Source organism: Siphateles boraxobius, unplaced genomic scaffold, assembly GCF_051911475.1.
Source record: "Siphateles boraxobius isolate OS27281-9 unplaced genomic scaffold, OSU_SipBor_1 5, whole genome shotgun sequence".
NCBI classification, from domain to species: Eukaryota; Metazoa; Chordata; class Actinopteri; order Cypriniformes; family Leuciscidae; genus Siphateles; species Siphateles boraxobius.
Genome location: NW_027509141.1, coordinates 8,949,820 through 9,186,658, shown reverse-complemented (window position 1 = coordinate 9,186,658; position 236,839 = coordinate 8,949,820). Strand labels below are relative to the sequence as shown.

General features: G+C 38.2%; 13 protein-coding genes and 1 long non-coding RNA gene across 24 annotated transcripts; 6 read left to right on the top strand and 8 right to left on the bottom strand.

Moving 5' to 3' along the window:
• Positions 1-8,494: 8,494 nt before the first annotated feature.
• ushbp1 (Usher syndrome 1C binding protein 1) lies at positions 8,495-21,256 on the bottom strand. Of its 5 annotated transcripts, none has more exons than XR_013194805.1 (15): positions 21,062-21,220; positions 20,147-20,268; positions 19,932-20,062; positions 18,761-18,924; positions 18,471-18,680; positions 17,915-18,135; positions 16,923-17,063; positions 16,626-16,693; positions 16,415-16,526; positions 15,097-15,325; positions 13,551-13,709; positions 13,332-13,443; positions 11,584-11,681; positions 11,369-11,491; positions 8,495-10,518 (listed from the first exon to the last, which is right to left on the bottom strand). XR_013194805.1 is itself a non-coding variant. In XM_077202708.1 (14 exons), exons 1-14 carry the CDS (start codon positions 21,068-21,070, stop codon positions 10,353-10,355), a joined length of 1,950 nt encoding a protein of 649 aa, XP_077058823.1. In that variant the 5' UTR covers positions 21,071-21,256; the 3' UTR covers positions 8,495-10,352. The 5 variants fall into 5 exon arrangements, 3 of the variants coding, with proteins under 3 accessions (XP_077058823.1, XP_077058824.1, XP_077058820.1); XR_013194806.1 differs by having other exon boundaries at positions 20,147-20,265; positions 21,062-21,219; XM_077202708.1 differs by lacking the exon at positions 13,332-13,443 and having other exon boundaries at positions 20,147-20,265; positions 21,062-21,256.
• Positions 21,257-24,020: 2,764 nt separating this feature from the next.
• On the top strand, positions 24,021-29,314 carry babam1 (BRISC and BRCA1 A complex member 1). Its single transcript, XM_077202704.1, has 9 exons — positions 24,021-24,152; positions 24,544-24,963; positions 25,047-25,105; positions 26,047-26,167; positions 26,685-26,763; positions 26,891-26,915; positions 26,992-27,121; positions 28,152-28,238; positions 28,341-29,314. The coding sequence occupies exons 2-9, from the start codon at positions 24,550-24,552 to the stop codon at positions 28,539-28,541; spliced, it is 1,116 nt and encodes a 371-aa protein (XP_077058819.1). The 5' UTR covers positions 24,021-24,152; positions 24,544-24,549; the 3' UTR covers positions 28,542-29,314.
• Positions 29,315-31,298: 1,984 nt separating this feature from the next.
• On the top strand, positions 31,299-35,154 carry plvapb (plasmalemma vesicle associated protein b). Its single transcript, XM_077202703.1, has 5 exons — positions 31,299-32,118; positions 32,581-32,665; positions 32,746-33,434; positions 33,547-33,627; positions 34,642-35,154. The coding sequence occupies exons 1-4, from the start codon at positions 31,732-31,734 to the stop codon at positions 33,616-33,618; spliced, it is 1,233 nt and encodes a 410-aa protein (XP_077058818.1). The 5' UTR covers positions 31,299-31,731; the 3' UTR covers positions 33,619-33,627; positions 34,642-35,154.
• Positions 35,155-36,166: 1,012 nt separating this feature from the next.
• LOC143711314 (uncharacterized) lies at positions 36,167-38,202 on the bottom strand. Its single transcript, XR_013194804.1, has 2 exons — positions 38,080-38,202; positions 36,167-36,317 (listed from the first exon to the last, which is right to left on the bottom strand). It is a non-coding gene; the product is annotated as an uncharacterized LOC143711314 (long non-coding RNA).
• Positions 38,203-38,347: 145 nt separating this feature from the next.
• Positions 38,348-59,869, bottom strand: gtpbp3 (GTP binding protein 3, mitochondrial). Its single transcript, XM_077202702.1, has 9 exons — positions 59,704-59,869; positions 59,375-59,616; positions 57,639-57,725; positions 55,923-56,125; positions 52,348-52,420; positions 51,607-51,750; positions 40,683-40,848; positions 39,039-39,338; positions 38,348-38,621 (listed from the first exon to the last, which is right to left on the bottom strand). The coding sequence occupies exons 1-9, from the start codon at positions 59,754-59,756 to the stop codon at positions 38,390-38,392; spliced, it is 1,500 nt and encodes a 499-aa protein (XP_077058817.1). The 5' UTR covers positions 59,757-59,869; the 3' UTR covers positions 38,348-38,389.
• A 2,136-nt stretch (positions 59,870-62,005) lies between these two features.
• Positions 62,006-100,161, top strand: ano8b (anoctamin 8b). The gene is made up of 17 exons (XM_077202701.1): positions 62,006-62,430; positions 71,528-71,638; positions 81,981-82,113; positions 83,052-83,190; positions 84,897-84,993; positions 85,201-85,317; positions 86,776-86,903; positions 88,046-88,207; positions 88,291-88,443; positions 88,925-89,051; positions 89,381-89,436; positions 89,599-89,673; positions 89,850-90,587; positions 91,969-92,160; positions 92,275-92,406; positions 94,129-94,239; positions 95,494-100,161. Exons 1-17 carry the CDS (start codon positions 62,259-62,261, stop codon positions 96,184-96,186), a joined length of 3,336 nt encoding a protein of 1,111 aa, XP_077058816.1. The 5' UTR covers positions 62,006-62,258; the 3' UTR covers positions 96,187-100,161.
• A 2,254-nt stretch (positions 100,162-102,415) lies between these two features.
• Positions 102,416-108,921, top strand: dda1 (DET1 and DDB1 associated 1). Its single transcript, XM_077202700.1, has 5 exons — positions 102,416-102,727; positions 103,795-103,875; positions 104,039-104,090; positions 104,244-104,305; positions 107,495-108,921. Exons 1-5 carry the CDS (start codon positions 102,719-102,721, stop codon positions 107,603-107,605), a joined length of 315 nt encoding a protein of 104 aa, XP_077058815.1. The 5' UTR covers positions 102,416-102,718; the 3' UTR covers positions 107,606-108,921.
• A 282-nt stretch (positions 108,922-109,203) lies between these two features.
• abhd8b (abhydrolase domain containing 8b) lies at positions 109,204-113,446 on the top strand. Of its 2 annotated transcripts, none has more exons than XM_077202698.1 (5): positions 109,204-109,337; positions 110,927-111,693; positions 111,782-111,952; positions 112,099-112,315; positions 112,522-112,949. In XM_077202698.1, the coding sequence occupies exons 2-5, from the start codon at positions 110,936-110,938 to the stop codon at positions 112,831-112,833; spliced, it is 1,458 nt and encodes a 485-aa protein (XP_077058813.1). In that variant the 5' UTR covers positions 109,204-109,337; positions 110,927-110,935; the 3' UTR covers positions 112,834-112,949. The 2 variants fall into 2 exon arrangements, with proteins under 2 accessions (XP_077058813.1, XP_077058812.1); XM_077202697.1 differs by lacking the exon at positions 109,204-109,337 and adding an exon at positions 110,348-110,682 and having other exon boundaries at positions 112,522-113,446.
• A 107-nt stretch (positions 113,447-113,553) lies between these two features.
• rps15 (ribosomal protein S15) lies at positions 113,554-115,981 on the bottom strand. Its single transcript, XM_077202699.1, has 4 exons — positions 115,941-115,981; positions 115,479-115,564; positions 113,895-114,129; positions 113,554-113,699 (listed from the first exon to the last, which is right to left on the bottom strand). The coding sequence occupies exons 1-4, from the start codon at positions 115,941-115,943 to the stop codon at positions 113,586-113,588; spliced, it is 438 nt and encodes a 145-aa protein (XP_077058814.1). The 5' UTR covers positions 115,944-115,981; the 3' UTR covers positions 113,554-113,585.
• Positions 115,982-118,027: 2,046 nt separating this feature from the next.
• Positions 118,028-143,518, bottom strand: dazap1 (DAZ associated protein 1). Of its 5 annotated transcripts, XM_077202693.1 has the most exons (13): positions 143,293-143,518; positions 142,395-142,435; positions 139,879-140,045; positions 139,642-139,707; positions 139,362-139,469; positions 139,009-139,057; positions 134,985-135,067; positions 131,503-131,656; positions 131,120-131,149; positions 127,833-127,985; positions 127,223-127,390; positions 121,915-122,004; positions 118,028-118,774 (listed from the first exon to the last, which is right to left on the bottom strand). In XM_077202693.1, the coding sequence occupies exons 1-13, from the start codon at positions 143,361-143,363 to the stop codon at positions 118,605-118,607; spliced, it is 1,350 nt and encodes a 449-aa protein (XP_077058808.1). In that variant the 5' UTR covers positions 143,364-143,518; the 3' UTR covers positions 118,028-118,604. The 5 variants fall into 5 exon arrangements, with proteins under 5 accessions (XP_077058808.1, XP_077058807.1, XP_077058806.1 ...); XM_077202692.1 differs by lacking the exon at positions 121,915-122,004 and having other exon boundaries at positions 118,028-118,778; positions 143,293-143,476; XM_077202691.1 differs by lacking the exon at positions 121,915-122,004 and having other exon boundaries at positions 143,293-143,476.
• A 3,284-nt stretch (positions 143,519-146,802) lies between these two features.
• Positions 146,803-150,991, top strand: gamt (guanidinoacetate N-methyltransferase). Of its 2 annotated transcripts, none has more exons than XM_077202689.1 (6): positions 146,803-147,137; positions 148,861-149,006; positions 149,112-149,175; positions 150,303-150,370; positions 150,447-150,557; positions 150,648-150,991. In XM_077202689.1, the coding sequence occupies exons 1-6, from the start codon at positions 146,963-146,965 to the stop codon at positions 150,786-150,788; spliced, it is 705 nt and encodes a 234-aa protein (XP_077058804.1). In that variant the 5' UTR covers positions 146,803-146,962; the 3' UTR covers positions 150,789-150,991. The 2 variants fall into 2 exon arrangements, with proteins under 2 accessions (XP_077058804.1, XP_077058805.1); XM_077202690.1 differs by lacking the exon at positions 146,803-147,137 and adding an exon at positions 148,058-148,175.
• A 1,459-nt stretch (positions 150,992-152,450) lies between these two features.
• ndufs7 (NADH:ubiquinone oxidoreductase core subunit S7) lies at positions 152,451-161,624 on the bottom strand. Its single transcript, XM_077202688.1, has 8 exons — positions 161,568-161,624; positions 160,792-160,828; positions 160,467-160,535; positions 160,234-160,351; positions 158,175-158,354; positions 157,988-158,034; positions 157,779-157,867; positions 152,451-152,693 (listed from the first exon to the last, which is right to left on the bottom strand). The coding sequence occupies exons 1-8, from the start codon at positions 161,581-161,583 to the stop codon at positions 152,596-152,598; spliced, it is 654 nt and encodes a 217-aa protein (XP_077058803.1). The 5' UTR covers positions 161,584-161,624; the 3' UTR covers positions 152,451-152,595.
• Positions 161,625-162,807: 1,183 nt separating this feature from the next.
• On the bottom strand, positions 162,808-185,590 carry ctdspl3 (CTD (carboxy-terminal domain, RNA polymerase II, polypeptide A) small phosphatase like 3). The gene is made up of 11 exons (XM_077202687.1): positions 185,325-185,590; positions 184,604-184,715; positions 184,387-184,500; positions 180,047-180,155; positions 179,825-179,942; positions 179,148-179,234; positions 176,968-177,030; positions 175,972-176,051; positions 175,694-175,820; positions 167,577-167,672; positions 162,808-164,382 (listed from the first exon to the last, which is right to left on the bottom strand). The coding sequence occupies exons 1-11, from the start codon at positions 185,433-185,435 to the stop codon at positions 164,317-164,319; spliced, it is 1,083 nt and encodes a 360-aa protein (XP_077058802.1). The 5' UTR covers positions 185,436-185,590; the 3' UTR covers positions 162,808-164,316.
• A 1,587-nt stretch (positions 185,591-187,177) lies between these two features.
• Positions 187,178-228,704, bottom strand: arid3a (AT-rich interactive domain 3A). Its single transcript, XM_077202686.1, has 9 exons — positions 228,353-228,704; positions 210,060-210,555; positions 208,762-209,044; positions 197,214-197,286; positions 196,470-196,653; positions 194,266-194,513; positions 193,751-194,008; positions 190,958-191,047; positions 187,178-190,866 (listed from the first exon to the last, which is right to left on the bottom strand). The coding sequence occupies exons 2-9, from the start codon at positions 210,365-210,367 to the stop codon at positions 190,742-190,744; spliced, it is 1,569 nt and encodes a 522-aa protein (XP_077058801.1). The 5' UTR covers positions 210,368-210,555; positions 228,353-228,704; the 3' UTR covers positions 187,178-190,741.
• Positions 228,705-236,839: the final 8,135 nt, after the last annotated feature.

The window sequence follows — 236,839 nt, the reverse complement described above, 5'->3', positions numbered from 1 at the left end:
GAAATGAATAAAATTTAATTTATTTACAGAATTTTATTAATTTTAAATAAAAAAAATTATTTAACTTTATTCTCTACATTAATGCAGCTTTTGTGTTAACTTGCACTGAAAATACAAAAATACCATTTTGCAGCTGAGACAGTGAAAACAAGGGATGGAGCAAGAAGGAGGGAAAGAAAAAAGGGTCAGCTGGGGTTATTCAATGGGCTCTAATAAGCTCAATGAAGACATCTTAGTGGGTAAAGGGATTACAAACCTGCTCCCTTTAGGCACATGCTGCCTGCTTTCCCCTCTAAGATTCTTACTCTCTTAATCCATTTCTTACTAGAAAAGAGAGTTATGTGAGGTCAGTGTTTGTCTGGTGCAGTGGTTTTGGGTCAGTTAGGGCTGTGCATGGAGATTCCAATGTATCCAATCTAGCAATGATACAGTATGTTATTTGAAGGGTTAGTTCACCCAAATACTGCCAAGATAATAAAAAAAACACTATAAAAGTGGTCAACGTGTCCATGTGTACGCTATAGTTGAAGCCATACAAGCCATTATTGTTTAAAAGTCACTGCTCCCTATTCACTTTTGTATACCTACTGAAAAGATCAGTTTGGACATTTTGCTAAATATCTCCATTTCAGTTGCATTAGTTAGTCCACGCTTTAATAGTATGTAGGACATCTGAAATAAAAGAAAGAGAAAAAGAGAGAACAGAAAACCATTCACTTATTTGATCAGGGTCAAACCTCTTTTTTTTATCTGAATAGCAGCATGCTTTACTTCTAAGTACTAAGTGTGAGAGGTTAATAGTGAAGAAAGGGAGGGCCAGAGGAAATGAGAGGAAAACAGTGTAAGAGGAAAAAGAGAGCATTGACGTCTGTGAGAAAAAGAGCATCGGCCAGACCAGCCACAATCCGTTCATGCTGTTCAGGGGGAAGCGCCTTTAAATGTGACATGATGTTTGGGGTAAATGAGGTGACCTTAACCCTGTGGGTCAAAGCCTGCTGTGTGTGCGTGTCTGCTTTCGAAGCGGGGGTGGGGTCCTAATAACCCATCCCCCGTGCTGTGATTGACAGCTCTTGTTTTTGTGAGTTTTTTCCCAGGGATCAGAACATCCCTAAGCTCTTAAAACACTTTACACGACACAGATGCTGTGGGATTTGTGTGACATGCTCTTCATGATAGATTATCGTATTTGAAGTTCCTGCTTTGTATGACGTCTGTATTGATGTGAATTAGTTATGAATAACTAATAAATAAATAAATAGTGTGCCAAATTTGTAGGCTTATTTTAAAATATAGGTAACACTTAATTTCGATGGTCCACTTTAGACATTCTACTAACTACAAGTGACTTTGCAACTATACTGAACAAAATTATAAACGCAACAATTTTGTTTTTGCCCTCATTTTTCATGAGCTGAACTCAAAGATCTGAGACTTTTTCTATGTACACAAAGGCCTATTTCTCTCAAATATTGTTCACAAATCTGTCTAAATCTGTGTTAGTGAGCACTTCTCCTTTCCGAGATAATCCATCCACCTGTGTGGTATCTCTGTGCATTCAAAATGCCATCAATTCTGGCTGCGTTTACACTTGGCATTAATATGCGACCTGTATCCCAATGTTGTCCACATACACATCGAAAAGACAAGTGTAAACGCGCTTCTGATCAGAATGTTATCCGATCAACATGTCCAGGTTCGGAGGGAGTCGAGGACGCTATGTGATCGGATCTCAGTGTAATGTAAACGCAATCCAGCCATCGTGTCTGTATTCACAAGTGGACGTCATATAAATCCCCGCCCATCTACCCGTGTGGCTGTCATTAAAAAATGGCCAGACGCAGTTTAGACAAGAAATTAATCTTATTTGAACCTTACAATAAACGTCAATCTTTAAAACAGTATTTAGACTTACATGATATTATGTGTGTCATTTTTCATTTTAATTGTGCAACATTATCTGAACGAGGCGATCGCCTGTACAATCAGTCAGTCATGAGATCTTAAGCAAGAGCTGCACGCTGTCAGAACGGAATCAGAATTTTTGCACGGAATCAGAAGTTTTTAAATGTTTTATTAAAAGAATGTTTTTTTTCAGCATGTTTATCAATCTCCCATTTCTGTCAATATAGCCATTGCAAGCTATAACCTTGAACCCAGATGATCGATGATGTGACTTGTTTAACATGATCAACCCAGTTATTTTTGTATGATCAACTCTGGAAGTAGGCCTATTCCTTCGTTCAAAAAACTTAATTTGATCTAAGACTGGAGATTGCACAGGAAAGTTAAGTGAGTGAGTGAAAGCAATTGGTAGGCTACATTGTTTAATTGGTATCATCTTTATCATCGATGTTCGACTTCGCCAGTCGGAGATCACCAAAATTAACATTAAAGAGGTGTTTGAACTCGCAAGATTACTGTTATAAACATGAACCTCATCCGAAATGCTAAGGGGGAGGTGTTGCTGTAATTTCTAGTAATATTTTCAAAACCACTAAGAAATCTAGTTTTAAATATACTTCTTTTGCAGTGTTGGTGCTTAATGTAAAAATATATAGTGTAAACGATAAATCACGTTTGAGAATTCTGCTGGCTACTGTATACAGGCCACCAGGGCACCATAAAGACTTTATCAAAAAATTTGCTGACTTTATATCAGAATTAGTATTGGCTGCAGATAATGTCACAGTGTCTGGTTGTGTTTCCCTGGGGTTCACTAGAGGTCCTCGTTTTCACGGTGTCATTCACTATAGACGACATTTCCCAGCATTCTGTTCTGCCACTCATCTGTTCATTGCACACAGCTGTTTCCCATCAGCTTGTTAGTTCTATGTGTATATATACCCTGTCTGTTTTAGTGTTTGTCACAGAGTCCTTGTTATTCGTCACACCACTTCGGAGTTCTGTGATTCTTGCCTGTTCTTGTTTTGTTTCTCGTGTATTTTATGTTCGCGGCCTTATTGATTTTGACCCTTGCCTGGACTGTTTTTTGAAAGTACGGATTACCCTTAATAAATACTACTATTGGATCCCTGTTTCCTGTGTGTGGTATCGTGACAGATAAAGTACTACTTGTTGGTGATTTTAATATACATGTAGATAATGAAAAAGATGCATTGGGATTGGCATTTAAAGACATTGTAAACTCAATTGGAGTTAGACAACACGTGTCAGGACCTACATATTGTCGTAATCATACTCTAGATCTAATATTATCACATGGAATAGATGTTGATGCCATTGAAATACTGCAGCAGAGCGACGACATCTCAGATCATTATCTAGTCTCATGTAAATTACATTTAGCCAAGGCTGCAAAGCAGACTCCGTGTTATAAATATGTTAGACCTATCACTTCTGCCACGAAAGATTGCTTTATCAATAATCTTCCTGATCAGTTTCATCATCTCAGCTTCCCAGATAGCTTAGAAGAACTCGATATTGCAACAGAAACTTTTAACTCTCTCTTTTCCAGCACTTTAGACACAGTTGCTCTGCTGCGCTTAAAGAAGATTAAAGAAAATAGTCCAACGCCGTGGTACAACGAGCACACTCGGGCCCTTAAGAGAGCAGCCAGAAAAATGAAGCGAAACTGGAAGAAAACAAAACTAGAGGTATTTCGGATTGCATGGAAGGAGAGCTCGATTGCTTACAGAGAGGCTTTAAAAGCTGCTAGATCTGCTTATTTTTCAACCCTATTAGAAGAAAATAAACATAATCCTAGGTATTTATTTGAAAAAGTGGCTAAACTAACGAAAAAGAAAGCTTCAAGCCCAGAAGTTTCCAAGAAACACAGCAGTAATGACTTTATGAACTTCACTTATAAGATCGATAATATCAGAGGACAAAATTATAACTATGCAACCATCTACTACAGTATCGCATCAGGGAGTGCATTGTAGTCTCCCTGAGGAAAATTTTTATTCATTTGTTGCTATAGGAGAAGAAGAATTTTGCAAAATCGTTAACTCATCTAAATCGACAACTTGTATGTTAGACCCTATACTGACTAAACCATTGAAAGAGATGCTTCCAGAGGTCATAGATCCTCTTCTCAATATCATTAATTCGTCTTTGTCTCTAAGATACATACCAAAACCCTTTAAGCTGGCTATGATTAAACCGCTTGTTAAAAAAACGCAACTTGATCCTACAGAATTAGTCAATTACAGACCGATCTCGAATTTGCCTTTTCTGTCAAACATATTAGAAAAGGCAGTATCCTCACAACTGTGTTCCTTTCTTGAAGGAAATGCTATCTGCCAGGATTTTCAGTCAGGATTTAGACCGTACCATAGTACTGAGACTGCTCTCATTAAAGTCACAAATGATTTGCTCTTATCATCCGATCGTGGTTGTATCTCTCTATTAGTGTTACTTGATCTTAGTGCTGCATTTGACACCACTGACCACAACATTCTATTAAATAGACTAGAAAACTATGTTGGCATTAGTGGAATTGCACTAGCATGGTTTAAATCATACTTATTTGACCGTTATCAGTTTGTAGCAGTAAATGAAGAGATGTCTTATCGGTCAAAAGTTCAGTATGTTGTACCACAAGGCTCAGTACTAGGACCGCTGCTGTTTACTCTTTACATGCTACTGTTAGGAGATATCATTAGGAAACATGGAATTAGTTTTCACTGTTATGCTGATGATACTCAGCTCTATATTTCCTCAAAACCTAACGAAACTTACCAATTCACAAAATTAACGGAATGCATAGCTGATATGAAAAATTGGATGACTAGTAATTTCCTACTACTAAATTCTGAAAAAACAGAGATTCTAATTATTGGAAAAAAAACTTACACACGCAATAGCCTAGAATACTGTTTAACACTTGATGGCTGCTCTGTCAGTCTTCGTCGTCAGTTAGGGACCTGGGTGTGCTCTTTGATACCAATCTCTCATTTGAAAGTCACGTGTCTAGTATCTGTAAAAGCGCATTTTTCCATCTTAAAAATATCTAAATTACGTCATATGCTCTCATTGACAAATGCAGAACAATTAGTTCATGCGTTCATGATCTCAAGGCTAGATTATAGTAATGCTCTACTGGGTGGTTGCCCTGCACGCTTAATAAACAAACTACAGCTGGTCCAAAACGCAGCCGCTAGAGTTCTTACCAGAACCAGGAAGTATGACTATATTAGCCAAGTTCTGTCAACACTGCATTGGCTCCCTATTAAACATTGTATACATTTTAAAATATTGCTGATTACTTACAAAGCACTAAATGATAAAAAAAAACTCTGGAACAATCTTCCTAACATTGTCCGGGAAGCAGACACAGTCTGTCAGTTCAAATCTAGACTAAAAACACATCTCTTTGGCTTAGCATACACATAACACATTATAGATTGCTATAATTCAATGTTAGGCTGCATAGTTTAGATCATCCGGAACCAAGAACACTTCCCATAAATCCTGATGTACTTTATTCATCATAAGAAGGATGGCGTCTACGCTAATATTAGTCTCTCTGTTTATCCCGAGGTTTACCGCAAACCGCCGGATCCAGGCCATATCCAGAACTGATGAAGGACCATCACATGGACACGACGACAACCCATCCCTGAAGTGCCAGCCTCATCAACACTGTGAAGGCCTCATGGACACCTCAACAAACTCATCTCCATACCGGCGTGATGACTCCGACCCCTAACCAAATGAACTGGATAAATATTGTGAAAGTTCTGATCCAATCTGACTTCTGACCTATTATGCCGCCTAAATCATAATCATACACTGTTTTTTTGTTTGCCAAAGGAGGACTGGCCCCCTGACTGAGCCTGGGTTCTCCCAAGGTTTTTTCTCCATTCTGTCACCTGATGGAGTTTTGGTTCCTTGCCACTGTCGCCCTTTTTTCGCCTTTATACGCCATTGGCTTTTGGCTTGCTTAGTTGGGGACATTTAAAATTTAATTTTGAATTTAACAATACTATTACAACTTTACTTTCCTGTTATCTCTGTAAAGCTGCTTTGAAACAATTTGTATTGTAAAAAGCGCTATATAAATAAAGGTGACTTGACTTGACTTTACTCTTAATCTGGTGTCGTGCCACAGACCTAATTTAAATATTATGCAGGAAACAGAAATCCAATCGGTTATCCAGATACAGAGGCTACTTAATGTGAACAAATGTAAACGCGTCATGTCCTGATTGGCTAATGATCCGATCTGCTTGATCGGATCACGGTGATCGCATGTTAATGCCAAGTGTAAATGCAGCCAAAATGCAGTGTTCGTTGTCCATAACATACGCCTGCCCATACCATAACCCCAACGCCACCATGGGCCACTCGATCCACAACTTTGACATCAGCAAACCACTCACCCACACGACGCCATACACACTTGTCTGCCATCCGCCCTGTACAGTGAAAACCGGGATTCATCCGTAAAGCGAACACCTCTCCAAAGTGCCAGATGCCATCGAATGTGAGCATTTGCCCAGTCAAGTCGGTTACGACAACGAACTGCAGTCAGGTCGAGACCCCGATGAGGGTGACGAGCATGCAAATGAGCTTCCAGGAGACGGTTTCTGACAGTTTGAGCAGAAATTCTTTGGTTTTGCAAACCGATTGTTGTTGTCCGGGTGGCTGGTCTCAGACAATCTTGGAGGTGAAGATGCTGGATGTGGAGGTCCTGGGCTGGTGTGGTTACACGTGGTCTGCGGTTGTGAGGCCGGTTGTATGTCCTGCCAAATTCCCTGAAATGTCTTTGGAGATGGCTTATGGTAGAGAAATTAACATTCAATTCACGGGCAACAGCTTTGTTGGACATTCCTACAGTCAGCATGCCAATCGCACGCTCCCTCAAAACTTGCAACATCTGTGGCATTGTGCTGTGTGATAAAACTGCACATTTTAGAGTGGCCTTTTATTGTGGCCAGCCTAAGGCACACCTGTGCAATAATCATGCTGTCTAATCAGCATCTTGATATGCCACACATGGGAGGTGAATGGATTATTTTGGCAAAGGAGAAGTCCTCACTAACACAGATTTAGACAGATTTGTGAACAATATTTGAGAGAAATAGGCCTTTTGTGTACATAGAAATAGTCTCAGATCTTTGAGTTCAGCTCATGAAAAATGGGGGCAAAAACAAAAGGGTTGCGTTTAAAATTTTATTCACGGTACATGTCAACTAACTCTCATTAAAGTATTAGTGGACTGGTTGATTAATATCTGTTAACACTTTCTTTTCATGCTCCCTAACAGACATTATACTGACTATAAATAACTTTGCAAGCACGACAACTTATCCTTAACACCTAACAGCCTACTACAGTCTACTAATACTCTGAGAATTAGTTGACATAGTTGCAAAGTTACTTATAGTTAGTAGAATGTCTAAAGAGGACCAGGAGTTCAGTAAGAAAACTCTGTATTCGGAAAAATCAGTAGGCCTACTCACATGTTGTCCAACTGGCAACTTTTTGTGCTTGTGCTCAAATACAGAATGGGATGCAAGCAATCTATACTTTGGGACAAGTATTTGAAACTGATACAGTCAGTTATATCTTAAGATAATGTAAACAGTTAGGACAAAAGTTATACTTGGGGGCTGGATCTGGAGAGGTCTAGTTTTGGTTTGGGTCTGTTTCTTGGAGGGTCTGGTCTCAATTAGACCTGGTTCTAGATCAAAGTCTCAATGAGATTCTGGTCTGTACATACCTTGGGTCCTTCCTTTAGTGCAAGTCTAGAGGGTTTTTTTCACACATTTTATCATCACCCACAAATTACTTTATGGTTGTGAAGAAACAAGAATGATTATCTCATCATTCAGTATGACGTTTTTCCACATCACTTCAGAGCTGAAGTGAGCAATTTATTCAGCACAGAGCTATCAGAGACACAATCATTATCTTTATCCAAACGATCCCTAAAACTCAGATCTTCCCCAGCAGGCGTGTTCAGGACAGAGTCTGTGTTTAACCTGACCCCATGACCCCCTTTATTCAACAGCTCCAACTACAGAGAGCAAATCCTTTAACCCTGGGGGTGTGACACTCAACCTTTGCCACAGCTGCAGTCAGCTGGCCCGGACAGGACTGAAAGACGTGGATCAGTGAAAAGCGAAGACAATTGTGCGAGTCAGGCTCCTCTGACCTCTCTCTCTATTGTATGTCCCTCCCTTCCCCCTGTTTCTACTGTGAGAGCGATCATGAGGCCGAATCCTCACAGGAAGAGTGATCCGTGCTGGGAAAGTCACTCCACTTCTGACATACACCGACCCATTTTCTGTGATCTGTTTTTCTGAGACTCACAAAGAAAAATGCTTTTAAATGAAAATGATTATGCAGCTGCTTTGATCGTAAAGAGGGAAAGGTCTCACACGAGAGGGAGCGTTTGCATTGCGATCTCGGTCAGTGCAATTGTGACTTGTTAGATGAACAAAGCTGACATAGTATTTTTCTAATGTGCATACACCTATCGTTGGTGTTGTTGTCTGCTTTTATACAGAAAACTACCAGTTCACAGTTGTTTTTAAACTGTCAAAAACTTTAATAAATTTAAATGATAAACAAAATGCACTTGCAATTTTTTACAGACACATAGTCGTACACATAAAGAAATGAATAATACTTATAACAAATATGTATTTAAAATGTACACTCACATGAGCGCAGTTATATCAATGGCCCAGAAAAAGCCTGTCCCAATGACTTTTGATTACCTGATGGGACACACTTACAGCATAGTGTTATAAAAATGCAAGTAAAGATTTACAGAGCTTTATTTACACATTGATTTTCAGTACTTTGCGTATGTAACAGACGACATAATTTAGTAGTTGTGGTGGCAGGACTCCAGACTGCAAACAAATGGACGCATGTTGTGACTTTTTTCCTGCTGGTGTGACTAAATTTGACAGCGCTGAGAAATTTGTTTAGAAAGCCTTTGAATTCGCCGCAGTATTAATAACATAGCTGCAAAATTTAGTGAGAAGCAATCAAATCTGGTAAAGAGTTCTCTGTTATAAACCACAGATATGATTTCAGATCAAACAGCCCTGACATATGGAATCCAAGAAAACATTGTGCCATGAATGAACAAGTTAAAGAAGGCTTTTCAATCCACAACATTCACAATGGAGTTAATGTAGTAACGCTAACTGTAACCATGGTATTGTGCCAGAAATAATCAAATGTTTTTACATTGCTCATCTGAGGCTTCGTACAACCTTTTAAGAGTGAAATTCAAGCCATTTTCAGTGACTTTCAAATGTTTTACACTTTTTTCACCACTTCAGAGCTCTAAATTATAATCAATTTTAATGTTATTTTTAATGTGATAGAATGACTATAATCAGTAGATGGCGGCAGAGGAGCATTTATTGACTTGTTAGCCATTTCCACTCCCTAATCGCCCCGAAATCGCCCCCCCCTAAACCCTCAATCACTATTCCCTATGTTAGTCCACTAATACTGTTCACTTGAAAGAGTGAATGAAAACAAGTGAGCGAATTTCAAACAGCCGTAGAGCGTACATCAGCTTTACACTTGTTATCGCGGTGCAATGTGGGACTGAATGAATGCACTCAATAACATCCACTATGGTTTCGGACACCACTACAAATGGCTGTCTCCTCAAATAATGCCCTATTTGAGGGTATAGGGGGCGATTTTGGATATGGAAAAGTAGGAAAAGTCACAAAGTCACATGAAAAACTAAAACTTTTCTTCAAATTGTAACTGAATCACACAGAAAGCAAGTTAAGAGCGCTCCTTTTATAATCCCTGATGCTGCCGGTCAGTTCAGTGTGATACTGTAGTACAACAATGGTACATTCAATTAGAGTAGAATATTTAAATTTTTCCCTATAAAATTAGATTTTTGCATGTTGATGTTGTTAAGTTAGTTTTATCTCAATTCAAACTCAGTGTTAAATTTCCAATCAATAAACATGTAATATTATTAGTAACTGCACAAATTAATGCAAAACAACAGTAATATGATTTAATTACCTTTATGGTTACAAATTCCCCCAGCGCCACCAAATAAGGTGCTGGTGCTGGTGCCACCATCTATAGAACTTAGTTGCACCAGAGCTACTGCACTCAAATGTTAGTCTGAAGCCTGGGGCATTCTAATTAAGTGATAAAAAGTTGTTGCAAACATTTTACAAAATGCACATACTCATCATGCACCAATAAAATGGGCAAGGCTTTACATTTTGCTACCAAATTATACATAATATCTCAGCAAAAGATTAACCTTCAAATTTCAGTATTTCTAAGTCAATCATTACCCAAACTCTTACTCAAATTCTACTAGGCATTAGCCTTCGGAAATATTTGTCAATAAAATGACGCAAAGAACTGTGCTGTAGATTCTTTTAGAGTATGGTCTCCTCTCTCCTCCACTTCATAGCTTCCAGTGTGGCGCTTAGCTCAGCCTCCTTGGTAGCGTGACGTTCGTTCATTACAGCAATTTGCTTCTCCAGTTGCCACAGCTGCTCCTGGTGTTTTTTTCGAGAACTTCTGTAAGTGCTTGAGACTTTACTGTTGAAAAAAATGTTTGTGATTGATCCTCGCATGCGCATATATGTGTGGTTGACATTTAGCTGTACACAGATAATGTTATCGCTAACTTGACACAAATAACTGCTCGCACTACTCTGAGCGGGATTCAAACCAGCGTCTACAGGCGTGTGAGTCGTGGACGCTAACAAGGATGCTGGTACGCCTCTTGAGACCAGGAGAGTGAGGGTTTACTATCACAGCTTTTACCGGTTAGCCTCCGTTACACTGACACTCATCCACATACACTCCACTCCCATCTGGGTCACGGCACCAATGAAACTTGTTGTTTTTACCCCATTCCAAACGAAATTCAAATCTTTATCAACTGGCATGGGAATTGGATGCACTAACAAGGACACTGAAGTCCACAGTCACTAGAATCAGTTGCTAGTGTGCCTCTTGAGGCCATGTGAGTGAGATTTACCTGCACATCTCTTACCAGCTTGCCTCTGTTACATATTAGTATATATCTGTCATATCAGGATAGTTGTTAGCGAAGGGCTTGTGACTGTCAGATAGCTTTAATGGATAGCTTTTTCCAGGTCAGCTCCTGGAGGGCTACCTTCCTGCAGACTTCAGTTCCAACCCTGCTCCAACACACCTGATTATCTGGTTCAGGTGTGTTTGACTGGGGTTGGAGCTGAAATCTGCAGGACGGTAGCTCTCCTGTAACAGGGTCTGAGACCCCTGGTCTAGGTATATTAGACCTTCTTGTTATAAACTGGCTGACTATATCAATTGTTGCAATGACAAACATGTGAGTTCAGATACTCTAATTATTATGCTAATGATAGTGTTATGATCTAAAGTTCAAGTGATTTTGGGTTACTTGTAGTAGCGGGAGAGACGTGCATTCTCCTCTCTGTTGACCCTCCTCTGAGTGGTGCTGTCTGTGACCGCTGAGTCCAGCGACTCACGTAAAGCCGCCACTCTCTTCTTCAGTGATTGCTCCCTGCAACATGAAGTAGAGCATCCACAGGTTAAGTAATGTGTCTTTTTTCATGAACTGTATGGGTTTGTATGTGTTTTGATGTTTTTTCCCACCTTTGCAATGCCGCTTGCAGTTCTCTTAGGATAGAGTGATTGCGAGGACCAGGAATTCCCCCTTCAACTTCTATGTTTGCCAGATTTTCAGCAATTCTCTACAACCGAGACCAGGTATGTCACTTTTCAGTGTTTTTGAAGCGTTATTTTTTTTTATTGAATTTCTAAGAGATGAAGCATCTGGTAGTTGAACACATGAAGTGGTAGTTAACAAACCAGTTGATACATATTCACCTAGGCCCTGTTTACACCTGGTATTAAGATGCATTTTGGTCGATCGGATCACAAGTGGATGACGCTAAATACAGGTGTAAACGGGGTCTGAAACGTCTTGAGCTTGTTCACTTTCGACCACTTCCAGAGGTAGTCAAAAACGCATTCGACCGGATTGCTTTCGTAGTGTAGACGCTTATGTGATCGAATGTGCCACAAAAGACCGTCTACTCTCCGCCTACTGACCTAATGCATACACATTATGGGAAGCATGCTAGTCAGATGGGATTTAAACTGACCCGAGTCTGGTTTGAAGATGAAAAACTTACCAAGCACAATGTTCTCGCACCATTCCTGATTTCTAACACGCACTTCGGCGTTGGTCTCACGGCTGTCAGAGCAGAAATTAAAGCTGCTGCTCTCCGTTTACATTCTCCGTTTTTCCGTCAACTTCAGGCCCAATCAAATTTAAATTGCATGAGCTTATTTTGTCCATTAGATCGAAAGACTGGGGAAAAAACACACACCTTTTCCCCGCCCATAGACCCTGCTTCCCTTTGAAGAAATCAGGACAGAAGTGGTTGAAAGAGGACAAAAGAGACAGATTAAAACACCAGGTGTAAACGGGTGTGTGTCCCTCGTCTACTTGTGATCCGATCGACCAAAACGCATCTTAATACAGGTGTAAACAGGGCCCTAGATAAGCTGGACTAACCTTCTATTGACAAGTTAACTCTACAGATTCCTAATTGCAAGAACAATTGTAAAGTCAATATTGTAGTGGCAGAGGGGCTGAAGAATTAAAGTGACCCTATTAATCTATTTTAAAGGTTCCTATATTTGTTTTGCATGCAATTGTTTATATGCAGTCAAGGTATATTATTATCTCTCATAATATACATTGCAGCTTATTATTACGCCTATTACCATATCTACATTTCAGCTCTGGAGGCTTCAGCACTTGATATATACAGTGATATGAACATTGGCATTTCTTTTTATGTATAAATTCCAGTTTTGGTCATCATCCTTTTGAAGTGCATGCAAAGTGGATTTGCAGCGGTAAAAACAGCGGTTTCTCGACATATCAACATCACAAACCAAACTCTTCTAATTTCAGCTACAACTACAGTGTTTGAGGGCAGATCAAAATAGACATTGTTGACGGGCAGCCAATGAAGACCATAGGCTGGCATTATGTGAATTTGTTACATTGTTTGTACGTTATGTACGTATTACTGATGACTCGTTTCAACGGTTCAGAATCGATTCTTTCTTTTAGGAGACAATACGTTTATTTGTCTTGCACTTTGATCTTTAAAACTTTGCAACTATTTTACCTTCACAAACAGCTATATTACAAACTGCATAAAAGGTCATATTCGAAAAAGCGTAATAGGGGCACTTTAAACTTAAGCTGAACATATTACCCAGAAGATATGGCATTTTGAGACCATGCAAACATAAACCAGAAGTGTCCTGCACCTGGGGGTCACCTTTCAGCAGAATTTAGCCCTAGCCCTAATTAAACACACCTGGACATGCTAATCGAGGTCTTCAGGATCACTAGAAACTTCCAGGCAGGAGTGTTGAAGCTAAACTCTGCAGGAAAGTGGCCCTCCAGTAGCAGGATTGAACCCCACTGTCCTAAACAGTCAGAGGTGAAGATATCACATTTTGCAGGCTATTAAAGAAAAATAAGCTTTTAGGACTTTCACATTATTTCTCATATGAGGTCACAAATTTCAAAGCACCTGCTGGGTGGCTCTCCTCTCCCCCAGCTCATCTCGCAGACTGTCCAGGATCAGAGCACCAGCAGAATCTTGGGCACTCTGGACCATCAGCACCAGGTCCAAACACCGTCTCTCTTTCTCCAGAAGCCGAAGATTCCCACGCATCTCTGACATCTCCTCCTGCGTAAAAATTAATTCAAGTTACAAGAAACTGTAAATTTACACTGCAAAGTAAAAATGATAAAACTGCATTGCATCATACTCATAACATATATAGAAAGTACACTCACCTAAAGGATTATTAGGAACACCTGTTCAATTTCTCATTAATGCAATTATCTAATTAACCAATCACATGGCAGTTGCTTCAATGCATTTAGGGGTGTGGTCCTGGTCAAGACAATCTCCTGAACTCCAAACTGAATGTCAGAATGGGAAAGAAAGGTGATTTAAGCAATTTTGAGCGTGGCATGGTTGTTGGTGCCAGACGGGCCGGTCTGAGTATTTCACAATCTGCTCAGTTACTGGGATTTTCACGCACAACCATTTTAGGGTTTACAAAGAATGGGGTGAAAAGGGAAAAACATCCAGTATGCGGCAGTCCTGTGGGCGAAAATGCCTTGTTGATGCTAGAGGTCAGAGGAGAATGGGCCGACTGATTCAAGCTGATAGAAGAGCAACTTTGACTGAAATAACCTGTAGAATGTAAACGGAGAGCAGCAGCTTTCATTTCTGCTCTGACAGCCGTGAGACCAACGCCCAAGTGCGTGTTAGAAATCAGGAATGGTGCGAGAACATTGTGCTTGGTAAGTTTTTCAAATAGGAAAAAGAGGCTACAATTTGCAAGAGCTCACCAAAATTGGACAGTTGAAGACTGGAAAAATGTTGCCTGGTCTGATGAGTCTTGATTTCTGTTGAGACATTCAGATGGTAGAGTAAGAATTTAGCGTAAACAGAATGAGAACATGGATCCATCATGCCTTGTTACCACTGTGCAGGCTGGTGGTGGTGGTGTAATGGTGTGGGGGATGTTTTCTTGGCACACTTTAGGCCCCTTAGTGCCAATTGGGCATCATTTAAATGCCACGGCCTTCCTGAGCATTGTTTCTGACCATGTCGATCCCTTTATGGCCACCATGTACCCATCCTCTGATGGCTACTTCCAGCAGGATAATGCACCATGTCACAAAGCTCGAATCATTTCAAATTGGTTTCTTGAACATGACAATGAGTTCACTGTACTAAAATGGCCCCCAGAGTCACCAGATCTCAACCCAATAGAGCATCTTTGGGATGTGGTGGAACGGGAGCTTCGTGCCCTGGATGTGCATCCCACAAATCTCTATCAACTGCAAGATGCTATCCTATCAATATGGGCCAACATTTCTAAAGAATGCTTTCAGCACCTTGTTGAATCAATGCCACGTAGAATTAAGGCAGTTCTGAAGGCGTATTAGTATTAGTATGGTGTTCCTAATAATCCTTTAGGTGAGTGTATATTTCATGTAAGTATAAAACTTGTTCTGAATATAGGAAGTAGGGGTGAACTTTTTTTTAAATTGCCCACCCTGACTGTCAACAGCTCATACAGTAGAACCGCTTTCTCTTCTTTGGTGTTTTTGGAAAGTGAACTGGTGCGACCTCTGACCCCTGCAAGCGTGCCAGTGTCGGGACTGATTTTGCCCTCTCCTGCTTTGCCCCGCTGCGGGATACACATTGCGGCCCTGTCCTGCTTCAGCCTGGCGATCCTCTGGAAAATTACACCAGCCTTGCCCTCAAACTCCTGCCCCGATAAGCTGGAGTGTACAGAAAGAGAGAGAGAGAGAGAGAGAGAGAGAGAGAGAGACAGAGGCTTTTCAGAACTAAGATGACGTCTGTTTCATTATCAGACCAAAATAAGTGGATTAATTGAATTGGTTCGGGAAGGTAATTGAATTTTATGCCCTTGTAATTAATCTAATTAGGATTGAAAATTAGACTAAAGCTTTGGTGAGATACTTGCACTCAGATTTGAGCTGCATACCAATTTCCATTGAAAATAGTATGCAAAGGTGCACAAATGGATTACCAAGTTATTTATCAATGTATTACACTATAGAAACAGAGGTATTATAAAATAACTTTTTGCATTTTTAAAATAAGCTTAAAGTCAAGTGTAAAAAAACAATCACGCGTCTCAATTTGCATACTATCCATTCTAAATAGTATTCGAAATCAGAATTAGTGTGTCCCAAATCATAGTATGTTGAAATGAGTATTCCAAAGATACCCGGATGGTCTACTTTTTCCGATTAGAAATTCGAAGAGCAGATCCGTGCACACTCTAACAGCTAATATTTGCCCACAACCCATTGCGTGTTGGACGAGGATTCGATTAAAACTACAAACATGAATAAAAACTGTAAAACTACAAACATGGTGGATGTGCGAGTCTGACGGTTTCGTAGAGAGGTTTAAATAGAGGGGTTTGAGTAAATAATTATCAGTATCTAACCTGATTAAAAGAATTTATTCAATGTTATCCACATTATATTTCATCTGCAACAGCATTGTGAACTTTGGTAATGATACATTTGGTCATTAACTTTTAAATTCATTATTATGCAAATTGCAAACACATGAGGAGAGTTCGCCACATGAAAGAGCCACGACAGACAGATCATCGTGCTACTACATGTCTCTCTGAAACGCCCACACAGAGGTCAGAGCCGAACCAAGATGCTTGCTATTGGTAAGCACTGCAAATTGGTGTGCAGTGATCACCAAAGCATTTTTTCCGTAGGTCTCTTTACCATCTCAAGTACTTCCAGTGATATTTTTTGTTTGGCTGATTCCCATTGCATTGCACATATGTCGAGCAACAGTAAATATGTTGATGCAACAACCTGTTTGTTCTATTCTCAGCAGTGCCCTCTAGTGGACTGGAGGATGGCTCGCCTTTGTCCGAGTTCACGTATGTTAACTTTGAGAGGTCAGACTTCGGTGTGCTCATTTGTTCTGTAAGAAAAAAACACTGTATTTGTATGTATGTGTGTGTGGTTGTACATTAATGTGTTTATGTGTCACATGAGCTGTAATTCAAAGGGTATGCAGCACCTGCGTTCTGTTGTTTTCTGGCTTCGCACAGGGATAGTAGGTCACTGTAAGCCTCCTCACACTCCTCACTGTCAATCAAAAAGCCATTATCAGCATACCACTCACACGCACACACTCCCAGTGCCAATCTTAGGGGCCAAAGGTCAAGGTTTACAATATCAAAAAGAGTCAAGAAAACAGTTTCAGGATCAGTTTTAGAAGCAATCGTGATATGCCAAAGTGACTAAGCCCTGATCCTGGATCAGTGGCAGTTTTTGGCTCATGCAGTGTGAGACAGAGGTGAAGACAGCAGCACACCAGTATGCCAGAGCCATGTGTAGAGCCGAGCTGTCTGCCTCCTGTCGGCTAAGACTCATGCTCAGCTGCTCTGATTCTCCTTTCCTCCTGACCAGTGCGCCATTCAGATGCTCATTTCGAGCTTTCAGCCGCTCCAGACACCTGCTCAAACAAAGCACACCTGTCAGAAGAGATTCAACAGTTCCAGCCTTTCAAACTTATACAAAAATTACTGCTTACTAAGGCCTCACTATTTTACCAACACCTTAACTCGAAGTATTAAGCTGGTATGCAGCAAGAAATAAAAATTCACTCTATCTGTTTTCTAAAAGCATCCATTCATGTTTGTTTTATTTTTTTGACCTCGTAATTCTTAATCAAAATGTCGTAACGACTTTCATTAAATCGACTGCAAGCTCGCATTAAGACCTTTCTCCATCCATTCAACAATAGATTTTTATTTCTCTTTTTCTATAATCCGTTTCACTTGGATGTACATCACAATGCATGTCTCAACTTTCATTAATAACACCATACTTCCATGAATGACACCTCAAATTATTTATCTTGTTGACAAGAGGTGTGTAAATTCTTCTTCTTTTTTTCTTAATTTTTCTCTTAATTTTCTTAAGGTCTTAATTTTACACGATTTTGGCCGGGCAGACAATAAAAAAGGCAAAGAAATCCCAGTCTAACAGTAAAGGTGGGCTACATTCAGTATGTAGTGATCAGAACAAAAAGACTTGGGGGTGGACTCTTTTAACTTTTGACAGTGAGAAATTACCCTAGCAACCATCCAGAACAGCCTAGCAACCGCGTAGCCACTCAGAACACCTCACCAACCAGTCAACAACCATCCAAAATGCCCTGTTTTGCACCCAACTGTATATATTTTTTAATATGTTTTTTTTGGATGTTTTTTATTAGACTAATGTCCAGAGATTATCTAGGTGAGTGAGGAGGGAATGGAATCAAGAGGTCAGTATTGATGAATAAAGCTATTAATCTCTCACCTCTGCAGTTTTTCGATCTCAGCCTGAAGCACAGAATCAACGGTGCAGGGAGTTGAAGGGGAGTCCGGCCTGGAGCCAGGCAGTTTGCGGGACAGCAGAGGGGATCCAGGATATGGAGGAGAGGAAAAGCAAGGGCTCGAAGTTCGACTAGAGGACAACGATGGACTAACAGGAGGAGAACGGCTCACTCCATGCAGCCACTTCCTCTTCAGGTCCACTAACTAACGCCAAAAGATGAGATTAACGACAGCGAAAGTTAGAAAATTACAATTTAATTACGTAATGTAATGAAAATTTTTTCATCAAAGTACCTACTTGAAGACTTCTTAACTTATTAGTACCATAAGAGTATAATTACCTTGAGGTTCTATCGATATACATTGTTAATATCATTTAAAATAATGTTTCAGTGGCATATGAACTTTTAATATTGAAATATATTTTAACATAATTATATACGCAATCATATTCTAATATACTTTTAATATATTCATTATATGTCTAATGGTACCATTAATTGCTCTAAAATGTAAAAATTGGGAATATCCCAATCAACCTTTTCCTCCAGCCACTTTTTCTCGTCCTCAAGATCAATCAGCATACTTTCAGCTCCTATAAACTCTTCCTGATGGCTCTTCAAGGAGGTGTTGAGGTCTTGGTTGTGTTTGTACAGTGAGAGAACATCCCGCTGATACTGACGTCTCTCATCAGGGGGGAGAGCAGAGGGGTATGAGATCCCCAAATCGCGCTCCATCTCCTCCAGCACCTGGGTCAGATTACAGAGATCAGAGCCTAGGGACGTTCAGATGCAGTAGAGTATAATATACTGTATGCTACAGCGAGCACCTGTGTGGCCTTCACCCAGCTCTCCCGGCCTGCAGAGAGATGGTGTGCTTGAACTCTCTCAGAATTCTGAGTTTGCAGCCTGAGCATCTTCCTCCCATGACCGCTAGAGGTCTCGAGAGCAGAGAGAACCTTCTGCAGCTCCTTCCAAAGATCACTGCTGCCCCCTGCGGAAAATCAGACATTTTTTTATGTACATTTCCAAATTATTGTTATATTCAAATTATTCAGACAGTTATTAAATTAACTACAAAATACAAAAAATGTGGCAAAACACCACTAATAATGTTGAAATGTATTATTATTAACAACATTAATATTTATAATTATTCCACAGTTTTATTATTATTTAATTATTAAAATAACAAAATTATTATTTTTTTACTTTATTCTTTAGAAAGTTATTATTATTATTATATAATTGCATTATATATAAAATATTATATTACAATTATGTAAATTACTAATATTAATATGAATACAATAACGTTATGAATTTAAAAATATATATATTATTAGTGTTATTTTCTTTTGGTGAATTTTTTTGTAAGAATGAAGCAAACAATGTTGAATGACTTTCGAAATGTATGTAATAACTTTTATTATTAATTATTATTATAATTAATTATAATAATACACCTTTAGATGTTTTCAGTCCATTACAAACACAATTCCTAGATTTCTATATTTAGTAGTGTTAGTTTTTCTCCTATGTTCATCCATTTAAAAAAAAATAATAATAATCTAAAGAAAATGTTGCAAAACATCACTAATTATTTTGAACATCAGTCAAATTCCTAGAATTTATTATGATCATTATTTTTATTTAAATTATTATAATTAAAACAGCAAATTAATATTATTATTATTAATAACTTTTTAGTTGTTTGCACTCCATTATGAACAGAATTCATAAATTAATTACGTTTTGGTTTTTTGTTTGTTTTATTTTTCATTCCAAACAAAAAAAAAATCATAAAAATTCTCATGAGTCTTGATTTAGAAAAACATACTTGTATGCGTATAGGAAATGTTAAAGTTAAAGTTTAATAAGTAGTTTTGCATTTGGAAACAAAAGCCTGGCAGGACCAGTGGTCGAGTAAATAGCAGGCTGTCCGTTCTGACACAGCATTTACTGTGATTGACGATGAGGCATTGCATAAACAGAACGTGCCTTCTGAGTCCCTGCAGATGTTCTTGGTCTTGTTCTCCACAGATGCTGTGCCAGCGTCCACCGCTGTGAGGCTGCAGGCCGGAGATCTCAAGCCACTGACACACACATGACCCTCAGACGGTTTCATCTCTCTGTGAGAGCACAGACCCCTTTCAACATACTGTACTTGTTAGAACAAAACTACATCGTTTGTAATTGTTTGAGACGGGTGTTACCGTGGTATTTGTAGGGAGTCCATCTTCCTGTTGAGCTCAGAAACGATCTGCAGTAAAGTGCTCACCTCCGTCTCACACTGCGCCAATTCAGAGTCCGCTGACACCAGACTGTCCGATCTCTGCTGGAACGTGTCACTTGTGTGAAATAATGTGCAAAACCAGTCTTTACCGACTTCAGATAAAGAATTGAGCTAAGTTGGGTTAGGCGGGATGACACTATCAACTGGCCTAGAATAAGTATTTAAACACTTTCATTCAATATAATCCAAGTAGCATCTGCAAACAAAGGATGCTAGAGCTCAGAACTAAATTCAATGACATTTAAAAGTGACTATTGTATCACAGGAGTAGTTCAGAACATTCACTCCGATTCTTCCACTAACATGGCAACCATTAAGAGTCCGAATAGTTTCATTTGGAACATATTGTTCTATAATGTAGATTTTTTCTTTGTACATCAAAACAAACTCATGAAGATGCCTATAAAACAATATGGGTGTTGTTGTTTTCTGCACTCTTTTGTTCTGAGGGGAGGAGGAGGAAACAGGCACATCCTGTAACTGCACTTCCTACAGATGCATTGAGGAGCTTACTGTGAAAAATAGCTCTCACCCTGTTATTCTCAGTATTCAGATATAAATATCATTTAACTATATGGTTTCAGGACGTCTTTTGCTGGAGATGTTCCTGCCAATTAATTGAGTTGAATTGGTTTGGTGACTTTTCTAAAATCCCTTGCAGCACTATACTATAAATGACATTTCATGATGTAAACCGTTATTCAAATATGATCGTTACTAAAAACAAATACTGGTTTACACTTTACAACTGGCATTAACGTGTTTAAAAACAGAAACTAGCCTATGTTTCTGCTTTTTGGATCAGATTGAGAGTATCACCGTCCCAGAAACTCACCTGTGTCATTTGTCTGATCTTCAGGTCCTGTCCTTAGGGAATGTCCTGAATGAAAGAGTGATCCAGTGCTGTCTCTGTCTCTTCTGTGAAGCTTGTGAAGCGTGTACGCCGTGAGCTTCAGCACATCCTGATCAAACCCTCTTCTTCTCCACTTTTCTGGGCTAAACCTGCTCTCTGCTGAACACATCTCTTCTCTTGATTCGTCTCCACCCACTTTCTTTTTAGATCTTTTCCTGTTTGGTTTATTTTTGACTCTCTCTCTCTCTAGAAGATTATTTGATAAATCTTATTGTTTATAAATAAAGTATTTAGAAATCCTCTAATTTAAATGATCACTACAGTTTTTTATTGATTACTACAGTACAGTGCTACTATTTGGAAACATGAAAATGGAAGACTAAAATATTCTGTATGCTAAATTATTTAGCCTACAGGAGAAGCTGTACGTTTATATAAATTAAATTATTCAGGATAAACTCTCTCAGTTCAGGGATTATTAGTGAATCTGAAGCTGTCAAAATAAAGAGTAGCATATTCTTCTTCAACTGTCTATCAACTGTTTTTAAGATTTGTAATTTAATAAATTATGAGTTGTTTTGTAATTCAGACATTCAGTTGATATAACCAAAGTGACATTTGAGGTACAGTGGTGGTAAAACTTTACAATGAGGTCTGTCTTAAAATTAGTTAATGCATTAACTTAAAAAACCAACAATTCATTTTTACAGCATTAATAATGTAAGGCTATTAAAATGGTTTCATGTTAGTTCACAGAGCAATAACTATTGCTAACAGATTTAACTTTTGATCTTAAAAATGTAGTATTAAATTTTACATTAACTCAGATTAATTAATGCTGTAGAATTGTTCATTATTAGTTCATGTTAACTAATGCGGTAAACTAATGTTAACAAATAAAATTGTTGTTTATTATTAAGTGTTATCAGTATGCGTACCTTTTTCCTCTCTGTTTATTGTTTTCTGACTTGATTTCTATTTAGTTTAGTTTTTGTTGTTGAATTGCTGGTGATAGTAGGCTGATGGAGAAAAAGAGTTGCAGCGCGAGGCATTTTTTTAACGGTCGACCGGAGTTGAACGAAGCCAGAGCCATGGCTCATCGCTTATCCAGCGCTCCAATCACAGTGGAGGAGGGGCGGGACAAATACCACACCGACCAATCAATCTTCATTCTTCACATTCTGCTTGTGCAACGAAACGACAACAACAACATATCTCTTCATCCAAAATTAATGCCAGAGCAAGTACGTGATATTGTGTTGACTTTTTTATGTTCCGAAATAAACTATTTGCAAAATCAGACATTCCGACATCATAGCACACACTAGTGTCTCTACTTTGAAAGGCAGAACTCTGCTTACTTGCAAGTTGCAATCTACTTGCAAGTTGATTGATGTAATGTTGCTCAAATTTCTTTGGAAAAATAAAACTCATTATATTAGAAAATCAGTTATTTTGAATTCTTATAATAAAGGTGGCTTAAATTTCATTGATTTTGATTCTCTTAACAATACCTTAAAAATTAATTGGCTTAAACGTTTCCTTCACAATCAATCTTCTATTTGGAGTATAATCCCAAGATATATCTTTTCTCAATTAGGAGGTATACATTTTCTTTTAATGTGCAATTATTCAGTTAGTAAACTTCCTGTCAAACTTTCCAATTATCATCAGCAGATGCTTATGGCTTGGAGACTTATTTACAAGCATAATTTCTCGCCACACAATTTTTTTATTTGGAACAACTGTAATATTCTACATAAGAGGAAATCTTTATTTCTTGAAAACTGGTTCAATAATGGAGTGATGTTAGTAAACCAGCTATTTGATAGTGAAGGTAATTTATTTAATTATTCAGATTTTGTTTCAGGATACCAATTCCCAATATCTAGTAAAGAATTTAATATAGTTTTCAAGGCCATCTCTTTGGGAATCTGTATGCTGTTTAGGAACAATAATAGTTCTACAGTGACCTCTGTTTATCCCCCTAGTCCTGAATCTACTGTGGTTGGTTCTATTTGTTTTTCAATGCATAAATCCAATTATAAAATAAGGTCATTATTTTTGGACCCTGTTACTTCAATTCCTTCCTCCATTTCTTATTGGAATAACCTTTTTGATGATATTAAATGGTCATATGTTTGGTCACTTCCTCAGAAATTCTTTCTAACAAATAAAGTTAAAGAAATATCCTATAAAATTATTCAAAGATTTTATCCAGTTAAACACTTTTTAAAGAAATTTAGAAGTGATATTGATACTTCCTGCTCTTTCTGTGAAGCCTCCTCTGAAACTGTTGATCATTTGTTTTGGGAATGTCTTTTTACTCGGTCTTTCTGGAATAATATTGATGGTCTGATTGTCCAAAAGGTTTTTTGTAACTTTTCTTTATCATATAGACACATTCTTTTTGGGTTTTATATCAAAGACAAGAATCTAATTAATGCACGTTTTTGTATAAACCTTCTTTTATATATTGGAAAGTTTTATATACATAAATGTCAATATATGAAAAGTAAACCCCACTTCAGCTTTTTCAAAGAAGATTTGAAGATGTATTTAAATACAATTTCAACTTCTGTTAACAAGAAAGCAATGAAAAGTTCCAGAATTTGTGCCATGTTTAATATTCTCCATTAATGCTTTTTTCTTTTTCTTTTTGTGCCCTCTTCTCTTAATTTTTTTTCCCTTTTTTTTCTCTCCTTTAAATTTCTTTCACATTTCCTCTCTTAATGTATTCTGAACCATAATTTCTGTTTTGTTTTGAAAGATTGTTTATATTTCTTATATGTATCGACTTGTTCTGTTGGTTAATATTGCAATAAAAAAAAACTAAATAAAAAAAACTAGTGTCTCTATTTTCTAAAAAACGCTACGGAAAGAAGGCGTTTTCTTTTCAGAATCTGGGCTGGCAACGCTCCTCCACTCCGCTAGAGGCGCCAAAGAACAGAATCCCTTTTCAGCACTCGCCTCTGAATGTCACCGACACAGAAGCGAACGAGGAAGTGTTGCAGAATAATTTTGTGATCTTTTTTTCTCCACTAAACTCATATTTTCATCTTTTGTATGTTCGGTAAGTTATTGTTTTACGTTATTTCGCTATTCTACTTTTTAGAATTAGTTATTACTGTTTATTAAATCACTGTTTTCGCTTTATTCAAACAGCCATTTAAAAACAAACGTACCTTTAAAATAATTTAGGTTTAGATTTTAAGATAAGTCATATTAGAATACTAATTTAATATGTTACGACTGGGGTTTTTATTGAAATCATCCGAGAATTGTTTGCGTTTACTTAACCCTTATTCTCTAAAATGTTAAATATAAATGTATTCTGTATAACGTTATTATAGAGTATTTTAGAATATGTTTGATTTATGTGTGTGTGTGTGTGTATATATATATAATTATTATTATTTTATTTATTTTTTCACTGTTGTTTACTGTCTATGGGATGGTGTCAGGTTGTGATGGAGACCCCTGAGCCCGGACAGGCAGATGGAGAGGAGCGTATGATGGACCTGAGACCCAGGACCCGGTCCAATCCGGAGGGTGCAGAGGACCGACGCAGCAGCACTGGAAGCCTGAACAACAGCAGCCTGGCCTCCCCCCCGCAGCCGGCCGTGGGAAGCCGTGTAGAGGGAGAGGGAGAGGCGGCCAGCTCCGATAGCCCCCCGATATCTGCCACCACCATCCCAGCCGCTGCCGCTGCCCCTGTCCCTGTCCCTGTAGCGGCGGCAGGAATCAGCACAGTCAGCATGCCTACGCTGGCTTCTGCAGTGAAGGAAAGACCTAAACCCCCTCAGCCGTCCATGGCCGCCCAGATCCCCCCATCAGCAGAGTTACACCTGCGGGCACCGCGGGTCAACTGCCCCGAGAAAGTTGTACGTGTGGCAATAAACACAACTTCACAATATTTGCATCTGAAAACACTTTTGTCATTCAATTATATCTTATTCTTAAACAGATCATCTGTTTGGACCTTTCAGAGGAGATGTCTCTACAAAAACTGGAGTCCTTCAATGGGTAATTTCATATTTTGTTATTTTAATTTATTGTTATTATTAAATTATTTTCCTTGATATACACTACCGTTCAAAAGTTTTAGTTTTCAAAAGCAGTGTTCTGCTCAGCAAGTCTGCATTTATTTGATCCTTTTTGGTACAGTAAAAATTGGAATATTTTGAAATATTATTTTACAATTTAAAATAAATGTTTTCTATTTGAATATATTGGAACATGCAATTTATTCTTGTGATGACAAAGTTGAATTTTCAGCATCATTACTCCAGTCTTCAGTGTCACATGACCCTTCAAAAATCATTCTAAAATGCTGATTTGCTGCTCAAGAAACATTTATTATAATTCAAGAAATCATTCACTGTTTAAATCTTTTTTTTCAGGATACTTTTTATGAACAGAAAGTTAAAAATAGAACATTATATAACATTTTGTAACATTATACACTACCGTTCAGATGTTTGGGGTCAGTGAGATTTTTGTTTTTAGAAAGAAATCAAAGAAATTAATACTTTCAGCAAAGATGCATTAAATTGATTAAAAGTTACATTAAAGACATTTATAATGTTACAAAAGATTTCTATTTTAGATAAATGCTGTCCTTCTGAACTTTCTGTTCATCAAAGAATCCTGAAAAAAACGTTTTCAACATTGATAATAATAAGAATATTTCTTGAGCAGCAAATCATCATATTAGAATGATTTCTGAAGGGTCATGTGACACTGAAGACTGGAGTAATGATGCTGAAAATTCAGCTTTGATCACAGGAATAAATTCTATTTTAATATATATTTAAATAGAATATATTTGAAAATTTCACAATATTACTGTTTTTGCTGTATTTTGCATTCTGCTAAATGAATAAATGTAGTGTTTTCTATTCGAAATGACAAATATGTATTTCTATAAATGTTTTGCATTAAATGTAAATGATTTGCATTTCCAGATCCAAGACAAACGCCTTAAATATTTCACAGAAAATGATTGAGATGTTTGTGAGAACCAAGCACAAGATTGACAAAAGGCATGAGTTTGCTCTGGTGGTGGTGAACGATGATGCCATGTGGGTGAGGACAAAACCACAGCTGCAACTACACTGTCATTTTGAAAATCAAACGTTTCTGCCATTGAATTAAACTGTCTTTGGGTAGTTGACAAATGGGTCTCAATGCTAAAAAAAATTCTGGGTCTGTTCATTTAATCAGAAGTATTTAATTTTCATTAAAAGAATGAAATTATTATTTATTTCATAGAAAATGCTTTGCTTTACTGCCAGTGTCATTTTATTATTAATTATATAATATTATTGTATTTATTAAATAGCTTTTAATTTGATATTTTTTTCAGTTTTTATTTTAGCTTATTCATTTTGCTATGTGCTTTTGTCATTTCTATTTCTATACAGATTTAATTCATTTTTATTTCAGTTTTAATATTGTACTTCAACTTTTTATTTATTTATCTATATATTTGAGTTTGTCTAATTTTACCTTTCATCTGATATTTACATTTTATTTTATTTTAAGCTCTTTTTTAGTTTTAGGTCAAAATAACTACAGTAATTGACATTTTTCTTTCACACAGTTATCAGGCTTCACCTCTGACCCGCGAGAGCTGTGCAGCTGTCTGTACGACCTGGACACCAACGTCTGCGAGTCCTTCAGTATCCTTAGAGTTAGAGCTAGGCCCATTTTGATGTGCTTTTGGAATCAAGTCGGTCAATATAAACATTGAAAGCAGTGATAATTAATCATGATCATACTAATCATTTCTTTAACTGTTAGCTGTAGATCTGGAAGATTTCCTCAATGTCATGTAAGTCGTTTTTTTCTTCTGTTTTTGATCGTTTGACTTATATGATTTTAATCTGTTGAATTTCTTTCTCTTGTAGTTTGCAGAAAATCGAACTTCCTCAGATGGAGAACATCCAGACCATCCCGCCTCCTTTTGTAGTTCGGACTCTCCTCATCTTCAGCCGGCCTTCTGGCATGCTTCAGTTCAATCCTCCTGATGCTGTCCAAGTAAGTCTGTTTCACCCATGTTACTGTACAGTCATGGGACAAGAAAGTCTGGATCTATTCATTTAAAAATACTTGAAAAAGCAATTCACACTTACAGTGACTTGACTGAACCTATTTTTTCAAAGATACATGTTTTCGTATTTCTGGGTTAAAATTAATTTTGATATTTTTGGGGGGCATAAAAAATCCAAAAATATCAGGGTTGGTACATTTGTTCTGATATCAGAAACAGGTCTTAGCTAAAGGATGATTCTTGAATCCTAATCAAGAAGTTTTATTATATAGCTTGTATATAGTTATATTATTTTAGGGGCAAAAACAAAAATCTGTTTTGTCAGAATTTTGAGATGCATGAAGCACTGCTCACACAGAAGTGACTTCCAAACCAAGCCGCTTTCTGTTGGTCAGCTCAGTGAATCCCGTTTAACTCATTGGGAAATTTGTGCAGAGAAATCTTTCAGTGCTGTGTAATATTCCAGATCATTTGGAGTTCATGCTCAAACAGCAAAATTACACACTAAAGAAAGTTGAAAATGTAAAAAAGCATAATAGGACCCCTTCAAAGAACTTTTGTCCACCAAATCTAAGTAATGTGGTGCAACCAACATGCAAAAAAATGCAGGGAAAAAAAAACAGGAAGTGATATCATAGAGTCGATTTAGACTGAGGTACAACCCCTTAAAAAAACTTAAAGACGTGTAGATTAATAGTTTATGGCAAAAAAAAATGCTTTTTTTATTTTGAAAAATATATTTAAATACTTTTTGGAAATAACTATTAAGATGTGTACACCCACATGTATTGTAAGGAATATTTACTTAATGGTTACACCAGATGGCATTTTTAGAGTCAGTGAATTTAAACTTTTAGTTGAGAATGGTTTCTCAAAACCAAATGAAATCAACATTTCAAGTGCTACATTTCTAACATTACAGTTTAAAAATATTCTTTATCTTACAGCTTTAAACAAAATGAATCGTTCATCATCAAAAGAGCAATCCTGGATGTCTCTAATATTCTCTCTTTCCAGAAAATGCTGCAATCTCCATATTTCTTCTTTGATGTTGTGTATCTTCATAACGGAACTGAAGAACCGACGGAGGACGCGAGCTGGAAGGTTTGAGCTTCCTATGATTCCCTTCCACCAACTCGGGTTATTATTTGCCTGTCTGTATACGTTTTTATTCGAGGTACTGAACCTTTGTGGCTGTATTTTCAGGACGTGTACACCTCCTTCAGTGAGTTGGACTCTAAGGGCATGTGCTATCAGTTTGAGGTGTCCCTGTGTGGTCCTGCTATCGAGCTGCACAACTGCATGGCCAAACTGCTGTGCCACCCGCTGCAGAGACCCTTCCAGAGCCACGCGTCCTACAGTCTGCTGGAGGAGGACGACACGCAGGAGAATGAGGCCACAGTGTGAGCGTTCACTCAATATACCCCTAGAGACTGATGAACTCCAAAAGGAAGGAGTGAACTGTGAATAACTGCATATATATGGCCTTGTCCACTTTTTCTGTACTGGGAATATCTCTTTTATTACTTTTGAAAACATCAGTGACTTAATTTACTGAAGCAGCCGTAACCACACAAGCTCAAGAGCCTATTGTGGAACAGTCAAGTATTGATGGTTTGATCTTTGCACAAGGCTAACCAGATCATTTTGAGAATGTCAACTGTAAATGTTCTGGTTTCTGAAGAGAAAGTTATGTAACATCGATTTGTTCTGTGGTGGAGATTCCCGGATGTGTTCATGTGATGGATGCTAATGGTTTGGTGAGGGTTCATCTGGACGGCATCTAATAAATACTGTTTGCTTGCTTCTGTCAAATAAATTAAATGTGAATGCTCTGGGCTAGAGAGGTTCCTTATACTACTATAATGTCCACAAAAACATGGTTGATGAGAAACAGTACATTATATTCTTTTTGTTAAAGAAAACAGAATAAGTCATTTCGACAGCATTATACTTCAGACATATTTTTGAGTTTTAAAAAAAATCTATAGTTGACGAGGCTTGATGCTTTCCATCATAATTTGATAAGATAGCGAAAAGCATTCTATGATATTACCAGTTAATTTTATTAACTGAATCTCTTAAACATTATTTTGTATTGATGTACTGTATGCTACACTGAATTGTTTATTATGTGGTGTACTAAATGTATATCCTGGCAATAAAGTTCTGAAAAGAGACAGTGAATTTTACATATTGAGTTATAGAACAAGGCACATTGATAATAGTGTGGACATGTCAGCGACATGCATTTTAAAAAAGTAGGGGCAAATTTGTTTTGTTGTCCTGAAGATTGTATTATCAACTATAGAATATAGATACTTTGAAAACTTTTAATAAAGGATGGAATACATTAAAGCAGCAATACATTTTCGTGACCACAAGAGTTCGCAAGAGAGTACCGCCGATCAACAGAAAACCGTTTTCATAATAACAGAGCTGCCAACTTTTGAGTTTAGCTTGGCGTTAGACTTCTCCAACATGGGGGGGGAGTGGGGGTCGGGGGGAATCAGGGGGGGGGTCTGCTCGCTTACCTCTCTGCCGTGCGCGCGCGCGCTTTGAAGCACAATATCTGTCTCGCATGCACGCTCCATTTAGATAGATTACGGGATATTTTAACTAATTTGCGGTACAACTAGTCGATCACGAGTGGCTCAACAGGTAGATATATAGATAAACTCATCTTTCAGGCATTTGACCGACCGGGTTGAGACTTCAGCGTGAGAAATCGGGGGTGTGGCGTGAGAGCGTGAGAATTGGGTCAATTGCGTGAGTCTCACGCTCAATGCGTGAGAGTTTGTAGCCCTGTAATAAATATTGAATTACTTTGTTTAATTTACCTTTGGGATTATTAATTGGAATTGTTTGAGATTTCTTTAGAAATTAATTTGTTTTGATTCTTTGACCACAGAAATTTTGTATCCTGCTATTGAGCAGCACTAAGGTTCACAGATAATAGTCGGAAGAGTGTTCAGGTCACATTTCTTTTTCTGTGTTATTGTGTTAATAATCATTGAACTCTTTCACTTTGCAAGAGTTCTGAGAAGCTTAGTTCTGAGAAGTATTTTGTTCCAAACTGTAAACAAGATGGAGGAAAACCTAATTCAAGATGCTAAATTCGTAGAATGGGTCTTTAAACACATGCCAACACTAAAAAAATCAACAAAAAAAGAAAAGAAAATGTATGGCCATAGAAATTATGCCATAGAAGAATGTTTTTTTTTTTTTTAGTTTAAAGAACATTTTAATCACCTAAGAAGAAACATTTTGTCCACTATTAATAATATTTCGGGGAATTAAAAGTTTCCATGGATGTTAAAGGTTCTTCATGGAACAATAGATGGCAACAAAGAACCCTTTTTTGAAGATTTAAGTGCAACCACAAATACTCAGTGACATTATTAATTTTTCTTGTTTACCTAATATATATTCACACTGGTGTTGTTCCAGTGATCCTAAAATTTCACCAAAAATGTTACTTTTTGGTTGAAATATTTTTTTTAAATTAAACTCAATTTTTGATAGCACCAAACAAATGATTGGAGTAATGAATAGATATTGAGCCCTCGCTCTGATATCCTTTAATAATCTCCACAGCTCATCTGTCTTTATTTTCAAATGTTATCAGTGTTCGTCTGTCTTTTGCAGATTCAGCTTCCTGTTTTTGTCTTAAAGCTCACCTGCAATCTGTAAGGGATTTTGTGAGAACTTTTAATCAGTTTTAGTTACCCTCTGTAAATGACTTTCCGTTGAGGATGGGTTGGCAAGGAGACAATGGCCTGCAGGAAAACCCCTGACTTACTTTATGTTCCCTCTTCACACTCTCCCAGACACGGCTGTCAGCTGCGAGCGTCATCACTAGCCCAGGATCAAACGTGCTGCCGCCTCCTGGGCTTCTGGGAGAGTTTGTTATTCATTCCTGCGAGGAGGATGACGGGTCACCATTGTTGTCCCTCCGACTCCACCGATAGTCTCTGTGGCTCTGCAGGAAACCATTTCGGATGGGTTGTTTTGATCATGTGTGTTTATGTATCTGATCTGATCCAGGAAGAGATGGAAGGACCTGCTTTTGTCCTTTGGAGGAATATTGTTTTTCTTGGCCAAAGTGGGCGATACCAAACTGACACTTGATATAAAATTCATTAACTCGTTATTAAATATTGCGAAATAACAGTATGGATGCCAAGAATATCTAATCCCAAATCCCACAGTGAAATTATGTAATAAGTGTTATGGATAAGTCTGATGGTGGTCTGCATTGCTTGTTAGGGTTGGGTGTGATTTATGAGGGAAAGTAAGGGAGGAGCTCTGGTTTGTTTCTCTCCTGAGATCTCCGTAGGTTCAGCGTGAAGTACCGATAACCTCTGGAGCTTTCCTGTGGAGGCCCGGAAAGAGTCACGGCGAGGGAAGTGTCTCTGCATTTATAAACACAGCTACCGCCCCTTGTCCTGCTAGAAGTGTTTACATGTCTTTGCCCACGAGTGTGACAGCACTGCAGGGTATTTTGGTAACCTTTTAACCATTGCTTTTTCATAACAAACCTCTAGAATCCCAGTTGTCAGTAGGATCATCTCTTTCCCACCTCTGGACCGCAGAAATGTACAACAACAGCTACTCCCGGGCCACATTCGGGCTGGAGGCGAAACAAATCCACAAGGCGAAGGGGAAAAGCTGCGGCTACTACATGAGGATCGTGTTCTTCTTCTCGTCTCTGATCCAGTCCCTCATCATTGCCAGTCTGGTGCTCTTCCTTGTGTACGGCCAGCCGGAGAAGACCCCCGATGAGAAGAGAGTAGAAGAGCTGGAGCAGGCCTTTAACAAGCTCTCAGCAGACAACAACAAACTCCGAAAAGAGAAAGCTGACCTCGCCGGTGCCGTCAAAGCAAAGACTGGAGAGAAGGATGCGGCAGACAAAGAGATAGCAAAGCTGAAAAATGACTTAAACACAACAATTCTCAGTAGCAAAAACCTGCAGAAGACACTTGTAAGTGCTTTATTTGCTTGTATCTGAACTTTCGAGTAGTTTTTCGAGTAACACCCAAAACTGAAAATCCTCATGTCGTTCCAAAGCTGTATGACTTGACAAATGATGATGTTTTGAAGAATGTTTCCAATGTTTTTAGTTAGTTAGTTTTACATTGGATTATATTGACTTTCAATGAAAGGACCAAAAAAACAGACATTCTTCAATATGATTTCATTTGTGTTCCACAGAATAAAGAAAGTCATACAGGTTTGGAATGATATGAGTGTGCGTAAATGAGGAGTGAAGTTTCATTTTTTGTGTGAACTATCCCTTTAATTCCAAGATAATATGAGGTTAATCTTCTGTGATCAGCTTTAAATTAATTCATTTCACCTGCCCCTTCACACCATTGGTATATTAATCTTGTAATCCTAACCCTAACAATCATTACAAGTTTGATTTTGATTGGTTGTTTTACAGTCTCTTTGTGAGGTCAATAAAATGAAGCTTTCAAGCACTCGAAATACTCCACTACCATGTCCACCAATCAACAACAATCTGAATGGTGAGTGCAGTAACTGATCAATGAATAATCAATTCATAAATGGACTGTCCTGTAGACGTGGCTCTCCTTTCTCTTGTCAGGTGAAGTAAAAACTCTAAATACTCTTCTGGATCAGCAGAAAGTTCTGTATGGTATCCTTAAGAGCAACTTCAGCCAGACAGTGGAGTACCTCAAAGCTGACTTGGACAACGCAGTGAAGGATAAAAACCAACATCATACTCAGGTGATACAACTGAGGCAGGAAAACGTGAATTTGAAATCCCAGCTTGATGTTTACACCAAGAAATGCAAAGAAGACTTTGCCGAGTCCCTCATAGGAATCCAGACGGTCACAAGTGCCTTCCTAACCAAAATCGACAACTTCTTCACCAACTCGGTCACGTTTCACCTCACCTGCCAGAAACAGGAAGAACAGATGGACAGGATTCGCTCCAACTGCTCTAGCCTTTCTCGACAGGTGGAGGACAAGTTCCAGAGCTACCTGAACACTGTGGGAGCGAAGGTCTCGAGCATTCAAAAACAGAGCAGCTTGTTGGAAGTACAGAATGCGGGGCTGACTTCAGAACTGGAGAAGTGTAAAACAGGTCGAGAGAAAGAGTCTGCAGAGAGCAGCAAAAAACTGCAAGACGCCCAACAGGCATATGACAGACAATTGGAGCAGCTTCTCAGGGAGCAAAGCAGACTGAGGGATGACAAAAAACTGGTAGACACCCAGCTCGCTGTGAAAGACGCCACCCTCATATCTCTGCAAAGTGGCTGCGTACAACAGGTAGGAGTTATGTTGGGATGAATAACGATGCTTAAAACATCTAGAAAATTGTGATCATGTTTGAATGTTGTAGAGTGTACCATGATTAACTCAATCTTCACTGCTTCTGAAGCCCAAACTTTCTGGTCTTCAACCCCCGGGAAAGGCTGGCCTGAATCCCCCCCCACCTGGTAGGAGCCATTAACCACTAAAGGTATGAGGTCTTCATCCATCATGGGCAGAATCCTATTAGAAAGTCAGTATTCACTTGGCCCCTACCCACCAATCCTGCTCCAGGAGGAACCAACCTGTCAAAACACATGGAAGATTCAAGTGACCCTAAAGACATTGACCTTCATTCAGATGTGTTTAGCTAGAGTTAGAGCTATAGTTTGCAGAACAGTGACCCTCAAGGAGTAGGATAGGACACCCCTGCCCTACCCAAAGACGTACGGCACTGTCACATTTTTGGTGTCGAATCCTGTTTCTGGAGGGCCACCTTCCTGCAGATTTTAGCTCTAAGACCCCTGCCTTTAAGTTTCTAGTGATCCTGAAGACCGGCAGGTTTAGCAGGTTCAGGTCTATTTAATTGTGGCTGGAGCAAAACCCTACTGGAAAGTGGCCCCCCAGGAGCAGGACTGGACACCTCTGAACTACTGAGATGGTTGTGGCAAATAAAACTTGTATTAAATACAGCCTTGTAAAAATGCCACACTGTCTATATGCGAGGCAATTTGCTGAAGCAACATGAAAATGTTAAAATGTAGGGAATATTTTTGGCCAATAGTCTCTTAGTGTACAGGGACACAATTTAGGATTTCGAAATTATAAAATTACCCCACAATTAACTGCAAACCCAGGATCATGTGATGATATGAGACAATTATTTCCCTCAAGGACCATCATATGTATACTTGACAGACAGCCTCAATTTTGTTTTGAACAACCTTTCCAAGATGCGTTTTAAAATTTGCCCAGGACCTCCAAAGCTCAGAGGAACATGTTACTGATCGTTGTTAACATTTAAAACAAAACATACAGTACTTCGTGAAGTGCTATATTACAAGTCACGTAGTGGCATATTGTCTGAAAGTATAAAATATTAAGCCATATAAAGTAATATTAAAAACCCTTTCAGGTTTATATTTTGAAGAACTAGTGTTGATGACTCATTTCAGGCAGAGTCATTCAGAATGTTTTATTGAACTGTTTTCCCTTTTTTCCGTAGGTTGGGTGTGGAGAAAGGAATGATCTGAATCCCAAGGCCGGACTCTGAGTTTTTGAGTGTGGGGGTTTCCTGATTTTTAGCCTGTGATGTCTTTTGTAAATAATGTTGTCACCTTGGATCACTGTAAATGTACATGCACTCGAATGTTTAGTTCACTGTATAGTTGTATTTAAGCGTTATGGGCTGTGAACTTACATGACGAAGTTTTAGTTGTTTAGAGAAGTGCAGTCGTAAAAATGTGAGTAAATACAAGACTGCCTTTCCGACAATTGATATTAAGTAAAAAAAAAAAAAAGCATTAGTTAATGTTAAAATTGAGAGAATCTGATCTTGTGAAAGCTCCACATGTGCTGTGATGTATATAATATTCTTTACACATTAAGAATTGTGTTTCAGCAATTACTTTTTTCAACCATTTGCAGGTTTTAACAACCTTTTACTTTATTTTTTCTAAATAATGTCCTTGTTAATATATTGATCTGTTTTAATAAATAGACATGACATAAAAATCAACTCCTATTTCCGTATTTTTTAAACACATTTTTGACATTAAATTAAGAAATGATGCACTATTTCTAGCTCACTAATTAAATAAGCTGATACTAACATAGCTGCATATACAGTACCTTTGCATTATAGGTGTCATTATTAATGTTGTGTAACAAAGATTGGAAAACCCTGTACAATATGTTAATGACTAATTGTGGCCAAAATCTGATATAATTAAAAAAGTTTAAACATGCAGTCGGAAGATATAAACTGCATATTTAAAGATTAAATTAAATTGAGGTGTGGTGTGTTTTATATGAAGGGGAGGGAGCAAAAGATTAGTTACAAGGAAGAATATATTTTTTGCTTTTCTATTTTTCTGCATTCACAAATCAAAATGACACCATTCTAAAGGAATCTATAAGTTCCAGGGCCGTTTTTGTATGAACATGGTGGCCTCTCCACCAACCAAAGTCTGGTGAGATTTATGGGTCTCTTTTAACCTCAGTAATCAGCAGAAACAACAGCACAACAGCGTCATGAATGAGAGGAAGGCAGAAGGTACAGCGTGCTGTGCACAGACCCTCGCACCCTGATGTCGTCAAACGGGTGAAGAGTTCAGCAAGCACACATAAATATTTAAATGAATGTCGGATTGACAGGAGAACAAAGGGCCGTGGGGACAATTTCTGAACACCTCTTTCCTACACAGCCGTACAGTTGAACACAAGAACGCTCAGCTGCATCAGAATGTCGCCAGAGTGTGTGAGCATAATGAAACCAGAACAACTATTCCCCAGCCAAGGCTTGTGTCATCCCTTTAAAACGGGACACCGAGAGGAAATGTAATTGTTTCGGCAAAGAGCCGAGATTTGAAACTCTGCCTACTAAAATAAATGACACATTTATCTGGTTACAGTGCGCTCTAATGTTGGCTGTTTGGACTGATCAGGTCATTCTATGAAACAGCTTTTTTGATTTGTTGGGGAGATTTGAAAACTAAAGTTTTTAATAATTTTATCAGTTAAATTGTCAGTTTTGTTTAAATATCTTTTATTTAGACCCCTTCAGAACCTACATAAGATAATGGCATACTTCCAACAAGACAAATAATTATTTACACTGATCACCCTGTTTAAAAGTGTTCACCCCCGGCTCTTAGTGAAGTTCGGGAGGAGTGAGCCCATCTAATCTAAACTTTGCTCTGGCATCAGCTGTTTTGGCATCCCTCCACCTCCCCAACTCCACCAACATCTTGCTACCAGACTCCTCATCCAAGCATTAGTAGTCCCATTGGGGGTTTATCTGAGCTGGAGTTGAAGCCCTTCCTCAAGCCACCACTGCGGACAGCAAGCCAAACGATACGCTTAACCTTATTAGCTTTGAAGGGGGTGGATTGGAATCCACTGCTGCTTCGATGGATGTGTAATGATTGATTATAATTAAGGTATTAATCAATGTTTTTCTTTTCTAAATATCAAATGAGTTGAATGACTTCTCCGGAGATTTTACTTAAATAGAAATTGTTATAAAAGTTACCAGTGTGATCACTGAAATGTTCTTTTCATGTATTCTTAAATGTCAGTATTTGCTATCTGAATGCAGTAACAGTGCTTGCTTATTCAGGCAAGCTTCCAGAAATGAAATATGGACTTGTTGTGTGTTTGAGAAAGGTCTTCAACGTGTTAAAACATATAGGGGTCACTGGAGCCAATAGTTTAAGGGACCATTTCTTTGTTAAAGCCTTACTTTCCATTTAGACTAAAGTTTAGATATCCTAAAGAACGCATTGTCTTGATGTTTTGAGAGGACTCTCCTGTTTATAGTTAGAGCCTGGCCAAATCCAACGTTGGAAAAGCTGTGTGTCGTGTGTGTGTGTGTGTTAGTCTTCTTGGTTACAGGATAAGGAACCACTGGCATTATTGAAGATTGACTGAGTTGTTGTTCGGGACAGGTTGGCGTCCAGCAAACCCAAATCTGAAACCTGGAAGGTCACGACGTGCCTAACTTCAAGTCTGAGTGTCAGCTGTATAATCGATGGAGATATGCTTCAGTCTATCTGTATATGTGTGGAAAATTACTATGTTTATCTATTTCTTAGCCAATCAGAATCATTCAACCTGTAAGCAATGAAGTAGCTTAGACTTGGAAATGGTATAACTGCTGTGATCTTTGTAACTGTTTGTAACCCAAAGTGGGACAGCCTACGAACTCCTGTGTGAGTATTGAAGCTGACTTCTGCAGATGAAACTGCAAACTATCTTCAGTTAATCTTTTCTTTAATTTATTATAATTCTGACTCCGGGTCTTCATTCTTCATATCTGGTTCTGGCTCTTTGACTGTATACCCCTTACAGCTTAAAGATTATATTGGCAAACGAACAAGTGAAATGTAGTGTGTTCGCCTCATCAGCATCAGTGAATGCTTGCACCTTTTATAATAATTGTGTATTACTGTCAAATGTTAATACAATGTTTTTTATTTGAATACATTTTAAAATGTAATTTATTCCTGTGATGCAAAGCTGAATTTTCAGCATCATTACTCCAGTCTTCAGTGTCACAGCATTCTAAAATGCTGATTTGCTGCTCAAGAAACATTTATTATTATTATCAGTATTTATTAACAGTACTTATTATTATATATATTACTTATCAGTTAAAATTGAAAACAGTTGGCTGGCTTAATATTTTCATGAAAACTATGATATATTTCTTTTAGGATTCTTTGATGAATAAACGTTCATTTGAAATATTAAATATTTTGAAACATTATAAATATTTGTACTATCACTTTTGATCAATTTAATGCATCCTTGCTGAATACAAGTATTAATTTCTTTTAATAAAAAAATCTTACTGTCACATTATGTTCAGCCTAGTTTCTTTATCATGGACTTTTAGTTTGTTTTCATGTTCATCATGTGTTCCTTTGTTTAGTTTCCCCACTCCTCATTATAAGTTAATATGTGTCAGCTGTGTTCTATTAATCATCCTCATTTTTGTTTTCTATAAGTTGGTCCCTCACATTCATTCTCTGTACAATGACCGTTATGTGTAAGTGTGTGTTGCTCTGTCTTCTGTATAGTAATAAAACTTTGTATTGGAAATTATCTTCTTCGTCTGCCTTCCTGCAACCCACCATGACACTTACCGACCATAAGCTTTTGAAAAGTAGTGTACATGCCCCAGAAAATAATCGGTTCTCAAAATGATCTTTCTTGTTGGCACAATTACAGTTTATTCTAGTTATTCTATTCTATTTCCCAATACAAAATTCTTTGAAAATGGTGTCTAAAATTTCCTCCGGACCGACTCTACCAGTGATCCTGCCCAGACTGGAGAGGCCCAAACGAAGCCCTTCTGCCGCCAGCACCAGGTCCACGTCCCTGTACTGATGGTACTGATGTAAAGCCTCGACGCTCTTCTGCAGGAGAGTCCGGTGTCGGGTCTGAGTCAGACTCGGGCCGCCGATCAGTGGGTCACCACACCTTCAACACACACAGACCTAAGACTTTATGAAAGTTTCCAAATTAGGATTTATCTATCTATCTATCTATCTATCTATCTATCTATCTATCTATCTATCTATCTATCTATATCTGTATCAATCAATCAATCAATCTATCTATCTATCTATCTATCTATCTATCTATCTATCTATCTATCTATCTATCTATCTATCTATCTATCTATCTATCTATCTATCTATCAAATAAAATTCAAATTTGCTTCATTGGCATGACTGTAAATAATACAATATTGCCAAATGCTTGGAATACATAGAATAATTATAAAAACATCAAAATAATAGAATATATATATCCATCCATCCATTCATCTATCTATTTATCTATCATATTTCAATAATACCAGAACTCCTTTCTGGGTTGACCAGTTAAACTCACAGAGTCTTTAGTCTTTTTTGTAATAAAGTCAGGAGATCCTCCAGGCCATCCCTGGTGTGGCAGGACAAAAAACATGCAGCAGGAACATCAGCCGACCGCTCGAGGGAAGCCTGGATGCTGCGGTTGTGCTCCGCGGAGCTGAGGTCACTTTTGTTGAGGATCAGGATGCACTGCTGCCTGTGAGATGAGTGCTCCAGGATGTTCTTCAAGTGTTCGCTGAGGAAGACAGGCACTAGCTGGGGCTCTGAAGGAAGCTGTGTCAAGTCCACGACCACCAGAGACAGATCGGCCTGCTCCACCCTGTGGGCAGCAGAGGAAGGTCATTTCTTAAGCCTGTTTCCTGAGCCTGGTCAGCATCTTACAACCTTTGACCTCGTAGAAACAAAGTGGCAACTTCCTGTGTATGCCATCTCTTTAGTAAATCACAGCATACTGTACAGTCATTCACCACAACAAACAAAGGTAAAATGTGATAAGGGAAAAGGCCTAATATGCAAGGATGGCAAACAGGATTTTCCGGATTACCCGCAAACAATTTATGCTATAATGTTTTATAGAATTAACTTTATTTTTGCTCTATTTTTCATATGATAATTGTCTCTTATTTGTAATTTGTTGTTTTAAAAAACAAAACATTCATTTGACAATAATAAAATTAATAAACATGATATAGCAATATATTACTGATTACATACAATAATTAATAATGAATAATATGTTGTTTTCTGATCTAAATGGTCTAAATGATCACAAGTAATTTCTGTTTTGGGATTTGTCTACAATTCTACACTATCGGTTAAAGGTTTGGGATAATTCATCAGCATATTATAATGATTTCTGAAGGATCATGTGACACTGAAGACTGGAGTAATGATGCTGAAAATGTAGCTTTAATCACAGGAAAAAATTGCATTTTAAAATATATTCAAATAGAAAACAGTTTTTTTTCAAACTGTAATAATATTTCAATATTACTGTTTTTACTGTGTTTTGAACAAATAAATGCAGACTTTGTGAGCAAGACACTTTCAAACACAAAAAAAATCGCAATTATTCAAAACTTTTTACTGATATAGCTCACTTGAGAATGAATAGCCGGAAAAACCTGAGTTAATATGCAAATAAAAAAAAACTAAATAAGTATACAAATAAGTTTAAGTTATTTAAATAAGTGTAAATAAGTGTGAATATCGGTTAAAAAAAATCCCGTCAACGGATAATTTATCACAAATTTTTGGTCGGTTTTCCGCGAGTTTAATAAGAAACTTATTTGGAAACATGTTGCTTGAAAAGTGTTTTTATGCTATCTTGCTTTAAAATAAATGCCACTTGTTCTGATATTTTGTTTAAAAAAACACTAGATCTACAACTAAACTGCCTCTTTTTGCACATAATGTTTGCATTACATAATCTCCCATGTTTATTCAATCTTGAAAAATCTGCCACACACCTTTATCTAAGTCTGTGAATAAACAGATAATATCCCCTCATGAGGCAAAATGAGTGGCAAAAAGACTTGAAAGATATTTCCCCTCTACAGGCCATTTTTAGGATGACGATATTCATCACTTTGGATTGTTTGTGCAAAAATGCCCCACTGTTTATTCTACCTTGATTTTCCCACACGTGCCTGTAAATACATACCGCTGACGGGCGCGCCGGACGCCCTCCTGCTCCACGCTGTCTGTGGTGTCCCGTAACCCTGCTGTGTCACTCAACAGCACAGGATAGCCCCCGATGTCCAGAGGGACCTCCACCACATCTCTGGTGGTCCCGGCTGTGGCAGACACTATGGCAGCAGGACGCTGAGCTGCACAGTGACAGAAGAAACGGAAATTAGTTCAGAAACTAATAAGGAGAACAAGGAACAGCAATGCTCATGTTGCACCTACAAGGACAATTAACTAGTTCATGAGATGTTGGGGGGCCCGTGAGACGTTTTGTTCTCTGACTTCTCTGAAGTCCTTCATTTCTCAGGATGGAGGGCAGAGAGTATTACCAAGGGAGCTCCACAAGACTTCAAGAAAACCAAGATTAACTATATTTAAAAATGTGGTGATTGCAAGTACACAAAACAACACAAAGTTCATATTCTGTGGAAAAGTACAGACCAGTGTTAAGGTGAAAGGCAAATAAGATGCAAGAGCAGGAACATATGCAACCTTTTAGATGAGATAACCCTAGACGACATCTCCTAAAAATGGAGCTTAAAAAATATTTGTAAGGGTTGTACAAAAACAAAATGTTCACCACTTTTGAAGCAAAAGTTAAGGGACAAAATATAAAGAAATGTAAAAAGACGTGTATAATGATCATAAATGTGAACATACGACAATTTCTAAAATGTTTCTTTGAACAATTTATAAAACGTCAATGTGCACAATTTTCATATTTGATTTTTACAAATGCATTCCACATAAATCGCAGTTCATCTTTAAGTCATCATGAAATCAATATTATATATTTTTTTATTTTATTTATGGGCCTAATATAATTAAAATAACTTATCTGCATCTCGCAGCGACATCTCTTCTCTTCTCTGATGATGTTTACCAGAGTGAGGGCGAGACAACCCGTCAATCACATGACATAACAGCAATAGCAAACCACAACAAGGGCCAAGCCTAAAATGGTTTAACAAGTAAGATTTTAAATGTCTTAACTTGTAAATAAAATTGTAAGGTCATACACATGCTCTCCTGTTGGCACACACATCAAAATATCATTTTAATAACTGCTTATTTGCCCAAGTCAAAAGCTATGCTATTATGAATATATGGCTCAGTATCTCTTTTAGTTTAAATCTATGGGGGGGGGGGGGGGGGGGATTCAATTGTTTAATCATCCTCCAAATTTAAATTTTTTAAATTTGATCATTCATAAGTAATCATAATAACAAACATCTTCTCAAAAAGCTGCAATAATCTGATGTATCATTCATATCATTCATTGTGTTTAGCACAAATGATGTGTACAGGTATTATTACAAATACTTTAAGTTGCATCCTCAATGCTTTAGAAGTTATAAATCAAAGAATTCTGTCAAAATAAATCATTTCAGGTAGTGGATTCTGAATTGACAATTAAAATATCTTCTCTTTTAAGACAGACTCGTCAACCCTGTTACTATGATTTTGCACAGTAAACAACTCCATTTATTATTTAAAAACTGACATTTGTAGAAATATCAGCATTAAATTCTTTATTAAAAAGGACTTGTGTAACTCATGACCTTGAGCAAAAGTAATGCCTAGCAGCACTGAAAAAAATTGTCAACCCCCCATTAACTTTCTGAAGCCAGTTATACCATGACCCTAACTTTACTGTTACTCCAATACCCCAATCCAGATGCACAAAGTAATGGCTATTCTTTATCTCAGGTAAGACAAATGTGCTTATTATACAGCTCGCTGGAAAACATGATAGAGACATATTCACAGAACGTTAAGTTATTTTTATATACAGCATAGTCACATATTTGCATTTAATGACCGCTATTAATATTTTATGTCAATTTAATTATATTGCAAGTACCCTTGCTCATATTACTTTATGAGTTTAATGTATGCATACTTGCATTAAAAGTACCCCAATAATGTGAAGGTCATATAACAGTTTAAATGTTAGCTGGCTATCAAACAGTAGTCCAGCGGTGAGTGTAACTGGCTAACAAGTTGTTTTCATTATCCAATGATCTTTTGTCTTGTTCGTTTTTTGCTGCTCAGTGCTGAACCAAAATAACTGCCGATAAATCAACACAATAAACCAGTGCTGTGCTTTGCAGTTTCTTTGAGCGGATGAAAGTTTGAAGAAATGTTTCACTGCTGTACTGAAACGTGTTCTATTTTTTGCCATTCTGGTTTAGTCTGGAATTAAAGTATATTTCCATATGTCGACTGGAAGGAAGAGGCCAGTTTCACTCAAGAGCTCTTTGTGTGAACTTCCTTAAAGAGTTTATAAAACGTACCAATCTTAAAATCAGCATACCATTTTTATCTTAAAATCTTCTACAACGTTTACTGCAAATCTCAATTCATCAAATACATAAAGTTAAATTATCATAAAATTTTAAGCTTTCAGCTTTTAATAGAATTCGCAAATTGCTTAATTAAATTCACACTCTTCAGGAAGTGACAGCACCAGACGCCAGTGTTCCAGAAGAACACACAATAACAGGCCTGATGAATGTGGGGTAATTCAGGGCAGGAAGTGTGGTGATATCCAAACATCCCCCCTGCTACTGGAGAGGTCAGAGGTCAGAGATAAGCGTCATTAAAGGCCATACGTGTCACTTTATGAGTGTGAATGATAATATGTGCATTTATCACAATCATAACCTTCTGTCGTAGGACAATAACACACTTTTGCCCCTAAAATATGTTTAACCATTTTAAAGTAAAAACATGAATTGGAAAAAAACTAAAAGGTAAGAATTTTTCATGCTTTTAAAAGAAGCCTTTCATGCTGCTCACCAAGGCTGCATTTGTTTGATCAAAAATACAGTAAAACAACAAAACCGTTATTACAGTTTACAGAAAAACTGTTCTCCATTTAAATATATTTTAAAATGTAATTGATTCCTGTGATGCCAACTAAAAATTGCAACTAATTATATAATGGTACAGTTTTTAAGCAAACAAAAAGGCTTTAGGGAGGAGAAAACATCTCTGGTTACTTGCGTAACCTATGTTCTCTGAATAGGGAACGAGACGCACATACCCCGACCTCGGCCTCAAGGTAACCCTAACCAGGCCAGGAGCGAAGTCCAAGCATGACTCACTAATAGAGAGAGCCTGCAAATCCCCCATCCGCTTTAGTGAAGATTAAGCCAACAAAAGAGCAACCTTAAGAGTCAGAATCCGCTCAGGGGCTGACTCCAAGGACTCGAAGGGAGCCTCTCTCAAACCCTCCAAGACGACCGACAGGTCCCACGAGGGAACACTAGGGGGGCGAGCCGGTTTCAGGCGCCTAACCCCACGCATAAAGGCCGAAACTAACCTCAGTTTCCCCAAGGGAATCTCATCTGATTCTCTATGAGCGGCAATAGCTGCGACATATACTCTGAGAGTGGTAGCAGCCGCTTCAGAAGCGAACTTTTCCTGCAGGAATTCCAGCACTGAGCCTACTGGGCAGCCAACTGGGTTCCTATCATTTGCTAAGGACCATGCCTCGAACACCCTCCACTTGGAGGAATACAGCCTCCTCGTAGAAGGGGCTCTAGCACTCGCAATGGTCTCCTGAACGTCGGTTGGGAGATCAAAGCTTAAAGCTAACGGCCTCTGATAGGCCAAACGTATAGCTTCCAAATGTCCGGGCTAGGATGCATATCCTGCCCTGAAGCTGGGAAAGCAGGTCCTCCCTGACCGGGATCTCCCAGGGAGAGGATTCCAACAGAGGGATCAGCTCCGGAAACCATGGCTGGGACGGCCAGAATGGGGCTACCGGAAGGTGGCGGACTCCGCTCTCCCTCACTCTGGACAGAACCGCCTGGATCAGCTTGATGGGCGGGAAGGCGTAGAGTTTCTGCATCGGCCAAGGGTGGGCGAATGCATCTATCCCCAACGGAGCTGGAGGGCTCAGGGAGAACCAAAGCGGGCATCGGGACGACTCCTTAGATGCAAAGAGGTCCACTTCCGCTTTCCCGAACATCTCCCAGATCAGGGCCACCGTCTGGCGGTTCAACATCCATTCCCCAGACCTGAGCTTCTTCCTCGACAGGAAATCTGCTGCGAGGATCAGAATCCCTGGGACATGAACTGCTCTCAGAGAGAGGAACTTGTCCTGTGACCACAGGAGAAGGTGACGCGCATGCCTGTCTAGGGTGCGCGATTGTGAACCCCCCTGTCTGTTTACATGGGACACTACTGCCATATTGTCCATTCTGACAATGACATGGTGTCCTTCGAGGAAAGGGAGAAAGTGGCAAAGATCCATGAAGACAGCCCTCAGTTCCAAGCTGTTTATGTGCCACGAGAGGGTCTCGCCAGTCCAAACCCCACACGCTGGCCTGACCTCGAAAACCGCTCCCCAGCCGGTCAGAGAGGCATCCGTCGTAACCATTTGGCGACGGAATACCGCACCCATACCGACTCCTTTCTGAAGGAAGAGGGTGTCAGATTGACAGGGCGCGAAAGCAACTGCGCGACACCTTGAATATGCGAAGGTCTGGCCCCGTGGGCTGAGCTCCTGAGAGCTTCGTCCACCACAGAAAAGTTTTCATATGGAGTAGCCCTAGAGGTAGCACAGGGGAGGCCGCGGCCATAAGGCCCAGAAGTCTGCGGCAGGTGCTCACGGAAACATGCTGGCCTCGCGCAAAGCGGGACAGACATGTCACCAGACTGGAAATCCGTGCAGGAGCCAAACGGGCCTGCATAAGAACGGAGTCCATGCGTACCCCTAAGAAAACCGTGCTCTGAGCTTGAGTAAGAAAGCTCCTCTCCGTATTGAACCTCAAACTGAGAGACTGAATATGACGGAGGACAATATCCCTGTGGTGAGTCACCAACTCTCTGGAGTGGGCTAAAAGGAGCCAATCGTCCAGGTAGTTGAGTATATGGATGCCCTGGAGCCGCAGCGGGGCCAGAGCAGCATCCATACACTTTGTGAACGTCCTTGGCGCTAGAGCGAGGCCAAAGGGGAGGACCCTGTACTGGTACGCTTTTTCTCCAAAGGCGAACCTGAGAAACGTCCTGTGTCGCCGTACGACCTGGATGTGGAAATAAGCATCCTTGAGGTCTACTGTCACGAACCAGTCCCCCCGCCGGATATGAGATATGATGGCTAGGGCTGTCGTGATAACCGCAATATTGCAGTACCGCGCTACTGACAGGCCAACCGCAGAGGAATGCAAGTAACCGCAGCAACCGCGAACCGCGTTTTCTTTCTTCATAAGGCCACCCTTCGTAGTTCGTACCATGTGTATTGAATGTTAACTAAGTAAAAAATGATAACAAGACTGTTTATCATGGTGATTTGTACAGAGTATTCGTGGATTTGGACTTAAGCCTAAACAGACAATGAATGTGATGTGATCGACTGAGCGTGTGCGATTACCTTCGTCTGTCTTTGAAGTCATGTATATTCGTGAAAAGGTTGCCGTTTCCAAGGAAAGCAAAATATTTGTCGTAGGCTATCATCCTTTTAACGTGTAAGGGTATTTATGGCGGCAGCATTAGACAGCGCGAGGAAGCCGTGGGGGGAAAGCAGCGAGTCACGCATTGAATCAATGCCATTGGTCTCTATTAAGTGAAGCATTGCTTCAGCTTTGCCCAAAAGTGAAGCAGGGGAGAAAGAGGGGAGAAAGCAAGTTGTGTCTCCTTCCTCCTGCGCCGGACTGGGTGAAGAGAGTGAAACAGGACCTGCACTGCGAAACACACTGGGTGGCGAAGGTGACAGGGTTGGAGGAGGAGAGCCGGTTGGAGGAGGGCAGAAACGCTTGCGCGGTCTGTCCCAACCTCGTAGGTCTGGTGAGACTCTACTCCTTCTGACCTGCGGGTCAGGAACGGCTCGACGAGGCTGGAGCGGCCGATTTGTTGGATCGCTTCAGCTGAAGGCGCTTGTGAGGGCGCTGGCGGGGAAACGGACAACCTCGGGCTCCCCAGACAGTAGTTGGTGGGGGGGTGAGCCGGGTCACTCCTTCTACTAGGGAATTCAGCCCTATGACCAGAGCGTTCTCGGGTTTGAGAAGGGGGAGGGTTGGAGTCTCGTGGGTCTCTAACCCTCCTGGGCATAAACTGCCTGAACGCGGCCGACTGAGACTTAGCGGCACGGGACTTCTCAACCACCGTGTTGACCGCCTCCCCGAAAAGACCTGAGTGGGAGATAGGGGCGTCCAGGAGAAAACTCTCATCCTTGTCTCGGATCTCTGTGAGATTCAACCAGAGGTGGCGCTCTGCGGCAACCGAGCCCGCCATAGAGCGACCTACAGCCCGAGCAGTGTGTTTGGTGGCTCTTAGGGCCAGATCTGTGGCTTTGCGAAGCTCTTTGACAGCTTCGGGCGTCAGTCCCTCTCCTTCATCCATGTCCTTCAAGACGCCCGCTTGGTAGGCTTGAAGGATGGCCATGGTATGCAGGGCCATTCCTGCTTGACCAGCGCCATGTAATACTTCTCAATAAGGGAGGAAGTAGTCCTACAAGCCTTTGAAGGAAGGAGGGGACGCGACTTCCATGACGGTGCAGACGACGGGGCGAGGTGGTTAGCCAGCGTGTCCTCAATCGCTGAAATAGCGGAATAACCCTGCTCCACAAAACCCACAAGGTTGGTGAAGTCAGCGGCTGCCGCATTAGTTAGGCATGCGAAAGAAAGGCTGCTTCCAGGATCTGGAGATCTCGTGATGCAGATTGCTGAAAAAGGGCAGCTTTCTTCGCTCTGGCCTAGAATTAGGGCCACGAAGGAACCTCTCGTCGAGTTTGGACGATTGAGACTCGCGGGGCTCATCAGGCCGGTCTATAGAGAGCTTCTCTGTAGCGCGCAACAGCACGTCAATAAGCTCAGCGTAGGCCGGAGTAGGCTGCGCGTCCTGGCCGCTAGGTGGGATAACGTCATGAGTCAAAGCAGGCTGGAAATCCTCGGAGTCATCCAGACCAAAAGAAACCGATTCGCGGGCTCCCGGGCTGGGGCATAAATAATCATGCGCGAATTCAACCGCGCCACGTGCGTGCTCGGGAGAGGGAGGGAGAGAAAGGGCGAGGCCCGTCTGCTCGTACTCAATATCCTCGAGGTCAACATCCAAGCCCCAGGCCGCGAATCCACGGGAGGCCTCAGCAGTCTCGGGAGCTAGACGGGGAGGGGGGGACGAATGACTCCTCAAAAACCGCGAGTCTAGAGCGGAGGGTTTTGAGAAGGAGATTGTCACAAAATTTACATTTTGACAATCATAATACAGCCTCATGCGCATGCGAAAAACCCATACATTTAACACACTTACTGTGAGGGTCGTCGTTCGAAATAAAACGAACGCATGGCGGAGAGCAGCGTCGATAATCCATGACACTTCACTGTAAGGAGAACAGAGTTCCACTTATACCAGTCGCTGAAGTGTCCAGACGAAAGCTGTAGTTGATTAAGAATAATTCGGGCTCAGAAAAACCAAACGAAGGGCAAGATGTGACCGCTTCGTGAAGGCACTTCATCATGCTACGACGTAAGAGCGTAGGGGCGGAGCCAGCTTTGCGCGAGCGCCATCAGCCAATGAATTGGCGTGATTCTATAGGGCTTCAGGCAATCGGCACATCCAGAGGATATCCCACTGCGCTTTCCGCAGCGTTGAGAGAACCTATGAAAGAGAACACTTTTTATGTCCTTTGTTGTAACATCAAAGGCTGTACAATACATTAAATAAAAAGTCTTCAGCACTAACTCATCTGTCGTTTTGGTAGAAGCTAGCATAGTCAGGTTGCTAAAACATCCCCTTAACAATAAAAACCCTGAACAAAACTATGCGAGGTAAAAGAAAATGCAACCTAGATTAAATGCATTTGTTTCATTTGGAACAAGTGTGCTTTAATTACTGGATTGAAATATATACATATTAGTGCAGCACAATATATCGTTTTAGCATCGAACATCGTGATGTGCGCATCCACTATAGTCACACATAGCAGGATATGCGATGTCTAGTATAGGAATCGTAGTTGATCCATACTGACCAGGCACCACGATTCGAAACACACGTGATTCTTAAGATTCATTGCAAAGTTTAACCATTCAGTTTTAAACATTGAAGCGATTTAAAGGCAATTATTTTTCTGTGCGCACACAGAGCAGCACAGACAGAACGCAAACACCGAATTCAGTTCTCTTCCGCCTCTATTTGTGCTTGAATGTACACATACACGTAAAATGATGTCAAAATGCCCATCTAGGCGAGTATCCTCATAAACACAGTCGCTTGTGGTTTACGTGAACATAAACAATTGCGAAAGAAAAAGGATGAGTAACATTATATTGGATCAGTGCATTCGGTATTAAAGTAACAGCAGTATAATGCTCCTGCAGCAGCCTATGTCATTATTGTTAATCAAACAACAAAATACAAAGAGAAAATCACTTTTGTAGCTGTATAATTACTATTATTAATATATTATTTATATTTAAATAAATACATTTCCGTGTGTGATTTTACGGATTTTTATTTTTTACTTTTGAATGATAATGTGCTGTTATTGGGTCATCACACACATGAAATTAAAACTGACAACTAATGAAAATCCCAAATTCAGTATCTCCGAAAATTAGAATATTACTTAAGACCAATACAAAAAAAGGATTTTTAGAAATGTTGGCCAACTGAAAAGTATGAGCATGTACAGCACTCAATACTTAGTTGGGGCTCATTTTGCCTGAATTACTGCAGCAATGCGGCATGGCATGGATTCGATCAGTCTGTGGCACTGCTCAGGTGTTATGAGAGCCCAGGTTGCTCTGATAGTGGCCTTCAGCTCTTCTGCATTGTTGGGTCTGGCGTATAGCATCTTCCTCTTCACAATACCCCATAGATTTTCTATAGGGTTAAGGTCAGGCGAGTTTGCTGGCCAATTAAGAACAGGGATACCATGGTCCTTAAACCAGGTACTGGTAGCTTTTGCACTGTGTGCTGGTGCCAAGTCCTGTTGGAAAATTAAATATGCATCTCCATAAAGTTGGTCAGCAGCAGGAAGCATGAAGTTCTCTAAAACTTCCTGGTAGATGGCTACGTTGACCTTGGACCTCAGAAAACACAGTGGACCAACACCAGCAGATGGCATGGCACCCCAAACCATCACTGAATCTGGAAACTTTACACTGGACTTCAAGCAACGTGGATTCTGTGCCTCTCCTCTCTTCCTCCAGACTCTGGGACCTATCAGAGAACATAAGTTTGGACCACTCAGCAGCAGTCCAGTCCTTTTTGTCTTTAGCCCGGGCGAGACGCTTCCGACGCTGTATCTTGTTCAAGAGTGGCCTGACACAAGGAATGCGACAGCTGAAACCCATGTCTTGCATACGTCTGTGCATATGTGGTTCTTGAAGCACTGACTCCAGCTGCAGTCCACTCTTTGTGAATCTCCCCCACATTTTTGAATGGGTTTTGTTTCACAATCCTCTCCAGGGTGCGGTTATCCCTATTGCTTGTACACTTTTTTCTACCACATCTTTTCCTTCCCTTCGCCTCTCTATTAATGTGCTTGGATACAGAGCTCTGTGAACAGCCAGCCTCTTTAGCAATTACTTTTTGTGTCTTACCCTCCTTGTGCAAGATGTCAATGGTCGTCTTTGGACAGCTGTCAAGTCAGCAGTCTTCACCATGATTGTGTAGCCTACAGAACTAGACTGAGAGACCGTTTAAAGGCCTTTGCAGGTGTTTTGAGTTAATTAGCTGATTAGAGTGTGGCACCAAGTGTCTTCAACATTGAACCTTTTCACAATATTCTAATTTTCTTAAATACTGATTTTGGGGTTTTCACTAGTTGTCAGTTATGATCATCAAAATTTAAAGTAATGAACACTTGAAGTATATCAGTCTGTGTGTAATGAATGAATATAATATCCAAATTTCACTTTTTGAATGGAATTATTGAAATAAATCAACTTTTTGATGATATTCTAATTATATGACCAGCACATGTATATGACACTCAAGGTCTTTGTTCCATACAAGACTTAAGAACATGCTCTTCTCATCCTGTGTCCTCTTATTTTGTTTACTTTCAGCTAAGATCAGCCTTAAAAACGTATGGAGTTCCCTGGAATTCTCCTCTCCCCTCGCATCCCATGTTACAATGCATTGCACTATTACTGGGCAGATCTTCTGTCTCTTTAATATATAGTGCACTGATTCAGCACAGTGCCAAGGCTTTACCAATTGAATCCATATGGAAGAGTGAGTTTAAATATAAACCTAGATTGGGAGAGAATATGGTGCAATCTAACCTAGCTCACCAACTAATTCACTTCAAAACCATACATAGAGCCTACATCACACCTTATAAGAGATTCCGGATGAAATTACAAGCTACTAAAAACTGTCATATATGTAACACTGCTTCACCTGGAACATTTTTTCACATGTTTTGCGATTGTCCAGTTATCTCTAAGTTCTGGTTGCATGTCAACTCAGTTTTAGCGGACATATTTGACATTTTTTATGTTCCTAATCCTGGTTTCTGTCTCATTAATGATAATTCTGACATAAATCTAAAGCAAATTCAGTTCAAAATGGTATTCGCAGGGTTTACCCCTGCAAAGAAAACAATTTTGAAAAACTGGTTTTACTCTGAATATGTGTATGAAATCATTCTGAATCCATAGCCTTGTCAACATTGTCAACCTTGAACATACAACTGCGCGACTCAATAAGGCGCGACCAGCGACTGTACAAGCTTGGAACTCTTTCTCATCTAGCATAATCTCTTGGCTCAGAGACAACAGCTAGACAATCATTGTTGTCAACGCTACCTGCCGAACATGTTTTTGTTGCTCTATGTATTGTCTTACCAATGTGATGTTTTTCTTATCTCATGTCTGTAACCCCCCCTCCAGTTGGAAAACAAAAAAAATGTTGATCACAAAAAAGATGTCTGATCTTACTGAGCATGTTGAGCAGGCTGCTCTTGCCCGCGTTGGTGCTTCCAGCGATGACCACCTGAACACCGCTACGCAGGCGCTCTCCTCTCCGCTGATCTGAAAGGTGATTTTCCATATCTGTCTGCAGCTGCCGAACAGCTGTGTCCACTGAAGCAGACAAAACATTCAGTTCAATGTATCAGGGTTGAAAAACAACATCCAAAATATCTAACGGATTTATCAAATTGATGTTGTAATCTTACATTTTGTTTACATTACATGCAATGTTTAAATTACCATAAGGGCTTTAACTTTAAAGGACATGGATAAAACATAATTTATACTGAACATGTACAAATTCACACAGCTTTTGCACACTAGAAGTGTGTCAGTAGAGAGGACAGGATATTGACCTCTATCAGTGGCTTTACAGCCCGTCTGTAACTCTCAGAGGAAGGAGATGGTCTGTGACAGGTTTGTTCCTTGACGCACAAAGAATCCCTCAATTCTCCAGAGAAATATAGATATAACACTTAAACATCTGAGTAACGTTGGACAAATGTTGGCAGGGCAATAACTGTACATGCAGTATTCTTCAGGCACTACGACTATGTCTCTATATGTCCTCTCAATGCGACATTCAATGGTTTTTATCCTTTCTCAACAGCTGTTGTGGTTTCTCTGAGGTCAATACTAACATGAAAGTCCCACAAAACATCCTGGAAATGAATCAGTGTTTTTACCAATCCATTTGAGGAGACATACCGTCATTTAAGATTCCGTCCTCTATGAGTTCATCCTCGCTGAAGTCGATGAATGCCTCCACGTGCGCCAAGCACTAGATTGAAAACACAATCACATACAACAACTGAGTGAGTCATAATGCCACAGAATGTAGTTTAGAGGTTCATTAATGCTAGATAAACTAGCTAGATATTTAGCAACGTTGATATTGAGTAACTTACACTACCATTCAAAAGTTTGGGGTCAGTTAGATTTTTTCTTTTTTCAATTTGTTTTAATTTTGTGATTTTGGAATTCTTGTATTCAGCAAAACATTTATTGTAACAAAAGATTTTTATTTGAAATGTGCTGTTCTTTTTAAATGTATATTCATCAAAGAAATAATCAAAAAGGAAACATGTATCAAGGTTTACACACAAATATTAAGCAGCACATACTGTTTTCAACATTGATAAGACAAAATGTTTCTTAAACATCAAATCAGCATATGAGAATGTTTCTGAATAAACATGTGACACTGAAGACTGGAGGAATGATGCTGAAAATTCAGCTTTGCCATCATTGGAATAAATTACACTTTAAAATATATGAAATTAAAAAAAGTGTTTCTTTTAAATCATAATAATATTTCACAATATTACTATTTTTACTTTTTACTATTTTTGATCAAATAAATGCAGCCTTGGACAACATAAGACTTTATTTTTTTTTTACATATTTAAAAATAAAAAATGTTAAACTTACTGACCTCAAGGTTTTGAACACTATTCTAAATTTTAGACATAATAGTCTATTCCCAGTTTCTTTGTCTGCTTTGTTCCTTGAACAAACTGGTTGAGTGAAGGATTCAGAAAAAAAATGGAAAGATTGGAAAGACACTCAGCCAATCAAATTTGAGGACGAGAACTAATTGTTTCAAAATAGACATTTTCAGCCTGAGAAACTACCATGATTATCAGAACATCTTAGTATTTAATATGTCCCTGTTTTGTTTTCATAAAAGCAGCTGCATGAGCTCCAAAAGTTCAAAACATGATGATCATGTTATCCAGCATAATTTGAGAATGATCTAAAGAAGAAAGAACATCTGACACAAATTTGCTTGTATTACTGGTGTAAAAATAAGAATTTCCAATTTATTTTACAACATAACTTTTCTTTGTTTTACATTTTTGAAAATCCCAAAACTATGTTTATTTCCAGAATTAAATAGAGGGAAATATTAAAATTAAACCTCCTTGAAATTAAATGAAGTGCTTGTGACCAAAAATCTCCTTCCAGAAGTCTTCACACAAACTATTAGCCAACATTACATTGGGTCCTGAGGGCTCTGACGGCTTGGCACACACCCTGCTCAGGATGTCCTGTCTGCAATCAGCACGCTCTTACACAGAAACAATAGATGGACACCATCCGTGACAACACTGCCCAATCTAGCAGTAAATTCTGTAATTATTTAAAAGACCTTAAATAAAGAAGAATAACCTCTCATATCAACACACAAGTGCTCTATTGCCTTATAAATCATGTAGAACAACAGCCAACTCTGCTTATGTTCCTCACACTAAAGGGAAACAAGGACTTTTCTTATTACCAAATAGCATATGTTTTAACTTGTTTAGTTGGAGGTTCTCCAATCTATAAATCAAACTGCAATTATTTCATGAATTACAAATATGAAGTGAAGAATAAGAAAACTGATTGCTTTGTTAATCACAGATTCCATATTGTGTTGGTCAAGGAGTTGCAACACGGTTGTGAAAGTTTTCTCATTGGTTGTTAGCATGTTGCTATACAGTTGCTAGGGTGTTTTGGATGATTGCTTATTGGTCCAAGTCAGGTGTGCCGCACACGTCCTGAAAAGTGAAGCCAAAACATTTTGATAGCCCCCTTGGGGCTGACTCAAGTATAGGACACAAACCCAGCCCTCTCCATGTAATCGATTGGGACACGTTATTTGATGCTAAAAAAAAGAGGCTGTAACTGATAGAGTTCTCTGATATTCTGTTCTGTAGATATGACTTGGTTCCCTCCATCAATGTAAATCTATGGGATTTTTTTAATCCATTTTATAATCGACTAGGTGAAAATCGTACACTACAGTCCAAAAGTTTGAGGTTGTGAGATTCTTTTTAAATGTTTTTGAAAAATAAGTCTCTTATGCTCACAGAGGCTTCAGTTATTTGATCAAAATTACAGGAAAAACAATAATACTGTAAAAAAATTTAATAAAATAACTGTTTTAATATTTAAATGTAATTTATTCAGGTGATTAAATTTCAGCATCATTACTCCACGTCACATGATCCTACAGAAATCATTCTAATATGCTGATTTGCTTCTCAAGAAACATTTTGATTATTAACAAATGTTGAAAACAGTTGTGCTAACCTTTTGTGGAAACCATGATGCATTTCTTCAGGATTCATTTATAAATATAAAGTTCAAAAGAACAGCATTTATTTGAAATTGAATTTTTTATAACATTAAAAATGTTTTCACTGCCCCTTTTAATCAATTTAATACATCTTTGCTGAATAAAAGTATTAATTTAAAAAATGATCTTACTGACCCCAAACTTTTGAACAGTAGTGTTCATCCAACTTATTTTCAGGGATTCTGCAGGTTTTATAAAGGTAAATTTAAGACCTTTTTTAAGACCAAGTAAAGAAATGTTAAGTAATCTATTGAAGGGAAAGTTCAAAAATACAACTTCTAACAGATATCATTAATTCTTAATTTATTTTACAAAAAAAAAGGTCCTCTGCTCTCAACCACGAGAATATGGAGCTATCTTTTACTGTATTTTCTGAACGCACTGCAAAAAAGTGATGTTCTTCCTCAGTATTTTTGTCTTGTTTTCAATGCAAATGTCTAAAGATCTTTAAATCAGTGCATTTACTGGAGATACAATATGACAGTCTTGTTTACTGTAAAATTGATCAACTGATTTTGTTCAGTTTCTCAAGACTTCAGTTTACATGTGCATCTCAAGTAAGTGTATCTTGATTTAAAGTTGTTTAGATATTTGTATTGGAAACGGAACAAATATACTGAGGAAGATATACATTTTTTGCAATGCATGAAAAATGTAATGGCATGAATTTCCGAATCTAAGACTTTCTGCTCTGATTTGAGACCTTTTCAAGGCTGTAATTTGTGTAAGGGCAAATTAAGACTTTTAAAGACTCACAGAAACCCTGTATTTAAATTTGTTTAAGTATAAAGCGTTATACAGTGCACTAACTGCAGGAAGTCAGGGACAGTTCCCCTGGAGCAATTTTAAGTGTTCTGTTCACAAAACCCAGAAGTTTTTGTTTGTAGCACTGTTTCCTAACCATTAGGAAACCATCAAACACGCACACCACTAAACACTTCCCACATTATGCATGTATATAGCATCTGTCAGGAATTTCCTGTCCTCTTACTGATAAACATGTTAAAGCAATTTAGAAAGTCGCTGCAATATTTTTGCACTAAAGTGCCATTTTGGTCCCTATAGAACTGTGTTAATTTGGGGGTCAAATGACATAAAATATGTGTCCAGAAAGAAGTTCTCAAAATATAATTTATACCCTAATCAATCCTTTTCTTACTCGTTTAAGCCGAACTCTCCAGTCTTGGTAAATGCGGCCCAGGTCTCCCGCCATTTGTCGGAGAGCCTGTCGCCTCTGTGCTTCTGTCTCTGCATGGATCAGGTCACCTAGACCCTCTACTTCAGTAAGGTCCAACTTTCCAGCACAGAACGCCCGTCGGGTAAACTCGCCCGCCTCTGCAGGCCGCAGCCCTGGCAAACTCCCTGAAACACACACAAAACAAGACATATTTAAAATAAAATTAACTTTAGAATGCAGCCTCTTCCACAGCACTACTTAAAGGAGAACTCCGGGCAATTTTTAAGTTAATCTTGATCGTTATACCTTTGTGTATAGAAAAAAAAAATTGGTGCTTGCAACACGGAGCTGCGACCGCAAATGCCCAGAGCTCCCCCTCAGCTAAAACGGCAGTTATGGGGGCATATACATAAAGAGTGTCTTTGTGCCTCTTAACAGACACAAAATGCAATTAAAACGTCTGTCCAACATAAACAGGGCCCTTACATGTGAACAAGATGCGTTTAGCAACAACCATTGTTTAAATTCACCTAAATAGTGTTTTAGACGGCTAGCTGAAGATTCGCGCTGAAGTCCCGTGGGAACTCAGTTGTAGCCAAAGGTAAACAGTAGTGATGGGAAGTCCGGTTCCTTTCCGCGAACCGGTTCTTTCGGACAGTTCGTTTCAATGAACCGGTTCAAGAAATGGTTCGCGTTTGTGCCGTTCCGAATTATGGCAACAGAATGCGAAAATAAAAGAACTTATTTTCATCGTCTTCCTTTCCATGACCTCGAGATTCTGCAGTTGTGTCTAGTTGTACTATAACTTGATGCGCAAAATCGCATACAAGTACTACGCGCTAAAGATTACCGCATTTGCAGCGAACACTTTGACAGGGATGATTACACAGACACAACACAGCGGGGCCGGTTGAAAATAAAAGTGATTCCATGGACGAAGACGTGTGCAACCACTGTAGAGGTAATGTAAACTTTATTTATCCTTCCATTTGGGCGCTGTGTTGTGTCTGTGTAGTCATCCTTGAACGACACAAACGTGAAGCATTTCTTCTTCACCTACACACTGCTTTGGCTACAACTGAGTTCCCATGGGACGTCAGCGCGAGACTACAGCTAGTCGTCTAAAACACCATTTAGGTGAATTTAAACAATGGCTAAGTTGCTAAACGCGTCTTGTTCACATGTAAGGGCCCTGTTCATGTCGGACAGGCATTTTAATTACATTTTGTGTATGTTAAGAGGCACAAAGACACTCTTTATGTATATGCCCCCATAACTGCCGTTTTAGCTGAGGGGGAGCTCTGGGCATTTAAGGGAACAGTTCCGTGTTGCAAGCACCAATCCGGTTCATTTTTTTTTCTATAGACAGTACTCACAAAGGTATAACGATCAAGATTAACTTAAAAATTGCCCGGAGTTCTCCTTTAAAGACATTTAAGTTACAATTAAGATAAAGGCTATGAGTACATAAAGTGCTATTTTGCATGAAATGACAATTTTATGAGTAAATACATCAGAAATAAAAAGCTAGTAGATACAAAACAGATGCTGCCATCTAGTGTTAAAATGGTGACTCAACAACTAGCTGTCATCTGTTTGCACATGAAACATACATTTCTGATCATTAAAAAAAATTATTTATGAAGGGTTATCCAGAACAATTGTGGGACAATAATGGTTGATCTTTCTTAAACTTACCAAGCGCCTGTAAGACTCCACTAATGACAGCAGGACCCCCGTGAATGTGAAACTCTGCACTGTCCTCTCCCGTGAAACTACCAGGACCTGAAAGAGCAAAAAGAGTGAAATATGTCTTGGTAGGAATAAAACCCGATTTATATATTGTAGTAACAGTAATTTTAATATTCTACCGTTCAGTGGTTTTAGGGTTGTTGTTGTTGTTGTTTAAAATAAATTCATACCTTTATTTAGCAAGGATGCATTAAATTGATCAAAAGTGACAGTAAATACATTTATAATGTAAGAAAATATTTTCTGTCTCGATTAACTGCTGGGCTTTTGAACTTTCTATTCATCAAAGATTCCTGAAAAAAAAATTGATTACTGTTTCCACATAAATATTTAAGTAGCACAACAGTTTTCAGCATTGATGATCATAATCAGAAATGTTTCTTGAGCAGTAAATCATCATATTAGAATGAATTCTGAAGGATCGTGTGACACTGAAGACTGGAGTAATGATGCTGAAAATTCAGCTTTGCATCACAGGAATAAATTACTTTTTAAAATAAAAATAGAAAATGGTTATTTTACACATATTTTGGTCAAATAAACCACAAACAATTGCATGGTAGTGTAGGTTTCATAAAACTCTAATTTTTCATAAATATATATTCTTCAGTTAGGGGACTTTTCACTAAGTGCAGTCTTTATAATTCTTTAATCTGTTTCAACAACATTAACACATTTATCACACGCCCTGTGATAAATCTTGATCAACCTACAAATTAATTTTGGCATAAAGTATGAGGGTGTGGATTTTAAATGAGGTGTGAGTTTTTATAGAAAAAGTTGAATAAACCTTGGACCAGTCCAGATTTTAAAGATTATTTTAAATTTTTCTATTGTATATTTTTTTATTATTTATTGATTGTTGTATGTATTTCAAATGTGAATTGATTTTTTTCTAAATTACCATTTTTAATTCGAATTAAATTAACACCTAATAAAGCTGCTTACAGATCATAATGCATATTAATACGCAACTATCACTTTGCTTTGATGCTTGAAAAAGTTTATAAAGAGATTGTAAAACAAAAAAATATGAATTGAGTGGTTTAGTCCAAATTTTCTGAAGAGATACGATCACTTTATATGATGAACAGATTGAATTTAGTCTTTTATTCCCATATAAATATTGGTCAGCGAACATAAACAGAAGCTCAACCGAACCTGCTTTACACATTGATGCGTGCGTATAACTGATGTGTTTGTTAATAAATGTCTATATGGGAATAAAAGGCTAAATTTAATCTGTTCATCATATAAAGCGATCTTGTCTCTTCAGAAAATTTGGACTAAAGAGTTTAATTCATATGGATTAGTTTTACAATCTCTTTATGAACTTTTTGAAGCATCAAAGCGGCAGTTGCATAGCTGTCAATGGAGGGACAGAAAGCTCTCAGATTTCATCAAAAAGATCTTCATTTATGATCTAAAGATGAGTGGAAGTCTTATGGGTTTGGAACAACATGAAGGTGAATAATTAATTTTTTTTTGGGGGGGGGGGATCTTAGGATGGCTGTAAAGAAAAAAACAACAAAAAAGTAATTCTGGTCTAGAATTTTTTTTTTTTTTGACAGTCATCCTAAGATCCCATTAAATGAAGAATCACTCATATATTAGACTGAGGGTATTAGCAAGATCATGTGAAAAATAGGCTATTCTGTGTTTAAAACTGGTCATCATCAGACCTGGAAACCACAGGACCAGGGCGCGGTCCAGCAGCTCTCTGGTCTGCGGGTGAGTGATGCTGCGGAGGCTGGCGACCCGAGCTGCGGGGAAACCTCGGGTCAGACTGCGGACAGCGTGCGCTGATGCCGGACCACTGACCCGGACCACCGCCACCCCGCACCTGCCCTGACCCGACGACACGGCGAAGATAGTGTCATCCTCCGACCCGGCAGAACACAAGAGCCTCTTCCCTGAAAGAGATCTGCCAAACACAAACCAGTCATGTTTACTGTGCGTATTAAGTAATATAAACCCTAAATGGGTTATGAGCAGATGCAAGAGTCGAGACCTTATAGCAGTTATGACAGCGGCACTTCTTCTCCAACCGCTAATAAAGTGCATGTTAATGACCTGATATACGTTAAGTGTATCAATGGCCCGCCTGAAACTTGTTTACCAAGTCGCTCCACGTGAGCATTATTTTCCTGGCGGTCAGTTATTGATCCAGTTCAGGCAAATCTCATTGGTCCGTTTCGTTATACGTACGAGCAAAGATGCTTGCCATTCGCCAGTTTCACTGTCAATCAAATAAAAGTCTCTCCCCTTGTGCGCCCTACAATTCTCTCCGTGTGACACTACTGACAGGATCTATTCAACTACTCCTATATCTATTGAATTGTTAAAATCACTTATCATATATTTAATATAGTTCCAGTTAGTCTCAGCAATGTCTTTGAGTGTGACATATTTAATCTAAAATTATATTTATAAAAATTTGAGTTGATTTGATTAGCCTTAATGTTGTTTTATAACGTATTATTAAAAGAAGAGGTTAGTTCACTCAGGAATAGTTTACTCTTAGCCTGTTTTATTGAACAGAAAACGTGAATTGTAGTAGACTGTTGATGCTGCCATACTGTTAGGGATTTAAAAATGTGTGATTTGTTTCATGCAACATTTTCTAATTCCAATTATTATACGTATAGTTTTAAGACTACATTCAAGACTTGTATTAGTTGAGAGACAGCATGTAATTGAACACTTAAATACATTTGTCAAATCAGAACTATTTCTGTAAACTATTTATGTGGCAAATTTGGATATTTGAAAAAATACTGTATTATACCCATAGCCCAAACAACCAAAAATGCAGCTTCTACAGTGTTTACCTTCTAGCTTTATTTTATATAATTTCTCCCCTTTTCTTTTAGTGGTGGCGATGTTTGAAGAGTGCATGTTTAGGTAATGAGCTTGATGAGTAAGCAAAAATGGTTATTGCTTGGTTTAATGTCAGGTGATGATTGCTTTCGAAAGCAATAAGGCAAGACTAGTCCAGAAACCTAGTTATATTTCATCTGATGATCAAATCTTTAACACCTTTTTTTACATTCTATACACTTGATTATCATTATATGACATTAAAATGTGGTGTGAAGTTTACAGATAATATATACTTAGACCATGTCTATGTGTTTTATTATCATTTACTTTTTTGAATATCTTAGATTATAAAAAATGTAAATGCAGAACTGTATTAAAAAAAACTAAAACTGGTCAATGTTAATATAATATAAATCCCAATTATATCTTTGGACAGTAGATCTATCTTGAGTCTGGAGAAACTAATATATGCCTTATGCTCTTTTGTTCAGAGAGAGGTAACATAGATCACATTCATACTGAAATATTCAGTTGGGAGGATATTTTTTGCATTAATTAATAAATAATACCCTGCTTCATCCTTTCTTACAGGCTGTCTAATTTTTGTCTCACAGAAATACAGAGGAAAAAATGTGACCGCACTATTTTAATCAATGTTTTGAACATTCATGCAAGAATTAAGTTATTATAAGCAAGGATGTAATTAAGAGCAGTTTTACTATTAAACTTAAAGGAGGATGACATGCTCTGTGGTGTGACATGCTAAAATATTTGAAAAAGTATTTGCTATTATTTTATAAAGCATTTTAATAGAGAGACTATGTAATATTAATTGGACATACATGGAGAATTACATGTTCCCATAAACATTCATATAAACAAAAAAAAACTTGGTGTTAATTTTTTTCAATTTAGCCTATACTGCATTTAAGTTAATATATATATATGTATATATATATATATATATATATATATATATATATATATATATATATATATATATATATATATATATATATATATATATTATGATTTGTTCTCACTTAATAACTAATAACATATGCAGGTTTAAATGGCGTAAAAACAATTTTAAAAAAATGGCGTAAAAACAATTTCCAGTCAGAAATTGCAAGTAAATTTCACAATTACAAAGAAAAGACAAGTAACCGGTTTAATTAAATGTGAAGTTTGAAAGACTGAAATAGTAGTTATAGCTATTTTCTTGTAAAATGTAGCCTCAGCTTTTCAAAATTCACCACAGTTCCAGTTTGGCAAAAATGAAGCTAAATATTGTGATAGTATATTTCATATCATACAAGTCAGACAATTTCTTTAAAAACCTTTAGCCCAAAAGAATGATAGAATTTTGACATATTAAATGCTGAAGTTGGATAAATCAATACATCAATACACTCGTGCTGAGGTCAGCCAGCTAATGCATGCCTCATGAGAAGGTGGCTGTGTGAGTAGTCTGTATCTGAGAGTTGCCTATTTGAAAGCATAGACAGACGGAGAGAGGAGGTGTATATATATTCACTTCTTCTTTGTCCCTCCTCTCCTCCACCATAGTAGCCTAGCCTACTCCTCCTCACGCCGCAGTCAGTCTCTACTCGCATCCCGCTGCAAACATGATGACTCACAACAACCTTCACTTCATCCTCACCTTCATTTAACCCAGCCAGTGTGTATCCACACACACTGCGCCCCATTTCTACATCATTTCCCCGCTGAAACAGCAGCAGCATGATGCCCGACGCGACGGCGACCGCTGCTGCATCTTCGGCGAGCAACATCAACATCAGCAGCAGCGACAGCGAGAGCTCGCGGCACAGACACCGGGCGCAGGGGGACGCGGAGCGGCCAGAGCAGCAGCAGCACAGCGCTGCCTCTCAGCACACATCAGCGGGCGTTTTGGGTGAGTGTGGAGGGTCCGGAGAGGGCGAATATGGACGGGACAGGTGGATGTGAGGCTAGCATAAGGGACAGACGGCATATCCTTCGGGAATAATGAACAATGCGGCGCTTTGTTATGCTGTCTGCCCCTTATGTCTATTATGCTTCCCCGATACATACAACTGTCCCTGCTGATGTACGTGTGGCCTATAGAAGGTCATGCGGCAGCATCACTTCAAATGCGAGACTCGAGCTTTAGTCTATATAATGTGGGCCATGCGCTACTTTTTTGCGCTCGATTAGTCCATTTTTTACGGGCCTTTGGGCAGGTTCAGGTTGTCCGAAGCGCTTTTATGGCTGAAACAATTTTCTGTTTTGCAACATTGTTGCTGCTTATGGGTTTGTTTATGCTTTCTTATTGTGGCTTGTTGTGAACCATTTTATACAACAGTTAGTTCGAATCTGATTGAATGAACGCATTTCCAAGACTGCTGATATTTTGTCCAGCAGCATTTCGGACTTTTATTATTATAGTTGTGGTGTGAATATTTAGAATTATTTTTAGAACTAGTCTATATCTTTATCTTTATTGTTACAGTTAACGTCCTCAGTGTGAACATGCCTTAAGTCAGCATTAAATTCAGCCCAACTAGACTGTGTAGGCTAGTGCAAAATTTATTTGACACTGCAGCCTATTAGTCCAATCAAGGGTTGATTTCACCCCTCAGATATTTTAAATAACTAAAAATGGCTTAAATGCTTCTTAATCATAACCAAGTGTAGAACGTATGTTTGAGCAGCTCGCATCCACGGAAGCTCCGGTGGATTCATTGTTATGAACGCAACTAATCCATTTGTCTCTGAGTAAATTAAACTTTCATGATTAAAATGGGATTTATTAACATTATAGCTTACAGTTCAGTGCGGCTCTCACATTATAAGGCATGGCAGAAAACTATCTGTTTCTGTTTATACAGCACAGCAGAGTTCATGTTCATTCTGTTCATGACATATTTTTATATTGATGTTGATGCATCATCCCAGTCCTAGTGTTTTCTCTCATGAATGGCAGCAAAGTTTTGTTATTTTGCCTGAAAGTGTGTTCAGCAGGTTTCTCTCACTAGCGAAGAAATCGAACATCAGGAGTGGATGAGTCTTTTTTCTTACATGCGAAGCTTGATGCTTTGGCTTCTTTTTGGAACTCAGCTGGTTTTCAGTCTGTCAGTCATCTGCTCATTTGTACAGTAACCTTTACTGCAGGTTACACTGTTAAACCAGTAGGTGATGACAAGTGTCTTTGTGTATGACTGAGTCATTAAATCATTCACTCAACTTATTTGTTCAAAAGGATTCATTCAAGAACAGAAGCACTAGGGTTTTCTCTAAGAAAGTTGAATCTGCTTTTGCTTCATTAGGATCTATTGCACCCTTAAAGTGGAGTTGGATTTATCATAATAACTAGTTCTGAATACATGAATGACCAAGCCAAGTTGTATTTATGAGTGGGTAACTCTGAGTTCTAGATGATAGAAAAGTTGAGTATATAAAAACATTTAGTTGTGATACTTTAAATAAGTGATAGAAATTCAGATGCAATTATTTTGTTTTATTGTTCAAAATATAATTATTTCGTATTGTTTAGGCCAGGTTTTTTTTTAACTGGGGGTCTAGTAAATAAATAAAAAGAATAAATAAATACATTTTGTTGAAATAAATAAAAACATGTATTAAAATAAAATAATATACATTTGATTTAAATAACTAAATAATACATATAAAACTAAAGTACTAAAGTGAGTAGACAAAAAGTAATGTAACACTAGAAACTAAATATGTTCAAATTTATTTTACACATTTATAATGTTAATTTTCCACAGTATAAATGGGGTCTTTTATACATGAAAACATATAGCTGCCTTTTAAAAGGATCACACAATTATCATATTTGGGGGTCTATGGCATCTAAAAGATTGAAAACCCTTGGTTTAGGTCACTTCCCTGTTATGTTTCCGACTTGAATGCATGATATTTCCCTAATAACAAAAGTGCAAAAACAAGAAAAATAACTGGTAATACTGCCTAAATTGTAAGTTGCACAATATTGTTTAGTTTATTGAATTGTTTTGCATAAAAGCAATATCTCACCATTGGTATAATGGAATAGGTTTGTTTGTGTGGATTTATATGGTGTAAAGACTATAGTTTGGCATAATATATGTTTGGGTGTAGATTGTTGATTGAATGACTTTATCTTGGTGTATCCTGGACGGTATTCTTCAGTGTTATGCAGTGGGATTTTGACATCAGTAGTTGGGCAGATAGAACTCTGTTTAGCACTCCATTATAATCACATCATGATGTCATTGCCTCAGTTACTACTTCATAAGCTAAACGAAAGGGCAGCAATTTGATGATGGATGGCAATTTTAGTAACTGGTTCTGGTATCCATTTTATTGTGTTTACTTATTAGAGATCTGTTACTGTTGTAAACAGGTGACGTCGTCGTCGACCCAAATCTCTTACAGTGGTAAAACAGCTGTTATATTTGAACCTCAATAATACCAAGCATAGGTTTATATTTGAACCTCAAGAATACCAAGCATAGGTTCAGATTCAGATAGGTCCTTCAACATCTCATAATTAACAGCTGTTGTTATAGATATGAATGTGTTTTCCTCCTAAAATTACATTGATAAACAAATACAACATTGAATGTACAATTTTTTTTTCTATGATTTATTAATATTATGTCATAAAGAACTGAGTGTTGTTTAAACTTTAGTAGGTTTAGTATTGGAAAATACAGTGCAGAAATATTTGAAGTTGTCGCTCTCAGGCCACAGGGAAAAACACACTGCATAGCAAAAGTGGATCTTTCTAATGGGGTTGTACATCTATAACTGTGTGTATAGTAATTCTGTGTGTGCAAAATAATTCTATTTCAAATAAATACTGTTCTCTTGAACCTTCTGTTCATCAAAGAATCCTTGGGGAAAAAACATCATGGTCGCCACAAAAATATTAGGCAGCACTGATTATAATAGAAAATGTGCCTTGTGCACCAATATTATTTAAATTCTAATAATATTTCACAATATCACTGTGTTACTGTATTTTTGATCAAATAATTGCAGCCTTGGTGAAGGTAAGAGTCATCTTTAAAACAAATCCTCTATCCTCCTCCGAATTCTTTATACAGTATGTATAAATGTTTAAGGAAAAAATTAGTATTATCAAAACATTAAAAACCGTAAGTGAGCTAAGTAGTACGTATGAATTCACAGTATTCATAAAACAGTAAGTGAAAAGGTCCTGGATGACTTACTACTTCCGTCGAGGTTCTGAAGTGTGCATTCGATGTATACTTTACTATCAGGCCACGGGAAAGGATTTGTGAATGGCAGTGAAGCGACGCAACTGACGCCGTAGGTCACGTGACACTGACAACATGACGAATGTAGTTCATAATATTTCTCACATTCATCATACGAGAGCTGCTCGATTCTGGATAAATTGAGAATAACTATTTTATTTTTTAACGCGGATCATAATTCTCCCACGATTCTGAATAGACAACTAAACAAAACAGTCTATTTAAAAAATCTATAATTAATTTGATTTTTTTTTTTTAAATCAGTTGAATGAATGATTCAATGACTTGCTCATAAATACTTCACTTGTTTCTGGATGAATTAGCGTATTTGAAGGAATCTTTTAAATCAGTGGTTCTCAACTCCAGTCCTCGGGACCCACTGCTCTGCACATTTTTTATGTCTCCTTATTTAACACACCTGATTCAGATCACCAGCTCGTTAGGAGAGACTCCTTGATCTGAACTGAGTGTGTCAGATAAGAGAGACATACAAAATGTGCAGAGCAGTGGGTCCCGAGGACTGGAGTTGAGAAGCACTGTTTTAAATCAATGATCCAATGACAAATATATTTTTTAGCAGACACGTGTCGCCACATACTGGTGTAACAGTGTGATTGATACATTCTTCAGATGTTTAATAGGTAACTTACTCTATTTTGATCGCAACTGTAGACATCAGTGTTTACATCCGAACTATAGCCTAAACTTTTATCCCAGTACTTCTGTGATAATTTGAATTAAGACAAAAATAACGATAATGTGTGGTTGAAAAGAATGTTTGTGGAGCTGTTTTATAGCTGCTCTCTCTGGGTCAGCGGCAGCGTGAACGTAGATTTGAATGTTCAGCTGTGATTGTTCTTTTCAAAGGTTTAATAGACATTAATGGACATTTAGGAATAAGATTGCATGGGTGTTTGAATCGAGATCACAATCTTTTACGATTAATCGTGAACGCACTTGTTTAGCGGTTGCGAAGCAAGTTTCAAACCGAATGTAGTAGCCTACCTACTATACGGTATGCGATTTCGGATGCAGTGATAGTCCCTAAAATAACAGAATGTTACTATACAACAAAAATAACAATATCGTGGTATGGTGAACTGGTTAAAAAATTTAATATTAGAACCGCTTTTTGGAATATAAAAAAGCCAAATATGTTTATGTATATGTTTCAAAATATGAAAGACTGAATGAATTTCATTGCAACTTTTTCATATCTTCTTCTTTACATTCTAAAGACCTGACTTTCAGACATATTGGAAGGTACTGGCTATTAAAGTCTATTATCAAGTGCCAAGCTTGTATTCAAATTCCAGCCCATTCAGTCATTCATAATTTCTCCTTTCCTTCACAATGCCTCATTCATTCGAGTAGATAACTATCTGCTTCACTGGACTTGCTTTGTGGAAGGACCAAATATATATTCTCAGTTGCAAAGGAAACATTTGCTGTTATACATGGCTTACTTGTACATTGAAAATATGTTTTTCTGATTGCGATATTTAGATAGCCTACTGTGTCTCCTCAGCCATTTCAGAATGCAGAATGTACTTTTAACAAATATTTTTGCTTCCTCTTGTAGTTATTGATGACTCAATTCCTTACCATGTAGTAAATTCTTCAATGGCTTTGTTCAAATGATTTTGTAATTACCAGATTTTTTTGGCTCATCAATGCCAAAAACAACTCATTGCTGTTTTGCAGTACTTTCATTTTCCGCACTCTTTCATTTCGGAATAATTTTTTGTAGCACTCCATAATGTCTGGCCTTGATGACCCCTCTGATAGGGGAAGTGCACTTACAGTTGTGAATCACTGCAGCATTTGAAAAGGATCCAAAAATGGACAGGATTTTCCTTTGGTTGTGTAGTTTTTATGCAGTATCCTCCATTTATAAGTTCAGATTTCATTGCTTATTATTTGTGAAGCATTCTCTCTGCACATCCAAAGGATGCTATCTGCCATCATGTTTCTTACTGATGGGTTGCATTATGACAGCATGGCATCACACCAGCATTAGGCTTTACACACCAGGTAAAAATAAAGGTTAGAGATTTCTAGGAAACTGAGCCAGTGAGCGCTGACTGATGATTGGCCAGATCACAGGTGTCTATAGTGAAATGTGTTATGCTGCTGTTGCGTTTAAATGAAATCAAGATGCTCGATCTTGTTTTAGGCATTGTAAAACCTTCCCTCTTACCCTTTACTACATTGCCTTACTTCAGACAATGCACTAATGCCATCTGTTCTGACTTTGTTTGTTTGTATTATAGTGTTTGTTTGTATTATAGTGGGAAATAAAAGTAAATAAATAATAAAAAAGTAAGTCATGATGTTAGCTAACTGCGTGATTTGTATTATCTAAGAACTGTATATTTCTGAAATATGGACATTACTTGGATACAGTCACCTCTGATAACATATCACTGTAAACTGTAATGTAGACATCCATTTTCTGTAAAGCTGCTTTAAAATTAATATTATATGTATTGTGAAAAGCGCTATACAAATAAATGTGAATTGAATTAATTTCAAACGTGGCAGGGAATTTTGGAATGTTAGGAAATGTTCACAGTGAAATATTAATTATGCTAAATTTTTTTCCCCTTCTCATTTCTGAAACAGATCTGTTTTTGTTTTTGTTTTTGTAACAATGTGAACAGCAGAAACCACATGGAATCTGACCATTTCGATTCTGATTTGGGGGCCACTTTCATATGTGGTCCTAAATCAGATACAGGTCTGATGTTTTGCAATGGTTCTGTTTGGTTTTCTCGAATTTGATATTGTCCACTTTTAAAAATGTGAATAGCCAAATAATTTTAATAGTAAAACAAACAAAAATTGGATCTGAGCAATAAATCAGAATTGAGCACTAAGGCTTGCAGTGTGAACATAGCCAATATGTTTTTTACTAAAATATAATATTTATAATATAATATTAACTATTGTTATTATTTTCTTATACTATCCTTGATCCTTTACATTATGTAATAGCTATATGTTAGATATCAAGTGCTAATATTTAGACTTTGGTGTTAGCAATTGTCACGGTGTGGGTTTTGTGTCTTGTTCCTTGTTCTTGTCTGTCATGTGATTCCCTGTTTGTCATGTGATCCTGCCTTGTGTCTTGTCATTTGTTAATCGTCTGTTCCTTGTCTTGTAATTAGTCTTTGTATTTAAGCCATCATGTTTGGCCTGTGTCTTTGTCTAGTATTGAATGTTACGTGTGAATGTTTGTCCAGTTTCTTGTTCTAAGTTTCATGCCTTGCCATGCCCTTGTTTTATGTTTGATTATGTTTTGTAGTAAAGTTGCATTTGGGTTCTCAACCAGCTTGCCTCCAGTGGACTCATTCGTAACAGAATACTAGACCCAACATGGATCCAGCAATTCGCCTCTTCCACCTCCGCCAAGATAGCCGTCCAATGGAAAAGTATGTGGAGGAGTTTTGTGGGCTTTGCCATGGGGTGGATTTTGGTGATGGTGTTTTAAAGGATATGTTTCGCCATGGAATGGACGAGCATGTTTATTATCTCATGCCAGCCAATACCCCTCACTGCACACTGGTGCAGTATATGGACGTTGCCCTTTTGTTGAGCGGCTCGTTGTTTACTGTGGGCTTTGCAGATGAGGCGCCCCACAAGCCCATAATATCCCCTCAGCCTGAGCTTCACGTCGGGCCCGCCCGAGCCTAAGCTTCACGTCAGTCTTGGAGAGCCTGAGCTTCACGTCAGTCCTACCGAGCCTGTACATCACGTCAAGCCCGCAGAGCCAGAGACTGTACATGTCGTGCCTGCCACTGAGCCAGAGACTATTCACGTCATGCCCGCCGAGCCAGAGAATGTACACGTCATGCCTGCCGCCAAGCCAGAGACTGTTCACGTCACGTCTACCCAGCCAGAGACTGTTCACGTCATGTCTGCCCAGCCAGAGACTGTTCACGTCACGTCTACCCAGCCAGAGACTGTTCACGTAATGTCTGCCATGCCTGTGTCTTCGGACAAGATGGCCGCCAAGATGGGCTGTGCACACACTTGAGCCAGTGCCTGTTCCTTAGCCGGTGCCTGTTCCTGAGCCGGTGCCTGTTCCTGAGCCAGTGCCTGTTCCTGAGCCGGTGTCTGTTCCAGCTCATAACCCTATAGCTGCACCCAAGAAAATTTGGGGGTGGGGGGCAGTAGGTCCCTTGATGGAACCATGGAGGCCGTGCCGCCATGGCCGCCTGAAGGGTTGTCTCCGCCATGGTCCCCTGAACTGTCTGGTCCGCCCTGGCCCCCTGAACTGTCTGGTCTGCCATGGCCCCCTGAATTGTCCACCTACGCCATGGCCACCTGTGCCACCTACGCTCCATGGTCAAGGCCCGACATTGCAATGTACCGGTCCTGTTCCCCTGCTTAGTCTTTGTATTTAAGCCCTCATGTTTGCCCTGTGTCTTTGTCTAGTATTGAATGTTACGTGTGAATGTTTGTCCAGTTTCTTGTTCTGAGTTTCATGCCTTGCCATGCCCTTGTTTTATGTTTGATTATGTTTTGTAGTAAAGTTGCATTTGGGTTCTCAACCAGCTTGCCTCCGGTGGACTCATTCGTAACAACAATATTTTATGATAACCTTTTCTTTCCCTAGCAGATTATTTAGTAGGTGTTGGATAGTGACCTGAGATTGTGTTAGATTTATGTAGACTGTGTCCCACTTTCTGAAGGTCATGCATCAGTGAGCATGAAGCCACTGTGAGCAGCTGAACATTTATAGAGCGGCCACTGCCAAAAACACAACACAGCTGACCAGAACCTCTTTAATTGTCTTTCAATGCATTTGAATCTTTCTTTCTTTCTGATTTTAACTTAATTGGATGAATTTGATATTTTGAAACTAAAAACAATTAAAAAAAATGTTTCTCCAAATGATAGGAAAGATAAATGACAAATGAGATCTCTTTTGTTTAGTGTGCCTCTAACATATCCAAAATATTATTTGCAAAAAATAATAATAAAACATGTTCCTATCTGGCATTGTTTAAACAATTGCATCGTCTGCGCCAAACCTGAGCAGTGCAATGAAACATTTTTGCCACATAATAATTGACATACACTTCAAAAGTTTGGAGTCAGTAAGATTGTGTACTGTTTTTGAAAGCAGTCATTTCTCCATTCTTCGGTGTCACGTGATCCTTCATAAATCATTCTAATATGCTAATTTTCTGCTCAAGAAGTATTTCTTACTAATTTCAATGATGAAACAGTTGTGCTGCTTAATATTTTTGTGGAAAGCATGATAAATTTTTACATGATCCTTTGATTAATAGAAAGTTCAAAAGAAACACATTTATTTAAAATATAAACATCATAAGTTATATATACATATCTTAATTTCTAATAATTCATATCTTAATTTCTCATTCTATTTCTGTGTCTTGTTTATAAAAAAAACAACAACACTGATATTGAAAAAAAATTCTTCACTAAGATTACCAAGAGCTCACAACCCCAGTGGCGCACATGTAGCAGACTCTCTGGTCTCTGAGGTCATTGTTCATATTCAGACACTGGCCGCTGTGCTGTCAGGGCTTCAGCGCTGGAGCGTTCGGGTTGTCTCCTCTTCTCGTGTTTCAAGGGGAGAGTGAGAGTGTGAGAGTGACATTTAAACTTGGCACTGTGAGAGAGAGGGAAAATGAACGGCTTGGAGTGAGTCTGTTTGTCCATAGCAACGTAGCGAACTGACTGACGTTTGTTTTCTTTTCTGTTCCTCAGATAAGCTATTTGGAAAGCGGCTGCTGCAGGCCGGGAGACACATCATGTCCCATAAATCCTGGATGAAGACGGTGCCCACAGAGAACTGTGATGTCCTTATGACGTTTCCAGGTGCCTCTTTCTTTCTTTCTTTCCCTCATCCATTCTTTGTTATTACACACTTTGTCTTTTTCACTAATAAGTACAAATTTGTGTGTTAAATCTGCATACGAACATTTTTACAAAATAAATCATGATTCATCCACCGCTAACTTTCATACTAAAACTTATTTCTAAAATAGATAAACTAAAACCACATGTACACAAAAATCACAGGCTGGGTGGCCTTATAAACGTTTCAAGATGAAATATTATATGGAAGGGATAATTGACATTTATTTCACTTCACTTATTAGAGAGAGAGAGAAAATGATTGATTAATCCTCTGATGCTCTGGTAATTGTTTTACTAAAAAATCTTACGGTTTTTTATTTTTATTTTATTTGTTCGAATTTTTTACTTCATCGAGAATTGTACAAAACTTGGTATAGATTTTGGCACTTTCTATTTGAACAAACACACACACATTAAAAATCATGGACATGTTTCGAAAAGGTTAAATGGTCCTGAAAAAAATATTCACACTTGTATAGTTCAAGGTCATTTTTGATCGTATTGAAAATGAATGGGAAACGAATTTCATCTAGTGGAAACGTTTTGTTCTGCACTCAAACAAAATCGTACTAAAAAAGCAAATTTTTTGAGATATCAACCTCTAATTTGGAATTAGTATTTTTGTGCATTTTTCATAATATAAACTTAAACTCTTTTTTCTTTTTACTTTTTTCACTTCAGCAATAATATGCCACGTCTTCTTTAAAAAGAGACTTGAGTCTGACTTAAGTCTGTGCTCCAAAGCATTCAAGATTTATGACAGTTTAAGTTGGAAATGTTCGGGTCTATGCTCAAAAGGTAAATAAATGGACTATAACTACTGCATAATGATTTCCATTACATGAGAGTAGATGTTAAAACTTCATGCTGATTTGTACTTGGCTTTCGCCAAGATAAACACCAACTAAGACGTAGCTTTACAGTAACCTATGCTTCTCCATCCATTTACGCTTCTTTCCATCTGGTGACGTGAATCTCCTTCTGTCTGGTGTTAATAGTGTATTTGCGCGTCAGCACACACAACGGCTGCAACCACAGTGCGGTCCCCCCATAACAACCCTCTGGATTGAGCGGAGTAGGGAACATCAGGGACTGGTGACCCAAAGGTTGCTGGTTCAATTCCAGTACCGGCAGGAATATGACTGAGGTGTCCTTGAGCAAGGCACCTAACCCCCAATCGCTCCCCGGGCGCCACTCAAGGCTGCCCGCTGCTCCGGCTGTGTGTATCCACGTTTGCAGTGTGTGTGTGTGTGTACACTACTCACTACTCTGCTCCTAATGTGTGTGCACTTACTTGGATGGGTTAAATGCAGAGGTCAAATTCCAAGTATGGGTTACCATACTTGGCCATCACGTGTCACTTTCACTTTCACTTTCATCTCTAGGATCTTCAAGTGGGCACCTTCCGTCCTCAGTGTTTCGTCGACTAGCCCACGACACCTCAAGAGGGCTCGACAGTGACTCTGGCGTCCCAGAGTCACCCCCCTCCGTCCCCCACTCAACTCAGCCCAGCTTACTGACCTCTACTTCCCTCTTGCTGCTGAGACCTAACCACAATCTCACAATCTCTCCGCAACCCAACCATACGCGCCAACCCGTTTGACTAAGGCTGTCGAGCCCCACTGGTGCGTTAATATGCAGTTTCAGTGGCAACGGTTCCGTATGGCATACCACCTACCGCAAAACACAATATCTGCCCAACCACCCGTCATTCACGCAATATACACAGGAACGTAATGACTGTAAATACTATACAACCTCTACAAATAAACCAACAGTGCTGCTGAGACCTAACCACAATCTCACAATCTCTCCGCAACCCAACCATACGCGTCAACCCGTTTGACTAAGGCTGTCGAGCCCCACTGGTCCGTTAATATGCAGTTTCAGTGGCAACGGTTCCGTATGGCATACCACCTACCGCAAATCACAATATCTGCCCAACCACCCATCATTCACGCAATATACAGAGGAACGTAATGACTGTAAATACTATACAACCTCTACAAATAAACCAACAGTGCTGCTGAGACCTAACCACAATCTCACAATCTCTCCGCAACCCAACCATACGCGCCAACCCGTTTGACTAAGGCTGTCGAGCCCCACTGGTGCGTTAATATGCAGTTTCAGTGGCAACGGTTCCGTATGGCATACCACCTACCGCAAAACACAATATCTGCCCAACATCCCGTCATTCACGCAATATACACAGGAACGTAATGACTGTAAATACTATACAACCTATACAAATAAACCAACACCCTTCAAGTTTTCAAGAATTCTACGAAACCGTAGCATGGCGGCCTGTACTCAGCCAGCTAGAATCTTTCCGTCTCAACCACAGCCAGTTGCTGCTCCTTTCTGCTGCTTCAGATAAGTTCTTTACTGTGCGACGCAACTCTTGACCACTGAATCTGACGTCTCTGAGGAACCGGGTTATAGAGTGTGCCACAAAACCTCGACAACCCACTTCCACTGGATAAACCTGGACTCTCCATCCTCGCTGTTCTGCTTCAGTGGCCAGATGAGCATACCGCAATTTCTTCCTTTCATATGCCTCATCTACCGCATCCTCCCATAGCACTGTTAACTCTATCAGTTGAACAATGCGTGCTGATCCAGACCACAAAACAATATCTGGTCGTAGGTTAGTGGTGGCAATCTCAGGTGGAAAAATAAGCCGTTGATCAAGATCGGCCAGCATCTTCCAGTCCCTAGCAGCTTCCAGTTGTCCTGGGCGAGAATTGGTGTTAGCACCTTTTCTTGGTGGTTGCTCGCCTGGGCGGAGGAATATTGTCTTCTGCATGTAATGTTTTGCTAGAACAGGCGGCAACTTATTGGTCATACTACGCTTGCCTTCCAATGCTAAAGCCAAACATCGCAATACTTGGTCATGGCGCCAAGTAAACCGACCTTGGCTAAGAGCCACCTTACATCCTGTCAAAATGTGCCTTAATGTGGCAGGTGATGAACACAAAGGACAAGAGGGATCCTCTCCTACCCAGAGGTTTAGGTTCTGCGGTGATGGGAGAACATCATATGTTGACCTAATAAGGAAACTGATCCTACTCTCTTCCATCGACCAAAGGTCTTGCCAGCCCATTTTTCGTTGTTCCACACTCTCCCATCTCATCCACTCTCCCTGCTTGGCCTGGGAAATGGCCTTTATACATCTCATCCTCTCCTCCTGCTTTCGCACCTCGTTGACTACCAGCTTCCTCCTTTGAGCTGGGCCTGCCTTGTGCCATTTAGGAGGAGCTAAACTGAGCCCAAATCCCCCTCTTCCATGCTGTACCTGTCCCACGATATCCCCAATTTGAAGGTCAGCCTTTGCCTCTACTACAGATTTCTTTGCTGACCACTTTCTACCAGTTTTTACCACAGGGGCTGCCTCCCTTACACATTTGTCGCGTGACTCTGCTAAAGTCATTTCCAGTCTGACCTTGGCACACTTAAACTCCTCGGTTAAAGCAGAGACTGGCAGCTGCAATACTCCTTTACTATAAAGTCCCACTCTGCTGAGGCAGCGTGGAACTCCCAACCATTTCCTGATGTGTGAACTTATTAACGCTTCCAGCTTATCCACTGTTGTCAAAGAAACCTCGTACACAGTCAGTGGCCACAGCAACCTTGGCAGTAGACCAAACTGAAAGCACCAGAGTTTTAGTTTGCCTGGTAGAGCACAGCTGTCTATGCTCTTCAACCCTTCCACTGCTTGTCGTCTAACTTCTCCCACTCAAACTGTGTCCTTTAGATCCCCATCGTACCATCTCCCTAGACTCTTCACTGGCTTCTGAGAAACTGTTGGTATTGCCTCACCATTAATGAAGAATATTTTATCTACTACCTTGCCTTTAACTATTGAGATGCTCCTTGATTTAGAGGGCTTAAATTGCATTCGTGCCCATTCAATATTATCTGTTAACTTCCCCAATAACCGATTAGTGCAGGCTACCATTGTAGTCATGGTTGTCATGTCATCCATGTATGCTCTGATTGGTGGTAGTCGCATCCCAGAAGCCAAGCACTCTCCTCCTACTACCCATTTTGATGCCCTAATGATTACTTCCATTGCCATGGTAAAAGCCAGTGGAGAAATGGTGCATCCTGCCATTATTCCAACCTCTAAGCATTGCCATGTAGTGCTGAATTCTGGAGTTGAGAAACTAAATTGCAAATCTCCAAAATAGGCTTTCACTAAATTTGTTATCGACATCGGTACCCTGAAAAAATCAAATGATGCCCAAAGAAGCTCATGTGGCACTGAAACATATGCATTAGCCAAATCCAGGAATGTCACGTGGAGCTCCTTCCTCTCCTTTTTAGCTGATTGTATTCGTTGCCAGATAACACTGATATGTTCTAAGCATCCTGAGAATCCTGGAATGCCCGCTTTTTGAACTGAAGTGTCAATGAAGCCATTCTTTACTAGGTAGGTTGACAATCTCTGAGCAATAATGCTGAAGAAAATTTTGCCTTCGACGTTTAATAGTGAAATAGGGCGAAACTGACTGATGCTTGTAGCATCTTTTTCTTTGGGTATAAAGACTCCCCCTGCTCGGCGCCATGATCTAGGTACAACCTGCTTTTCCCAAGCCACTTTTATCAATTTCCACAGAATCCTTAGAACTCCTGAAGCACTCTTGTACACTCTGTACGGAACTCCATTAGGCCCTGGAGATGATGAAACCCTTGCCTTTCTCTCAACCTGCTCTATCTCTTTCCACTTAGGTGCACAGACCTCCATTTGGTATTCTGGTGGATTGACAGGTGGGATGTCTGACGGAATTGACATAGGCTAAGGCTCATGCCTTTTTGCATCTGTATGCGTTTCCTCCAAATATCTCTCTAGCTCAACCCTAGATGCTTTTAAAGTGCCATTCTTCTCACTGGTGAATAACTTCTTTATGAATTTGAATGGATCTTTATAGAAATTAGCCCTCGCACGTCCCTTCTTTTTGTAGCGTTTCCGTAGGCGCTCAGCTCTGCGTAATGTTGCAAGCTTATCTTTTATGGCCCTTTGTAAGAGATTGAGTCCCTCCTTCTGACTTTGTTCCGCTCTTTTCCATTGCTTCCTCAGCTGTCTCCTTTCTCTAACTAACCCTTCAATTTTCTGCTGCCGTCTAGACAATCCAGGAGTAGTTTGTACTTTTTCCTTCCTTTTTTCCACACCAAACCTCTCACTTCCATATGCGTAAATGATGTCCCCAAATTTATCCAGCTTCTTTTCAACTCTACCAGTTAATCTTTCCAATGCAAAGCATAGATCTGTGTTTACCGTGTCCCATGCAGTTTTCTCACTAGCTCTTGGCCATCTAACTCCAGGCCTATGCCCTTTGAGGTTCTTTTCTCTCTTATGCTGGTTAGTCTGACCGGGTTCACAAGAATCAATGTGTTCATCACTAACTGTGCAAACCCTCATCTCCTCTATGACAGGGGTGCTGATATCCTGCGAACTGTGGTTTGCTTCCTGTCGCTGGATTTCATTCGACTGACTTGACTGACTCCGTAAGAAGTACTGATCAATGCGAGGCCCTTGTCCCTTCTCCCTCAAGCATTTCATTTTCCCTTGATGAATCTTCAAACCCCTGACCGTTGTCGCCTTGCTCCAGCCACAGACACAAGCTTGGAGTTCAATGGCTTTGCTAACTGCTGAACCTGAACTAGTCTTTTGTGAAGTACTCTCCATACTCATATCCGTTTCCATTCCAAAGTCGTTAACCATGTTGTCCACCATTGAGTCATCTTCCGCCCCTGCTCTCGCAGACTCTAGGGGTATTTTCCTCTTTAATTTTTCAGAAGCCTTGGGCGGGTGTCTCCAGTATCCTGTAAACACAGAGCTGGATACTGCCGACAAGGGTAGCTAACCCTTACCAGGCCCATTGTGGTCTCTTTCCTCCTGTCAGCTGTCTCTCCAGGCTGTCACAAGGTCTTTCCCTTGTTGCCAGCAGCACTATTCACCGCAGTCACTGGACGTATCCAGATCTTCATGATTTCCATTACACGAGAGTAGATGTTAAAACTTCATGCTGATTTGTACTCGGCTTTCGCCAAGATAAACACCAACTAAGACGTAGCTTTACAGTAACCTATGCTTCTCCATCCATTTACACTTCTTTCCATCTGGTGACGTGAATCTCCTTCTGTTTGGTGTTAATAGTGTATTTGCGCGTCAGCACACACAACGGCTGCAACCACAGTGCGGTCCCCCAATAACAACCCTCTGGATTGAGCGGAGTAGGGAACATCTCTAGGGTCTTCAAGTGGGCACCTTCCGTCCTCTGTGTTTCGTCGACTAGCCCACGACACCTCAAGAGGGCTCGACAGTGACTCTGGCGTCCCAGAGTCACCCCCCTCCGTCCCCCACTCAACTCAGCCCAGCTTACTGACCTCTACTTCCCTCTTGCTGCTGAGACCTAACCACAATCTCACAATCTCTCCGCAACCCAACCATACGCGCCAACCCGTTTGACTAAGGCTGTCGAGCCCCACTGGTGCGTTAATATGCAGTTTCAGTGGCAACGGTTCCGTATGGCATACCACCTACCGCAAAACACAATATCTGCCCAACCACCCGTCATTCACGCAATATACACAGGAACGTAATGACTGTAAATACTATACAACCTCTACAAATAAACCAACAGTGCTGCTGAGACCTAACCACAATCTCACAATCTCTCCGCAACCCAACCATACGCGCCAACCCGTTTGACATAAATATAATTTACTAGCATAAAATCTCTAAAAATATTAAATAAAAAAACATAATTGAACTAAAATATAGGACATTCATTTCATTGAAGTAATACATTTCTTTTTTGTCATTTTTGAGGAACTTTAAGCGTGAGTGAATTACTGTGCGGCTCTCAACAGTGTCTTATTACACAAAAAACACAAAAGAATCTTTATTGCTTTAGAAAGTGAATATTTGCAGTTGGTACTATTACTACCGTACCTAATTCTTAAAAAGGTTTTTTTGATCGTTTAACCCAATGTAACTCAATGTAATCAGGTTGATTCAATCATATTAAATAATATTTTTGAATAAAACAATTTAGATATGAGGGAATTCTAAATTATTATTAAGAATACGTTTTAAATTCCACTTTAAAGTTATTTTTGTTGGTAAAGTTTTAATTTATATAGCAAATAGGATCGGGTCGTTTCCTCCTAGGAGGCAAGGGAGGCAGTGCCTCCTCAAAAAATTGAGTTAGAAAATAATCTATATTATAAAAATAAAACAATGCAAATATTACAAAATGTGACATTAAAAAGTGTATAAATCACTCGTTATTCTGAAGTAACAGTGTCCACTGTCCAACAGCGACACCAGTGGGTAAAGTTACAGCGGGACGTCGCTGTCAGGGTTCTGTCACTTCTGTCTAGTCTATTTCTTGGTTTTGTGACAGAGCCCTGACACTCCTGTTTTGTCTTGTCTGTTTGCCTTTGTTTAATGTGCTTTCATGTCATGTTTTGTCTTGTGCCATGTTGTCATGTTTTGTGTGAACACGTGGCTTATTAGGAGTGTTCTAATTGGTTTCGTGTTCATGTCTCGTTTTGTGTGAGCATATGGCTGGTGATTCGTTTTATTTTTATTATTAATAAAAGCCTATTCTTCTGCGTTTGAGTCCTCGCCTCATCTCCTCAACCCCAAACACTGACAGAATGAACCAGCCAACTGAGGACTCAGCAAACAATGGGCATCTTCCTTTTTCTATCTCCCTCGTAAACGGAGGAGGAGGAGAAAGGCTTCCTCCGTCCCACAAGGCCTGGAGGCCATGCCCAAGCTCCTTGCCCTGCTGGCGCCGCCCATGCTGCCTGTCATGCCGGCTCTGCGCAAGCTCCTGTAGGCCGTCCTTCTGGAGTTTCGTCCCGTCGTGGCCGCCCATCCAGAGCCTCTTCACGTCATGCCTGCCGAGCGAGAGATTGTTCACGTCATGTCTACCGAGCGAAATCTTCACGTTATGCCTGACCAGCCTGATCTTCACGTCATGCCGGACCAGCCTGAGCCTGTTCACATCATGTCTACCGAGTCTGAGTTTCTTCACTTCTTGTCTACCGAGCCTGAGCTTCACGTCAGTCCTGCCGAGCCTGATGTTCACGTCATGCCTGCCGAGCCAGAGACTGTTCACGCCAGGTCAGCCATGCCTGTGTCTTCGGACAAGATGGCTGCCTCTGTCCCTGAAGCTTCGGATCTGCCCTGAAAGCCTGTCCGGCCTGCTCTGCCCTGGACGCCTGTCAAGCCTGCTCCGCCCTGGCCGCCTGCTCAGCCAGCACCACCGTGGCCCTCACCCAGGAATCCAGACCTGCCAGAGTCTCCCTGATCTGTCCCTCCGGTTCCGCCCTGGTCCTAAGCGAGGATTCCAGACCCGCCTGAGCCTCCCTGGCTCAACCCTCTCATCCCTCCCTGGTCTCTGCTAAAGACTTCCTGGACTGTCATGCTGGCTCTATCTTGGTTCCCATCTTTGTCTCTGTGTTTTGATCGTCCCGTCTTGTGTTGTCTGTTGGTGAGTTGTCGTGTCATGTTCCTGTCTTGTTTTGTGGTATTCTGTCTTGTTTTGTCTGTCTTGACGCCAGGTGGCGTCCCTTTAGAGGAGGGGTAGTGTCAGGGTTCTGTCATTTCTGTCTAGTCTATTTCTTGGTTTTGTGACAGAGCCCTGACACTCCTGTTTTGTCTTGTCTGTTTGCCTTGTTTCATGTGATTTCATGTCATGTTTTGTCTTGTGCCATGTTGTCATGTTTTGTGTGAACACGTGGCTTATGAGTGTTCTCATTGGCTGCGTGTTCATGTCTCGTTTTGTGTGAGCACATGGCTGGTGATTTGTTTTACTGAGCACATGGCTTTTCATGTATGTTTCCTTGTGCAATGTGCTCTCCTGTCGATTGTCTAGTCCCTCCCATCTTGTTGCCTGATTATTGATTCATTTGCCCCACCTGTCCTCTCTCGTTACCCTCTTTTGTTTGCTTCCATTTTTATTCTCCTTGTGTTTTCAGTCCTGTGCTGGTTCGTCGTCGTATGTACACTGTGTGTTTCCCTGCTGTGTGCATCAGTCAAGTCAAGTCGTGTCAAGTTGTTCAAGTCAGTCTTGTTTCCCCCTCAGGGTAGTTTTTGTTGTATTTTGTTTTATTTTTATTATTAATAAAAGCCTATTCTTCTGAGATTCTTCTCCTCATCTCCTCAACCCCAAACCATCTCGCGTCTCTCTTGCCTCCCCTGAGCCAATTTACATTCAACAGACCCCCTAAAGCGTGTGGTTGTTTTGGTGGGGGGTAATTGAGAATGAATTGGGGAAAGTCACATGAGAGGAGGCAATGCCTTCATCGCGCTATGATTGGATACGATCGGTTATGATTGGATATGATGGGTTTGTGCGATAAATCCCGCCTCTTGTTTTCGTGGGTGTTTCAAGAATTGGCCTGAATGAATAAAATGATGTCATTAATGGGAAGACTAATTAAAAATTAAACAACTCAGCTACTTAGATATCACTGCTTTATGTCACGTCAAAATCAAGTTTGAAATGCCCTAAAAACAGGATGACAGTGTAGAGGTTTTAGTGGGGTGAAATTAAAGGCACATTTTTGTGTCTGTTACCAGTGTTGATCTGAGCTTGATGATAACAGATGAAAATAAGTTGACATTAAAAAAGAACAGCTGAACATCAGTTCACAAATAAAATATATTGTTCAAATTGTTACTGCCTTTAGTTATTACTTTGGAATAAATGTAAAAATGCTTAAAAAATAACTTGATGAGATTTATACTTGTTTTTAATAAATAGAACATTCATTACATAGTTAATGTAAAAATACAAAATAGATTTGTATTTGGTTTCTCCTTTTTTGATGTAATATTTATTTAATCAGGAACATGTGCCAACATTATGTGTAACTGGGACACAAATTTATATTTGATTTATAAAAAATACATTAAAAGGATTTTCCCTCCTTATTTCAGAACACACGCCACTGAATGTGATGTAATGTAATTGTAATCTGAATGTAACAAGGTAGAATTAAAGTTGAAAGGATTTAATTGCTGTTCTATCATGTGTTGCTGGTTGCATTTACATTATTTAGGCTTGTGAACTAGTATTTTAAACAAAATAGATGATCACTGGCATTTGTTATGGATGTTGGTCACTAGCAAGGCATGCTAGTTTAAACCAGCCTGGACCAGCATGAAAATTCAGGATGATTTTTGCTGTATTTTTCAGCAGTTAACATAATAATAATAATGTAATGTATATTGGTCATCACTGAGACTGAGGTGTTTATATTTGTCTCCATGCAGACACCACAGATGACCACACGCTGCTCTGGCTTCTGAACCACATACGGCTCGGCATCCCAGAACTCATTATTCAGATCCGACATCACAAACACACCAGAATGCACGCCTTCTTCGTCACGGCCACATATGAAAAGTGAGAGGGAATGGGAAGGAAACAGATTTTATCTTTCTTTTAGTTTCTTCTGTTGTATTTATTAATGGTTTCTTCAGGTGATGTACTGAGGCATGAGGGTCAAGCAAACGCTTGTTTGATGTTTATTGTCATGTTCCAACATGAGCCTCTAAAGAATATTTACGAAATACACTACCGTTCAAAAGTATGGGGTCAGTAAGAGTCTCTGATTCTCATCAAGAATGCCAAGTTTTGTCAACAGCAACAGCAGCGTAGCAGATCTATTTCGCTAAGACCAAAGACATTAACAATGTAATATCCATTACCATGCTAAAAATCTTCAGAGAGTTGTAATGACAGAACTGCATTTATTTGATCATAAATATAGTAAAAACCTTAATATTGTGTAAAAATCATACTTATATTTTGTGTAAATAACAATTTAAAATGAGTTTTCTATTTAAATATTTTGTGAAAGGTAATTTTATTCCTCTGATCAAAGCTGATTTTCAGCATCATGTCACATGATTCTTCAGAAATCATTCTAATATGCTGATTTGGTGATCAAGAAGCATTTCTTATTATTATGAACGTTGAAAAGCAGGTTGTGCTGCTTAACATTTTTGTGGAAACTGTGAATTTTATGAATCAAAAAAGTTAAAAAGAACAGTTTTTTGGGGGGAATATAAATCTTATTTACATTATAAATGTCTTTATATTACTGGTGATCAATTTATTGCATCCTTACTGAATAAAAGTATTAATTTCTTTTTTTTTTTAAAACAATCATACTGACCTCAAACTTTTGAACTGTAGAGTACAAAGAAAGTTTGTTTTAGAACATTAAGACGGTTATTTTTTCTTTGCTTGATTGTAGGACCTTTCATAGTGTTTATTGTTAGAACTTAGGCTATCTTAAGTTTGACTGATGCTGATGTATTTTGTTGTTGTGTGGTCAGTCTTTTACGAGGGGCTGAAGAGATGGGTCTGCAGAAAGCTGTGAAGCCGGAGTTTGGTGGCGGGTCTCGCAGTTTCTCCTGTGAGGAAGATTACATCTACGACAACATTGAGAGTGAACTCTGTTTCTTCACTTCACAGGTCCTTAATAATATTGAGCATAAAAGTTTTGACTTGCCTGTATACAGGATTCAGAATTCAAGTTTAGGTTTTTGTAGTTACTGGACTTTCACTACACTAATATCAAGAGGGCGTTTGACATCTTATTTAAACAGAAAAAATGCATACACTAAAAAAAAAGTGGTAACTAAAAATTAGAACTAGTTTTATTCAAGTGAAACATAGTATTCATTATCACTGAATAAACCTAAATACATTAATTTAAACCAACAAAACAAATTTTTGAGTTAATTCAGGTAGACATAGCTCTTTAATGTAACAACTTCACGTTACTACTTATAAAGTGTAATTAAACATTCTTATAAGTAACTTACAAAGTTAACATGCTCCATAAGGGGTATTTTGGATTAATGGTGGCTTTTATTTTTAAAAGCAACAACCAAAAACAACATCTGAGACATATTGATTACAACAGAAAATAATTTTCACTCATCTCTTAGTTTGTAAAAACATAGCATATGTGTAAAAGAATGCACTTGCATGAAAGTCTACATGGAGATCATACAGCACAAATAAACTTAATATTTATGTAAAATAATTTTAAATAAAATATAAATATTAGATGAAAACCTGCACAACAACCAACTGAAATAAAGTAAATTGAAGTACTAATATTACTAAAATTGAAATTAAAATAAATTAAAAGTAAATAGGTATGTTTAAAAACAAAAACTAATAAAAAATTACTAAAACTTAAACTAAAATTACAAAGACAAATGAAAATATAAAAATAAAAGCTTATTCAAATATTAATTTTAATTAACACTTGGAGGTGTTAATTTTTAATTAACACTTTAATAGCATATAAATAATATTATAGTAACACTGTTTTCAACATGTCCTGACCGTGCTAATCTGATGATCCCAATAAATCTGTGATGATGTACGGCCCAAGAATACACAGGGACATGATGTTCTAACCATAAAGCAGTTTAAACATGAAGCAAACACTACACGCTGAAATTATGTTGGTAAATCATTGGTAAACTTGAAAAGTAGTACCACCTCAAACCATGACTTAGACTGCATCCGAAATCGAATACTTCCCTACTATACAGTAGGTGAAAAACAGGATGTGACAAAAGAAGTATGTCCAAATTTCAGTACTCATAAAAGAGGAGGCAAAAAGTAACCGGAAGACTCACTTCTTCCGGCGAGATTCTGAAGTGCGCATGTGTTGTACACTTTACTATCCCATGAGGCCACGGGAGAGGATTTATGAATGGCAGTGAAGCGACGTAACTGACGCTGGTAGATCACATGACAGTAACAACATGTTGGATTTAGTGTGTCCAGATTACATTCATACTACATACAACATTCTTTTTAGCGGTCCTGGAGTAACTACTTATTCAAAATAAGTACTTACTCAAGAGAGTATGCGATTTCAGACAGCCATTTAGATTCAATTTTAATTATTTCTACAAAAAATAAGTGTCACTTTTTTACTCCGTAATGGATTACAGTCTGTGTTTTGGTTATAAACTGAGAGCCGAATCAGTTTTTCTTCTGTGTTTATCAACATTACGGACATTGTCAATAGAGCTTAGGCTCGAGTTAACCCATGATATTCTTTTAAAGAATGAAGTCACTGAGACATCGAGTTGGGTTGTACATTTTTGTATCCCGCGTACATTGTTATAGATTGAAGCGTATTCTTTTCACAGGAACGCCAAAGCATAATCAAATACTGGCTGGACAATCTCAGAGCTAAACATGGGGAGGCCCTTCACAACATCCACTTCCTGGAAGGGCAGCCAATCAGTGAGTTCTTATATTGAGACTTTATGAGAGCCCTGAGAAGTGTGTGCCTGAGCTGTACCAGTGGCTTGTATGTATGTATAAGTCACTCATATATGTGTATCAGTATCTGGATAACCAAAAAAAAAGAAAAGTTTTACCAAAGTTTTGAATACTTGTTCATGTTGTGTGTGTGTGTTAGTGAGCGTGCACTGTGTGTGTATGTTCCAGTTCCTGAGCTGAGTGCGCGAGGTGTGATCCAGCAAGTCTTCCCGCTTCATGAGCAGAGGATTCTGGGACAGCTGATGAAGTCATGGGTGCAGGCCGTGTGTGAAAAACAGCCCCTAGGTTAGTATTTATTGAAGTCACCATTGAAATATACACATTTTGGGTGTCAGCTTTGTTGTTGTTTTGTGAATTGAGAAGTAATGTTGCTAACCTTGCTGAAAAGAAAAACACTTTTGCTGATTTTGTTAAGTTTCCTTTAGATGGTCTCCCAACTTAGCCAACTGGTGTTTAACGGGGTGGTCAGATGGTCTCCCAGACTGACTAGCTGAAAAGTGCCCAAAAAACCTGATGGAAAACCTAAATTGGGTTCAAGGGTTTTTAGCAGGGAATGGTAGTTTTTTTAGATCACTTCCCTTGTTAAAAATTATATATTTTTGTAATATTGTGTTCAGGATTTTTTAAGTTCTTATTTTTAAAACAAAAATATGATGCTTAGATATAGTACAACAACTAATTAAAAACATAATTAATTTTAATACATTTATGAAAATGTTATTCCACATCCTGCCCTATGTTCTCTTCTCTGTCAAAACAAATAAAGCAAATGTAGTCAATGTAGGTGTAACGTTCATAAACAATGGAGAGTCGCCGGATCCAAATGCAATATGCTTATGAATAGTCTTATTAAAAAGCCTTATATTTTTATTAAAAACAAGAAGGGAAAAAAAAGAATTTTTCTATGGTTTATTGTGCATGCAAATTACATTTAAGTTGTTAAGAAAAATTAAGGACTTTATAAGACTGGTTTATTCTTTCTGTATACTATAGATATGTAGAACATACCTGCATTTGTGCAGCAATGTCTGTAATGTGTGCTGTAGGTGCAAAACTTTTAGAAATATTATCCTAGATGAAGGCTACTCTATATTAGTCAGTCGTGTCTGACATGATGGATCAGCGAATGAAACTATAAACAACACCATTAACTTAAGTGAATGAAAGGCAATAATCAGCAATATGCGTTCACACAAATGACTTTATTTGAACGTTTCATAGATATAACATGACACCGAGTTGTTAAAAAATAAATTAGTGGTGACATCATTACGTGATGACGTAAGGAACCGATTCATTTTTTTTTTTAACTGGTTCATTGAAACAAACTCTGAAAGAACCAGTTCGGACCAATGAATCGGACTTCACATCACTGTAATATTTATTAACAAACAATAAATCCTGGTACGTGAAATGAAAGCAAAAACAGTGAATCCATATTCCTTGAACACCAGACTGGGGAAAATTTAGTTATCCTCCTCTTATAAAATACAATTATATGCATTACACGTACAATTTTAAACCTACATTTAATGTCTAACGACAAATATTTTAGCAAAATGTATATTTTAGTCAGAATTAATTCAGATTAACAGTCTTTTTTTTCTGTGAATTTATAAACAAATTCATTGTTGATTATTTTCCTTACTGATTATTATTGATTTTATCACTCTGTTGCTAAAGCCCTACTTGGATACTTGAATGATTGGTCTAAGTCTGTGTCCTCTGTGTTTTCTGTGTTAGATGATATTTGTGATTATTTTGGAGCGAAGATTGCCATGTACTTCGCCTGGCTGGGTTTCTACACCACTTCCATGTTGTATCCAGCTGTTATTGGCTTTGTATTGTGGATGCTTACAGAATCAGATCAGGTATTTGACCACTTAAACACCATAAAATTCCATAAAAGTGACTCATCCGCTATATTCCAAAAGTTTTGAAACTGTACCATAAATTAAAGCTGAATTAAGTGTTATTTATGGAATCCACATGTGTGATGATATCTAGTTCAGACATGAAACGCTTCATGGCATGGTCCTTTACATACAATCTGTAAGCAATTACATCATTACCGCATGACACAAGCTGACTGGCCTCTGCTGATGCTGCAGCCAATGAGATAACTTGCCCAACATTTAAAGGGGCATTCGGCAACTCTAGCTATTTCTTTGCTGATTTTCACTTTTGTTGTCGCATGTTTTCTCAACGAGCTCCCCCTACAGCTGAGAGGCGTATATTTCACAACCATGTCGTAAAAAAACTCACTTGCGGCCCCTCCTCCCCCTTTCTACCGCTGCTCATGTGCATTTGTTATTATCGGAGCCGGCCAACTTTATCATGTGGAGCTATGTCTACCAAGGTGGGTAATACATCATACAAATTGAGGGCGGCGTGTGTGTTTATGTCGAATTGCCGTAAAGCAGTTTGTGTTTCTCGCTCGTTCTCGCTTCTCACGAGACTTCCTATTTCCAACTTACCGGGACGTTAGTCCCCATGTTGCAAGGTTGGTTTTCCGCCTAGGAACGTTGGGGGGAGCGGGGAAAGTCACCATTCTCACCAGAACAGGTTATTCCTGTTAAACCTTCAAATGATTTCTAAACGGTTTTATTAAGTTGAAATAGTTGCCGAATGCCCCTTTAAATAGTCTGGTTCTTTCTGCTCATTAAGACCAAAATCTGCTCTTAGCATATCCTGCAACGTGCTATCAGAGTTTGTCTGAAACCCTCCAGCTCCACCTGCCTAGATCTGCAACATGATTTAAGTACAGTATGTCTGTTCATGCAGCAGCATATCTTACATACAGCAGCGTGTCTGTGTATCTAATGGCAGTAGCAAGTCCACACTTACTCTGCAGCACTAGTGTAGCAGATCTAATCCAATACATTAACATTGCCATATTCATTAACAGACTAAAACTAGTTTGAGAGTTGTTACGATTAAAATGTATATATTGGACTCTATGACTGTTCATATTCTGTTCATGTGATCTATATTTCTGTCACTATGCTCTCAGACCAGCAGGGATATCTGTTGTGTGGTGTTTGCTCTCTTTAATGTGGTGTGGGCCACGTTGTTCCTGGAGCGCTGGAAACGCAGAGGGGCAGAGCTCGCTTATAAGTGGGGTACACTGGACACCCCAGCCGAGTCCCTGGAGGAACCCAGACCTCAGTTCAGGGTAATGACAGGGTAATGTGTCTGAAAACACATCTTTTTTTAACTGCCCTTTAAATATTTTTTCTCTATTGCTCTTCGGGTCAGGGTGTGAAGCGGTGCAGTCCGGTGACGGGCTGTGAAGAGTTTTATTATCCTCCGTGGAGGAGGAGGGTGTTCAGATGGCTGGTCAGCTTTCCTGTCTGTATATTATGCCTTTGCTTTGTATTTCTGGCCATGCTCGTTTGCTTTGAGCTTCAGGTGAGTTACACACTCTAACACACACATTCAACACAATTTACTTTTTGTACTTGTAAAAAATATTTCATAACACCACAGGAAGATTTTATGTAAAGGCAAAAGGGGGATTAAACATAGTGAAATATTTAAGAAATCACAAGACATTAAGATATACACTTTGCCTTTTACATTAATTTTAACCTAATATTGTAAGGTTATCTTAAACAAAAGTCCATGTACACATAGTTCCATTATAGTTTCTTAGCCACAAAAAAATCTTAATTTTTAGGGTATGTGAGAGGGATGCAATTTATTTGAAAGAAAAAAACTGTATATTAAAAAAAAATAAGCATTAAACATTAAGTGGAGTGCATGGAGAAAAAATCATAATATATGATCAAAATAATAGAAGTAATAACAACATGGATCTACATATTATTCAGTTCAAATACTTAGAAACCAGTTCATTTAATATGAGTTGTAATGGCGTGATGTTTGGCAGGAATTTGTGATGGGGATTAAGGAGCTTCCACGAGTAGCAAGATTTATCCCTAAAATCATGTTGGCCATCACTGTGACGGCGTGTGATGAGGTGTACAGAAAGATCGCCTGCTGGCTAAATGACATGGGTGAGCCAGTTTATATTCAGTCACTTAATGCAGCTGTCACTTGAATGTGTATCTTTATACTAAATTGCTTAAATCATTATTTAAGATGTTCATGAACACTGTATTCAACAAAACAACATTTTAGGAGGGAATTGTCCACTAAATTCAGGAGTTTTTGTTTTAATAGTCAATGGTAAAAAGGTAGCAAAGGCTGAAATGGACTGGAGTTTTGGAATTTAGGCTTCCAGAAGCCAAACATAGGAGTGAAAAGGAGAAAGAAGATAAATACAGGCGAGTTGTTAGGCCTCTGTGAGGTGATTACTAATGTCTGAATCTTCTGTTTCCCACAGAAAACTACAGACTCCAGAGTGCCTATGAGAAAAATCTCATCATCAAAATGGTTCTTGTAAGTACTTATAAAATAATAATATATATGTATACATTTTGGAGTATTCAACATTTTGTATCTAAAATGTCCACATTTTGTTCCTGAAACTTTCTTTCTTTCTTTCTTTCTTTCTTTCTTTCTTTCTTTCTTTCTTTCTTTCTTTCTTTCTTTCTTTCTCAGTTTCAGTTTGTAAATTCTTATCTCAGCCTTTTCTATATTGGTTTCTACCTCAAAGACATGGAGCGTCTGAAAGAGGTGAGAGTCTTTGACTGGACCAGAATTTCGTATATGTAATCAAAATGGACATTTGAACTTAAATATGACCAAATAAATTACTCAAATCAAATTGGAATTGAAATTGGGAGATATCTGTATCAATGTTCAGCCTTGTCATGTGAGAGTATAACTAGTTGGTGTCCCTATTGCTGTAGATGCTGGCCACACTGCTGATTATCCGGCAGTTTGTGCAGAACATGAAGGAAGTCCTGCAGCCCTACTTGGCCGAGCGGCACCGATTGGGTGAGCTCACGCTGCGGGCTGTTTGGGAGCTGCTGGTGTCTGCACTGCTCAAGTACGGGCGACTCGCAGCAGGACGAGCGCAGGTCTCTCCCAGCGACCCCACTGTGCTCGGGTCAGGTCTGCGCGGCCCACAGATGGGTGAGGAGGGCCCCCAAGAGAGGCGAGAACGCAAATGTCTCAATGGTGGCTGTGGCGTCCCAGACGAGGATGTGGAGGAGGAGCCTGGGGAGAGGCACAGCGAAGAAGAGAACGAATCAGAGAGCCTCATTGACTGTGGCCTGAAGCTGCGAAAGGTCAGCTTCATTGAGAAGGTGGACCGCAAGTCCGCGACCTGCATCAGCCCAGTGGACGACAGCTTCCTGGAGGAGGGGAGCCCCACCATGGTGGAGAGGGGCATGGATCCTGCCTCGGTTTTTGAGATGTGCGATGATGATGATGAAAACGGGGTTCCGGAGATGAAGGAACTGACAGGGGAACCGCTGACAACAGGAGTGGAGAACAGCACGTCAGTCAGGCTCAGGAAGAGGGGGCGGAGCTTAGAGAGGGCTGACAGTAAGACGAAGAGAGATTCATGGATGGATCCTCCTGAGGAGCAAGACACCGCTACGCTGACACAGGCCGAGATCGAGAGCTGCATGCAAACCTACCAGGTCAGAAGACACTCCATACATACAGTCTAATACAAACAAACACACTTCACACCGCATAGGCAGTGTTTGCTCACAGAAAATGTGCAAAACTAACTGAATCTTAGTTAAATATGTCTTCAGAAAAGTCAATGTTCACGTTCATCTTCATTAAAACAAGCCTACTTGTGTTAACAGACAGTGGCCTCCAGAAAAATGTACCCTTTGTAAATATGAGCAAAACTGACTGAAATTTTTCCAATTTCTCCTCTTAGTTTTTCAGTCAAAATATTCACAAAAATCTAACCTTTAAATAATACAAAAATATATACATAAATACAAATTACATAAATACAAAATACAAACTATTTCTGATATCAAATCGTCATATTAGATTGATTTCTGAAGAATCATGTGACACTGAAGACTGAAAATTCAGCTCTGATCACAGGAATAAATTACACTTTACTATAAATTCACATAGAAAACAGCTGTTTTAAATTGTAATAATATTTCCCAATATTACAATTTCATTTTTTTATTTTTAATCAAATAAATGCAGCCTTGGTGAGCAGAAGAGACTTCTTTTAAAAACATTAAAAATCTTACAGATCTAAAACTTTTGACTGGTAATGTACAATGTACATATAAATATATTTAGACCACTTAACTTAGTGATTGCCATCAGGATGTGAAGAGACTTTCAACCAGCATAACAAAAAATGTTTCTGGAACAAATCACCTACCCTGCCTTTAAGAGGAGGATTTGCAAAGCAGTCAGTTTTGCTCATATTTACCAATGGTTTCAATATTTGTGGAGCCCACTCTACATTGCCAAGATGTTAATTTTCAGGTAAGACGGCGAGTTTAAATGTATTACGGTTTCCAAAAAATATTAAGCAGCACAACAACTTGCATCTGTGATAATAATAAGAAATGTTTGTAGAGCAGCAAATCAGCAAATTAGAATGATTTCTGAAGGATCATGTGACACTGAAGACTGGAGTAATGATGATCACAGGAATAAATTACATTTTAAAAATTATATTAAAATAGAAAACATGTATTTCAAATTGTTATAATATTTTAAAATATTACTGTTTTTACTGTATTCTTGATTAAATAAATGCAGTCTTGGTGAGCATAATAGACTTTTTTCTTTCTTTTTTTTTACAACTTTTCAACGTTAGTGTACATTTTCATTTATATAATGTTAACAATATTTAAAATGGAACACAATGACTAAAGGAGTCTACTGCAAATGTCTCTGTAATGTATGTGTGTTATCAGAAAACAATGAACATGTGTGTTCTAGATTACTGATATTCCATCGCCTGCAGTCAAACAGATACTTCCAACTGACATACTTTCAGAAAACCTCTAAACTTCTAAAACTGCTTTCCAGGACACATTTCAGGACTACCAGGAGATGTTTGTCCAGTTTGGATATGTGGTTCTCTTTTCATCTGCCTTCCCATTGGCCGCCATGTGTGCCCTCATCAACAATATCATTGAGATCCGGAGTGACGCGTTTAAACTGTGCACCAGCCTACAGAGACCTTTTGGCTTGAGGGTGGGGAGCATCGGACAGTGGCAGGTTAGACTACACCGAGTACTTTGATATACATAAAGGACAAATGTGTTCAGTTGATATTGTTCTAGGAGTGTCTTTAAATCACAAGGTTGTGTAAAATCCTGTATCATTGCACAGACAGTGATGGAAGCTATGGGTCTGATTGCCATCATAGTGAACTGCTATCTGATTGGTCAGTGTGGGCAGCTACAGAGACTGTTTCCCTGGCTTAGTCCTGAGATGGCCATTATCTCCATCGTCATCTTAGAGGTACACACACACACACACACACACACACACACACTCAAGAACATACACACACTCCCTATAAATCTAATGCCAAGTTAAGACTACAAAATATCAGCACAATTTTGGCACGATCCGTTTGACTTAGGATGTTGTGATTATTTGTAAACGACAATAGGCGTTGGGAAGCAAGAATCATTTGATTATCTCGCACAATGTGTCATAGTGGACGACAACTGACGCCGCGCCTGCCCTGCTTCACAACGTCTCGACAGAAACCCTAGCATTTTCCAGTTAACCGGGAGTGACACGCTACCATGATGGCGACAGCCGGCACCGCCCACTTTGGGTTTCACAAAACCTACAGGTGACGTCATGGACGTCCATCCATATTTTTTTACGGTGTTATTGGTGCTGCTAGGTGGAATCATGCAATAGAGGAAAGGTTTGTGAAGCTATGGCAACAATACTCCTGCCTCTATGATGTTTCCTTGAAAGACTACCATGAAACTGTGAAAAAAGATAAATGCTGACTAAAGATGGCAAAGGGGCTCACCTGGTGAGTCCTGGAATTAGCATTAGGGTAACACGCCGCTTCTGTAGCCATTGTTTGTTTAGGCTCATTTCCAGAGGTCAGTTGCTATTTCCTCCTCCTCAATGACATCACGCACATCGTTAAAGATGCCAAGCGATGATTGGTCGATAAGTAACTAGTCTGATATGTTTCTTGTCCACGACACGGCAAGAATTGAGGAGTCAAAATTGCATAATCTGCCACAGTGACTATCGTAAAAGCCAAAAATATTGTGTAGTCTGAACCTTGGCATATTTCACTCTAACTGAACCCTGACATCATTAATATTGTAGGTTATGAAGTTACTAATTGTACTGTATTCACTTTGGATAAAAGGGTGAACTAGCATACGTTTCTTTGTTCATGTAATTGTTAAACTGGGGACACGACTGTAAGTTAACGACTGTAAGGCCGATTATGAATGTAATTTGATACTTACGACTGATCATGCACAAACGCGCCGAGTCACGAGATCATGCACAGACGGTCGCGTTCAGTCGGTTCACATTCAGTGTTTAAAATCTGCTCCAGTCGTTGGAAACAGTCTGTAAGTGTGTTCACTTCAGTCTTAGAATGTGTCAGCTAGTCATTAAGTGTGTCCCCGACTTTAGTGTTATGACCTTACAGATGAGCTTCAAATATCAAACATGCTTGATTTCTTCATACTGGATGGAATCATAGTATGATGCTAAAAAATCAGTACATGCCCATAATACACTGCTCAATTTTCACTTAAATCTGCCAATTCTGCATTTCAGCAACTAGAATCAACTTGTTAACTGCAAATCAGGGCAAAAGTTGTGTAGTTTATTCCAGCCTTTAGAATAAAAAAGCTATGGCACCCTCAGGGCGGAAAGCACGAGTGTAGCTTTGTCATTCACATTTAAAAAGTTATAGTTATTACATCTATGCCTCCTGGCCAATTATGAACCATAATTCTGTTCAGTTCTCAAATCATGCCAGTTAGTCTGAAGATCCTTCTGAACTGACCTCGTTCACCTTGAAGCCCTCTATTTTCATCTATTTATAGGATTTGGTGTTAAAGACTGTATGTTCTGCGCCGTGACTCCTGGAGAACTGTATTCAGATTTTTGTTATACCACACATGAGGGAAATGATAATAAACAGATTTTGGCTTCTGTTCTTCTTTCTGTCTTTCCTTTTATGACCAGCACTTTGCAGTTCTACTGAAGTATATCATTCATGTGGCAATACCAGACACCCCCAGCTGGGTGGGAGAGGAAATGGCCAAGCTGGAGTTTCAGCGCAAAGAGGCATTTAAGGTAATAGCCCATCCACCGCCCCAACCCCTCAAGAGCCATTCAAATGATTTAAAATAAGTATTTAGTTGGAGCAAGCTGTTAGTAAATCTGCTCCCTAAGAGTGTACTCACACTAGGCAATCTGAACCATGCATGTTTGACCCCCAAAGTCTAGTTCGTTTGACTAGTGTAATCGCTCTGTTTGTTCCGGGCACGGTACACTGAATCATGCCCTGGTCCTCTTGAAGAGTTGGACTCGGGCACGGAACAGTTGGACCACGGATCTGATCCCTAACTGTGCCGAAACGGCTACTACTTGTGTGTTCGCTACTGTCATTATTACAACAACAAACATCTTCTATTACTACTTGGACAGTACACTTTTCGATTAATTCAAGTATATTATAACAGGTTTGGTTCTCACCTTATTGATGAACAGGAATTTTAGTTCCTCCTTCAACGTCAACGTAATCTTCTGATATGTCCAGCATGATTAAGTGAAAATCGCTGTGCTGCATAAGTGATAAATCTATGAGCCAAACTATTAGCAAGAAGGCATTTCTTCCTGTTTTCTTCAAAACAAAAGATTGCATTGTAATGAGTCAAGCTGGAACGATAAAATCCAATGTGAGTGCAGGTCAGCAGGGGAGTCTGGAGAGGGAACAATCATGTGGTTCTCAACCATGAGACTGGGGCCCAATAATTAATCATGGTTAATTAATATAACAATACTCCCAGTTTCTGTTCATAAAAATGTTTTAAAGGGATAGTTCACCCAAAAATGAGAAAATTACCCCATGATTTACTCACCCTTAAGCCATCCTAAGTGTATATGAAATTCTTCATTCATACGAAAACAAACGGAGTTATATTAAAAAATGTCCTAGCTCTTCCAAGCTTTATAATGGCAGTGAATGGCCGTTTATGTTTTGAAGTCCATAAAAGTGCATCCATCCATGATAAAAGTGCTCCACATGGCTCTGGGGGTTAATAAAGGCCTTCTGAAGTGAAGCTATGCGTTCGTGTAAGAGAATATCCATATTTAAAACTTAAATAACTATCAATATCTTAGCCTATATGGGGGCTTTGAATATCATGTTGGACATATGGGGGCCCTTTGAGTCGAAAAGGTTGAGAACCACTGACCTAGAACACCCTAAGCTCTTCATAGAAACATACTAAAACACCCAAATCACCTTAACAACTGCATAGCAACATCCTGACTCTAGAATTGTGGCAGCAACTGGATTCATTGCTGGTGGACATGTGTTTTCAGAAGCACGAGCGTCAGGCACAGCAGCATTTCCAGCAGCAGCAGAGGAGGAAGCGTGAGGAAGAGGAGCGGCAGCGCCAGGCAGAGTATCAGGCCCGGCGGGATCGAGACGATGGACGCTCAGACTCCTCGGGTGGCGACCACCACCATGACAAGAGCCAAAGTGGCAAGTCCAGACCAGGGGGTGGGGGAAGCGCTTCTGGGGGGGAGAAACCCAAGCGACCCAGCTCACTTCTCGGTAACAACAATGTCATGAAACTAAAGCAGATAATCCCTCTACAGAACAAGTTTTCTTCCGGCACAGCCCGTTCCCCACAGTCGCCGACGGGTAGTGAACCCAAGCTACCGGGTTTTCTTAGTTTCAAGTTCCTGAAGTCTCCCGAGAACAAGAAAGAGACTGCGACAGCTTCCTCTAGTACGTCAACAGTTCCTCCAGTTCAGGAGAGGGCGGAGAGGTCCCAATCACCCAACAAGTCCTTCAATCCTGGGAAACTCTTTAACTTTGGGAAATCTGAAGGAGGGACAAGTGTAAATGGGGCTCAATCTTCAAAACCAGGGGATGGCGGACAGATGCACGACAAGCCCCCCAATAAGTCTGACCTCAACGGGGTCCCAGACGAAATCCCATCCCCTTGTGGAGAGAATGGGGAGAATGGATCCTCATCCGATGCTGATCCTTCAGGTCCTAAGATGTAACAAGAAAATGATCTCCATTAAAAAACAGTGTGTGAAACTGCTTAGTAACACTGAGGGAGGGAGAGTGGAAAGGGGAAGGTTCTCTTCTGTTTTTGAGGCTGTGTAAGACTTGACCTGGAAGCTGTTAAGTAAAATAGACCAGGGGGAATTCACTTAAGGCCCGGGAATACTTCATTTTCCGTGTTCTGCTCCATCTAACACACAATTGTGTGCGCAAGCACTTCAAAGTGTGACTGAGCACAGATGTATATGTTGGGTGCTACCTACTGGACTTTTCTTTTTGAGCGCTAAAATCGCTCACACATGCACTGTTTTACATGCACAAGATCACTTGGACACAAAAATTGGGCTCCAAGCAGATGGGGTGCATGGACATCAGCGGACTGAATAATTGACGAAAAACTGGTCATGCTGACTGTCTGCAAGACGGAGCGGAACACGGACTAGAGAAGTTTACTTTCGGCTTTAGAATATTGCGCCCACAAATTAGCGTTGTGTATTTGCACGTGTTGTCTGCGTTGTTTTAGCACCCGATTCACTTAAGCGAATCAGGTAATGGTTGCCACGAAAGTACTTGCGCCTTGTTTTCAGACAATAGCTTAGAGACAGCAGGCGGTGCAATTTTCACAGCAGGAACTTTTTAAAAAGGTCAGAAAATATTTGCTTGCTACAATTACTACTGCAAAATGCACACAAACATCCATTAAAATCTGTTTTCTGTCAGCGCTTCATTTGGATAGAAAGTGAGCTGACGATGAAAGAATGACAATGACGTCATTTAAATACGCATGGCACAGTGCTATATCGGCGCATATAGAACCTGGTTTAGTTGGATTGGAGCTAGTAAACAAGACGCATGGTTTTGTGCGGAAATGCTACGGTGGTGCAACTGTTTAGTGAATTCGCCCCATAATGGTTAATGCTTTGCTATATTACAGGAGAACTTCATAGAAAAGACCCCCCTCCAAACACTTAATCGCACACACATTGCCTTTAATGCAACCCAAATAGGAATGCATGAGCTGCGTTTCTGACGGTTTTTAAAGTGCAATGTTTAATTACTAGATAATTGTAAAATTTTTACCAATCACACAGTATGACCTCCATAATATCATAACAACAATAATCACACAATAAGCAGCAGTTCCAACAATGGGTGATTTTAGGCCTGAGAACTTTTGTATGCGTTTAAAACAGCTGGTTTAGTAGAGCAATAGCAACTTCACAAGCTAAAACTACTGGTGGTTTAGTAAGTCTTTACCGAATAATAGGCCCCAATGGCAATATTTTCATGTTAATTAATCAATAAAAAAAATCAATAATGAAAACTGAAAAAAGACAAATATGAAGGGGTGTGTGATGTCGATTACTTGTTTGTCTCAAAATTCATATCCATTTCGCACTATCGTGAAGCGCTGTAGCCTACACGAAGGCATCAGGAGAGGCCGGATAGGCCCTGTAGTGTTTACACCTGGTATTAAGATGCGTTTGGTCGATCGGATCACAAGTGGATGAAGCTAAATACAGGTGTAAACGGGGTCTAAAATGTTTTGAGCTTGTCCACTTTCGACCACTTCCAGAGGTAGTCGAAAACGCATTCGACCGGATTGCTTTCATAGTGTAGACGCTCAGGTGGTCGAATGTGTTCAAACAGTCACAGAAGGCCGTCTACTCTCCGCCCACTGACCTAATGCATAAACATTATGGGAAGCACGCTAGCCAGACGGGATTTAAACTTTGTCACACTCACAGCGTTCGGCTTGGTCTTGTAGCTATCAGAGCAGAAACGAAAGCTGTGTTTCCGTTGTCTCCGTGCGCGTTCATATGTAAATTGTTTATGGTTATTTTGTCCATTAGATCGAAAGTCCTGAAAAACCCCAAACATTTACCCGCCCATAGACCCTGCCCTCGAAGAAATCAGGACAGAAGTGGTTGAAAGTGGACAAAAGAGACAGATTAAAACACCAGATGTAAACGGGAATGTCTCTCCCTCATCTAATTGTGATCCGATTGAGCAAAACGCATCTTAATACCAGGAAAACAGGGCCATAAATACCTATCATAAAAATTGGTGTCATTTCCTAAATTTGATGGTCATCATATTACATTGCCACCAATATTCTTATCATTATAGCTCTGTTTTGAACCTTCAAGCTGATATGTTACACACAGCAGACTTTAACCCCTCTTAACTACATCACATCAGATTTGAAACTGTGAGCAAGATAGTGTTGAAACATCTTGAGACAGCTGTGTGTCTGACATTTCATCCATCTCCAGTCAAACCTTGTGCTGTCAAGGTTTCTGCTTAAATGCTTGATTTTTACAAAAGTTGAATTTGAATTGCTGAGTTTGAAGGAGCTCAAATATAAGATTTCCAATACTTACATTTGTATTATTTCATAGTTTTGAAGACTTTCCTGTCATTCTAAAATTTGGAGATTACTAATAATAAAGAATGAGTTGGTATTTCAACTTTCACATGTATTATTATAATGCTTTAATAATTATTAAATAATAATCATCCTGCAAGCCAACATAAGCAGTACGATGCCTCATTACATATGAAAATGCTGTATTTTATTTTTTATTAATACACTACTGAAATAATATACTTTCACTTTTTTACTCCAGTTTAATATTCACCATTTGTTATCATTCATGTGATCAAGTCTACTTATTTATATAATTGTTTCTTTTTTTACTGAAGCAAAACTAATATTTGCCTCTTTGCACATTATTTTAGTGTAAAGCTGCTAAGCACATGCTTCGGTTTGGAAATGTGAAGGAAGACGTATTAGTTTCTCAAACAAACCATCTCTGTCTTTAGAGGCAGTTTGAGTGTGTGTTTTTGAAAGAACTTCTTTGAATTACTGTAAGTTTGACCGGAGCAACTGAGGGGAGGCTCTTATCTCCACACAATGTGCTCAGTTGTTGCTATCAAAAACCTGTCACACCCTATGAAGGGTTTCTGTGAAGCAGTGGAATGTGTGTATGAGCTTATATTCCAGTGTAAGGTCATGAAGAGACGAGAGGTGCCTCAAGTAATGGATTTTTACAGTTTTACTTTTTAGTTCCATAGACAAAAATAAAACAAGCTATGCATTTGTTCTATATTTGGTTGACAGGATTTGCTGAGCAGACATTGTTGCAATAATATTTTGGCCTGAATGGTGATTTGAATCTGTTTTATGTTTAGTACATGTTTATCAAGCCACTAAGTTATTTCATTTCATTGACAAATTCATCCACTACAACAACCTGGCCTGACACAGCAGTATACTTCCTTTGGGTCTTGAAATATTAGTTATATTATAACAACTAATACACATTCCTCATTGGATTTGAATTTAAAATTTGATATAGGTTGGATATGTTATATTTAAAAGAGTAGAAGATAAACCGTCTTTAGCTGTCTGATGCTCATTCACTGAGACTTAATGGACTGTCAATAATTGGTGAATAATTTGTTAGTAACAGGCATTTTTGGTTGTTTGTTGCTTTCTTTTTGACCTGAACTCTGCAATATAATAGATCACGGTATCTTCGATTGCCGTGAGGCTGCTGTAATGTTTTGTCATCCCTGTATCTTCCGTCCACATCATACAGTTAATGTAGTCAGACCTTCAGCTCTGGCCTAATGACATTTATGTTTCCCTTATTGTTGTTTAATTGAAAGATGTGAATAGTTAAGCTGCCGCTAGCTGAAAGCATCACGAGGCTGCGTAGGTTTGTCATGTAAGAACTGCTTTACATTCGGTCTAACTGTGAAATATGAACTGATTGTGACGAGGGGGCCACAGAATTCCCTCTCTGAAGGCAACCTCACAAACCTATCATGAGCTCTTCCAATGTTTCACTGTAAAACTTTTCTTTATTAAAGAAAACAGTTTTAGGGAAAGGGATTATTTATTTCTTTTATTTTGTCATATTTTTGTAAGAATTGAAATGGGATAATAAACAGATTTAATTTACTGTATTGTCTTTCAGTTTCTCTTTCAGTTGCAGATTTCTAATATGCTGCTATTTTCAACACTCATAATTGCTAACTATTTAACGTTTTGGCAAATTGGTGGCTACAAATCATATGAATTTGCACAGTCTTTTTTGTAGGCTACGATATGTTTTAAATATTGCGGTTCATTTTGACTGATTTCAATTTCTGAGTTGATGGAAAAACTAGTCAAAGGGATAGTTTACCCAAAAATAAAAATTTTGTCATCATTTACTCACCCTCAAGTTGTTACAAACCTGTAAATTTCTCTCTTCTGCTGAACACAAAAGAAGATATTTTGAAGAATATGAATTACCAAAGAGTTGATGGGCCCCATTTACTTCCATAGTATTTTTTTTTCCCAGACTATGGAAGTCAATGGGGCCCATCAACTGTTTGATTACCCACATTTTTCAAAGTATCTTCTTTTGTGTTCAGCAGAAGAGTGAAATTAATACAGGCTTGAAACAACATGAGGGTGTTTTCATTTTTGGGTAAACTATCTCCTGTAATTGTTGTCTTGAAATTTTCTTAGGAGCATGAAAATGCCTGCAAAATGTGGATACTCTGTGTACGTGCATTCCACAAGATAACAATTTCTTAATTATAAAACTTGCGGGTCAATTCAGCTGCAGCTGGGCAGCCGTGACCTAAAACGAAACTTTTTTTTAATGTGTTTTGTTATGTCACTTTCTCAAGAAGAGTATTAACATTTATGCAATTGGCAGACTCTTTTATCTGTGAGAGAGAATGTTATTGAAGATGATCGAGCAGAACCTGTTCAAGAACGGCTGTTAAACGACGTTTCAGAAAGGTTTGTTTTTTGTTGTTCTCTCATTACTTTTTAGATACGCTGTTATTTAATTGTACTAATTATTATAGTATTACAAAAAATAAGCTTCATAAACAAGAATTTCATATAATCGTTGTAACAAATTATACTACAGCTCTCAAAAGGATTTTTTTGAGTAAAGACTGCGGATCTATAGTGATCGTTTCTGACTGTATGCCACCGTTACTTTTGAATTTTTAGAACGATTGTAGACAAATATCTGTCGCCAGAACTATTAACCCAAAACGAACACTAAACATTGGCTTTACTAAAGTTACAGTAGCCGAATCAAACACAGAACCATGTTTAGCATGGCTGTAGATAAACAAGCATGTAGATAAAGAATGCATAAAAGCTCTAATCAAAGAATAATTTACACTAATTCCAAGTTCGCTGTTGAGATTTAAAAAAAAAAAACAGTTTGTAACGTTAGGTGTTTGTCGGATAATGTTAAGTATGAATGAGCTTTTAACAAATTGGCTTGCAGAGCCACACACCGTACAATTAACAATACGAACTATTACAGGAAAACACATCGACGAAAAATAAATCATACTTACAGGTTGTGGCCCGTAAACAAAAGCTTCTGTTCTTAAAGTTGGAACTGCTCCATCTTTCAGCACAAGCCGATGTGCGAATCCTGCATTGAATCCGCGAAGATTGCTTTCCTCCGTAAAATGTGCAGCACAGAGAACGAGATTTGGGTCATAATTATGAGGGACAGAGTTAAAAATAAATTTAAACCATTGATCCCTAACTCCACCGTCCCTATAAAGGCTGAACAAAGTGGACATGCAATTTTCGACGGCACTGCGGCAACAATACTCCAGCCTAATATAGCACAACAACTCTTCTCCAAAGCAATATAAAATGGCCTCGCCCCCCTTATTCAGTATTCTCGGAGGAGGGGTTTAGGGGTTAGTGACGTCAGCAACCCTGGAGGAATGTCGTGTAGTCCGTACCGGCCGTTTGCTGTAGTCCTTAGAAATTGATTTCTTTAAAATCAAATATCTCCCTTTGCTTTGAACTTTGAGCGATATAACTTTGCAGATGTTGTTTATGCTCAAACAGCAACATTACACACTAGCTAAAGTTAGAAAAGTGAAATCGTGTTTTACCACCCCTTTAATGGTACATATTTGCTGTTTTCACTTAGTTTGCCATAGTGTGATTTTTGATGAATTGTATTGAATCAACTTACCCCTTCCATAAAAATCGTATCCATAAAAACCCACATTTTTAACATTATACAAGGGTTAATTAAGAGAAACATAAGTATATTATTGGACTAATTAAAATTGCACTACCAATATACTTTTTTTTTAAACTTGTTTACTTTTCTTTCTTATTTTGATAATAGGTTACCACAGTTTTAATGTAGTAACAACTGCAGTAATTATTGTATTTTGAAGGACACTACGGTTACCATGGGGAATCTTTTTGCAACTGCGAGAGAGAGAGAGAGAGAGAGAGAGAGAGAGAGAGAGAGAGAGAGAGAGTGAGTGAGTGAGTGAGTGAGTGAGTCAGAGTCGCTTGACATTCGTTTCGCTCGTTGCATTCTCTAGCTTATTTCTGTGTGTTGGTCTGTGTATTAGTGTCGTGTTCAGTGGTGAGTGAGTGAGTGGAACCGGGTTCAAACCTCAGATTTCTGTCAGTGTTCAGGCCTGTCTGAGCACAAACAGCTACAGGACTGAACTGACTTCACCATGGACAAAGTAAGTTTCTGCACTCGCAGCTTCATTTTCCTTGTTTCAGATGAGTAACGTTAGTTACGCGCAGTTGTAAAGGACTGGGCGCTGAAATATCATGTTGCATGCAAAAACCTGCTCTACGTAGATAATATTTTAGTCGTTTTCAGCTGACAGGGTGCTTTGGTTATAGAGTTAGCATGCTAGGCCGCTTCAAACACTCATCACTACTTCATGTACAATTTTCTTACACCAACAGCCTAAAATAAACATATTATCATGGTTGAATCCTGTTACTAGGCGTACTAAAACTTTTATTTTATGGTTATCAGGTGATTTGGTATTTGAATTACATTTAAATCACATCAAACATGTCATGCTAATGTGTTAGCTCGTATTAGCATGCTGATAAGGGCGAGACTCGCCTAAGCTTTTGTTAAACAGTCACGACGTGAATATATTCATTTTATTAGTGTTATTTCGATCAGTTATTATTTTAAAGAACTCGAATTAAAAATATCAATCATATACCCTCTAAGTTACAGATCTAGTGGACTAAGTTAGACTGGCAACGCCCAAAGGTTGACATGCATCATCCTCCAATCTGAATATGAGTTTACTCTCTCAGGAAATTTCTGAAATTAGATATTTTTTTTAGATGTGTATTTATATAGGTGCTGTTAAGGTTCCTCATGTTATTGATTGTTAGCTAAATGAGTCCTGCTTCACTGACTATTTCAAGTCTATAAGATCATTGGCTAATGGGTATTATGATCAATCGATGTACAATCATGGGTAACCTAACTGATATTTTTCTGGGATTATTTTATGTGCAGTAGTTCATTCAGTTGATATCTGTCTGTGTCTGTATCTAAACTGTCACTAAACATTTGTGTTGTAAAAGATCATTTATATTCACTGAATCATGTCTTTAATGCCTACTCCGGAATAAGTGAACACCTAAGAAGAAAATGAAAGAAAATGTCTTTCCCCTCTAGACGAGGATCTGTCCAATATCAAGTGTACTGATGTAGCACTTCAGGTATATTTCTAGTAAGCATTTTAACCTCTTTTTGTCTCTGAACATTTTGAAGGCAGATTTTCTGAAAGGACTACCGGTGTATAATAAGACAAACTTCAGCAGATTTCATGCGGACTCCGTATGTAAAGCATCGGTAAGGTTTGCTGGCCTAAATGATTCATTTTGCAATGTTCTTCATGACTGAGATGTTAATCGTCTTTCTGAATATTCAGTGTGCATTTTCACACTGCAGCTGTGAATTACATTTTCAGGTTTTGTTTAAATCACATTAACAGTCCATTTTTTGTGTGTTACAGAACAGAAGGCCGTCAGTATATCTGCCAACACGAGAGTATCCCTCCGAGCAGAGTGAGTTCTTGTATATCTGATGGATGAAGGCCTGTTGTACAACCAGCCTGTTGTAGAACCACGTTGCACAGTAAAATGAAAGCTGATGTTTCTCTTAAAACACTTTGTTTCAGTCTGAAGCCTAATTTTAGTTTGTTCTTTCTCTCCTCTTAGTCATTGTCACAGAGAAGACAAACATCCTTTTGCGTTATCTTCATCAACAGTGGGACAAAAAGGCAAGTGTTCATCAAGATCTTGGTTGACAAAGCAACCGCATGGTGATGGATACATTGACTCATTTCATTCACTCATGCACTGCATTCGTTGACTTCTCTGATGACGTATTTACTGGCACGAGGGCAGGACTACCTGTAGACATGTCCCGGTATTCGGTAATGCGATAAATCGCAGTAATGAATATGCACGATATTGTTATCGTAGGCATTTCAAAATACAGTGAAAAATAATAGATCCAAATTTAGATTTTTAGAACGTGCATTAGCTTATTTTCCATGTTTTTTTTTTACATCCCCCTAATCCATCCGTTTCTCTTGTGCAATTAAATTATCGTAATAATACCGTATACCGTGATAAAAGCTCAATCAATTAATCGCAGCATGAAAATTTGATACCGGCACATGCCTAACTACCTGTCACTCACATGAGATCGCAGCAATCAGGGCCTGAATTTCATTTTGGAAAAATCCCCTAAATGTTTGCTCACTCATTGTATTTGTGTTTTTGCAATGGGATCATTTTTTAGAGTTTACACAACAAAGGGAAGTCTGATTTCAATCTTTAAATTAAATTGGAAAAAAAAGTAGCACAAATAAATACATGAAATAAAGAGAAAAGTTTAGGTCAACCCTAGTATTCAGAAATACTACAGAAACGGAGAAAAATAATGAAATGTAAAATATCACGGAATAGTCTTTCAGTCCTGTATAATTTGAATACATAGGCTATTAATCCTGATTCCTTACAATTAATGCTATCTTCTGTTGTTTTATATACAATAATGACAGTCACATTTTAGGCTACTCTCACTTTAAGAGCTAGTGCACGGATCCATTAAGGGGCCGTTCACATGTTGCGTGTAAAGCGCAGTCCGCGCCACGTTCTCCTCTTTTAAAAAGGGCTCCCTGTTGCTAAGCAATCATGAGCCATGTTCTCCATGAAGACGAAGACATTTCAGCAAAGAATAAATACCAAACTTGAGCGCGCAAAAGACGTAATGTGAACGGCCCATACTTTTTTCATTATAGTACCACATGCATTTTTTTGGCATTGGCGGCAACGCTGAATCACTCATGCTGTTTGTGAAATTGCGTCTCGCAGAAAGTTTTAAAATGACTGATTTGATCTTATAATCTGTTAGGTGAAATTTACTCATACAACCTACATGCTAGATTTAATGAATGTTTGCGGAAATTTCCCGCATTATAAACGCAAGACCTGCGGGAATGATTAAAATGATGCGCAATACCCGCAATCCCGCGCAGAAATTCGAGCCCTGGCAATAGCAAACCACAACCATTCAATCAATTACCATTGGACAAATTTAAGTCCCTTCATACATTTTTTGGTCCTCTGAAAAACCTATGGCTTTCTGCGATCGCCAGGGGAATCTCACCAAGGTGTAAAAAATGGGGGTAATGTGCAAAAATGTGCAAATAAATATGGCTCAGAGAAATGAAACCCGTTACCAATAAAAACTGTTGTGTAGTAAAACAGTTCAAACTCTTAGATAACGTCACTGCATATCAACAGTGAATTAAGAATCAATTGCGAACAGTATCAATTGCGAAGTAGCTGCTGCCACAGACAGCTGACTGCTTCATCTATCAACAAAAGTTTGTGTACCCTCCCTTACACTTTGCCGTGTTTGCTAAAAAATCTACAGTCAAATGCTACTAACAAACATGTAGTACTCTGATGTGATTCGGGACGCCATAACAAATAAACCATCCATTTCCTGATGCTGGGATCATTCTGAAGTCTGTACAAAGACGCAAACTAACTGTTTAAACTGGACGCGAACGTTCACTCACTCTTCTATTTTCTGACAACAGTCTCGATTACGTCAGAAATGAAATGCGTATGTGTGTACCTTATCCACTGCAGACCACGTCAGTGATTATAATCTATTTGTTTTTGGTGTGATGCTCTCATCTGGTGTTGATATGTGTCAGCCATTAAGTGACTGAATGCCAGTGGGCGGAGCATACAGTGCTATGATTCGCTGTTGTCTTGCTCTAGAGGCAGTCATTTCAAATCTGTTTTCCCTGGTGACGTCACAGATCCCACAATATTCAAACAAGCTGTTTTTGGTACATAATTAAATAAATAATATACTGTAGGGAAACGTTTTAAGCTATGAAACTTGCAGCATGTCATAATGGTACAAAGACCTGTTATGTGTCAAAAGCTCATGGAAAATTTGATTTCTCATGTCATAACCCCTTTAATAAAATGCATGTCTCATGTTTAGGAGAACTTGGATTTTGTATTCATCCTGTGACTTGACTGGAGAGCTGAATTTAAGAGCTTGTGCAAGCCACCACCATGATCCGATGCAGTGCTTTCTTAACTGCTTTTTTCACCGCTGTTATTTTTGTTGTTTTTGTTTTGTACATAGTTTCCTAAACATCGCTCTCAGCAGCTTCGAAATGTGGCGTTCAGCCAGTTTGGCATTGGAATGTTTCTCTTACAGTATACTGTTGTTACGGTTCTTTTACCCCTGTGTCCATCAAGTGCAAGTTTAAATAGGAAAAATGATGGACAAGCAGTAGCCTGGCAAGCCAGACCTACATCAAGATGTTAGGTCTGGGAACTCCCAATTGGCATACCTCAATCCGAGGGGCAGGATAAACTGTTGTCTTTCAAATTCCCTCTGCACGCAATAGGATAGCGCTACAACCAACCAGAGCAATGAACGGCTGTGGCTGAGTCCCATGAGTTTTTCCACCAGGAGCTAGTTGATATATTAAACTTTTGCCGTATCCTGTCGTCAAAACTCCGAATACATCTTCCTTTTTTTAAGAAGTGACGTTCTCTTAACTCCAAATCATCCAGAGTCGCGGCCAAAGCCGATTCGAAAGACCGCTGTTCGCCAGCAGCATCTTCTTTGTTTTCAAGTAGCAGGGAATTCAAATTGCCTGGAAATCACACGGAACCGTCACAACTCTGCCGTCATTATGTTAAGCCCGCCCACCAACTCTATACACGATGTGATTGGCCTGACCAGAGTTTGGTTTTTCCAGCGCGAATGCCAACGGAGAGTTGCTAGACGACACTTTGCTGCAAAATAATTTTCTAGGCTAGAAAAGCAGCACAGTGGAATGGAAAAATGTAATTTTTTGGTGAGAAATGCAGCTTTCTGAAAGATGAACTAAAACTTTTTTCTTTTCTTTTTTGTCCTGCAGAATGCAGCTAAAAAGCGAGAGCAGGAGCAAGCAGAAGGGGAGGGTGGCAGCCCAGCACCGCCCCGCAAAATCGCCCGGACAGACAGCCAGGAGATGAACGAGGACTCGTAGAGGACCCCCCCCCTTCCAACGGACACAACACCCGCACACCACACAGGAATTCATCTCAGAAAGAAGGAAATGGAACACTTATCTTACAGTGTGCTTTTATTATTTTGCTGAGTGCTTCCTGATGCAGTCAGTGCCCAGTTGTGAATGTGTGGGGGCACGACGGGTTTCCACTGCCAGCTTCGAAGATTCTGCTGAACTCTGAACTGCTTGGGGGTGAGAGGGGGCGGGTACTGCGGTATTCAACAAGCACATAATAAGGAATGTCTGCTGTGAAGACGTGTGAAAATTATGATTTTGTTTAGGACACTATCAATGCAATTTAAGTTTAAAAACACCCTAGTAATCTCAGCTGTGGATTTTTGCTTTCATTATATACTCAGCCACAGGCACTAAAACTAAAAACACAGGGTCTCAAGTCAAGTGTCCAAAAAGGGAAATTTCCAAAATGTACTGCCTCGTTTGGCAGATTTAGATGTAGTGTTTCGTGTTGGTAATGTAACGGTCTTACTAGCAGGTGCATACTTGTGCATGAATGCACTGTTAGGACTGCAAATCTGTTGCCACAGATGGAGATGATGATGTGAAGGAATACAAATGGTGACTTCTCTCACTTCCTCCTGTTGTCATATAAGCTTTCAGTGCTGTGTTAGTTTCGGCAGTTCTCTGGAATCATTAATCGATCACCTGCAGTCAAATGCCCGACCTAATCCCTGTGCGCCGATTCAGTTGCAATCCATTTCTGCGAATGATGGGATTTTCCCAGGTTAGAGATTAATAGTGTCTCTCCTTTGTTTTCTGGGTTTGTAGTTGTGTTGGAGTCCTGAGATTTAAGGAGCATCTATGCAGCTTCCTCTCTTAAACTGCAGAGGGAGTCGGTGAACTGTGGTTGTGGTACAATAAACAGTAGAAGCTTTACACATGGGGCTTAATAGAGTCCACTACATCCGTAAAACTGTTTTAACTGTGGCAGGAGACACCATGTTACGTTAAGTCGGCAGTTTCTAGCCGTTTCCTGGCAAAGTTTGTTCATATGTTCTTGATGAAAAGATTGAAATGCATTGAAGCCATCAACATTAACAAACAAAAACAAAAAAATCATGCATGCATTGTGGCTTGGAAAATGTTTTGAGTAAAGGAAGCATTTAAAACCTCTTGTGTGCAGAGAGTAGCCCATCTTGAGTCTAAATCTAGTTGATCTAGCATATCAAGTTTCCACAATGACTGCAATTGTATGTTCTTGTTCTTATGAAGCCTTCCCAACTCCTATGTTTGAGGTCAAAAATGTTTTTGGAAATCAAAATAAAAATTAAAACCTTTTCATTGTCAAGATCATTCATAATAAATTCAAGGCAAGAGATTATGGCTGAATACTTAAAATTGGACAGTCAGTGGCACGTTTTCAGTGAGGCTGTAACAGCATATGCTCAACAAGTGTAATCCGCTTTAATCTGAAGTTCTTACTCTGCGACCATGTTGGAACGTGGATTTGGAAGATAGGATGTAAATGCAAGTGAAAAACAGTCACATTGTTGCTCTTATTTGTTTTGTTTTTTTCTTAACATCAAATGAAGTTTATTTTTAAAAAAATTATTGCGTGGGACAGATTCGATTTAGATTAGATTATTGGATTGAGGGTAGCAGATTATAAACCCGCAATTTCATAACACTGGGAAGAGACAGTACTGGAGTCGGAGATCCAGCCTTTTCATGTATCGGGAACATTGGTAATCAGGTAAGATAATTTCACTGTACAGTAATGTGAAGAAATATAAATGTATTTAACCTACAAGGCCAAAGCCTGTTTGGAACTTTGATGCAACTAGTTACACTGCTTTCAAATAGTATTCACTTCTATCAAAGTAGACTATTTACATAGGATTTTCACCTGACAGCCATAGAAAAGATCTTTCATTGTGTCTATATGAATTCAAGTACATTGATGTCAATTATACAGATAAAAACCTATTCATTTTTTTTAAAGGCCAGACCAAAGCACTAAGGCCCACTGAGGAGCAATATGAAATCTAAAGTAAAAAATTGGAAATTAAAAGAGTAAAAATTCAGATTTTGATGTGCTATTAGTTTGGGGCAGCCAAAACTCCATATAATTCACACCTTGTAAAAGAATGAAATCATTATTGCCCCATGAAACAGTTTGCGAATCTGCAAGTATGCATTACTGTTTGTAACATGCACACAATACTATACAATACACAAAGAAATGTATAGACAGACAGAATGAGTGTATTTTCACAGATTCAGCATCTTGGGGAGAGTGGCTAGAAGGACACCACGTTTGAGAAAGGAGATGCTCATTCATGGAGATGCACAGTCTGTGGTCCTGTGAGAATAAGTGTAGATAATATACTTAAAAGCAAAGCATTATATTTGATGCAAAAACAACCCAACATACAACTTAAAGGGATAGTTCACCCAAAAATGAACATTCTGTAAGTATTTACTCACCCTCATGTTGTTCCAACCCCGTAAGACCTTCGTTCATCTTCGGAACACGAATTAAGATATTTTTGATGAAATCTGAGAGATGGATCAATCCTCCATAGGCTTCTAAGGGATTGAGACTTGTTCCCCGAAAAGTTATTAAAGACATTGTTAAAATAGTCCAAGTGAAGTCACCAAGTCTCTGTGGGCCTCTAGTCAGTTAACGTAGTGTGATAGCGTAGAGCTACGACACACGTAGGCTCATTATTGGCCGACGCTGGTCATGTGTGTGATGCGTGTGACGTACAACAACAGAAGCTTACGCTATATCACTAGTGAACTCACTCGAGGCCCACAGAGAAGGAAATTAATAGTTGAAATAAAGTCGTTATTTTTTTATTTATTTTTTGCGCACAAAAAGTATTCTCGTTGTTTGATAAACTTAAGATTGAGCCACTGTAGTCACTTAGACTATTTTAACGATGTCTTTAATAACTTTTCGAGGCCGGCAAGTTTCAATCCCTGAAGAAGCCTATGGACTAGTATGGAGGAGTGATCCAGCTCTCAGATTTCTTCAATCTTAATTCATGTTCCGAAGATGAACGAAGGTCTTACGGGTTTGGAACAACATGAGGGTGAGTAATTACTGACAGAATTTTCATTTTTGGGTGAACCCTTTAATTTCCAACAACAAGCATGGTGGAGGCAGTATCAGACTCTTTGGCTAGATTGAACTGGGTAGCTTGTTGAACACTGGAGATAAATCATATATCATACAAGTGTGTGTGGATCCTTGGTCAGCCAATCTGAATTTTATAGAAGTCCATGTACTAATGCATTGATTTTTTGAGAACCCAAATGTACTTCTTATTTCCCCAGGCGTTCACCATGCTCACCAGCTTTGTGGATGGAATATTCTGTTGCTTTACAGGGAAATCTACTAATGTGGTGGCCCCTATTGAATCATCCGAGCCCACCGATGGTTTCGAATTTGTTGAGGTGAAACCAGGAAGGGTTCTGAGAGTTCGACATATTATCCCAGACAGACCGGTGGTTGAGGAGCCAGGGACTGGGGAAGGGGGTACTGTGAGCTGCAAGCGCAAAATCTCAGTGTACCGAAATGGACAGCTTCTGATTGAGAACGTAAATGAAGCCACCCATCCGGAGCTGGTCCGCTATCAGAACGGAGACAGCACTGTGGATATGGAAGTTTCCAACTGTGAGCCTCCTGCAGCAGGCCAGGCTACTGAGCCCACACCAGGGTCAGCCACCCCAGGACAGGCTACCGACACCAAACCTGCACCCCAGCACGATCTCCAGCAAGTGCAGCGCAGACGGCGCAAACCCAAGCGCTCGATTGTGATCGACTGCGAGCGGAAGATCACATGCTGCAAAGGTACTCACCCTGACGTGGCCTTGTTTTTCATACATGGAGTCGGGGGATCGCTGGATATCTGGGGAAGCCAACTGGACTATTTATCCCAACTTGGTTATGAGGTCATCGCCCCAGATCTGGTCGGCCATGGTGCAAGTTCAGCCCCTCAGATCCCTGCTGCCTATACCTTTTACGCTCTGGCTGAGGACGTTAGAATCATCTTCAAGCGATATGCAAAGAGGCGGAATATTTTAGTTGGACACTCATATGGGTGAGAAATGATCCGCAAATTTACTCATTTGCCTGGTAAATGCAGATACATTTTCACACTAATTTGAGAATTTTTTTTCTTTGAGCAGTGTCTCGTTTTGTACCTTCCTGGCTCATGAGTATCCGGAACAAGTTCATAAAGTTGTGATGATTAATGGTGGAGGTCCAACAGCACTCGAGCCCAGTCTCTGCTCTGTCTTCAACTTGCCCACGTGTGTCCTTAATTTCCTGTCCCCGTGCCTCACCTGGAGTTTCCTCATGTAAGAATAATTGTAGACAGGACATATTGTGCCTGCCTTGCCTTTTGCCAGCTTGAACACGAGTATGTATGGTTGGCAACCACCTTGTCCATTTAATTTAATGGGTTTTTTTTTTACTAATAAAAATGCTTTTTTTTTTCTTCAAGGGCTGGATTTGCCCATCAGGGAACAAGAGAAAAGAAGCTACTTAAAGAGAACAATGCCTTCAATGTGTCTTCCTTCGTTCTGCGGTCCATGATGAGTGGACAGTACTGGCCGGAGGGTGATGAGGTCTACCACGCTGAAATCACAGTGCCTGTTCTGCTGGTTCACGGCATGTACGACAAGTTTGTACCAGTACAAGAGGACCAGCGCATGGCAGAGGTACAATGATTTTATGTTCCAAGCTTTGGGCCTTGTCCATGAAGCTGTGTCAGTGTGAGGTTGTGTCCTTTTCCTCCTGTAATTAGAGATTCTGTGAAAAGAGTTTCTGAGTTTAAGTGGCACTTGATCACAGATATTTTAAATATTTTGATAAGTGAGCGAAAACATATCAATAATTCTTTCCTCCTTTACTAACCTTCTTGTAGATCCTCTTGCTGGGGTTCTTGAAGGTCATTGATGACGGAAGTCACATGGTCATGATGGAGTGCCCTGATATAGTTAATACTCTCTTACATGAATTTTTCCTGTGGCAGCCTGCAACTGCCTCGAAACCCAAACAGGAAGCAGCCCCCACAAAGACCACCACCAAACCTCCAGAGGACACAGCAAGACCAAAAACTGCTCCTAAATCACCCTCCAAATCTCAGCCAAACTTAACAAGACCAACAACTGCACCAAAAACCATCAATACTGGGACAGAGTCCCCAGTGGACATCAGATCTAAGGGCAAGAAATAGCTACGGTATACATTTAAAGGTGTTACATTTGCTCTGCTCTTCCATGTGGGACATATTTAATGGAACAATTTGAATGTCCTTGGATATTTGCCAGTTGGTCTATGTATGACTGCAGCAAACAGACTCATGGTTAAGCTCAGAGGGACGTTTGTCCCAGAGCAGTATGGTTGACTATTTTTAGCTTTTGAATGAAATTCCTAGAAGGATTTTTTTTACTACAATCGGATAACACCAGCCTATTCAAATCATTTGCATTTGTATATCTACCATGGGTTAATGTAACAGGACAAAATGTTTTAATTGTTTATTATTTAAATGTTTATTTCACACAAGTGATGATCTCAGTATTAAATATTAAAAATTCACAATGAAATAGTATTACTATGGGTGCTTTGCTGTAAATAGATGGATCTAGTTTATGCATTTACAGTTTAATATCAGCTGATGTCCATTTCTGAGTTATTCATCTGTGGTGGAAAACAGAATTTTTATTCTTTCATAGGTTTAATCTTTTTATGTTGAAAGTACTCCAGCCCTTTGAATTACTGTTAAAAGGGTGATTGAGTATAATAAAAAAAACTGTCTGCTTCACATCCAGACATTAACCTTCCTACACAGCCCACATGAATTCTAAAATAGACTAATATGAAGCCCAAATGCAGTCTTTGATAGGCTACCAATTGTATTGCATAGAGCTTAAAAAAAAGACAAAATCAGAGGCTGTTTTGGAGGCTTTTATTTACAGTCAATTTTTACTTCAGAGGAATGAAGCGGGAAGAATGAGTGGCTCCAATACCCGGACGACCGTGTTTAACAGGCTTGTATGTGATGGAGAACTCTCCAAGGTAATGACCAATCATCTCAGGCTGAAAAACAGACAAAACACTATTAACTGCAGCCTGCTGGATCGTGTAAATTCATTACATTTATAAAGAAAAATGAAGCACTGCAGACGCATTCATTCACAATGCATTCAATACTTTGTGGGACTCAGAATGAGTCCTTGAAATTACTTTGTTAGTATTTATATTTTTAAACTTTTAACAGCGATTTATCCCCACCTTGATTTCAACCTGGTTGAAGGTCTTGCCGTTGTAAACGCCGACCATGGATCCAACCATCTCCGGCAGGATGACCATGTCTCTCAGGTGAGTTTTCACCACCTCTGGTTTCTCCATGGGAGGTGCCTCCTTCTTGGCCTTACGGAGGCGTTTAAGGAGAGACTGCTGCTTCCTCCTGAGGCCACGGTTCAGCCTCCTCCTCTGTCTGGCACAGTAGAGCTGCATCAGCTGCTCACTAATAATAATAAAATCTTAAATCAACAATGTTTCTATACAAACACAATTAGACCATTGATAATGACACTTGAGTTTAAAACATTGGCAAAAAAACAAGTATAGAAGTTAAACTGAAAACAGCACAATCACATGTTTACTTTTAAGTTGAAGAAACCTGAATGTTCAAGCTTATTGATCACAAGACATTTCATCCTATACACCAACGAGATTTGAGCTGCGGTAGAGGGACGCATTTTAACTTCTATCGGTTTGGTTTAGAAAACGATCATGACTTTATCCCCCGGTTTCTTACACAAGGCAAAAGCTAGAGACTGAACTTTTAACTTAAAGTATTGACATTGGCGCACTGGTAATAAGGACTTTTATGGTGCTTTGTCAATTTTGACTTGTTTTCTCAGTTTCCATCTCGCAATTGACTTTCTCAGAAATACATTTCAGTTTTTACTTTTTCCTTTCAGAAACCTGCTACGGAATTAAAAAAAGGTAAATTACAGTCAGAATTGTATGTTTATTAGGGCTGTCAATTTCTTTCAAAAATAACAAACTGTTCATCACGATTTCAAAAGAAGTTTAAATCCTCACTCTAAATTCACATGTTTCGGGGTCCAGTTGTTCACATATTCTTGTTCAAGAAATTAGTGACTGTAGCATTTCTATCGTAAACTGGCCAAATATTAAAGATTAAGGCAACATTTAAATGTAGTTTGGCCAATATTAAACAAGGTTTTGATCTGCTGTGAAGTGTAACACCAGGCCGTTGGTGCCATTTGTTATAATACACAATGTACACAAGATATGGGTTTACATTATGTATTTTAACAGTATTTCTATTAAACCATATGATAACTTGCTTTTTGCCTGTTATTCGACATGTATTTTAAGTCCCTTTAAAGGATATTGTTTGCCTAGGTCTATTTTTAGAACCACACAAAAAAAACGATTACTCAAAATAATCGGCCGATTACGTTACCAAAATAAATAATCGCTAGTGACAGCCCTAGCTTACGTCACTATTTAAACTTTTCTTATGAGGAGTTACCTTAAATCCTAAATGTGAAAACAGATCCAATTTCTAAGACGAAAAGTCAGTCACCAACATTTTTTTTTACTCTGAGGCAGAAACAAGCTTACATAGAGAACAACCAGGACATTCCACCAAATATGTTTTGTTCCCTCATAAGAAAGTCACAGTTTTGAAACGGTGAACACAGTAAATTCTCAAGTTTTTTGTTGACAATTGCCATTTTAGAGTGACCTACTCCTTGCTTCTCTCCTCACTCGTTCATTAACTTGACACATTCCCTGGAACATTTACACTTAATGTGAAGCGACAGAGGCTTGACTCACTAGGACATGTCCAGCAGCTGGTCCAGATCCACACCTCTGTAGGTGAATTTCCTGAAGGTGCGCTTCTTCTTCTGCTCAGCGTCCGCCTGTGGGAATCACAACCACCGTCAGATTTACACGGGCCTTTACTTGACAGATAGCTTCTTAACCAACAGATAAACACTGCCTACTAAAATAAAAATAAGCTTCCTACTTAATCACGTTACGCAGGAACATTAAAAAACTAACACGGTCCTGAGAATCCATCACGCTGGACTGAGAACTGAACCGCAAGACTGAAGCTACTAATCGTACGAACATCGATCTAAACATTCATCCCAGGCAAAAAATAATGGCCTGAAAAGATGAATTAATTCCTAAATATGCCTTATTCATATTATCTACTCTGATATGCATCATATTTACAGAAGATTTGTTTGGATTATTGTAGTTTAGTTTTTCACAAATACGACATGAACCTACCATCTTGAGAGACTCCCGGAAAAGGAAGAAGGCCGGAGAGACGCAGTAATATCGCGAGAGTTCAGTGAATATATGACGAGTTTAGTCAGTCTCCATCTAGCGGAGAGGAGGAAAAACTATTCTTTTACGCTGACATCAAATAAGAAGGCGGTTTTATTTCGAGCAAATCAATTAGGCAAATGCAATCAATATTTTATCAGTTAAAACAAGAAATCTACGCACTGAGGCACTGCTTATGAAACTGTGCTTAACAGTAAGTTCGGGAGGATTAAAAGAAGAAAAGAAATTAATACTTTTATTCAGCAAGAACGCATTAAATTAATCAAAACTGACAGTAAAGACATTTATAATCTTACAACAATAGCAACATTTCTATTGCAAATAAATGATGTTCTTTTAAACTTTCTATTCATCAAAGACTGCTCGAAAATGTATAATGGTTTCCATGCATTAAGAACTAAGCTGCACAACTATTTTCAACATTGATAATAAGAATAAATGTATTTTGGGCACCAAATCATTTCTGAAGGTTCATGTGACACTGAAGACTGGAGCATGGTGCCGAAAATTTTGCTTTGATCACAGGAATAAATTACTTGTGAACATAGATTATTTAAGGAGAGGAGGAAAAACTATTATTTTACGCTGACATCAAATAAGAAGGTGGTGTAATGGTGTAGGGATGTTTTCTTGGCACACTTTAAGCCCCTTAGTGCCAATTGGGCATCGTTTAAATGCTACGGCCTACCTGAGCATTGTTTCTGACCATGTCGATCCCTTTATGGCCACCATGTACCCATCCTCTGATGGCTACTTCCAGCAGGATAATGCAACTTGTCACAAAGCTCGAATCATTTCAAATTGGTTTCTTGAACATGACAATGAGTTCACTGTACTAAAACGGCCCCCACAGTCACCAGATCTCAACCCAATAGAGCATCTTTGGGATGTGGTGGAACGGGAGCTTCGTGTCCTGGATGTGCATCCCACAAATCTCCATCAACTGCAAGATGCTATCCTATCAATATGGGCCAACATTTCTAAAGAATGCTTTCAGCACCTTGTTGAATCAATGTCACGTAGAATTAAGGCAGTTCTGAAGGCGAAAGTGGGTCAAACACAGAATTAGTATGGTGTTCCTAATAATCCTTTAGGTGAGTGTATATATATATATATAAAAAGAAATGAAAATGAATACTTTTAGCAAGTACGTGTTAAATTGATAAAAAGTGATAATAAAGATTTATATTGTTACAAAAGATTCCTATTCTGAATAAATGCTGTTCTTTTGAAATTTTTAATCACTATTGAATCCTAAAAAAAATTATCACAGGTTCCAAAGCAGCACAACTTTTCCAACATTGATAATATCAAATCAGCATATTAGAATGATATCTGATTGAAGGATCATGCGATACGGAAAACTGTAATGCTGAAAATTCAGCTTTGCGTCACAGAAATAAATATTTTTAAGTATATTAAAATAGAAAACCATTATTTTAAATTGTAATAATACTTCACAATATTACTGTTGTTTTTTTTTCTCTCTCTGTATTTTTGATCAAATAAATGCAGCTTTGATAAGCTTCTTTCAAAAACTTTAAAAATAGTCATGTGTACAAACTTTTGCCCAGTACTGTATATTTACTTTTGGGAAGTTGACATGTTCTGTGTGGTATGACATGCTATTCTGTAACTATTTTAAACAGCATTTTGGTAATTTTTATTTTAATAGTTATCATGCATTCAACTTTTATGACCTCATATTACGGCACAAAGAATATTTGTACTTCTAATAATTAATGTCACACCAAGTAAATCTAAAATAGTGATTAAAAAGGTGAAATACACTCGTGGCTTACACTTTCTTATATACTTCAGAGGAATCTTGATGTTGAATTTCATGTACAAGTTATATATGAACTGTAATATATTTACTGTAATACAATATTAGGATGATGACATATTAAACTGTGTACACTCCTATAACACAATACTTAATTATTGAAGTTCGTGTGTCTTTGAAAGTGAACAGATTCATTTCTAAAGCAATTAAACTGTTACCTCAATGAATTTGCACAACAATGTTTCTTTAAATCATTTATTTCAAATAAACTCTCATTTTTTTTTTTTTCTTTTTTGCATAAGTGCAAAAGTGCACTAACAGCCACCTGAGGGAAGTCTACGTCCTTAAATAAAAAAACAAGAAAAGCGCACATATATTAGTACAAAATTCTTTAAAAAATTGCACAGTTTAGGTGTATAATACACATTTGTAATCTATTTAAAACTTAAATAAAACGGTAAAAGAGTAAACAAAATTCACAAAATTGAAAATAAAAACATTTCCCCACTAATATAATTAAAGCTGAATAATTGGGAGACCCTGTCGCCGACGTCTGGTACGTCTGTTCTGTGCTGATGTTTGACCAGACTGTCCAAAACTATTGCTAAATACTTCAGTAGTTCAGTCCGACTACAAAATATAGAAGAGTACTGTGGTCTCCTGTTATCGGAGTAGAGCCCCCGTTCACAATTTACACACAATAAAACATTTTATTTTACTCTGCAGTGTTCAGAAAGACAATCCCAAAAATCCAGCTCAGCTTGCGCTCAAAACGTCCATATCCCTGACGATGAGTATTGCATTGGGTGGGGAGCAGCTCAGCGCCGGTAGGGGTGGAAGCCCTGGACATTATGGTTCTGCCCTCGACCGAAGCTGCTGGCTGCCGCCGGAGCTCCTGACGGTGCGGAGGGGGCTGCAGCGTATGAGGCAGTTTGCTGGCTGGGGTCTGCAAAGCTATGACCAAAAGCACTCAGGTCCTGCCCATAACCTGTCTCAACAGACATGAAAACATGGAAAGTGATATTAAACACCAGTAACTAAAAAGTACGAGAACATGCGACTAGGCTTTCTGGGCATCTCTCGTAACTCAGTTCGCATTAGTTCCATTTTTCACTTCTCAAGACAAACGCCACGTACACACTACAGTCGTCTCTCTTAAGCCTGAAGTATACTTTGTTTGTATATGTACGCTATAAGGGAACGGTACAGTGTCTGTGATGTAAATTTCATCATCAGCAAAGAATGTGCATTTTGTACGGGCAGAGACCCTGTTTACACCTGGTATTAAGATACCACTTCCGGAGGTAGTCGAAAACGCATTCACCCGGATTGCTTACATAGTGTAGAGGCTCATGTGGTCGAATGTGTAAACGGGAATGTGTATCCCACGTCTACTTGTGATCCGATCGACCAAAACGTATCTTAAAGGGATAGTTCACCCAAAAATGAAAATTCCATCAGTATTTACTCACCCTCATGTTCTTCAACCCCGTAAGACCTTCGTTCATCTTCGGAACACGAATTAAGATATTTTTGATGAAATCTGAGAGATGGATCACTCCTCCATAGGCTTCTAAGGGATTGAAAATTGTTCCCCGAAAAGTTATTAAAGACATTGTTAAAATAGTCCAAGTGACTACAGTGGCTCAATCTTAAGTTTATCAAGCGACCAGAATACTTTTTGTGCGCAAAAACAAACAAAAATAACCTTCTCTGTGGGCCTCTAGTCAGTTAACTTAGTGTAATAGCGTAGAGCTACGTCACACGTAGGCTCACTATTGGCCGACGCTGGTCATGTGTGTGATGCGTGTGACGTACAACAACAGAAGCTTACGCTTTTACACTAGTGAACTGACTCGAGGCCCACAGAGAAGGAAACGAATAGTTGAAATAAAGTCGTTATTTTTGTTGTTTTTTGCGCACAAAAAGTATTCTCGTCATTTGATAAATTGAAGATTGAGCCACTGTAGTCACTTGGACTATTTTAACGATGTCTTTAATAACTTTTCGGGGAACAAGTCTCAATCCCTTAGAAGCCTATGGAGGAGTGATCCAGCTCTCAGATTTCATCAAAAATATCTTAATTCGTGTTCCGAAGATGAACGAAGGTCTTACGGGTTTGGAACAACATGAGGGTGAGTAAATACTGACAGAATTTTCATTTTTTGGTGAACTATCCCTTTAATACAGGTGTAAACAGGGCCAAAGATTTTCGAATCGCTCAACTCACACAAGCACCGTGTACTTTTTTTTTGCACTAATTCGTTTATCTATTTTTTTTAGATGAAAACACTATTCCCATATCACACTATTTATAAGTCAAAAAATCTCATAGTCACTGCTACTACAATAAAGTAAGTTTAAAAAGCCTTCTAAGGAGGAAGGTCTTTTTAGATTACGTGGCTGTTTTAGACATTTGACTTTCTACGTACTACTTTAAAGTAATAAATTCTTAATAGAATTCAAATAAGTTGCACATTTTATCATCAGTGTCGTGATAGGAGCATGTCTCACAAATCATATCAAACTTTTAGAGCACACTAGTGAAGGAGCGCACAGTGTACAATGATTTCCGCGTCACTGCAAAGTAGCGCAGACAACTGGTCCTAGTCGCATGTTTTGGACAGGAACTTAACGCTTCTCATAAAAGCCTAAAATGCATAATGTATAATTATTCCAATAATTCCCACACTCCCATAAACTGTGCCCCAACAACAATAGACACCTGATTACGAGCGCTTGTGTGAAGGGTTAACAGATTCCCGCAACTCCAGTTTAAATGAGAACAAAGACATTTCGTATCGGTCATTACTTCTGCAGAGACAAGTTAAAACTTCTAGTATGCATGGAGTGCCAAATGGAGTATACTTTAAAGGGTTCTGCTGTACGCATAAGCGAACGGTTCGCGTTAAAACAGTGTATTTATGAGTACCCAATCTCGTTTTGTCCACAAGGACAAATGAATTGTCTAATTCTACAACCAAATGCATGCATAATTGCCATGTTATTATTATTCGAACATTTCATAATATGTTTTTATTTGATATTTTATTTTTCACTGTCATTAATGCATTGTCTGTATAACTGTATGTTTGATCATGTTTCTAATCTTGTGAAGCGCTTTGAGATGCTACTTTTAAAGGCGCTATAGAAAATAAAGTGTATTATTATATTATTACTCCTGAAAGATTCTAATCAACAGACTTTTACTAATTATTTCCATGTACTTTTTCTTCTTAATAATATTACTTGGATTGAACATGGGCAACACTGAGCAGATTGAACTTGGCATTCATGTTTGTTGTTACTGTGGTTATCACAACGTCAATTCCTTACACACACAGACTCATAATGAAGTGAATTCACTTTTAAAAGCAGCAACTTTTTTAGTGTGTACGTGGCCAAAATGTCTTAGATTTTATTTACAACAGAAACAAATAACTGAATAGAAAACATCTAAAAAATAAAGGTATGGTAGTCATGAAAACACATTTAAAGCATTCTGGAAGAAAAAATAATACCCAGGCACTAATGCATTTTGGAGTTTATTCGAAGGTCTCTAGATGAAAGTGAAACATTCGACTGCATGAGCACAAATGAAGAGAAATGGATTCTTTCTAAGAGCTCGCCGAATCTGTACAGATTTGTTCAGCTGTGACTGTCGCACGCTGCATGAGGGCCACAAAATCCACAGAAAACCCAGTAGAGACACCATTAGATCATCCTTTTAGCAGCAAAGCAATGCAGTGACTGAAAAAAGAACATCTGAAGCAAGCCGTCTGTTTTTTTTTCATATAGTAAACTACAGCTACAAGCCACACGAGTTACGATGTTGCCTAGAGACGCTTCACGGGAGATTCAGATCAAAGATGATCAAACACGAAAATGGAGTTTATTTTATTTAAACGTGCGTCTTTTGAGGCCCCCTGAATGACATGTAGCTGTACTTTAGTATATATCCCATGGAAAACCGAAGAGATGCCTCAAACTGATGTAGAATACGCATACAGCATATGCATATTGTACATGGGATGCATGTGAAACAGAACTGAAGCCTTATGGGTCCACAGGCTGTTGATGCTTGTTCTATTGGGTTTGAGTGATAGTAGGATGCAGTTGCTCACCTACCTGCGCTATATCCCTGCTCTTCCTGTACATAAGTGTGAGAAGGACGCGTTGGTCCGTAGGCAGAAGGGTCCTGAGGATAGTTACCCAAGCCTAGCAGGGAGATGAGGAGACCAGGTTGACAGAGTCTGACTTAACTACTACCTTACAGCTCCTACCCAGGAGAACACTGCCCTCTCCTACTCTCAGGGCTCATGAACAGAACATGTGGATGGATCGGCCCCGTGCGGTTTCTAAATGAGCATGTGTATCAGGCTGCTTGGCCATCGAGCTGCAGATGAATGGAAGCGAAGCAGAGGTGTGACAAAGCAGCTGATGAGACTGTCTCGTAACACCAGCCATACATACATACAACCCACACAGACAGCCTGACCTTCATGCTAATAGCGCTCTGATCATGTACGTCAACCCCAGTGATGCAAAGAAAACTGCTATGTTACGATCAACCATAGAAATGGACCCATTTGGGTTTAAAGACTTCTTTCTCTTGATGGTTCAGGAATAACGCTCTTTCAAATCATTACCTGACATTTTCAGTACTGATTACAGCCGCATATTTACCTCTCAGATTGATATTAATTTGAGCATCCCATAATAACTAAACTTGTATATTTTGTGAAGCAAATATTTGTACACAATACTAGAAAGTTTAGTATGTAAAGTATGCAGTTGTTAGAGTGATCTGGGTGGTTGCATAAGTATATGTGTTCTAGTTGGTAAAATGACCTGGCTGGTTGCTAGGATTTTGCTCTGTGGTTTGTAAGGTTATCTGGCTGGTTGCTAGGATGTTATGTGGTTTTAAAGACAAGAGTGCTTGTTAGTAGGGATGCACAGATGCATTTTCCAATAATCGGTATCAGCCGATAAAAGCAATTATTTTCACTATCAGCTAACGACCGATTGTTTAAAAACAGCCGATGTTCAGGGCCGATTATATTCCGTCAATAAAAAGGGGGTGGAAAATGTGTCAGACTGCAACTCGTACTGCGTTTAGTTCTGTCACAGTTAAAGCGACATTAGCGCATTAACAGTTAAAAAATAGCAAATGTTAAAGCTCTATTGTCTATTTGACTCCATGAATCACCCGTATTTCAAGCCAGGGTTGCCAGGTACGCATTTTTCCCTACATAAAACATTTGTAGTTCGCCTCCAATCCAATAATTGCAAAGAGCTTTGTTACTTTTGATAAGAAACAAAGTCCCAGTTTTTAAATTCTGTCCATTTTATCAGAAAATTCAAACAATAAATGGCTTTTTGATACTCTTATGTGAAGTGACAAATCTCTGTAGCCTTCCCATTAAAAAAACTATTTTTCTTCGGCCACTTAACTTATGTTCATGTTTCCCTCATTCATGTGTTGAGCACCACCTCGAGAAGCCATGAAGTAGCGACGCTGGGAGCAGGGAAATCTATTTAGAGCGACTTATTTTATGAATTAAAATATCGATATTTGGCACCACTGTATCGATTATCGCATCACACGGAGAAGGACAACGATATATTGCCCCTACAATCCAGTGTTATTTTACATTTGATTACTTTAATTTCTGTAGTATTTATTACCCGGATACTACTATATACACACCTGGAAAAACTTAAAGCCGTGTTTATTTCATATCTCTCTCTATTTTATTGCATTTATTTGTGCTGTTGTTTGAAATTTGCTTATTTGTTCTTACTTTATTACTGTCTATTTACTTGTTTTTTATGAAAATAAAATTTTGCATTGAAGAAAAGTAGATTTTTGTTTATAAATGCAGTCAATTATAGTTCTTTGAAAGAATCGCTATTGCAGTTGCAATAGTTAGGTGTTCTTAGTAGTTGCTAAGGTGTTCTGAGTGGTTGCTAGGGTGTTCTGAGTTGTTGCTAGGGTGTTTTAAATGGTTGCTAGGACATTGCTATGTGGTTGCTAATTTTTTCTGAGTGGTCGGTATTAGGGCTGCCCCTTATAGTTGACCAAACGTTTGTAGTTGAAAAGAGGCTTAAGTGATCAAATTTTAATTGGTCGGTTGGTCGCAGAAGTCCCACAGTCTGTAACGGACAGCACGGCTAGTCCATGTGGTTATTATGTCAGGCTAGAGTGGAAGTTAAATTGGTGCAGTCCTTTCCACTTCCACATTCCAGTAATGCGTCGAGTCAGATGTCACTCTTCCGTCAGAATAGTTTATAGTGACATATATAGTTTATAAAGTTATAAATATGGATATTTTTCTTACAAAACATCATCGCCTCGCTTCAGAAGACCTTTATTAACCCTCTGGAGCCGTACTTTTATGATGGACGGATGCACTTTTTTGGGCTTCAAAATCTCAGGTACCATTTACTCCCATTATAAAGCTTGGAAGAGCCAGGATATGTTTTAATATAATTCGATTGTGCTTGGCTAAAAGAAGGAAGTCATATACATCTAGGATGGCTTGAAGTTCTCTGCTGGCCTAAACACTATCAGAATCACTGACTTGCACTTTAATATATTTTTTCCATGAATGAGTATTAAATTATTCCCAATAGTCCATTCTCTTAATTTCATTGCTTTTCTCTTGGTTGCGCTGCTTACAGTATTGTATATTTATTTTAGCGCTTTTATCCAATTATATTTCTGCCATCATGTGTTGCCAGGGTCAAAGAAATCTGCCTTAAGGCCTTCAGAATTATTAGTGCGGCACCTGTAGCTTAAAATGAATGGCAATGAAACTGTTGCTTTAACCAATCAGATAATCAGTCAGATTTAATCAGCCAATCAGATTTCGCTTTGACTGCACTGGGGCCATCTAGCAGGCGTACAATAACGTTGGCATTTTCTCATGCTTTGATTGGATGGTCAGAGCGCAGTACGTGTATTACTGACTGAATGTAATGTATGCCAGGTCTGATTTTGAAGGCAAAAGTCCCGCTGATCTCATTGATTTCGTTCAAAACAGTGTGTGAGAGCATGGGTCAGCTGTACACATCGAGTTGTGTTGCGGTGACTGTCCCAGTGTCCACTGCTTCTGTCGAGCGGACACTCTCAGCCCTAAAGCGAAGTAAAACTTATGCCAGAAATGCGAGGAGGCAGACTCGACTTTCAGCATTAGCCTCGATGGCGATAGAAAAGGTTGTTGGGACTGAAACGCACAGATAACCTGTAAAACAGAGTAATTTAAGTCTTTTTGAGGAAAGAAATTAGGATGGATTTTGTGGGAAAAAAAAAAAATCTGTAGTTTTGGTGAGTATAATGGTTTTTTTTTTTACCCCTGTTTTTCCAGCGGTGAATCTGATTTTCTTCTTAATTTTTCTTGGAAATGTATGATCGAAACTTCATTATTATTTTTTTTCAAACATTAATACTATTGTAACGTCTGACAAGGGACTGTAACCCTTGAAGGACAAGACAAGGGAGGCTGAACTTATGAACTTATAGTCGGTTCTGAACTTATAGTCGGGAGGCAAGAACAACTGAACACTAACTCTAACACCAAACTCACTCGCTCGTTTCTCTCTACCGGCCTTTTCCCAACTCACCGCATTAACCCAATAACTGCCGGTGCAAAATAAAAACAGCAATTTCACGAGAATTATACAGAAACTGTGCACTGCTACACTATTAAAATGTATTAATTCATGTTGGACACCACTGAAGGCCTAGGTTTGAAATGCACAGCCCGCCACTGCTTGAAGGTGAGTAAATAGTAAATACTTTCACTTTTGGATGAACTAACCCTTTAAATGAATAACTACTAGTTACTAGAAAAATCTTCTTTAGTCTGGGGCAGCACTAGTTGTTGAGTTTTAGGCCACGTTTACACATAGCCGGGTATTTAGAGAAACAAATATTTCCCCCCCTCCGTTTTCAATAATAACATCGTGCACACAACATCGTTTTCAAAAAAGTTGTCATTTACATCAACCCGCATGAATACGCCGTCGAGCGCCATCATAACTATGCCAAACTGGGCGGTCACATGACGTTAATCAATTTCTGGCATTTCCCAGTTGACACGGCAACACATAACCGGCGTTTTCAGAAATCTCCACTTTGGCCGAAGTTTTTACAAATAATCGTTTTCTGTGATAAAAACGGGGTTTTCGTGTAAACGAGAGGCCAAACCGCAGGGAAATATCTGCATTTTCCCTTCGTGTAAACGGGGATTATAGAGAGGGTTTTTTGTGCCTAGATATGGATCTATACACCCCTAAATGAAAGTTCTGCCATCAGTTACTAACCCTCATGTCACTCCAAATGTGTGGAACATAAAAGGAAATATTTTCTTCTTACACGATATTGTCACCAAAACTGTTCTTCAGAATATCTTCTTTTGGGTTTTTTGGAACGAAATGAGGGTGAGTAAATGAATGAATTTTTTTTGGTGAACAATTCCTTTAAGGTTTTATTTATAGGCAAGTCTAATAGCTTGGAAAAGTAACGGCACACCTCTCCTCAACATGCTGCATGATTGAAGGAATCATTCAGGTTTGTAGCACAAATGGTACAGGATGAATTATGTGCCAAAATGTAATACTTAGGGTTAGAGGTTTGATGTTGTAGTAGTAATAGCTGCCTTAGCAAGCACCACTAAATGTACAGTGACCCACATCTCACTGACCTCCAGATGCTTTTAGCTCTGGCCATTTCTAAAGAATAGGGGTCCATGACTATATCTGTAGAGTCGGTTCTATTTTTTACAGTCTAATGCAGTGGTGCCCAATCCTGCTACTGCCGATCGACTGTCCTGCACAGTTCATCTCCAACCCTAATCAAACACACCTTCCTTTAGTTTTCAAGTGATGCTGAAGACCTTAATTGGTTGCTTCAGGTGTGTTTGATTAGGGTTGGAGATGAACTGTGCAGGACAGTCGATCGCCAGGAGCAGGATTGGGCACCCCTGGTCTAATGGATGCTCTAGATGTTGCATGTACTGTGTCGGCACCAGCACCAAGAGACATTCTGTGTATATCTTATACTTGGTCAATATGTCTAAAGTTAAATCTACCTAAAAAAAATCCCACATGCACTGCAACTTTACTTCATCCTATCGCCACCCCCACCATCCAACGCTGCAACATCTACAGATGAAAACCCTTGTCTGCGATGAAGCTTCATCTGGTCAAAAGCAGCATTGCGGTACAGGATGATCTAATTCACACATACCACTGGATAAACCTCCACAGACCAAAAATCTAAATCTAAAGGTCTTGATTGAGGGTAAACAGACTGAGGGTCTGTGTGGAAGTGTCTGTATGTGATGTCATCATGCCCATTCAGACGTGTGAACAGAGCCCCAGCTACAGCACATCTGCAGTGGTTTGTTGCTGCGTTTCAGTGCGCTCTTACCATACTGGCTGTAGGAGAAGTCTGGCTGTGCTGAGGCGGCTTTGCTCAGGTCCTGAGAGGGAGTCGTAGCCGGGGCAAAACCTAAAGGCCCTGCGCCCGGCGTGGAGGGAGGGGGAGGCATTCCCTGTGCTACAAACTGGTCACCTTGAGGTGTTCCAAAGGTATATCCTACGATGATAAAGACATAAGAAAAGTAATGCAGGAATCATTACAATCTTGCTTCAGTTATTTTAATCTCACATTCATATTGCATACTTATATTTTATACAAGAAATTTCAATTTGGGGCTAAAATTACTGCAGTATTTAATGATCGACCAGAGCCATCGGGTCACATATATCAATGTCCAACAACCCTAAAGACCCGTACACACCAAGAATTATAACTATAAAAATAACTATATTCGGGACACCAGCAGACGACATCATTGTTTATTCTAAGCACGTGCTGCAGTTTTGTTTTCTGCTGTGTTAAATGCTCAAGCTCTTTAAACCAGAATTGATTCTGATTGGCTGTCAATGTTTTTATCATTTACAGTAAATGAGCGAAGTAGATACTGGTATCGGTGCTTCCCTACTTAATACTGTAAAAATGTAGATCTTTCACTTACCAAACTGTGGTTGTGCACTAAAGCCCTGTTGGGGGTATCCCTGAGGTGCCCCAAATCCCCCTGTAGGTGCCGCTGCAACTAGAAATGCATTAAATGGAGAAGGAGGTTGTGCGGGTGCCCCACGGCCAGCAGATAAAGGAGGTCCATAACCACCTGAAACAGACACATTTCACTAAAAATTTAAAAATATAAGTCCTATTTACATCAAGTCCAATTGAACGACATGCAAGTATAAAATATTTATTCTATTATATAACTATTTTCCATACCATCTATGCACACAAAATACCAATCTATTATAATTTGCTGAAAAAAACTTGACAATCATTATTATAAATCTATTAAATACACACACATACATAAATACATATCAATATATATAATGCATGTAAATATACATACTGTGTGTGTGTGTGTGTGTGTGTGTGTGTGTATATATATATATATACACTCACCTAAAGGATTATTACGAACACCTGTTCAATTTCTCATTAATGCAATTATCTAATCAACCAATCACATGGCAGTTGCTTCAATGCATTTAGGGGTGTGGTCCTGGTCAAGAAAATCTCCTGAACTCCAAACTGAATGTCAGAATGGGAAAGAAAGGTGATTTAAGCAATTTTGAGCGTGGCATGGTTGTTGGTGCCAGACGGGCCGGTCTGAGTATTTCACAATCTGCTCAGTTACTGGGATTTTCACGCACAACCATTTCTAGGGTTTACAAAGAATGGTGTGAAAAGGGAAAAACATCCAGTATGTGGCAGTCCTGTGGGCGAAAATGCCTTGTTGATGCTAGAGGGCAGAGGAGAATGGGCCGACTGATTCAAGCTGATAGAAGAGCAACTTTGACTGAAATAACCACTCGTTACAACCGAGGTATGCAGCAAAGCATTTGTGAAGCCACAACACGCACAACCTTGAGGCGGATGGGCTACAACAGCAGAAGACCCCACCAGGTACCACTCATCTCCACTACAAATAGGAAAAAGAGGCTACAATTTGCAAGAGCTCACCAAAATTGGACAGTTGAAGACTGGAAAAATGTTGCCTGGTCTGATGAGTCTCGATTTCTGTTGAGACATTCAGATGGTAGAGTCAGAATTTGGCGTAAACAGAATGAGAACATGGATCCATCATGCCTTGTTACCACTGTGCAGGCTGCTGGTGCTGGTGTAATGGTGTGGGGGATGTTTTCTTGGCACACTTTAGGCCCCTTAGTGCCAATTGGGCATCGTTTAAATGCCACGGCCTACCTGAGCATTGTTTCTGACCATGTCCATCCCTTTATGGCCACCATGTACCCATCCTCTGATGGCTACTTCCAGCAGGATAATGCACCATGTCACAAAGCTCGAATCATTTCAAATTGGTTTCTTGAACATGACAATGAGTTCACTGTACTAAAATGGCCCCCACAGTCACCAGATCTCAACCCAATAGAGCATCTTTGGGATGTGGTGGAACGGGAGCTTCGTGTCCTGGATGTGCAACCCACAAAACTCCATCAACTGCAAGATGCTATCCTATCAATATGGGCCAACATTTCTAAAGAATGCTTTCAGCACCTTGTTGAATCAATGCCACGTAGAATTAAGGCAGTTCTGAAGGCGAAAGTGGGTCAAACACAGTATTAGTATGGTGTTCCTAATAATCCTTAGGTGAGTGTGTGTGTGTATATATATATACACACACACACACAGTGGATAGTATAAGTGAACACACCCATGCTAAAGTTGACTAAAAAGTCTTGACTAATAAACTTTTGGAAATTGATCTTAATGCCTTAATTTAAAAAATTAGGGAAAATCCAACCTTTAAGGACACAAATTTTCTTTGTGAATGAATAATGTATTGTAAATAAATAAATGTTCTTCCTTAAAATACAGGTTCAGGACACCCCTATGTTAAATTCCCACAGAGGCAAGGCGATTTTTATTTTTAAAGGCCAGTTGTTTCATGGATCCAGGATACTATGCATCCTGATAAAGTTCCCTTGGCCTATGGAATTAAAAAAGCCCCACATCATCACATACCCTTTACCATACCTAGAGATTGGCATGGTGTTATTTCAGTTAGGCTAAAAGCTGGTATGATTTGCATTGAGAGATGATCTTATAAAAAGTGCCCCATGCCAATCTCCAGGTATGGTGAAGGGTATGTGATGATGTGGGGATATTTTAATTCCAAAGGCCAAGGGAACTTTATCAGGATGAATAGTATCCTGGATTCATGAAATAACTGGCCTTTACAAATAAAAATCTGCCTGCCTCTATCTTTATTTACGATACATTATTCACAAAATTCACAAAGAAATTTGGTGTCCTTAAAGGTGACCTTTTCAATTGGTGTCCTTTGATTCCTCTTTTTAGTCAACTTTAGCTTGGGTGTGTTCACTTATGCTAGGCACTGTATATAATGTAACACTTTAAAATAAGGTTTCATTAGTTAACATTAACAAAGATTAATAAATGCTGTAGAAGTGCAGTTCATTATTAGTTCATGTTAATTTAAAAATTTACTAATACATTATTATCAAAAAGTTGTATTTGTTAACATTAGTCAATGCACTGTCACAAACAAACAATAAATGACTGTATTTTTATTAACGAAGATTAACAAAAACAAATGTGTTGCTCATTGTTAGTTAATGTTAGTTAAGACACTAACAAATGTTAAGAAGTGAGACCTTATTGGAAAGTGTTACCATATATGAAGAGACTACTGTTCAAAAGTTTGGGGTCAGTAATTTGTTTTGTTTTTTGAAAAATTAATATGTTTATTTAGCAAGGTTTAAATAGATCAAAAGTGACAGTAAAAATGTGTAAAGTTACAAAAGATATAAATTCTTGTCAAAATCTTGTTCTTTTGAACTTTTCTATTTATGAAAAAATCCTAAAAAATGTATCACGGTTTTCATAAAAAATATTAAGAAGCACAACTGTTTAACAAATTTATAATAATAACAATAAATGTTTCTTGAGCACCAAATCAGCATATTCTGAAGACTGGAGTAATGATGCTGAAAATTAAGCTTTGACATCACAGGAATAAATTACAATTTATAATATATTCAAATAGAAATATTTATTGTATTTATTTATTTGTCTTACTGAGCCCAAACAAGTCTGAATAATATAATATAATATAATTAATATAATATAATTGGAGTTGATGTGAATAGGCCTATAAGTGATACATACACACTTTTTTTTTTTTAATTCACTGAATTCTCAATAATTAACTAATATAACCAAATCAAACTGTAATAATAAAACAGAACATACCAATAGGTTGTCCTGTAGTCACCCAAACACCTGGAACAAAAAACACATTTTAACTTACATCCACCAGACCATGAAACTAATAAATTAACTTCAAATCTGAATCTGAATCATACAGAAAAATGTGAGCGAAATCAGAATGTGTTCAATTAAAGTGTTGCATGTCTGTATTCAAGCCAGGCAGAGCAGGCTTATTTTGGGCGAGATGTACATGAAAACATTCCCCCCTGCACAGTGGACAAACCCAGTGTGGTTTAGCCAGATGGCGCAAACAGCGCAAGCTGACCTAAAGCAAAGCATGACTGACACCAGTAGGCTCTTGGTATCATTTTTCAGGTTGGGACGTGTTACGATCCTGCTGCGTTCTGGCCCATCGTCTCACTCACCCTGAGGCCCGTAGCTCTGCTGCCAGCTCGGAGCCGGTTGTGCTGCCCAGCCATTGGCTGCGCTTAAGATGGCTCGGGGCCCCCACTGATTGGCTCCCAGCTGACCAGGGGCGGGAACTTTGCTGTCTCGTGGCTCCGCCTTCTTCACTTCAACCTGCACAAAGGACAAGAGGTCGTAACTAGCAAGAGGAGAATTAACATACTGCCTACTTCCCCCACTCACCTATCAGAAACTTTAGCCCTCACCTCAGAAAAGATACGCTTACTTAGGTCGAATACATGACCGTAGTCCAGATGGAATGGAATATACTTGGTCTCTTCTATTTGATAACTTTTTAACCAATGTTTCTGAGGTACTTGGGTATGAAAGGGACCTTTAGGTTTTTAAAAGTCCACTAAAACTCTATGGGTCATATCAGGCAGATGACTTCTGCTTAAACGTGACAATAAATGTTTATTTTTCATGACCACAGACGTACCTCAGAAACACCGTCCCTGTACATTTCTTATATCTCAGCTCTTTTAAGTAGTTATAAAGTGCTGATAGAAAATGAAGACTTACCTCCCCCTGGCTAATGCTTAAGAATCTCAGTTTAGATACGACAATAGAAATATAAGGGTCAGTGATGTTTAAATGTATGATAATCTAATTGTACCAAATACTTAACATGCAAATATTAAAAATGGAGAGACAAAAGTCAAACCAGAGAGGAATCTTCATACTGTGTCAAATATGAAATTAAAATGAATAGATTTGTACATTTTCTGAAGAAAATAAGAGGGTATTTACCCTCACTTATGATGCTACTGTAGGTTGACATGAGTGGTTAGGCGGTTGGTAAAATTTTCTTTGTGGGTTTTAAGCGCACATCTATGTTGTTTCTTAATACTCACACCCGGCGCAACGTCATAGAATGTCTCTGAACAGATTTACGCCCACTTTTAGGGGAAAATAAACTAGACTTCCCATAGACTTCAATACAAAACAATGTCCGTACACAGCCGACAAGCATGAATAACTTAAGAAATCACTAAGATTAAACATGTCAATTAATTATATGTCCACACTGCCTGCCATAGAGCGTGAAAGATGCATCAACAAACTTAATTTGGTCAATTTAAAAACCTGTCCCTTCATTCTCCCAGCGTCAAATTGGTGTAACACAATATTAATTAATTACTACTACTACTAATAATAATATATAAATATATATAATAATAATTACTTGACATGTTTTATCTTAGTGATTTCTTAAGTTATTCGAGACTGCCGGCTGTGTACGGACGTTGTTTTGTGACGCTGTTTTGTATTGAAGTCTATGGGAAGTCTAATTTATTTTCCCCTAAAAAGGGTCAGTGACGAAATCAACAGTTAAGTTTCCGGATGTGCCGGCCCAAGTCAAAAGACCCTTTAAGACTCTACAATATACTTGTCTCGAAATATGTCTTGTGACTCTCCTTTAACTCTTTCCCGCCACTAACTGAATTTTCCGGCTAGCCGTGTTTTCACTGTTATACAGTAGGGGGCTCAATCCATCGGTTGTTGATTGGATGGTCTCAGCATATGTCACCAAAGAAAAGTCTGTTGTTTCTCCTGAAGGTTGAGTTATGATATTGTGATTATACTTTTTTTTTTTTTAAATCTAAAAAAAAAAAAAACTGAAAAATGCATTGATCAACTGTCCCCAGTAAGATCAATAAGATGCATTTGGAAAACAGATAAGGGCCGATTTCCATTTCATTCCGACTTAAATATAAACCTACAGATTTTTGTATATGTTTTATAATCTGGCAGGTGAAAATCTTAAATCGCAAAAAAAACTGATTTGAGCTATCATTCATATATTTAGCACGAACTATATGAGTTAAGTAGAATAGAGGATTTCAGATTTGCTTTAAATGCTTGCCTTAGCAATTACCACTAATTATAAAATTAGCCAATTAAGCCAATGACATTTTATTACCTGCCACTCGATTAAAAAAATGGACAAACACACAGAGGGAAGTTTCATTCCAGTGAAAATGGAAATCCAGAAATAGACTTGAGACTCTAAAGGGGGTGAGTTATTGGGGTCACCTTGCATCAAGAGCGAGAGACGATATTTTTCCGTTGGAAAGCAGCATAAATGTAACGACTCTCCTTTCGTCTCTCTCCTCCTCTCTCACTGTCGACCTAATTAGGTATCAGTTTGAGCGAGTGGTCTGCAATCCTCGAATCGGCAACATGCCCCCCCCCCCCCTCCCTCCATTCCCGTGGGCATCACCGCTCAGAGTGATGGGAGGCCTCGCGCAAGTCTTCACGTCCAACAGTAGAGGTGGGATTTGGTACACAGTTTGATATGCTCCAGTTTCTAATTTTATAACATATAGCCCCACCCCCCTTAAACCCCCAATGAAATAATGTCATGTGAAGAACAATAGCCCAGGTACCGTAGCACCTGATTCCTTCAGGAACGCAGACCCAAGTCAAGGAGAGTGTAAGCAGGCGAGAACAAATTCAATGTAGGACAGAAACTACAGAGCTATTCTGGAGTCTTGAACAAACTTGCTGGAAGTGGTTTTTCACTTTAAATCAGCACAGTGAAGTCATGACAGAGCAAGGAAATGCCTCGGGAGACCAAACACAGAAAGTCCAAGAGAGACCCACGTGATTCTCTCTGAATACATGAGACTATTAGTTAAAATATGTGAAAAATGCTAGTGTTATATTTTCAGAATGCAGATCAACTTCCTTAAAGCGACCATGCTGGGAGTGATATTTTACTAAGTCGAGCTGGTGAGGTGAGATAACATGTCATGCGACTTGTTCGGTCTTGCGCTATCCCTCGAAACAGACTAATACACCTAGGTATCAGACAAAAATCTTACACTACAGAGACATTTTCTACCCGCCCAAAGCCCATTTGGAGTACATTAACAGACACAGTATGGAGATTCAAACATTGAGGTCACTTAATTGAGATTTCTCTTTGGCTTCTGAGATAATATAGAACTCAAATAGTAAGTGACCTGACAGTATTAACCTGAATAAAAGAAAAAGTAAAAGAAAAAAAAGGAAACTAACCAGTTCTTTAGGTGAGTGCTGATATAACACAATGCAATAAGGTTCCCTTAGAATTTATAATATATATTGGTCCTTTATAATTCAATTATAATAGCAAAGTATGCTAATAAATGAATTTAATTTAATACTTTAATATGGTACAAACCCTAGGTTTGCCACTTTTATACAGCATTACAGCACCTAAAGGAGAGGTCCAAATGAACCAAACCTTGGGCGACTAACATGGACAGAGATTTATACAAGTACAAATGTAACACTTTGCAAACTTTCCCCAGTTTGGGAGAAAAATAACCCATCGTGTTAGAAAAACAACTCCCTTTGGCGTTAAATGTCAATTCTATAACTTTTAATTTGTGCATGTTTGGTCGCCCAAGCTTTAGTTTCTGTTGTAGGGGAAAATAAAACTACAACTACACACTTTTTTGCCCATGATGTCGTGAAAATGCATGTTGACAGCCTGGTCCACTGATTGTTCGGCCTCGAAAGTAATAAATCCAAAACCTAGCCAACGACCAAAAGTCAACAGAGCAGCAGGGTGTTGGGACAGAACAGCTAGAAGAACATAAGAGGGGTGGGGTGGGGTACCTAAGGTTCGGATGACATCACGGCCCGTGTCACCAGGAAAGATCACAGGTGGAGGCCAAAAGGACAGAAGTGTTATGTATTATTCTGTTCCCTTCAATACTTTAACCCTGGACATACTTAATGATTAACAGCAGCAGAAAGAAGGCATTCGATAACTGAAGCCAGGTCTTATGCAACCTCAACGACACTGACGACAGATCTTTGTCAAGTGTTGGGCTTGATTTTTATAAATATTATCTGCCTTTTAAGTTTCATCCGAACCTCACTTTCATCACCACCCCAATCTTACACAACAAATGCGAGCAGCAACCACAATTATCAATGCATAACAAGAATGATCATTACAACTACAGGTTTTTTACTGGTTTTCTCGAAGCTTCCCAAAATGCCACAGTACTTTGGGCAAACCAAGAGAACATAGATTGTAACATTGCAACAAAAGCACCACAAGGATATAAGGATATTTGTGAAACATTTAAGGCAGCCCAGTTTCTCGTGTGGTGTAAGCCCAGTTAATGCTCAGTTTCAGAGATCTACTCAGAGGCTTGGGGACAGTAAAAAAGAAGCAACTGCGTGCACCCACGCGTGCAGGGGTCACGCAGGCAAAACTATCAAAGTGGGCCGCCGAATCGGAGCGCAATTCCAAGGTCACTTACACGATAAGACAGAGCACAATCCTCCAGCAGCAGCTGAGTTTAGCTGCGCCAGATCCACCAGTGTGAACTAGTTTCTGTCAGATCAGATAACTGTGGCAGAACTGGGCTGCGAGAATCTCCACTTTGGGATCTAACCTGATTCTGATTGCATGTCCTTTGAGACTGAAGAGATCTGAGAATTCGTACACTATTTGGAGCAGAACCATCCGTCTAAATGAGGACTAAATATACCCAACCTGCCCTTCATCATCAGGCCTGGTTTCATTAAAGAAAAAAGTTGCCAGTGATAGAGGCTTTAACAAGTAAATTCAATGCGCTCTTGCCTGTTACAGACTATCAAAATTGACTAGTCGTTGGATTGTTTAGAAGATCTTGCTAGGGCCCCGAGTAGGGGCTGTTCACACAGGACACATTCTTGTGAGTTATTAATTATTTTATTTGACACAGCGTCTTAAAAATGTAACACTCATAGCAAAAGATGCTGAAAAATAGCATCTGAACTTAATTTATTCTTAAATATGGTGAATTTGCACAAGCGATACTTCGATAATCGGTGCTTTAAGTGGGATGAATTTAGAGACAAAACTTCACGAAGAGTGTTTTGCATTGCTGGAAGTACTGCACGCTAATGCACAGCACTCTAAAACCCTCTCTGTGAAGCTGCATCTCAGAGTTTATTTCCCATTCCCATTTGCACTGAAGCCAAAAAACTAGTAATTGATGGTTGCTGGATGATAAGTCGACCATCTTGGCCCATCGCTATTGCAGTCAAGAACATTGTGGAGTGCATCCATAAAGCTACTGAGAACACAAACCTGCCTTTCTGCCTTTAAAAGCTAGACAGTGTGTAATTATGCTATTAAGAAGGGCGAAACGCAAACAGAGAACATCTGCCACACTGTACACACACTGAATCTCTCAATAGGAAGTGTGTTATGCAGTATCAATGAAGAGAAAGCAATGTGTGAAGTGTCTGAGGACAAGCCACTGCCTTGAGCTGGGCACAAACTGAAGCATTAACTGTGTTTACACCAGAGAAACAGGCATGAGTGTGTTTCACACCAGGCCTTAATCTGTGTGGTGCCACTATCTGTACTGTATCCTACAAGAAAGAACAGACATATCTCAGGAAAAACGTTAATGCATTCAAACACTTGACAAGGAGAACAGGGACATAAAAACAAAGATAGAAAGGACTTACTTAAATTTACTACATTGCAATAAACACTCATTTCGTAGATCAATCAAATGTAAATGTTCATAAAAAAAACTTACTTAAATGTCTAAAGGTTAATAGAAATTAATTTCAGTGATTGGAAATTCAGTAGGTCAACTACAAATGTTCACATGACAAACTATTCCATCCATACCCAACGAGAGTGAAAGGTGAAAAGCATTTTAAGTTTAAACAGTAAAAGCAGAGCAAACTATTTTCTGGAAGACATGGAAGAACATGGTTTAAGTGCATGTAAAAATCGCACTGCAAACTTTTTTTATTTATTTATTTATTCAGTCATACTGATGGCTTTGTTTCACTAGTTCTTCAGCTAAACCGGGTCATGGCCACAGTCCGTTTTCAATTATAATAAAACAGTGAGAATCATATCTGAAAGATGTCAGCCATAATGAATTACAATTTCAAATTTTAAAGTGGTAGTTCGCGCAAAACTTAAAATGATCTACTCACTGTCCTGTTATTTACTTTCCCATGGAACACAAAATGGATTTTTTTTAATTATATCTTTGCAGAGCTCAATTCCATACAACGGTCTGTAGTGCCGGCATCTGTCAAGCTCAAAAAATATATGAACAGTTTTACCTCTAAAATACAAAAAAAAAAAATACAAAAGTACCACAGAATGATCCCATGCGACATGTGTCGTATATCAATTGTGTTCTGGGCGTATACCATAGGGTTTGGTGAAAAACAATAAAAATTGTATGTATTATTTAACGAAAATTTATCTGTACGACGTACGCGTTTGTGAGACTCTATTAGTGGCGCAGTTCACTCCGTCTCGCCAAGAAAAACCACACAAGTTGTGAGAAATCAAGATTATTAAATACGCGACATGAAGCACAACACCTAGAAATCCCCAAAAAGTATCAGTAGGCCTATATTTGATTGAGTGTTGAATTTCTGCAGACCGGAACTCCAGTGGTCTGATAACAGTCCGAATGACAGTTGTGACAGATGTGAACGCATTTCTACGAGGAACACAATGGATAAATTCACTTCAGAGAAGAAGGTACATGAGTTGTATTTCATGTCGCTTTTTATTTTTTTTATCTTAATTTCTCACAACTTTTCCTGGGCAAGTTGGAGTCACACAAACACGCGTCGCATAGCCTTGCCAACGGCCAAGGTCAGGATTTTTGTTAAATAGTACGTTCAAATTTCAGTTCGTATTTTACCAAATCCTATCATATACACCCAGGATGGTTGGAATATATGACATGTGTAGCATCGGATCATTCTGTAATACTTCCGTGTCTTCTTTGAAAAGCTTGATGCTGGTCGCTATATTCACTGCCTTAATATGAACATGGGCAGGCAGGACTTTTTTTTTTATCTCCGCTTGTGGCCAAAAAAAAAGAAGGGCATACGGCATTAGAACAACACCAGGGTGGGTAAATGTTGACTTAATTTTCATTTTAGGGTGAACTATCCCTTTAAAGGCACAGTGAGTCCCTTGTTTTTTTCAAAGCACTATTAAAAAGCAGTGCAAGTCAGACGTTATAGGTTCCAAGTCTTTTGAACAGATTCAAATTTAAATTGTTATACATTAATGAATATCTTGCATTTAGCAAGCATCTATTCAAAAATAGCGAATCACATTCAGTTACCACACAAAAAAATGTGATGGTTCCAAAATTTCTCCTTCTGTGTTCCACAGGGAAAAAAAAAACACAGGCAAACAAGTCTGAATACATTTTTGGATGAACTACTCCTTTAAGACAAGCAGATGTGCAAGAAGCTGAACTGACTGCACGTTTGATGCAAATGTTTGCGTGTCATGTGGATGCTGCTGATTTGCCTTGCCACCATGCAAGAGTTGAGACACACCAAACCAAGCATCGCACACATGAGAGGGATGGATGGCCTGCGTGATGTTCTCTTCTCTTTGGGTAGGAATAGTTTCTCTTGCGCATGAGGTGAGAGAGAGACTAAATGGGAGCAAATATGAATGTGTGGTTTACCTCGAGGCCTCTGTTTCTCTGCGTCATAGATCATTACCACCTCTGTGACCTTCAAAAGGGAGAACAGACCAGTGAAGGACGAAACGGCCATAAAAAAATGCATCCTATATAAAACATATTACGTAGGTGTGTACAAATTTTGAAAATCATGAATTCAAAATTGAATTTAAACCTTGATATACCAATGAAATGTCATGATTTTGCACTATTTCTAGGTCACTAATCAAATAAGCAAGTTCATGACCATGTGACCTTTTAGACGCCACTGTATATGCTCATTTCTGCATCGCCCTATGAGAGTCACAGTCTGATTAAAGAAAAATGGTACATTTCTGTATCTGTGTCCATCTCACCACTCCAAATCTGTTGAAATAATCCCTGAGTTCAGCTTCACCGCAATTATGAGGAATTCCACCCACAAATATCTTCTTAGATTTATTGCTGTCACTTTTGCCTCCTTTCTAAAACACACACACACACACACACAAAAAAGAGAATATTTTAACTTTTTTTTGTGTCAGGCAATGACTGGACTGAATCTCAACAATGAATACAAATTAAGTAAATAAACTCTAGTTTTCAGACTGTAATGAACAAACTTTTAGTCTAAAGGCTTTACATTACAGTTCTTACCCAGCCGTCTTTTGCTCGAGTCTTCTCGGGCTGCATACCTCTAGGCGTACAAGGCTTTGGGTCGATCTACGAGAATAAACAGATAACACTTAGTGAAAAAATCAAACCAGCATGCCACTAGAACCGAGGTGTTTGACTTTGGGGTCAAAAGATGCAGATGTCTTTAAATGAGCATTTATGTGTGATGCAGTTATCATCATGGTTGGGCAAAACAGAATTATCAGTCATTCTCCTCACATTTCTTCCATCCAGGTTATGAGGTTTGGTGTCCAGGACAGTCCGTACGCAGTTGGGGTCTTTAAACTTCACAAAGCCGAAGCCCCTGGACTGATTTGTGCTTTTGTCTTTCATGATGACGCAATCCACAACCTCTCCATACTGAGAAAAGTAGTTTCGCAAAGTCTCTAAAAAAACACAAAAAGGAATAAGCGGAAAGGTGCATTTTAATACATTTAGATCAGTAGTTCTGAACTGCTGGCAGAACTGCAGGTTTGTATAGTTAGGATAGCAAAAAAAAGACTTAACTGTAAAAAGAGAGAAAAACCATTTCCTATCCTTGTGTCCAATGATCAAACTTTGGTTTATCTCTTACGTGGCAGAGGTGAGCCAAACCAGATGGATTCCATATATTGAAAGTTTTCTTTTTGATTTCTTGAATACATTTCTACATATACACATATACACAGACACACTATATATATATATATATATATATATATACACAGTATCAGTCAAATGTTTGGACATACCTTCTTATTCAATGGTTTTTCTTTATGTTCTTATTGTTTTCAACATTGTACATTAATACTGAAGACATCCAAACTATGAAAGACTATCAAACGTATTGAATTATGTAGTAAACAAAACAACCCAAATTATGTTTTATAATTTAGATTGTCCAAACTCCGAAGTAGCTACATTTTAGACTTGAGTGATGATACTGAAAGTTCCGCACAGGAATAAATTAAATTATATAGAGACAGAATATACAGATATAATAAATTATGATAATATTTCACCTAAATATTCTTCAACTTCAATTCAGAATTGCTGTTTTTACTGTATTTTTGAAACAGTCCAAAAATATATTTTTTAAAAACCTTACCAACCACAAACTTTTGAACAGCAATGTATGAATTATAGAATGTATAATTAAATCCAAATGATCTGTAATGTGTATGCCGGTAATGTATTCTTGAAAATGCTTCAGCACATAATCTACATAAATCTTATTCAGCTTTCAGTCCAGTGCTAGTAGATGGCCCGAAGTAGGGCTGTGTGATTGATCATAATTGATTCTCGATTTCAGCTTCCGACGAATATGAAAAGATAATTGAGGTGAAACAATTATTGTGCCACTGCCACATTAAGCGCTGCGCTTTCGTTCCCACTAAGCCAACCTTAACATCCAAATCAGCCGAATAAGAGCGCTGTAAAATGCAGTCTACTGTTGTTAAACTGCAGGACGCATGAAAGAAACTGAACACGCATAAGCAAAGTATACTGTGGGCTTCGGATTTGCGCCTAATAGGCTACACTCAAAAATGTCAAAATGCGTTTTTTCGAAGTATCCTCGTAAACACAGTCGATTATGTCTGAAGTGAATGCAAACAGTTGAGAAAGAAAACACGTGTATAACAGTATTCTGCATCTGTGCAATCGGTCTTAAAGTGACAGCAGCCTAATTTTACTGCTTTAGTCTGTGTCGTTTATGTTAATCAGACAACAAAAGACAAAGATAAAATCTCTCACTGCTCTTAAATGAATAACTTGTGTAGCTTCAATAAGGATTAGTCTATATTTAATGTAGCAGTGTTATTTTAAATTGGATTACTTTATTCAGTTTCTTTCTGTTGTAGGCTATTACTTATTTGAATACCACTCATCTTCCTGAAACACTTAAAGCACGGTTTATTTTATTTGTATTTTTCTTTTGTTGTCTTTATTTGTCCATTTTGTTTGTAATTAGTTTCTTTGTTCTTATTGTTTTGCAGACTGTTTACTTGTCTTCTGTTTTGAGGACCTTTTACTTAGCTACATTAGTTAACTTAGTATTAATTTTTGCCGAAGTAGCCTATTGAATATTGTGTAATTTTACTGACATCGAACATTACTCATATCATGAAATAAGACTTTGATCATATAGCCCACCAATAATAGTGTTAAATAATTATGATTCCAATATTGAATTGCTATGTAGGGGCTTTTATTTTGAACAAAATAATTGTGATTATGATTTTTGTCATAATCGAGCAGCCCTAGCCCAAAGGTCCAAATTCAGAACGTCACAATTCTGTTTCATATGCGGCAACATGTCGAAGCCAGAAAAGCAATAGAAATAAACTAATCATGTGACAGGAGTGACAAGTACAGCAGACAAGGCTTTGAAATCTCCGTGTACATTATTAGATCATTTTCCATTGATTTCCTCATGCTACTTGATACGGGCTTTATCGGATTTCTGGAGCTTGCATCTAACCCAGGCTGTCTCACTTGCACCCACAACTTAAAAAGGCAAGCTTAGCCCTGAGTGACAACCTGGTTTACTACGCCCGGAACATATTAAAGTTTATGCAGAATTTTATAGCGTGCATAATAAACCCAGCAGTGCAAAACTAGACTGTGCTTTCAATGAAACACACACTGTGTGACAGAGCCTTGCAGCTGCCACTTGCATTATTTAAGAGCCCCTACATAGCAACTAATGTTACTGTATAAAACTATATGGTGGTTAATACGACAGTTCCACTCACCCTGGGTGGTGCTCCAATCCAATCCACCCACAAACAGCTTCCTGCAACACAAAGATGAGGGAACGTCACAATGCATTTGTGATCATGAGTCAAGGTGAAGGAGGAAAAACACGTTTGCCCTTGGCACTGAAAGCTTGATCTGACTGATCTGTGCGGTTTAACGGGTCATCATCAAAATACATTCACATTATCCTGAGCTGTTCCGAAACCATCTCAGAGTCAGACATGAGCTGGTTAACAAATCCACCTGGCTATGTACACTGCTGCAGGCTGGGTCACTGGAGAACACTGTGCATCAAGATTTCCTCTTCTGCTCCGATTATAAGTCTTACAGCATAAAAGATGTGCTTATTCAATGTGCTTATTAAAAAGCTTTCATTATGCCAGTCTTCAATATGATTTGATATAAAAAGGGAGTTTTACAAACCTCCAGTTTGTGATTATAAACTTACAGGATAACAAAACAACATACCAGCCTCCGTTTGATTATAAACTTAGGAAAGAGAGCGGTATAAACCTCCAGTTCGTGTTTATACAACTTAAACTACAAAAAGAGGGCTATAATACTCCAGTTTGTTTATAAGAAACTTACAGCATAAAAAGCGAGTGATGCAAGCATCCAGTTGGACAGCTTCAGCTGACAGCTGATCATTTTCTGTCAATCTTTCTGTCAAACCAAGCATTTTATCAGCTAAATTAAGCGAGAACGTGTCGTTGTCGCCGTGATCCTCAAATGTAAGGAGTTGACTGGTGCACCCGCGTGAGTGCGGAGCCCGGCGGGCTGTTTCCCTGCTATCTGCTGTCCTCCGGCGGCCCGCTGCGCATCTCTCTCCGCTGGAAACGGACGGGTAACGTTACGTTACATCCAAACACTGTCATATAACACACCGAGTCTTACCCGATTTCATCTCCAGCTAAGTTGTTGTTGTTCATCTCTGTGGCGAGGGTTGTGGACGGGAGTGCTGACATGGGTCCGCTCGCTCGGTCTCCTGCCGGTCTCCGCCGCCCGGGAAGGTCACTCTCCGCTTTCGGTTCAAACCGAATCTGCGCAACACTGACGCGAGCCACGGGGCGCCCCAGCAAGGGCGGTGCAATGACAGCACAGCATGTTGGGTAATGAAGTCCACTTGGATGAAGTGTAAAAAAAAGTCCGGATTTAAAACGGACTTTAATAGGTGAAGGTGTGTTCTTGAAGGAATTGTTCAGTTACAAATAAATTATTTTTTTGAAGAATTTCCTGGCTATTCTTTTTAATATAATGAAAGTTAAAAAGAAGAACCGCAGCTGTCAAGCTTCACCATTCACTGATTCAGCTTTCTTTGATACATCCATGAGAGTTAAAGTAAAATCAAAATTGACAATTTAAAATATTGCAGTATTTATTATAAATGATTTATCCATGTAAAACAATTTTTTAATTCATGTACCCTCATAATCCCCTCCTCTTGCAGTGACATCTGGGCACTTTAGACTACAATATAGTAGGCAAAAAAAGAGTATGTGACAAAAGAGGTATGTCCGAAATCACAGTACTCATAAAAGAGTAGACAAAAATTACCCGGATGACCTAGCCTACTACTTCCAGCGAGTTTCTGAAATGTGCATATGCACTTTATGATGCCAAGTGAGTTTTATGGGATTTATGAACCATGAATGGCAGTGAAGCAATGCAATTGACTAGGTTACATGATAATGACAACATGGCGAATGTAGTGCGTCCAGATTACATTCATACTACAATCATTCGTACTATAGCTATAGAACGTAATTATTCAGCAGCTGTGAAGTAATCACTTATTCAAAATAAGTACCTACATAAGTGGGCCTGCGATTTAGGACGCAGCCATACTTCCCTAAGCACTTCCCCTCAGGAGAATCCCTGACACCATTTGAAGTGCCTTCAACTTTGTCAAGTGGGCGAGAGATGTTTATTTGGACAGACCCTCGACTCCTTGATTTTGACAGAGGGAGCGAGTCTACTTACTTGAGGAAGATCCATAGACGACAATGCAACACGATTGTGACATCACAGCAGCAACTCGCAGTGCTTGCACTTAAAGGAAAATTCCATTCGGAAGTGAGCATCCCTAAGCCCTATATACTCACTCCGAAGGGCAAAACATGATCATAAACGATTAAATTACTTCCTTGAAGTGACCATTGCATGTTCCTTCGCTAACAGACCCGTAGAAGGGCCCTTCGAAGGGATTCAGTTGTTCACTTTCATTTGGAACACCCCTAAATGTCCCCTTCCCAAAGTGCCCTTCAAGGTTGCAAAAAAGGGTCAATTTAAACACATTGCAAGGGTTCCACCGTAGTGGGCACTCATGCAATGTGACGTATACAGCCGAGTGAATGAGACGGAGGGAAGATAGCAAGGGAAGGGCATAAACAAGTTAAGGAAGCCCAGAAGTGATAACCTATTCAGTAATGAAGCATTAATTTTATCAGGTCTTCAATAAATAAGTTGTTCCAGGTAACAATGATTTGTTCATAAATCAGGCTGATTCAGTACTTGACTCACTGATCCGGTCGAACTGAACAGATCACTGGATGGAATAATTATTCCATATTCCAGTTTGTTTCCCACAAAAATCCATCACATGACTTCAAAAGGATTGAAATAGAGTGCAAGTTATATGGACCACTTATATGGTACTTTATTGTGCTTTTACAACAGTCCTCATTAATCGCAATTGCATGGAAAAGACTGGCCATCTTAAAATGTTACTGTTTTTATTTCACGGAAGAAAAAGAGAGAACATACACTCATTTATAATAACATGAGTGAGGACAGAATCTTCCCTTTTTTTGAGTGAATGATCCCTTTAAGAAACGTCAGTTGTGAGTGTGCTCAATGATTTGCTGTTTGGATTGTACTATCAGCAAACCTGGTTCAACAGGTTCACATATAGGCCTGCACTGTTGGGGGTGCAGATATCTGTGTTTACAGGACAGGAGAAGGAGGTGCATCAGTACAAAAAGCAGAAGATTTATACAGCCACATACTTTTATTGATTAAATCTGACAATATTGGTTGTGAATTTGTCCGAATAACATAGTCACATAACCTAAGCAGTACAAAGAATAAGCGCTTAATAATGAATTTAAACATTGATAAAAATGAATTCATTCAGATATCTCAGTTAGAAGATCAAATGTTGTTGTGTTTGCTGCTCACAGAATGTGAATTGTTACATGCAAAGAGATACATTAAGATGTTGCCGCAGAAAACAGATGTGCCTCAGTATCAATTTTTTAAAACCATTTTGTAACAACAGGAATGTTGAGTATGCAAGTAGCCTTAAATTATTGACAGAAATATTGACGAAAACTAAAAAACTGTGGCTGTCCAGCATGTAAATAGTTCAGAAAGTCCACTTGTTCTGAACAATTGCACAACCTTAAAGGGATAGTTTACACAAAAATGGTTGTTCCAAACCTGTATGAGTTTCTTTCTTCTATTGAACACAAATGAGGATATTAACCAGGCAGTTGACGGTAGCCATTGACTTTCATATAATTTTTTTCCTACTATGGAAGTCAATTGCTACTGTCAACTGTTTCATTATAAACATTTTAAAAAATATCTTTATTTGTGTTCAACAGTAGAAAGAAACTCATATGGTTTGGAACAACATGAGGGTGAGTGATGTCATTAGGGTTAATATGAAACTACACTCTTCTTGAAACTACTTACTCGCACACATACTTGAAAAAGTATTACAGTAGTACTAGTGGGGTTTTTTTGGACAAGAATAACAGAAATACCATATTTTGTACATGTGTGAATGCATGATATATATGCAATTATTCAGTACCATGACAATGGGGTCCAAATCTAAGAGCACTATGGAAATTGGTTCTATTTTGCTTTTTGTTATTTATTTGCAGCATAATTTGTGTGAAAAGTTAAATCAAAAATTATTTTGACAATTACTTCGTATTTGTTCTGTCCCTATTTTGCTTTCATGACAGAGTTCAAGCTGAGATGAACTTGTGCAAAACTTTATGACCCCGTCCAGCATGATCTGAGCATAAGTGTTCTTCAATGGAACAAAGCATATCTTACATTTTGTACAAAGGTGTTCACAAATTTGTGTATTTGATCGTGACCTACAAATAGTGCATAATATTAAATATGTCTTAATCATTTTATTTCCAGTTTTAAATCAGATGTTGAGTCCCAGATTTTCAATGTGGTCTCAGACTTTTGCACAGCATATCAAAGTGCCATTGTATTATCATCTCACACAATCACTGTACCATGATTCTGCCACATGGGAATGCATAACCATGGCATTTAAATAGTGAAGAACAGTGAAGGCTACAGCTGTTGGGTTAACCATCATGAATCAGAAGCTGTTCCAGCTGTCTAGCAATCCATGTGAGAGTCCACCCCCTTCTCAGTGGACTCCTTATCAACACTCACTCTTTGACTACACAGATTCCTGCACAATCAGCAGTTCTTTAAATATATAACACTCAAGTCACGGCAGAGACGATCTCTTCAGCCTCTGCGCGTTTATACACACCACGCCACAACTGTCAACATTCAACAATCCACCATGTCCACCGCACAGCCGATCTTCTCACAGGGCGAAAACTGCAAACAAGTCTGGCATGACGCTAATGCTGACTACAATGCAGCCGACACACACCTGGAGATCATGGGCAAACCCGTTATGGAGCGCTGGGAAACTCCATACATGCATTCTCTTGCAACAGTTGCTGCATCTAAAGGTAATTTCCTATTAAATTCTTGATTCGGGTGAAACAACAACAGTAGGCAGTCAATGCGTGTTTTGTTTTTGTTTTCAATTAAAAACGACTTAATTGCAATATTATATTTAACATCACGCAGACGTCAATATGATCTGTCGAAAACTTTAAACTTTTGAAACAAGACGTGTTTTCAATAACTCAATAACAGAGCTATTCGCCTACTATGGCGAAGGGAATCAGATTCTTGAACGAATCATTCAGTTGAGTCGAATCTTTTTAACAACCCGGTTTAGACGATTCGTTCGTGAATCGGTCTCTAAGCGGTTCGCAAGTCAAAAACTCACCAAATGATTGAACAGTATTTGTCCCAAAAAGTCCGAATATGCACATACTATGGTATGCAGGCAGGAATCACTACGTCAATAAAGTGAATGTACCCGCAGTATTTATGAAACAGTTGAGAACAAATAACATGCTACACACTACCAAAAAGCATGTGTTTCTATTTAGACACACCTATCAAATTTAGTACATGCTCTTATGGTCTGTACATGTCCACTTGATGTTGTTTAACATCTTACACATTTACCAACAAAATAGTGTTTGAGCAAGAAGCGACTAAATTAATCAACTTAATCGTAAAACCATAATAAACACCCGTATTTGCCTACCTTTGGCTATATTAGAACATTTTCGAGAATGTATTACCTCCGAGATGACAATGTGATGACGCAAAGCACCGCTAATAGGTTTTAAACGATCTGTTCGAAAGAACCGATTCCGAAAATGAGTCTTCCCCTCACCACTATGGCGAAGAATTAGCTTATGAATATTAATGAAATTGCTGATGTTGCTTCTTAACCTTCCTGGAGCCCCCAGTGCCTTTACTACTTTATTAATATTCATCACCTACATACGCCTTCATCACATTGCCCGAATAGAGTTAAGTACGTTCACGTTGTATTCGTGAGATAAGAATGCGTTATCTGTGTGAATGTGACACAATTGCTTGTGTGACGACGACAGGTGCAAAACTTCCCCACGCAGAATACAGAGGTAAAATAATAGTAAAAAGTTTACCGTTAACTGAATTTGATTCAGATTCTCTCACTTAGCTTAACCACGCCACGAGACGGCGTGTATGGCTGCATTCAATTGCAGTGCATTGCCTGAATATATTAACTTACATTAAGTAAAGTTAGTCCAGGCTAACTACGTTTCATGACAATAATGTATGTTCATATTTATACAGAGCAAGCGTCACATCAATGGATCACAATCTGAATTTCTAGAAATGCCATTAATTTGAGAAGGGCTGGTCACTCAGTAGTGTCCTCTACTTTGCTCATGATGTCTATTTTTACTCTTCACTGAAATATCACCTCTTGCAACTCCAGGGGCAGGACCTTTCCCATGACCACCACTCTGTCATTAATATCTGCCATAGTAAGATTTGTGTGTAAATCTTTCTATGCTAGGTATGAATGAGAAATATATATGTAATAATATAATGTAATGATATATGCAATATACTCTATATGAACCAAGCATGAATCAAACTTAATTAATGTTTTTTGGCTTACATAAGTCAGACTTCCACAGTAAATATTCCATGCCAAATATGCATGATGCACAATATATGCACTTAATGGACAAAAGGCAGCTGTAATGAGGAGCAATAAAGTATTAATAAGAAATCATAAGCATTTACCAACGTGTCTCCTCTGGCTTGGGAATGCAGGTGGAAGGGTGCTTGAGATCGGCTTTGGAATGGCCATAGCAGCCACTAAAGTGGAGTCCTTCCCCATCGAGGAGCATTGGATCATTGAGTGTAATGATGGCGTATTCCAGAAGCTACAGGAATGGGCCAAGAGTCAGCCACATAAAGTAAAGCAAAACACATCCATGTCGGATATTTGTATATTGTGTTTGGGCTATTATCACATGTCACGAAGCAGTTAATGACTTATTAAACTGGTTTTACTTGCATAGATTGTTCCTCTGAAAGGCCTGTGGGAAGAGGTTGTGCCAACCCTACCTGACAATCACTTTGATGGTAAAATTATTTTAATATTTACTATAATGTAAGCAAAATATCTTTTAAGGATTGTTAAAATTGGTTGTTAGTTCAAAGGCAGTGAAAAGTGTTGTTTACCTTCCCATGATTGCACTTTAAAAATAAGAAAATATGCATTACCGTTCAAAAATTTGGGTGCAGCAAGATGAAAATAATACATTTAATCAATAAGGATGCATTAAGTTGATCAAATGTGGCAGTAAAGACATGTATATTTTTACAAAAGATTTATATTTTTAAAAAAATGCTGTTATTTTGAACTTTCTGTTCATCAAAAAATCCTGAAAAAAATGATCAGTTTGCCCCAAAGAATATTAAGCAACACAGCTGTTTTCAACATTGATAATAATAATAATAATAATAATAATAATACACGTTTATTGAGCACCAAATCAGCATATTATATTGATTTCTAAAAGATCATGTGACCCTGAAGACTGCCACATGATCAGGAATAAATTACATTTTAAAATATATTAGAAACATAATAAATATATATTATTTACTCCTAATATAGTTATTTGTTGTTTTTAATTACAAAAAATAATATATATATATATATATATATATATATATATATATATATATATATATACAGGCTTGGTGAGCATTTTGGTAACATTAGGTTAAAATAAGGTTCATTAGTTAACATTAGTTAATGCATTAACTAACATGGACTAACAATGAGCAATACAGTATTTGTTAATCTTTGTTAATAAAAAATACAGCTGTTCATATTAGTTCACAGTGCATTAACTAATGTTAACAAGATTTTAATAAAGTATTAGTAAATGTTGACATTGACAAAGATTAATAAATGCTGTATAAGTGCAGTTCATTGTTAGTTCATGCCAACTAATAAACCATATTGTAAAGTTTTACCGACGCTTCTTTCAAAAGCAAAAAAATCTTACCAACCCCAAACTTTTCGATATTGTAAATTTGATCTAATAATATACTGTATGTAATATATTAAATTACAAAGAAATAAAGAAATATATACTTTGACAGAGCAAATGTGTAGGCTATTTATGAGTATTATATTAAGTTGCAATTAAGAAAGTTGTGACAAATCTGCATATATTGTGATTGCCTTCCAATCACAGGTATTCTTTATGACACGTATCCTTTGTCAGAGGAGACGTGGCACACACATCAGTTCAACTTCATCAAGGTTAGTGGACGGTTAAATTGCAGTTTAATTTCGTGTTAACTGTCAGTGATCACAGTGTCCTGAACCGTGTTCTCAGGGTCATGCTAACAGACTGCTGAAGCCTGGCGGTGTGCTCACATACTGTAATCTCACTTCCTGGGGTGATCTGCTGAAAAATAAATACAATGACATCGACAACATGTTCCAAGTGAGTAACTGAACTCAGGACACAATTTTTTACAACTGTAATTCTATCCATCCCATTGTGCTCTGGTCTAACGATGCACTTTTTTCCCAGGAGACACAAGTTCCCCGGCTGCTGGAAGCAGGATTCAAGAAGGAGAAGATCAGCACCACATTGATGGACATCAGTCCTCCCAGTGAATGCAAATACTACTCCTTTAAGAAGATGATCACACCGACTATTGTTAAAGAATAAGAAAACAAACTGCATTCAAATCATTCTATTGTTCATTTTCTCTGAAACTTCGTTTCATTTATCTACAAGTGTGAACTGCATCAAAATCTCAAAATTACTAGAAAAAGGTTTTTTATAAATCACCATGCATAGTTGTGCCATTCAACAACAGTCTTTAGTCTTTTTTTGATTGTACTGCTCGAAAATAAACACTACGTAATTTACATATTGTTAGCCGTTGTGCTTCCCAACAGACACTTTATTTATCATTGGGGAATTCACTTTTTTCAGGTGTTGTACCCGTGCCCTGAAGGGTCCGGGAGTTTGTTTTGTTCGAAAACGTCATTGCATTTGTCAAGATTACAACAGGAATTTAGGGGTTAAGCAGATTGAATCACGTTTTCACAACACAACACACTTGTAGATTATGAATTAGGCAGTTATTAAACGGATAGTTCACCCAAAAATGCAAAAATGCTGTCGTCATGCACTGAACCTCAAGCTGTTCTTAACCTGTATGAGTTTCTCTCTTCTGAAAACACAAAAGAAGATATTTTGAAGAATATTGGTATTCTTCAAAGTATCGTCTTCTGTGATCAGCAGAATTTAAATTTTTGGGTAAACTGTCCCTTTAAAAGTGATTTTCCTGTGTACTGCGTTTTGGAAAATGTTACCCCTGCAGTCCTGAAGAGCCTAAAGACCGGCTGCTTTTGAGAGTGCATCAGTCTCCTTAAGAAGAAGAAGATATGCCAGCAAACGGATTTCTCTGACAGTGTGGGTGTTGTTTACTAAAACAATAAAAAAAAAACACTGTGAAAAATTTAAACTAATCAAAAAATTTGAAAAGTTGCTTTAGTAAATAATTGAAAAAAGTACTAAAATTACTAACTGAAATAAGAAAAATAATGAAAATGATAAAAGTACTTCAAATTTGAAAACATAAGCAAAAAAATAAAATAAGCAAATTTAAAATATTAAAATATTATAATAGTATATATACATATATGAGTATTAAAGTTTTTTTTACAAGTCCCAAAAATAAATTAATATTTCTTGCATTCATATTAGCATTTTTTCTTTTTGATATTTGTGTTTTAATTTTGAGCGGTTTTGTAATTCTCAATTACATACAATTATGATAATGACACTTTACAATAAGATTCCATTTGTTAACATCACTTATCTACAGACAAACTAACAATGTAAAGTACTTCATTCTTTTACTATCATTTTTTAAAATGACAAGAATTTGGGGGAAATGTGCTAAAAACAATGCAGAAAGGTTACACTTCATTTTAGGATGTCTTTGTTAGTGTATTAATTATACATTTAAATACAGAGTAATATTAATTAACAGCATTACTAGAGGGTTAGTTGCATATAATTATTCATAATTTACTGTTATTACTACAGTAAATATCTGTAATGTACTTGTGTAACAAAGACAATAAAATAAAGTGCTACCCCTAAAAAAAAAATGTAATGGTACATAAAAATGGGCTTAATTTTCCCGAATGAGGAGTGTCCGACCTTATTATAAAAAGTTTGACCTGAATGATTATTTGTAGAGCAAGTCTTTACAGAAAAGACAACGATAACTACTGCACCACAATGATAAAATACAAAAAAATACAACTGGCAAAGAACGCAATCGGCATCAAACAGAACTCAGGGCACTCAGCGTTGAAGCAGAAAGTCTTTAATTGTAGCTACAAAGAGGAGGAGCTTCACTCAAACCAGAGCAGCTCCTGAGAAATCAGCCTTCTGAGCAACAAATGACCAGTATTAAATAAACACTTCAGAACAGACACAGAAACACAATCACACCTCACTTGCGATACCAAATTCTCAGTTTCTTTTCTCGCTTGATCTTCTTCTGTAACTGCAGTGTTCCATAAAGCAGAGCCTCTGCTGTGGGAGGACAACCTGGTGGGACAGACAGACACATTACTAGATGACATTTTATTATCAGAAAATTCTGATAAAGGCTAAAGGTTGATCTTTCAGAATTTTAAAGTGGTTATGTGATGTTTCTCAAAGTTTTCTTGTAGTGTGTAATGTATCTGTTTGTTGTGCATGTACAAGATCTGCAACATTATAAACCTTGTAGTGTCCCACAAAGGGATTTATTCTATCTAACAGAGAACTACGGTGGCCGAGAGGTGCAAAACAAATCACAATTATAAAAACAAAACAACAAGTCAGAAAACCCAACGACAATTCAGAAAACAAAATAACAATTCAGAAAACACAATAACAGTTCAGAAAACACAACGACATTTAAAAGAAAACTGAAAAGGTCGGTACATTTTGAGAATGGCAAACTTGTCGCTGATTGGACGAGACACCTGTCAATCAAGCTTTACAGGAATTAAGAAATTTGTGATCAACTTTGTTTTGATGCACTAAATGCGAAAATTGAACACATTAAACATTACTTTGAAGAAGGAAATTCATATGCCGTGATTGTGGACATGCTGGTGAAATACCATGATATTAAAACTATTTACAAGATTACTAAAAAACATTTACATGCGCTTCATGAGGCACACACGCACATTTGCACACACACGCAAGGTCTCTCGCTCTCGGTCTCTACCTCTCTGCCGTGCGCTACACGGTTTGGAACTCGCGAGCTCTAGATTCTCTAGAGCTCCGAATTTTTAACTAATTTGCGGGAACTTCCGGGAGACTTGGGATGTCTACATATAAGATAAAACGTTAAATTTGAGGTAGTAGACATATTTCTCTCGGTTGTTTAGTTTTCTTAACTTTATATGGCATGGCGCTGTGCTGCAGAACTGGGGATTCCCTCAATATGTCATTCTCCAGGATTCCTCTGCGGTCAGGACACTTAACTCTTAATGTACTAATACAGTGATATAAAAGACCAATCTCCCACCTTATTGGGGATGTAGGTTAGATACAGGAACAGGCAAGTGGACTCAGAATATAAAAACTTAACGCACAAAGTTTCACGCTAAGCGATTCCCAGTAAAATACTGGCGTAAAGTTGGCGTGACACTGGATTTTAGATATTCACACATTTAGGGACCGTCTCTAAAGTTACATATATGATATTGGTACACACGTCTCTAACTTCAATGGCATCTGAAGAGATTTAGCCTGGTTAAAACCAGACCCTTCTCAGTCACAACTGAGTTAGGGTCTGGGGAAGGTTCATTCACAGCTTATTTCCAAAGGGGCGTCACCAACGGACGTCGCTCAAATGCCTCTGTAAGCAATTGCATAGAACTTAAAACCAAAAATCAGATCGATCATCCTCTTGTAAAGCCCGCCTCAACGTTTGTGATTGGTGCCTCGATTTGGAGAGATTGGAAATGAGTTTGAATGGGCTCTTCGCCAGACTAACTTGCAGAGCCAATCTAAATTTGCCGGAAGTTCGTCTGGGTTTTCCCAGGCTAGAAGAGAATGACTTACAGTCATAAAATGAACTGTAAAGTGTTACTTGACAAGTTTTCACTTGTCTGGCGCCCAAAAATTTTTTTCCTAATGGGCAGAAAACCAATGAGGAAGTTAACAGGAAAATTAGATATGTAGATTTAACTTTGATAGTAGGGAATGCCTATATTTGAGTAAGGAATGTTGCGGCAGGTAGGACTCATTTACGGCATTACCACCAGCAAATAAGTAGTAATATTTAATAATAGGCGTTGTGTAATATTGAGTGATATCGTATATTGTCTTAAGAAAATAAACAATATCTATGTTTTCTTTCTTTGGCTTTCCGGTTTTATCAATTATAATAAGACTTGAAAGACTAACTTGAATAACAACTATTATGCTGATATAATGTATTTTAATGAAAGAGAAAATGAATAATTTAATTATAAATATTGTATTATATTGTAGTTTAATGAAAAACATATATAAAATAATGATGTATTCTCTCTATGGCTTCTAGGGTTCAACAAATGAATTACACTTGAATTGTTATGATTTATGACCGCTAAGTATTAGGGCTGCATGATTTGGGAAAAATGTCATATTGCGGTTGACTGAGGTCAATATTGCGATATGCGATATAATAAACAAATGGTTTCATGAGTCAACTTGCTTGGTTCTCAAGAAAAATGCACACACACAGATTAGTGATAATTCTTAAATGTGTATTTCTCAACTCAAACAAGCAACAACAACTAAATGATTGATAACACCTATAATGATCAATAAGCCTTTGATGTCTGGATGAAAAAAATCTTTAGTCAAGAGCAGTGAGCGTTTTCTCTGTGTCCTTTATTCTTTGATTAACTTTAAGGACAGAGAGAATTAGACAATAAATGTGCACTGTCCCTTTAAAACCAGCCGCTGCTGACAGAGACGCGGATCTCACACGCACCTCATTCTCTAACAAGTCACAACTCTGTACGTTCATCATAAGACTGCTCTTATGTTATGAAGATACTCGACAAAAAGACATTTTGGCATAATTGTGTGTGTTATTGTTCGTTCAAGCGCGAAAGAGAAGTGTATTCTGGCGTGCTGTCTTGTGCGCACGCATGATACTGGCGCGCGTCTTTCTGTGAGTCACATTCAGGACATTCACAGGCAGCGCGCTCTTTTTTTATCTTGTCGCGCATGAATGGTTTACACGCATTTGCATGAATAAGAGCGGGATCATGTAACACTCGCCAAATGATGACAAAAATTAACAGATGCTGCGTTAATAGCCCTAATTTGTTTAGGCTATTTAATTTAAAAACGCAGCATTTTGCATCATATAATCTCATAGGTTTAATCGTGCAGCACTACTGTGTATGCCTAATAAAACGCTTTTTAATGAATGAAAGAAAACAAAATATATACATTATAATAAATAAATAAACAGATTCCTTCTATGGCTTCCAGATTTCAACAATACAATTACAATGACATTGTTAGTGACTAGTATCACTGCAATGAATTTTTAAATTTCTTAAATGTGTGGTTTTATGTGCACTGTAGTGACCAGTAATCTGTAGCTAACAGAGCAACTCACGCTCTTTTTTCCGCTCAGTAAAGCACATTCCACAAACATTACAGACCTACTGTACGTTTATATAACACCAAATATACTTCCCTTATTCGGGATATTCTAAAACGCTTAACGTGGCTTACTGCACTAAGACAGTGATATTAAAAGACCAAACTCAGTACACATCATATTAATAAACCATACTATGTATAAAAAAATAAGATGAGCCCAGAATATGAACGCAACGCGTTTAATTACACATTAAGCGTTTTCCTCCCATAGAAAACCGTTATAAGAAAACGCTTAACGTGGCTTACTGTAGGCTACTAAGGCAGTGATATTAAAAGACCAAACTTAGTACACATCATATTAATAAACCATACTATGTATAAAAAAATAAGATGAGCCCAGAATACCATTATACCATATAATAAACCATTATTTATAAAAAAAAATGCGTCCAAAATATGAACGCAACGCGTTTAATTACACGTTAAGCATTTTCTTCCCATAGAAAACCGTTATAAGAAAACGCTTAACATCCCTGCCTTAGTAGCCAACAGTAAGCCACGTTAAGAGTTTTCTTATAACGCTTTTCTATGGGAGGAAAACGCTTAATGTGTAATTGAACGCGTTGCGTTCATATTCTGGGCTCATCTTATTTTTTTATACATAGTATGGTTTATTAATATGATGTGTACCGAGTTTGGTCTTTCAATATCACTGTCTTAGTACAATAAGCCACGTTAAACGTTTTCACGTTAAGCGTTTTAGAATGTCCCCATTATTCACAAGACTAATTTACAAGAATCTGCGTGTAATCTGTAACTGACTGTCACAAAATTTTTCAGAAGGAGGAGCTTTGTAGAAATCATCGTGTTTCAGACAGACCGGGAATAAAAGTACAGAAATAATGTACAGTATAGGGCTGTCATTAATTATTATTTTGAAGATTAATCGAAATTTTTTTGTGTTTTGTGGTAAGAAAAAAAGACCTGAGCAAACAGTAGCCTTTAAAATGACATATATATATATATATATATATATATATATATATATATATATATATATATATATATATAATGAGGCAATAATATTTGGTTCAAATAAATTATCAAAAGCAAGTAATAATATGGTTTTATAGACCAACACCGTTAAAATGCATAATATAATATACAATATATACAATCATCTTATGTACATTACGTATTAGAACAAATGCCTGCAGAGGGCACCAACGGTGTGGTGTTACACTTCACAGCAGATCAAATCCTTCTTTAATATTGGCCAAACAACATTTAATTAAAACGTTTCCATAATCTTTCAAATTTGGCAACTTCTTTGTGATAGAAATGCTACAGCCACTAATTTCTTGAACGAGAACATGAAGACAACTAGACATCAGAGCTAGAACTAGAACTCAGAGTGAGGATTTAAACTTTTATTTCGAAATCACGATGAACAGCTCCTATTCTCCTGTGTTGGCATTGGTTTATAAATGATTTACATAACAAATATGCTGAAATGGCGCACACTAAGTTCCCAGATGAGCGTTAAAAGCAACACAAACTCTCAGCATATGCAGAGATGTAAATGATAACAGTTCATGTGGAGCAGAACGGAATCGCTCTGAGACGCACGTAACCTTCACGCAAGTAAATAAATATTATAAACTCACAGGGCATAGATTTCTTTAACTGAATCACAGCCTTTGTGAATTCACAATATGCGTATAGTTTTTAAATGATTTTAATACATGGTGCAACCTTAGAAAATGGTCTGATAATGCGGTTCATGGATTCCTCGTCCGTGGAATGTGCCACTACTGATAATTTTCCGGTTACTCGATACGGGTAAATTGCAATCGAGGATTTTTTTTTAAACGAGTATTCGAATTTAATTGAGAAATTGTGTACAGTATGTGAAAAATAATGTTTTTTGAGCATTAAAGCATTTTAACTTATTCTATTAAACCCATTAAACAAAATAATGAACTTTTAAAATAGCATCGCATGACTCCTTTAAATGAAACACACCTGGGACGTAGATGTCCACTGGAACGATGCGATCACAACCTCGGACCACAGAATAAGAGTAGTGATAGTAGCCACCACCATTAGCACAGCTAACGCAAGAAAGAAACACATCAGATTTAGTAAAAAACAACAACAAAGAAAACAAAACTAAACATAATATGATAAATTGATCAATTATGAAGTAGGCAATGAAAGAACTGCTATATTACCTTCCCATGGAAATGACGTATCTGGGCTCTGGCATTTGATCATACACCTGTTATCAGCAAGACATTCAGAAATTACAGTACCAGAACAGTCATTACACCCAAGCATAAAAAGAAAATGAAACCTAGTCGCCAAAATATAATGAATAAATGCAATAGAAGTTTATTCAGATTGTTATAGTGCAAATACCTTCCGCAATGCAGGGGCCATTTTATTGGTAAGTGTCCCTGCAACTATCATGACATCAGCCTGTCTGGGACTGGCTCTGAACACGACACCAAACCGATCCATGTCATAACGCGGGGCGGCCATGTGCATCATCTCCACAGCACAACACGCCAGGCCAAAGGTCATGGGCCATAAGGAGCTCTAAAATACAAACAGAAATTTAAAGAAATGTTCATTTAACTGCCATAGAAAGGGAATCATTTGTCTACTTTAAAACTAAAGTAATTGAATTAAAAATAATTATTTTTCACAAAAATAAAAAGTTGAAGTACGTCGTTTCTGCAACACTAGTGCCACCTAGCAGCGGAATTACAAAAATAAAGCATATTTCCAAACAACCTTGCAAGAACCCCTTTCGCGTGTCGTGCTGAGAATCACAAACTGAGAATCACAAACACAGCTCTGGGTGCTTGTTAAGACGTGGCTCAAAAGGTAAAAGTAGGTCACTTTCAATTAAAGGTCTAACATATTAGGAATACTTTTAAGATGTGTCATGAGTAAGCAATTGAGTCAGCTATCACTCAGTGTAGAGCAAATGTGAGAGTCTCGCTTATAATAAACCCACAGTCTTTACAGTATCTGCACCGGCGAATGTTTTGACACTGTTTGAGGCTTTGACTGAATACGTGAAAGTAAACATTACAAACTGATTCATTTGTCTCTTTGAATGGGTGGATGATGATGCTGTATGGTATTGAAGTGTCCATTGTAGTGCGTAGCATCGCACCCCCTTCCCTTTGGTGTGTTTATGACCCGTTTAAGGCAGACCCGTCGCTATGGGCGGGCCATAGGGTGCCGGGCCCGCCCCAAAAAATGCTTGTGCCCCCCCACTTTAGGCACAGATAATTTAATTTTAATATTATCATAGTTGCTAATTTTGTGTTGCATTCTTTATCATTAAAACGTTAAAAATATAAAGGTGTGATTTTATTTGATTGATGGGAATCTACACTGCAACAGCCTATCACGGCCTTACTAAAAATAACGTTAGGCTACGTACGTGACGTACAACTAAGCCGCTCAGTTACTGCGCATTTTGGAAAGCTGTTTCAAAACGAGTTTTCCCCGGCATACTCGCTTCAGTTCCTTCCGAGTGGAAGAATACTTCGACGAGGAGGTTCTGCTCGGAGAAACGCCGCCTCCCGCTGTACTGACAGGAGGGACTGGAGAGAGGACAGCGCTTCCTCCACTCAAAGTACCGGTAGATTCAAAGTCTCTGTGCGAGTGTATGTGCGTGTGTATGTCTCATGGCAATGCATATCTCTCTGTTGACTGCTTTAAAATGCAATGTTTGAGAGATGCTTCTGGTTTTACATCTAATATGTTATATAGTCAAGTGTTTTATGGATATTCATAACATTGCTTCTATGTAATGTGGTGTAGGCTATAGGCGACCTGGTCATATTGTGGTTGGTTAACGTTATATGTTTAAAAGTGATGATTACGTGCTGCGTGACTAGAGTTGATTATTATAAATATACGTAGGCTAATAATAATTGTGCCCCCCCATGCATTTCACATGCCCCCCTTAAGACTGAGGTCTGGCGACGGGTCTGGTTTAAGGTCTAAATTTAGGCAATTTTGGTCTTAATGTTTCTACCCAAACAGGTAGAAAAACTATTTCAGTATGTCAAATATTTGGAAACAGCAGTCAAGAAATGAACAGACTTTAACTGCTGACTGGCTAGTAGTAAATTAGCAATAAACTGGGTTAGGAGAATCTATTTGAACAAAAAAAATCAGACATACTTCACCTTTAAGCGGAATAACTGGTTTTAACATGATATGTTTATTGAGCACAAAATCAGCATTTTTGAATGATTTCTGAAGGATCATGTGACACTGAAGACATGAGTAATGATGCTAAAAAATTAGCCTTGCCATCAAAGGAATTTTACATCAGAAAAGAGTATATTACAGAAAACCGTACTATTTCACAATAATGATCAAATAAATACAGCCTTTGTGAGCATAAGCGACATTCAAGAACATTTTTGTAAATGTGTAAAGAGTTACGTACTCTGCGTGCCCAGTTGACCAGGTCATCCAGCTTGGTGATGACGTATTCACCCTTACTGCTGACTGCTGAAGCTGGTTTTAGTGCCAGAGCTGTGCTTTTCTCTCTGAACGGGACCAGACTGGAAAGAAGGGTGAGCTCAGTTAATAATGAAAACAACTACTCAATGTAATAGTTATTTCATAATTACCCAGGATGGGTGACATACAACTATAACAAAACCATTCAATTCACACCTTGAGGAGTTTTCATCCTTTTTATCTGTCAGAGGAACCTTTTTATGAACAGCAAACGATGAAATGGCCCTACATCAACACAACATCAAGAAAAAAAAGATATTACAACATTTGTATACAATTTGGAATTATATATATATATAACGATAAACATTATGTACTTAATATACAAAGGTAGCATGTTATTTCAAATATATTGTTATTGCCATCCATAAAGATTGAGATTTATCTGCAGAACACTTGTCAAAACCTCATCTTAATCTTTTATATTCTTTCAAACCAAAGTTACAGTTTAAGAAATCTTTAAATCCAAATCAAAACTTACCTTACATTAAAGGAGCCAAGGGCGGCTAGGCGGGGAACTGAAAAAACAAAAACGTTACTTAAAAGTTATTTGATCTGGTTCACATAAGTAAGTAAATATATATATATGTATGTATATATATATATATATATATATATATATATATATATATATATATATATGTATGTATATATATATATATATATATATATATATATATATATATATAACATCTGTCAGTCTAGTAGAGTTGAATCTCAAGAAAACGGCATAAACAAACTTGCACATACCAGCAAAAAATAAAAACAACACCACCACTAACAAACAAATAAATTAAAACACTGCTCATTATGTGGTTAAAGATTTATTTAAGGCAAAAATATTTCAATAATTGAATACTTGAGCATTATTTATAATATGTATAAACTTTGTGACAGTGATTTCTGTTGATCACTGCATACCGCCTGACCAAAGGGCATTTTTTGATTTTATTATTCTGAAAGTAATATAACATATCTTTAATATCTTAAATTTAATCTTTAATCTGTAAATAATGCGAGTTGTCTGTATTTGGTAACGTTAAGTAAGCGAGTCTCTGATCAAGTCATGTTGAGTAACAAGGTCACTCAGCGAGTAAAGTCCTTCACAGCACGACATAATTCATTTACCAACTGAAGATGCGCTGTAATTAATTACACCTACTGCACTCAATCTATATGATGCAGTAATATCAATACTGCGTTATGCAGAGGCTTTAAATCGTCTAGAACCCAGCTCGTTTACTATGGTTTACTCACCCATCAACGCCGCCATCTTTGCATAACATCCACTTCCGTTCCGGTGGTAATCCGACTTCCGCCCTGTCAAACGAACTCTTATTTTAAACCAAATGAATAAATTACAGCACTGTACTATCACTGCACTATAGTACCATATTATTCACATTTTTAAATACTATTATGTAAATTATACACAAAAAGTAATTAAATTATGTAACCTATAAAAAATATACTAACAAATAGCACTAAAAAGTGCAACAGGAATGGCTTGTTATTAGTTTATAAAGCTGTAAGTAGGCTATATATGTCATTTTGTATTGTATTTGGGTCATTCCTGGTATTCTACCTTTTGTTCATCATAAAATGTATAAAATCAGTTCTTAAACTCAGTTTCAAAAATAAATGTGTGTGCAGTCATGAGGTGTCAGTCATGGTGATGTAAAACATATTCTGGTCAGATTTGAGTAAATAAATCTCACCATTTATTAAACAAAATAAATTAAATGGAAGATCAACAATGTCCACCCTGTTTGGGACAGATATAGTTTGTTCACCTTTTAAAGTACTACATTATTGATACTCTATACATTTTCATTGTCACTGAATTATGAATTATCAGCATGTTTTTGTGTGTATGCTGATTTTATAGAATTATTGCTACAACAACAAAACAAAACAAAACAAAACAAAAAAAAGTCATGGATGGATGACTTTCTATCTCTCAACCGGTTACAATTTTACTTTATTTTGAACTGTATTTAGATGGGAAACAATTTGTAAAACGTTGCCAACGGACTTTAAATGCACTACTTCTTCGATTTTAAACATAAATTACTTTAACGATCACTAAGTAAACTCTCAGTGTCCACTCTGTTAGATCCTCTGATTTAACAGTGTGGACATTCTGATCTTAAATCAGCTACTGTACCATGTCTGAGCAAAACGAAGCAAACATAGTAGGTTTATTAAATGAAGAATGGCATGCTATTTCAAAACTGTCATTTTAAAAATATGATTTTCTAACTTTTTTTTTATATTTCCCTTAACAGGGTAGACGTACTAAGGTTGACCACATCAAATTTGAAAGACAAAAGAGGTAAAAAATAGACAGTTAAAATAATCGAAGATGTCACTCACTCGCCCAAGTTGTTTTCTCTCCAAAGAAGTGATGACTGCATTATGATATTATGTCACTTAACTTTTCCTACTTTCATTTAAAGGGAAAGTAATAAAAAAAATCACAAGGGTGGACAATAAATTGGGAACAAGCTAAAAATCAATTTAATACAAATATATACATCAGAGAAAATTACCTAACAATGTCAAACCTGAGGGTTTGGGAACAGATATGTTGCCATGCATTTACAGTATCAGTGTTTTGTGTTTGAAAGGTGATTTGGTTTGCACAGCAATCCTTTAGGACATGCTTTGTAATGAATGAATTAGATAATTCAATCAAATGGATCAAGAGTTGGACGATTTTTTCTTATTTATTTTGCTGTTCTCATGTTAGCTGTATGAGACTTGTAAAGACAACTGTGCCATGAAGGTCAGTAACGCACCACATGAATCCACTAACACATATGCATACCTGCCATTTGTAACTCTTTAGATTTTACAGCAACATTGGTAACTATATGTTAAAATGTTAAAGTTTATATCAGATCAAGTTTTACTTATGTGCTTTGATGCAACATTGCAGGGAAAGGACATCTCCGATGTTTAGAAATGTCTAGAACGATCTGTACTGTTAACCTATCAGAACCTGTAGATATGATATCAACTGATCTTCCATATACCTATAAGCATAGGTATAATGGTTTTCGGTATCCTATAAGGCTGGAACGCCTTTGGAAGTGTGGAGAAGTCGTCAACTTCAAATTTGACCCCTGGTCATCATTGCACATATTGGTCTCTATTTTTGGGGTCAAACTGTGTTCCCCAACAGTTCCATGCCATCAAATGTGTCGTACCCATTTCGGTCCGATTGCCTCCCACTTCAAGTAGCCAGGTAAAGTCACCAGCAGCAAACCCAAGTTCTCATGGTAGAATAACAGCCAGTGGGAGGCAGAGATGTGGAGGCTGATGGCACTGTATGGTGGGTCACTATTTATACTGGCATTGAGTTATAATGATTTTGGGCCCCAGTTGCAGGATACGGAAGGATGAGAATGGTGGCAGCCAGACTTGAAGCTGTACCACTGGAAAGGGTGGGAATAATGTCAGAAATCATTCTGAAAATGTGTTAGTTTCCCCCCAAATAAAGGCAACCCATTCCAGATTATAAACCAACGTTTTTTTTCCCAGCCATTTTATCATCTGTCTGATCACTTAGAAGAATTTGGGGTGGAATTCTGCACAAAACTGATCAATTTACAGACCAAAAGATTTTCAGGAAAAACTAATGTTTTTCTTTTTAATGGTTCTTGAAAATTGTCCTTTACACTTCTGAGTACAACACATATTGAAATTAATTTAACAGTTTGAAAGTGTGAAAACACTCTTCCAAATGGCACAAACCTGTACAAATCTCAAGATTCATCAATAAATTAAAGGCAAAATTCTAGTCCTAATATTCAAAATGGGTCAGAACACCAGCTGATCACCAGGGTGATTAAAAGTGAAACTGTAAGACTATGCTCTACCAAATAAACAATTTCATTATACCAGAGTCATACTACAAATTTAGCCTTTGTTAGATTGTAGCCTGGTAATTTCACTGCATTTATTAGGATGGCTGTACATGTAATTACACTTGATGCAGGTTTTAGTCTTCAGAAAGCAGCCTGTGGAAGTGGTCCGTTCTCTTCTTTAAGACATTTCTAAAGTCATCCTGAAAACACAATCAAAAAACAAGTTCATCATTACTACATTTTTTAATTCAAATAAAGCAAGTGTTTAGAACAAAATATAATATAAATTAATTTCTTTTAAATCTTGTCCCAAAACCTGCCCCCTCCTTTAATAACAGCCTTACTGTAAAGATTCACAAAATCCATGCTGAATTGTAGCCGTTTGGATCCACCACTAGTCTCTAAGGATGCAGACCAGAAACAGCACAAGGTGTGTCTTTCCCATATTTGACTCTACTGTTAGTTAGTGTTCAGGAACAATAGTATGTAGTCCGCTTCCTTCAAATTATTTTACCATGACTGGATTGGCCAAGTTTCTGGATATTAGGGGTATACATTTTTTTTGTATACATGTGAACATCGCAATATTATGTTTGGCGTTACTGTATCAATTCTCAAATACACTGTATTGATGTTCCGCTTAAACTCGCCCGCTAAGTGGCAGTGTTATATCAGAACATAAACAGTGACGTGGAGAATCGCAAGGGTGCATTGCTAGCTTTAGCATTAGCAAACCAAGCTCACAAGAGGACAATATGCAGATCCTACTGTTTTAATTAAATATAATATATCTTTTGCTTAGGTTTTATGGTGGTGTTCTTTCTGGCAATTTTTCTAAAATTAAATCCTCTTCCTAACAAAAAATATTGTATAATATTTCATATTTATATATTAAGATTAAAAATGTATTTAATTTTTATAATAATATACTGCATTTCTTAAAGTATCGCAACATTTTGTATTATAACCCCTCGATTGTGATGCGTATCATATCGTCAGATTCTTGGTGATACACAGCCCTACTGGGTATTATGGGTGTAACGGTTCTCGGCAAAAAAAAAAAAAATTTCAAACCATACCGTTCTCTACCCACAGTTCGGCACGCACTTGCACCGCGGTTCGTCTTAAATCTGACGACACATCTTTAATATGGTTTATTGAAAATAACGTGTAAAACATGCATGTTTCTGTCGATGGATACACATTCTGAATTCACAGCACATTACAGCAGCGATGATCAAAAAATAAAGAAAGAAAAAAACGTGGACAAAAAGAGTGTCACTTTTTGTAAACTTTGTTCAATGCGAGTGCCGCATGCTCAAATATGACCAGTCATTTACGCCGCCATCACCCGAGTGTTGATAGCACGCAAGCGCAGGAGAGACATGACCAGCACCGGAGCTATCGGTTTAAACAACACTCATTTAAGCCTTGCCAATTTAAACATTTAAGAGCCAGAAGACGCGAATGAGAACTTGCACGCGCTGTGAGAAGATTGTGTGTGTACACTCATCCGAAGTGTGCAAACCCGTGTGTCTCAGACAGCACGCAATTATGGAGTCCTCTTTCAAGTCTTGCGCTTCAACAAATAGAAATGCCTCATTAATTCATTCAACGGATAATCAGAACAATCAGTATCAGTGTGTACTGGATCCGTGCATTATATCTTAAAGTGACAGCAAGCTAACATTCCTGCTGTCTGTGTTTTTAATGTTAAGCAAACAAAAGACAAAAAAAGAGAAAACACTCATGCCCTAGATTGAATACCTTTTGTAACGGTAATAAGGATTAATCTTTAATCAGGATTAATCTTTAATTTACACAGTCAAATATGCAATGTTATTTTACAATTTCTGTACCTGTAAACTAATATTAGACCTACTAGACCTACTGAAAAGCACCGTTTATTTTATTTGCATCTTTGCTCCATCTATTGTATTTATTTGTGCTGTTGCTTGTAGTTAGATTATTTGTCCTTGTTTTCTTTATTTTTTATTTGACAGTAGTCCTTTTTTTCCCTGAACACAGCACATACCGAAAACTTAGATACAAACCGAACCGTGAGAAATTTGAACCGTTGCACCCCTACTGGATACCAAATAGATGTTGCTGCTGTGTAGTAGGTGATCATACCATGAAATTAAGATTCACAACTTAAGATTCAATAAGTGGCCTTTTTGAACTGGGTAGGAAATTTGGAGATCTGAAAATTGCAGTATGTTTTATGCTATCTACTAGGGGTGCGCCGATCCGATACTCAGTATTGGTATTGCTCCGATACTAGCAATATTTGCCGGATCGGGTATCGCCAGACGAGACCATCCAAATCTGATCCTATATTGTATAGCCTACGTATGTTATTGTTATACAACACAAAAGGCACAAAAACATTATAAAGCACTATAATGTTTTCGTGTACTGTATTCCAAGATTTCTGAAGCCATTACATATAGTTTAATGTGAGGTACAGATTTAAATCGTTAAATTAATCTTCACCTAAGTGCTTCCCTCAGCTGCGGCTGTCAGTCATTCTCAGCACTCAAACAGCGCGTCGCGCTCGGGTAAAACAGTCAACACGATTAAACTCTCTACAAGATGAGTCAATGTTCCTATTATTACACTGTAGATATGTAGATAAAGGTCTATGGTTTGCATAAAAGCACTTTAACGTGCTGGAGTTTCACATGTTACTTTCAACCGGGTGTCTGTTAGATCACAACACAACTGATCAGTGATCACAACACTGGAGTAGAGAGCGATATAATTGCTCTTCACACGCACATTAACTGAAATTTAAAACTGTTAAAAGGCTCAAACTAATGAATAAATAAAGAAATATGTATTTCTTACTTTTGTGCTTTGAACTTTTCAATGTGACGCGCTGCGCGCCTTGACTCCATGTTGCTTCGAGCGCATCATTCTGCGCACGGGATGCGCATAAGTGTTTCGTGCCGCTCTGAATTGGAGCCTTTCATATTACAATACTTTTGCGCAATGGCAGTTTATTGATAGCCTTAGTTGTTCTATCCAATCTATGTATCATATGTTGCTGATTCATTAAAAAGTTGCGCTTAAAATTTTAAAATAAATGTATTTTAATTATATAGTATATATTTTGTCTGTATTGTTTTACAAAGTCAGGAAAATAATGTTTAAGTCAAGCTTTGATGCCTTTAACAAAAGAATAATCACAGTCTCTTCCCCACAGTGAGGCATACAGATACAGTTTATTAGGTAATTTGGCACTGTTTTTTTAATTATTATTTTAGTATTGGATAGGATCATATCGGCCAATACTGAGTCCCAGGTATCGGAATCGGTATCGGAGGCAAAAAAAGCGGATCGTGCCACCCCTACCATCTACTCTTAATTCAAAAGATCAAGGAAAACTCACCGCATGCACTAGTTTCTCCATGTATGGAATGAGTTTTTGCAGCTCACGGTCCTCTTGATCTCCAATCCAGCTCTTTATGGGAATCATATTCATCAGCTAGAAAATACAAAACACATATCCAATAAGAACATTCCACTGATATACTTGGACCTAAAGCTGCACTATTCAGGATACATTGAGAATCACCCTTTTCTTTGTTTCAAATAAAGATCACAATTCTCCCCCATTTCTTAATAGACAACTAAATACAATTTTTTTACTAGAATTTACTAGAGATTCTGAAAAAAAAATTAATTGCTGCTGACTTTTTATAAATGGTTTAACTAATTAGAATGAATTACTTTAAAAAAATGGTTACAAGGAATAATTCGAATGACAGCGGCGACCCTAGGCAAAGAATGAGGAGTTCTACAATGTGGTATGAAGGTCGTGGGTGTGTGAGAAAATCGAGTGGTATACAATCCTTTATGCACATGAAAAATGCGAAGGCGCTCCCCTGGTGGCCAATTTCTTTCGAATTTCTCACAGGCCCCTAGAGCCCGAGTAAAGAGTCAAACAGGCCCAGCGAGTTTTTATTCCGATCGGCCTCCGTTAACCTTGTCTGACAGCTGCTCAAAATTCATTGGCCGCTGCCGGACGCATTTTTCAAGATACGCAAATGTGCTCAAAGGCATTCTTCGCACCTTGGACGAAGACACTGCATGCCAATTTTCAAGTCAATCAGAATTAAGGTTGCGTAGTTATAGCCGGTTTTAAGTTTTTTCCCCATGTTTGAGACCCCCTAGTCGCCGCATGCTTTTCCACACGACCACAGAATGTGCTCTTGCATACGGGTGCCGAGTAGGGGTGTCGAAATTAATCGTTTCTACGATGCATCGCGATGCAGACAAGGAAGATTCGGTATCGGTTCAGTAATAGACCATAACCGATTATAATGTCATGACGCTTTTTAGACGTCATTTATCGCACATGTGCTTTGTCGCAGTAGCATACAATGACAGAGGGAGGCGAGACGCGAGTGCGAGTAATTGAAAATGCTCCAACTACTTTAAAAGCCTACATCTGGGCACATTTCGGCTTTTATGAACAACCTGGTAAGCACGACCTGGAGAAGACATGCTGGAATAGAATATGCAGGAAGTAATACCACTAACTTGATAAACCACGTTAGCCGTTTCCCCCCCCCGAGCTGTTAACACCTAGCAGAGTCTGACTGCTTTAGAGATGCGCGGATGAGCTCCAACGACACCCGAATCCACAGCCAAAAACAAATCATCCACCCGCCCCAATCATTTTCTATGATTTAAGTATCCGCACCTGATGGTCAAATTACAATTATTCTGTGTTGTTACGCGTGATTATAAATGGATGATCGTCACCTTCAACAGCATACTCGGCGGCGGTTGTTGCGCGCATCCCTAGGGTAACATTATACACCGATGAATGAGCGCTGCTTTTAAAAGAACATTTCTTTAAAACAAAATGAATTTGACAGAATTTCATTTTCTTAATGGCATAAACAGACTTTACTCCCTTGAAACTTAAACTGGAATGTCACTGTTTCTGTCACTGCGACTTCTCGAACACGCACGCACGCACGCACACACACATTACTTTTTAAAATTGAAAATTGAGGATGCAGTGCATCGTAATACATCGAGATATCGAAGTGAACTGAATCGATGACATGATAATCATAATCAAAACGAACCGTGAGACCAGTGTAGGTTCACACCCCTAGTGCCGAGTTTGGTGAAAATATCTCATTCCGTTCACGAGTTATAGCCATTTTAGTAAAAGTGGCTCCTCCCACTTTTAATGTTTTGGAGGGCCTTAGAGACCATGAATCAAAATTGTAACTTTATTTTAATAATGATTGGCAACCAGACTGTTCTCAGTCAGAGAATCTTACTGCACTGGTTTGGTTCCGATCGGGCCAAAAACCTAGGACTAGTTTGTAAAAGTATGTTTTTCAAAAAAAATTGCCAAGGAAATTGTAACAATTACAATAGGGTTTCAGCGCTACATGCTTGAACCCCTATAAATCGGTTGAAACTGCCTTTATGTCTGTTGTCTCCGACAGTTTTAAAATCAGTTAAGATTGGATAATTGTCTAGTGTCCCAGGCCTTAAACATCAGTGTTTTTATCCGAACTATAAACTTTTATTCCAGTACTTCTGTGATCATTTGAATTATTGTAGTGATCAAAGGAATAGTGATACTGTGTGTTTGAAAAGACTGTTTGTGAAGGCGTTTCATACTTAAACATGACAACTGCTCTCTCTGGGTCAGTGGCAGTGTGAACCAAGGTTATAATCGTTAACGAAAACGAACGAAAAAACGAAAACTAGGTGGGAAAAAACATTGTCGTTAACTAAAATAAAAATAAAAACGAGGCATTATAAAAAACGATAACTAATTAAAACTGTAATGTGTGTTTGGCAAAACTAACTAAAATAAAATAAAATAATAGAGTAAATGTCCTTAGTTTTCGTCTTTGTCAAGGTCTTTCATTTTTAACGCTATTTAAAACACGCAGTGTATTCGTTCAGCTGCATTTCCTTTCCCTGCTCTCCCTCCGTCTCTCTGTCACATGCACAGGCGCACACATACACACACACACACACACACACACACACAGCCCCTCCCCTCCGTGCACACCGCGTCTCCATCAAAACGAGGGTTCGACGTTGAAAGCAAGTTCGCGAAAGGTTGGTATCTCGTGAACACCTTTACACAATCACACATTAAAAAGTGGTGCAAAAATATTTTTAATTCTGAATACATTATTGTCTGTGTGTTAATGTCGACCCGAGAAGCCATTGCGCCTTCTTTAGAAAGTTAACTAGTCGCAAATTTGAGGTAAAATGCACTTGGGTTGTCGATGTCAAATATATAAGCTGTGATTCAAATATTAAATAATGTTATGTCATTATTCAATACAGATGAGTAGCCGGTCCGACATTAATTTTATGGCCCGCGTCATGCAAAAGATGAATGCACTTTTTATTTTATTTTTAGTTCAAAGGTTGTGCGAATGTTAGACAGTGTGCCTTATATGTAGCTTATATGTTTAATACCGCGGAGTCGGAGGCTTTGGATAATCCGTGGGTCAATTAATAAAAAATAACATTTATCATCGTCATTGCGATGTGTGTGGAAAGTTTAATGTAGCTTTATATAGCTACTTGATATCTCCGAAATGTAACCATTAACTTGATAAGCGCAACAAATAGCGAAACAAGCGGTAAAGCTGTCAGTTTGTGTGTGCTAGGCAGAGCTCGTGCATTCAGAGCTGCGCACTTTCAATTGCGTAATTTAAATATCACACTTTAATTATTTATAGCTCATAACTTATAAAAAATAAAATAAAACAAGGTGTTATTACTATATGACGAATGATAGACAGCTATACAGCGCGCGAGGACTGAATTGAGCTCTCTTTCGCGTCTGAATGGACAAATACACAGCATTATGTATAAATGTCCGTTTTGGAGAGTATTCATGCAAACACAGTCAGTTATGTCTTTACAGAACATACAGTTGTGAGAATATCGGATGTGCATCAGTGCAATTGGATCTGCACTCGGTCTTAAAGTGACAGTGCGTAATAAACCTAATGCCGTCTGTGCACTTAATATCAATCAAACAACAAAATAAAAAGAGAAAAGAATTCACTGCTCTTTAATGACAAATAGCCTGTATTTGCTCAATGATTTTCTTCATGTATTTTGAGTTTTTTAATACTCTTGAGTATTATTTTTGTTTTAATACATTTTTAATCTACTTTTTTGTTCCAGATTTTTTTAATTTTTATTTTCATATTCAGTATTACTTTAAATCGGACAAAGACTAGCAATACTTACCTTGCAAGGAGGTTTTTAATACTCTGTTTGGGTATGAACTCTTTTTTTGTGCTTAATTTTAATAATTAATATTGCTAGAAAACTGTTAATCCACTTTTTTGTTCCAGATTTTGTTTCACGTTCAGTATTTGCCTACTTTAAATAGGACAAAGACTAGCAAGACTTACCTAGCAAGATAGGCAATACACAATATTTCTTACTTATTTAGAAATGCAGTTTATGTCGTCTTTAGTCTATTTGCTATTTAGTTTTTTTTCCTGGCACACGTCACTTACACATTTTGCACTTTACTGCGGAGTCTTGTGCAGACTGTTTACATATTTGTGCCCATATGTACATTTTATGGACTGGTTTTATTGTTGAATAGATATTTCTAAAATTGTATGATGTTTTCGTTGAGTTATTATTACACAATTCTTTTTCTGACCTTTTTGAATCTTGCCCCTGACAAATAACCCAAAATCCAAAAAAAGACTAAAACTAACATTAAAACTAATAAAAACTAAACTAAAACTAAGCATTTTCAAAAAATAAAAACTAAACTAAACTAGCAAACCCACTTTAAAAACTAATTAAAACTAAACTGAATTTGAAAACAAAAGTTCAAAACGAAATAAAAATAAAAACTAATGAAAAATGCAAAACTATAATAACCTTGGTGTGAACACAGATTTGAATGTTCTTGTTTGATATTGGCAAAGGTTAAAGGACAAGTTCGGTATTTTACACTTAAAGGGTCATGAAACCCTAAACCAAATTTTCTGAGATTTTAGCAGAGGTATTTCTGTTGAACACCATTGAACAGCTCCCGTTATCTTTAATTGGTCGGGTCAATGCTATTAAAATGGTCTCTCTGCCTCGCTTTGTTTATCTTTTTCAGAACCTGCCTATATATTTGCCACATTCTTTTTTTAAACCATTAGATTCTATCATTTTTCCATTTATTTGGGGTTATAAGGCGCATAGAATTTCTAAGGCCCATTTGCAGAAGCCGAAAGAGTTGGGTGGTCTAGCGCTACCTGTTTTCCGTCATTATTATTGGGCTGCTAATGCCAGGGCTATGATGTTCTGGCGGAGTAGTGATCAAGCTGGCGGGAACTTGATGGACACCCAACCCAAGTGGCTGTACATGGAGGCTCGGTCAGTTGCTGGTAGCTCTCTTGCCGCTATTCTTTTTTCGAATCCTATATCTTTAAAGAAGTTACAATGTAAAAATTCTGTTGTGCTCAATTCCATTAGAATTTTAAATCAATTGAAGACTGTTTTGAATATTATACATCCTTCAGTGCTCCAGTCCATTTGTGATAATCATAATTTTTTGCCTGGCCAGTCAGATAGGGTATTTTCACTGTGGAGAAGTAAAGGACTGACTATGATTAAGGACTTCTATTTAAATGGAAAATTTGCCACTTTTGAGCACTTGTATAAAACATTTGATCTTTCCCAATCACAATTTTTTCGATATCTACAGGTGCGCCATTTCATTTAACATTGTTTTAATGAGTTTCAGGAGTTGCCTCAGGATCATAATATATATTGTCTTTTGGGTCAACCCCCTAATGCCAAACAGTTGGTGACACGGTTTTTTTCCTTGTTTGTATCTCATTCTCCAGTCTCTTCAGATCACATCAAAGTAGCATGGGAACATGACGTGGGAATTAATATCTCAAATGAGATTTGGGAAGAAGGACTGAAGCGAATTCATAACTGCTCTATTAATGCAAGATTGCATCTTATTCAGTTTAAAGTGTTGCATAGATTACACTATACCAAATCTAAAATTAATAAAATTACCCTTCAGTTTCCCCATTATGTGACAGATGCCAGAGCTCTGATGGGACACATGCTCATACTTTTGCCCCGAGATTTCTGAGTTTTGGAATAATATTTTTTTGTGGTACTCAAACGTTTTTGGAGAAGAAATCAGTCGAGATTTTGAGTTGGCTTTGTTTGGGTGTTCTGACCCTATATTAGCATTGACACATTCTCAACAACTGTCTCTTATGTTTGGTATGGTGGTGGCCAAAAGGTTGATCTTGATTGGCTGGAAGTCCATTGTACCACCCAGCTTTCATAAATGGCTGGCTGAAATGGTTGCTGCCCTCAAGCTCGAAAGGATTCGTTTTTCTAAAGCTGATGCTTCTAAAAAATGTGATAAAGTCTGGGGCCCCTTCCTTAAGTATCTTTCTAAGAGTTGAAATATGTTTGGGCATATATGTAATATGGATGACATATCTCTTTTATTTCTTCACTCCATTGTCAAAGTATTATTATTATTATTTTATTTTTTTTAAGTTTGATTAAGTGATTTAAAGTGTAATTTCCTTCTCTCTGTCTGGTGCGGGTGGGGGCGGGGGATGGGGGTGTTTTTTATTTTATTTTATGTATAACATTCTTTTTGTAAACATTTTGTGAGACTTGGATATGTTTTGTGTTTGTATAAAAAACTGCTATAAATAAAATGTAAAAAAAAAAAAAGAAAAAAAAAAGAAAAGAAAAAAAGAAAAAAAAGAAGAAAAAAAAGAACACCATTGAAGACAATGTTAGCATCTGTTAGATTTAATAGTAGGGTGAAAATGGTTAAATTGTATTTTTTCCCCGCTATTTTCGTCTTCCGGGTTTAAAATCTTCATCGCAGGCTGTGAAGTGGCAGAGCACTGTATAGTGCGTTGATGACTCATCGGTCGCTCATAATTATTAATGAGACAATTAATTGAATCGCTCATAATTATTAATTGAGACTATTTTTTATATCCTATGAGAAGACACTGTCTCTTAATTATTCATGACACCACGTGGATCTTTCCAATGATAGACATGTCAAACTGTGATATCGCGTAGTAGAGGAGAGAGACAATCATGGGACGCAAGTGTATATTTTCCTGGTGCAAAAGTCAAAGTGGGTTGAATATATTTCCCCGCGATGCTGCCAGGGCTAGACTGGCTCTTGGCGGTTGGTTGGCCATCGGACATCTAATCTGTACGTGTGCCGCAAACATTTTACCCAAGAGAGCTTCGAGAACTGGAGAATGGTGCACTTCGGCCTTTTCAATGACCAATGCAAGTTACGTCTTGCGAGTAATGTGGTACCAAGTCCCGAGGACTTATTTATCCCCTCAGAGGTATGTGTGTGTCTAAAATGTAACCCTGGTCATTTTACTTGCTTTTGTTAAATGAGCGCTTGTTATAAAAATTGTAGATATTTCGATAATACATCACTTGAATGCTTAATTCTTGTAATTAAATATGTGTCATTGGGGTTCAGGGGGCGCGAAGATCTATAGGCTATGCACGGAACGTTTTTTTAAGCAGAAAATTAATTATTTTCAAATATATGCATTATAGTGTGTATATAAACAATTATATATTTATAAAGACATTATAATTAGACATGTACATTAATATATTTTAAATAGAATTACGATTACTGTAGGCTAGTATATGTAGCAGGGCATTCAGTTACTTTTGAAAGGACAATAATAAAGTGTCAGTGTATTTCATTAGACTTTAACTTTGCCAGCTATAAAAAAAATCTAGCATTTCCTCACGTTTACCACTGATTTTTAGTGACAGTCGATATGCATGGGGCCACTGGCTGATGACAGTTCCCCCTCTCCCCTGCCGTGCCACACCACACCCACTCCCTCCCTTCTTCTCAGTCATCCACACCCATTTAAGTTGCATTTTTCAAAAAGATTGTGAGCTAGGACTTGAGCTGAAAGAGGGGGGTTTCATGACCCTTTAAAGCCCTGTTTTAAGATAGTTTCAGATGAAATAGAATGGTTAAGATTGAAATTTGGACAAATGCTGCTGTCCAGAGAATTTTAGGTTTCTGTGGTAATATCAGTGAACACCCCAGACCACTCGATGAGTTTCACGTCTTTGTAAACTAAAGTTTAATGCGTTTTATGAATGATATTGTTCCAGTGCCCCTATGAAACCATTGTTGAGGTGGGGCTAATACTAATACAGAAACCGAAAATTCTCAGGCCAGCAGCATTTCTCCAAATTTCAATCTTAACCGTTCTATTTCATCAGAAACTATCAGGGCTTTAAGTGTAAAATACCGAACGTCTCCTTTAAATAGACATAGCCGAATAGTTGTCATTTAAGAATAAGATCACGTGGGGGGTTGAATCGAGATAGCTTTTTTAAAATAATTAATCGTGCAGCTCTAGTTAGATCTGATGTTTAACAAACACTTTCACAGAGAAAAGACTCCTGCACACTAGGTGGTGAAGGCAAACATACGTGGTATGGGAAGGTGTGGGGGGCGTTGTCCAGGATGACAGTCTTTGACAAGTCTCTCTCCAAAACAGTCAAGTCTTTAATGTAGTGTCCAAGCACACAGGCACAATCATCCTGATACAAACGATGTCTTAAAAATAAGAAAAACACAGAATTACATTCTCATGCTTCCTTCAAGGTAAATTTTGTTATGAGTTATGAGACAGGTTTCCAGATACTGGCTGGGAACCATCTCCAGGATGATTTTGGGCATATGGGATTCGAAGTGTAAAATGTCTCACCTAAAGAGCTTTTTATTAGGGTCCAATATATCTACGATCTTCTCTGCATATTCCTTTTTTGCAGAGGTGTAAACAAACATCTGGAAAAGAAAAAGACAGAACAGATTTATTAATAGATTTTCTCACTGGTGACAATTAAAGCCAGCCACAACAACACAAATGTTTGGCACAAACATTCAATTTGATTTATCTGTTCAGAGTAGACTAATGTGTAAAAAAAAAAAAACAGCACAGCAGAATGAAAATCACTTTCTGACAGTAGGTGGCGCTTATGGAAAAGCACCCAACAGGGTTCCTATGAAGTTTGGAAAAATATGCAATTTGATTTGAGTAATTTTTAGGCCAGGATAAGCATGAAGAAGAAGAAAAAATTGTCCCTATTCAGTTTTCTAAAATACAAAGTTAAGAATTTCAAAAAATACCTTTGTAATACAAGCAAAGTTTTTTTATGTCAAAAGCTTAGCGATCGTTTAATGATTGTCGAACACGATTGAGTGAATTCAAGGTTCACATTTATGCAAAACTATTTGCATTTACCATAATTGAGCCTCTTTTGAACTACACTAAATTAATGTTTACTCAATTGTCACTGAAACCAGCAACAGATAAAGCAGCAAACATCTAACTCAGACTTTTTGGAAAATGTATAGGAATCCTGACGCTATGTAACTTTGCATTTCTGGAAGTCATTTTGTATTCAGCGTAGTGTTTATCATAGAATTGTATGGTGGTTTTTTTTTTATGCAACAAAAGCAGCTTTGGGCTTGTGACCAAAATGCATATCTTATTGGTTGGCCAGCTTCATTCACAAATCTGTCACAGTAATGACATGCAAATATCTGTAGAGGACTGAATAGAAGTATTAACAGCTGTTAATTCAAATTAAAATGTTTAATTGAACCAAATTCTAGCACCGGACATTCGTCTTGGTGTGAACAGTCCGCCAGTGTTTCAAAAAATCATTCCAGACACTCTGTCAGTCTTCACAATGTTTACCTCAAAATGTTTGGTCATGCCTTGTAGAAACTCTTTCACATATGGTCGGAGGATCACGTAGACCTGTGAAAGTATGTTTAGTTAATCACATCACACTTCAAGAACAGGAAAATGCCAAAACTTTTTCATGAAAGTCAGAGGATGTTAACCATTATTCCAAGATATGAATGTATTGAAACTTTTCCACTGCATGGTACGACTTGGCACGGCACTACTCTGCTCGCTTTACTTTGAAAATCGTGCAGTGTGAACTCGGCATAAAACCGAGCCAAAGTAGTCAGGTCACTGTTCTTATCACACTGCACGTTTATCTGGGGTAGCATTCAGTTGCTGCTGTGTTCACACTGCACGATGGATCGGCAACAGGGGGTTTCAAACTGCATGACTTTACAAAAGAAAGAATTGCCGACAACTTCTGTCTGGTCTACTTGCCTTGCCTAAAAATGATTTTAAAAATTTTAAAAATGAAGCTTGCGATCCAAATTGTCTGTGCGCTGATTTGCAGCAAAAAGGATAAAAAGAAAACCAGACTATGCAGGAGGAAAAGGTTGGGGAGACGAGGGGAGCAAGAATTGTTGGGGGTAAATAAATAATTTTGCAATGTGACAAGAAACAGTTTTCTACCATCTTGCTGACAACGTTTCTTTAGTCATTTGGCAGTCTTGCAGCCTGAACCCCTGCAGGAAATCCACCCTTACACTATCGACAGTGTATTTTAAATAAACAAAAAACATTTATGGTTTGTTAAGGTCTGAAATCTAAAATAAACATTATTTGGATGAAAACACTGAACAGCTGTCGATTTGACTATATATAAATAGTTATAAGATTAAAATTTGCGTTCACGCTTTAGCTTGGCCTGATTAAGAGATGGACATGGTCAGAGCCAGCCAAAGCGTGAAAGCTAATTTTAATTTAGCAATTCATCATGTGACGCATCGAATGTTCTAATCACTCCGTTGTGATTGTACATGTCATGTCATTTTAGGGCTGCACGATGTGTCGTTTTAGCATCGATATCGCGATGTGCGCATCCACGATAGTCACATCGCAGGATGTTGCGATGTAGGCCTAAGTCGTACAGTAGTTGATCCGTGATTCATGATCTGTACGGGCCAGCAGCTCCGGATTAATTGCAAAGTTTAACCATCATATAGTGAAAGTTTATCATTTGCATGTGTTTTTAAGTCCTGTCAGTTTAAACATCAAGCGTAAGAAGACTGGAACTTGCGCGTTGTTTTCTGTGAGCCGGGCAGATCAGTGGTCTTTCTCTTATTTCTGAGCTTGAACGAACACGAGAATTCAAAATAAAGTCAGAATGCCCTTCCTCCATTGAACAATTTTTGGCGACCGCCAAAGCATATTTTTGTCCCGCCAAAGCCTTATTTGACCGGTGAGTGATAGATGACTGACTGCTGCGCAAAACTGAGAGAACGAGCAGAGAGAGAGAGGGCCCCGGTCGCGCGCGCACTCTCACCGTTTTCAAACTGTCTTGCTCTCTCACCCTCCCTCGCGCATATTAATGAATTGAGTTGACTGAATATCTTTGAGAATACACAATGGTAAAAGGTCGGAAGACCGAAGTTTCAGGTGAAGCATTCGGATATATTTTTTTCCTGAACTACCGCTGGTTGTGAATTGTGCTAAAAAAAATATTCTCTGAAAAGCGTTCCACACATTCAGATAAACCACACTTTCAATAAACAAAACAAAAAAAATCTATCCAGTGATGAAATGTTTTCTGTGTTGAGACCAATCTTGTGCGATGTCCTAACTGCCGGGATAATCACACAACGTGTGCCGTGGTCCGTTAATGACACCTCCAATTCGCAAACTAATGATTCATTTGAACCGATTCACTTTAATGAATGGTTAAAACAACTTATCTGTCCAACACTGAACTCACGAGATATAACAAATCGGAAACACTTTACAATAAGGTTCCATTTATTAAACTCTAGTTAACTACATTAGTTAATAGAATCTATGCAGATTTACTCCTTTACAAAATCACCCCAGTCATTCAGATGATTCATTCTTTCCAAAGAAAGCTATTTAAGTCATTGGGTGAAATTGTTTTCATATCGCAATATATATCGCAGAAAAATAAAATATCGCAATGTAATTTTTTCCCAATATCGTGCAGCCCTATGTCATTTACATGTTAAAATTTCACCAACCTTGTACTTGTGATCTTGAAAGCGGGTACTGAAGGTGTATTCTGCGTCAGCAATCACATTGAGTGAACTGAACACGAGCGTTTCATCCTAGAATTGTACAAAAATAAAATCCAAAGAATCAAACCAGTCACTTCTAAACCTCAATCCAATCAGTGCACTAGTCAGCTTTTCAACTTCATTTACCTATGGGTGTGTTTACACCTGGTATTACGATGCGTTTTGGTCGATCGGATAACAAGTGGACGACGCTAAATACTGATCGAAACAGGGTCTAAAATGTTATGAGCTCGTCCACTTCCAGAGGTAGTCGAAAACGCATTTGACCGGATTGCTTTCATAGTGTTGTCGCTCATAGAAGTGGTTAAAAGTGGACGAAAGAGACGGATCAAAATACCAGGTGCAAACAGTTATGCGTCTCCCTCGTCTACTTGTAATCCGATCGACCAAAACACATCTTAATACCAGGTGTAAACAGGGCCTAGTTGTTGAAACGTCTCTCTAAACAAGGGAGTGCTAATGGTCCATCTGATTTAATGAATGGCCCTGCCATTAACCTCCAACAGTTTGGAATTATTCAGTCAATGAACTGTAATTCAATCAGTTCAGTGACATTTTAACTATAATGTTGAGTTGACCAAAGTAATGATTTTGAGCTGGTAAGAGGGAAGATAACTTACCAAATCGAGCACCAGGGTAGCAGCAGGTGTGCTCCTCGTCTTTGGCGGAATGTCCCGCACTGCTGAGACAGGCCTGGACTGTTGTGAACGGTTCGGAATGTTCTTAATAAATGTGAAGCTGATACAAAAACAGTGACAAGAATCAGATTAAACCACAGATGAATCACTTCAATCAGTCTGAATTGTACAAGCCACAAAAACTCCTTTGTAGAAGAGACTCACGGGCTAAACACTTCCTCATTCTCCTCATCCTCTGAGAGAGGGCTGGCAGCGCTGTAGCCAAACACACAGTGTTCAGGACTGAAGATGGGACTTGTGTTTGGATGCTCACCTATTAAAATAAAAAACTACTGTTACACAAAATCAAATAACAAGATATCTGGAAATTCATACTCGTTTAGTTTAAAAATACAGAGTACAAACAAAGTGTTTCATCATAAAGGTCAGACACATCCAAAGAGGTTTGTACTGTAGGGAAGAGCAGAAACTAACATTTAAACCATATGAAAAAATTATTCTTTGAGGTTACATTTATTAAGGTCTTGTTTGCATGTAGTCTGGTGTCACTATTAAGAATTAGTACAGACATTTAATAATCTAATGTAAAGAAATGTTGTATAGTATTCCCTGTATTAATTAAATATAAATTAAAGGTACAATATGTAAGAATTTTGCTGTAAAATATCCAAAAATCACTAGGTCAATGTTATATACTTTGTTTAGTTGATTACTTACAATATCCCAAACATTTCCAACTATTTGTAAATCGAGAGAAAATTGCGCTTTTAACCAAGGAAACGGGGCGTGTGAGCAGGGGTGAGGAGTCGTCAGTCAATGACGTCATATCTGCGTTACCCTCGGTTTCCGCCAGGTTTGACCTCGCACTGCCATAGTAACCATGGCGACAGACATGGACAACTGGGTTATGCCCGTTATGCCTAGCAGGACAACGCTCACGCTGTTGTTGTTTTGTTCAAACATTATGGACCATGGCAAGCAGACCTTGAGACAAAAAGAGGACTAAAACGAAGATCAACATCTTTCGAGATGCCGAGAGCTCCACGTCCGCGACTAACTTCGGCCTGACAGAGACGCGATGTGTTGCATGTACTTTATTAGACAGGTGAGCAAATGTACATAAAATTAATCAATGTTATTTAGTTCAACATGATGAAATGTTAGAATATGATCTGTATGTTATTCTAATGTTGATCTAGCCCACTGTTAGTCTCATACAGCCAACAAACAACCTAACTAACAACATTCAACACACTCAAATGCCGTTTAGTGTGATAGTGAAACTGTTAGAGCAAGTGAAACAGCGCTGCGTTACCTCAAGTTTAAATGTCTAATAAACTGACCTGTGTGGGTATTAATTCAGCACTTGCGTGTAACTTAGTTTGGTAGAATGAAATGTCCTTAGTCCTTTATATCAGCGGGACTCGCGTTGGTATACATCTAGCAATCGCGCCCTGCTTCATACCACAGTCATATTAAAATCATCAATGTATTCACTCATCCATAAAAGATACATCAGCTTGACGACAAGATCCATAATTCAGCTTAATGTGGAATATACGTCATCAATATACGCCTTTGTTATTGTAAGAGGTTAGCGACCCCTGGTGGTGAAAAATCCTGCATATTGTAGCTTTAATTCTTATTAAGATTTAAAAAAAAAGTTATTCAGCCAAGAGTTTTCTCTTTTGTTTGATTCACATTAATGACACAGAGCAGCAGGTGGGTTTATTAGGCGGCTGTCACTTTAAGGCCAAATGCACAGATACATTATACTGATACACCCAAATGTTAGTTTCACTTGAAACATAACCGGCTGTTTTTACAAGAATACCTGACTCCACCCACTGGCAATATTTGAAAAATGCTAGAAAAGTGGGCAGAGCATAGCGGAGATAGAGGGGACGAACCGAGGGCGGGGCTGAGCAGGGCTGGGGCGTGAACCTGAGATCCGCAGTTACGGATTAATTGACAGCTGCTGCCTGTCAGACTCTGAGGGGGCTTTCACGATGGCAGTTTAGTTCGGAACGGGGCACGGTTCGCATGAAAAATCGCAAATGTGAGCGCTGTCATGTGGACCCAGGTGGGCACTGAGGTACCAAACCCGAGACTACCTGGTCTGAGTTCAGTTGCTCCCGAACCGTGCTGCGGTTCGCGTGTATGTGAAAGCAACACGGACCCGGGTGCGCACTTGTTGAGGAATAAAAGTATCCTGCGCATGCGTTTTAGCCGATTATGATGTATTTAGTTAAATAAAACGCATGTAAGGGATGATAGTGTTGATGATTTACCTTGGATATACGAGCAAGAGTGAGTCTGCAGTGTATTCGTGCGTAGTGCGTGTAATCAGGGCAACAAATTAAAAAAATTAAAGTGGTGCTTGAAGTGCCACAACTCGGCATTCGGTTGCTAGGGGGTGGTTACACAGTTACCATGGTGATATTTACAGACTGGTTTCCCCACCGAAAACAAACAAGCTCACCTCAATGTCTGTACGATGTTCTGATGCTGAGATATAGCTTATTTGTACGGTTGCTAGGGTACTCTTTATGGTTACTAGGGTTTGCTTATACAGTTGATGGGTTTATTTAAAGATTGTTTGCCAGTCTGAGTCAAAAAAGCCCAACTCTGTGTTTCTACAATGTTCTGGTGTGGAGATTTTGCTTGTTAATGTTGTTTAATGATTGCTAGGGTCCTGTAACTGGTTGCTACGGCATGGCTATGAAATTATGTCGGTACTTATTGGCTACTTCATTGGCCGAGTCAAATGAGCCCAACCCCAAGTCTCTCTGACCTTCTGATCCAAAGATATGATCTTACACATTTTGTGCCAATGTTAAGCCTATGGGACTTTTTTTTCAGCAGACTTTGCCTTTGGCGGGCACCACGAACTATTAATAATGAAGGCTATATTCAAATAAATTGATAATATAAAATTTTCTTTGAAACTACATTTTTAATGCCTGTAGGATTAAAATGTAATGCCATTTAAGGCCTAATGACTTGCTGATCATGCTGATTGGTTGAGTTCATGCTGCATTTTGATTGGTTGACTCCACGCAGCATTTTATTTCATCCACCATTTTTAAAAATCTGTTGCGTTGCGTGCAGTAAGAGTTGATTGCAATTCGAACCAACAATGGAGTTAAAAAAATACGACCGATGGAACGACGACTAGGTTCAGGCTTTATTAAGCTTAAAATCAGAAGATGAATTCCAGGTCCAGGAAAACCATGTTTAGATTTAATACAATTAGAGCTGGGATAAACGATTATTTTTTAAACGATTAATCTAGCGATTATTTTTTCGTGCATCGATTAATCTAACGGTTCATTTTTCAGTCCGATTAGATTATCTCCCAATTAATTGACTAATAGCAAATTTTTACATGTTGATTTACATATCTGAATGAAAAAAACATGAATTCCTTAACATTGCAATATTTGTTTATTGCTCTTAAAAATCCAAAATACAAGACTATACAAATGCAAAGTAGCCTAATGCATTCTTAGTCAGGGGTAGCATTCAATAAAACATTGAAACCTTGAACATAGGCCTAGTTTACTGAAAAAAAGTAAAATCTGTCACGACACATTAAAGAGCCACAAAATAGTAGGCCTATTTATGATTTAACTTTCTTTGACTGACCAAGTTTGAAAGTTGAGACTTTATTAAATGTTACCTTCTTGGTCCTGTCTGTCAGTGCGTTGTCAGTGTCCTCCATGTATTTTTCAGGACATTAATAGCTATAAGCGCATACTTGCAGCAGTCTCGCACGCGCTTAGAGCTTGTGTGAATTGCACGTATAAAATGAAGTTAAGAAACAACCTCTATCCATCAGGAAATGCCACAGGTCGCTGCATTTCACTGAGCTTCATGACATTTTTTCCTTTTGCGTGAAGAAGCCGTTCACCGGAGATGTGTTAAAAGCATAGACTGTAAAAAAGGTTAAAAGATAGCGGAGTGCATTCATGATTATTAGGCTTCCGGTATAATAATCAGCCTCAGACTTCTGAAAGTCTGAGGAGCCACTCGTGTTGCTACTACTCTCCGGCGCCACGATCTTTGTTTTGGTTCTGACGAATCGACGCGCATATTTTGCGTCGACGTATTTTTTGCTTCGACGTAAACGATGACGTCGACACGTTGTCCCAGCCCTAAATACAATTATTGTGCACTCATGATTTTTCTAGAGTAACTTTTGCCACTGAATTTTCCACTAAATGTATCATAATCATGTCATAGATTATGATCACATCATTTTTGCATGTTGCTTTTATGATGATGTTTAACACACAAAAGAGTAATTATCAGTTCAACACACAAAGGTATAGAAATTCTCTCTCTCTCTTTTTTTTTTTAAATCACTGCGCTGATATCGGTATCGGCCGATACTCAGAATTTTTGGTATCGGATCGGTTCTGAAAAAATGGTATCGGTGCATCAATCCATGGCTGTCAGAAATGTAAGATATTATATATCTTATAGTTTCGTTTGCATATGACTCGAGTAAGTTATAAATGTAAAAGTTTAAATGCACTCACTGTCTCTTGGTGGTGTGAGAAAGTGAACTGTAGGAGAGTAGAGGCTCCGAGCAGCAGGATTCAATAAGGAATGCCTTTCCCGGAGGTGACGGACTGGAGTCTTGAAATCTGATTCTAAAAACACATTTTTTTATATACACCTTTTTTGTATTTTTAATACAATATAATCATTAATAGACTCTTAAATAACATTAATTTGTCAAACAAAATGGTGTACCTTTACTGTCAACAGTTGATAAAGCTTTTCTCCTCCTCCGTGGACGTTTGGCTGCTGTTGGGACTTCATCAGGATCCAGATTCGGGCAGTCTTGAAGAAGATTTACTACATCCTAAAGCAATGAAAAAACGAAATGAAATGAAAAAAAAAACAGCCAGTTAATAAACCTATAAAGAAATGGTACACATTTCATATGAATAAATGCAATTAAAAAAAAACTTAAAATGTTTACCTTTTGGATATCAAAATTACAGAAATTATTAATAATCAATATACTTTGTGTTTTAATAAACAATAATAACTACAAGATCCACGTGCTCCGTCGATTATATACAGAGAAGCTGATTGGCCGAGATACAACTTCCCATTGCGATTCAATAATACTGAAATCTTATTGGCTAATTCACACAGTGAGAACAGGCCCTGTCCATAAACACATCTGGGACAGCAATGAGAAACTTTTACCAGCAGCACCGATCATTATTATTCATATGAACGATAGCCTGTTCTGTATTTAATGTTTTGATTAAACATTATTATATTAACGTTGTTTATTTTCGGTCCGAATATCTCTTGCTTTAAATCAGTTAGCATCATGCTAACTTAACCAGCCAAGTGCAGATCACTCATAACGCGCAATCACATACTCAATCACACCAAACACACGTAAGTTAAGTTTTGTTATGTTTTCATATCTAGTGTTCAATACAGCAGGACTGACCTGGTTCTTGACCAGCGGAGTCTGAGGGCTCGGGCTCTCCGGAGCGGCTCGACGGCGGCGGGACGGTGTCGGTGGGTTTTCATTTAAAATATTTCTCGAGCGAAGTCTCATTTTCCCTGCAGCGCTGATTAAACGATGTCGTCAACGGACCAAAACACTTTAAACTCGCAGGAATGATGTAGTAGTTCAAGAGTTGCATTAACCTGCTTCGTCTCGCTGTTTCCAGACTGACTGACCTCAGTTTAAACTGATGAAAAAACACAATCGAGCTTTAGCCAATCAGACCTCAAGCTCGAATGGATAGGCGGAGCTACAAAGAACAACTGCGCAACGTGATACGGACGTTATATTGACAGGGCAAATCTGTTTCATTGCAGAAGTCATTTTTGGATGCACGTGCACAGGTTTCTGATAACTTCACCAAATACCTTTTAATGATTGCAATATAATAACTAATATTTCATAAAAATTAGAGACCTTAATGTGACATTTTTCTTCTTGAATTTTACGGCTAATAATATTTTTCATTATTTTCATTGGTATACTGTTGGCCATATTTTCTTAAAGGGATCTCACACTGGATGGAAGAGGATTAAATATCCCTTTAAATAAACCTTAATCAGGGTACCGCCACATTTAAGTTTCGACAGGAATGTAAAATAAGGCTGTGAGGGATTAAAAAATGCAATCAATGGACTGTAGTGTTGTTTATCACCATACATTGTTCATCTGAATTTAATATGGTGTCTAACCTGAAGGTTATAGGGTCAAAACTTTGGGTTTATGCTCAAAATTTAGGCTCAATTACAAATAAGAAAAAATAAGAAAATGTTCTCTGGGGTCTGTTACCTTTGATATCATTTGAAAATGTGTGCATATTTAAGTGTATAGTTACCAGTGTTGGGAAAAGTTACTGTTAAAAGTAATGCATTACAATATTGTGTTTCTTCCTAAAAAAGTAACTAATTTCATAACTTAGTATGAAAAGTAATGTGTTACGTTACCTTTTCTCACATGGGCTGGGCTTGCTTGTTTTTTTTTTTTAATAACAAAAAAAAGTTATATTTTTGGCAAATGTAAAGGCCCTATCACACCAAAAGTGCAAATGCAAAAGGAAATACAAATTCATTCATGTACAGTAGAGGCGCAGCTCAAACAAACCTTTCAGATGTGCTGCTGTTCTGGATTACTGAAGAATAGAACCAGAAGAAAGATCAACTCTCTTACTTCAGCAATAAAAAAAAAAGATGTTTTATTTATGATTATTTATGATGTTTAATGATGTAATTTTTGACTATTAGTATGGTACATTGGTTAATAAAATGAGATTAAATACATACAATTAATTATTGCAGGTCAGAGTTTGCATTTCCCTATTTTTATGAATCTGTTTTTGTGCAAGTGAGATGAGCAAATGCATGTTCACATATTAACATGCATGTTAATCTAGAACTACAATAAGCATCATGTACACACAGCGCACAACTCCTCTGCACTTACTGATTTCTCTCATCATGGGGACAAAAGAACTGTCCTGTCAGTCTATACATGGGAAAACAAAGTAACTTGCGTTACTAATTTGAAAAAGTAACTCAGAAATTTTATTGTAAATGTAAAAGTAATGCGTTACTTTACTAGTTACTTGAAAAAAGTAATCTGATTAACTCGCAGTACTTGTAAAGCATCATCTCCAACACTTCGTTACAATACTTTATGTGCATTTTAATATAGCATTGTTTCATGATGACAAATAATCATTCTGTACCTACTCTAAAAGTTCTCTCTGAACTAGAAACACTATATAATATGGAGGGGTTTTAAATGGAAAAGAATCAAGAACTGCACTAGCAACATTACATCAGAATTACATTTTATTGTATTCAATGTTAACAGCTGAAGATCTCAATTTTGAAAAATCAAACATTGAAAAATCTGATGCTTGACAATTATAAAATGTAAACGTGGAGAGTACATTTTGCAAACTCTGAAACAACAAAACTCATCAACACGAACTTTCTCTTTTAAACAGGGCAATAACATACTGAACACAACAGAAGACAGACACCCAAACTGAAGCTCCAGAATTACGATTACATTACAACATATAAAAAAGGCAATAACTTCGGTTAAAAAAGAAAAAAAATCGTCTGTTAACTGCATTTTGTTTTAAATGTGTTGAGGTGTGTGTGTTTTTTTTGTCATTATCTGGGTTTTCAGCATTCAGACTGAGAGGTACAGTTGTTGTGAGCCGATTTCCTAAAATATAGGTTATAGAGTATTTTGAATCTATAATATTCCAGCCATAACAGCACTTTTGTGACATTCGTCGGATCCCCTTTCCCCCAGTTACATATCGATACAGATTAAATATGTAAGGATTGTCTTTGTCCTTCCTCCCTGAAGCAGTCAAGAGGTCGACACTACTCAATTCAAGCGTTTTAAAAACGCACAAGTGGAAATACACAGAATGGTGCATCAGTGGTACGTTCATCACCGTAACCAAAACCTGGTCTCTCCTCGAGGAGCAATTTCAGATTCAAACTAAGCAAGCCAAAACTCAAAAGCACTCACATAAAAAAAAAGGATATTGAGATTTTTAAAAAGAAAAAAATACATTGCTTGCAATTAATAAAAACCCTTGAGTCAGTGTGCAGAGGGAAACATTTACCACTACCATTATAAAAGGGTAAAATAAACGTTATATACACTGACCACAGCACTAAGATGAACATTTCTGTATAACTAGAGGTAGAATTGTATTTCCTGAGAAGACGACAAATGCCTTTTCTTAACATAAATCCTAAATTTCACAGCTGTCTATGTATTGGAAAAGTGAATTACTTGATTTTTTTAGTGTAATGTTAAGTTCTGAAAAGAGAAAAGCTTACAAAGAAATATCAAAGAATAAGGCATCCTGCATTAATAGCAAAGTTTTATTGTACAGCAATTTTGGTTGTCCTTGCAATAAAGTTGATTACATTAGCATGCTATATTTACTTTTTAAAATGTGCATACTTTAAGGCATACATCAAAGTGAAAACAGATCTGACATCCCTCTTATGGATACCAACTGCTTTAAACGGGTGTTGTGTGTATCGGTCTTACTCTGCGTGGTAACAGTATTGTTTCCTAAGAAAGAAAGAAAAAACAGCATCTCTGATCGAAATACACGGGGTAAAGGCCATTACAATAATAAACTACTGTTACATGACAATGGTCACGTAAAAGTTGAGGGATTTGATTCTAAAAGGCAGACTGGCAGATAAAACAGGGAAAAGGTTCTCTTTGCAATCAGCATAGAGGAAAAATGCCATGATCCCAATGTGGCATTTTTACAAGCACTAAGGATATCATGGCTAATATATTCAAACTAACAGAACAAAAGTGGACATGCATGCCCTGTTCTACTTCACAGCAGGTAAATCCATGTGAAAAGTGGCAAACTGGGAAGGCTTGCAAACGATTCTGAGCCGATAAAGGAGTCTTTGAGGTAGAGATTTGGCAGTAATGACTTTGAAGTGTGTTATAATGAATTGTCCTGAAATAAATAGAAAAAAACCCTAATATGTACAGTTGTACAATACAGACAGAAACAGTATTAACCTTTTCTAGACTGTTTCCTGTACAGCAACTATGGTCCTTGTGAATAATAAAGGGTTGCTTCAAGAGTGAGCATTAAAATGAGAAAAGGGGATGTGGTAGCTTGACGGTTAAGGATCTCATCAGTGAAAGCAAAGGCCACAAGTTTGATCTCAAATAAAGGATCAAGGCATTTAACTAAGTTTCTCCAAAGAATCTGTACCTGCAAGCTGTTTTGGATAAAAATACAGCTTTAAGCTTCTGGAAACCCCATTTTCCTAACGCCCAACTAACTTGAAATGCAAAATGAATGATTCAGTTTCAGATGAAAGACTACCATGTTTGTATCAATCAAAAGAAAGTTTCACCCCTAGATGCCCGCCAAGTGAGTTTTCGACCTTGCAAACAGTGTAATGCTAGAAGAGCTTGACAATTCATAAATTGCAGCTACAAGTTGATAAGGACAGGAAAAAGACCTCCTTACTGTCCGGAACAGTTGATGACATGATTAAAAACAACCTAAAAAAAAATAAACACCTGAAACCAAATCCCTTTAGAAGAGAATATTCCATTCTGCTCAAGACACTTTCAAAACATCCCATTGGAATTAGAATGTTCTCTGATTTGTGCGGTTGTTGTTTTTTGTTAAAAATACATAACCAGAACTGCCCTGCCTGATGAAGCAAAGGCTGTGTTGTTGGACCCCTCAATGACACTCAACACTGCGTTACATTAAGCTAAAAGACCTGATGAGGTGACAAACTAAATCTCCAGTTAGTGTAGTAATCAAACACAGGATGAATTGTTTGTTTAAATCTTGAAACGAACGTATAATTACACTGTCATGCTTTGAGTCAAACTGTGATTATTTTCAGCCAAACCACTGATCTGAGTGAAAGCTCCACAAAGTTATACACAAACAAGTAAAACAACCTCTGAACTAGTTTCAATTCTACTTTAGAGCAACTACGGGCCAAAAAAGTTTGTGGGCTGTGGCAGTTCCAGGTAACGCTGTTCGGTCCTGCAATACCTCAGCCACCTTTGCGAGGCTCATGGAGAACGTAGTAGCCTCCAGAGTTTGCCAGTATGAAGAGGCAAAAATAAAAGAAACATGAATAATGAAAACGATATGAATGCAATTATACACGTCTACAAATGCATGCCTACGATTTTCTTTTAATGAGTTCCTTAGCATGAGTGCTCACTGACTGAAATTAAGATCATTAACACCATCACCTCTAAGATGGGAAATCAAATGGTTGAATACTTGCAATGAATGTAAAAAACCTAAAAACCTCCACATCATTATGCACGTTGTATTGTGTTAGTGCTGAAGTTTAGGCGTTCGCCTGTCAACAGCGCATTCAAAGTGTGCTCAGGAAAAACCTTCACAAGGCACTGCAGATACATCCACGGGGAAAATAAAATCTATAATATATTATTAGTTCAGACCCTTAAGCTGTTCGCATCACACGTTATAACAATCCTACTATTGCTATGGTTTTGCCTATAGATGAAAAGCTTTCATCAGTCAGAGATTATAAAACCCTAAAAAGCAGAATCCTACTGCCTTGTTAACGCCAGACAGTGAGCTCACAGAAAGAGAAATAAATTATTCACAGGTTTTGCATATACATAATATATCATTATCTTTATAATAAACTCTGTTGTTATTTTAGATTTCTTTTGACTCCTGAACAAAGGAGAGTGTAAATAAAAGACCTGAGCTAGTGTACTTCAAGATGAGAACGATTCAGTTATTCCTGACTAGTTTTTGGCATATCTTCTGTAGTAACTGAGGTTTTGGTTTTGCATTGAGGGAGAGAGAGTCTGAGGTGCTAAGGCGATTGGTTGTTGGAGGAGGATGAGGTAGGCGTGTGGAGAACTGATTGAGGCCCGCTGTTGCCTGCGGAAGATTTGTTAGATGCAGCCGTCTGCGCCGCGGCCTGGGCGAAGAGAACACCTATTATGAGAAAACAGGAAGATTGGTCACAATCAAAACGAGGGAGAACTTGAACACACGCACAAAATATATGTGGTGACAGGCTCCTCACCAGTGTAGACGACTCCATTAAGCTCCAAAGACATGCTGATGCTGTTTAGGCCATTGGTAGTCAGGTTCATGGCAGAGTCTGGTCTGCTCTCTGATGGAGAACAAACATTTGACAACAGTTTACATCTGAATAAAAGCACATTCATTTTTTTCCACTTTGGAAAAGTAATAGCACAACTCTCCTCAAAAAGTAGCATGAGCTATTACTTATTTACGCAACACAACCAGTCTAGTACAAGTTAAGTCACAACATTTAATACGTGGGGATTTATACAAATCACTAACCCAAAGTATGTGCAATAGTAATAATCCTCTGTGGCATTCAGACAGTATAATCTGAAAGCATACTGGCTACCAGTAGGGGACGCTACTTCTCAGCTATTTCCCAGTCTAGCAATTTTAAAAAACAATGAAAACAGTTCACATGCAGTGGCAAGGGGAATTTGTCTCTTATTCATCTTCCGATAAAATATGCAAGGTGAAACCTCTAGTATTTAACACCTTTAACCAAGAAAAGGAAATCAATCTGTGTTGAGGCAGGGATTCCCCACAAAAGAAAAGCTTTGACTTGTATTTTTGTCTCTGCGGTTTAAAACGGGTCAACACCTCCAGTCGTCTAATGAATCAGATCCCCCATGCCACCATCCTTAAGAGTAAATACATCAGTGCAACTTTCAGCTCTGATAAGATCTAATCAGAGCACTTTTAAACATCCTCTTTCCTCATACACAAGAAAAGTATTTAGTAAGAACAGTACTAGAGTTACTACTGTGGGATAATGAGAGCTCAGACTAATGACTCACACACTACAGAAGGAGACAACATCTCCACCTGACAACTACTGATCTGCAAAGTGCACTTACCACATGCCAGTAATTAAGTCTGTGGTGATATTTTCACACCCTTTTATACAAAATAGTTTGTTCCAGTGAATGATGATGTAAGAGGGGCTTTGCAGTACTGCACTAGAACACACACAAAGTTCATTTCATAACCTCAGGAACCACAAGTTGGATATTCCACACACAGGTTTCCCTGAAACACCAGACGTTTTATAAAAGGTGTTTTTTCTCTGGTTGGCGTTTATGGGAAAAGATAAAACCACAGTAAGAATGCAAATTGAGGCAACTCTATGTAGGCTAACTGTAATGATTATGTTTCACATATGTTTCAACGTACAATGTATATGAATATATATATGATACTTTATATATATATATATATATATATATATACATACATACACACACATATATACTGTACACACACATAAATATATACAATGTGTAACATTCTATATATATATATATATATATATATATATTCGAGCTGTCAAACGATTAAAATATTTAATCGCGATTAAACGCATTAATGTCATAGTTAACTCGCAATTAATCGCACATTTTTATCTATTCTAAATGTCCCTTGATTTCTTTTTGTCCCATTATTTTTGTCTCATTTTAATGCTCTTATCAACATGGAAAAGTGAATCGGCAGTAAGTTTGTTCTTAGTTGTGGTATCCATGTGCAGTGCTTCTGACTGAAGTCATCCATTGTCGCCTGTCTTTGACGAGGGGAGCATCAGCTGTGTGCTTGGCCATCAAGAGGTATTTCAGACTGGACGTGCTGTGATGCAGGGCTCTCAAGTGTCACGCATTGAGCGTGACAGTCACTCATTTCGGTCTTTTGTCACGCACTCACGCCACACATTGTATTTCTCACGCAGAAAAACTATTTATAATACATTTAATATGCTGCAGCTCCCAAAATTTCTCTGGCCGTGCCGCGCACACTATGGAACCGGCAGGAATCAAACGCGTCTCCTCTGGTGTTGTTAGTCGAGCTACACAATAGCCAATCAGAAAATATCACTATTGTATCTGGGTAAGATTTAACGCAACAACCAATGAAAAAAATTAAATTTGTCATGAAACAACACACTCAAAGTTAGCTTACTACTCTTCGGCCGGATCGCAAGCCCAAACAAGTGTGTGCGACGTGCCTGTTGTTGTTTTTTCGGTCTAGCTAGATCCGGTCTGGTGTTATAGTTTTTCTAACGTTACTAGTTGTATTTATTATGTCTATGGTTGCAACAGCATGTGAAAAAAACTACAAAGTTTGCTTGGCCAAAAAGAGCGTTAATCGCGCGATAAAAAAAATTGGCGCCATTAAAATGGGTTTGCGTTAACGCTGTTAATAACACATTTACCTGACAGCACTATATATATATATGTGTGTGTGTGTGTGTGTGTGTGTGTGTGTGTGTATTTATATGTAGATTAGAAATCTTTTCGAATGGATGTCAAAGGAGTAGAGGCTTCACTACACTGAATAAACTGCTTTTGTTGGAAAACAGCTTATTTAATGACTCAACAGCCTATCAGCTAATCTTCAACATGTTTGCCATTGCCATTAAACTTTAGGAAAAACTTCTGTTTTATAAAAGAAATCAGACTTTTTTGTATGCAAACAGTGACTAACCGTCGCATAACTCTAAAAGAAATTCCATGACTTCAAGGCTGTAATGTGATTGGTTATCCAGAAACTTGTGATCCAAGTTGGCCGTTACGCTTCCTCCAATTGTAGCCCTGTTATCTCCCAATAATGAGACCATCTCTGCTAGAAAGCTACAGGCATGCGTGTTAGATTGGGGTTGGAGCTAAACTCTGCAAGAAAATTGGATCTCAGTGGAGCCCAGCCCTGGTCTAGTTGGTTTTAAAATTTGTCAGCACAGCCTTACTGATATATTTGGTTCATCTCTTGTCTGTAGCCCAGAATGTTAAAGTGTCAGTACCTTGATTGTTGATGCGAATGTTCATAGGGATTTGTGCCGACATGGCCAGCAGGTTGTGCTGCAGAGCTCTCTGCAGTAGCCGCTGGTGTTCCTCTAGTGGTAGTGCAATCTTCTTCTCCGGAGGCTCGCCGGTCTCCAGCTTGTCTCGCAGCTGCTCCAGTGCAGCTACCTGTGCGATGGTGGCCTGCGCAGCTGCAGCCTGGGCCGCAGCTACTGTCTGACTGGCCAGAGACACTGGCAGACGAACCCCGTCATCCTCTACAACAGAGAAAAAGATAGAAAGACAAAACACATTTGAAATAAAGCAAACCATATGGCAACATTAAAGAACACGTGTACACCAAGATGTCGTTAACTCTTTCCCCACCAGCATTTTTTAATTTATTTTACATATGGATATGCTTACGATCGCTTTCGCTTGTTTCTGCTGCTTCTTCGCCTGTGTTTTGATCAGGAAATTCAGTACTCTTTGAGAGGAGGTTTCATAGTGCCCCCAACAGTGAAAACCAAATTACCTTTTTTAATTTTCTGTAAGGATAAGATGGAGGATCCGTTGGTGGGCAGGGCGATGCCCATGGGTGGCATGGCGAGTTTGGGAGAGGAGAGCATGGTGGGTGTTCCATTGGGCGAGTAGGTGAAGAGTGAGCTGCCAAAACCTTGCCTGCGTCCCTCTCGCCGGTTACTGTCGATGGCCACCTGCAGCTCGTTGGGATTGCTGAGACCCCTCTTCTCACATTCGTAAGGATACAGATACTTCATATACCTGCAGAGGGGTGAGAAATTAAGAACACACAATAAGTTCTCTACTAATTAATGATCTAATTGTCCCTTTCAGACAAACCAACCTGCAGTCCTCTTACTGTGCGTTCACACCGCCGCCAGCAAGAGCGTCAAAGTGGCCGGAAGTCATTCATTTTCAATGAGAGCCGGCGGCGAGCTCCGGCGAGGGCGGCGTGTCTTGGATGGTGAGAGCGGCGAGGAGAGTTGAAATCTGGTCAACTTTATGGTAATTAACTATGACACGGTTTTGCGGCAACGAATCGGAATGTAGTAGTGCTCCGTTTGAGAGGATTCCAGAGAAGGCAGTTCTGTAAACTTTGGTTCCGACCACATTAGTTCCCAAGCATAATAGAGGAGAGGTTGATCATTTGAATTTGATAAGGCGGCGCGCAACACTATTTATAGGCAAGATTTTCGCTCAAATACACTTTTTCTGCGGGAATGTAAATTAGGATAGAACTTAACCATGAACACAAAAGCCACATCACACACATGACTTTTAATTGGTTTATTTCGTTAGCAAACATGTCACTACAATTGTTAAGTGCTTTCCATCGATCAATTTTCTGCAAAAATAACGATCGACATGCTTGTTTGCTTTACGGCCACTTTAAATGAAGTTCTAAGAAAGATCTACGTCAGAGCATCAGAGCCTCCACGAATATTTCCACAGCATAGCTGGTAGGGCGGCGAGAGCGAATTTTGCCGCTCTCTGCGGCGGCGTTGTGAACGCACAGTTACAGGGATGGGCTCGCTGGAGTCACCTGGTATTATGTAGTCTCAATCCCAAAGTGTAAATGGCATAGGTTAGTTGTCACAATGAGCGAGAAAGATTGACATGGAGCAGCTAAATCTCAAACCTCAGTGGAATCACCCATTTTAAAAACCGTTGTACAGGAGTGTTTGCTGGCAAAAACAGAACACAACAGAGCTCATAATAAAACAACATCGGCTCGACTTTTCAGAGATGGAGAGAATTGAGGGATTTGAAATGTAAAAGCGACGCAGTGATGGTATTTTTATTACTCAACAGGTATTTTATTGAACAGATGAATTGCCATATGTAGCTCTCAAACAGAATTTATTGTTAAGCACTATCTATTGCATATATATATATATATTCATCCGCACAGTGACGCAGAGCTGAAGCTCAACCAAAACAATGTTGTTCTGCAAAATGCCTTCAGTTTTGTTTTTAACCGCTAGAGGGTCAGAAGTTACATAGTGTACCTTTAAAAATTTAACTTTAGTCAGACCACAGCAATAATTTGTACAGTAGAATGTGTTGTGCTTCGGATATCAGGGTGACTAGCTGAAGAAGTTACCATAGCTATACCCATTCATAGACAATACTTCCTTGAAAATAAATTCCAGCACAGCGTTACAAAAGCCCATGAAATGACCCTTCACAACAGATAATGCTTTACAATGAACTCTGTTTGAGAGCTACATTTGGCAATTTATCTGTTCAATAAAATACCCTACTCACCAGTTGAGTAATAAAATGGCATCTCCGCATTGCTTTTACAACATTTCAAATCCTGCAGTTCTCGCCATCTCCGAAAAGCCAAGCCAATGTTTATTCGGGTTTTATTATGAGCTCTGTCGCGTTCTCTTTTTGCCAGCAGACAACTAACCTATGCCACTACCACTCCATACACGCGTCAAAGTAGCACTATTCTCTATTTAAGTATATGACAAGATACGAGCTGGCGAGTGACGCATGTATGCAATTTCCCATGAAATAATCAAGACAGGTTTAAAATATAAACACTTCTGACAGGCTTACCATAGTGAATCAGGGTAAGACAAAAACACATTTTGGAAGAAAGATTGTTGTATTGACTCATTTAAATTGTGTTAATTTCGACCAAAAAAAGTTACATAGTGTACCTTTAAATAATGACCATATAAGGTGGAGGTGTCAGCGAGTACGTACTGTGTTCTGAGAGTGAAGGCAGCGCTAGTGATGGAGGTCGGCAAGTTCAGGCCCTTCGTGATCTCCCTCCACAACTTTTTATTTATGACCTCCACCAGCCCCCCCTTCTCTGTCACCAGTTGGTACAGCATGTAGAGGTCCAGCACCTGCTTGGCCATGATGGGAATCCTGTTCACTGGGGTCCCTGCACAAAAAACAAACAGCTGCGTTGAGCGTCATAGCAGCAAATATACACTACAAAAGGAAAGAAACTCCCATATGAGTCTGTATTTGGGAAAATGTCAGCGTTTTTCCTAGGCAGCAGGTTGTTTGTGCTATAAAAAACATGGCTGATAAAATTCTCACAGCTCATTAATTTATTAATCAGGAGAGGGTTTAACAGGTGTTGGAGAACATTTTCCAAAGCCAGTGGAGAGGGTTTATGTAAATGTATATGGGAACACATGCTTCAACAGTTCCAAGGCCAGAGCATGACATGGACATTTGTTAGCACTCCCACGTTTATAATCTAACATGTGACTGTGGGAGCCATAGCCCAAGTTCAACATGATACAAACAGAGGAAACTGCAGTGCTTTGATATAAATACACATTAACATCACCGTGGAGATGTGAAAGATGAGCTGGGTGTTGATGTGGGTGCATAAGGGGCAGACTTTGGACAGGTTTGACTGATAACGGACTCTGCAAGATGTCATATGGAGATGTTTCTGAGCAGGGAAAGGGTGATTTTCTTTACACATACCTCTCTTCTGCATAAAGCTGAACAGATCGTCCAGGAACTCCTTCCTCTTTGGGTCACTGTCCAGTTCATAGAGCTGCATAAGGAAAAACAGACAAAAAAAGTTAAAAGCACAGTGCATGAAAATGTGTTCATCACTCTTGACTTCCTGATGAGGAATTGCATTATTTAAGCAGTAAAGCACAAGAGGCCAAGCTATATTTTGAAGTCATGGCTAAACAGCACGGTTAGCTAGCAATAGGCAATAGTGCCAGACTTCACATGAACAAACAGGAAAACAGGTCTCACTACATCTGCTTTACGGAGGAAAGTGTTGCCTGCGGTGTGAACTGATACTGATATCTATGGACTTATGGTAATCGGTTAAGTTAACCTAGCTTGTTCTTTTTATTGCTGCCGTTTTATTCCATTTAAACATCTAAATGTTAGTAAGAAGAAAAAACTAAAAAAACTTTCAGATATCATCCATGCAATGGACATCGGTTATGCTCATCTTCCAAGTTTGAAGTTATCTTGAATAAAACGGCTCAATATTTAACAAAGCACATACAAAGACCTGAACCGGAAGCCATGCGACCTGTTTTACAGAATATGGAAGTTTGTTGTGCATAACCCCCATTTCGTGCTTGAACCATATTCATTAACTTCAAGTGCACTATTGCTTTTAACAAACACCACACAAAAAAAAATAAAAAGGACATCTATCTATCCATTACAGCTGTTACCATGGCCATGTTTGGAACAGCATGCTACCATACTATGACCAACGATACTTTCCAAAATGAGCAGTAAACAAAGCACATTGTGCAGAACAGTATACACAACAATGCAGTGGAAAAGTAAGGTCTTGCGTATTGCAGTGAATGAGCCACAAGTAATACCTGTTCCACGATGACAAGTTTTCGATTCACTATTTGAATCGAATATTCACTACTATTAATATTTAAATTATTCATTATCATTTTTCATAACAATGTCCACAACTAATTCAAAAAGCGATAACTGGACAGCATTGGCTGAATGAAATATGCAACATGATGAAGTGATGTAGAGAGGTCGAGTTATAACAATACAGCATCCTATACTTTGAATGCATTATGCAATGATAAACTTTTCAGTTTCAAATACTATAAAAAGTAGTCAATATACAGTATATGTGGTGCAGTATTTAGTAATTATCATAGTCTGTATACAGTGATCCTATACCAATGCATATAACTATTTTGAACAATCATTTTTCATTTTATGATTCATTAATGAACATTAAAAATGTAACGTTAAATGGTATTTTAATCAGATCTTTGGTTTCAGTTAAAGCAATATTATAAAGAAACGTGTGAATACCTGAAGGACCTTTATGATTCAAGATTTGAGTGTAAAGGTGATGCTGGGGGCCAGCAGAGGGTTAATTACAGGATATATGCGTTTTTGAGGAGTGCCACACAATAAATCTCTCAAATGGCTTGCCTCTTCTCTATTTTCAGTTGGGTACTCAGGTAGTCAAATTATGGGTAAGAAAAAAATAAGGGTGCGTTCTGTGTCCCTTTTACCTGCCAGTCTGTACAAAACCAGCCACCCAGCCCCCCATAAAATTCTAGGTCTTTTTAAGAATACCTCAATGTAATGCTTAAAGGGATAGTTGACCTAAAAATTAAAATGATGTCATTAATTATTCACCCTCATGTTGTTCCAAACCCATAACACTTCCGTTCATCTTCAGAACACAAATGAAGATCTTTTTGATTAAATCTGAGAGCTTTTTGTCCCTCCATTGACAGCCTAAGCAACTACCACTTTGACGCTTCAAAAAGTTCAAAGATATCATAAAAATAAATTAGTTTAGTAATTTTTTTAAGAGACTCCATCACTTTATATGATGAACAGATTTAATTTAGACTTTTATTCACATATAATCATTGATCAGCGAACATAAACAGAAGCTCAACCGAACCTGCTTGGCACGCAAGAACAAGCCTCATTGGTTCTTGCAGAAGCTCAAACATGCTGTGTAACACGAGAATGAACCTCATTGGTTCATGCAGAAGCTCAAACATGCTAGTTACAAAAGTGGTAGTTACTTTGGACAGAAAGCTCTCAGATCATCAAAAAGATCCAAAGATGAACGAAAGTCTTACGGGTTTGGATCGACTTGAGGGTGAGTAATAAATGGCAGAATTTTCAATTTTGGGTGAACTATACCTAACATGGGTGGCTGGTTTTATGGGGTGCTGGGTGGCTTTTTGTAGAAATTTAACAGTTTCATCTCAAAAGACTCAAAAGCCTTAAGAACTCACAAAACTGTAACTGCTCTTGATTCATTTCAAGTTTTGACCAAATAAAATGACTTATGATTCATCATGACATGATTATCACAAAATGTGATTCAGAGTGAATGAGCCAGCCCAATTTAAACCAACAATGTGTTAAACCAACATCTGTTTTAGGTGGGGGGAAGCAGAGACATCTGACTGTACCTCAAATACAGGGTGGAGGAATGTACCATAAAAAGAGTCGGTTGGATATGAATTTTAATATTTTTTCTTAAAAAAAGAAAACTGGCTCACAAGAGTCGTTAGTTTATATAGCTATGGAGAAAATACTATAAGAGTACTTAATGCGACATTCATGTCTTGTCATAAATAATAATTACAAGTTGAATTCACAGCTATATTCTGTTATGTCTGAGGACATTGTGTAAAAATGTAATGATTTTTCCTTTAGCAAAGTATTGAAACAAGGAAAGCACATCATAAATTGCATATTATGAAGTGACATCAAATTTAAAATGTGAGATTAATTGTTGAAGCCATTGCCATTTTGTTTTTATATGATGTCACAGTCATCTAAGATTGGGAACATCTAAGATTCCAGTTTCCATCTTGTGATCATCCTTTTTTTTTGTTTATCGGAATTGTGACTCAAATCTAGTATTGTGGCCACTCATTCAAGCTTCCTTAAAGTAAGCAGGTAAACAGGAACCAATAATTAAGATTTTAACACTTGCTCTGAGATCTCCCTCTCAGGGGACTTCAGCTCTCACCAATGGATAGAGCTATAGATCCTTTTGCCCCAAATTCTGCTGATACACCCTAAGCCCCCACCCTCATACCATGGAAACACATCTGTTTATCTGTTTTAAGCGGGTGGAAGCAGAGACATCTGACTGTACCTCAAATACAGGGTGGAAGAATGTGCCACAAATTCAGGGTGGAGAAATGTACCATAAAAAGAGTCGGTTGGATATGAATTTTAGGCTCTAAATGTTAAATCAAACTTGGTGGTAAAAAAGTAGTAATGACTGACGTCAGAGCTATGCAAATATAAACATCCAACATAATGAACTGAACAACCTAACCGACAGAACACAAACGAGCATTTGCGTCCTTATTTGAATTCAGGAATGCACCTAATAATCATGTTAAAAGTAACAAAGATGTAATAAAGGTGTGAAATGCTTTTGTGGGCTAGGTTTACTTCTCAAAAGGTATTCAGAAGTGAGCGAGTGAATGAATGAATACTGAATTGGATACCTTGGATTGACATTGAGAAGGTCTGACATTGTATTTCGATGACACGTGAGCTGTTGCCCTCGAAACAACGCAGCAACATTTCACACCTGCCAATCACCTCAAGAGGCAGGCAAAACGACAATGGGGAGGATGGGCCGGAAATAAGTGAGGCCCAAGTGGGGGAGGGTAACAATGAAAGCACAAAAGAACAGTATCAATCTCGAAGATTCCTGTTCTCAGACGCCTCAATCTTACTTCATTTGAGTGATGGGGTTGCATTGAGGGCAAAGGAGACTGTGGTTTCTGTATTACTGAGAGAAACTAGAGGGTCACAACGTCCCTAGCTAAACCACGCCTAACCAGAAACACCTGCAGGGAACGAGAAATTGATTTCAGAAACCTGAAACTCTGAATTCTGGCTAAATTATTCAAATTTAATTTTTATATAACCCATACTGAAATCTGTGTGGGCTGAAAGTCAGTTCAAAGTTTCGAATACACTCAATAGATAGTATAAAATCACTGAGAAAAAAAAACAAAAAACACCTTTATCAAACTCTACCTAAATTCAACTTTAATACACCACAATGAAGTATTATTTAATCCAAGAGTGATGATTCAATCATTATTGTATACTGTGATATTAACTGTTTGTTTTATGTTGATTTAATAATGAACGGACGCATTAAAAATCTGAATGCCTGAAAGATCTTAATGATAGAAGCAACATTTATCAACTATTTCCTAAATTAAACTCTATTTCTGAAGTCACAGAAATATAAAAAAGTTGCATAGAATGAACTACACAGATGTCACAATTAACTTAAATTTGAGACGCCTGCTCAGACAGAAATAAAGACAGCCAACAGGATGAAACTATCTGCTCTGAATCAATTACATTGGAAATTGTAACAGCTCCAGTCATTTATCCTGAACTGTCTCGCAGTCACATGGCCTGTTCATCCCCATCAATTAGAAATTGGTCAAACATTTGACTTCTGATCCCAGACTTGTCCAACTACCCTCATTCACCAACCGTAGGTACAAAAACATTTGTAAATAAAATCTGCGTGGGCGAACGGTTTCACATAGAGATCATGATTCATAAATAAATGTACACATTCTTCTACATTTAGAACCACATGTACTGACCCCCCCCATCCCCCCCCCCCCCAATTCATTGTGGAATAAAAAAAATTTTTTTTATCAAATGTAAGAAATTCCCTTAAAGAGCAAGAGCCATTTCAGATTGATTAACAAAAAGCTTGAGAGAAAGTGTGATGCAATGGAAAAAAGTGCTAGCCTAAGCTTTTCGGCCATCTTTGTTTACATTCCAGTGTCTAGAACCCTATGTCTGACATCAGCTCAGAAGCAGCAGCAATGCCTGGACAATATCCAGCTATGAACTACTCCTCATAACAGTAATTCTTGTGCTCGTTTTCCTGCTCGGACATGGGTAAGTGGTCTGTGCAATTAAAGCTGTTTGAATTGTAGAATACCTATGGGAGATGTATGTCTGAAATAAATATGAACACATGATGTCAAGTCGACATTAATCAGACGATTTATTCACGGTCTAGATTCCTTTCCGAGACAGGAATAATTAAACGGCTGACTGATAATAGGTCAGCGGTGAAAGCAAATCTGGGAATTAAGCAAATGAGGCACTGATATGTTTACATCAGGAACTGTGAGAACTTCATTTGTTTAAACAAAGAGTGGAACCTGGAGATACACATAACTACAAAAAGTGATACCAAATGTATTTAAAGCAAGCATACTGCAATTCTACAACTATAAAAACAAAGCACCGATACCAAACATAATTAGCAAGAGTTTACGGCAATTAAACAACTGGTCAAGCGATAAAAGCAAAACGATAATACAAAACATAATTAGCAAGAGTTTATGAAAACTTGACAGTCAATCAAGTGATAAAATTGAACATTGAAAATTCCAAATGTAATTAGCAACACTGCAATTTAACAACAGTTTGACAGATATAAACAAAGCGAGGACACCAAACCAATTAACAAGCGTGTAAGTGTATGACAACAACAAATTGACAATACCATGAGTAATTAGCAAGAATGCATGTACATTTTTAAAACAAGTAGGATATATTGAAGAAACAATGGATCAAACCAGAGACTAAAACCACATAAAAAATATATAATCAAGATTCCAAGCTCCACACAGCTTTGTGCCTTTAATGGTCACCCCCCTAACAATTTGCAGTGAGCAAATCAATGTTTAATGTTAAAACCACTAAAATGGCCACTGCCTGTAGAGGGTGTGATGAATTTTTAAAGAGCCCTTTTCTTTACGGTCCATCTGGGCTCCATTTGCCCTGCTGTTCACATTTACAGCGGACATCAAAGTATACTTCTCCTTTTCTCAGGAAGTTTGTGCGAGAGGAAGTGTAACATTCTATAGAGCTACAAAATGAGAACTATTATACCTTCATATATGATATCATGGTAGTCTCCTATTATAGAATAACAATACATCCAGTTGGTTTATGGCAACGTAAACTAAAAGTTCCTCAAATATAGTTGTGTGGGAAAACCAGTTATCACCTTAAACCACAGAAAACAAATTAACCATATACAGTAGTATAGTATTATGAATTAAATGTATCATCATTTACTCACCCTCATGTCATTCCAAACCTGTGTGACTTACCTCTGTAGAACATAAAGTAAGATATTTTGAGAAATATCCAAGTACTTTTTTGGCCATACAACAGAAATCAATGGTATCGAAAACATTCTTCAAATGGTTCGGAACAGCATGAGGGTGAGTAAATGACAGAATTTATTTATGGGTGAAAATTACAGTCCGATCTCTTCAGTATGACTGATACCAACATGCAGTTATAAATATGTGAATCACACATTTGAAATTAGTTCATGCAACTACTTTACCCAAGTAACAGATATTACATATTTCGCTTACATTGACATTTAAATATTTAGAATAAAAAAAAATGTATGTAGTAATGTCAATCACAAAATCAGTGACACTCCCTTTGAAATCCAATCAACTGTAGACTGTTTAGGGTTGACAAGTACTGTAGCAACTTGCCACTATAATATAGAATACACAGACATTCAAGTGAATAACGTCTTCAGCCATGTCGACCAATCAGAATTTAGCTGTTTGTTTTAAAAACATATATACAGTGCATTGCAAATGGAGTTCAAGTAATTCAAATGGCTACATCCTGAAAAGGCTAACATCAATATTAAATAAATGTTCGGCACTGTGAGCTCAGTTATCAGGAAGAGGAAGTTGCATAAAACCACCTAGACCGTGAGTACATATAGATATACACTCCTATATGACTTCTGCTCAGACTGAGGACGATTTAATTAAAAAGAAACCGTGCGCACCTGGCAGCACCAAGAGGAAAATTTGCATTGGGACAAAAATCAGCCGAAACAATTTTAAGATCCAGCATGTGACTAAATCTTATTTACAAGAGGATGAATTTAACCTTACCATATAGAAGAAGAAAAAAAAGAAAAAAAAAAGGCAAATCACAACAATCCCAATGAATTTAAACCACAATCTTGGCCGGCTGCAAACAACAGCAATAAAGCCATAATCAGTGTGTAAATGATTAAGACATGTCATTTTTGATACCAGCGAATAAATCTTTTTTTTTTATTCAAGTCACTTAATGGCAGGCACAGATAGTCATGCTAGAGACTTTGGCAGCATGCCTTAAAACACGATTAATTAATATCAGTATCAAACATAATCAGAAACACAGAAGCTTTGTATTTATTTTGGCCGTGTCCCAGCTGGTTCAGGAGAGGGACCAGCTGTCAGCCTTGGACATGCTCGTGTAATGCCAGAGGATAGGTTTACTTGTAGCTCGATGTGAGTTTTTACTTGAGTAATGGGTTTTATTTGTTAAAGTGTGCCAGAGTTCAGTTTGGAAGGTTCCAGCTGTGACGGCCGATAAAGACATTGGCAGATTTTTTTCCCCTTTTCTGACAGGGTCCAGATTATCACTTTCCCTCAGGCACATTCCTCACTGCCCACACCCACCTGCCCAAAATAAACCCCAGGCCTTAACCCTTTCCACACATACTGTAGCACATGCACTCTCTCTCAAATACTGGAGTTTCCAAACAAACTAGTGTAAGGCAACAGGCAAGTATGTATAAAACCATTTGAGTGTTGTTGAAACTGGGTGTATCATCCAGTTTCAGCATTCTCATATTCAGAACGGGGGGAGGGGTGTAAAGTATACATTATACAACCATTCAAATGCCACCAATCATTGCGCTACATCTCAACGTACAGAGAGTCCTGCTTGTCTTGATTACGCAACTGCCCACAATGTTCACTGCCCACGTTTTCTGGCAACGTCTTGATATGAAGATCAAGCTTCGAACTGAATGCTAAAACCCAGATAGCATTTCTGTTGCCCGCCAACCAACAGTTGTAAACACCTGCAAAAGCTTCACTCAGCACATCACATGGCCAGCATACACAAATCACATGACCTTGTTCTCAAGAAGGGGACAAAATGTCCAAATCAAACATGAGCATTTAAAAAAATAAAAATAAAAACTGCACGGCTCCTTAACCGAAGATCTGTGTTTAAAAATTCCCTCAAGACGGGTACAAACGTTCACAGCACTTTGAGCAAATGATGAGTGTACAAAACAGTCATAATGGGAAAGCATTATTGCTACGGCATGGTACATATTCACAATAGAGCTACTGCATGATGCCTTTCAGTGCCATAAATCAGGCATAAAACCATGAACATATATGGCAGCTGTTTAAAAGACAGTCACCAGAAAGGAAATCACAATAAATAATAATCAAATTAAACTTAGTGACAAATCCAAATGACAAATTCGTTTTTCTAAGGCGTTTTTTAGAAATTTTTTTTTTTTTTTTTTTACTTTATTAGATAGTATAGAGCAGTGTTTCCCAAACTTTTTTCAGTCGAGGCACCCTTTGAAAATTTTAAAAAATTTGTGGCACCCTACACTAGTGTTGTCACGATACTACTTTGACACTATACCTTGAAATGTATTGATTTTCAATACCACAGGGAATAACTGCCGTATATAGGCCTACTGTCATATAGATATTTTTTAATATTATAATTTTTTTTGTCCATCCATTTAAAGTCTAGGAAATCATTAATTTCTTCTCCAGAGATCACTTTACATGATGACATATTTAATTAAGGCTTTTATTCATAATTCAGCAAAACATTGCTCAATTACCATTGCAAATCTCACCAAAATGTTTGCTCACTCAGTGTAGGCCTATTTGTGTTTTTATATTGGGCTAACTTTGTTATAATTGCACAAGATAGCTTGTTTTTAATATATTTTATAATGTAATAATTTCACAGTTAATCTCCAAATTAATGTATAAACAACATAAAGAAGTATATTTTAAATAATTGTTTAATGGCATCTTTTTTTATGAATGAAGCCCAGTATCACTGATACCAATACTGCTACTGATGTCAGGAAATACACAGAAATTGAATGAAGTTATCAAACACTTTAGTCTTCACTGCATAAATTATAAATGAAATATAGATGAATCCTTATTAAAGCTACAAGCGTTCTTTAGTCAAGAGCAGTGAGTAATTTTCTCTGTTACCTGTTCTTTGATTCTGTTGTCACTGCTGCACTTGTTTATCTCACACGCGTCCCATCTTCTCACAACTCTAATTTAAGACTTTAACTAATTTAAGACTGCTCTCATGAGGATACTCAACAACGGACATTTTGGCATAACTGTGTGTTATTATTCGTTCAAGCACAAAAGAGAAGTCGATTCTGGCACGCGATGCGCGTCGTCCTGTGTCAGCAGGACATTCACAGACAGCGCGTTCTCTTTTGTCTTTTCGCGGTTGCATGGTTTAAAAGCATTTGCATGAATAAGAACGTGATTATATAATGTAAGGCTAGCCAAAGGATGACAGAAAAAAACGGATGCTGCGTTAATTGTGTTTAAATATTTTTTAACGCGTTAAACTGAAAAACATTAATCGCACGCGTTACCGTTGACAGCAGCACGGACATAACCGATGTGTTTGTGAATATTCGGCAAGACGGACGTTGTGACAATGTTTCGTGTGTATTTGACCGTAAGCGCAACAAGCCATGAAAAAGAGGCAGCTTTATGTGTGGACGCTGGGAATGAAGCACGAGAATGAAATCATGCGGAAATCGCAATTCAACGAACGCAGAAAACGTATGATTTGCATTTTTTATTATGAATTTGTGTGCATTATTTGTTGTTATTAGACGCTTCCGACGATGCGAGATTGATGATACATTTATTATTATTTTTGTACACATTTTAGCAATTTTAAAATGTTTAATGGAGTTTTTACACAGCACCCCTGCTCTCGCCAGAAGGCACCCCAGGGTGCCGCGGCACCCCGTTTGGGAAACACTGGTATAGAGGACAGTGGATAGGAAGCAAAGTGGCCCAGGATCAAAAAGGATTGGCTATGACTTAAAGGGATAGTTCACCCAAAATTGAAAATTCTGTCATTGATTACTCAGCCTCATGTCAACGCTGGTGTGTGAATGCGCGTCTGAGATTATTATTTTGTAAATAAAGTGGTAAATTATGGCGGGTTTCGCAAACAAAACTCGCATTGCTTCATAACACAGGTTAAACCACTGGAGTCACATGGATTATTTTTATGATGTCTTTACTACCTTTCTGGGGCTTGAAAGTGATAGTTGCGTAGGCTGTCAGAGATGGAGGACACCTGATCGGGCCAGTGGAGGGACAGAGATCTCTTAGATTTCAATAAAAAGATCTTCATTTGTGCCCCCAAGATGAACGAATGTCTTACGGGTTGGGAATGACATGAATGTAGTAATTAATGACAGATTTTTTTGGGGGGCGAAACTAACCCTTTAATTGAGACAATGATTCAATAAAAGACAATATCTCCAATCTGATCGCAAATATACCAGGGATGGCTTAGCATGATTTAGAAACAATATTAAGTGGTTTCAAGACCATTTTTGAATATGGCTTGCAGTGTGTGACATGTGGCTGACTAATAGGAGTCATTGTCATTGACAGCTGCTCCGGATGAAGGCTCTTTATTGGCTTAAATCACAGAGTAACAGAACTTTTTTTGTTTGTAGGAACTCATTTAAATGGCGAGTCCTTCAATGTTTAAAGTTCATTTTGACAAACCACAAATATGATGCGTGAGATTCTGCATGATCCAGCGTTTGCCTTTATGTTCTGAGATAATCAGTAATTATGTCTTGAACCTACTTCATTTTTAGGTCACAATTTGACATCATAAGCCACAGCCTGCTCTTACGGGCTAAACCACAGCTAATCTATGTGACAGATAATGTATGTGACTATTTGATTCATGGTTCAGGTTTAACAAATGGCAAAAACAAAAGCATGTAATAAAATAACTTTCAACAAAGTGGCTTTTGGAGGGAATGAATATCAGTAGCTTGTAACGATCTTGTAATGAACGCATATAGTTTGTGATTAGTTGTGTAAAAAGCACACAAACATGATTAAAAATGCAAGTATTTTGGTGCGTGAAGGTCAGATTTACTCAATGTCTCTGGCTGTATATTGCTTAGTTCAGGAGTTCTGACTTCATAACTTAAGATCACAAAATCTCACACTCAGCATAAAACTTTGCAGCTTCAGTGAGGTCTTTTGGATAAATTAGTCACGTTATTTCCTCAAGGACTGTACCCCGTCGTTGCTTGCAAATATTTATTTGATATCCTGTTTTACTTTAACAAACTTGAAAACCTGAAGAAGACCGTAACATTGGTATTTCAAAGCAGGTTTCTAACATATGTTTCCATTCCAGATAAATATTTGCACATTACGACAGTGAACGCAACAAATACTATTATTTACACTACATTTATCCTACACACCTGCAACCGTCCAGGTGTGCGAGGAGTGTTTATTTAGTTTGCATTTCCTCGAGGCTAACATCATTGTGGCAAGACCTGTTTCAGGTCAAATATACCCACAGCACCCACCTGTCTGAACTGCTCTTCATAGGTCCAGTCTGCGTGATCCTGCCCATGGAGTGGCCCATGGGACGAATGAGCGGAGTGAGTCAATGCTCGCGGTTCGGTTTCAGAAGCAGGCTGAGCCTTTAGCAGCTGGGAGTGAGGGTGTAAATGGCGGTGGGGTAAGAGGAGGATGCCCCTGCCTGGGGTGACTGCCTCACGGCCCGACGGCAGCCCTTCGTCACCGAGATCGTCATCATAGTCTTCCTCCATCTCGCCCTCAAAGTCATCTTCATCCCATTTCTGTTTTCTGAAACACATTAGATGGTGAAATGTTAAAGAAGCAACACATGAGAGATGGTTATAAATTCAGGCAACTCATTAATTTAATGAAACATTGCTATGGGTTCAATGTTCTCCAAATGCACTACATCAAAATTTCTGTGAGAAAATAATTTACAGAGAGCCACAGATTAAATATAGCGTAGGTGCAAAGTAGATTTGTACATTTTCTGAAGATATGAGGGATGTTTGTCCAATTTCTTTTTAGCTGGTGTTTTTGACATTTCTGACTCAAATGTGATGTTTTTTTGTATTTTTTGGTGGGGGGGGGGGGGGGGGGGGGCAAATGTTTGGAATAAAGTTATTATGTTTTTGAAAGAAGCTTCTTATGCTCACAGAGGCTGCATCTATTTGATTAAAAATACTGTAAAAACAGTAATATTGTGAAATATTATAACAAATCAATTTAAACATAACAGTTTTTTAATGTAATATATTTTCACATGCAAGTTATTCCTGTGATGCAAAGCTGAATTTTCATCATCATTACTCATTGTCTTCAGTGTTACACGACTGATCATTCAGAAGTCATTCTTGATTCTTTTTTTTTTCTTTTTACAAAAAATCCCACTTACCCGAAACTTTTGAATAGTAGTGTATCAGTTTCCACAATTATGAAGCAGCACAAACATCTCAGCATTAATAAAAATAAGAAAAGTTGCTTGAGCATCAAAGCAGCATATAAGAATGATTTCCGAAGGAATAATGTGACATTGAAGACTGGTGTAATTATGCTGAAAATTCAGATTTGCATCACAGGAATAAATTACATTAAAATAGTTCTTTTAAAAAGTAATAATTCACAATATTAATGTTTTTACTTCATTTTGATCAAATAAATACAACCTTGTTGAGCATAAAATACTTAAACAACATTACATTATTATTTAACTTTTGATTGGTAGTGTATGTAATGTAAACAACCAGCTCAAGCAGCAGCCAAAAACTCACTTGCATTAATTTGCATGTGACTGCCCACTTACATCTGCTCTTCCTCCTCAGACCCCATCATATCTTTGTATTGCTCCTCCACTTCCTCTTCATCCTCTTCATCCTCTACATCTCCTCCACTGCTGTGTTCAGACATGGGGCTGTCGGCCCTCTGAAGTCCAGCTGCTACTGCGCGCATCGCTGCTAGCGCCGCCATCTGCGCCTGCTCTGTGTCAGAGGCAGAGATTGCTTTAAGCTCCTCCCCCATGGGGGCGGGGCTGCGTGATTGCCCCGCCTGCTCCATCAGCAGTTTGGCTCTCTGCTGTCTGTGCAGGTTCTCCATCACCGCCTGCAGCTTCATTGCCTGAGAAACAGGACAAGCTGGGATTCTTGCCCCTTCACTTTCCCCCACACTCGAAAACAGGTGGGACCACTTTTTATAACTTGATCCAGAGGCAGTGCTTCAGAAAACAGGAAGCGTTGGTCTTCTACTCGACAGACACCTGCAGACAGCTAAGGGGAAGATGATCCCCACATACAGGGGCCTACCTGAGAGAGAAAACAACAGAAAAATTATATACTTAAAACATTTTTTTAGCCTTTTGACAATTTTTTATATCTAACAATATTTATGTCTCTGCTCTGGGAAAAACAACACTGCACATTTTTTATTTATTCATTTGATAAGTGGAACAACGCACAATGCAGCATATTCAAAGACTTCGGAAGCCACACATCAGCTAATCTTTATACACTAGAATTTTTGATATCCATACAAGTAGTAAGAAGTAATGACATGATATATGCATAAATGATGTAAATGTCAGACTGTTCCTCGCAGAGTTAAAATATAGTGCAATTTGAGGTCTATAGTCCTTTTTGAATCCACATTCCTCATTTACTGAAGATTAAAAAAAATAAACAACTTCTGTGTTCCACTGAAGAATAAAAGTAATATTTAAACAATGAGAATGTGTAAATGATTCCTGTAGTGTAAGAATAAAAATACGTAAAAAATACACTCGTTTTTTTTTTTTTTTTTTTTACAAATTAAGACTATAAATGCAACAAAAAAAAAAATCACTAACATTAATAGTAATCAAGAGAAATATTTAAAACTTTTTACATGAAAACTGCACTCTCATTTCAGTGAATTTTGAGTGATTACACAAAAACAAATAGTTGAATCAGAATTTTGAACTGATACAAATGACCATGTAGCATTTGAAGTGGAAATCAAATAAACTTACCAAGTGTAACGGTTTAACAAGTGTAAATCAGAAATACAGTCTTTAGACTTTTACTCACAGGACATGACACAAGAAGGGACTATGAAACACACAGCCTATTCACAATAATTTTCTGTCTAATTTATCTTGTCCTATAAGGAAATCATCTTTCTCCTCACATTTGCATTTCACTATTTGTCATCAATCATAACCACACCTTAGTCGATTCACTGCACTTCATAAAAAATCATCATGACAGTGTCAACATGCCATGTGATGCTTCGTTGATTATATTGGGAGTGCTGGAGTTGTCACGTTACGGTGCTCTCTGTGTAAAAGGGGAGTATGACATCTTGATGCTGGATGTTAAATTTAAAATGCGTCTACATTTTTGTTTACTCCATTCATTTTATATTCCCTCGAACTTTGTTTCTTAAAACATCTCAAATCTCTTTTCTTTTGTCTTGTCCATATTGTGGGTCACGCAAGCAGGTTTGAGCTTGCGCAAGAACCAATTAGTTTGTTCTTGTACGTCAAACAAGTACAATTGAGCTTCCGTTGACCATTGTTTATACGTGAATAAAAGCCAAAATTAATTCGGCCTATCATATAAATTGTCTCTACATTGAGTTAATCCGCTTAATTGGTTAAAAAAAAAATGTTTTATTATGAATTTATGAACTTGTACTTTCAATGGAGGGACAGAAATCGCTGGTCTTGAAGGTTTCATTAAAATTTCTCGATTTGTGTTTGTGAATGAATGAAATGAATGAAAGTCTAAATGGAGTTTGGATTGGTGAGTGATTGATAACAGTTTTTATATTGGGTGAACTATTCCTTGAACTTATTTTAATGATTAAGAAAAACTGAATCAGGCACGGAACAGAGTACCCTAAAAAAATTGAGGAAAGAGTAGAGGATTCAGATGGACAGGATTTTGAAGGTCTCTGGGAGTTTATGGGTTAACCCACAGAAATGGATGCTGGGCGCTGGAGATTGTGAAGTCTGAGCAAACATAGTGGAGATAAAGGCAGCACTAAGGGTCTAATTCCACACTGATAATGAGTGTCAAGTTGGCCAACATCCAAATTCACCATAGGGGTCTGAAATCCATGCATTTACACCATACATTCAATACAATATCATATTCTAGTCAGCCATGAGTAAGAAATAGAGCAGTCATGATGAAGATGGACAGAGAATAATGATTATTGGTTTTTCTTTTAGGCATGTAACTGAGTAAAAAGTTCTTCAAACAGATAAATACAAATGAGTTTAAAAGGTTAACACTTTAATATCTCTAATACCTGCATAGACTAACTCAGTCTGTTCTATACGTGCATTGCAAAGTAATGGAAATGAAACCGAGATGTTCTGGTCTGGTGACATTCTTTACTCTAGCATTGAGATCTCAGAATTTTAAGAAACATCAGATCAGTTTTGGAGAAGCCACATTAAAACTGCCACTTGTCAAGCTACAAGTTTCTCATAATATGAAAGGGATTCAATTTCCTTTCTAAACAAAGTATTATGTTTTCCTCTGAAATTAATTTCCTTGTACTTTGATGTTACTTAACCAATAACCAAATACTTTACAATTTTAACAAACTAACCTTCTAGGTTTAATATGAACATGTATCAATTTGGTTTTTAAGAAACAGAACACAGAAACCAACACTGTGTACGGAGATGTGTGCTATGATTGACTAAATCTTCCTGTTGCACGAGAACATATGTTAGTGTTTTGAAAAATTATTTGATTTTGAGACATGTTTGCAGTATTTTGGTAGACATAGTGTATTGTTGATAGAGTATTATTGTATTTTGAAAATTAGTGTTGGAGTTTAGTTTACAATGTGTGATTTTGAGCATGGAATTAACCGTTTTGCCAATTGTGTGTTGCAGGTGTGTTGGTGCGTTAAGAGTTTAGGAAATTTGTTAAAAGTATTGAAAAAATTGTAATAGCGCTTGTAAAAAACTGCATATTCCTTCATTACACACAGACTGATATATTTCAAATGTTTATTTCATTTAATTGTGATGATTAAAACTGACAACTAATGAAAATCCCAAATTCAGTATCTCCGAAAATTAGAATATTACTTAAGACCAATACAAAAAAAGGATTTTTAGAAATGTTGGCCAACTGAAAAGTATGAACATGTACAGCACTCAATACTTAGTTGGGACTCCTTGTGCCTGAATCACTGCAGCAATGCAGCGTGGCATGGAGTCGATCAGTCTGTGGCACTGCTCAGGTGTTATGAGAGCCCAGGTTGCTCTGACAGTGGGCTTCAGCTCTTCTGCATTGTTGGGTCTGGCGTATCGCATCTTCCTCTTCACAATACCCCATAGATTTTTTATAGGGTTAAGGTCAGGCGAGTTTGCTGGCCAATTAAGAACAGGGATACCATGGTCCTTAAACCTTAAACCATGGACCCTGGAAACTTTACACTGGACTTCAAGCAACGTGGATTCTGTGCCTCTCAACTCCAGGGTTGCGGTTATCCCTATTGCTTGTACACTTTTTTCTACCACATCTTTTCCTTCCCCTCACCTCTCTATTAATGTGCTTGGACACAGAGCTCTGTGAACAGCCAGCCTCTTTAGCAATGACCTTTTGTGTCTTGCCCTCCTTGTGCAAGATGTCAATGGTCGTCTTTTGGACAGCTGTCAAGTCAGCAGTCTTCATGATTGTGTAGCCTACAGAACTAGTATGAGAGACCATTTAAAGGCCTTTGGAGGTGTTTTGAGTTAATTAGCTGATAAGAGTGTGGCACCAGGTGTCTTCAACCTTTTCACAATATTCTAATTTTCTGAGATACTGATTTTGGGGTTTTCATTAGTTGTCAGTTATAATCATCAAAATTAAAAGGAATGAACACTTGAAATATATCAGTCTGTGTGTAATATCCAAATTCCACTTTTGAATGGAATTACTAAAATAAATCAACTTTTTGATGATATTCTAATTATATGACCAGCACCTATATAAACTCAGGTGACAATAGCTCATTTTGGCTGATAACCTGTACTGGTTCCAAAATCTACCAACACCATTGCCATAGCTTTTGTTGGGCAATGGAAAAACTCTTTACATAAAATTACAGCAAGAGATCCTGGGGTTGAACCTCAGGCATCGGTTTGAATTCTCTTGAAATGGTATTTTCAATGTTTCAGGGAAGGTGAGCCAATCGTGTAACCTCGTTACCATCTCTTCAGCGGTTCCCATGACGATGGTGTGTGTAAGGGCTGTGGGCAAATCTGAGGGCGAAAGCGTGGGCCTCCATATACATGAGATTTCCTTCCTCAGAACAGTTAGAGAACAGAAGTGCACATGATTTCACATTCTTGGCCCTGCATTCTTGAGGATATTGTGCCATTGAGAAGACTTGACACAGTTGTTCTGTTCTGACAACAGAAAATCGAAGAGGAGAACTAATTTTTTCCCTAAATAAAATAAGGAAATGTTAGGTACCAAAGCACTAGTACTCCTAAAAAGTATTGGTAAAAAAAAAAAACAAGCAAATATAAGTGAATATAATGGGCTAAAATTATGTGATTCAAAAGCAATAAATTGTCATGATGTTTAATAATGAACTCAGATATTGTCTAACAACAATGACTTCAACACCTTTTTCTCTTCAAGAACAGGATGCAACATAACATACCTTAAGTTTACAGCCTCAAAGGCGCCGATATGATGCAAGAAACCCGATTTGTCAATTTCACAATATAGTAGGCTAAATACAAAGAATTGAAAACGTGTGTCACTCAACACAGCTAGAGGAAGTCTGGAAAACACATAGCAAATGCACTCTGCTGATTTAGAAAACATAGTGAACTGGGCACATTTGGTATTCCTGAGAGCATTACCTCAAGCAAGGCAACACTATAGCACAACTGATCCCATGAAAAACAGAATGTGCATCTTTATTCCGGAATCGACAGTCATTCAGGTTTAAAAGGCCTGGCTCACTATTACAGTCTCACAAATCTGTAGGACAAATCATATTAAAACATCAAGCTATAGAAAACAAACTCGGAATAATAGCATTTTTAACAGATATTTCTTTGAATTTCTGTCAGAAGGTTGCCTTAGTCTCCTCGCTTAAATTAGGTTTGTGTGTCAAAAGGCCAGAATTATGTATCTTGTACAACATTTAAAAGAGGATAAAAACTATATTCTGTAAACTTCTCAATTCTCATTTTTCTTCACTTTGTTACAACAAACTGCATTGATGTGATTAAAAACAGCAAATTATTAGTTTCTTTAAAGTATTTTTATATCACATGACAAGGAGAACAATATATAAGCCAGGCCGGTCTATTGATTAGCCAATGTTTGGCTATATTATCAACATTGGCTGTTGTCAAAAACTATCTTTCCATCAGTTTCAAAATCTACCAAAAGGAGAGTGCAAATATTTAAATATTGTAAGGGAATTGAGTGTAACTTTGTACATATTAAGTGTTTAAATTGAGCGGTTTTGTGTCTAGTCTCCCTTTAATCAAATTTCATTATCTCGATGCATCAGACAGCAGATATTAAAAAATCTAAAACAATAAAGGTTGATAATTTATTTATTTTTTATTCTCCAAAACAGCACACAAGCAGTTAACATGAAATACCTCTCCTGAGGTGTGACATGCTAAAAAACTAAATTATGGAAGCTACTTTTAAGACCTCAAACAACCCATGTGGAATATTTGTACATTTGGCAGACAATTTTATCCAACGAAACCTGTATTGCATTCAAGGTACATATTTTCTCAGTTCTAGCTTTCTCTGGGAATCAAACTTAATGACCTAGACATTCCTCGTGCCATGCTCGAGAATTTTTTTTTATTATAAAAAACTGAAGGAAATGGTTTGCATTTCTGATAGGTTTCGCAGTTGTTTACAGTTCAACTAGAAAATAACTATGAAAATGTTGTTTCAATACAGCAATTCATTACCAATAGTGTTGTCAAAAGTACCGGTAAAAACATAATCTTAGCTTTGCAAGCTCGCAAATCGTTTCCTTATAACCAACAAAGACTGAACACCATGCAAATAGATGAATTATAGGCAGTTTTTTTTTATTATAACAGGAGTTTTCACTCAAGTCTGTGAGCTTGCGTACCTACGGCTGAACTGAAGAGACATCAGCTTCGTTGATTATCAAGGGAGCAGTCTTTTTCCAGCTTTCTCTAGCTTTGCTTACTTTCTGCACAACACATTTATAATTTGAATAAAAGTTTTTCATGCTGCTAAGCAGGGGCAATTCGGGTATGATTAAAAAATATAATATATTGTTTGTATACTAGGGTAGGCAAGCCGTGAGCAATATAGTAGGTACCTATCAAGTACATCTCTGAATATTGAATTAAATTCTAATCATTTTAAATACACAACTAATATTCATTAAGAATATAAACAAACTTTATATTACTGTAATTGTATAGATTAACAATATGTGGGTAAAAAAATTTTTTTTTTCCTACGTAATATTTTAAATATTATTTCTTAACTCTACATTTGTGCAGTAAAATTGACTTTAAATCTACATTTATCATTTTCATTCATGGAGATAAATGTGCCATAATTTAGTGGAGGATTTCTGTCATCTGGTAGCCTGACATTGTCATACTCAGATTCTAGTCAGAATGTGTGTCTGATACTGGTCCATTGGGCTGTGATTATGGGGCGTGTTTCAACCGAACCAGGAAAGAAAATGCCTCTGCACTCAATTGGATAGACCTACAACCAATCAGAGCAATGGAGTAAATGATGTATGTTGCGCGACACATAGTTGTCAACATAACTCAACTGCACTGGAAGAAGATGTGTAAACTATATTTGCATGTGTTGTAAAAAGAATTTACGGATACACGGAGTGTACAGGGAAACAATGACTACAGTGTTTTCATTGCGCCCCATCTTCTTAGCGACCATCGGGCCAGCTGATAAATTAAACTTTTGCTGAATCCCATAGGAAGGACGGCAAAAACATCTTTCCGATCGACAAATGCCTTGATCGCGGTTCTCTGTTCCTCTTTTAAAATTAATTTGATGTCTACATCTTCTATAACAGAAGCGATGGCTGAATCTACACGTCTAAATTTTCCAGCAGCAGCCATTCTTTGTTGTAAACGAGTTCAACCGAAGCGCTCTTTGGTGATGTGGATGATTACGTTACTGTTGATCATCTGTCCATCATCGTATAAAGCCCGTCCAGACAATTTGATTGGTCCAAACAGCTTTGGTTCGGGCATACTTGCTTCACAACGGATCAAGTCCAGACATGACATGGAAATTACCACTATAACCAGTAGATGGCTGCAGAGGACCACTCATTAGCTCATTTGTCATTTCCACTCCCTTTTATAGTTCTTTTTGTTTTGCTTTTGGATTGATTATAAAGTGAATATTATAACAAATTTTAGCCATTTTATTTAAAAGAATTAAGTATAACTAGAGTAGGAAAAGTCACAAAGTCTTTTTAAATGAAAAGGAAAACCATTCAAACCATTTAAATGAAAGGAATTTCTTTAAAAAAAAATCCCAGATTTTACACTGGATGGGAAACGGTCTTGAAATGCTCCTGCACCATATTACGTAAACTGCATTTGTGACAAAGAACTACACAGATATCATAATATATCATTTAATGCACACGTTGTCCTCTGCTTTGACTCTGGCGTTGCAGAACATGATATATAATGCAGACTAAAATACAGGGAAGAGCTGAACCTCTGCCACCATTCTGCCAAGGCAATCACAGATTAGTGTACATATTAAAGGTGCAATGTGTAAAAATTGAGTATCTATTAACAGAAATGCAATATGACATCCATAACTATGTTTTCAGTGGTGTATAAAGAACTTACTTATTCTAAGGTAATAAAAACATTACGGTTTATTGAGACATTTATATCTACATAACCACGGGCACCCCCTTCTAGGGATGGGAATCGAGAACCGGTTCTTCTTCAGAACCGGTGCCCAGTGAACCAATTCCTTGGAACCGTTAGTATGCCTGCTTAACGATTCCGCTTATTGGTTCCGCTCGTTGCAAATCTGTCATGACGTCACACACGCGCTGCCTTGTTTTGGTTCAGAACGCAGCAAAAATGGCATCGAGGCAGAAGCGCTCTAAAGTTTGGTGATATTTTACGCGAAAATACGACAATATGAGGCGCCTTCTAGGGCTTAAATCAAACTTCTTTCACGCACACATATATGAAACACTTGCATACACGTATACTAGTCAAACATACATGTAGGCCTACACTGCTGAATGCTCAAACAAATACATATGAAATGCACAACGACACACCTAAAGTCGCTCACGCACATACACGCAAACTCTACACACACGAGATGCGCGGAAGTCTCCAGGCACATACTCATAACACACACAAACTCTCCACGCACATACTCGTATGAGACGCGAGCACACACACAAACTCAAACTTGCGCAAATACTCAATGAGAGTATGACGGCGCCTCATAACAATACGGTCACTTGCAACACTTGAAAAATTTCCATTTCGTCAAAGGGGAGGAACTACCTCCAATATGCAGAAACATTTGGCCACACACACACACAGCATGAACAGACTTTAGTCCCATGACACTTAAACTGGAATGTCACTGTTTCTGTCACTGCGACTTCACGAACAGGCGAACACGCACACGCAGCACACATCACTTTTGAAGTATAATTGAAAATTGAGGATGCAGTGCATGTAATGCATCGAGATATCAAATTGAACTGAATCGATGACATGATAATCGTAATCAAACCGAACCGTGAGACCAGTGTAGGTTCACACCCCTAATAGCCTACTGTGTGCTGTGTCAGCGAGTTAATAATAATTAACAAACAAATAAGTTAAGTTATAAGTTCAATAAGTTAATACAAATAAACAAATTTGTACTTATTCCCTCACCCAATGAGAATCGATAAGAGAATCGATAATGGAATCGGAATCGTTAAATTCTTATCAATTCCCATCCCTACCCCCTTCTATGAAGGTTGACATATTGTGACGTCATGTTTCTACCGTAGCCGAACGCGAACAAACTGCGCTACAGAACGCGTTTCATCACTACCTTGAAAGAGAAGCAGCAGAAAGCTAGAAGCTAGCCATTAACACCGTGAGTAGTGACTTTTCCCTTGTCAGTGGTGTAAAATATGTAGTTGGATTGTTTATGTAGTTAAAATATGTAGTTGGACTGTAACTTAATTCATCTCCCTCGCTGTGTTATGGCTTTGCTATGTGGGGATAAATGTGCTGGTTACGTTCGTGAGACAGCTGATTAGTACTCTTGTCATTGACCATAACACAGTAACGTTACAGGAATCACCAACCCGTCGATCGCGGTCGACAAGTCGATCTTGGAAGCATTTTAAGTCGATCGCGAAGAGTTTTCAAAATCAGAGAAAAAAAGCCTATTGTGTGTAGTAAATGGTGTCTAGGGGATCCGGAGGCACGCGCGCTGTTACAATCATGCCATTTTTGCCGCGCGCACCTTTGGGCTCATGCGGACGCGTCGAGTTTAAACAAGGCTTTACGCCTTAACCAGCTCAGCCACCGTAACAGCTCATATTGAGCCAGCTAAACTTTTACTACCCTGTTAGGAAAAAATATATAGTTGCATAGTTTCATGTGGTTCTTCTCCCTCACTGTATTATGGGTTTGCTATGTGGAGGGAAATGTGCTGGTTAAGTTTGTGAGACAATCAGCTGATTACTATTATTATATTATATATTAAGACCCTTGATCCTCACCTGACTATGGCTTTGTAAACTTTATCCTTTAAAATAAATAACTTTATTTTGTGTGGTTTATAATGGACTGTGGTACAGAAAAAGTGACAATGTTACACACTCTTGGCTTACTCTGGCTAGGCTATTCTCTGCTGTCTCAGACGACGATATGTTTGTCCAGTTTCAGGCACCGTAGCTTCTTCGAAAGGGAGGGGTGAGCAGTGGGCTGAGCCCTTACTGCAACTCGCAGCCGAACCGCTAGATGTCGCTAAAAATCACACACTGCACCTTTAAGGAGTTAATAGCACATTTTTAGGGGGGCTGGGTGGAAGTTTAGGGGGCTAAAGCCTTCAAAAAAAATCGGCCTAATAACGCCAAGAATACACTGTAAAGTTTCGGAAGTGGCAGCCGCATTAATACGGGACTGAACCTAAAAATTGCAATGTTTAATATTGTGATCATGATAACCATAGTGACGGACAGGACAAAAAAAATTAGGGATGCACCGATCCGATACTCAGTATCGGTATCGGCTCCGATACTGCCATTCTTGGCCGGATCGGTATCAGACGAGGCCGAACCAAATCCGATATTGTGCGTATACTATTGTGTTATTGTTAAGCCCCACAAAAGCATTATAAAGCACCATAAACTTTTCGTGCACTATATTATAAGTGTTCTGAAGCCATTCTATAGTATAATGCGAGATAGAAATGAATATTTAAGTAATTAAATTCAAGTTCACGTAGACTCTTCCACCAGCTGCGGCTGTCAGTCAATCTCCATTCAGCATTCAAACAGCGTGTTACGTTCATACAACATTCAACGAAGAAACTCTCTCCAAGATGATTCAATGTTACTATTATTATACTTGATCTGTAGATAAAGTTCTATGTTTTTGCATAAAATGACTACATTGCTGGACTTTTGCTGTACCTTAATCATGTTCCTTTCTACCGCGTGTCTGTTCGATCACAACACTGGAGAGCATTATAATTGTTCTTCACACGCACAGTAACTGAAATTTAAAACTGTTAAAAGAAAAGGCTGAATAAACTATTGCATAGATAGATACTGTATAATACACTATGCAGCGATATGTCTTTCCTTTGTGCTTTGAACTAGTGATGGGCGGATCGATGCGAAGTATCGATATATCGATACTGACGTCGAGAATCGAAAGTATTGATACTCAAATAAAAATATTGATACTACAGTTTTTTTTACCAGTGATTTTGTTTATTTGTCAAGAAATCTAATGTGTACAATATGCATTGAATTGGATGAATAACCTATGTTAGTGAATAATTGTGTAGTAGAGCCACTTCCCTGCTCATCTGAACCATAGACTGTAAAAAAAGACGGACAACGCCCCTTCTTTCTCTTCCATTGGCGAGAAGTGAAGCCGCCATTGTCCCGATATGGCGCTGACATCTTGGGACTTGAGTCTGCGCAGTTGCGATTTCGGGACCAGACATGCGCAGTAGTGAGCAGGAAGTAAAGCCGCGAAATCAACGTCCCGCTCTTGTCCCGCCCCGCCCTCACTCTCGCTGAATTAATCGTAAGCATATGCGCCTCTGCTGCAGAACAAACAATTATGTCGGTGTGAGACGCTTTGGCTTCACTTTTCAGGGCTTGTGCGGCACGCTTGAACTGAACACGCAAATGCTGCAAGTCAGAACCAATCTATCACAGAGAGCGTTTACACACTGCCAACAATGCATTCAAACCACTAATCTATATATTGTCATTAGATAGATCAGTGATTCAAACAATGCTTAACAGAAGACAGAAAAATATATGTTTGAGCTATTTCACAATAAACAAATTGTATCATTGTGCAAATTTGTGCTATTAAATGGTTTTAAATGTAATGTTAAAAGTTCATACTGATGTTCTATTCTGTAACTAATTTTAATATAAATCATACACTGTCAGAATAAAAAGGTTACATTTTATTGGTGCAACAGCCTGTCACTGGCAGTCCCTTATGAAAATGAACATTACAGTGACCATAGTTCAAATAGGCCTATAATATTTTGCAGATTTCCATGGTTACCACTACAAGTAAACATTTTAACCATGTGTAAATAAAAATAGAATCTAATAAATTCTAATTAAGGCATATTGAATGTTAAAATGCCTTTCAAATATAATGTTTAGTGGGTATCATTACCCATTTTAATCTTAGTAATTCAATAATTTAAGAAATTTTCCAATTTTAAAGTTCAGTTAAGAGGTATCGTATTGGTATCGGTATTGACGATACTGGCCTTGAAAGTATCGGTATCATATCGAAAACAAAATAAGTGGTATCGCCCATCCCTACTTTGAACTTTTCAATGCGGACTCGAAGAGCTGCGCGCTGTGACTCAGTGTTGCTTCAAGCGCATCATTCTGCGCATAAGCGCTTTGTGCCACACTGTTTTGGAGTCTTTCATAATCATATCATAATACTTTTGTGAAATGAAAGATTATTAATAGCCTATCTATCATATGTTCCTGCCTCATTGAACAGCTATGCTATACATTTTAAAAAAAATCTTCATTTTAAAGCAGACTATATATATATATATTAAAAAAAATTATCTCTTTGATTTTTGTTCTCTTTGTTTTTCATGAATGTGTTTTACAACAATACAAACAGCAATGTGTAACGTTTTACCAGATTTAGTGCTACACTTATTGTCTCCTATTTGTTCCCCACTAAATAATGTTTTTATCACTAAATGTTCAGATTTTATACAATTATTGTGCACTCGTGATTTATCTAGACTAAATATACCTGCTGAATTACCCACTAATCTAGTTTATAGAATTTTTGTCAGATTATGATCATATATTTTTTTGATTTGTTGTTTTTCTTTATAATGAAGTTGTCTGTATTAAGTATTGTGTTTAACACACAAAAGAGTGATTATCAGTTCAACACAGAGTTATAGAATTCTACTTGATTTAAAAAAAAAACTGCTGTTATCGGATCGGTATTGGTCGATACTCAGAATTTTTGGTATTGGATCAATAAAATATAAATTAATAAAAAAATAATTAAAATAAAAAAGTGTTACAATATTCTTGGCTATGGTACCGAAGTTGGTGCAGAGAACCATGAATTAGTACTTCAGAGTCAGACTACTGAAATTTTGGTATTGTGTGACAAAACTAGCTACCACATTGGAATGAATGTGTTCCATACATTTTATAGTTAGTGGACGGATAAAATAGGTTTATGGAAAAGTATGAAAAAGAATATTACGAATATGGCTAGGCTTTTAGGAACAATAATGTTATATTACAATTTATGTCAATTTGAGTATGTAGGAGCTCCAAGTGTAAAAACATATAAAAAGTATAACATTTAATTAGAAGAGATGGTACAGACACACATTTCTCCAAAGGATTTTTTTGTTATAATGCACTATTGTATAAATAAATTTATAAAGGTCATTTATTTAAAACAATTAAATTTTTATATTTTATAATATATATATATTAAAGTAAAAAATGCTATCTGTAAGATCATTCTTTTTTTTTTACATTATTAGATTAAAATAAAAAACAAATCTATCATTAAAGTGCATCTCATTATATTACTATCATTCTTTTGCAAGCTGTGACTGAAATCACCGTACAATAACATTGCTCGGGTCTATAGCTGCATTTTGGTAAATTGTCATCTTTGCATTCTAGAATCTTCATGTGAATGTGGTTGTTGTTCTTTAACTCTTTATGACCCCCCCTCCCCCCCAAATCAATAACAGAGCTCAGAGAGAAAGACAGCTTTGTAGACAATACTGCCAAATTTCAACTTTTACTAGCAAACATGCATTTGCATGTTCATGATTTAGTATTCAGGAGGAAGTGGGGGTAGGTTAGAACTGCCAATTTTCCATCAGTATTAGCCTGTAAAGTTTCTGCCTGCAAAGACCTGATGGAAATAAACTGGCAGAGCGAGTCAGTTGGTTGTTTCACGTAAGTACTATGTGAGGAGAGGGTATGTGTTTTGCTTTGTATTATAACCTAAAAAATCTAGTCTTTTCAGTTAATGACAAAAGAGTCAGAATTATTAATGCTGTAATTCAGCAAATCAAGTCTGTTGATTTTGTTTGCGTGCAACTATGATGGCTAACTTAATACAGTAGAATTGTTTGTTAACCAAATTTGACAATGGCCAAAAATGATGCGGGCCACAGGTTCGAAGGATGCAGTTTCTGTTACAGATACAGACCGTCTCTCCAAACATTGCTCCCGAGTTTCTCTGCAGAAAGAAAACCGAAGATCAGCTGGCTGGGATTCCCTTATGGCACACTCCCAAACAGTGAAATCATCACTTTTTTGGCAGGTGCTTGAGGTGAACAGCAGTGCACCACAGAAACGTTGTAATATGTGGCTTTTGGCAAAGGCACAGTTGAACCCGAGCCAAGCCACTCAACTGAGTCCACACAACCTCCTCCCAACACTCAGAATGGTATTCAAAAGCAATGAACTCTTGTCTTTTCATAGGCAGTTAATAGGCACATCTAATAGATTTAAAGGGATAGTTCACCCAAAAATGAAAATTCTGTCAGTAATTACTCACCCTCATGTTGTTCCAACCCCGTAAGACCTTCGTTCATCTTCGGAACACGAATTAAGATATTTTTGATGAAATCTGAGAGCTGGATCACTCCTCCATAGGCTTCTAAGGGATTGAACTTGCAGGCCCCGAAAAGTTATTAAAGACATCGTTAAAATAGTCCAAGTGACTACAGTGGCTCAATCTTCAGTTTATCAAATGACGAGAATACTTTTTGTGCGCAAAAAAACTAAAATAACGACTTTATTTCAACCATTCATTTCCTTCTCTGTGGGCCTCGAGTCAGTTCACTAGTGTAAAAGCGTAAGCTTCTGTTGTTGTACGTCACACGCATCACACACATGACCAGCGTCGGCCAATAGTGAGCCTACGTGTGACGTAGCTCTACGCTATTACACTAAGTTAACTGACTAGAGGCCCACAGAGAAGGAAATGAATATTTGAAATAAAGTCATTATTTTTGTTTTATTGCGCACAAAAGTATTCTTGTCGCTTGATAAACTGAAGATTGAGCCACTGTAGTCACTTGGACTATTTTAACGATGTCTTTAATAACTTTGAGGCCGGCAAGTTTCAATACTTTTGAAGCCTATGGACTAGTATGGAGGAGTGATCCAACTCTCAGATTCAATCAAAAATATCTTAATTCGTGTTCCGAAGATGAACGAAGGTCTTACGGGGTTGGAACAACATGAGGGCGAGTAAATACTGACAGAATTTTCATTTTCGGGTGAACTATCCCTTTAAGGCAGTGTGTGTCTATGAATGCAGCACACAAAGTTCCAAAAAGGAGGATTTGTAGCACACAAAGCATGTGACGCATATAACGCCAACTTGTTTTCTTACCTCATTGTTTGTTTGTATAGCATTTTTGTTTCGATGCTGCTTTCTGTTTCACTTGTGTAAAGTGTTGCCCAACAGCCCTGTGCTAAAATGGCCACACCGAGACACACATATGGATTAATCTAAAAACAGAGCTGTTCCTTCCTTGAGCTCCGACACTAGACATCTGATCCCTCTCAACACTACCTAGTAACACGCTAAGCTGAAACCAGTTTGGTCAGCTCACAGCAGAGTTTGCCAACCTAAAAACCTGCATATAAGATGATGGCTGATACGGTTGCTTCATTGTGATCACAAGTGTGACAGGATGCAGGGCCTCATTCCTGTGTGTACCTCATCTTATCAGTTCAAACCCCACACCCAATCATTTCACATACAAACAACCAAAGGACTTACTAAACCGGATTGACAAAACATCACATATGTAGGTAACCAACACCCCGGGATACATAGAATATATGCAGTGCACAAAATAGTGACTGATAAGATTTAGTATTTGTTGTATTTGCATATAAACGTAACACTGAAGAAAGGTCTGATAAGGAATTATAAAAAAAATTTGAAATGCATCATGAAATTTTCAACATTTCGTGCGAAACGGAGCCAAACGACTAACAAGTTCCTCTCCTGGTGCAGTCCCTTCTGTTTGTTTTACTGTCATCTTTATAAAATATACCCTTATGTGTGTCATGCAAATATGCAGACAAATAGACTCTTTACGCTATTGCAACTGTCTCTAATGTAGCCACAGGATGGGTTACGTTTGCTAATGTAGAATCACGTCGTCTGGCTGGCACAGCAAAAACTGAACCACATTATTAGAAATGCACGAGACATTCATCTTCATTGTGAACATCACTTCCTGTGAACAAGTTTGAGACAATACCATCTCTATAGCCTCAGCGAGTATATATCACTGAACACGTCATTAAAACTAATCCTCTTTCTCAAACCAATACATGAGATTTTTAATAGTGCCTAAAAGCACCCGCAAGCATACAAACAGTATTAGTTATTCCAAAGGAACAGGAATAATATATTATAACATGTATAACAGTGTAAGAGATAAAAATAACCCCTTTTCATAATGAAAGGTTTTCCAATTTGTCCAAAGATTGAAATGCAATGCCACAAACGACATACAAACAACTGACTGTAACATGCACTTTCACTTCTGTTGCACTTTTGAGTGCCCAAATATTGGCAAAAATCCAACACACACTTCTCATTTATCAGTCCAGAATCAAATTCTGTGGTTTCATTGGAGTCAACTAGTGTACTGATGTACAAGGAACTCTTGTCTTGTCCAAGATTAATTATAGAAATTGATAAATGTAAACATTGTGCATTGATGAGTTCATTTTTACAAATGACTATTGACTTCGATAAAATATATTCCCTCTAATCACCTATATCAAGATTAGTATAAGTGGATAAAACAAATATCTTTTTCAGCTGAAAAAATATTCTAACTGTGCACTAGTGCGTGTAGAGTTTAACTACCACATGTAGTCTACACACGCAAATGGGCTTTTCTGTTTGTGGAACAGAAATCTAGTTAAGGCTGAAGAAATCTGCTCTGTGCAGATTTAAAGAGCTTATTAGAAATGGACAGAAAGAAATCAAATCAGTCTTAAGCCACATTTCCAACAAGACTATTAAAAAAGGTTTGGTTTACTCTCGGGAGTAATATATCTTTGGGGATCTAGAGCTTTGAGAGGCATTTATGCAATAAACAAACAAACAAAACAAAAAAAACATGAGAGACCTAAATCCATAATTGCATACTGAGATAATGCACAATTCAGATACAAGTCATATCTCACCCATATTATAAAAAGTGAACATATATAGCCTAAGTAGGTTATATATGATCCAATATACATTATATTTCATAAATCAGTAAGAGATGAACAATAACGGGTTCAATATTCTTTATATATTACAGACACATTTTCTGATGTAAATTATTTACTATCAGTTCTATTGATAAATGACTCAAGTTGATGGGTTTCTAAAAACAGCAGCCAACTATTGCACTACAGTGTGCTCTAGCATTTCCTTTTGTCATTCATTGTTATTGCATTATTATTCAACCTTAAAGACATAATTTTGAAGTGAGCAAAGGGTCACATTTTATATTTAACATTTAGACATAACCTTAAAAAACACTTTTAGAATGTAAATCAACTTTAGAATGGGATAGAAGGGGATTAATATTAATCATTGTTATTACTTATAACAAATAATTCACAACAAATCTTACGGTTTCTAATTACTAGTCTAATGATTTTATGTATTATTGTGTGTCAACATTAAAGCAGAAATAAAAACAAAGAATAATAGATTCAATTATCAGGCACTTAAGAATTAACAATATACAATTAATGTTTGTCTTGTATAATATTGTTCAGAGCATATGAACCAATTCTGTTTATACAACTATTTGTTTTGCCTTTAAAGACACATTTTAATTAAAAAGAATCAATATACTATTTCCACATCCAAAAGATGAGATAATCGACTCAGATAAAAAAAAATATTTTAAACCATTAATTTCCTAATCAAAACTGCATCCAAGAAGTTATAAATAGTAAGAAATAGTAAATAAATACATACAAATGCGGATATTTACACTCATTTGCATGTATAAATCTCGTGTCTTGTCTGGTGGCAGTTACTGTAGTCAGTTACGGTGTTTGTTTCGTGTGTTTATTCTGATGGCAGTTACATACACTATAACCAACTCTAGCCTACTCTCATTACTACCAAACAAACACATCATCAGATGAGCTTTAAACAACAAAAGACAGAAAATAAAACTCATTCAACGTTCTTAAGTGTGATTACATGCCAGAGAGGAACTGTATTTCCCATATAGCCAACACAGACAGGAAAATGTGGATGTGTGATGAGAGGAAAAAAGACACTTCACTTACCAGTTAAACTTCCGTTTAGTTTTTTTCTTGGGAAGCGGAAGGAACAATCCTGATTTGCCCGTAAAAACGACACGCTCGCGACGCTCTCTTAGTCAATATTTAATCACAGTCACGAACACACGAGAGCGCATAGAAACAATATGGACTGTGCCCTTTTTAAATCATCTCTCTCTTCCTCGTTTGATTTCGATATAGAGGTTAATTTGGCAGTAACACAATATGTGCGTCTAATCTGAGGCGGTGCCCCGCGGTCGGAGAGTCAAACCATTGGTTGACAAACAGCAATCAGATGCAAATTCCAAACCTCTGAATCAATGGGGCTGCCTTCCCCCACTCTATAGGAAACATCTACAAATACTCAACACTAAATGACCTTTGCGCCAAAGATTTGTGTTTGGGCCTGGTGATATATTTGTGTTGATGTCCGAAACCCACATAGAAAAGCAGACCCTTTAAACCCCCGTCCGTCGTCCTCTGTGTGAGGTGTGTATGTATATACACATATATGTACGCTATATGGTGATATCTAAACATTTGGCGACGTTCCCTGCCAGGGGCCCTTCCCTTTTATCGCAGGCACCAATAATGTATAGCTATCTGCTGCTGGAGTTCTCATGCAAACATATAGCCAACTCTGTATCCGCGATAATCCTTGATAAACAACACGGTTGCCAAGACCAAAATACTATTATGATCGAATGGAAAGCATAATGAACATTTACGCATTAGTATTCATAAACACTCCATCTTTCTTATGTGTAATAATCAGCTTAAAAATGCACCAAAGACATAAGTCAGATAAAATACACATGTATATTTAATTTAGGGTAGGCCTATTATCTGAAATGATCTGATCAACTGATAGAAATGTCATGTGTTTCAAGTAGGCTACATGCCATTTCTGAGAACTGATATGCACGCAAACTCAGATTAAAGTGCAGGAACTTTTGCACAGTATATTGTCTCCACCTACTTGCCAGAACGAGTATTGCATTTTCTGGACATTGGAGTCTATTCAATAAAGTGGCCTCCAAAAATATTCGGACACTTAACCAACCCAGACATATTTTGTAACTTGCTTTACAAGATATCAAACCATCGCATGCAGGCACATTTTTTTAATAAAATAAAAACATTTCACAAAAATGAAAAAACAATAGTTATACTGTTCATAATGAATACAGCATATGTTACTATATGCTGTGTGTGTGTGTGTGTGTGTGTGTGTGTGTGTGTGTGTGTGTGTGTGTGTGTGTGTGTGAGCCCAGTTCATCAAAACTCATTGCAAAAATGGAAATGGTTCAAGTCAAGTCACCTTCATTTATATAGCGCTTTTAACAATATATTCAATGCAGCTTTACAGTGATAAAAGGAAATGAAAGTAACAGAGATTGTTTTGGCTTTACAGCAGCTCTAGAATAAAGTTATTGTCTAGCTTAAGTTAGTTTTGATTGATTCACTTCCGTCGCAACGTTCATTAGTTTTTAACTGTCGCTAACACGACACGTTCTAACAGAAAAGCCTTAATGCGATCTGGCCGCTCATTTGCACAAAACAGTGCCTGGTGGCTCGAGAACTCAAATCATGAATAGGTTCCAAGGTACAAGCCTTGAAAAAATTATAATACAGAAGTTTTTAACGCTTCCACGTAGGCATGTGAACCGGAATTATCCCGACAACGTTTTATCTGTACAGAGGTAAAGGGAAGGGAAGGAGGCCTTCGCAGGGGAGAGAATAGTGGACACTTCAGGACTGCGTTGTCGTCGTTTCCAGGTACAGGTCTTTCATCAGATCCGGATACGGCCTGGATCCGGCGGACTGCGGTAAACCTCGGGATAAACAGAGAGACTAATATTAGCGTAGACGCCATCCTTCTTCTGATGTAAAAGAACATCAGGATTTATGGGAAGTGTTCCCGGTTCCGGCTAACCTAATCTATGCAGCCTAACATTGAATTATAGAAGTCTATAATGTGTTATATGTATGCCAGGCCAAAGAGATGTGTGTGGCGAGCAGGACGCGGCCGAGGGACCTGAGAGAACGGCGCGAGGCCGGTGGCTTGAGTAATAATGAACGTCACCTGTGAGAAGCACCGGTCTCGCATCTCTCACGGAGGAGCAGAAGGATAAAAGGAGGAGCGACGACCCTGAAGATTGAGAGAGAAACAGGCCTGATTTTATGTTGTGTTTTGTTTCCCTTTTGTGTAGCCAGCAGTCATCCGTGAGGGGCTGCGGGCGGATCCTTTTGTTTTTGTTTTATTTTATTTTTTAAATTGTTTTAATGTTTGCCAGTTCCCGCCTCCTTCTTCCCATAACAACTGAACCTTGCTACAATGTGTTTTTAGTCTAGATTTGAACTGTTGAACTGGAACACTGTTCCAAAGTTTTGGTGCTAAATAGGAAAAAGATCTACCGCCAGCAGTCGATTTGGATATTCTAGGTATTATCAACTGGCCGGAATTTTGAGGTTGCAATAGACGTGAAGGACTCTAATGCGTTAAGAGCTCGCTCAAGTCCTGGGTAGCTAAACCATTAGTGCTTTGTAAGTAATCAGCAATATTGTAAAATGTATACGATGTTTACTAGGGAGCCAATGCAGGTTTTGACAGAACCGGGCTAATATGGTAATTCTTCCTGGTTCTGGTAAGAACTCTAGCGGCTGCGTTTTGGAAGCGTGCAGGGAAACCGACCCACAATAGCATTACAATAATCTAGCCTATAGTCAACAACGCATGGACTAACTGTTCCGCATTTGTCATTGAGAGCATATGATGTAATTGATATATATTTTTAAGATGGAAAAATGTGGTTTTACAGATACTAGACACGTGACTTTCAAATGAAAGATTGGTATCAAAGAGCACACCCAGGTTCCTAACCGACGACGAGGACTTGACAGAGCAGCCATCAAGTGTTAGACAGTATTCTTGGTTAGTATGTGAGGAAGTTTTTTCTCCAATAATTAGAATCTCTGTTTTTTCAGGATTAATAGGCAGGAAATGGCTAGTCATCCAGTTTTTTATATCAGCTGCATTCCGTTAATTTTGTGAATTCGTAGGTTTCGTCAGGGCGTGAAGAAATATAGAGCTGAGTATCATCAGCATAACAGAGAAAACTAATGCCATGCTTCCTAATGATAGGTGAAAATCTTTTCTTCAGAGAAAAGCTTTAGATCCTCTTGTCAGATGCCACATAGTTTGATATTTCTAATGTAATTAACCTCTGTATTAACCATTACAATAACTAGATCCTGACATAAAGTGATATTGAATCAAATATGGACAGAGAAAGTTCATATACTGACATTGATAATAAAACCATGTAGGCTACACTTAATGTGCAATAAATTGTTGAAACTGCAGATTTCAAAATAAAGATTAGACCTCAAAAGTTTTAGAATAGCCTTATTTATAATACTATCTCAAAACATATAATGTTTATGCTTTAAAAGGCACAAATTAGGCTACATCATTTTGTTGAAAAAAAGTGTATAATGGCCTGGATATAAACTCACACAACCATATTCAGACAACCATTACCATGACATACAAATTATTTTGAGTATGAGTGGGACAAATAAAGAGTCGCTATAGGAGACATAAACATCTCAGTATTGGTTTGAATGTTTGGATGATGGGCAACAGCTCGTGATCTAAACAAAAGACTGGAAAGTTTTCCAGAAAGCCAAGCTGAAAATGTTGCCCATAAAGGCACAAACTATAGTGGTTGATGCAAGAGTTGGTGTGTAAGAAATGTAGTGGGCCCTGATCTTTAGTTTGTATGTGGTCTAGTTTAGCTGGAAGCCAATTGCCCCTCAAGCCAATATAACATCACTGTTTGGACGATTGCTGAAAATGGAAGTAATATATTAAAAATGTATTCCACAAAAAAGGTTAATATTTTTTACTCCTACCACTGTAAAATCACACCTTACAAACAAAAGTCTAAAATACAACATTAGCTGTAAAAGACATGAAAAATGTAATTATTGCTTTGTATTTAAAAAAGTATTCTTTCAGTATTTTACACATAAAAGAAACAGTTTATTTGGGCTTTAGGCACTCACTGTCTTTTCTGTGTGATCACAGATCACCAAGAAGCTATCAGGCCTTGCCAAGGGGGCCGCCTTGTGGGACCAAATCCTCATCAGTGTCCTGACTGCTCAGGAGGGGCCTGCTCTTGACACCATGGCTGCTGATCTCATCCGCAGGTACAGCAATGCTGGTGTGGCTCCTCCTCGGCTTCTCTATGTTGACTGTGAATGTTGTCGACAAAACTGAAACAAAGATTTGGTGGGTGGCCAGACCTGGTTGTAAAGCTTGATATATACCACTACATGCGGCGACTGGCACCTGGGTGTGCAAAGGATGCCCATCCTCTGTACCCCATCTTCATGTCCAGACTTTCAAGCTGCATTTTTGAGTGGGACAGTGGAGATGTTGCCTTGCTGTGTCAAGCTAAGAGGGAACAGCTGAAATAAGATGTTCCTGGGATCACTGAAAAACTAGTGGACCAGCAGATAACCAAGGAGGAACTGGCGTTGCACTGCAGGAGGCAGACAAGAGGGGCCGCAGACGATCATAATGATTGAACAGCTTTTTGTTCCTTCCACAGATGCAATCCTTCCACTTGCATCTGAACATGTTCATTACTGGTCAGTATGGATCACTTTTTATTCATCAGCAAGATTAAATATTTGTTAAACATTTTATTAGTAGTAGTATTGTTATCATTATAATTATTGTTATTATTATCCTGGAAACGCTGACAGTTAATGTCTTTCAAAGAACCAAACACAACAAGTTAACCTAACAATATTGTTCATATTTGTATTGTAAGTATTTAGTCAAAGGTACAGAACCAGATATGAAGAATGAAGACCCAGAGTCAGAATTATAATAAATTAAAGAAAAGATTAACTGAAGATAGTTTGCAGTTTCATCAGCAGAAGTCAGCTTCAATACTCACACAGGAGTTCGTAGGCCACCCCACTTACAGTTACAAAGATCTGTTATGAATTACAGAGATGAAACCAAGCGCAGACAGGATGCTTAACACACACTTTATTGTAGGACAAAACAAAACCCACGAGGGAGCAAAACATAGACAGGACTAGGAGACACTAAACGTAGACTAAGACTTGACAGATTGCTTGACGATAAACAAACAGTAGATTCGGGATCAGAACCTTCTCTTAGACAATATACTTGACAGGATACTCACAAGGAATGTCTCATACAATGTATGACAACATCAAATAAGGAACCAGCACAGGACAGCAAACACAAGGGGATTATATAGGGAACACTAATGACGAGGACAGGTGAAACTTACTAGACAATAATGACAAGAGAGGATAACAAGGGGGCGGGGTTACGAAACGAGACAACACAAGCACATGGCCCAAACAAAAGGCCATGTGCTTGTACATAAAACATGGGTCTGTCATGATCCAGCCTCAAGACTAGGGAGAAATCAAGGACAAGAAGGCCGGATCATGACAAGATCACAGCAGTTATATCATTTCCAAGGTCTAAGCTACGTCAATGCTTACAGGTTGAATGTTTCTGATTGGCTAAGGAATAGATAAACATAGTAATTTTCCACACATATACAGATAGACTGAAGCATATCTCCATCGATTATACAGCTGACACTCAGACTTGAAGTTAGGCACGTCGTGACCTTCCAGGTCTCAGATTTGGGTTTGCTGGACGCCAGCCTGTCCCGAACAACAACTCAGTCAATCTTCAATAATGCCAGTGGTTCTTATTCTGTAACCAAGAAGACTAACACACACACACGACACACAGCTTTTCCAACGTTAGATTTGCCCAGGCTCTAACTATAAACCGGAGAGTATTCTCAAAACATCAAGATAATGCGTTCTTTCTCTCAAGGAGAACTATACTTTAGTCTAAATGGAAAATATAGGGTTTAACTGAGAAATGGTCTCTTAAACTATAGATCCCTATATGTTTTAACACGTTGAAGACCTTTCTCAAACACAAAACAAGTCCCTATTTTATTTCTGGAATCCGGGCTGAATAAGCAAGCACTGTTACTGCATTCAGATTCAGATGGAATCAAGACCATGAAGCTTCATCCCTGGCAGTCAGGCCTCCATCACTGCTCAGCTACTCAGGTGACCTTGTTCACTGTGTCAACAACTACAGTTTCAAGGTGCTTGGAAGGAAACTTGTCCCCTCTTTTTAGCCACCACAAGGCTATTTTCTATATCCATAAAATAGAATAACCAGTTTCTGAAAAGTAAATTTTCCTCTATTCTTTTTTCTTGTCTGTCCCAGGGGAGCTAATAGGTATAGATTACCTATACCGCCAGACAGGGAGGGCCTTGCAGGATGTCCAACCTGACAAGACTGAGCAGATGCTGGAGGATGTATAGGCACAGAGGAAGAGTTGGTAGATGAGGGCTTTGAAGATGCTGGTTTGGACCCAACCGTTGGGCTACTGGACCCATCCTCTGGTCCATCACCTGCAACAACAAGCTCAGCCGTCCAGCGTTCCAGCTCCCACCTCTCTCCGGGCCACTGCTGGTCCTGCTGGACCTTCAGGGCCTGCATCTGATATCACTACAGCTGCACTTGAGCAACAACTGGTAATTATGCTTTTATGCTGGTAATGTCACTTTTTTTTATCATATTGTCAGTGGACTTCCCAGTTGCTCCAGATAATTTAGACTTTTATTGTATTGCAATATTTATTATTATTTTTATGTAATAATAATAATCATTATTGTATAATAATAATTAGAAAATGTATTTGTCACGGTGTTGGTTTGTGTTCCCTGGGTTTTCAGAGGTTTCTTCCCCTGATCGTCACCTCCTAATATGAACCGCAATTCCCATAACCCTTTGCCTGGACTCGTCACTGATCATTGCACGCAGCTGTTCCCCCTCACATTGTTTGCACCTGTCTATTTATACCCTGTCTGTCTCTGTGTTATGCTTTCTGTACACCTAAAGATTTAGAAAAGACTTTATAAGATTATCAGCTCACATCTAAAGACTTGGGTTCACAGTTTTTAGTCTCAGACTAAAGACTTGTGATAATATCAAACATGTTTGATATGAAAGACTAGAGAAAGACTGGCATAAATCGGGTCGCCGACTGGAGATTATCACCTCACATTTAACGATCGAGACGACGGGAGCGCGCCGAGACTCCAGTAAGATTCCTAAAGACTGCCGGTCTTTAGTCTGGGACTGTGAAAATCCTTTGGTGTACGCCCGGCATTAGTTGTGGAGTCCTTAACTAATGTCAGTTGCACTTCGTGGGTTCGTCAGTCTTGTTTGTTCTCTCATCTAGTTTCTGTTCGGAGTCTCCTTGCTTCCAGGCATTATGAATTTCAGGTCACCTGCCTGCAACCTGTGGTTTTTTGAGTGTTGTTCCCAGTTTGTCTCTGAATAAACTGTCTTTTACTTGCACTTGGATCTTGGGACTCATCATTGTGACAGTATTTGTGTATCACTTTAAAAAAAAAACATTTTCAAATCACAAAAAATACACAATGCAATCAAGAAATAGACCGATGTAGGACAATGAATAGATAAATGAATAAAGGCATAAATCTCTAATTAAAATCCATTTTATAATGTGTTTTTAAAAGAGTATTCCATTTTCCAGATTGTGCATGCTTGTACCGGCTCTGCTGCTGCTAGTCCATCCTCTTCACTGCCATCACCCGTCACCACTGCAGCTCCACAACAACTGGCAAGTCTTTTGTGACATGTTGTATCAGTGGTTTTATTGTCTTGGTTGTAATTGTATAATTTTTATATTTATTTCATTATTATTTTATTATTATTATTACATTTAACAAGTTTCAAATGAGGACACAACTGCGCCCTCTGGCCCAACAGCTGTCCGCACCAGCCTAGCCTCTACTCCTTACTTTTCCATCCTTCCCACTAGTACAACTACAAGTCCCTCTGGGACGCCTGCTATGACTCCAGCAGCACCACAGCAACAGCTGGTAGGTATTTTGTGACATGTAAACAGTGTGAACGAAGTGCTATTTTTCTGCCTGTGATGTTGTTATTTTATTTTTATATATTCATATATTTACCAGGCTGGTGGACAGATGGCCGCAGTATCCCAGGGATGGTCAGAGTGGACAGCCTGGCAGAGTACTCGGTGGGACTGAGGAATGAAACTGGACAATCAATTAACTCCCATCAGCCCAGTACTATCATAGCTCTGTCATATGTCTACCATATGACCAGCAGCGTGTGACGTACTCTGCACGGTACCAGTCGCGACCTGACAACAGGACGCTTCAGGTGCTCTAAAAAGAAACCTGAATTTACGCCAGGTGTGGAGAGCATGCCACGTTGCATCCTAGGATCGACAGGATCCCCTGCCGAGTGGCCAAACTGTTGTCGTGTGTTAGAGTGCATTTTTGTGAAACTCTGTGACATCCATAAAAGTCCAAAAAAAAACGGGTAAATATGCACTGACTAGATGG

Bases quoted from the DNA above. Each gene is read 5' to 3' on its own strand.
- ushbp1 (XM_077202705.1), bottom strand. The intron at 20,063-20,146 runs GTAACACCCGTC...GTGCTCTCACAG, and splicing joins GACTCCCTACAAATACCACG to AGAGATGAAACCGTCTGAGG. The intron at 11,492-11,583 runs GTGGGAAAAAAC...TTCATGTTGCAG, and splicing joins CTGCAAGCGGCATTGCAAAG to GGAGCAATCACTGAAGAAGA.
- babam1 (XM_077202704.1), top strand. From the start codon at position 24,550: ATGGAGACCCCTGAGCCCGGACAGGCAGATGGAGAGGAGCGTATGATG. The intron at 26,168-26,684 runs GTGAGGACAAAA...TCTTTCACACAG, and splicing joins TGAACGATGATGCCATGTGG to TTATCAGGCTTCACCTCTGA. The intron at 26,916-26,991 runs GTAAGTCGTTTT...TTTCTCTTGTAG, and splicing joins GAAGATTTCCTCAATGTCAT to TTTGCAGAAAATCGAACTTC.
- plvapb (XM_077202703.1), top strand. From the start codon at position 31,732: ATGTACAACAACAGCTACTCCCGGGCCACATTCGGGCTGGAGGCGAAA. The intron at 32,119-32,580 runs GTAAGTGCTTTA...GTTGTTTTACAG, and splicing joins AAAACCTGCAGAAGACACTT to TCTCTTTGTGAGGTCAATAA. The intron at 33,435-33,546 runs GTAGGAGTTATG...CTGCTTCTGAAG, and splicing joins AAAGTGGCTGCGTACAACAG to CCCAAACTTTCTGGTCTTCA.
- gtpbp3 (XM_077202702.1), bottom strand. From the start codon at position 59,756: ATGCACTTTATTAGCGGTTGGAGAAGAAGTGCCGCTGTCATAACTGCT. The intron at 57,726-59,374 runs GTCTGATGATGA...TTGCTCTTTCAG, and splicing joins CCTGGTCCTGTGGTTTCCAG to GTCCTGGTAGTTTCACGGGA. The intron at 52,421-55,922 runs GTAAGAAAAGGA...TTTTCAATCTAG, and splicing joins GGAGAGTTCGGCTTAAACGA to TGCTTGGCGCACGTGGAGGC.
- ano8b (XM_077202701.1), top strand. From the start codon at position 62,259: ATGATGCCCGACGCGACGGCGACCGCTGCTGCATCTTCGGCGAGCAAC. The intron at 89,674-89,849 runs GTGAGAGTCTTT...CTATTGCTGTAG, and splicing joins ACATGGAGCGTCTGAAAGAG to ATGCTGGCCACACTGCTGAT. The intron at 90,588-91,968 runs GTCAGAAGACAC...ACTGCTTTCCAG, and splicing joins GCTGCATGCAAACCTACCAG to GACACATTTCAGGACTACCA.
- dda1 (XM_077202700.1), top strand. The intron at 103,876-104,038 runs GTAAGGTTTGCT...TGTGTGTTACAG, and splicing joins ACTCCGTATGTAAAGCATCG to AACAGAAGGCCGTCAGTATA. The intron at 104,306-107,494 runs GCAAGTGTTCAT...TTTGTCCTGCAG, and splicing joins ATCAACAGTGGGACAAAAAG to AATGCAGCTAAAAAGCGAGA.
- abhd8b (XM_077202697.1), top strand. The intron at 111,694-111,781 runs GTGAGAAATGAT...TTCTTTGAGCAG, and splicing joins TTAGTTGGACACTCATATGG to TGTCTCGTTTTGTACCTTCC. The intron at 112,316-112,521 runs GTACAATGATTT...ACCTTCTTGTAG, and splicing joins AGGACCAGCGCATGGCAGAG to ATCCTCTTGCTGGGGTTCTT.
- rps15 (XM_077202699.1), bottom strand. The intron at 114,130-115,478 runs GTGAGTCAAGCC...TATTATTATTAG, and splicing joins CAGCTGCTGGACATGTCCTA to TGAGCAGCTGATGCAGCTCT. The intron at 113,700-113,894 runs GTGGGGATAAAT...TCTGTTTTTCAG, and splicing joins TCAACCAGGTTGAAATCAAG to CCTGAGATGATTGGTCATTA.
- dazap1 (XM_077202693.1), bottom strand. From the start codon at position 143,363: ATGTCAGCACTCCCGTCCACAACCCTCGCCACAGAGATGAACAACAAC. The intron at 140,046-142,394 runs GTGAGTGGAACT...GTGTTTTTTTAG, and splicing joins GGATTGGAGCACCACCCAGG to AGACTTTGCGAAACTACTTT. The intron at 139,470-139,641 runs GTAAGAACTGTA...TGTGTGTTTTAG, and splicing joins CTCGAGCAAAAGACGGCTGG to AAAGGAGGCAAAAGTGACAG.
- gamt (XM_077202689.1), top strand. From the start codon at position 146,963: ATGTCCACCGCACAGCCGATCTTCTCACAGGGCGAAAACTGCAAACAA. The intron at 150,371-150,446 runs GTTAGTGGACGG...CCGTGTTCTCAG, and splicing joins ATCAGTTCAACTTCATCAAG to GGTCATGCTAACAGACTGCT. The intron at 150,558-150,647 runs GTGAGTAACTGA...CTTTTTTCCCAG, and splicing joins ACATCGACAACATGTTCCAA to GAGACACAAGTTCCCCGGCT.
- ndufs7 (XM_077202688.1), bottom strand. The intron at 160,536-160,791 runs GTAAGTTTTGAT...GTGTTGATGTAG, and splicing joins CTTGGCTCCTTTAATGTAAG to GGCCATTTCATCGTTTGCTG. The intron at 158,355-160,233 runs GTACGTAACTCT...TTTGTATTTTAG, and splicing joins TGGTCAACTGGGCACGCAGA to AGCTCCTTATGGCCCATGAC.
- ctdspl3 (XM_077202687.1), bottom strand. From the start codon at position 185,435: ATGAGACTTCGCTCGAGAAATATTTTAAATGAAAACCCACCGACACCG. The intron at 184,501-184,603 runs GTACACCATTTT...ATGTGTTTTTAG, and splicing joins ATCAACTGTTGACAGTAAAG to AATCAGATTTCAAGACTCCA. The intron at 176,052-176,967 runs GTAAACATTGTG...TTTCTTTTCCAG, and splicing joins GCATGACCAAACATTTTGAG to ATGTTTGTTTACACCTCTGC.
- arid3a (XM_077202686.1), bottom strand. From the start codon at position 210,367: ATGAAGCTGCAGGCGGTGATGGAGAACCTGCACAGACAGCAGAGAGCC. The intron at 196,654-197,213 runs GTATGTGTAAAG...TTTTTTGTGCAG, and splicing joins CAGCTTTATGCAGAAGAGAG to GGACCCCAGTGAACAGGATT. The intron at 194,009-194,265 runs GTAATTTGGTTT...TCTCTGTTGTAG, and splicing joins CTTACAGAAAATTAAAAAAG to AGGATGACGGGGTTCGTCTG.